The following is a 288,358-nucleotide window of genomic DNA, read 5'->3' as shown; positions in this document are numbered from 1 at the left end:
TTTTTTCATTTCACTTCACCAATTTGGACTATTTTGTGTATGTCCATTACATGAAATCCAAATAAAAATCCATTTAAAATTACAGGTTGTAATGCAACACAATAGGAATAATGCCAAGGGGGATGAATACTGTTGCAAGGCACTGTACAGTAACATGACTACATGACATTACTTTACAAAGATTTGTGTGTGTAAGTGTGTGTATCTGTGTGTATGTGAATATAAATATGCCTTACAGAGAATATTAAATAAATGAACACAACTGCATCAAGTTTCTGCTTGCCCTTATTTTTTACATTGTGTGTGAAGTCCATGCAGGTCCCACTTCTACCTTCCACCCTTACCTTGAAGGAGTACAGTGTCTGAACAGGGATGGGCTCTATGTTTCCGTAGACAAAGTCTTTCTCCCGTGGTGTGCAGGCATCCATCTGGCCAAAGGTGAGCAGCATGCGTCCGTGGTGCACCAGGTACATGTTGAATTCCTGTGGGGTGACCTCCTTGGCCATGCGCTGCAGGACCCCGTCCTGCCATGGGGCCATACCTGTAGTCCCTGTTGCGTTAGCATTGGCCTCGGTCCCCCTTGGTCCCCCTGAAGCTCCTGGAGCTTGCGGAGCTCCCATCAACCCTTCTCCTTCTGCCTCTGCATCTCTTCTCTCCTTCTTCTCTCTGCACGACTGCTGCTCCAACTCCATCCACTGGTTCCACTCCTTCCCTTCTCTACCCCGGCTCTTTTTGATGTCCAGGTTACAGCCTCCTTTATCCATATTGAACATCCTTTCATACCTGTTGTATCTGTCAGAGCTGATGTTTCCCCCTGGTTCCTCCGCAGCCACATCTCCCTCCTCCTCCTCCAAAGAAAAGTCTGAAAGGTCTGTCACTGCTGTTTCTGGAATGCCTGGGGAGAGAGAGGGGAAGAACAGAGAGAGAGAGCGTGAGTGAGGACAGAGGAGAGAGAGGATAATAATGAGGAAAAACAAGTTATTGTAATTTATAAAGTTCTAATAACATTTTGGATTTGTCTAGGAAAGCCGGTTACCAGATAGGATATCATATGGCCTCTCTTCACTACACCCATCATCAGCAGCCGTACGGAGGGTGGAGGCCCCATTAGTTAGACGCACTGCAGCCCAGTCTTCTGTCTTCTTCTTTTTCTTCTCTTCTTTCTTCTCCTCTTCCTCTCCCTCCTCCTTCACTATCATCTCTGGGTAGAGAGTCTTCATCTTCATACGAGCGTACAGGTGTCTCTGATCATCCAGGGCCATGGCCAGGTCCAGCTGTTCTCCTGCCTTCTGCTCCTTCAGCAGGTTCTCATGCAGGGTGTGTGTGTGTGCGTGGACGTCGGGGTGTGTGTTTGCGTAGGCTTCATCGGCTGGCCAGCGGATCCATTCCATTGAGCAGCACACCACACTGGCGGGACAGACCTGCAGGTGGCCCGCCTGCCAGGAACGGGGCATGATGATTGGACAGCCGAAGGCGGCGTTAAGGCATGGCACCTTCTCATTGGGGCAGAGCAGCGCATGCTCCTCCTCTTTGCACAGGTGGAACAGGGCTCCACACAAAAGGCGACAGGGGATGAGCACACAAGACACAGAGATCTCCACAGGGGCCTTGCACCGCCGGCTGAAGCAGCTGTCACAGTGGCGGTGACCGGCAGGACGGGGGGGGCGAGAGGAAAGGGAATGACGTCTCTGATGGAAGAGGGATGGAAAGAGAGAGAGAATGATAGAAAGTGTGAGAGGAAGAGAACACAGTCAAAACTATTTCACCTCTCACATATTAAAGTCATGGGGTGGCATAGTCTCCACTTGTACACTAAACAAGAATTGTAAACACGCATCTAAAGTCTTGTGGGCTATACATGGTTAACTATTTCTACAGGGAAGCAGTATCAGCTGTTTCACAGAAGCTCTATAGTACACATTCCCCACAACAACATCATGACTAAATCAATTCAATGAAAACATTCAGAAATGTTGTTCAATTTGGTTTTATTGTGGTTTTTACTTTAGCATGCCATAAAATAAGCTTCAATTTAAATGAAATGAAACATACCATGTTCTTATTCGTCAGTTTAACATTGTTCAACTCAAATCCCTGTAAACAGAAATATATTTTGAATGCAACCTTTTATTATAATGTAAAACTAAAGTTTAAAGCTTTCAAACCATAGAAACAATCATTATACAACTGTCTTATAGTCCATAGTCTCAACATTACCTGAAGTAAACCATTTCCCTTGTGCCGCTACAGGACTACTGCATGGTGTCTGTCCCCTCTGAAGATCATGTGTGTTAGTGTTATAAATAGGCCAACGTGCTGACTGAGAAATGTTACACAGCCTGTTCAAAAACATGCTCTGGTTACCAGACAAGGGCTGACCCTGGGTCAGTTGAGAACTCAGTTATTCAACCAACCAGTGCGACTGAGTGACAGGGGGAAACTAGTGAGGAACCATAGCGATAGAGATCCCTACTTGGAAATAACCTGTTTTTGCATGGACAGCGCCATTGAGGGCTTCCACCATTTTAAAGTAGTCAACTGGGTGGGACTTCCTAAGGGTTAAGGAAGGATCACACAATTCCATCCAGGTCATCAGGAGGGATCAGCCAATGAATTCTACTTGTGAGCAGACATTCCATAACTGCAGGTGTCAGTAAATCGTCAATCTTGGCTTTATACCTGTTCAAACACCACACTCCAGGTGGCAGTATGCACCCTTTCAATTTGTTTACCAACTCATAGAAGTAGTAGAATTTGATTTTGATTTTGATTTATTAGGATCCCCATTAGCCGACGCCGATGGCGACAGCTAGTCTTACTGCGATCGGCACATAACGAAAAAGACGTTACAAACAAAATACTTTACAATTTACATACAGTACATTCAAAACATTAACATGTAGTATGTGTGTGTGCGTGTGTGTGTGTGCGTGTGTGTGTGTATGCACCTATCAGTTACACATTGATATATACACACAACAAGTAGGTCACATGGGGGAGAGGCGTTGTGCCATGAGGTGTTGCTTTATTCGTTGTTTTAAACCAGGTTTGCTGTTCACTTGAGCTATATAAGATGGAAGGGAGTTCTATGTACTCATGGCTCTGTATAATACTGTACATTTCCTTGAATTTGTTCTGGACCTGGGGACTGTGAAAAGACCCCTGGTGGCATGTCTGGTGTGGTAAGTGTGTGTGTCAGTGCTGTGTGTAAGTTGACTAGGCAAACAATTTGGAATTTCCAACACATTCATGTTTCTTATAAAAACAAGAAGGCTAGAAGAAGAAAATGGACTACTTCAAAACGGAGATGGCCTCAATGGCACTGTCCATGCCCTCACATATGCCATAATGGGACAGATACAAAGATGTGTCATCTAACGTAGTCTATGTGAGGAACACTCCTCCATATACAATACAGTGTCCTCTAGTGGCTGTTTCCAAAAAAACGTGCGCAAAAGTAGAGCTATGATTGCCGCAGTTGGATACCAACTCTTATCTCCCACTCTCAGACATATCCTCTGAGCAGCGGAGGCTGGTGGGAGGAGCTGTAGGAGGATGGGCTCATTGTAATGGCTGGAATGGAATAAATGGAAGGGTATCAATCACATCAAACATATGGAAGCCACATGTTTTACTCCGTTCCATTTATTGTCATTACAATGAGCCCATCCTCCTATAGCTCCTCCCACCAGCCTCCACTGCCTCTGAGTATAGTCCAGCCCTACCCATCAGACGATGGCCCCTTGTAGAGCTGAAAGCAACTGGATGGGTGTAAGAAATATGTCAGACAACTCTGCCAACCACAAAGGCCTGCCTGCCTTCCACCATGACAGTTTTCACCTTCACACTGACACTGATCATTACAGACACAATGAACTGGCTGACAACATGACATCCATGTTGGATCTATAATGCCTTTAAACACTAATTAAATCTCTGCAGTGTTTTGTGGTTTCCTTCTGTCGGTCTCACTGTGTAACCTGACTCAACTGCTCCAGAGAGAGACCCCATTCACACTGCAGACCAGAATGCAACCTAGCTATATTTAACACTGCCCTGGTAAATGGCGCAACAAATTTCAGGACTGTAACCCATGCAAGGCTGACAGACTGACTAACCGACTGTCTGTTTGACTGACTGTGTGACTGACGAGGTGACTAACTGCAACAGCCTCAGTGGGGACAGAGAGACAAGAGGAAAGACTCTTTAGCGTTGATACCCTGGTAAGACAACACTCTGTCAGATTAGTAAGTACACTGTTCTGAACTCCTGGTTCTGGAGGGTTGCAGTCGATTGCATTTCAATTCAGTCAATTTCTGAAGTAAACTAAAGTTCCAATTCCATTTTTTCTCTGACAAAAGCACTGAAAAACATTGGAATTGGAGTTGGAATTTCAGTTTGCTTCCTGAAATGACTGAATCGAAATGGAATTGACCCCAACCCCATTGTCTTCCGTTCAGTTGGCATCACTCCTATGCGACCGTTTGTCGCTCGGTTCGACACACTATCTGACGCAAGACACGGACTGTCAGGGCTCCTAGCAGCACAGACACAGACAGTATTATATCTGTCCTGTTATTATTGTTTGTTGTTATAACCTCTACCTGTAGGCTACAAGTTCACAGTCACCAACAATAATTCGTTTTCCAGGATATTCACATGAAATTAATTTGAACTAAAAATGAAATAAAATCAATAGCTATTGAAACCAAATAAAGACAATCATAAAAGAGGAAGTTACTCTCTCTTACTTTTTTCCATTTACTTCATCCCTCCCTCTCTCTCTCTCTGTATCTCTCATTCCCTCCCTCCCTCTCTCTCTGTATCTCTCATTCTCTCTCCCTCCCTCTCTCTCTGTATCTCTCATTCCCTCCCTCCCTCCCTCTCTCTCTGTATCTCTCATTCCCTCCCTCCCTCTCTCTCTGTATCTCTCATTCCCTCTCCCTCCCTCTCTCTGTATCTCTCATTCCCCCTCCCTCCCTCTCTCTCTGTTTCTCTCATTCCCTCCCTCCCTCTCTCTCTGTATCTCTCATTCCCTCTCCCTCTCTCTCTCTGTATCTCTCATTCCCCCTCCCTCCCTCTCTCTCTGTTTCTCTCATTCCCTCCCTCCCTCTCTCTCTGTATCTCTCATTCCCTCCCTCCCTCTCTCTCTGTATCTCTCATTCCCTCTCCCTCCCTCTCTCTCTGTATCTCTCATTCCCCCTCCCTCCCTCTCTCTCTGTATCTCTCATTCCCTCCCTCCCTCTCTCTCTGTATCTCTCATTCCCTCTCCCTCCCTCTCTCTCTGTATCTCTCATTCCCTCACTCCCTCCCTCTCTCTCTGTATCTCTCATTCCCTCCCTCCCTCTCTCTCTGTATCTCTCATTCCCTCTCCCTCCCTCTCTCTCTGTATCTCTCATTCCCTCCCTCCCTCCCTCTCTCTCTGTATCTCTCATTCCCTCTCCCTCCCTCTCTCTCTGTATCTCTCATTCCCTCCCTCCCTCCCTCTCTCTCTGTATCTCTCATTCCCTCCCTCCCTCTCTCTCTGTATCTCTCATTCCCTCTCCCTCCCTCTCTCTCTGTTTCTCTCATTCCCTCCCTCCCTCTCTCTCTGTATCTCTCATTCCCTCCCTCCCTCTCTCTCTGTATCTCTCATTCCCTCTCCCTCCCTCTCTCTCTGTATCTCTCATTCCCTCTCCCTCCCTCTCTCTCTGTATCTCTCATTCCCTCCCTCCCTCTCTCTCTGTATCTCTCATTCCCTCCCTCCCTCTCTCTCTGTATCTCTCATTCCCTCCCTCCCTCCCTCTCTCTGTATCTCTCATTCCCTCCCTCCCTCCCTCTCTCTCTGTATCTCTCATTCCCCCTCCCTCCCTCTCTCTCTGTATCTCTCATTCCTTCCCTCCCTCTCTCTCTGTATCTCTCATTCCCTCCCTCCTTCTCTCTCTGTATCTCTCATTCCCCCTCCCTCCCTCTCTCTCTGTATCTCTCATTCCCTCCCTCCCTCTCTCTCTGTATCTCTCATTCCCTCTCCCTCCCTCTCTCCCTGTGTCTCACCCTCCCCCAAGGTTGTCCTTCCCGCCCACCCGGTCACACGACTGTGACAGCTGCTTCAGCTGGAGCTGAAAGGCCCCCGTGGATATCTCTGTGTCCTGTGTGCTCATCCCCTGCCACCTGCTGTGTGGCGCCCTCTTCCACCTGTGCAAAGAGGAGGAGCATGCGCTGCTCTGCCCCAATGAAAAGGTGCCATGCCTCAACGGCAGCTTCGGCTGTTCAATCAGAATGCCCCGTTCCTGACTGGCGGTCCACCTGCAGGTCTGTCCCGCCAGCGTGGGTGTGCTGCTCCATGGAGTGGAACTCGCACTCTGCGCCAAGATATCTCTCATTCCCTCCCTCCCTCTCTCTCTGTATCTCTCATTCCCTCTCCCTCCCTCTCTCTGTATCTCTCATTCCCCCTCCCTCCCTCTCTCTCTGTTTCTCTCATTCCCTCCCTCCCTCTCTCTCTGTATCTCTCATTCCCTCTCCCTCTCTCTCTCTGTATCTCTCATTCCCCCTCCCTCCCTCTCTCTCTGTTTCTCTCATTCCCTCCCTCCCTCTCTCTCTGTATCTCTCATTCCCTCCCTCCCTCTCTCTCTGTATCTCTCATTCCCTCTCCCTCCCTCTCTCTCTGTATCTCTCATTCCCCCTCCCTCCCTCTCTCTCTGTATCTCTCATTCCCTCCCTCCCTCTCTCTCTGTATCTCTCATTCCCTCTCCCTCCCTCTCTCTCTGTATCTCTCATTCCCTCACTCCCTCCCTCTCTCTCTGTATCTCTCATTCCCTCTCCCTCCCTCTCTCTCTGTATCTCTCATTCCCTCCCTCCCTCCCTCTCTCTCTGTATCTCTCATTCCCTCTCCCTCCCTCTCTCTCTGTATCTCTCATTCCCTCCCTCCCTCCCTCTCTCTCTGTATCTCTCATTCCCTCCCTCCCTCTCTCTCTGTATCTCTCATTCCCTCTCCCTCCCTCTCTCTCTGTTTCTCTCATTCCCTCCCTCCCTCTCTCTCTGTATCTCTCATTCCCTCCCTCCCTCTCTCTCTGTATCTCTCATTCCCTCTCCCTCCCTCTCTCTCTGTATCTCTCATTCCCTCTCCCTCCCTCTCTCTCTGTATCTCTCATTCCCTCCCTCCCTCTCTCTCTGTATCTCTCATTCCCTCCCTCCCTCTCTCTCTGTATCTCTCATTCCCTCCCTCCCTCCCTCTCTCTGTATCTCTCATTCCCTCCCTCCCTCCCTCTCTCTCTGTATCTCTCATTCCCCCTCCCTCCCTCTCTCTCTGTATCTCTCATTCCTTCCCTCCCTCTCTCTCTGTATCTCTCATTCCCTCCCTCCTTCTCTCTCTGTATCTCTCATTCCCCCTCCCTCCCTCTCTCTCTGTATCTCTCATTCCCTCCCTCCCTCTCTCTCTGTATCTCTCATTCCCTCTCCCTCCCTCTCTCCCTGTGTCTCACCCTCCCCCAAGGTTGTCCTTCCCGCCCACCCGGTCACACGACTGTGACAGCTGCTTCAGCTGGAGCTGAAAGGCCCCCGTGGATATCTCTGTGTCCTGTGTGCTCATCCCCTGCCACCTGCTGTGTGGCGCCCTCTTCCACCTGTGCAAAGAGGAGGAGCATGCGCTGCTCTGCCCCAATGAAAAGGTGCCATGCCTCAACGGCAGCTTCGGCTGTTCAATCAGAATGCCCCGTTCCTGACTGGCGGTCCACCTGCAGGTCTGTCCCGCCAGCGTGGGTGTGCTGCTCCATGGAGTGGAACTCGCACTCTGCGCCAAGATAAAATGACTAAGGGGGCAGTGAAATTGGCGAGGGGTCAACATTTTGGGGGGTTCTTGCATTGGAATGATATTGAATTCTGCTTATATCACGCTATACCTCAATAAAGATGAAGATAAAATGCTGAGACTCAGAGATAATTGAGTGCTTTTTAAGTGACAGTCAGTTTGGCGCGAAATCTGTAGCCTATCTCCGCTGTGCTGTAACAGCACAATGGACAGCACCCTACACACTAAAGCAAGGCTGTTTTGGTAATAAATATGGGCTACATGATAGATAGGATAATTCACCTGTTATAAACAGCCTATTTGAATGCAGCCGAACACACAGCTGTCTTACCAAAATAATGCTAACTAAATGCTGAAAGTAGTAGCCTAGTTATTCATGCATGCAAAGAAAAATACTGAATAGCAGTTTGGCTTAGAATACCGACACAACTGCGAATACGAACGAATTAATGCGAACAGAACAAAACAGCGGTACCAAGTAGTAGGCCTAGTAAACAAAATATAAAATCGATAAAGGCATGACACAATCTACACTGAGTGTAAAAAACATTAAGGACACCTTCCTAATATTGAGTGGCACCCCCCTCTTTTGCCCTCAGCACAGCCTCAATTCGTCGGGGTATGGATTCTACAAGGTGCCGAAAGCGTTCCACAGGAATGCTGGCCCATGTTGACTCCAATGCTTTGGTGGTGGACCATTCTTGATACACGGGGGAAACTGTTCAGTGTGAAAAACCCAGCAGCATTGCAGTTCTTTCCCCAAACCGGAGCACCTGGCACCTACTACCATATATAACCTACTGTTATCTATGAAACAAATATAAATGTAGTAAAAAGCTTTGGAGCATCTTAAATGACATTTTTGGCAAAAAGGCAAACTCCGCTCCATCATTCATTGAATCAGATGGCTCATTCATCACAAAACCCACTGCTATTGCTAACTACTTTAATGATTTTTTAATTGGCAAGATTAGCAAACTTAGGCATGACACTACACATTCAAGTATATCTGACCAAATTATGAAAGACAAGCGTTGTAATTTTGAATTCCGTAAAGTAAGTGTGGAAGAGGTCAAAAAAGTATTATTGTCGATCAACAATGACAAGCCACCAGGGTCTGACAACTTGGATGGAAAATTATTGAGGATAATAGCAGACGATATTGCCACTCCTATTTGCCATATCTTCAATTTAAGCCTACTATAAAGTGTGTGCCCTCAGGCCTGGAGGGAAGCAAAAGTTATTCCCCTACCTAAGAATATTAAAGCCCCCTTAACTGGCTCAAATAGCCGACCAATCAGCCTGTTACCAACCCTTAGTAAACTTTTGAAAAAAATTATTTGATCAAATAAAATGCTATTTTACAGTAAACACATTGACAACAGACTTTCAGCACGCATATAGGGAAGGACATTCAACAAGCACAGCACTTACAAGTTACTGATGATTGTGGGGGCTGTTTTGTTAGACTTCAGTGCGGCTTTAGACATTATCGATCATAGTCTGTTGCTGGAAAAATGTATGTGTTATGGATTTACACCCCCTGCTATATTGTGGATAAAGAGCTACCTGTCTAACAGAACACAGAGGGTGTTCTTTAATGGAAGCCTCTCCAACAAAATCCAGGTAGAATCAGGAATTCCCCAGCGCAGTTGTCTAGTTCCCTTACTTTTTTCAATCTTTACTAACGACATGCCACTGGCTTTGAGTAAAGCCAGTGTGTCTATGTATGCGGATGACTCAACACTATACACGTTAGCTACCACAGTGACTGAAATGACAGCAACACTTAACAAAGAGCTGCAGTTCGTTTCAGAAAGGGTGGGAAGGAATAAGTTAGTCCTAAATATTTCAAAAACTAAAAGCAAGACATGCCACCAGAGGTCTCTTCACAGTCCCCAAGTCCAGAACAGACTATATGGAAGGCACTACATAGCGCCATGACTACATGGAACTCTATTCATGCCAGCAGTAAAATTAGATTTAAAAAACAGATAAACATACACCTTATGGAACAGCGGGGACTGTGAAGCAACACAAATATAGACACACGCATACAAACACACGATAACATACGCACTATACACACATGTACACATTGATTTTGTGTTATAGATATGTGGTAGTAGAGTAGAGGCCCTAGGGCACACACTTAATATGTTGTGAAATCTGTTGTGAATGTATTGTAATGTTTTTAAAATGTATAACTGCCTTAATTTTTCTAGACCCCAGGAAGAGTAGCTGCTGCCTTGGCAGCAGCCAATGGGGATCCATAATAAATACAAATACAAATATAAATACCATACCCCGTTGCAAGACACTTAAATATTTTGTTTTGCCCATTCACCCACTGAATGGCAAACATACACAATCCATGTCTCAATTGTATCTCAAGGCTTTAAAAAATATATTTTACATGTCTCCTCCCCTTCATCTACACTGATTGAAGTGGATTTAAAAAGTAACATCAATAAGGGATCATAGCGTTCACCTGGATTCACCTGGTCAGTCTGTCATGGAAAGAGCAGGTGTCCTTAATGTTTTGCACACTCAGGCTGTGTTAAGAAATGTAGATTTGGGCCTCCCGAGTGGCGCAGCAGTCTAAGGCACTGCATCGCATTGCTAGAGGCGTCACTACAGACCCGGGGGTAGATCCCAGGCTGTGTCGCAGCCGACTGCGACCGGGAGACCCATGAGGCGATGCACAACTGGCCCAGCATCGTCTGGGTTAGGGGAGGGTTTGGCCTGCCGGGATGTCCTTGTCCCATCGTGCTCTAGCGACTCCTTGTGGCGGGCCGGGCGCATGCACGGGGTCAGCAGTTGTACAGTGTTTCCTCTGACACATTGGTGCGGCTTGCTTACGGATTAAGCGGGCAATGTGTCAAGAAGCAGTGCGGCTTGGCAGGATCGTGTTTCGGAGGACGCATGGCTCTCGACCTTAGCCTCTCCCGAGTCCACACGGGAGTTGGAGCGATGGGACAAGACTGTAACTACCAACTGGACAGCATGAAAAAGTTTTTTATTTTTTTAAGATTAATCAAATGTACACTTCTGTTCTATCTAGAGCGTATAGCGAGTATGGATGTCAACTGTCATTTTCCAAGTGGGATTCGAAACATAAGAACGTGAAAATGATGTCATGCCTTTAGAAGCTTCTGATAGGCTAATTGACATCATTTGAGTCAATTGGAGGTGTACCTGTGGATGTATTTCAAGGCCTACCTTCAAACTCAGTGCCTCTTTGCTTGACATCATGGGAAAATCAAAAGAAATCAGCCAAAACCTCAGAAAAAAATTGTAGACCTCAACAAGTCTGGTTCATCCTTGGGAGCAATTTCCAAACGCCTGAAGGTATCACGTTCATCTGTACAAACAATAGTACGCAAGTGTAAACACCATGGGACCACACAGCCGTCATACCACTTAGGAAGGAGAGGCAAGAGATGAATGTACTTTGGTGCGAAAAGTGCAAATCAATCCCAGAACAACAGCAAAGGACCTTGTGAAGATGCTGGAGGAAACAGGTACACAAGTATCTATATCCACAGTAAAACGAGTCCTATATCAATATAACCTGAAAGGCTGCTCAGCAAGGAAGAAGCCACTGCTCCAAAACCGCCACAAAAAAGCCAGACTACGGTTTGCAACTGCACATTGGGACTTTTTTGAGAAATATCCTCTGGTCTGATGAAACAAAAATAGAACTGTTTGGCCATAATGATCATCGTTATGTTTGGAGGAAAAAGGGGAACGCTTGCAAGCCGAAGAACACCATCCCAATCGTGAAGCACGGGGGTGGCAGCATCATGCTTTGCTGCAGGAGGGACTGGTGCACTTCACAAAATAGATGGCATCATGATGAAGGAAAATTATGTGGATATATTGAAGCAACATCTCAAGACATCAGTCAGGAAGTTAAAGCTTGGTCGCAAATGGGGTCTTCCAAATGGACAATGACCCCAAGCATACTTCCAAAGTTGTGGCAAAATGGCTTAAGGACAACAAAGTCAAGGTATCGGAGTGGCCATCACAAAGACCTGACCTCAAGCCTATAGAAATGTGTGGGCAGAACTGAAAAAGTGTGTGCAAACCTGACTCAGTTCACCAGCTCTGTCAGGAGGAATGGGCCAAAATTCACCCAACATTATCCAGAGCGATTTACAGTTAGTGAGTGTATACATTTTCATACTGCCCCCCCCCCTGGCAATCGAACCCACAACCCTGGCGTTGCAAGCGCCATGCTCTACCAACTGAGCTACACGGGGCCACATATTGTGGGAAGCTTGTGGAAGGCTACCCGAAACGTTTGACCCAAGTTAAAGAATTTTAAGGCAAATACTAATTGAGTGTATGTAAACTTCTGATCCACTGGGAATAATAAATAATTATCTCTACTATTATTCTGACATTTCACATTCTTAAAATAAAGTGGTGATCCTAACTGACCTAAGACAGGGAATTTTTACTCGGATTAAATGTATTTGGATAAGGTGTATGTAAACTTCTGACTTCAACTGTAGATGTGGACATCCGCCTCTGGAGAGCGAACCCGCTCCTGCCAACTGCCCTCCGGAGTGCATCTACATCCCCACGGGGGTCAGAGATTGGTTGCTGACCAGGGCACACACATCCCTCTCCGCTGGACACCCAGGTATCACCCGCACCATTCATTCCCTTTCTGAGAAATACTGGTGGCCCACTTTGGCGCAGGATGTTGCACACTATGTCAACTCATGTTCAGTATGTACTCAATCTAAATCTCCCGGCACGCTCCAGCAGGAAAACTCCTCCCGTGCCTCAGCGTTCCTGTTCTCATCTGTCCATTGATTTTGTCACTGCTCTCCCGTCTGATGGTTTCACCACCATTTTGGTGGTTGTAGACAGATTTTCAAAATCATGCAGTTTCTTCCCTATCTCTGGTCTCCCTACCGCTCTCCAGGTCGCTGAGGCACTGTTCCAGCAGGTCTTCCGGCACTATGGACTTCCGGAGGATATCTTCTCCGATCGTGGCCCCCAATTCACATCACGTATATGGAAGGCTTTCATGGAGAAGCTGGGTGTCACGGTCAGCCTCACTTCCGGATACAGGCCTCAATCTAACAGCAGGTGGAGAGGATGAACCAGGAGCTGGGGAGGTTCCTGAGGAGTCACTCCCAGGACCGGCAGGGGGAGTGGGCCCAACTCCTTCCTTTGGCTGAATACGCCCAGAATTCACTTTGTCACTCCTCTACCGAGCTGTCTCACTTCCGATGCGTCCTGGGGTACCAACCTGCCCTGGATCCGTGGACCCTGAGCCAAACCGAAGCTCCTGCGTGGACGAGTGGTTCCAGCATGCAGAGGTAGTTTGAAAATCTGCCCACGTCAGGCTCCAACGCGCTGTCCACCGCCAGAAGAAGCAGTCGGACCGCCACCGCAGTGAGGCTCCCGTGTTCCATCCTGGTGATCACGTCTGGCTCTCCACCAGGAACCTCCCGCTCCACCTGCCCTGCCGGAAACTGAGCCCCCAGTTTGTAGGGCCATTCAAAGTCCTCCGGAGGGTGAATGAGGTAACATACCGATTACAGCTCCCCACTAACTACCGGATCTCAACCTCTTTTCATGTTTCCCTCCTCAGGCCAGTGGTTCCTGGTCCCCTGGCTGATGTCGTCCCCCACGACACAGAGGGGTCCCGCCTATGCCGTATGATCACTCCTGGACTCCCGACGTTTGGAGGGTCGGCTCCAGTACCTGGTGGACTGGGAGGGGTATGGTCCAGAGGAGCGGTGCTGGGTTCCGGTGGACGACATTCTAGATCCCAACATCATCCGAGAATTCCACCTTCGCCGTCCGGACCAGCCCGCTCCTCGCCCTTGGGGCCATCCTCCTGGCCGGCGTCGTCACGGGTGGGGTACTGTCACGTCTACTCCTTCTCTGGCGCTCAACGTCGCCGGTCTACTAACCACCGGTCCTGGCAACCCATCATTACGCACACCTGGCAACCATCATTACGCACTCCTGCGCCTCATCATCAGACACACCTGGACTTCATCACTTCCCTGATTACTCCACCTTTATCTAGCACTCCATTGTATTCACCCCTCAGGCAGTATTGGTTGTTTCCTTGTCAGACGTTGCTCTTGTTTTGTATCATTCTATGTTCATTTATATTAAACTCACTAACTGCACCTGCATCGACGTTACACCAACTTTCTCATGTTCAGGCTATCCTAACTTCAAATTCTTAAACTTTGATCAACTATAATAATATAAAATTTGCATAAAATAACCCACAAACAGTAACTCTTGAGCCGTTCAAGCTGGAGACACCAAACCAACTTTCACATGTTCAGGCTATCTTAACTCCCAGTTCTTAAACTTTTATCAACTATAATTATATACATTTGCATATTACAACACACTCCCGCGTCTCGTCATGAGCCGTCCGGGTTACCATAACCACACACCGGATTAATCACTGGGTCGTTAGCATTAGTAAAAAAATAATAATTCTTGCCCGACCTGGTTCAATATCTAGTCATCGGATTAAGAACGAGACTACAGCGTCCATTAAGTGTCCATTAGACTTGCCACCCTCAGAGTTTGTAGGGGCAACAGTTTGATTACATTTATTGCTCTCACGTGCTCATTTCTGTCCATTAAGAACCAATGATGTACTACCTTTTTGTAGCATTTCTGACAATGCGAACATCTTTTCAGCCGAATCTCAGAGTTCTAAACCGGACCAAAGCACTTGGGTTGCGCTGCAACAGCGCTAGTAGCTAGCTAACACAAGTCCGATAAGAGGCAAGCTACAAGCAAAGAAAGCTAGCTATATTTTGCTATGGAAGGTTTTTCACATGGCTGAAGTCATCTGTGTAAACTGTTGGCCTTGACACTTGTGTCTAATCAGAGCACAAACAAATAAGCACAAATAAGATAGTGAACGTTCTTGGCTGCTATTGTCATTTAGCTAGCCAACTGACGTTAACCAGCCAACAAGGCTGTAACATCAGCTGTATGTTCAGATCGCGATGCACCGGCACAATTCAATGTTGACAATATCTCAGACATTCTTCCACAAAGCACATAGTCAACACCAAACTTTGGGAAACTGCCATGCTGCTAATATACACTACCAGTCAAAAGTTTGGATACACCTACTCAATTAAGGGTTTTTCTTTATTTTTACTATTTTTACATTGTAGATTAATAGTGAAGACATCAAAACTATGAAATCACACATATGGAATAATGTAGTAACCAAAAAAGTGTTAACCAAAAAAGGGGGGGGGGGGGGGGGGGGGGGGGGGGGGGGGTATACAGAAGATAGCCCTACTTGGTAAAACACAAAGTCCATTTTAGGTCTAGAACAGCTCAAATAAGCAAAGAGAAACGACAGTCTATCATTACTTTAAGACATGAAGGTATGTCAATACGGAACATTTCAAGAACTTTCAAAGTTTCTTCAAGTGCAGTCACAAAAACCATCAAGCGCTATGATGAAACTGGCTCTCATGAGGACCGCCACAGGATTGGAAGACCCAGAGGTGCCTCTGCTGCAGAGGATAAGTTCATTAGAGTTACCAGCCTCAGAAATTGCAGGCCAAATATATACTTCACAGAGTTCAAGTAACAGACACATCTCAACATCAACTTTTCAGAGGGGACTGTGTGAATCAGGCCTTCATGGTCGAATTGCTGCAAAGAAACCACTACTACAGGACACCAATAAGAAGAAGAGACCTGCTTGGGCCAAGAAACAATGAGCAATGGACATTAGACCTGTGGAAAAGTGTCCTTTGGTTTGGAGTCCAAATTTGAGATTTTTGGTTCCAACCGCCATGTCTTTGTGAGACGAGGTGTGGGTGAATGGATTATCTCCGCATGTGTAGTTCCCACCGTAAAGCATGGAGGAGGAGGTGTTGTGGTGTGGGGGTGCTTTGCTGGTGACACTGTCTGTGATTTATTTAGAATTCAAGGCACACTTAACCAGCATGGCTACCACAGCATTCTGCAGCGATACGCCATCCCATCTGGTTTGGGCTTAGTGGGACTATCATTTGTTTTTCAACAGGACAATGACCCAACACACCTCCAGGCTGTGTAAGGGCTATTTTACCAAGAAGGAGAGTGATGGAGTGCTGCATTAGATGACCTGGCCTCCACAATCCCCGACCTCAACCCAATTGAGATGGTTTGGGATGAGTCGGTCCGCAGAGTGAAGGAAAACTGCTCAGCATATGTGGGAACTCCTTCAAGACTGTTGGAAAAGCATTCCAGGTGAAGCTGGTTGAGAGAATACCAAGAGTGTGCAAAGCTGTCATCAAGGCAAAGGGTGGCTATTTGAAGAATCTCAAATGTAAAATATATTTTGATATGTTTAACAGTTACTACATGATTCCATGTGTGTTATTTCATAGTTTTGATGTCTTCACTATTATTCTACAATGTAGAAAATAGTAAAAATTAAGAAAAACCCTTGAATGAGTAGGTTTGTCCAAACTTTTGACTGGTACATGCAATGGGCATTGCTCATCTAAAGTCAACAGGTTAGCTAACGTTACTTCGTACTGTTGAAGTCAGAAGTTTACATACACTTAGGTTGGAGTCATTAAAACAGGTTTTTCAACCACTCCACAAATTTCTTGTTAAGAAACTATAGTTTTGGCAAGTTGGTTAGGACATCTACTTTGTGCGTGACACAGGTAATTTTTCCAACAATTGTTTACAGACAGAGAATTTCACTTATAATTCACTGTATCACAATTCCAGTGGGTCAGATGTTTACATACACTAAGTTGACTGTGCCTTTAAACAGCTTGGAAAATTACAGAAAATTATGTCATGGCTTTAGAAGCTTCTGATAGGCTACCTGTGGATGTATTTCAAGGCCTACCATCAAACTCAGTGCCTCTTTGCTTGACATCATGGGAAAATCAAAAGAAATCAGCCAAGACCTCAGAAAAACAATGGTAGACCTCCACAAGTCTGGTTCATCCTTGGGAGCAATTTCCAAACGCCTGAAGGTATCACGTTCTTCTGTACAAACAATAGCACGCAAGTATTAACACCATGGGACCACGCAGCCGTCATACCGCTCAGGAAGGAGACGCATTCTCTCTCCTAGAGATGACCGTACTTTGGTGCGAAAAGTGCAAATAAATCCCAGAACAACAGCAAAGGACCTTGTGAATGTGCTGGAGGAAACAGGTACAAAAGTATCTATATCCACAGTAAAACAAGTCATTTACATTTACGTCATTTAGCAAACGCTCTTATCCAGAGCGACTTACAAATTGGTGCATTCACCCTATAGCCAGTAGGATAACCACTTTACCAATTTATTTATTTTTTATTTATTTATTTTTTTTAAGGGGGGGGGGGGGGGGGTAGAAGGATTACTTTATCCTATCCCAGGTATTCCTTAAAGAGGTGGGGTTTCAAATGTCTCCGGAAGGTGGTGAGTGACTCCGCTGTCCTGGCGTCGTGAGGGAGCTTGTTCCACCATTGGGGTGCCAGAGCAGCGAACAGTTTTGACTGGGCTGAGCGGGAACTATGCTTCCGCAGAGGAAGGGGAGCCAGCAGGCCAGAGGTGGATGAACGCAGTGCCCTCGTTTGGGTGTAGGGTCTGATCAGAGCCCGAAGGTACGGAGGTGCCGTTCCCCTCACAGCTCCATAGGCAAGCACCATGGTCTTGTAACAGATGCGAGCTTCAACTGGAAGCCAGTGGAGTGTGCGGAGGAGCGGGGTGACGTGAGAGAACTTGGGAAGGTTGAACACCAGACGGGCTGCGGCATTCTGGATGAGTTGTAGGGGTTTAATGGCACAGGCAGGGAGCCCAGCCAACAGCGAGTTGCAGTAATCCAGACGGGAGATGACAAGTGCCTGGATTAGGACCTGTGCCGCTTCCTGTGTAAGGCAGGGTTGTACTCTCCGAATGTTGTAGAGCATGAATCTGCAGGATCGGGTCACCGCCTTGATGTTAGCGGAGAACGACAGGGTGTTGTCCAGGGTCACGCCAAGGCTCTTCACACTCTGGGAGGAGGACACAACGGAGTTGTCAACCGTGATGGCGAGATCATGGAACGGGCAGTCCTTCCCCGGGAGGAAGAGCAGCTCCGTCTTGCCAAGGTTCAGCTTGAGGTGGTGATCTGTCATCCATACTGATATGTCTGCCAGACATTAGTTATCAGAAGGGGGAAAGGAGAAGATTAGTTGTGTATCGTCAGCGTAGCAATGATAGGAGAGGCCATGTGAGGATATGACAGAGCCAAGTGACTTGGTGTATAGCGAGAATAGGAGAGGGCCTAGAACTGAGCCCTGGGGGACACCAGTGGTGAGAGCACGTGGTGCGGAGACAGCTTCTCGCCACGCCACTTGGTAGGAGCCACCGGTCAGGTAGGACGCAATCCAAGAGTGAGCCGTGCCGGAGATGCCCAGCTCGGAGAGGGTGGAGAGGAGGATCTGATGGTTCACAGTATCAAAGGCAGCAGACAGGTCTAGAAGGACAAGAGCAGAGGAGAGAGAGTTAGCTTTAGCAGTGCGGAGAGCCTCCGTGACACAGAGAAGAGCAGTCTCAGTTGAATGACCAGTCCTGAAACCTGACTGGTTTGGATCAAGAAGGTCATTCTGAGACAGATAGCAAGAGAGTTGGCTAAAGACGGCACGCTCAATAGTTTTGGAAAGAAAAGAAAGAAGGGATACTGGTCTGTAGTTGTTGACATCAGAGGGATCGAGTGTTGGTTTTTTGAGAAGGGGTGCAACTCTCGCTCTCTTGAAGACGGAAGGGACATAGCCAGCGGTCAAGGATGAGTTGATCAGCGAGGTGAGGTAGGGGAGAAGGTCACCGGAGATGGTCTGGAGAAGAGAGGAGGGGATGGGGTCAAGCGGGCAGGTTGTTGGGCGGCCTGCAGTCACAAGTCGCGAGATTTTATCTGGAGAGAGAGGGGAGAAAGAAGTCAAAGCATAGGGTAGGGCAGTGTGAGCAGGACCAGCAGTGTCATTAGACTTAACAAACGAGGATCGGATGTCGTCAACCTTATTTTCAAAGTGGTTGACGAAGTCATCCACAGAGAAGGAGGAGGGGGGGGGGGGGATTTAGCAGGGAGGAGAATGTGGCAAAGAGCTTCCTAGGGTTAGAGGCAGATGCTTGGAATTTAGAGTGGTAGAAAGTGGCCTTAGCAGCAGAAACAGATGAAGAAAATGTAGAGAGGAGGGAGTGAAAAGATGCCAGGTCCGCAGGGAGTCTAGTTTTCTTCCATTTCCGCTCAGCTGCCCGGAGCTCTGTTCTGTGAGCTCGCAATGAGTCATCAAGCCACGGAGCTGGAGGGGAGGACCGAGCCGGCCGGGAGGATAGGGGACACAGAGAGTCAAAGGATGCAGAAAGGGAGGAGAGGAGGGTTGAGGGGGCAGAATCAGGAGATTGGAGGGAGAAGGATTGAGCAGAGGGAAGAGATGATAGGATGGAAGAGGAGAGAGTAGTGGGAGAGAGAGAGCGAAGGTTGCGGCGGCGCATTACCATCTGTGTAGGGGCAGAGTGAGTAGTGTTGGAGGAGAGCGAGAGAGAAAAGGATACAAAGTAGTGGTCGGAGACATGGAGGGGAGTTGCAGTGAGGTTAGTAGAAGAGCAGCATCTAGTAAAGATGAGGTCAAGCGTATTGCCTGCCTTGTGAGTAGGGGGGGAAGGTGAGAGGGTGAGGTCAAAAGAGGAGAGGAGTGGAAAGAAGGAGGCAGAGAGAAATGAGTCATATGTAGACGTAGGGAGGTTGAAATCCCCCAAAACTGTGAGGGGTGAGCCATCCTCAGGAAAGGAGCTTATGAAAGCGTCAAGCTCATTGATGAACTCTCCAAGGGAACCTGGAGGGCGATAGATGACAAGGATATTAAGCTTAAATGGGCTAGTGACTGTGACAGCATGGAATTCAAATGAGGAGATAGACAGATGGGTTAGGGGAAAAATTGAGAATGTCCACTTGGGAGAGATGAGGATTCCTGTGCCACCACCCCTCTGACCAGATGCTCTCGGGGTATGCGAGAACACATGGTCAGACGAGGAGAGAGCAGTAGGAGTAGCAGTGTTTTCAGTGGTAATCCATGTTTCCGTCAGCGCCATGAAGTCCAGGGACTGGAGGGTAGCATAGGCTGGGATGAAGTCAGCCTTGTTGGCAGCAGAACGGCATTTCCAGAGGCTGCCTGAGACCTGGAACTCCAGGTGTGTGGTGCGTGCAGGGACCACCAGGTTAGAGAGGCAGCAGCCACGTGGTGTGAGGCGTTTGTGTAGCCTGTGCGGAGAGGAGAGAACAGGGATAGGCAGAGGCATAGTTGACAGGCTGTAGCAAATGGCTACAATAATGCAGAGGAGATCGGAATGAAATGAACTAAACATCAGGGAAAGGAGAGAGCGGGGCCTCCCTCAACACAACTCCCAAATATAACTCTCCCAACTTCCACCTCAGAGACTATAATTGTTTCACTGAAACACCCGAATAAAACTCTCCCAACTTCCACTTTAGAAATTAGAATTGTTGTAAACTACAGCGGTTCAATGTTTCAAGGAATAGACTCAACTTACTTTATTCAGCTAGCTAACTATGACGCCATAGCTAACTAGCATGCTAGCATCCAATAACACACGGTTTAGCACCAATACTTGGTTACAACAAACTACCAATAGTATGTTAACACACTAAACAGATAATTCGTGTCCGTGTCTAGTTCCTTTCATAACGCAGCAATAATTAAACGTTGGCTAGCTAGCACAAAGATATTGTATTTAGCTGCTACTGTACTGCTATTTGGTAGTGTTGGCTAGCTAGCAATGGCTGCTGTGTTGACTTTGTTTGAAAAACGGCGTCGCTGTGAACGAATGTAGCTGGCTAAAATTATATTGTATTTAGTTGCTATAGTACTGTTAGCTGGTAGCATTGGCTAGCTAGCAATGGCTGCGGTGATGACTTTGTTTGAAAAACGGCGTCACTGCGAACGAATGTAGCTGGCTAAAAGGATATTGTATTTAGTTGCTACAGTACTAAATACAATATCATATAGTCATATATCGACATAACCTGAAAGGCCGCTCAGCAACGAAGAAGCCACTGCTCCAAAACCGCCATAAAAAACCCAGACTACGGTTTGCAACTGCACATGGGGACAAAGATCATACTTTTTGGAGAAATGTCCTCTGGTCTGATGAAACAAAAATAGAACTGTTTGGCCATAATGACCATTGTTATGTTTGGAGGCAAAAGGGGGTAGGCTTGCAAGCCAAAGAACACCATCCCAACCGTGAAGCACGGGTGTGGCAGCATCATGCTGTGGGGGTGCTTTGCTGCAGGAGGGACTGGTGCACTTCACAAAATAGATGGCATCATGAGGAAGGACAATTATGCGGATATATTGAAGCAACATTTCAAGACATCAGTCAGGAAGTTAAAGCTTGGTTGCAAATGGGTCTTCCAAATGGACAATGACCCCAAGCATACTTCCAAAATTGTGGCAAAATGGCTTAAGGACAACAAAGTCAAGGTTTTGGAGTGGCCATCAGAAAGCCCTGACCTCAATCCTATATAAAATGTGTGGGCGGAACTGAAAAAGTGTGTGTGAGCAAGGAGGCCTACAAATCTGACTCAGTTACACCAGCTCTGTCAGGGGGAATGGGCCAAAATTCACCCAACTTATTGTGTGAAGCTTGTGGAAGGCTACCCAAAACGTTTGACCCAAGTTAAACAATTTAAAGGCAATGCTACCAAATACTAATTGAGTGTATGTAAACTTCTGACCCACTGGGAATGTGATGAAAGAAATAAAAGCTTAAATAAATCATTCTCTCTACTATTATTATGACATTTCACATTCTTAAAATAAAGTGGTGATCCTAACTGACCTAAGACAGGGAATTTTTCTAGGATTAAATGACAGGAATTTTGAAAAACTGAGTTTACATGTATTTGGCTAAGGTGTATGTAAACTTCCGACTTCAACTGTACATTAGTCACCTGGCTTGTTTAGCAATGTAGCAAGCTAACGTTACAGTCCTTACCTTATACATTGATTCAGTATTCTCCCTCTGTCAATGCAAATGACTTCTAGTCATTATAATCCAAATGTGCACTGACTGATTAACACAGTGTCATGTTGCTTTTCAATGTATTCCCGAAAACCTAAAGTCGCCATCCAAGTAAAAAGTAGGTAGGGGGGTGCAGGTACACCCAGATTAACCAACACCAACATCATTGCTTGCTTGTGCAACCTTTGCACAGTCAAAAGAAAACACCATGTGACTGTTTTCAACACATCAACTGTTTTAGACTATTTATTTTACCAAGCAAGATAAATATACGTTCAATCAGTACTGAGTGAATGAACACCATCAAAAGCTTTCTGTCATCACCAGACTGTCCATTTACGTAAATAGTGTCAAGATAATGCATTGATGACAGGGTTCGTAGCATAAGCGTTAAAGTCACCGCCATGGGATCTGAAGGTCCTGGGTTCGCCTCTGAGGAGACAGTTAGACCGTTCTCTTTCATATATAGTTTTGACACCCCCCTCCCAGTCTCAATGCACACACAAACCATCCCGAACATGCACGAATGGTGTGTGCTTATTTTCAATTATTAGCTGGCTCTTAAAAGAGCATTGTTGAGTTGCAATGGACGGGGATTGTGGTGTGTGAACGACTGCACGCGTCTTGCCAATAGTGTGTGATTGTGGCCTGCATTTCGGGGCGTTCCTGCATGTGGGCATTTCCAGTGTCCTAGCTATCGTTAGCTAGCTAGCTACCTATCCCACCTGCTGTGTACTGGAGTCCTAGCTAGCTAATTAGCTAGCTAGCACCCAGTGTCCTTCGCTAATGCCTGCCGAACACCTGCCCTCGCCGTCATCAAAAGCACTGCGGGAAAACAGTGCCCGACAGGTCGGGGCGAAACCCACGGTGTACTGTTGTCCTTAGCTAGCTAGTTACCGGCAGTGTCGCCCCCATCTCTTCTTCTGTGTGGTTTATCGATGCTTGGCATCCAACGTTATGTTGCATTACTGCCACCTGCTGTACTGGAGTCCTAGCTTAAAAATGGACCAATAGAAGTATAAAGAGGGGTTGGCATGCCCACATGCAGGAATGCCCCAAATTGTGGGCCACAATTGCACCCTTCTCTGTCTTGCTACTACGGAGGAGAGAATGGTGGAAACTGGAGAGACCAACTCTCAAGGAATACATCGTTGCCCTCATCCGTCAGATGGACTCCACCCCTACCGTACATCCCAGGGACACACTGCTTAATGGCAGGGTGACGGATTGTGTTCCCTGAAATGCAAATCTAATCCTTGGTTCGCGTATTAATTGTTTGAGAAATTACAGGAAATATGTGTAGCTTGGGCTAAGGCTAAACTGACTGATTATATGTCTGATTGGCAGTCCTTCAAACATTTGAGAAACAGATGTCTATCTCTGGTTAGAAAAGCAAATTCAATATATTTCTTGAATTGTGTATCGGAGAGTGGTGATAATCCAGCCAATGTCTGGAAAGTGGTTAAATCTTTGAAACAAAACTCCACCCCCTCATTGCCCCAGCAGGTTTCAACAGCCAGCCTCTGGTCCCATACTAGACAAAATTGACATTTGTAGTGCTTTTAATAGCTATTTTTCTTCAATGGCATCCTGTTTGAAAGGATAGTCTCTGAAAATGTATCTCATTCCACTAGAGGGAGTCCTTTAGTCACCTCAGAACAGATTGCAGAGCATTGTGCTCTAACAGACTCACATACTTTATTTTAATATCAACCATTTGATGTCTATGATGTATTAAGTGACTTGCTAAAGCCCACAGGGGCCGATTCAGTTGACCCCTTCTTACTACAGCTCTCTGCCCCACTCATTGTTGAACCATTAACCTGACAATTGCTACTGGTGTTATCCCTAATATTTGGAAAGCGGCACATCCTCCCCCTTCATAAAGGCAGAGTTCCTTCTGACTTAGACAATTACCACTCAATATCCAAGTTATCTTGCCTAGCCAAGGTATTAGAATCCCTTACCAACTCCCAAAGCAATGGCTTTTTTCTGGCCACTCTTCTGTAAAGCCCAGCTCTGTGGAGTGTACGGCTTAAAGTGGTCCTATGGACAGATTCTCCAAGCTCCGCTGTGGAGCTTTGCATCTCCTTCGGGGTTGTCTTTGGTCTCTTTGTTGCCTCTCTGATTAATGCACTCCTTGCCTGGTCCGTGAGTTTTGGTGGGCGGCCCTCTCTTGGCAGGTTTGTTGTGGTGCCATATTCTTTCAATTTTTTTATAATGGATTTAATGGTGCTCTGTGGGATGTTAAACGTTTCTGATCTTTTTTATAACCCAACCCTGATCTGTACTCCTCCACAACTTTGTCCATGAGCTGTTTGGAGAGCTCCTTGGTCTTCATGGTGCCGTTTGCTTGGTGGTGCCGTTTGCTTGGTGGTGCCCCTTGCTATGGACATTAGACCTGTGGAAAAGTGTCCTTTGGTTTGGAGTCCAAATTTGAGATTTTTGGTTCCAACCGCCATGTCTTTGTGAGATGAGGTGTGGGTGAATGGATTATCTCCGCATGTGTAGTTCCCACCGTAAAGCATGGAGGAGGAGGTGTTGTTTCTGATCTTTTTAGTACAGTATATACATATGAGATGAGTAGTGCAAGATATGTAAACATTATTAAAGTGACTAGTGTTCCATTTCTTAAAGTAGCCATTGATTTCAAAATGCAGCAGCAGCCTCTAATGTGCTAGTGATGGCTATTTAACAGTCTGATGGCCTTGAGATAGAAGCTGTTTTTCATTCTCTCGGTCCCAGCTTTGATGCACCTGTACTGACCTCGCCTTCTGGATGATAGCGGTGTGAACAGGCAGTGGCTCGGGTGGTTGATGTCCTTGATGATCTTTTTGGCCTTCCTGTGACATCGGGTGCTGTAAGTGTCTTGGAGGGCTGGTAGTTTGCCCCCGATAATGTGTTCGGCAGACCGCACCACCCTCTGAAGAGCATTGCGGTTGCGGGCGGTGCAGTTGCCGTACCAGGTGGTGATACAGCCCAACAGGATGCTCTCAATTGTGCATCTGTAAAAATGTGTGAGGGTTTTAGGTGCCAAAGGCTTTCCACCTTCTCCACTGCGGTCCCGTCGATGTGGATAGGGGGGTGCACCCTCTGCTGTTTCCTGAAGTCCACGATCATCTCCTTTGTTTTGTTGACGTTGAGTGAGAGGTTATTTTTTATGTCTTCACTGCACGCACCACTTTTCCATTATTTCTTTTTTTGAAATTTTTGAAACAAGTTATTTTTTTTATTTCACTTCACCAATTTGGACTATTTTGTGTATGTCCATTACATGAAATCCAAATAAAAATCAATTTAAATGACAGGTTGTAATGCAACAAAATAGGAAAAACGCAAAGGGGGATGAATACTTTTGCAAGACACTGTACCTGTGTTTACTATAGTTATGTTACACTACTTTACAGTACAGAAAATAACTATCCAAGTTTCCCTTAGAAACTCACATAACATCTAGATTACACTGCTGGTCATACGTAGTGTGTAGCTGGGATTGCCATATTTTTCTGTTTCTACCCTTTTCTTCTTTCCACAGAGAGAAACTAGCATATCCAGTATGGCGTTTCGCCTTGAGAAATGCAAGGTGTCCCTGCCCACAGGCAATGTACTGTGTCTAAGAAGGGTGGCACTCAGCAGTCATCCTGACGTGCTTGCCACCAGCATTGGCAGCTTCTCACAGGCCCAAAGGCAAAACTGAGATAGGCAAGTGGAGTCCCCATGGGTACTGAATACAGTGATGGAAGGCTACAAACTCCAACTGCAATGCCGGCCACCGCTATAGTTCTGGCACCTCTGAAGTCTCAGGGTCTTCTAGTGTGGACGTCCTGGTTGACTGAATGTTTCAGAATTAGTTCAGATGAAAGGAATGTCAACCTCCATCCTAACCCCTCATTCTGGTCAAGGGTTCTGTCTGACAGACACGTTAACCGGCCATTACAATTCTTCACATATGGACCTCTCGCTGTTGCGGGTGGACTAGGTGCTTCCCCCAGTGTGTTGTGTCCGGCTAGGCCAACGGACACGTACTTTACTATGGTGAAAGAGTTCTGGGCGAGGGCCTATCCGACCGGAGTCTCAAATTGCATGGTGGACACTGTTACTGGAGCATTTCGGCTGGCCCGCCGGCCTTTGCCTTTTGCTGTAGTGGCACATTCTACTGGAGTAGTAACTGCCTTAGCTGGATGATTGGATAGTCTTCCCCATCCAGGGAACAGGCCACAACGAACACGAGAACCCTCTTGAACCACATTAGAGTTCTGGGCCTCACTGTAAATGAGGAGAAAAGTCGCCTGACCCCCTCACAGAAGGTGATCTACCTCGGGATGTCTATAGACTCAACTCTCATGAAGTCACGTCTCACTCAGGTGAGAGTAACAAAATCCTATCCTACCTCAGCTCGGACGAGCCACGTCGGTGTTAGTGTGTCAACGGCTACTCGGCCTACTGACGTGGCTTCACTGTTGGTTCCGCTGGGCATTCTCCATCAGGCCACTCCAGCGATGGTTCAACTCCCACGGCCAGCACCCCAAAAAACACAGACACCGTCAACTGTTGGTGATGACTGCCTGTTTGAGGACCCTATCGAAGTGGCTATCCCACTCCTTCAGAGTCCACCGCAGAGAGCTGGTGTGCACTGGTGCCTCTCTGACAGGTTGGGGTGCAGTGTTCAGAGGCATGCGGCCGCTGGAGCCCCCCATGGAGTGGTCAATACATTAATGTGCTGGAGCTCAGGGTGGTTCGCCTAGCACCAACAGTTCCAGCCCTTCCTGGTCCGATGGCTCGGAACTTCTTGCTGTGGGCTCAGAACCACTTGACATTGCTGCGAGCAGCACATATCCCAGAGGTCCTGAACAATGCAGCGGACATGCTCTCGAGAGACAGCCCATCGGAGGGGGACTGGAGACTACACCCTCAGGTGGTCCACAGCATTGGGACAGGTTCGAGAGAGCACAGGTGGGCCTGTTTGCATTTTAGGAGAACACTCATTGCCCCAGCTGGTTCTCGATGTCGGACCTTACAGGCCCTCTGGGTCTGGACGCCCTCACTCACGATTGGCTGGCAACAACGAGTTACACGTTCACACCATTTCCCCTGATCACAGCTATGCTAGACAGGATCATCTTAATCTTGATAGCTCCATATTGGCCAAGACCACCATGGTTCAGCTTGCTTTTATCTCTCCTCTTGGGGACCCATGGCAGCTGCCACTGAGGCCCGATCTGCTCTTTCAGGCTGGGGGGACACTGTGGTATCCAGACCCCGCACTGCCTACAGCTTTGGGCTTGGCCACTGAGAAGTGTTAGTGGACCGGTCTAGGCCTTCAAGACAATGTGGTGAACACATTGCATAGCGCCATGGCTTCCTCCACCAATGCGTCATATCAAATGTGGTGGGGCATATTCTGTACCTGGTGTGTGAATCATATGTGCAAAAGGTTTTACGGTCACCAAGCGGCATCCACATTGAGAGTGTGTCTTGCTGCTATCTCGGCATGCCATGAGGATGGCCAAGAGGGACCCATGGGTGCCTACCCATTGTTCTCCAAATGTATAAAGGGAGTTCAACGTCTGTGTCCAGCAATGGCCCGCTCCGTTCCAAGCTGGAACCTTGACGTAGTGCTGTCAGTGCTTGCTAAGCTGCCCACGAGACCCTAGAGTCGATGTCTTTGAAGCACAGAATGTTTTCCGAATGGGTCCAGACAAGAGGAGTGTCTCCCTCCATCTTAACTCCTCATTCTTGCCGAAGTTCCTGTCTGACAGACATGTGAACAGGCACTTACATTTGTCCACATATTCCCCTCCTGTGGCTACGGGTGACCTGGGTGTTTTTCCCCAAGTGTGCTCTGCCCGGTTCAGGGCCTTGGACATTTACATTACACAGACACAGGCAATACAACAGTCTGATCGGCTATTAGTTTGCTACGGTGAGAGAGTTCTGGGCCAGAGCCTATCGACACAAAGACTCTCACATTGGATTGTGGACACTATTACTACAGCATATTGGAGTAGCTACATCGTTGGCCCTACTCTGAAGTGTTCCCTTCAATGACATTTGTGACTCGACCAGTTGGGCATTGTCTAGCATCTTTTTTAGGTACTATTGAGTCAATGTTGACCCCACCAATGAGGTCGGGATGGCTGTGCTGAGTGTTGCCTCCGCTTCCCTGAGTGGGGACGGAAGGACACAGCAACTATGACTGCCTTGAGCTCAGTCCTACAGGACTTTGTTCTCTGTCTGGCCCAGACCTAGTTCACAGATTAATCTGGTGTTGTGATACCATAATGGAGTGATCCAATATAGTGCTACATAACTAAGGTTACGTGAGCTATTGGCTCGCTCCAATCTTCTAAGGCGCCTCGAAAAAGGATAAGAGGAGGAAGTAGTGTGGCGGCAGCTGTTTAAGGGTGTCAGACGCAGCCTGAGCACTACCCGGTACACGGGACTAATCTGAAATCCTTACTCGGAATGTATCCTGCCGCGGAGAAAGATACAATATTGGAGTGATCCAATAGCTCACATACAGTGAGGGAAAAAAGTATTTGATCCCCTGCTGATTTTGTACGTTTGCCCACTGACAAAGACATGATCAGTCTATAATTTTAATGGGAGGTTTATTTGAACAGTGAGAGACAGAATAACAACAAAATAAATCCAGAAAAAATGCATGTCAAAAATGTTATAAATTGATTTGTATTTTAATGAGGGAAATAATTATTTGACCCCTCTGCAAAAAAATGACTTAGTACTTGGTGGCAAAACCCTTGTTGGCAATCACAGAGGTCAGACATTTCCAGGCATTACAAGCGCCGTGCTCTACCAGCTGAGCTACAGAGGACCACATAGTTGGACACCAGGTTTGCACACATCTCAGGAGGGATTTTGTCACACTCCTCTGCAGATCTTCTCCAAGTCATTAAGGTTTCGAGCCTGACGTTTGGCAACTCTAACCTTCAGCTCCCTCCACAGATTTTCTATGGGATTAAGGTCTGGAGACTGGCTAGGCCACTCCAGGACCTTAATGTGCTTCTTCTTGAGCCACTCCTTTGTTGCCTTGGCCATGTGTTTTGGGTCATTGTCATGCTGGAATACCCATCCACGACCCATTTACAATGCCCTGGCTGAGGGTAGGAGGTTCTCACACAAGATTTGACGGTACATGGCCCCGTCCATCGTCCCTTTAATGCGATGAAGTTGTGCTGTCCCCTTAGCAGAAAAACACCCCCAAAGCATAATGTTTCCACCTCCATGTTTGACGGTGGGGATGGTGTTCTTGGGGTCATAGGCAGCATTCCTCCTCCTCCAAGCACAGCGAGTTGAGTTGATGCCAAAGAGCTCGATTTTGGTCTCATCTGACCACAACACTTTCACCCAGTTCTCCTCTGAATTATTCAGATGTTCATTGGCAAACTTCAGACGGGCCTGTTTATGTGCTTTCTTGAGCAGGGGGACCTTGTGGGCGCTGCAGGATTTTAGTCCTTCACGGCTTAGTGTGTTACCAATTGTTTTCTTGGTGACTATGATCCCAGCTGCCTTGAGATCATTGACAAGATCCTCCTGTGTAGTTCTGGGCTGATTCCTCACCGTTCTCATGATCATTGCAACTCCACGAGGTGAGATCTTGCAGGGAGCCCCAGGCCGAGGGAGATTGACAGTTCTTTTGTGTTTCTTCCATTTGCGAATAATCGCACCAACTGTTGTCACCTTCTCACCAAACTGCTTGGCGATGGTCTTGTAGCCCATTCAAACCTTGTGTAGGTCTACAATCTTGTTCCTGACATCCTTGGAGAGCTCTTTGGTCTTGGCCATGGTGGAGAGTTTGGAATCTGATTGATTGATTGCTTCTGTGGACAGGTGTCTTTTATACAGGTAACAAACTGAGATTAGGAGTACTCCCTTTAAGAGTGTGGTCCTAATCTCATCTCATTACCTGTATAAAAGACACCTGGGAGCCAGAAATCTTTCTGATTGATAGGGGGTCAAATACTTATTTCCCTCATTAAAATGCAAAACAATTTTTAACATTTTTGAAATGTGTTTTTCTGGATTTTTTTGTTGTTATTCTGTCTCTCACTGTTCAAATAAACCTACCATTACAATTATAGACTGATCATTTCTTTGTCAGTGGGCAAACGTACAAAATCAGCAGGGGATCAAATACTTTTTTTCCTCACTGTAACCGTGGTTACATACGTAACCTTCATTCTGTTACTTGTTATTCATTTTAAATATTTCCATTCTGAGATAGTTGTTCACAGAATTGCTAGCACTAGTTGCTCACGCTGCTACATTGGCTACAATGTAAACAGACGTAGCTAGTTAGCATAAAAACTAGCTTTGTTGACGCCGGATTAGCGGAGTTTAAGCGCTCTGCATTTTCCCATACTACGGTATGCTCTCTAATTTGTTCTTGCAATATCACCCTTGAGAGAACGCAGAACGCACGTGTGCATTTTGGAGTACAGCCATTGTTTATATCACATGAACCAGGTTTCCATCCAACCATTTCATGCGGATGAATTACCTGATGCATAAAAAAAGTCATGACTGGGCTGATGGAAACAGGATATGCTGGTACATATTTATAAATACCGACAGACAATTTGTTCGTTCGACATGATGGGATCTTTTTGTGTCGGTAAAATTAATTATGAGAGAAATTGCGGTGGAAACACCTTTATGCGCAAATATTGATATAGTAACCATAATTTAGCAATGTTTCAGCATGACAATGCCCCCGTGCACAAAGCGAGGTCCATACAGAAATGGTTTGTCGAGATCGGTGTGGAAGCACCTGACTGGTCTGCACAGTGTCCTGACCTCAACCCCATCTAACACCTTTGAGATTAATTGGAACGCCGACTGCGAGCCAGGCCTAATCGCCCAACATCACTGCCCGACCACACTAATGCTCTTGTGGCTGAATGGAAGCAAGTCCCTGCAGCAATGTTCCACATTTAGTGGAAAACCTTCCCAGCAGACTCAAGGCTGTTATAGCATCAAAGGGGGTACCAACTCCATATTAATGCCCATGATTTTGGAATGAGATGTTTGACGAGCAGGTGTCCACATACTTTTGGTCATGTTGTGTATACAGTAAATAAATACAGGTAGAAAAAGTGCAGTTCAAATAAAATAAAATTATATTTGTCACATGCGCAAAATACAACAGGTGTAGACCTTACCGTGAAATGCTTACTTACAAGCCCTTAACCAACAATGCAGTTCAAGAAATAGAGTTAAGAAAATATTTACTAATTAACTAGAAAAATAAAATAAAATGTAACACAACAAAATATCAACAACAAGGCAAAAGTATTCATCCCACTTTGCGTTTTTTCTATTTTGTTGCATTACAACCTGTAATTTAAATTGATGTAATGGACATGACAAAATAGTCCAAATTGGTGAAGTGAAATGAAAAAAATAACTTGTTTAAAAAAATTCTAAAAAATTAATAACGGAAAAGTGGTGCGTGCATATGTATTCACCGCCTTTGCTATGAAGCCCCTAAATAAGATCTGGTCAGGGGCGGTGTGTTCAATAGGGCGATATGGGCGACGCACTGCCAAACGGGAAAAGGAAGGGATTTTTTTTCTAATCAATTATATCACGGCAACAGTAGTTATCAGTGTTGTAATCTAGACTCTGATCTGCCACAGTGCCACACTGCCACTAAATGTCCAATCAGGCTAAAGTCGTGCTTCAAATGGCTCCCCCCCCTTTTGGGGCGATTTCAGTCAGGTTGAAAATCGCCCAGAAGTCTGTCATAGACTCCCATGTAAAATCTATTTTTTTCAAATTTCAGAGCTTTCAATACAATCTCTATGGGTGTCTGAGGGCTTGCACTTACGCGCTTTCGTCATACGTAACGTAACCATGAACGTAACTAAGAAAATAGCGGGTAGCAGCGTCAATCAATTCACTATTACTGTCAAAATGGCTAGGCTTCAGTGCAACTCAATTGTGTCTTTGAAAGAAGTTCCTTTTTGTCGGCGAACAAATGAAGATAAATTGGCAACGAAACAATTAGGACCTCCCAGACCAAATTTAATAATTCAACAGGTTTCTACTAAAGGCGGAAAGTCCTACACCCGAGGATTTTCCAAAAATTGGTACGAACGGAAAAATAACATTGCCACTCAACTGGATGAGGGATACAGGCTAGCTGTCCGCCGCCACAACGATGAGGTTAGTGTTGATAATCACAAGTTTACTGGAGAACTGAGACCAAGTAGAGACTTTGGACAGGGTGGATATGGTATAATAAAGGCAGTTTATTCAGAGGTAAAGATATCTGGAATCGCGTGCACGGACTTGTTCGTCAAACTCTTAGGGAGCTACATATATTTTACATCCTGGCCCTACATAGTTCACTATTTGCATCACTTACCAAAATATTACATGTGGTCATATATGCTTGGAAAGTGGAGATGCCATAGAACGTCAAAAAAGTAAACATTGCTGGAGACACATTGCCGTTTTGGAGAAGACATCGCGTTTGCTAGCGAAGAGATTTGTTGTGGCAAATGAACTTGGGCTGGGAATTGCCAGGAACCTCACGATAAGATATATGCATTGCGAGTCTCATGATTCTATACGTATTGCGATTCGATACTGTGATTTTATTGCGCACCATATGTCTGTTGCAGAGGGATCAGAAAGCCATGAGAACGAGTTTTGATCAGTCATGGAAATAAAAGTGCTGAAAACAAATTGGCTCCCAATGTGAAAAGATTGAGAACAAGCTATGAAGGAACAATAATGGTGTTTTGGTGCAGGTACAGCCAACTAGCGCTAAAATATTGCGATATTGTCAATACAGTATATCGTAAAGTATCACTATGTAACTCGATTTCTTTCACCCCAATCCCTCAAATTAACGGTAAATAACTGAATTGTTTGCCCCACATTTAGCTAAGATGATTAGCTAGCCAGCTAAAATGTTTTATTTAGTTAGCAGTCGCATCTACAATAGTTTACTGTCAATAACATGTCTCCAAAAATGACGTGGTGTCTCCAATTGTGTTGACATTTTACAATTGCGATGCGCATCCATGAGTATCCACTTTCTGTAGCTCAGCTGGTAGAGCACGGCGCTTGTAACGCCAAGGTAGTGGGTTCGATCCCCGGGACCACCCATACACAAAAATGTATGCACGCATGACTGTAAGTCGCTTTGGATAAAAGCGTCTGCTAAATGGCTTATTATTATTATTATTATTATTATCTGAAGAGAGCCCCGAAACATTGTGTGCAGACATTTTATGCAATAAATGAAGTAGGTTGAATCTAGTAGTTCTGATCTTCTGATTGGTCCTGATGAGTTGGGCGAGGTCCCCTCCAGGCTACTGTCACTGTTGCATTGGCTCTGAGTCGGGTTCTCTGTCTTCAAATGTTCAGCCTAAGAGAGGGGATTTTTGTGTGTGTGTGTGTGTGTGTTTAACAGTGATGATGTGTGTGTGTGTGTGTGTGTGTGTGTGTGTGTGTGTGTGTGTGTGTGTGTGTGTGTGTTTAACAGTGATGATGTGTGTGTGTGTGTGTTTGTGTGTGTGTGTGTGTGTGTCCTCAGAGCAAGAACTCGTGAGTTGGAAGAACTGAGAGGCCTATGGCGTGGGTGTTGTCCTTGGCCACCTGCTGACAAGGCTGACAAGATAGGACCCTTTTGTCCATTGTTATTGGATAGGAACAGAACTTATAACCAGCTCCTGACCTAAATAGATCTTAGCACAACATTTTACTCAACATATCATATTCCATATTCACTATAACAAATATATTTACTACGACATTAGCAAGAACCGCCACATCCTCAGCCGGCTAATCCAGTGTGTGAAGTTTTGCGGAGTGTTTGAGTTAGCTTTGCGAGGCAAAGATGAAACTGAGGGCTCCACCAACCCTGGTAAGCCAACACTTTTGAGATCAGTCAATAAATGCTTCTGGTATTGACTTATATGCTGCCCCTGTCTTCATGTTGTTGCTGGACATATCTTTTTTAAAATGTGTGTAGGTCACCTAAATCATCAGAAAAATTGCCCCCCCTGAGAATTTTTTCAGGAGCCGCCACTGGATCTGGTACAACCAATTACCGTATTGGTCCGAATATAAGACGGCCTTTTTTCCCCTCGAAATAGGTCCAAAAAAGTCGGGTCGTCTTATATTCGGGGTCTAGTATTCAGAGCGCAGTTTCTCTTCTTCGGCGCTCCCTTTAAATGTCAATACACATTCGCGGGCACAGATGGCGCCAAAAATTCGTTCCGGACGGAGGGAAGAGGCGTCCTTAACAACCAGCCCGTTACCGGTGTTTAAAGATGGAAAGACAGGCTGACCATTTAGAGACAAGTGGCTCAAAAGTGGGCCAGGTCAATAAACAACAGCGGAGGAGCTATGATGCCAATTTCAAAATAATGGTTGTCAATAAGGCAGAGTCATCTAACAACTGCCAAGCTGCCAAGACATTCGGGGTCACTGAGTGTAATGTAAGAAGATGGCGAGCAGAAAAACAACGTCTAAAAGATGCTAACAGTCAGCGAAAATCCTTCCGTGGTCCTCAAAGTGGTCGTTTCATTGAGGTTGACCGGAGGGTTTTTGAATATGTCAGGGAAAAAAGAAGTGAGGGAATGCCCATTACCAGAGCTGTCATCCAGGTTAAGGCCCTGGAAATCGCCAGAGAGCTCAACATCACTGGATTTAAAGCCAGCCTCGGCTGGTGTCGTAGGATGATGCGGCGTAATGGACTGTCACTTAGACGGAGAACGAGTTTGGCCCAACGCCTGCCGTCAGACTTCGGAGAGAAGCTGCTTTCGTTTCAGCGCTTTGTTATCAACCTGAGGAAGAAGCACTCCTACCCGCTGGATCAGATCGGCAATGCTGATCAGACACCCGTTTATTTCGACATGCCAACATCGGTGACTGTCAATAGAAAGGGAGAAAAGTCTGTGTTGGTGAAATCAACGGGCAACGAGAAGAGCCGCGTCACTGTCATGTTGACATGTCTCGCTGGTGGCAGCAAACTCCCCCCGTATGTCATTCTTAAGCGTAAGACTGTGCCAAAGGACCCAATGCCAGCTGGCATTATTGTGCGCGCCCAGGAGAAGGGCTGGATGGAGTCGGGGCTTGTAGTGGACTGGCTAAAGGTTGTGTGGGGCGCACGCTACGGGGGACTGAGGAAGAGGAGGAACATGCTCGTTCTGGATGCGTTCCGCGGACATCTGACTGAGCCCGTGAAAAGTCAGGTGCGAGCAATGAACGGGGATCTTGTGATCATACCAGGGGGAATGACAAGCCAGCTACAGGTGTTGGACGTAGTTGTGAACAAGCCTTTCAAGGATAACCTGCGAAAAAAATACACAGAGTGGCTCCTGTCTGGCAACCACGCACTCACACCGACCGGGAAAATACAGAAGCCGTCAGTCCGTCTACTGTGTGAATGGATCCTGCATGCATGGGATGCTATTCCCTCACAGAGCATCATCGATGGCTTTAAAAAATGTTGCATCTCAAATGCATTGGACGGCAGCGAGGACGACGTGCTTTGGGAGGAGCCGGTGGAAGCGGAGCAGCTGGGGAGCGATGACAGCGAGAGCGAACACAGCGGGGCAGAGGACGTGTGTGAGGGATAGAGAGACATCGGAGGAGAAGTTTGGCGAATTTTTGTTAAGTTTAGTTAAATGTGTGGCCTGTATTTTCTCTGTTATTTAAAAATGTTGCTTTATTATTGCTTGATATTAATTTTGAATCATACTGTACATAGTTTGCCTTTGTGTTTAATTCACTGTGTTTTTAATATTGTTATTTTAAAATAAAATGAAGTTCTTTGTTCGGCAAATCTAGTCTGCAAATCTGTTTTTCTAAATGTTTGTGTTGAAAAACGGGGGGTCGTCTTATAATCAGGGTCGTCTTATATTCGGACCAATACGGTACCTTCCGAAGTCACATAATTTGTTAAATAAAGTCCACCTGTGTGCAATCTAAGTGTCACATGATCTGTCACATGATCTCAGTATATACACACGTGTTCTGAAAGGCCCCAGAGTCTGCAACACCACTAAGCAAGGGGCACCACCAAGCAAGCGGCACCATGAAGACCAAGGAGCTCTCCAAACAGCTCAGGGACAAAGTTGTGGAGAAGTACAGATCAGGGTTGGGTTATAAAAAAAGATCAGAAACTTTGAACATCCCACGGAGCACCATTAAATCCATTATAAAAAAATGGAAAGAATATAGCACGACAACAAACCTGCCAAGAGAGGGCCGCCCACCAAAACTCATGGACCAGGCAAGGAGGGCATTAATCAGAGAGGCAACAAAGAGACCAAAGATAACCCTGAAGGAGCTGCAAAGCTCCACAGCGGAGATTGGAGTATCTGTCCATAGGACCACTTTAAGCCGTACACTCCACAGAGCTGGGCTTTACGGAAGAGTGGCCAGAAAAAAGCCATTGCTTAAAGAAAAAAATAAGCAAACACGTTTGGTGTTCGCCAAAAGGCATGTGGGAGACTCGTCAAACATTTGGCCATCAAGGAAAACGCTATGTCTGGCGAGACTGGCGCAAACCCAACACCTGAGAACACCATCCCCACAGTGAAGCATGGTGGTGGCAGCATCATGCTGTGGGGATGTTTTTCATTGGCAGGGACTGGGAAACTGGTCAGAATTGAAGAAATGATGGGTGGCGCTAAGTACAGGGAAATGCTGTCACGTTCGTTCAAGGACGGGTCAGACCAAGGCGCAGCATGATATGTTTATTAGACCTATAAACACACGACAAAACAACAAACGAAACGAAACGTGAAGTCCAAAGGTTGAAACACACAACAAACCGTACACGGAACAAGATCCCACAACTACCTAGTGCCAATAGGCTGCCTAAGTATGAACCCCAATCAGAGACAACGAGCGACAGCTGCCTCTGATTGGGAACCACACCGGCCAACATAGAACTATACATACTAGATACACCACATAGAATATACACAAACAAAGAATATAGTCAGGGCGTGACAGTACCCCCCCCCCCAAAGGTGCGGACTCCGACCGCACAACTTTCATATAACAGGGTAGGGGCCGGGTGGGCACTCCGGGCGTGACGACCTCTTACTCTCCGCCTCTTTGTTGCGCCCCTGGTCTGGTCTGGACCTCGGCGCGTTGCTTCCCCTCTCCTTCCTCCCACGATACTCCAGGCCCTGTCTGGACCCTGGTGTGGGAGACCCCGAACCTGGAGAGGTCTGGACTGGAGCTGCTGACCGGAGTTGGACTAGGCACCGGTGGAGCGGACTGCTCTGGCTCCGGAGTGGAGCCACTGACCGGAGCTGGATCAGGCACCGGTGGAGCGGACTGCTCAGGCTCCGGACTAGAGCCGCTGACCGGAGCTGGACTAGGCACCGGTGGAGCGGACTGCTCTGGCTCCGGAGTGGAGCCACTGACCGGAGCTGGATCAGGCACCGGTGGAGCGGACTGCTCAGGCTCCGGACTGGAGCCGCTGACCGGAGCTGGACTAGGCACCGGTGGAGCGGACTACTCTGGCTCCGGAGTGGAGCCACTGACCGGAGCTGGATCAGGCACCGGTGGAGCGGACTGCTCTGGCTCCGGAGTGGAGCCGCTGACCAGAGCTGGACTGGACCCCGGTGGAGCGAACTGCTCTGGCTCCGGAGTGGAGCAGCTGACCGGAGCTGGATCAGGCACCGGTGGAGTGGACTGCTCTGGCTCCGGAGTGGAACGGAAACGGGCCGTGCCGGACTGGACACACGCACCACTGGTCTGGTGCGAGGAGCAGTCACGGGCCGGACCGGACTAGGAACACGCACCACTGTCTTGGTGCGAGGAGCAGGAACGGGCCGGGCCGGACTGGCGACGCGCACCACTGGCTAGGCATGGACCATACCGGACTGGGAACACGCACCACTAGCTTGGTTCGCGGAGCAGGAACGGGCCGGGCCGGACTGGCGACACGCACCACTGGCTTGGTGCGAGGAGCAGGAACAGGCCAGACTGACGACGCGCACCACTGGCTTGGTGCGAGGAGCAGGCACAGGCCGGGCCGGACTGGCGACGCGCACCACTGGCTTGGTGCGAGGAGCAGGAACAGGCCGGGCCGGACTGGCGACGCGCACCACAGGCTTGGTGCGAGGAGCAGGAACAGGCCGGGCCGGACTGGCGACGCGCACCACTGGTTTGGTGCGAAGAGCAGGAACAGGCCGGGCCGGACTGGGACCACGCACCACTGGCTTGGTGCGAGGAGCAGGAACAGGCCGGACTGGCGACGCGCACCACTGGCTTGGTGCGAGGAGCAGGAACAGGCCGGGCCGGACTGGCGACGCACAGCACAGGCTTGGTGCGAGGAGCAGGAACAGGCCGGGCCGGACTGGCGACGCGCACCACTGGTTTGGTGCGAGGAGCAGGAACAGGCCGGGCCGGACTGGGACCACACACCACTGGCTTGGTGCAAGGAGCAGGAACAGGCCGGGCCGGACTGGCGACGTGCACCACAGGCTTGTTGCGAGGAGCAGGAACAAGCCGGGCCGGACTGGCGATGCGCACCACTGGTTTGGTGCAAGGAGCAGGAACAGGCCGGGCCGGACTAGGACCACGCACCACTGGCTTGGTGCGAGGAGCAGGAACAGGCCGGGCCGGACTTGCGACGCACACCACTGTCTTGGTGCGAGGAGCAGGAACAGGCCGGGCCGGACTGGCGACGCGCACCACTGGCTTGGTGCGAGGAGCAGGAACAGGTAGGGCCGGACTGGCGACACGCACCACTGGCTTGGTGCGAGGAGCAGGAACAGGCCGGACTGGGGACGCGCACCACTGGCTTGGTGCGAGGAGCAGGAACAGGCCGGGCCGGACTGGCGACGCGCACCACTGGTTTGGTGCGAGGAGCAGGAACAGGCCGGGCCGGACTGGGACCACGCACCACTGGCTTGGTGCGAGGAGCAGGAACAGGCCGGGCCGGACTGGCGATGCGCACCACTGGTTTGGTGCAAGGAGCAGGAACAGGCCGGGCCGGACTGGGACCACGCACCACTGGCTTGGTGCGAGGAGCAGGAACAGGCCGGGCCGGACTTGCGACGCGCACCACTGTCTTGGTGCGAGGAGCAGGAACAGGCCGGGCCGGACTGGCGACGCGCACCACTGGCTTGGTGCGAGGAGCAGGAACAGGTAGGGCGGGACTGGCGACACGCACCACTGGCTTGGTGCGAGGAGCAGGAACAGGCCGGACTGGGGACGCGCACCACTGGCTTGGTGCGAGGAGCAGGAACAGGCCGGGCCGGACTGGCGACGCGCACCACTGGCTTGGTGCGAGGTGCAGGAACAGGCCGGGCCGGACTGGGACCACGCACCACTGGCTTGGTGCGAGGAGCAGGAACAGGCCGGGCCGGACTTGCGACGCGCACCACTGTCTTGGTGCGAGGAGCAGGAACAGGCCGGGCCGGACTGGCGACGCGCACCACTGGCTTGATGCGAGGAGCAGGAACAGGTAGGGCCGGACTGGCGACACGCACCACTGGCTTGGTGCGAGGAGCAGGAACAGGCCGGACTGGGGACGCGCACCACTGGCTTGGTGCGAGGAGCAGGAACAGGCCGGGCCGGACTGTAGAAGCGCACCACTGGTTTGGTGCGAGGAGCAGGAACAGGCCGGGCCGGACTGGGACCACGCACCACTGGCTTGGTGCGAGGAGCAGGAACAGGCCGGGCCGGACTGGCGATGCGCACCACTGGTTTGGTGCAAGGAGCAGGAACAGGCCGGGCCGGACTGGGACCACGCACCACTGGCTTGGTGCGAGGAGCAGGAACAGGCCGGGCCGGACTTGCGACGCGCACCACTGTCTTGGTGCGAGGAGCAGGAACAGGCCGGGCCGGACTGGCGACGCGCACCACTGGCTTGGTGCGAGGAGCAGGAACAGGTAGGGCCGGACTGGCGACACGCACCACTGGCTTGGTGCGAGGAGCAGGAACAGGCCGGACTGGGGACGCGCACCACTGGCTTGGTGCGAGGAGCAGGAACGGGCCGGACTGGCGACGCGCACCACTGGCTTGGTGCGAGGTGCAGGAACAGGCCGGGCCGGACTGGGACCACGCACCACTGGCTTGGTGCGTGGAGCAGAAACAGGCCGGGCCGGACTGGTGACGCGTACCACTGGCTTGGTGCGAGGAGCAGGAACAGGCCAGGCCGGACTTGCGACGCGCACCACTGTCTTGGTGCGAGGAGCAGGAACAGGCCGGGCCGGACTGGCGACACGCACCACTGGCTTGGTGCGAGGAGCAGGAACAGGTAGGGCCGGACTGGCGACACGCACCACTGGCTTTGTGCGAGGAGCAGGAACAGGTAGGGCCGGACTGGCGACACGCACCACTGGCTTGGTGCGAGGAGCAGGAACAGGCCGGACTGGGGACGCGTACCACTGGCTTGGTGCGAGGAGCAGGAACAGGCCGGGCCGGACTGGGACCACGCACCACTGGCTTGGTGCGAGGAGCAGGAACAGGCCGGACTGGCGACGCGCACCACTGGCTTGGTGCGAGGAGCAGGAACAGGCCGGGCCGAACTGGCGACGCGCACCACTGGTTTGGTGCGAGGAGCAGGAACAGGCCGGGCCGGACTGGGACCACACACCACTGGCTTGGTGCGAGGAGCAGGAACAGGCCGGGCCGGACTGGCGACGTGCACCACAGGCTTGTTGCGAGGAGCAGGAACAAGCCGGGCCGGACTGGCGATGCGCACCACTGGTTTGGTGCAAGGAGCAGGAACAGGCCGGGCCGGACTAGGACCACGCACCACTGGCTTGGTGCGAGGAGCAGGAACAGGCCGGGCCGGACTTGTGACGCACACCACTGTCTTGGTGCGAGGAGCAGGAACAGGCCGGGCCGGACTGGCGACGCGCACCACTGGCTTGGTGCGAGGAGCAGGAACAGGTAGGGCCGGACTGGCGACACGCACCACTGGCTTGGTGCGAGGAGCAGGAACAGGCCGGACTGGGGACGCGCACCACTGGCTTGGTGCGAGGAGCAGGAACAGGCCGGGCCGGACTGGCGACGCTCACCACTGGTTTGGTGCGAGGAGCAGGAACAGGCCGGGCCGGACTGGGACCACGCACCACTGGCTTGGTGCGAGGAGCAGGAACAGGCCGGGCCGGACTGGCGATGCGCACCACTGGTTTGGTGCAAGGAGCAGGAACAGGCCGGGCCGGACTGGGCCCACGCACCACTGGCTTGGTGCGAGGAGCAGGAACAGGCCGGGCCGGACTTGCGACGCGCACCACTGTCTTGGTGCGAGGAGCAGGAACAGGCCGGGCCGGACTGGCGACGCGCACCACTGGCTTGGTGCGAGGAGCAGGAACAGGTAGGGCCGGACTGGCGACACGCACCACTGGCTTGGTGCGAGGAGCAGGAACAGGCCGGACTGGGGACGCGCACCACTGGCTTGGTGCGAGGAGCAGGAACAGGCCGGGCCGGACTGGCGACGCGCACCACTGGCTTGGTGCGAGGTGCAGGAACAGGCCGGGCCGGACTGGGACCACGCACCACTGGCTTGGTGCGTGGAGCAGAAACAGGCCGGGCCGGACTGGTGACGCGTACCACTGGCTTGGTGCGAGGAGCAGGAACAGGCCGGGCCGGACTGGCGACGCGCACCACTGGCTTGGTGCGAGGAGCAGGAACAGGCCAGGCCGGACTTGCGACGCGCACCACTGTCTTGGTGCGAGGAGCAGGAACAGGCCGGGCCGGACTGGCGACGCGCACCACTGGCTTGGTGCGAGGAGCAGGAACAGGCCGGGCCGGACTTGCGACGCGCACCACTGTCTTGGTGCGAGGAGCAGGAACAGGCCGGGCCGGACTGGCGACGCGCACCACTGGCTTGATGCGAGGAGCAGGAACAGGTAGGGCCGGACTGGCGACACGCACCACTGGCTTGGTGCGAGGAGCAGGAACAGGCCGGACTGGGGACGCGCACCACTGGCTTGGTGCGAGGAGCAGGAACAGGCCGGGCCGGACTGGCGACGCGCACCACTGGTTTGGTGCGAGGAGCAGGAACAGGCCGGGCCGGACTGGGACCACGCACCACTGGCTTGGTGCGAGGAGCAGGAACAGGCCGGGCCGGACTGGCGATGCGCACCACTGGTTTGGTGCAAGGAGCAGGAACAGGCCGGGCCGGACTGGGACCACGCACCACTGGCTTGGTGCGAGGAGCAGGAACAGGCCGGGCCGGACTTGCGACGCGCACCACTGTCTTGGTGCGAGGAGCAGGAACAGGCCGGGCCGGACTGGCGACGCGCACCACTGGCTTGGTGCGAGGAGCAGGAACAGGTAGGGCCGGACTGGCGACACGCACCACTGGCTTGGTGCGAGGAGCAGGAACAGGCCGGACTGGGGACGCGCACCACTGGCTTGGTGATAGGAGCAGGAACAGGCCGGGCCGGACTGGCGACGCGCACCACTGGCTTGGTGCGAGGTGCAGGAACAGGCCGGGCCGGACTGGGACTACGCACCACTGGCTTGGTGCGAGGAGCAGGAACAGGCCGGGCCGGACTGGCGACGCGCACCACTGGTTTGGTGCGAGGAGCAGGAACAGGCCGGGCCGGACTGGGACCACGCACCACTGGCTTGGTGCGAGGAGCAGGAACAGGCCGGGCCGGACTGGCGATGCGCACCACTGGTTTGGTGCAAGGAGCAGGAACAGGCCGGGCCGGACTGGGACCACGCACCACTGGCTTGGTGCGAGGAGCAGGAACAGGCCGGGCCGGACTTGCGACGCGCACCACTGTCTTGGTGCGAGGAGCAGGAACAGGCCGGGCCGGACTGGCGACGCGCACCACTGGCTTGGTGCGAGGAGCAGGAACAGGTAGGGCGGGACTGGCGACACGCACCACTGGCTTGGTGCGAGGAGCAGGAACAGGCCGGACTGGGGACGCGCACCACTGGCTTGGTGCGAGGAGCAGGAACAGGCCGGGCCGGACTGGCGACGCGCACCACTGGCTTGGTGCGAGGTGCAGGAACAGGCCGGGCCGGACTGGGACCACGCACCACTGGCTTGGTGCGAGGAGCAGGAACAGGCCGGGCCGGACTTGCGACGCGCACCACTGTCTTGGTGCGAGGAGCAGGAACAGGCCGGGCCGGACTGGCGACGCGCACCACTGGCTTGATGCGAGGAGCAGGAACAGGTAGGGCCGGACTGGCGACACGCACCACTGGCTTGGTGCGAGGAGCAGGAACAGGCCGGACTGGGGACGCGCACCACTGGCTTGGTGCGAGGAGCAGGAACAGGCCGGGCCGGACTGTAGAAGCGCACCACTGGTTTGGTGCGAGGAGCAGGAACAGGCCGGGCCGGACTGGGACCACGCACCACTGGCTTGGTGCGAGGAGCAGGAACAGGCCGGGCCGGACTGGCGATGCGCACCACTGGTTTGGTGCAAGGAGCAGGAACAGGCCGGGCCGGACTGGGACCACGCACCACTGGCTTGGTGCGAGGAGCAGGAACAGGCCGGGCCGGACTTGCGACGCGCACCACTGTCTTGGTGCGAGGAGCAGGAACAGGCCGGGCCGGACTGGCGATGCGCACCACTGGCTTGGTGCGAGGAGCAGGAACAGGTAGGGCCGGACTGGCGACACGCACCACTGGCTTGGTGCGAGGAGCAGGAACAGGCCGGACTGGGGACGCGCACCACTGGCTTGGTGCGAGGAGCAGGAACGGGCCGGACTGGCGACGCGCACCACTGGCTTGGTGCGAGGTGCAGGAACAGGCCGGGCCGGACTGGGACCACGCACCACTGGCTTGGTGCGTGGAGCAGAAACAGGCCGGGCCGGACTGGTGACGCGTACCACTGGCTTGGTGCGAGGAGCAGGAACAGGCCAGGCCGGACTTGCGACGCGCACCACTGTCTTGGTGCGAGGAGCAGGAACAGGCCGGGCCGGACTGGCGACACGCACCACTGGCTTGGTGCGAGGAGCAGGAACAGGTAGGGCCGGACTGGCGACACGCACCACTGGCTTGGTGCGAGGAGCAGGAACAGGTAGGGCCGGACTGGCGACACGCACCACTGGCTTGGTGCGAGGAGCAGGAACAGGCCGGACTGGGGACGCGTACCACTGGCTTGGTGCGAGGAGCAGGAACAGGCCGGGCCGGACTGGGACCACGCACCACTGGCTTGGTGCGAGGAGCAGGAACAGGCCGGACTGGCGACGCGCACCACTGGTTTGGTGCGAGGAGCAGGAACAGGCCGGGCCGGACTGGGACCACACACCACTGGCTTGGTGCGAGGAGCAGGAACAGGCCGGGCCGGACTGGCGACGTGCACCACAGGCTTGTTGCGAGGAGCAGGAACAAGCCGGGCCGGACTGGCGATGCGCACCACTGGTTTGGTGCAAGGAGCAGGAACAGGCCGGGCCGGACTAGGACCACGCACCACTGGCTTGGTGCGAGGAGCAGGAACAGGCCGGGCCGGACTTGTGACGCACACCACTGTCTTGGTGCGAGGAGCAGGAACAGGCCGGGCCGGACTGGCGACGCGCACCACTGGCTTGGTGCGAGGAGCAGGAACAGGTAGGGCCGGACTGGCGACACGCACCACTGGCTTGGTGCGAGGAGCAGGAACAGGCCGGACTGGGGACGCGCACCACTGGCTTGGTGCGAGGAGCAGGAACAGGCCGGGCCGGACTGGCGACGCTCACCACTGGTTTGGTGCGAGGAGCAGGAACAGGCCGGGCCGGACTGGGACCACGCACCACTGGCTTGGTGCGAGGAGCAGGAACAGGCCGGGCCGGACTGGCGATGCGCACCACTGGTTTGGTGCAAGGAGCAGGAACAGGCCGGGCCGGACTGGGACCACGCACCACTGGCTTGGTGCGAGGAGCAGGAACAGGCCGGGCCGGACTTGCGACGCGCACCACTGTCTTGGTGCGAGGAGCAGGAACAGGCCGGGCCGGACTGGCGACGCGCACCACTGGCTTGGTGCGAGGAGCAGGAACAGGTAGGGCCGGACTGGCGACACGCACCACTGGCTTGGTGCGAGGAGCAGGAACAGGCCGGACTGGGGACGCGCACCACTGGCTTGGTGCGAGGAGCAGGAACAGGCCGGGCCGGACTGGCGACGCGCACCACTGGCTTGGTGCGAGGTGCAGGAACAGGCCGGGCCGGACTGGGACCACGCACCACTGGCTTGGTGCGAGGAGCAGGAACAGGCCGGGCCGGACTGGCGATGCGCACCACTGGTTTGGTGCAAGGAGCAGGAACAGGCCGGGCCGGACTGGGACCACGCACCACTGGCTTGGTGCGAGGAGCAGGAACAGGCCGGGCCGGACTTGCGACGCGCACCACTGGCTTGGTGCGAGGAGCAGGAACAGGCCAGGCCGGACTTGCGACGCGCACCACTGTCTTGGTGCGAGGAGCAGGAACAGGCCGGGCCGGACTGGCGACGCGCACCACTGGCTTGGTGCGAGGAGCAGGAACAGGCCGGGCCGGACTTGCGACGCGCACCACTGTCTTGGTGCGAGGAGCAGGAACAGGCCGGGCCGGACTGGCGACGCGCACCACTGGCTTGATGCGAGGAGCAGGAACAGGTAGGGCCGGACTGGCGACACGCACCACTGGCTTGGTGCGAGGAGCAGGAACAGGCCGGACTGGGGACGCGCACCACTGGCTTGGTGCGAGGAGCAGGAACAGGCCGGGCCGGACTGGCGACGCGCACCACTGGTTTGGTGCGAGGAGCAGGAACAGGCCGGGCCGGACTGGGACCACGCACCACTGGCTTGGTGCGAGGAGCAGGAACAGGCCGGGCCGGACTGGCGATGCGCACCACTGGTTTGGTGCAAGGAGCAGGAACAGGCCGGGCCGGACTGGGACCACGCACCACTGGCTTGGTGCGAGGAGCAGGAACAGGCCGGGCCGGACTGGCGACGCGCACCACTGGTTTGGTGCGAGGAGCAGGAACAGGCCGGGCCGGACTGGGACCACGCACCACTGGCTTGGTGCGAGGAGCAGGAACAGGCCGGGCCGGACTGGCGATGCGCACCACTGGTTTGGTGCAAGGAGCAGGAACAGGCCGGGCCGGACTGGGACCACGCACCACTGGCTTGGTGCGAGGAGCAGGAACAGGCCGGGCCGGACTTGCGACGCGCACCACTGTCTTGGTGCGAGGAGCAGGAACAGGCCGGGCCGGACTGGCGACGCGCACCACTGGCTTGGTGCGAGGAGCAGGAACAGGTAGGGCCGGACTGGCGACACGCACCACTGGCTTGGTGCGAGGAGCAGGAACAGGCCGGACTGGGGACGCGCACCACTGGTTTGGTGCAAGGAGCAGGAACAGGCCGGGCCGGACTGGGGACGCGCACCACTGGCTTGGTGCGAGGAGCAGGAACAGGCCGGGCCGGACTGGCGACGCGCACCACTGGTTTGGTGCGAGGAGCAGGAACAGGCCGGGCCGGACTGGGACCACGCACCACTGGCTTGGTGCGAGGAGCAGGAACAGGCCGGGCCGGACTGGCGATGCGCACCACTGGTTTGGTGCAAGGAGCAGGAACAGGCCGGGCCGGACTGGGACCACGCACCACTGGCTTGGTGCGAGGAGCAGGAACAGGCCGGGCCGGACTTGCGACGCGCACCACTGTCTTGGTGCGAGGAGCAGGAACAGGCCGGGCCGGACTGGCGACGCGCACCACTGGCTTGGTGCGAGGAGCAGGAACAGGTAGGGCCGGACTGGCGACACGCACCACTGGCTTGGTGCGAGGAGCAGGAACAGGCCGGACTGGGGACGCGCACCACTGGCTTGGTGATAGGAGCAGGAACAGGCCGGGCCGGACTGGCGACGCGCACCACTGGCTTGGTGCGAGGTGCAGGAACAGGCCGGGCCGGACTGGGACTACGCACCACTGGCTTGGTGCGTGGAGCAGAAACAGGCCGGGCCGGACTGGTGACGCGTACCACTGGCTTGGTGCGAGGAGCAGGAACAGGCCGGGCCGGACTGGCGACGCGCACCACTGGCTTGGTGCGAGGAGCAGGAACAGGCCAGGCCGGACTTGCGACGCGCACCACTGTCTTGGTGCGAGGAGCAGGAACAGGCCGTGCCGGACTGGCGACGCGCACCACTGGCTTGGTGCGAGGAGCAGGAACAGGCCGGGCCGGACTTGCGACGCGCACCACTGTCTTGGTGCGAGGAGCAGGAACAGGCCGGGCCTGACTGGCGACGCGCACCACTGGCTTGATGCGAGGAGCAGGAACAGGTAGGGCCGGACTGGCGACACGCACCACTGGCTTGGTGCGAGGAGCAGGAACAGGCCGGACTGGGGACGCGCACCACTGGCTTGGTGCGAGGAGCAGGAACAGGCCGGGCCGGACTGGCGACGCGCACCACTGGTTTGGTGCGAGGAGCAGGAACAGGCCGGGCCGGACTGGGACCACGCACCACTGGCTTGGTGCGAGGAGCAGGAACAGGCCGGGCCGGACTGGCGATGCGCACCACTGGTTTGGTGCAAGGAGCAGGAACAGGCCGGGCCGGACTGGGACCACGCACCACTGGCTTGGTGCGAGGAGCAGGAACAGGCCGGGCCGGACTTGCGACGCGCACCACTGTCTTGGTGCGAGGAGCAGGAACAGGCCGGGCCGGACTGGCGACGCGCACCACTGGCTTGGTGCGAGGAGCAGGAACAGGTAGGGCCGGACTGGCGACACGCACCACTGGCTTGGTGCGAGGAGCAGGAACAGGCCGGACTGGGGACGCGCACCACTGGCTTGGTGCGAGGAGCAGGAACAGGCCGGGCCGGACTGGCGACGCGCACCACTGGCTTGGTGCGAGGTGCAGGAACAGGCCGGGCCGGACTGGGACCACGCACCACTGGCTTGGTGCGTGGAGCAGAAACAGGCCGGGCCGGACTGGTGACGCGTACCACTGGCTTGGTGCGAGGAGCAGGAACAGGCCGGGCCGGACTGGCGACGCGCACCACTGGCTTGGTGCGAGGAGCAGGAACAGGCCAGGCCGGACTTGCGACGCGCACCACTGTCTTGGTGCGAGGAGCAGGAACAGGCCGGGCCGGACTGGCGACGCGCACCACTGGCTTGGTGCGAGGTGCAGGAACAGGCCGGGCCGGACTGGGACCACGCACCACTGGCTTGGTGCGTGGAGCAGAAACAGGCCGGGCCGGACTGGTGACGCGTACCACTGGCTTGGTGCGAGGAGCAGGAACAGGCCGGGCCGGACTGGCGACGCGCACCACTGGCTTGGTGCGAGGAGCAGGAACAGGCCAGGCCGGACTTGCGACGCGCACCACTGTCTTGGTGCGAGGAGCAGGAACAGGCCGGGCCGGACTGGCGACGCGCACCACTGGCTTGGTGCGAGGAGCAGGAACAGGTAGGGCCGGACTGGCGACAAGCACCACTGGCTTGGTGCGAGGAGCAGGAACAGGCCGGACTGGGGACGCGTACCACTGGCTTGGTGCGAGGAGCAGGAACAGGCCGGGCCGGACTGGCGACGCGCACCACTGGTTTGGTGCGAGGAGCAGGAACAGGCCGGGCCGGACTGGCGACGCGCACCACTGGCTTGGTGCGAGGAGCAGGAACAGGCCGGACCGGACTGGCGACGCGCACCACTGGCTTGGTGCGAGAAGCAGGAACAGGCCGGGCCGGATTTTCACAATAAAAAATATTTTGCATCTTCAAAGTGGTAGGCATGTTGTGTAAATCAAATGATTCAAACCCCCCCAAAATTCATTTTTAATTCCAGGTTGTAAGGCAACAAAATAGGAAAAATGCCAAGGGGGGTGAATACTTTCGCAAGCCACTGTACATGGGGTACCGGTACCGAGTCAATGTGCGGGGGTACAGGTTAGTTGAGGTAATTTGTACATGTAGGTAGGGGTAAAGTGACTCTGCATAGATAATAAACAGTGAGTAGCAGCAGTGTAAAAACAAATGGAGGTGGGGGGTGTCAATGTAAATAGTCCGGATGGCCATTTAATTAATTGTTCAGCAGTCTTATGGCTTGGGGTTAGAAACTGTTAAGGATCCTTTTGGACCTAGACTTGGCGCTCCGGTACCGCTTGCCATGCGGTAGCAGAGAGAACAGTCTATGACTTGGGTGACTGGAGTCTTTGACAATTTTTTGGGCCTTCCTCTGACATCGCTTAGTATATAGGTCCTGGATGGCAGGAAGCTTGGCCCCAGTGATGTACTGGGCCGTACGCACTACCCTCTGTAGCGCCTTATGGTCGGATGCCAAGCAATTGCCATACCAGGCGGTGATACAACCAGTCAGGATGCTCTCGATGGTGCAGCTGTAGAACATTTTGCTTTTTGAGGATCTGGGAACCCATGCCAAATCTTTTCAGTCTCCTGAGGGGGAAAAGGTGTTGTCGTGCCCTCTTCACAGCTGTCTTGGTGTGTTTGGACCATGATAGTTTGTTGGTGATGTGGACACCAAGGACTTGAAACTCTCGACCCTCTCCACTACAGCCCTGTCAATGTTAATGGGGGGGTGTTGGACCTCCTTTTCCTGTAGTCCATGATCAGTTCCTTTGCCTTGCTCACATTGAGGGAGAGGTTGTTGTCCTGGCACCACTCTGCCGCCAGGTCTCTTACCTCCTCCCTATAGGCTGTCTCATCGTTGTCGGTGATCAGGCCTACCACTGTTTTGTCGTCAGCAAACTAAATGATGGTGTTGGAGTCGTGCTTGGCCACGCATTTGTGGGTGAACAGGGAGTACAGGAAGGGACTAAGCACGCACCCCTGAGGGGCCCCCGTGTTGAGGATGAGTGTGGCAGATGTGTTGTTGCCTACCCTTACCACCTGGGGGCGGCCCGTCAGGAAGTCCCGGATCCAGACCACTTCCGTATTGAGCGAGTCACTGGTACTTCCTGCTTTAGTTTTTGCTTGTAAGCAGGAATCAGGAGGATAGAATTATGGTCAATTTTGTCAAATGGATGGCGAGGGAGAGCTTTGTATGCGTCTCTGTGTGTGCAGTAAAGGTGGTCTGGAGTTTTTTTTCCTCTGGTTGCACATGTGACATGCTGGTAGAAATTAGGTCAAACTGATTTAAGTTTGCCTGCATTAAAGTCCCCGGCCACTAGGAGCGCTGCTTCTGGATAAGCATTTTATTGTTTCCTTATGGCCTTATACAGCTAGTTGAGTGCGGTCTTAGTGCCATCATCGGTTTGTGGTGGTAAATAGATGGCTACGAAAAATATAGATAAAAACTCTCTTGGTAGATAGTGTGGTCTACAGCTTATCATGAGGTACAGTACCTCAGGCGAGCAATACATCGAGACTTCCTTAATATTAGACATCGCGCACCAGCTGTTATTGACAAATAGACACACACCCCCACCCCTCGTCTTACCAGACGTAGCTGTTCTGTCCTGCTGATGCACGGAAAATCCAGCCAACTGTATATTATCCGTGTCATCATTCAGCCACGGCTCGGTGAAACGTTTTTAATGTCCCGTTGGTAGGATAGTCTCGAACGGAGATCGTCCAGTTTATTCTCCAGTGACTGCCCGTAAACGGCAGCCATTCCCTCCGGCGCCATTATCCTGAGTTCATGAGCGATCAATGATTCATCTGTACACTAGAGACATAATACACAACAGAACACTCTGTCAACTAAAATCTTAGCTGTAGGCCAGCTCGTTGGGCCTACTTGTGGTTTTAAACATTCCGGAGCCTTACTTCTGTTGGAAAAAGGATCGTTTGGCCCTATTTCTTTTGTGTCCTGGTACCCTGTAACATCACCCTGAGAGGAGCAGCTCAAACTCCTGATAAAGAAGATGTCTGGGGTCCATCAGTACATTGTGGCCTTTTGGGAAGGCTCTTATATCATAAATGACCTCCAGACCTTTCTGCTTGACCCCTAGCACCTTACTATCAGAGCTAACAATATTTATCTGAGAAACATTAGCATTTCCGTACCAGCAAATTATACAATATGTTAAGATACTTTCAATGAATGACTTGGAAAACAGTGACAATATCTCACAATCAACATTAGTTTCCTTAAAAAGTACAGCCTTTGCTGCAGTGGAGGCTGCTGAGGGGAGGATTGCTCATAATAATGTCTGGAACGGAGCGAATGGAATGGCAACAAACTGTGTTTGATGTATTTGATACCATTCCACTAATTCCGCTCCAGTCATTAACACGAGCCCACCCTCCCCAATTAAGGTGCCACCAACCTCCTGTGCTTTGCTGTCCTTTCTTATAAATCTGCTCAGTACACTTTCCCAATTGTAGCTTGTGGTCAAGTACAACACCCAGGTATCTACAGTGGGGAGAACAAGTATTTGATACACTGCCGATTTTGCAGGTGTTCCTACTTACAAGCATGTAGAGGTCTGTAATTTTTATCATAGGTACACTTTAACTGTGAGAGACGGAATCTAAAACAAAAATCCAGAAAATCACATTGTATGATTTTTAAGTAATTAATTTGCATTTTATTGCATGACATAAGTATTTGATCACCTACCAACCAGTAAGAATTCCGGCTCTCACAGACCTGTTAGTTTTTCTTTAAGAAGCCCTTCTGTTCTCCACTCATTACCTGTATTAACTGCACCTGTTTGAACTCGTTACCTGTATAAAAGACACCTGTCCACACACTCAATCAAACAGACTCCAACCTCTCCACAATGGCCAAGACCAGAGAGCTGTGTAAGGACATCAGGGATAAAATTGTAGACCTGCACAAGGCTGGGATGGGCTACAGGACAATAGGCAAGCAGCTTGGTGAGAAGGCAACAACTGTTGGCGCAATTATTAGAAAATGGAAGAAGTTCAAGATGACGGGCTCCATGCAAGATCTCACCTCGTGGGGCATCAATGATCATGAGGAAGGTGAGGGATCAGCCCAGAACTACACGGCAGGACCTGGTCAATGACCTGAAGAGAGCTGGGACCACAGTCTCAAAGAAAACCATTAGTAACACACTACGCCGTCATGGATTAAAATCCTGCAGCGCACGCAAGGTCCCCCTGCTCAAGCCAGTGCATGTCCAGGCCCGTCTGAAGTTTGCCAATGACCATCTGGATGATCCAGAGGAGGAATGGGAGAAGGTCATGTGGTCTGATGAGACAAAAATAGAGCTTTTTGGTCTAAACTCCACTCGCCGTGTTTAGAGGAAGAAGAAGGATGAGTATAACCCCAAGAACACCATCCCAACCGTGAAGCATGGAGGTGGAAACATAATTCTTTGGGGATGCTTTTCTGCAAAGGGGACAGGACGACTGCACCGTATTGAGGGGAGGATGGATGGGGCCATGTATCGTGAGATCTTGGCCAACAACCTCATTCCCTCAGTAAGAGCATTGAAGATGGGTCATGGCTGGGTCTTCCAGCATGACAACGACCCGAAACACACAGCCAGGGAAACTAAGGAGTGGCTCCGTAAGAAGCATCTCAAGGTCCTGGAGTGGCCTAGCCAGTCTCCAGACCTGAACCCAATAGAAAATATTTTGAGGGAGCTGAAAGTCCGTATTGCCCAGCAACAGCCCCGAAACCTGAAGGATCTGGAGAAGGTCTGTATGGAGGAGTGGGCCAAAATCCCTGCTGCAGTGTGTGCAAACCTGGTCAAGACCTACAGGAAACTTATGATCTCTGTAATTGCAAACAAAGGTTTCTGTACCAAATATTAAGTTATGCTTTTCTGATGTATCAAATACTTATGTCATGCAATAAAATGCAAATTAATTACAGTGTATCAAATACTTGTTCTCCCCACTGTATACTCCTCCACTACCTCTATATATTTTCCCTTAACAACAGTCAGTAGGGAAGGTGTCGATGTGCATCTCTGGTCTTTTTTGTATTGATCACTAAGTGAGAGTCGTCATACCCCATCAAAAAGTCCTCCAAGACTGGTCGTGCTCCTCCTCGTCACCCTGGAGTACACTGACCAGTGCTATGTCGTCTGCAAACTTAACCAGGTGTCTACCAGGGTAGGAGCTTTTACAGTCATTGGTGTACAAGATATACAACGGAGAAAGCACACAGCCTTGAGGAGTACTATAGCAGAGCTTTTCCATAGCATAGGTACTTGTTGCTGATCCAAAGAGGATTGAAAAATGAAAGAGAAAACACCAGCCAGTTGCTCTGCACAATGTTTTAAAACATGACCACAGATGTTGTCTGGACCTGGGCTTTTGTAGGCATTGCATCATTTTAACATTTTGATGACATCTGACTGATTTACAGCAAACCTATCTGTCATCTCCAGTGAAACTTTAACCTGGAGCTTTAATCCGACTCAAACCTTGAAAATAACACATTAAAGTCATTTGCCATGTTAAGCTCTCTCCACCTCCAAAGGCAGCACTGGCTTTCCTTTTGCCCTTCTGGGGGGCACTTGCATGGTATTAATTCCCTGCCAGGCAGCTCTAGAGTTGCCTGATGAGTCTGTTTAACCCTGAGTTTGTACGCATCTTTATCTATCTGGAATATATATGGTATGTCCTTCATTGCCTGTGGATGTCCCTCTGTGTGTACTAACCTTTTCTTATTTAGCACCACTTTCAGTTTCTTCGATGGTTTATTATTAGGGAATATTTTGCTGGTCACTACTAAATCCACACCAGTGGTGTAGTGGAGGGTATACGCTGGTATACACCATATACCCACTTATTTTTCAGTGGGCATTGCGTATACTCACTTCTTAACCCCCACTGATACCTATCAAAGTAGTGTATTGCAGGTATACGCCATATCAATTAATAAGGCTGATGGTACAGATCGGAATGTTTAGCTTAAAATGTTGATTAACTATTACTTCTTCACATTTTAGGTGCAGCAATGTATACACGGCAGTAGGCCTATGCTTGAATGTTCCAAAATGCAATTTGCAGGAAAACACCATTCCAAAATACACATGCAAGAGGTTTCATGGACAGAGATGGAAATATCAGTTAGAAAGAGAGGGGATTTAAAGATGGAACAACTATCATGGGTTGCTAATATGATTAGTATAATGCCTTTGGCTGCTAGACAATGAAAGAAAGTTGAAAGAAAACCAATAGAACAGGAGAACGCATACTATATGAGTAGGTCTTTATAAAAATAATTGCCCCCACATTTCTATGGTGGGATTTTGGCTATAGGCTACTTTGAAGCAAGGTAAGACATCCCTCATAATATGAAGTAATCGTCCAGGTTTCAAACAATTAAGGAACAGGAAAAATATAGCAATGCTATTGTAGGCCTAACCGTCTTCTGGCAGATGGAAAAGCTTTCCCAAAAACCTTCTCTATGAAATGTTAACTAGCTACAAAGTTGCCTATGCCTACCTGTCAGAAGGATATCATGATTATATGCTTCAATCCAGTGGCCATTTATTTTGCAAACTCCATCTCGTGCTACAGAAACACCACTAATCAAACAATAGTGCTAGGTGCCTGCACACTTTAATTAAAGCGTAACTACTCAAAAAGAATTACATTTCTTAGATTTTTCCCAGACCTCAAAAGTGGTTTCCTGATGTGGTTTAAGCATTATTATGGACTTAAAACATACAATTGTGTTATTCTTCTGTTTAAAAAAGTGTGACTTTGAGAATGAAAACCTGAAAAAGAATTGGGAAATCTGAAACCGGTGAATTTTCTGACTATCAGCCTACAGCACAGTACAGCTTGGGTTGGCCTGACTGTGAAAGACCAATATGGGATTTATCATTTTAGGTCATTCACAGTTTTACATAGAATTTTTCACACAGGGCACCTGTCCTTCACCGGGCAGGCCGTTTGGAAAAATGTTAGCATAATTAGAGTATACGTCACCAGGCACCACTACACCACTGATCACACAACAGCTTGAAACAACATCTACCAGTTCATTTATATCAGCAGAGGTCTCCTCAAAAACGTCCCACATTGTACAATCAAAACAACCCTGTAAAATGGGTGATGCTGTCCTCATTGCAAACCAGCACAGTTTTAACAACAGGTTTCATTCTGCGTGGTGCATACGATGGATTTATCGAATGTATGCGTTAAACTGTATGTGTAGACGGCTTGACAGAAATGGTAGCAGAAGGAGAATGTTGAACTTTTGTTGCACACATATCCAGATGATGCTGCATACCATTTTGCGCAAAGACGCTGTTGGTGTGATCGAGGCGTTTATTTCAATGAGTGCTGTTTAAGCCACGCCCCAGTGGGCAGAGCTAAGCATGTTGCACTGGGACACATTTTAATATGATGAAAAGCCTCTCGTTTTACTATAGGTCCGCTGTGGTTCTGTGTAGCCTAGTTATGCTCATATATTTGAGACCAGTATATTGCAGTTAATTTAGTCTTTAACTTAATAAGTAAAATATATTTGAGTGGTAGGCCTAAACAGTGAAACAACGAGTCCCAGACAGTTCTCAAAAGAACATACCAGAGGGGGGCATCGTTTACTACCTAAATTATTGGGATCATCTGGTTACCAACATTTTACATTTACGTCATTTGACAGACGCTCTTATCCAGAGCAACTTACAGTTAGTGAGTGCATACATTTTCATACTAGTCCCCCGTGGGAGTCGAACCCACAACCCTGGCGTTGCAAGCGCCATGCTGTACCAACTGAGCTACATGGGACAACATTATGTTACAAATACAAATACAGATATAATTAAATTGTGTTTTCTTTGAAAAGATGGGCCTGGCTGAGAATGGAACATTCCGTTTTCTGCCTGAGTGTGACACTGTTTACTGCAATTTTCTCAAAAAGTCCATAATTAATATATACTCTGCATCAATTGTCATACCTACTACTGCAACAACTTATTATTTGCCCTTTTATAGAATACCCTTTTCTTTTCCTCTATTAACTCAAAGTTGTGTGACCATTCACAGTGGCTGCAAATCCAATGTCCTTCTCCCAAAGTGTGGACTTGCACATTTAACAATGGTGTAAAGTAGCTCAAGCCAATGCTTACACCTATCCAAAGCTTGGATATACATGAGGAGAGAGATGGACAATTGGTATACAGCCATTGATCTCAGGTGGCTTCATCAACAAATGGGGTGTGTCCCAAATGGCACCCTATTCCCCTATACATAGTGCACTAATTTTGACCAAGGCCCATAGGGCTCTGGTCAAAAGTAGTGCATTATACAGGGAAAAGTTATAGGGAATAGGGTGCCCTTTGGGACACTCCACCTGTTGAGCCCCACCCTGCCTATAGTAAACCATTTCTCCACCCCTATCCCCCAGTTAAGCAAACGAGGCTGCGACTATTATTGATGTAGTGAATTACTTTTCCTGTCAATTACTTTAATTGATAAACTTCCTTTATTGTGTAGGTGTGTTTCCCTTTTGAAGGTTTAATAAAACCTTAATTCAGCCAAGAAATCCATATTTTCATTAATGGTATATTCAACAGACTGAACAGTCATGTACAGTGAGGGAAAAAAGTATTTGATCCCCTGCTGATTTTGTACGTTTGCCCACTGACAAAGAAATTACCAGTCTATAATTTTAATGGTAGGTTTATTTGAACAGTGAGAGACAGAATAACAACTAAAAAATCCAGAAAAACGCATGTCAAAAATGTTATATATTGATTTGCATTTTAATGAGGGAAATAAGTATTTGACCCCCTCTCAATCAGAAAGATTTCTGGCTCCCAGGTGTCTATTACACAGGTAACGAGCTGAGATTAGGAGCACACTCCTAAAGGAGTGCTCCTAATCTCAGCTTGTTACCTGTATAAAAAGACTCCTGTCGACAGACGCAATCAATCAATCAGATTCCAAACTCTCCACCATGACCAAGACCAAAGAGCTCTCCATGGATGTCAGGGAAAAGATTGTAGACCTACACAAGGCTGGAATGGGCTACAAGACCATCGGCAAGCAGCTTGGTGAGAAGGTGACAACAGTTGGTGCGATTATTCGCAAATGGAAGAAACACAAAAGACCTGTCAATCTCCCTCGGCCTGGGGCTCCATGCAAGATCTCACCTCGTGGAGTTGCATTGATCATGAGAACGGTGAGGAATCAGCCCAGAACTACACGGGAGGATCTTGTCAATGATCTCAAGGCAGCTGGGACCATAGTCACCAAGAAAACAGTTGGTAACACACTACGCCGTGAAGGACTGAAATCCTGCAGCGCCCGCAAGGTCCCCCTCCTCAAGAAAGCACATATACAGGGCCGTCTGAAGTTTGCCAATGAACATCTGAATGATTCAGAGGAGAACTTGGTGAAAGTGTTGTGGTCAGATGAGACCAAAATTGAGCTCTTTGGCATCAACTCAACTCGCCGTGTTTGGAGGAGGAGGAATGCTGCCTATGACCCAAAGAACACCATTCCCATCGTCAAACATGGAGGTGGAAACATTATGCTTTGGGTGTATTTTTCTGCTAAGGGGACAGGACAACTTCACCGCATCAAAGGGACGATGGACGGGGCCATGTACCGTCAAATCTTGGGTGAGAACCTCCTTCCCTCAGCCAGGGCATTGAAAATGGGTCGTAGATGGGTATTCCAGCATGACAATGACCCAAAACACACGGCCATGGCAACAAAGGAGTGGCTCAAGAAGAAGCACATTAATGTCCTGGAGTGGCCTAGCCAGGCTCCAGACCTTAATCCCATAGAAAATCTGTGGAGGGAGCTGAAGGTTCGAGTTGCCAAACGTCAGCCTCGAAACCTTAATGACTTGGAGAAGATCTGCAAAGAGGAGTGGGAAAAAATCCCTCCTGAGATGTGTGCAAACCTGGTGGCCAACTATGTGGTCCTCTGTAGCTCAGCTGGTAGAGCACGGCGCTTGTAATGCCAAGGTAGTGGGTTCGATCCCCAGGACCACCCATACACATAAATGTATGCACGCATGACTGTAAGTCGCTTTGGATAAAAGTGTCTGCTAAATGGCATATTATTAATATTAAAAGAAACGTCTGACCTCTGTGATTGCCACTAAGTCATGTTTTGCAGAGGGGTCAAATACTTATTTCCCTCATTAAAATGCTAATACATTTATAACATTTTTGACATGCGTTTTTCTGGATTTTTTAGTTGTTATTCTGTCTCTCACTGTTCAAATAAACCTATCATTAAAATTATAGACTGATCATGTCTTTGTCAGTGGGCAAACGTACAAAATCAGCAGGGGATCAAATACTTTTTTCCCTCACTGTACCAATGAGATGAATTAGTTGCATTGCGTGTGGCATTGTTTCCATTCAGTCCCATCTAGCCTACATTTACATTTTAGTCATTTAGCAGACGCTCTTATCCAGAGCGACTTACAGGAGCAATTAGGGTTAAGTGCCTTGCTTAAGGGCACATCGACAGATTTTTCACCTAGTCGGCTCGGGGATTAGAACCAGCGACCTTTCAGTTACTGGCACAACACTCTTACCCACTAAGCTACCTGCCGCCCCAGCCTAGGTATGGAATAACTGATAACTGACCAAATACTTCATTTGGGAAATAATTCACACTTCCAGTTTGCATGAATCTTTATTTGACTTGCTGTAATACAGAGATACAGACCATATAAAAGCATTCATTAAATCTCTAACAATGTCTTAATTGAAAATGAAAGCATAGTCTTCCTTTATTCACCATTTCAGTAAGAAAAGAGCAATACCAGTGTTAATGGCCTGCAGGCAAAGACAATATCCATAATTACTATAGAGAAAGTACAAACACTGGTCATGGTATTCAAGTTTCTGGTCGTGTGGGGAGTGAGTGACTTGAGGGGGAGAAAGAACCAGTGGAGGCAGCAACAGGCAGGTAGGAGGTAGAGGGGGCCAGGTGGGATTGGGCCAGGCACGTCCAGGTGTCAGGCCAGGGTGTCCTCAGTCGCGGTCCAAGAGCCTCAGGCCCTACAGAACGGGAGACAGAGAAAGAGAAAATATGAGGGTTAGTGAGAGCATGGCTAAGACCATAGTACACACCACATGCACTAGGGGTAGAGAATAATCAATAGTATTGCTGTGGACACTGGATAATCTGACTAACACACACACACACCTGTTCGACCTCGCTCTGATATTGTAGGCCTACTTATGTTTATTTTCTGAGTCAATTCAGGTAGCATTCAATGTCCTGTGTTTGTGCTAACCATGGCAGCCAGCATTGTAAATAAAGAGATGTGCAGAAAGATAATCAGCCTCTGTGTCTGTGGGTCCTTTCCCCTTAATGTATTTTTTCATGTCAGCCAGGCCCATCTTTTCAAAGAAACACTATTTATTTCAATCTCTAGTTGAGTAAAAAAATTAGCTTTGTTCTGGTCCCAAGATATTCCAGAAAATAGCGGTAAACAGCGCCACACTCAGGCAGAAAACTGAATGTTCTATTCTTGGCCAGGCCCATCTTGTCAAAGAAAACACAATTTAATTCTATCTCTATTGACCAAAATAAGTAGTTTTTTTGGATCACAAGAAAATCCTAATAAATCAGGTAAAGAGCATCAGGCAGAACAATCTGAATGTTCTACCATAAAGTGAGAACAATTAGTTTCCCTGGCTGATATGGCTGCTACTTAGAAATACTATAACTGTAAATTAATAGATGACATTCACTGCTATAAACCTGTCTCCATATTAAATCGCATAGCTTACACAGACCCACCGCGGAACTTTGACAAATAAATCTGTGTGAAAAGGCATCCCATGGTCTGTTTTGTCAACAAGTTCAATCTTTTCCAAACACTGGTGGCAACCAGATGATCCTAATAATTTTACATTTACATTTACATTTACATCATTTAGCACATGCTCTTATCCAGAGCGACTTACAAATCGGTGCATTCAACTTATGATAGCCAGTGGGACAATTTAATTTATTTTTATAGGGGGTGGGGGAAGAAGTATTACTTTTATACTATTCCAGGTATTCCTTAAAGAGGTAGGGTTTCAAGTGTCTCCGGAAGGTGGTCAGTGACTCCGCTGTCCTGGCGTTGTGGGGGAGCTTGTTCCACCATTGGGGTGCCAGAGCAGCGAATAGCTTTGACTGGGCTGAGCGGGAACTGTGCTTCCGTAGAGGTAGGGGGGCTAGCAGGCCAGAGGTGGATGAACGTAGTGCCCTCGTTTGGGTGTAGGGTCTGATCAGAGCCTGAAGGTAAGGAGGTGCCATTCCCCTCACAGCTCCGTAGGCAAGCACCATGCTCTTGTAGTAGATGCGAGCCTCAACTGGAAGCCAGTGGAGTGTGCGGAGGAGCGGGGTGACATGAGAGAACTTGGGAAGGTTGAACACCAGACGGGCTGTAGCGTTCTGGATAAGTTGTAGGGGTTTAATGGCACAGGCAGGGAGCCCAGCCAACAGCGAGTTGCAGTAATCCAGACGGGAGATGACAAGTGCCTGGATTAGGACCTGTACCGCTTTCTGTGCAAGGTAGGGTCGTACTCTGCGAATGTTGTCATCGCTTTGATGTTAGTGGAGAACGACAGGGTGTTGTCCAGGGTCACGCCAAGGTTCTTTGCACTCTGGGAGGAGGACACAATTGAGTTGTCAACCGTGATGGCGAGATCATGGAGCGGGTAGTCCTTCCCCGGGAGGAAGAGCAGCTCTGTCTTGCCAAGGCCCAGCTTAAGGTGGTGATCCGCCATCCACACTGATATGCCTGCCAGACATGCAGAGATGCGATTCGCCACCTGGTTATCAGTAGGGGGAAAGGAGAAAATGTATTGTGTGTCGTCTGCGTAGCAATGATAGGAGAGACCATGTGAGGATATGACAGAGCCAAGTGACTTGGTGTATAGAGAGAATAGGAGATGGCCTAGAACTGAGCCCTGGGGGACACCGGTGGTGAGAGCACGTGGTGCCACGCCACCTGGTAGGAGCAACCTGTCAGGTAGGACGCAATCCAAGAGTGAGCAGCACCGGAGATGCCCAACTCGGAGAGGTGGAGAGGAGGATCTGATTTTGGTAGTAAACTCATTGTTGTTTTCCTGTTTACTACTCAAAGATATTTCACTTATTAAGTCAAAGACTAAATTAACTGCAATACACTGGTCTCAAATATATGAGCATAACTAGGCTACACAAAACCATGGCGGCCCTATGGTAAAATTAGAGGATTTTCTCTGTATAAAAACGTGTCCCAGTGCAACATGCCTAGCTCTGCCCACTGGGGCGTGGCTTACGTAGCGCTCTTTGAAATAAGCGCTCGTATCGTCATATACCAACGGATCGAGTTAAGCCTCATATCCACAAGATGTGTCAAACTCTTTGCGTTCCGGTGGAAGTCATGCATTGTCAATGAAGCAGTCCAAAACTCTGCGTTGGGGATGCCGCACTAGGCTGCAGTGCGTTCTGTGTACCACATGCTTCAATATTTTCAACTTGTGCATTGCTTTATCGTGGGTGGTACCAACGGAAGTTCATTAACAGTCAAGCCAGTTAGCTAGCTATCTAACCACAAGGCAAACCACTTTGCTAGATAGCTTAGCTAAGAAATTGCCAGAACCAGCTTCCACTTTCCAGCTAATTATTTCACATTCAACTGACCAGGTAATCCAATCGTATTGGCAATGTGTCTCCATGCAGCATTTTTAGCACGGAGGTCCCAGTAACAATTGGCGCTTTGATCGAACACAACAGGGAACCCAGAGACAGCAAAAATGACCTTCTCCATGCTGCAAATCTTTCTGCAGCATTGCAAAGCACATGTGCATCAAGTACAGAAAATGCGGACTAGAGACATCCAGCAAAAACAACATACAGCAAAACTAATGCGAATTTGGTGGACATACGTCACACCTGTGCTCGAGCAAGTAGCGCAGATTAGCCGTCAGCATGTCCGCTTTCCCCCTCAAGGATTTGGCGTGGATTAGCAGAGTAGTCGGTAAGGGAAGTTTATTCCGCATCGCTTTCAATCTCCTCCGGATCCCCCCTCATTTCCCTCGCTTGCCTTTGAAAGTTGTCTTGTGATTCGCTTTCAGGAAGTCTCGAATTAAATCCACCACTGAGCTTTCCAGCGCTAGGCAGTTAAATTGTAGCAGGAACGTTCTGCTATAGTACTGGATACCGCTGCCCACACACAGTGTTTCCATAGCTGAGTCCATTTGTCCTTGCAAATATGGTTAAAAGTATCAGGATCAGTCTATAGGTCCACAACTTAGTTACCATGATTAAACACACAAACGCTTAATAAAGCATCACAAGAAAACAAACACTAAAAAGATGCCAAGCGCAAACACAAGCCGCGGGTCACCACCATGCAATGCCCGGAAGTTTGATGAGAAGATTCAAAATTGTACGATTTGTTTTAGATAACGACCGACCGCCATGAGACCTGTAACGACGTCTGGTTTGAGTCAGTTGGGAAGACGTTAGGCAAAATATGTATTTTCTGGTCATATTTTGGTCATCTTAAACATGTTAAAAAAATGACCCCTTAAACTGGTCATATACCAGAATATACCCAGAATAAGACATCAAAATGACATCATCGGCTGTAGCTACCCGGACGATGCAACTTTTTTGACTCCTCACATACACTGCTGCTATTATCTGTCACTTTATTCCTAGTTATATGTATATATCTACAGTGCCTTGCAAAAGTATTCATCCCCCTTGGCGTTTTTCCTATTTTGTTACATTACAACCTGTAATTTAAATTGATTTTTATTTGGATTTCATGTAATGGACATACACAAAATAGTCCAAATTGGTGAAGTGAAATGAAAAAAATAACTTGTTTCAAAAAATTATACTAAATAAATAACGGAAAAGTGGTGCGTGCATATGTGTCACGATCGTTGACACATGATGAAGCGGACCAAGGCGCAGCGTTGAAGGTGAACATATTATTTATTTAGAATGATCACACGATCAAAACAACAACGATAACGTGACGTCTACGGTATAACACAAACCAAATCAGAACAAGATCCCACCAAGAATAGCTGAAAACAGCCTACCTAAGTATGGCTCCCAATCAGAGACAACGAGCAACAGCTGCCTCTGATTGGGAACCACCCTGACCAACATAGATCTATATGATCTAGAACAAAACCCAAAACATAGAAAACACAACATAGAAGCTACCCCGTGAAACTAAACATAGAAAATCCACACCCTGGCTCAACATTTCAGAGTCCCCAGAGCCAGGGCGTGACAGTACCCCCCCCCCCAAAGGCGCGGACTCCGACCGCGCCAACAGAACACCACAGGGGAGGGACCGGGTGGGCACTCCGCCTTGGCGGCGGATCCGGCTCTGGGCATGATCCCCACTCCCTCTCTAACCCCCCACAGTACCCCTGGTCCGGTCTGGCCCTGCTGGCCGGAGCTGGACTGAACACTGGTGGAGCGGATTGCTCTAGCTCCGACGTGAAGCATCTGACCGGTGCCGGACCAGCCACCGGTGGAACAGGCACGGGCCGTGCCGGACTGACGACGCACACCACTGGCTTGGTGTGGGGAGCAGGAGCGGGCCGAGCCGGGCTGTCGAAGCGCACCCCTGACTTGGTGCGGGGAACAGGCACGGGCCGTGCCGGACTGACGACGCACACCACTGGCTTGGTGTGGGGAGCAGGAGCGGGCCGAGCCGGGCTGTCGAAGCGCACCCCTGACTTGGTGCGGGGAGCAGGAACGGGCCAAGCCGGGCTGACGAAGCGCACCACTGACTTGGTGCGGGGAGCAGGAACGGGCCGAGCCGGGCTGACGAAGCGCACCACTGACTTGGTGCGGGGAGCAGGAACGGGCCGAGCCGGGCTGTCGAAGCGCACCCCTGACTTGGTGCGGGGAGCAGGAACGGGCCGAGCCGGGCTGTCGAAGCGCACCCCTGACTTGGTGCGGCGAGCAGGAATGGGCCGGACTGGGCTGGCGACGTGCACCGTAGACTTGGTGCGAGTGGCAGGAACAGGCCGGACCGTACTGGGAACACACACCACTGGCCCTACGTGGGGATCAGGAACAGGCCGGACCGGACTGGCAACACACGCCAGTACCTCTCGCCGTGCCTCTACAACCTCCATCCCCCTGGTGACCAGTGACTCCCGTAACCTGGCATCCTCCTGCTGCCCCGTCGTCCACGGCGTTAGCCCCCCCCCTAAAAAATTTATGGGCTTCACTCCTACCCGTGGCCAAGGCCTCCATCCCTCTTGCCAGACTCGCACTTATCTCCTCCCACGTCCATCCTCTCTCCTCGTCACGCTGCTTGATCCAGTCGAGGTGGGATCTTCTGCCACGATCGTTGACACATGATGAAGCGGACCAAGGCGCAGCGTTGAAGGTGAACATATTATTTATTTAGAATGATCACACGATCAAAACGATAACGTGACGTCTACGGTATAACACAAACCAAATCAGAACAAGATCCCACCAAGAATAGCTGAAAACAGCCTACCTAAGTATGGCTCCCAATCAGAGACAACGAGCAACAGCTGCCTCTGATTGGGAACCACCCTGACCAACATAGATCTATATGATCTAGAACAAAACCCAAAACATAGAAAACACAACATAGAAGCTACCCCGTGAAACTAAACATAGAAAATCCACACCCTGGCTCAACATTTCAGAGTCCCCAGAGCCAGGGCGTGACAATATGTATTCACCCCCTTTGCTATGAAGCCCCTAAATAAGATCTGGTGCAACAAATTACCTTCAGAAGTCACATAATTTGTTAAATAAAGTCCACCTGTGTGCAATCTAAGTGTCATATGATCTGTCATATGATATCAGTGTATATATACACCTGTTCTGAAAGGCCCCAGAGTCTGCAACACCACTAAGCAAGGGGCACCACCAAGTAAGCGGCACCATGAAGCCCAAGGAGCTCTCCAAACAGGTCAGGGACAGAGTTGTGGAGAAGTACAGATCAGGGTTGGGTTATAAAAAAAATATCAGAAACTTTGAACATCCCACGGAGCACCATTAAATCCATTATTAAAAAATTTAAAGAATATGGCACCACAACAAACCTGCCAAGAGAGGGCCGCCCAACCAAAACTCACGGACCAGGCAAGGAGGGTATTAATCAGAGAGGCAACAAAGAGACCAAAGATAACCCTGAAGGAGCTGCAAAGCTCCACAGCGGAGATTGGAGTATCTGTCCATAGGACCACTTTAAAGCCATTGCTTAAAGAAAAAAATAAGCAAACACGTTTGCTGTTCGCCAAAAGGCATGTGGGAGACTCCTCAAACATATGGAAGAAGGTACTCTGGTCAGATGAGACAAAAATTGAGCTTTTTGGCCATCAAGGAAAACGCTATGTCTGGGGCAAACCCAACACCTCTCATCACCCCGAGAACACCATCCCCAAAGTGAAGCATAGTGGTGGCAGCATCATGCTGTGGGGATTTTTTTCGTCGGCAGGGACTGGGAAACTGGTCAGAATTGAAGGAATGATGGATGGCGCTAAATACAGGGAAATTCTTGAAGGAAACCTGTTTCAGTCTTCCAGAGATCTGTGGTATGACATAGATTGCTGTACACCAGCGGAACCATCCAACTTGAAGGAGCTGGAGCAGTTTTGCCTTGAATGGGCAAAAATCCCAGTGGCTAGATGTGCCAAGTTTACAGAGACATACCCCAAGAGACTTGCAACTGTAATTGCTGCAAAAGATGGCTCTACAAAGTATTGACTTTGGGGGGGTGAATAGCTATGCACGCCCAAGTTTTCTGTTTTTTTGTCGTATTTCTTGTTTGTTTCACAATAAAAAATATTTAGCATATTCAAAGTGGTAGGCATGTTGTGTAAATCAAATGATACAAACCCCCCAAAAATCCATTTTAATTCCAGGTTGTAAGGCAACAAAATATAAAAAATGCCAAGGGGGTGAATATTTTCACAAGCCACTGTACCTCAAACCCCTGCACATCAACTGGGTACTGGTACCCTGTGTATATAGCCAAGTTATCGTTACTCAATGCGTATTTATTATTACTTTTATTATTACGTGTTTTACTTTTCTATTATTTCTCTATTTTTTGTCTCTCTGCATTGTTGGGAAGGGCCCATAAGTAAGCATTTCACTGTTAGTCTACACCTGTTGTTTACAAAGCACGTGACAAATAACATTTGATTTGATTTGAAAAGCTGACTGTTGTTTCAGATGATACATAGGCTTTCCATCTTTATTTTATAGTTTTAACCAATTTGATTTGTGGTTTATTTGGTTGAAGCTAGGATAAGATAAAGATCCATCTAAAAAGCACTGCATGGTCAATCCGACCTCTGCATTGGCCGTGCAGCATTTTCGGTGACATGGCCTCTGCAGAAGTCAGGGCATTCATACTTCTTGCGCTTCGCGGAGCAGCACAGAGCTGGTGTCAAGGAAGTGAGGTTGTCTTTATACAGGGCCTCCCACCCCCACCAACCGTCAACCAATCATGTCAATGCGGAGCTACAGTGGGGGAAAAAAGTATTTAGTCAGCCACCAATTGTGCAAGTTCTCCCACTTAAAAAGATGAGAGAGGCCTGTAATTTTCATCATAGGTACACGTCAACTATGACAGACAAAATGAGGAGAAAAAAATCCAGAAAATCACATTGTAGGATTTTTAATGAATTTATTTGCAAATTATGATGGAAAATAAGTATTTGGTCAATAACAAACAAGCAAGATTTCTGGCTCTCACAGACCTGTAACCTCTTCTTTAAGAGGCTCCTCTGTCCTCCACTCGTTACCTGTATTAATGGCACCTGTTTGAACTTGTTATCAGTATAAAAGATACCTGTCCACAACCTCAAACAGTCACACTCCAAACTCCACTATGGCCAAGACCAAAGAGCTGTCAAAGGACACCAGAAACAAAATTGTAGACCTGCACCAGGCTGGGAAGAATGAATCTGCAATAGGTAAGCAGCTTGGTTTGAAGAAATCAACTGTGGGAGCAATTATTAGGAAATGGAAGACATACAAGACCACTGATAATCTCCCTCGATCTGGGGCTCCACGCAAGATCTCACCCCGTGGGGTCAAATTGATCACAAGAACGGTGAGCAAAAATCCCAGAACCACACGGGGGGACCTAGTGAATGACCTGCAGAGAGCTGGGACCAAAGTAACAAAGCCTACCATCAGTAACACACTACGACGCCAGGGACTCAAATCCTGCAGTGCCAGACGTGTCCCCCTGCTTAAGCCAGTACATGTCCAGGCCCGTCTGAAGTTTGCTAGAGTGCATTTGGATTATCCAGTTGAGGATTGAGAGAATGTCATATGGTCAGATGAAACCAAAATAGAACTTTTTGGTAAAAACTCAACTGTTTGGAGGACAAAGAATGCTGAGTTGCATCCAAAGAACACCATACCTACTGTGAAGCATGGGGGTGGAAACATCATGCTTTGGGGCTGTTTTTCTACAAAGGGACCAGGACGACTGATCCGTGTAAAGGAAAGAATGAATGGGGCCATGTATCGTGAGATTTTGAGTGAAAACCTCCTTCCATCAGCAAGGGCATTGAAGATGAAACGTGGCTGGGTCTTTCAGCATGACAATGATCCCAAACACACCGCCCCGGACAACGAAGGAGTGGCTTCGTAAGAAGCATTTCAAGGTCCTGGAGTGGCCTAGCCAGTCTCCAGATCTCAACCCCATAGAAAATCTTTGGAGGGAGTTGAAAGTCCGTGTTGCCCAGCGACAGCCCCAAAACATCACTGCTCTAGAGGAGATCTGCATGGAGGAATGGGCCAAAATACCAGCAACAGTGTGTGAAAACCTTGTGAAGACTTACAGAAAACGTTTGACCTGTGTCATTGCCAACAAAGGGTATATAACAAAGTATTGAGAAACTTTTGTTTTGACCAAATACTTATTTTCCACCATAATTTGCAAATAAATTCATTAAAAACATAGTTGACGTGTACCTATGGTGAAAATTACAGGCCTCTCTCATCTTTTTAAGTGGGAGAACTTGCACAATTGGTGGCTGACTAAATACTTTTTTCCCCACTGTATATGGAGCCCTCTGCATTGTTACAACATTTGGGAGGCGCACAGCGATGCAGTACAGAGCTCAGTTTGGCCTCTGCGTGCCTCACACCCTCCATACGGAGCCTCCGCCCACATTTTCGTATCAAGCATAAATTGGCTTTTAGGGTTGTAATTGTTTTGAGCTGGAATAAATACCTAGGACGCCGCCAATAAAGCTTAATGTCCACCAGTTGTGTCAAACTCTTTGTGTTCTGGCAGAAGTAATTCATTGTCAATGGAGCAGTAGAAACAAACTAGATGAATTGTTATAATGCGCCCTTGTGCACACCAGTCTGTTGGTAGCTCTGCCAGCCTATGAAACCAGTAGGGTGATAGGAGAATAACTATAATCTGTTCTAACTATTATGTTTCGACCAGAAGATTGGCCACTTCGTGGGCGTATGCGTGAACCTAGTCAAGTAAGTAAGTAAATACATTTTGAAAATTTTACAAAACGATGTGTTATTAGCTAGCTAGCTACAGCAGGCCACTGTGTGTAGGCTAATGAGCTGCTTGTTAGCTAGCTATCTAGCCAACTTTACATACTATAGCTAAGCAAAATATCATCAGCTAGTTAACCTCATATTAGCTTGTTATCTTGATGTAGGCCTATTTATCATTGTCAATTAAAAACTAATGCTCCAAATGGATTTGTAGATAACAGCAATGGAAGAGGGTGAAAGGATGTTCTCCTCCAGCTGTCCAAAAAGGGAGTAGGGGTACTAGTTAGAAAGGGTTGTGGGATGACATTATGAAAATATTCTCCAGTTTTAGATCCTAGAGAGGAAAACTATGAAGACAGACAGAGAGATTATGGTCAGGGCTGTCTAATTGTAATAACGTGAAGCCTGTTTCTTTGATGTCTGTCCTCATATGGAAAGCTGTGAAAGCCTGTCAGCAGATCAAGAGGTCCCAGTGAATGTCCCAAGAGACTGCTGGCACATCCTTCTATGCCATGGGTTGGATGTATACTTATGCTAGCAAATGCTGTATACAACAATACAGTTAAAAGTAACACAATGTAGGCTATAAACATATTACAACTGTAGTAGGCCAATCCTTCTGCTGGAGGTATGCCTGGGTGTGCAGACTTCTGTTCCAGCCCAGTACTAACACACCTGATTCAATTGATCAAACCTAATGAGTTGATAATATTGTATATTATTGCTGGGCTGGAATAGAAGTCTGCTCACCCAGTAGATTAGGGAGTGGAGCAAGGATGGCCACCTCTGGTATGAAATTAGGCTTTAGTAATGATAGCATACTTTGTCATGAATCCCGCTTCCTGAGTCTGTTTCTGCCTGAGTTGCCTGTTTTCTGTCCTGGAGTCTGTTTTCCTGAGGTTCCTGAATGCACCCTGTCTGGTTGCCGGGCGACGAAGCTAGGCGGGAGAGCTCTCTATTACCCGCACCTGCATCTCATCAGCTATCTGCACACCTGGTCCTGATCATCACCTCTCCACTTCATAAGCTCTGACCTGACATCCATTCCCTGCCGGATCGTTAGCCATAAACAGTATGTTGTGCCAGCGTATCAGCCTCAAGTTTGCCAGAGTTAGTTTTGCTGTTCTGTACTTTTTGCTTGCCGTGTACTCACCTCCGTTTACTCTGTCTACAGTTACTCTTCCGGAACATTCACTCCACCGCTGCCTGGTCGTCAGTGGCTTCTGTGTCATCATTGGATCTGCCTATTCACTTCCACCAACTCACCTCCGCTGCCCGTCCCGTCTCCTGGATTCTCCTGCTTCCACATTCGAGTCTGTTAATAAATACTCACCTGCATTCTACTCACCTTGTCCTGGTCTGCTTCTGGGTTCTGCTTTAGAGAGTCGTGACATACTTACTAAAATGTCTAACATTTACAAACAAGTTAGATTATTTGTACATGTTTTAATTATATTTTGATTAATTCAATGTTTATTCATTGAAGTGTTTAAACTTATTTTAATTGTTAACTTTAAAACATTATTCAAGATGAGCTGGTGTCAATGTACTGTCACGTCTCCTCCCGTTGCTCCCCTCCAGCGCTCTGATTCGCCGGTCTACTGAGCCACCGGTCTGAGCGCACCACCTCGGCAACACCAGAATGGAAACCCAATGCACCCTAATCACCTCCAGCGCACCTGCACCTCATCATCTCATCACCACCCCTATTTAGCCCTGGACTGTTCTGGATGATGTTGTGTGTGATTGTTTAGCTTTGTGTCGTGTACTCTATCTTTGTTATTTCTCTTGCTCATTGTTAAGTAAACCTTGACCTTGTTAATTCCTGCGTCCTGCCTCTTCGTATCCTCAGTACGCGTCCCATGTTCATTCATCACAATTCGGCAATAAAAAGGTATGAAGGGGATCTGTCTCTAATTTGTCTGTTTCTGCGTTGCTTTCTCAAATGAACATTACCTATTTGTCCAGTTGTGAGCTCTCCAATCGGTTTTATTTGATTGTCACCCTGTCTCAGGATATCAGCCATGTGAACCCATTTTGCAGCTTATCATAATGCATGCATCACCAATGCAGCCATAGGTCTACAGAATGATGACATTACTGGCCTAATGGGCATCTGCAATCAATGTGCCCTTTGTCATTGTACATCTGAAGCAGAGAATAGATACTCTCAAACATAATTTGCATATTGTTGATCTAGCTATATGTTCTCAATTTAAAATGATACTAGTAGATAATGTATATGAGGCTAACCATAAGCCAGATTTTCTACATGATTTTTTGACATTAAATTGTTTAGTGCAAATCCAACCCTTGTATTCTAGGTACAGTACTCTACATGAAAATAAGGAGATGACCATTTGAAGACTAATAAAACATTTGAAAAAGGAAAATAATGTGGCATGGAGAGCGTTGTAATTCTACCTCGTTTATTTGCTGAGAATGATTTTAGAATACAGAGACAAAATCAGAAGGTCAGTGGCATGGAGGAGGATTGCAGAGATGTTGATGGTGGGTAAAGAGAGATTTGCACAACAATGTTCGCAAGTCAAAGCCACAATTTCCTTTACCCAAAGTACCCATTCAGGTGCATGTACAGTGCCTTCGGAAACTATTCAGCCCCGTTTACTTTTTCCACATTTTGTTGCGTTACAGCCTTATTCTAAAATGGATTACATTTTTGTTTTTCTCAGCAATCTACACACAATACAACATAATGACAAAGCGAAAACACGTTTTTAGATTTTTATGGAAATGTTGGTCAGGGAGGTGATCAAAAACCCGATAGTCACTGACTGAGCTCTAGTTACTTTGTGGAGATGGGAGAACCTTCCAGAAGGACAACCATCTCTGCAGCACTCCACCAATCAGGCCTTTATGGTAGAGTGGCCAGACGGAAGCCACTCCTCAGTAAAAGGCACATGACAGATCACTTGGAGTTTGCCAAAAGGCACCTAAAGACTCTCAGACCATGAAAAAAAGATGATCTGGTCTGATGAAACCAAGATTGAACTCTTTAGCCTGAATGCCAAGCGTCACGTCTGGAGAAAACCTGGCACCATCCCTACGGTGAAGCATGGTGGTGGCAGCATCATGCTGTGGGGATGTTTTTCAGCAGCAGGGACTGGGAGACTAGGCAAAGATGAACAGAGCAAAGTACAGAGAGATCCTTGATGAAAACCTGCTCAGGACCTCAGACTGGGGCGAAGGTTCACCTTCCAACAGGAAAACGACCCTAAGCACACAGCCAAGACAACGCAGGAGTAGCTTCGAGACAAGTCTCTGAATGTCCTTGAGTGGCCCAGCCAGAGCCCGGACTTGAACCCGATCTAACATATCTGGAGAGACCGAAAAATAACTGTGCAGCAACGCTCCCCATCCAACCTGATAGAGCTTGAGAGGCTCTGCAGAGAGGAATGGGAGAAACTCCCCAAATACAGGTGTGCCAAACTTGTAGCATCATCCCCAAGAAGACTCAAGGCTGTAATCGCTGGTGCTAAAGGTGCTTCAACAAAGTACTGAGTAAAGGGTCTGAATACTTATGTAAATGTGATATTTCCTTTTCTTTTCTTTTTTATATAAATTGGCAAATTCTAACAACCTGTTTTTGCTTTGTCATTATGGGGTGTTGTGTGTAGATTGATGAGGGAAATAAACTATTTAATCAATTTTAGTATAAGGCTGCAATGTAAGAAAAATTTGGAAAACGTCAAGGGGTCTGAATACTTTCCAAATGCACTGTAGGCCTATGTATTTTACAGGAAGTGAGCTATAATCATCAATGTCATGACAAGTATAATGAAAGCGCCATAAGCTATAATATATGAGAATCATAATGTTAAGATACCATAATCCAATTGGTAGTTTATTAAATGGGAAATTCATGCTTAGTGTATCATTTACAATGTTATAATGTGTGTTACTGGTGATTCTATATCCTTTGGTGGGCAAATTTCACAATTGAATTTACTCCACACAATCACAAATTGTGGCTTTGATCAGTTTTGAGGTTCAGGTTGATTGATGTTCATAGCTAGCAGGCAGCACAAACAAACGTTGTGCAAATCTCTCTTCACCTACCATCAACACCAACAATCTCTGTAATTCTCCTCCATACCATTGACCTTCTGATTTTGTCTCTGTATTCTAGCAAAGCAAAATCATATGGCTTTCCTCCATCTTTTTTGTTGTTGTGCTTGCCCGGAACTAATGGCAAGCAGAATTATGTTTCATGAAGGGAAGATTTTTAAGCAAACATCTGCTCCTCACCTGTTTGGTTAACGTCAGCGGTGGCTGCGTGCAATTTGCATAAAGTAGAGTAGAGCTGAACTTTTTCTATCGCTCCCCTAGCAGGGTTCGCACCGCTCACCTTCCTACAATCCCCTGCGCATTGCTCCGTGTGCTCGAGTTTAAAATGAATGGGGGCAGAAGTTCGTCTGGCGAATTCAGAAGTGGTGGAAACCCTATGTTACGGCCTGTGTACACTAGCACGTGGTAAATTGCCGCTTCAGTCGCCCAGAGTGGCTCGCTTCTGAGCATGCTGGCAGCTTATGGCAGTATATAGCAGCAGTTTGGTTGTGCATCAAGAATTCAGCATAGCAAGTTTATATGAAGGTCTGTTTATTAAATGGGTAAATAGTTTAACCCATTCTCCATTTCATGAATTTATCCACAGGTAAATAGTAAATGCTCTAAACCGCTCTGGATTTTCCAGTAGATTGTTGACTTGATTCATGATGATGACTGCTAGTGTAATGTTGACACGATCAGTCCAATCAAAGCTACTGTAGATATAACGTGATTTGATGTCATTTTATCTGTGGCCAATGACCTTGAGCCTTCTTGGATGGGCACTTCTAATGTAACTCTATGGCAGCACCCATGGGGCTTGAATTTTCAAGCTCTACCCGTAGATTTTGTGGTGACTAGTGTCATCATGAGTGACAGAACACTGTGCCAATCACAAAACATTACCAACCCCTACGCTCCGTATTTTTCGCTGGCTGCCCAACCACCACAGAAAGCACTGAGCTAGGCTGAAACACCTGCATTTTGGAGCTACCTTACTCAAGAAAGCAAAAAAGAGACCAAGTTTGTGTGCGGCTTTATTAACTTATTATTTTATTTATTTATTGTTTGATAACTGATGTGACACATATTAATGCCAAAATAACATGCAAAACAGGTGGGGCTGACGGGTCACCACTTGTGCTGTCTAATTTCAGCATAATGAAGTCTGTTTCTTTTGATGTTTTCTGTCCTCAGATACAGAGAGCTGTGAAAGCCTGCATACAGATGAGGTCCCAATGAAAAGCAGTGGTTCTCAGTGCTGGTCCTGGGGACTCATTTTAGTTTTTGCCTTTGCACTACACAGCTGATTCAAATGATCAACTCATCAAGCTTCAAGTGGTATTTATGTATGCATTTATGATGCTATCCTTGGTATGATCCTGCCGTTGTCACATGCTACACATGCACATTTGTGTGCACATGCATCTATCTATCCAATGTTATCATGATTTGTTATAAGAGATATTATACTTTAGTAATCCACAATGACCTGGTGATGTAAAAGTCTAATAATGACATTATCTTCCATATTCGTACAGATATCTTCCAACTTGAGATTCCTTCAAATCAATTACAGACAATTGCCGTGTAGGGCACTGCCTCGTGGGGGAATTCAGGCATGTGTGAAAGCTACCTGTGTCCTGCATAACTTCATGATGGACACGAGGACCTGGAGGGGATCTGCAGCTCGCCGTCGTGTGCCAGAGGAGAGATCTGCTGCTCTGCAGGATGTTGCAAGGATGGGGTCAACAACACAGTACATTGGATTTGTCGAACGTATGCATCAAATTGTATGCGTAGACAGCTTGACAGGAATACTAGCAGAAGGTGAATGTTGAACTTTTGTTGCACACATATCCAGATGCTGCATACCATTTTGCGCAATGACGCCACCCACTCTACTTCTCACCGCTTTCCTTCCATTGAAAACGAATGGGAAGCAAACACTGCGCTGTACCGCCCCTAGTGTACACGGGCCGTTAGCTTTGGTCGAACAGGGCAGAAATTATATTCTCCATGCTGCAAACCATTGCACATGTGCATCAAGTACGGAAAATGCGGGCTAGACATCTGACAAAAACAACATATGGCAAAACGCATACATTGGTGGACATACAGTGGGGGGAAAAAGTATTTAGTCAGCCACCAATTGTGCAAGTTCTCCCACTTAAAAAGATGAGAGAGGCCTGTAATTTTCATAATAGGTACACGTCAACTATGACAGACAAATTGAGAAAAGAAAATCCAGAAAATCACATTGTAGGATTTTTAATGAATTTATTTGCAAATTATGGTGGAAAATAAGTATTTGGTCACCTACAAACAAGCAAGATTTCTGGCTCTCACAGACCTGTAACTTCTTCTTTAAGAGGCTCCTCTGTCCTCCACTCGTTACCTGTATTAATGGCACCTGTTTGAACTTGTTATCAGTATAAAAGACACCTGTCCACAACCTCAAACAGTCACACTCCAAACTCCACTATGGCCAAGACCAAAGAGCTGTCAAAGGACACCAGAAACAAAATTGTAGACCTGCACCAGCCTGGGAAGACTGAATCTGCAATAGGTAAGCAGCTTGGTTTGAAGAAATCAACTGTGGGAGCAATTATTAGGAAATGGAAGACATACAACACCACTGATAATCTCCCTCGATCTGGGGCTCCACGCAAGATCTTACCCCGTGGGGTCAAAATGATCACAAGAACGGTGAGCAAAAATCCCAGAACCACACGGGGGGACCTAGTGAATGACCTGCAGAGAGCTGGGACGAAAGTAACAAACAGTAGCCATCAGTAACACACTACGCCGCCAGGGACTCAAATCCTGCAGTGCCAGACGTGTCCCCCTGCTTAAGCCAGTACATGTCCAGGCCCGTCTGAAGTTTGCTAGAGTGCATTTGGATGATCCAGAAGAGGATTGGGAGAATGTCATATGGTCAGATGAAACCAAAATAGAACTTTTTGGTAAAAACTCAACTCGTCGTGTTTGGAGGACAAAGAATGCTGAGTTGCATCCAAAGAACACCATACCTACTGTGAAGCATGGGGGTGGAAACATCATGCTTTGGGGCTGTTTTTCTGCAAAGGGACCAGGACGACTGATCCGTGTAAAGGAAAGAATGAATGGGGCCATGTATCGTGAGATTTTGAGTGAAAACCTCCTTCCATCAGCAAGGGCATTGAAGATGAAATGTGGCTGGGTCTTTCAGCATGACAATGATCCCAAACACACCGCCCGGGCAACGAAGGAGTGGCTTCGTAAGAAGCATTTCAAGGTCCTGGAGTGGCCTAGCCAGTCTCCAGATCTCAACCCCATAGAAAATCTTTGGAGGGAGTTGAAAGTCTGTGTTGCCCAGCGACAGCCCCAAAACATCACTGCTCTAGAGGAGATCTGCATGGAGGAATGGGCCAAAATACCAGCAACAGTGTGTGAAAACCTTGTGAAGACTTACAGAAAACGTTTGACCTGTGTCATTGCCAACAAAGGGTATATAACAAAGTATTGAGAAACTTTTGTTATTGACCAAATACTTATTTTCCACCATAATTTGCAAATAAATTCATTAAAAATCCTACAATGTGATTTTCTGGAGAAAAAAAAATCTCATTTTGTTTGTCATAGTTGACGTGTACCTATGATGGAAATTACAGGCCTCTCTCATCTTTTTAAGTGGGAGAACTTGCACAATTGGTGGCTGACTAAATACTTTTTTCCCCACTGTATAGGATCGTATGCAGAGGCCATAAAACAGCTTGGTAGAAATACAGTGCGGACTGATGGAGCTTACATGGATGTACCTGTAGTAAGTGGACCTACTGTCGGGGCTGGTGCTTCTGATGGTCCTGGCATGGTTACGAGGCCAGTTCAGAAATCTTGTGCTCATGCATGTGCGGTGTCAAAGGACACTTTGATAATGAATAAAGTTGACTTCATAGCTTTTATTGGTAAGGTTAACAATACGACTCGGGTTGTGGAAAGCAGAAATGCCAGGTTGAAGGTTATTGTGGAGACGTCAAAAGAGATATTGGGGGTAACAGATGTTACTGTTGAAATGGTTGTTGACATGCTGAACAATCCTAAGGGTGGAGTGTTTCAGCATGATATAGATCCAAGTTAAATGGGGTTGGGGAGGGTGTTTTGGGGCAGGGGGGAGGGTGTGGTAGAAGTTAGGTATTCATTTGGTTTAGAATTTTATTTTCATGGTAGTACAGAATTGGGCAGATCGTGTTTGATCGTACATTCCAGCACAGTAGGTGGTGGCATGCACTTAAACAATTGTTTGCGGACCACCATGATATCATAGAAGAAGAAGAATAATTAATTTTAACAGGTGGGATGCACTGTTGAGCGCTACATCCCGAGGGCTTCGTGCTGATTGTACGGAGATTGTGACAGCCAGTTAAATGGCGTTCCTTGACAAGGCAAGAACAAGATGTATGTCAGGAGAGGTGCAGTATTATCATAAGGAGAGTTATACTTGGAATACGGAGGAGGAATGGAGGGAAAAAGAGAGGCAGAGGAGGTCTAAGAGAGAGCGGGAGGAAGAGGGTGAGCTTGAGTCGGTTAAAAATGGCGGGAAAAAGGGAGATGGTTTGTTAAAGAAGAATGGTAGAAAGCGTAAGCAGAGTGAGCTGAAGACAGGAGGAGAAATGGAAGTGAATGAGGGTGAAGTATCGGCGGTGGTAGGTGTGGTGAAGTTCTCGGAGCCCGAGGCTTGCACTGAGGGTCAGGATAAAGAGTCTGTGACAGTAGGAGTGAAGTTTTTGGAAAAAGTGGACCCTTGCCTTTTGGCTGATCCATTTGTGGTTTCAGGGTGGGTGAAAACAGAGTTGGGTGCTGTGGAATCGGTGAGGGTAACCAGAAGTGGTGTTGTGATAATTGTTTGTGTTTCTGCTGGTCAGATGGAGCAGGTGCTCCGTGTTAAATGAATGGGGGCAAGAGATGTGAATTGTTTTGCTCTCAAGAAAAGGGTGCCATTGAAAGGAGTGATTACTGGGGTAGCGGTAAATGTGAAAGCTGACCAACTGAAGGGGAAGATTCCTGGTATTTGCAGACAGGGTGGCGTGAGTGGAGAAACAGAAGAGTCATTGTCTGTTCTTTTGAGTTTTGATGTTGAGTCTTTGCCCGACAAAATGATGTTAGGATATATAAGTTATCCTGTACGAGCTTTTGTGCCAAATACATTACGTTGTTACAGGTGTCAAGCTTATGGGCATGTGGCAGCAGTGTGTAGGAGGGAGGTTCCTAGGTGTGCAGAAGGGCATGATACAAAGGAATGTGTAGCATTGGGGAAGGTAGTGGTATGTGTTAATTGTAGGGGTGCCCATGGGGCTGGGGATCAGAAATGTCCCATATGAGAGAGGCAGGTTGAGGTTTCCAGGGTTAAAGTAGTGCAGAAGTTGTCATATGCTGAGGCAGTGCAGAAGTTGTCATATGCTGAGGCAGTGAAGAAAGTAGAGGAAGATGGGTCAAGGGGGAGGGATCCTGAGAGGAGTGTGTGAGTAGTAGATCTGTACCAGTACAGAGGGATAAACCAACAAGTGATATATGTTTCAGTAAGATTGGATTATGGGCATTTATAGCAATGGTTATCAACTGTACTCCAGGGATGGGATGTGGTGGCAGCTGCAGAGAGGTATTTGGGTATGCAAGACTACAGGGTGTGTTAAGTGGCGGTGGGTCATTCTTTCAGGCTGTTGCCCTGAAGTAGGACTAAATAGATTTAAATAGTGGAGTATGGTATTTATTATAATTTTGTATGTTTTGTGAGTGTAGTGTTAGATGGTAGGGTATTAGTATTATTATAGCATTATTATTATATATATATATGTTTTTTAGGCAAAGTATAAGGGAGTTATAGTCCAGTCTAATATGTGGCGGTAATGCAACATTTATTGGATGCCAACCGCAGTTAAACCTCATCGAAGAAAAAGAAGAATAATTAATTTAAACAGGGCGTGCGCGCCGCGCTGTCACTGCCTGCGAAGCAACGCCAGCCGTGCGCGTACTGAAATCAAGGAGAAAACAAGATTGATCCTGCAGGGTGATAGGACATATCCCAGCAAAAACATAATATTTTATCGCCTATTTAGATCACAGAACACGGACTTTGAGACAGATCATACATAGAAGGGTGAGTGGATTTGGTTTTACATGTTTATATTATCTTGATTTGCCATAAAACGAAGCGGTAATGATGACGATGTGGCTGCAGTTTTCTTGCGCTTACCGACTCTGTCTCAAAATGGCGGAGGGGCAGTTACAGCAACATAACATACGGTTGGGAAATTGATTATTGTAGCTAAATCATGACATTCTATTTTACTCTGATACATGTATCCAATGTTGTCTCGACGTGTAGTTTTAATCCATGACATTTTTACATTTGGTAACTTGGTTAGCTAGCTAGCATTCACACCGAGTTTGTTTACATGGAACGTTAGCTTACTAAGATTATTAAACTTTAGGAGCTACGCTAGAGTAGCAAGTCAGCATAGCAATTAGCCACGGCTCAGTTGGTTCGACTTTAAATGGTCAGAATGCGGAATGATTGATTGAAATCACATAACTATAGAGTATAGTTCGCTAGTATACTTCTGCTAGGTGACAATGTCATGTTTGGTGAGAGGACTTTGGCAAGATAAAATGCTAACGAACCGCTGCAATTTCTGTCTTACTAATGTAACCAGCTGCATTCGTTAACTAGCTAACGTTAACTGGCTGGAAGGGCGTATGTTGGTTATTGCTGCAACCTTGGATAGCCAATTTCTTCCATGCTAGATCATGTAGCTACCTACCGGTATATTGGCTAGTAAACCACCTATTTAAGTAACACCTTTGATTTACTACCAGCCCCGATATTTAATATAGCTAAGGTAAGTAGTTGTCTACTTGTGTAAGCTATTTTCCAAAAGTGTTAACTATAGTAACGTTAGCTGGCTAGCCAGCAAACCGCTAATGTTAGACGTTAGCTAACTAGGGCGGTAACTAGGTAACGTTCGTTAGCTATCTTGCTTGCCGTTTGAGTTAGCTAAATTAGTAACATCACATTTCTGGTGTTGATTCCTCGAGCATATCTCCATGTCGATCAAGGCTTAAATGGGCTGAATGTCCAAAATAAATCACATCGTTCATATGATGAAACACAGCGTGCTTGCCACCAAAACGTAAGCTAAACAGGGTGGAGTTTTCGCATTATGGTCTTTGCTTTGGCTGGTGTTTATCATAAGTAACTATACACAGATAACGTGGTCCTCTGGTTGGCTAGTGGCTACTATACATCGAACGTTAGCTGGGTTTATATCTAAATGTTGTTTCGGATAGTATAACGTTAAGCTAGCTAACTGGTTAACGTTAGATTCTAGATTTGTGTTGTCAACAGTTAGCGAGCCAGTAGGTAGGCTAGACATGACATTTTTAACAACGCTTTTTTCTGAAAACTAGTTCATTGCATCAGCCGTGGAGCCCAGTTTCATAATATTACCATATGTCCCAGCTGCTGGCCATAGATTTGAAGTAATCACGAAAAACAGGCCTTATTTTAGGGCATTTTTCACTCTGCCAGCTCCTATTAGTTCTATTGAGCACAGTGGCACCAACTCTCCTTCCGAATGTTTTATCCTCAACGTCACAATGCCTGCATCACTATTGTTGGCAATGAGGCCTGCCCAGGTTCAACCAATTGCTGAAGTTTAAAACGTTAATAACAAAAAAATACTAATGGAACTCTGCGAGATATTTGGCCTCTTGTGTATTCTTTTTTTTTTTTTCAATTCAGGCACCATTTTAATCATGAGAATCTCCTCTTTCTAATTATGTAAAGCTGGGCAGCATACTCCTTTGTCGTCAAACGCTAGCCCCTAAATACTTTTTGCCCTTCGAACGCTGAGCTCCCCCCATTGTTTTCCTATGGAGAGGCATGCTGGTATATTTCGCCAAATATCTCGCAATGTGTATATTTAGATTTTTTTCAAGTAGGACACAATTTTAATCACAACAATCTCCTCTTCCTAATTATGTAAGGCTGGGCAGTTGTCATCGATGGCTAGACCAGAAATAGTCAGAAGTTGCCCTTTTTTTCCCTTCTTCCTTTTTATGCAGACATAAGCACAGTTGACACCATCAATGTGTGGATGTTTACTTTCTACAGGAGTTGTTATTTTTCAGTTTCCTCCTAAGAACAGATTGTAGTGGTAAAATGAAAATATACATTTTTTTTGGTGCCATTTAGGTGAAATGGAATTCTAAGCATAATCCCAGTCAAGATAGGCTCTGCAAACGTTCGATTCAATTAATTTGCTATGGGCTCACGCTAGTGTTACAACTTAGCCAACGTTCTATTGCCGTTTTTCAGCCTTGGGTGAATTTTGACTCGTTCTATTGTCCAGCCTACCGTAGGGTATTTTCCTGAAACTTTATGGCAAAGACAAAGTAGTTTGAGGAGCTAGCTAACGTTAGCTGTCACTGGAGGGGACTCATAGAGGATAAATGGTAATGGCATATTTTTGTAAGCACTAACTCCGCCATGGTTCATTGTACAAAGCCTATGGGGAAAATGAATGGCGTATTTGTAGGGTTTTTGGATAAACACCGAAAATAAGGTCTGTGGTAAACACAGGCTTAGGAGATCTTATACGTTTTGTTCTATGGCAGCTGTCACTTTTTGTGAATTTTGAAGAATGTAACAAGCACATTACGTTTTATTCATTTAGCAGACGCTCTTATCCAGACAGCCTTATAGGAATAGGGTTAAGTGCCTTGCTCAAGGGCATATCGACCGATTGTTCACATAGTCGGCTCGGGGATTTGAACCAGTGACCTAACGGTTACTGGCCCAATGTTCTTAGCCTCTAGGCTACCTGCCACATATAAAGGCTTCATAATTCATAAAGTTCATGTTAACTGACTGATTATCTCATAGAACAAAACGTATAAGATCTCCTAAGCCTGTGTTAACCAAAGACCCTATTTTTGGTGTTTATCCCAAAACCCCATTTCCTCCATACAGTGAGGGAAAAAAGTATTTGATCCCCTGCTGATTATGTACGTTTGCCCACTGACAAAGTAATGATCAGTCTATAATTTTAATGGTAGGTTTATTTGAACAGTGAGAGACAGAATAACAACAAAAAAATCCAGAAAAACGCATGGCAAAAATGTTATAAATTGATTTGCATTTTAATGAGGGAAATAAGAATTTGACCCCCTCTCAATCAGAAAGATTTCTGGCTCCCAGGTGTCTTTTATATAGGTAACGAGCTGAGGAATGCTGTCTACGACCCCAAGAATACCATCCCCACTGTCAAACATGGAGGTGGAAAAATTATGCTTTGGGGGTGTTTTTCTGCTAAGGGGACAGGACAACTTCACCGCATCAAAGGGACGATGGACGGGGCCATGTACCGTCAAATTTTGGGTGAGAACCTCCTTCCATCAGCCATGGGAATGAAAATGGGTCGTGGATGGGTATTCCAGCATGACAATGACCCAAAACACACGGCCAAGGCAACAAAGGAGTGGCTCAAGAAGAAGCACATTAAGGTCCTGGAGTGGCCTAGCCAGTCTCCAGACCTTAATCCCATAGAAAATCTGTGGAGGGAGCTGAAGGTTCAAGTTGCCAAACGTCAGCCTCGAAACCTTAATGACTTGGAGAAGATCTGCAAATAGGAGCGGGACAAAATCCCTCCTGAGATGTGTGCAAAACTGGTGGCCAACTACAAGAAACGTCTGACCTCTGTGATTGCCAACAATGGTTTTGCCATCAAGTACTAAGTCATGTTTTGCAGAGGGGTCAAATACGTATTTCCCTCATTTAAAATGAAAATCAATTTATAACATTTTTGACATGCGTTTTTCTGGATTTTTGTTGTTGTTCTGTCTCTCACTGTTCAAATAAACCTACCATTAAAATTATAGACTGATCATTTCTTTGTCAGTGGGCAAACGTACAAAATCAGCAGGGGATCAAATACTTTTTTCCCTCACTGTAGGAATGGCCGAATGAAGCAGAGGTAAATCATTTCAATTTTTTAGGACTATAAGCCGCAAACCCTGGGTCCATGCAAAACTAACTCTCCCAATGCTGTCGTGACACAGCTGTTCGTGACGTGGGCTGACATCACCTAGCAAATAATTTCCTTTTGAACCAACTAACAGTTATTTTATTTTTTATTTTTTACCAACCATCAAGGTACATCTGATCTGAGTTCTAGGCCATTATTTACATGTAAACATGAAAGCTAGTAGGCAGCTGTCATCCATGATTTGAGTGATGGTGGAACGAACAGCGAGCAACACAACATTAAAAACAACAATTAATGAGCCTGTGCTAAACTTCACTGTTTTTGTCAGTCTGCTATTATTAGTGCATATACAGTTGGGTCCGAAATTGACACTTAAAAAAGATGAGGAAAAATTATAATTAAAATATTGAGCTATATTATTTTATACTAATACAATTGCTCAGAGAAGAGATTTTGTTTAACTAATACTTTTTTCTCTGAAAGGTAGGGGTCAAATTGATTGACTCACATGTTTTAACACCTTTCAATACCTCACCTTGCGAGGATAATGACACAGCCTTTTTCTAAAAATGTATTATGAGTTGGAGAACACTAATCTAAGACCATTCCTCCATACAGAATCCTTCCAGATCAAATCAAATTTGATTTGTCACATACACGTGTTTAGCAGATGTTATTGCAGGTGTAGTGAAATGCTTGTGTTCCTAGCTCCGACAGTGCAGTAATATCTAACAATTTCACAACATATACCCAATACACACAAATCTAAGTAAAGCAGTGGAATTAATAATATGTAAATAAATATATGGACGAGCAATGTCAGAGCGGCATAGACTAAGATACTGTAGAATAGTATAGAATACAGTATATACACATGAGATGAGTAATGCAAGACATGTAAACATTATTGAAGTGACTAGTGTTCCATTTATTAAAGTGGCCAGTGATTTCTAATCTGTACATAGGCAGCAGCCTCTAATGTGCTAGTGAAGGCTATTTAACAGTCAGATGGCCTTGAGATAGAAACTGTTTTTCAGTCTCTCGGTCCCAGCTTTGATGCACCTGTACTGACCTCAACTTCTGGATGATAGCGTGGTGAACCAGCAGTGGCTGGGTGGTTGTTGTCCTTGATTATCTTTTTGACCTTCCTGTGACATCGGGTGCTGTAGGTGTCCTGGAGGGCTGGTAGTTTGCCCCCGGTGATGTGTTGGGCAGACCGTACCACCCTCTGGAGAGCCCTGCGGTTGCGGGCGATGCAGTTGCCGTACCAGGCGGTGATACAGCCCGACAGGATGCTCTCAATTGTGCATCTGTAAAAGTTTGTGAGGGTTTTAGGTGCCACATTTCTTCAGCCTCCTGAGGTTGAAGAGGCTCTGTTGCACCGCCTTCACCACACTGTCTGTGTGGGTGGACCATTTTCAGTTTGTTAGTGATGTGTAGGCCGAGGAACTTGAAGCTTTCCACCTTCTCCACTGCGGTCCCGTCGATGTGGATAGGGGGGTTTCCTGAAGTCCACGATCATCTCCTTTGTTTTGTTGACGTTGTGTGAGGTTATTTTCCTGGCACCACACTCCCAGAGCCCTCACCATCTCCCTGTAGGCTTTCTCGTCATTGTTGGTAATCATGCCTACCACTGTTGTGTCGTCTGCAAACTTGATGATTGAGTTGGAGGCGTGCTTGGCCACGCTGTCATGGGTGAACAGGGAGTACAGGAGGGGGCTGAGCATGCACCCTTGTGGGGCCCCAGTGTTGAGGATCAGCGAAGTGGAGGTGTTGTTTCCTACCTTCACCACCTGGGGGGCGGTCCGTCAGGAAGTCCAGGACCCAGTTGCACAGGGCGGGGTTCAGACTCAGGGCCTCGAGCTTAATGATGAGCTTGGAGGGTACTATGGTGTTGAATGTTGAGCTATAGTCAATGCACAGCATTATTACATAGGTATTCCTCTTGTCCAGATGGGATAGGGCAGTGTGTTGGCGATTGCATCGTCTGTGGATCTATTGGGGCGGTAAGCAAATTGAAGTGGGTCTAGGGTGGCAGGTAAGGTAGAGGTGATATGATCCTTGACTAGTCTCTCAAAGCACTTCATGATGACAGAAGTGAGTCCTACGGGGTGATAGTCATTTAGTTCAGTTACCTTTGCTTTCTTGGGTACAGGAACAATGGTGGCCTTCTTGACGTATGTGGGGACAGCAGACTGGGAGAGGGAGAGATTGAATATGTCCATAAACACACCAGCCAGCTAGTCTGCGCATGCTCTGAGTACACGGCTAGGGATGCCATCTGGGCCGGCAGCCTTGTAAGGGTTAACATGCTTAAATGTCTTACTCACGTCGGCCACGAAGGAGAGCCCACAGTCCTTGGTAGCGGGCCGCGTCGGTGGCGCTGTATTATCCTCAAAGCTGGCGAAGAAGGTGTTTAGCTTGTCCGGGAGCAAGACGTCGGTGTCCGCGACGTGGCTGGTTTTCCTTTTGTAATCCGTGATTGTCTGTAGACCCTGCCACATACATCTCATGTCTGGGCCGTTGAATTGCGACTCCACTTTGTCCCTATACTGACGTTTTGCCTGTTTGATTGCCTTGCGGAGGGAATAACTACACTGTTTGTCATCAAAAAGAAAGGAGGACCAAGGCACTCTTCATATAATTAATTAAAATGCCTTTATTAGTATGGCATGTTCAATAGAAAGACGTCTTTCTATTGAACATGCCATACTAATAAAGGCATTTTAATTAATTATATGAAGAGTGCCTTGGTCCTCCTTTCTTTTTGATGACCAATTCACCCCTTTGACCAAAGAGAACCTTCTGTCTACCAACATTTACTATTGTGTACCTTAGTAGCACTTCCCTTCCTCCTCTTTCTACTAACTACACTGTTTGTGTTCTGCCATATTCCCAGTCACTTTGCCATGGTTAAATGCGGTGGTTTGCGCTTTCAGTTTTGCGCGAATGCTGCCATCTATCCATGGTTTCTGGTTAGGGTAGGTTTTAATAGTCACAGTGGGTACAACATCCCCTATACACTTTCTGATAAACTCACCGTATCAGTATATGTCAATATTATTCTCTGAATCTACCTGGAACATATCCCAGTCCGCGTGATCTAAACAATCTTGAAGCGTGGATTCCGATTGGTCAGACCAGCATTGAATAGTCCTTAGCATGGTTACTTCCTGCTTTGAGTTTCTGCCTATAGGAAGGGAGGGGCAAAATGGAGTCGTGGGCAGATTTCCCGAAAGGAGGGCGGTGGAGGGCCTTGTATGCATCCCGGAAGTTGGAGTAGCAGTGGTCAAGTGTTTTAGTAGCGCGAGTACTACAGTCGATGTGTTGATAGAACTTCGGCAATCGTTTCCTCAAATTTGCTTTGTTAAAATCCCCAGCTACAATAAATGCAGCCTCAGGATATGTGGTTTCCAGTTTGCATAGAGTCCAGTGAAGTACTTTAAGAGCCGTCGTGGTATCAGCTTGAGGGGGGGATATACACGGCCGTGACTATAACTGAAGAAGATTATCTTGGGAGATAATACGGTCTGCATTTGATTGTGAGGTATTCTAGGTCGGGTGAGCAAAAGGAGTTCCTGTATGTTATCACAATTACACCATGAGTCGTTAATCATAAAACATACACCTCCGCCCTTTTGCTTCCCAGAGAGAGATTGATTCCAGTCTGTGCGATGAACTGAGAATCCAACTTGCTGGACTGACTCGGGACAGTATATCCCGAGAGAGACATGTTTCCGTGAAACCTAGTATGTTACAATCCCTGATGTCTCTCTGGAAGGTAACCCTCACCCTGAGCTCGTCAACTTTATTATCCAGAGATTGAACATTAGCTAGTAATATACTCTGAAGCGGTGGGTGGTGTGCACACCTCCTAAGTCGGACTAGAAGGCCGCTCCGAGTACCTCTGTTCCGGTGTTGTTTTGGGTCGGCCTCTGGAATTAGTTCAATTGCCCTGGGGGGTGCGAACAAAGGATCTGCTTCAGGAAAGTCATATTCCTGGTCATAATGGTGGTAGTGCTGGTGACTTACCGCCGCTCTGATATCCAATAGTTCTTCCCGGCTGTATGTAATAACACAAACAATTTTCTGAGCCAATAGCCTAAGAAATAATACATAAAAAAGCGAAATACTGTCAGCGCCTTTTTTGACATCTTTCGTCTGCACTTATGGACTGGCCTCTTCATGTCCGGAGACTGAGATGACCATCTGCAAAATATTTATTTTTGTGGCCAATTATCAATTTCTTTGTGGATTTTGATGTGTGCTTGGGGTTGTTGTCTTGCAGGAATATGCACTTGCGGCCAAGTTTCAGCCACCTGGCAGAGGCAACTAGGTTTTGTAAAAAAATGTCTTGGTACTGGGTAAAGTTAATTATGCCATTGACCTTAACAAGGGCCCCAGGACCAGTGGAGGCATAATAGCCCCATAACATCAAAGTTCCACCACCATGTTTTACAGTAGGTATTAGTGATGTGGGCAAAAATCAATAGTTACATATCAGGTAGCGATGTTAATCGTTTAGCTGCCTGAAATACGTTTAACCTGTCATGCTTATCAGTCTATAGGTTAATCTGCATAATTGAGTGGAATGAAATTGGCACAGCATACAAAGCCTAGTTTGAGGAGCGGAATGGCCTATCACCTGTCAGACAGCGCGAGAGCAGCTCCTCAAAAAGCTTGTGCTGGAGTGAAACGTGCTTTTATAAGCCCAGTCATTGTGCAACAAATAATTCTAAATGAAATTGTTAACTGTTTTGATGCCCACGATTTTACAAAATAGCTATTTATTTCTCAATCTCAACTCGTAATTAAAGCGCGCCTCCCATTCACCATTTCAGTCCATAGCCAATAGTCAACGTTAGGCAGGCTATCAGCGTGTCATCCACCACTTTACATGCGTGCATAGTATTTTCTGTTGGTCACGTAATTTTACTGTTTGGAAAAAATGTAATCATTTGTGATCGTTCAATGAGGGTCGGTGAGTCGGCAGAAAAATTGGCCTAAATGTGCATCCCTAATATCATTATGTTATTTTTTACGATATATCGTATCGACAATATCGCAATCAAAATGTTGCGCTAGTTGGCTGTTCCTGCACCAAAGCTCCAGTATTGTTAAAACTGTTCGCTGCTCTGGCACCCCAATGGTGGAACAAGCTCCCTCACGACGCCAGGACAGCGGAGTCACTCACCACCTTCCGGAGACATTTGAAACCCCACCTCTTTAAGGAATACCTGGGATAGGATAAAGTAATCCTTCTACCCCCCCCTTACCCCACCCCCCCAAAAAAACAAACAAAAAACATTGTAAAGTGGTTATCCCACTGGCTATAAGGTGAATGCACCAATTTGTAAGTCGCTCTGGATAAGAGCGTCTGCTAAATGACGTAAATGTAATAGCTTTTTTCTTTTTAAATAGGGAGCCAATTTGTTTTCAGCACTTTTATTTCCATGACTGATCAAAACTCATTTTCTCATGGCTCTCTCATGTCCCTCTGCAGAAGACATATGATGAGCAATATGTTTGGAACATCGAAACTAGGGCTGCATGATTAATCAAATTCAGATCGAAATTGCGATATTGATATGTGCAATATCCATAAACTCTTAATGAAAAATGTCAGTTCCTTGTACATGCGTGCATAGTATTTTCTGTTGGTCACGTAATTGTACTGTTTGGAAACAATTTAACCATTTGTGATCGTTGAATGAGGGTCGGTGAGTCGGCAGCACTGACCAATCACAAGCGGCCTCTCTAACTGTCTGCTTGGCATGCACATGCTGGCCAATCACAAACATCCCCGCTTAGAGCACGCAGTTAGATGCTGGTGAGGAGAGAAAGCGCTTTACTAAAGACTGTACAGTATAAGGTTTAGGAACTCTGTGGCTTTACCTCCGAGTGTGTGTCGGAAACATGAGTGCTGTTAGTGCTAATGACAATGTCGTATGTGGTGACAAAGAAGGGCACATCTTCAGTGGTATGGCAGTATTTTGGCTACAGGCAAACCAATGACAACCAAATGCAATTTGTGTAAAAAGTACCTCAGGTTTGTGGCGACTACAAGAGGCAACACAACAAATGTATTCAATCATTTGTAGAATAACCATCCCCTACTTTACGATGATTGCATGGTGAAAAAAGCGCCCGACAGCAGCGAAGTCCCATAGCCACAACCAGCCATCTATGTTAAACAGGCATTAATTGCCGATGTGTTCAAGTATTTTGCCACTACGAAAAACATCCCGTAGACACATAGAAATCAGAGGCTATCACATAGCAAAATACATGATTCCTATTTAAAGTTGCAAAGACAGCTTCAAGAAGATGATTAACAAGCTGAACAGGAGATTCAAGATTCCATCTTGCACATATTTTTCTCAAGTCTCTATCCCAACACGGTATAACAAATTTAAGGGAGAAGTTTAAACATGTTGCGTTGAATGACTGGACCAGACTCCGATGTTTTGGACACAGGCTGCACCTTGTAATCGGTAGGCTACGTGTTACATGTTTTTAAGGCATTTTGACATGTAATTTAAATTATAATGATTGAGCCTACTTATACATAATTACACAATTATAAGGCTATGGCTGCCTGAATAAATAATTAACTTAGGTTATTTAAGAACTTGTGGTAAGATAGTGAATAGTAACTCATAATATTATTCATTAATGAATAAGTGCTGTGCTTATACCACACTATATATTACTATGTAGGTGTAATAATGCTATCTATCATATGTGACTCATTTCAAGAAACTAGGTGTATGTCGCGCATCACTACTTCACAAGAGAACCATTTGAACTTTTTTTTAAATCAATGCGTTGGTAAAAAACCTTCCCTCTAGCCATGATTGGCTGAGATAATGGATGGGCTGGACATGCCAAGAGATGAGTTAAGATTGGTCTGCCATGTAGCACGCTTCTGTCTATACCATAAGCTGGTCAGTATTTGTAGGTAATCCTTTCTAACGCAGCTTTTTTTGAAAGATGATATGTAGTAGAACTCCAAAGGTGTTGCTCTCCACTTTCTGGAGGACCGAGTTCTGAAATCAGTGGAATGCACAGTGGAATTAGAGTATGATAGCTAAGGAGATGGAGAAAATTCTGGCGTTTGATTGCAAATATGCAGACGGAGTCGAAAAGAGAACACACTGTTGTAATCCGGAGACAGGTGTTTTATACATCTTCAAACTAAGGCAACCATGGCATCCGTGACAGAGGGGGAGAAGCGTCCATCCATGTATGCGGGTAAGATAGTCTAGCTAGCTACAGATATTACACGTTTCTAATTTTGTCAAAGTTTTTTTCATTTCAAGTTAAAGCATACTGTTAGCTAGCTAGCTAACATTATCTGGCTGGCTCGCTAGCTAACGTTACGTGTATGATCTGTGTAGTATATTTGTATCTCAGAGCCAATTGCATTGCTAGTTAAAGCCTAATGTTAGCTAGCTAGCTAACATTGAACCTAGTTGGTTAGCGACCTGCAGATTCATGCAGGGTAATAATGAGTTGGATTATGGTTCATTGTTTAGCTAGCTAGCTACATGTCTAAACATGGCCTCAAGTGAATCCTTAAAGAGCTGGATGGGGCTAAAGCTTTAGAGGGTGTGAACAATGCTGAATAGGTGTAGACAAAGAAGAGCTCTCCAGTAGGTGTACCAAAACTTTCACATTTACATATTTACATTTACGTCATTTAGCAGACGCTCTTATCCAGAGCGACTTACATTATATATTTTTTTCATACCCCCTGTGGGAATCGAACCCACAACCCTGGCGTTGCAAACACCATGCTCTATCAACTGAGCTACATCCCTACCGGCCATTCCCTCCCCTACCCTGGACGACGCTGGGCCAATTGCGCGCCGCCCCATGGGTCTCCCGGTCACGGCCGGCTACGACAGAGCCTGGATTCGAACCAGGATCTCTAGTGGCACAGCTAGCACTGTGATGCAGTGCCTTAGACCACTGCGCCACTCAGGAGACCCATGGGTCAAGGGCCATTTTCTCAAAAGAGAGGTTACAAGGTTATCAACTTTCAAAGCAGAATTACTTACCCTTTGTTCCTCAACTGTAGTGTATGATATACCATTTTCTAGCTCTGAGTCTCTACTTTTATCCACTTGTAAAAATCACAATTTCAAATTTTGCTACATAAGTTTGAGCCGGTCGGTCACACATGTAATCTATAATAACGTTGGAAAATATTTGTTTCATTTGTCAATATTGCTGCCGACTAACCGACCCTCATTAACCGGTCAACAAACCGTTAAACATTTTCCTCAAAAGTAAAGTTACGTGACCAAAAGACAATACTTTGCATGCAAAAACGGAACGTAGGTTTTTCATTTACAGCTTAGCATGGTTCGATACTGTGACCCAAACGACGCATTTGCGACCGTTTGATTTGGCATTGCGACATACATTTTTAATTGGTTGCAAGGGTGTCAGTGATTAAAAAAAAAAGAAAAAAACTGGTTATGTTAGTTTTTGGTTTACAATGTGCTTCTTTTTGTATCGTGATTTATTCAAACAGTAGTGTGCAATGGACCGAAAATAAACCAACTTTCTGAAGCGGCAACAACGGCACGGGTATGCCCCGGTATGTGTGTGTCAGTGCTCGACATACAGGGGAGGTTTTGGAAACCCTCCGGGCCAGCTGGTCATCTGCTTGGGCCAGTGATTTTATTTTATTTTTAAACTTAGGTACAGTACTAGTCAAATGTTTGGACACACCTACTCATTCAAGGGTTTTTCTTTATTTTTAAAAAATGTTTACATTGTAGAATAATAGTGAAGACATCAGAATATATTTGAGATTCTTCAAATGGCCACCCTTTGCCTTGATGACAGCTTTGCACACTCTTGGCATTCTCTCAACCAGCTTCATGAGGTAGTCACCTGGAATGCATTTCAATTAACAGGTGTGCCTTCTTAAAAGTTAATTTGTTTAATTTTTTTCCTTCTTAATGCGTTTCAGCCAATCAGTTGTGTTGTGACAAGGAAGGGGGGAATACAGAAGATAGCCCTATTTGGTAAAAGACCAAGTCCATATTATGGCAGGAACAGCTCAAATAAGCAAAGAGAAACGACAGTCCATCATTACTTTAAGACATGAAGGTCCGTCAATACGGAACATTTCAAGAACTTTGAAAGTTTCTTCAAGTGCAGTCGCAAAAACCATCAAGCTCTCTGATGAAACTGGCTCTCATGAGGACCACCACAGGAAAGGAAGACCCAGAGTTACCTCTGCTGCAGAGGATCAGTTCATTAGAGTTACCAGCCTCAGATTGCAGCCCAAATAAATGCTTCACAGAGTTCAAGTAACAGACACATCTCAACATCAACTGTTCAGAGGGGATTGTGTGAATTAGGCCTTCATGGTTGAATTGCTGCAAAGAAACCACTACTAAAGGACACCAATAAGAAAAGAGACTTGCTTGGGCCAAGAAACACGAGCAATGGACATTAGACCGGTGGAAATTTGTCCTTTGGTCTGATGAGTCCAAATTAGAGATTTTTGGTTCCAACCACCATGTCTTTGTGAGACGCAGAGTAGGTGAACGGATGATCTCCGCATGTGCGTTTCCCACCGTGAAGCATGGAGGAGGTGGTGTTATGGTGTGGGGGTGCTTTGCTGGTGACACTGTCTGTGATTTAGAATTCAAGGCACACTTAACCAGCATGGCTACCACAGCATTCTGCAGCGATACGCCATCCCATCTGGTTTGTGCTTAGTGGGACTCATTTGTTTTTCAACAGGACAATGACCCAACACACCTCCAGGCTGTGTAAGGGCTATATGACCAAGAAGGAGATTGATGGAGTGCTGCATCAGATGATCTGGTCTCCACAATCACCAGACCTCAACCCAGTTGAGATGATTAGGGATGAGTTGGACCGCAGAGTGAATGAAAAGCAGCCAACAAGTGCTCAGCATATGTGGGAACTCCTTCAAGACTGTTGGAAAAGCATTCCTCATGAAGCTGGTTGAGAGAATGCCTAGAGTGTGCAAAGCTGTCATCAAGGCAAAGGGTGGCTACTTTGAAGATTCTCAAATATAAAATATATTTTGATTTGTTTAACACATTTTTGGTTACTACATGATTCCATATGTGTTATTTTATCATTTTGATGTATTCACTATTATTCTACAATGTAGAAAATATAAATAATAAAAACCCTTGAATGAGTAGCTGTGTCCAAACTGGTACTGTATATATTTTTTCCAGTGTGGGCCTTGTGTTCCAGTATGCCAGTACTCGAACAGTCAAATGTAAAATGCACATCCCTTTGTGTGTGTGGCCTAAATGGTGTCCAGTAATACTAGCCCTAGCCCCTTTCTAAGAACCCTGTTATCTATAGGGGCATTGTGTGTCTATGATTGTCTGAATGGTTTGGAGTGTTGGTCTCCTTGCTAAGTCTACTGTAGTATTACTTACTGTACGGTCAGGCTGGGTATATGGTTGGACTTATGACTTCAAGGCTGTTTCTGTGTAGGACCAGATGGTTGTCTGAAATACTGCTGTACTCAGCACTCTGTGTGCACATGTTGTGTATGATGTCGTTCACAGACTGAGAGCATGAGAGATGGAACGGAGACAAGTAACTGGCCAACTGGCCAAGACCTTCCTTGAGATCCGTGGCGCATGCTACGTTAACTTTTGGTGCAAAACTGAAAGTTTGACGGGACAGTGACTGGACTGCATTGTAAGTTATTCACATGTGTACACTGATACAGTGCCCTCAAAGTATTGAGTTGCCCTCCCTTTTGCCTTCAGAACAGACTCAATTCATCGGGGCATGGACAAGTTGTCGAAAGCGTTCCACAGGGATGCTGGCCCATGTTGACTCCAATCCGTCCCACAGTTGTGTCAAGTTGACTGGATGTCCTTTGGGTGGTGGACCATTCTTGACACACACGTGGAACTGTTGATTGTGAAAAACCCAGAAGTGTTGCAGTTCTTGACGCAAACCGGTGCGCCTGGCACCTACTACCATACCTTGTTCAAAGGCACTTAAATATTTTGTCTTGCCCATTCACCCTCTGAATGGCACACATACACAATACATGTATCAATTGTCTCAAGGCTTAAAAATCCTTCTTTAACCTGTCTCCTCCCCTTTATCTACACTGATTTGAAGTGTATTTAACAAGTGGCATCAATAAGGGATCACCTGGTCAGTTTGTCATGTAAAGCGCATGTGTTCCTAATATTTTGTACACTGTATATTTCGAAATCTATTTTGAAAGCAGTTTTTTGGGCCGTAAAAAAAGAGGGGGATCCCAGTTTTACGTTGCTACCACTTTTATTTCTCTACTCCTGCAATTGCGCATGTGGCATTGTTTTTACAAATGCAGTTTTACAACTGGTCAAGCATGGTTTAGGTGCAACTGTGCAACAGAGTTCTTAAAGGGGCAATGTCATCTTAAAATGTCAATGACATACATTTGTAATAGAAACAATAATATATATATATATATATATATATATATATATATATATATATATATATATATATATATATATATATATATATATATATATATATATATATATACTTTGAGTGAATAATTATATATTCATATTTAGAATAAAATAATAATTAATAACTTTGAAAAGAAAACATGAATCATCAGCGTACAATGACACTGTTGTTTTTAAGCCGTGGATTTTTAGCCCCTTGATATTATTGTTGGATCTGATTTGAATAGTTAACATTTCGATGGCCATAATAAATAGGTATGCCGATAGTGGACAACTTTGTTTTACTCCTCTTGGCAGTTTAATACTTTCTGAGAGGTAGCCATTGTTTACTATTTTACACCTAGGGTTACTATACATAACTTTAACCCATTATATAAGAGATTCTCCAAAAATTAAAATATTCCAGGTATTAATATATAGATTCCAGTCATACTTTATCAAAAGCCTTTTCAAAGTCAGCAATGAATACCAGGCCTGGTTTCCCAGATTGTTCATAGTGTTCTATTGTTTCCAGTACTTGTCTTATTATCTCCAATGTATTGTCCATGTAAAAAACCTGTCTGATTTAGGATGAATAATATCTGACAATACCTTTTTTTTTATTCTATGCGCTTTGCATTTTGCATCACAACACTGAAATGTAAGGGGCCTCCAATTTTTTTTAATGGACTGGATCTTTATATTTACCACTTGGGTCCTGTTTCAGTAATAATGAAATCAGACCTTGTTGAGTATCTGATAATCAAAAATTTTTATAGGAGTGGTTAAAACATGCTAATAATGGTCCTCTGAGTACATCAGAAAATATTTGGTATACAGTGCATTCGGAAGTATTCAGACCCCTTGACTTTTTCCACATTTTGTTTACGTTACAACCTTATTCTAAAATGGATTACATTGTTTTTTTCCCTCATCAATCTACATACAATACCCCATAATGACAAAGCAAAAACAGGTTTTTAGAAATGTTTGCAAATGTATTACAAATAAATTGAAATATCACATTTACATAAGTATTCAGACACTTTTTTCAGTACTTTGTTGAAGCACCTTTGGCAGTGATTACAGCCTTGAGTCTTGGGTATAACACTACAAGCTTGGCACACCTGTATTTGGGAAGTTTCTTCTATTCTTCTCTGCAGATCCTCTCAAGCTCTGTCAGGTTGGATGGAGAGCGTCGCTGCACAGCTATTTTCGGGTCTCTCCAGCGCTGTTCGAACGGGTTCAAGTCCGGGCTCTAGCTGGGCCACTCAAGGACAATCAGAGACCTGTCCCGAAGCCACTCCTACGTTGTCTTGGCTGTGTGCTTAGGGTTGTTGTCCTGTTGAAAGGTGAACCTCTGCCCCAGTCTGAGCTCCTGAGCGCTCTGGAGCAGGTTTTCGTCAAGGATCTCTCTGTAATTTGCTTCGTTCATCTTTCCCTCAATCCTGACTAGTCTCCCAGTCCCTGCCGCTGAAAACATCCCCACAGCATGATGCAGCTACCACCATGCTTCACCATAGGGATGGTGCTAGTTTTCCTCCAGACGTGATGCTTGGCATTCAGGCCAAAGAGTTTAATCTTGGTTTCATCAGATCAGAGAATCTTGTTTCTCATGGTCTGAGATTCCTTTAGGTGCCTTTTGGCAAACTCCAAGCGGGCTTCCGTCTGCCCACTCTACCACAAAGGCCTGATTGGTGGAGTGCTACAGAGATGGTTGTCCTTCTGGACAGAGAAACAGTGGAGCTCTTTCAGTGACCATAGGGTTCTTGGTCACCTTCCTGACCAAGTCCCTTCTCCCCCGATTGCTCAGTTTGGCCAGGCAGCCAGCTCTAGGAAGAGTCTTGGTGGTTCCAAACTTCTTCCATTTAAGAATGCACTGTACCTAAACTGGTGTTCCATCCAGCCCTGGAGTTTTCCTGGACTTAAAGGCTTTAATTGCATCAAGAAGTTCCTCCTCTGTATTTTGGCCTTCACATTAGTAATGCTGTACAGCTGTTAATTTTACATTATTAATAGGAAAAAAATCCTTATAATTAACTTTGGTTAGTAAAGATGGAGGAGACTGAAATGAAAACATATGCTAAGAGTACTTTGCTTCCTCTTCCAAAATATTGTTTGGTGAATCATGGGTGACTCCATCATTTGTAACAAGCTTCAGTAAGTTATTTTTGGTAGCATTTCTATGTTGAAGATTAAAAAATAATTTGGTGCATTTTTCCCCATATTCCATCCAGTTCGCTTTATTTTTATTATATATTACACTTGATCTTTCTTGAGTAAGCTCCTCCATTTCTTTGTTTTTCCCATAACGTATTCTGTGCCTCTATGGGACAGTTTTTATTGCTATCTATCTGTACTGTTAGTCTGTACTGTACTGTTAGTTATTTTGACCTAAATTGCTTTTGTTTTAAAGATGAGTATTGAATTGCATGGCCTCAAAAGGCACATTTAAAAGTGCTGTACCTTAAACAAAATGTTGGTAAAAAGTAAGTTATAAATTCTACTGTCCTGGTTAAAAACAGCTTGTCATCCAATAGGTTTTGATTATATTTCCAATATCCCCGCCCACATGGAACTTCTGTAAGAGTAATGTATATACCAATTATTTGACGGTCCGATCGCATTCTGTCCCCTATCAACACTTTTTAAAAACGTTTGGTGCCAGCGAGAATTACATAAGAAAGTAGTCAAGACAACTAGCTTGATTTGAGCCTCCGCCATGTATATCTCACTAGGTCAGGATATTTAAGCCTCCATATATCCACTAGTTTCAATATATCCGTTATATAGTGCATAGGGAGGTTAACTTTGCCCCAGACAATCAATCAGTTTGATTTAGTTTCAGTCTTGGGATTTTTTGTGGCTTTAACCCCTGTGGCATTATAGGCTAGAACACTTTCAAATGCAAGAAGATACCGGTAGCTTCCAGCTTTGTAGGCTCACTTTCCTTGCTAGCTTACAGCTGTAGCTAACATAAATTCACTACCCTAGGGACAATATGCAAAACCCTTTTGATAAATGCCTCACATCTCTCAAGGTTTTCTTTGCTCGAGCCTCGAATTGACTGTATGTGAATTATATCATGGGTCTTAAAGAGACAGTGTGCACTTTTATAAAAGTAATTGCTTCTTCTATGCAAATGTTGTTGATCGGTACAATAAAATAAGTCCCAAATAAGTCAACTGTAGCCCCATGAAATCAGCCAAAAAGAAGCTCAATAATTCAATGCATGAACACTCCTATTGAATATGCATTCACCTGTATTGTGAATTGTTCTTGGGGGAAAAATGCAATTCACAATACAGGTGAATGCATATTCAATAGGAGTGTTCATGCATAGAATTATTGAGCTTTTTTTTGGCTGATTTCATGGGGCTACAGTTGATTTATATGGGAAAAATGCACATACATCTTGATTTACCCAGTTTATCAATAGAGAATTATCATTCAAATAGATTATTACCATTATTTTATGCACTTAGATTGGTAGAAAACCTAGTCAAATTGATTAAATAATTGTTCAGGGGTTGTTAACCCAGAATTCTGGGTTTTTCACGCAGAAAAGGAAAGAAAACGCAGAAATAAATCTTGCAGTGTTTTGTAAACGCAGATCTAAAATGCTTCTTATTGTACATTCTGCTCGGCTTCAGTCAGGGTTCGCTCCTAATCATACATGTAAAATAACTAATTTCGTGCTTCAGTTGCACTTCTTCACTTGGATGAAATATATTTTCTCTTGTCATTGGCTCACCAGACGGCGCTCTGACTGTGTAGGCTACTGTTCTCCGGTACTTTCCTCTAGTGATTAGAAGTTCAGGTCTTTTTACTAACTCTGATCTTTTCAACTCGTTCATTTGAGTAATGCCCAGAGCATGCAGGACCCCAACTGGGGAACGATTTTAACTGAAAACTCGAAAGAGTCATAATTCTATAAGCCTCTCGTTCACATGTCAGTCACCATAGGGGGCTTATTGGAGCTGTCATTTGTGACTGAGAATTGTAAACGTGCTTTAAACAATTTTGTTGATTGCTAGGCATACAAATATGATTATTTATTGATACATTTGAAACAAGGTCTAGTTGTGGCAGCAACCGGTGAACAACTCTTGGCGGAATGCATTGCTTGACTGCCGTGAGGGTGATAAGTAGCCTGACGACACACTAAATTCTTCTGCTGCTTTGTCGTTCGCTACATACCTCTCACTGCGAGAAGAAACTAACGTCGGTGGGTGTAGCGTTTGGCCAGAGAAAGGAGTCTGGGTAGCCAGCCAAGGTGATAAGCACAGTCGTTCATGAACTGCAACCCCCCCAAACAATTCGTTCTCGAGTTCGAGTAGGTTGAGCAGAGGCTGTGTGTGTGTGTGTGTTTTGGTTCTACAAAGCTGTGCCCATAACGATCAATAATCAATTAATTGCAGTTAATCTTGCACCATGCGATCAATTATCAGTTCTAAACTTCGGGTTAGGGTTTCTTCTCTATGCTCATTATCAATCTTCCTGCGTACTTATGACAGACAGTTGGTGGTCGGAGCACATCTCTGAAGCCATGTTAATCATGCTGAAGGACTCATCGCGGCCAGCACTAGCAGGTCAAACGAGCAACTAAAATGAACGAGTCACTCAGAAAAATGAATCATGACTTGAGTAAAAAAAGTTGTTCAAAATGAATGACTCGTTCGCGAACTGCAGTTTTTCCTCCAGTAGCAAGTTAAAATGCAAGATTAACTTCAAGCAAAACATTAGGAAATGTAGCTGGCTACGTTCTTTCTATGATAAACATTAGAAATATGATGGCCATGCATTGTTTTTGCAAAAAATACCTTGCTTTTTCATTGTAAGCTAATTTACTTCTGTGGCTGGTAGCCAAATAGTGTTGCACGTCTGTCATTTGATGAAAATAAATAATTTTCTGCCGAATGCGTTGCACTAATGTATTTTATGTGAAGAAAAACTATAGTTGCACGCCCCTGATCACTCTATTGAAGCAAAACACCACTGTTAACTTTCAATATAAAGTGCAGGTGAAATGGTTTAAAATGCAGTTTTTATTAAAGCTAATGCGACACCTGTTGTGTAATTGATTCATTAATGCATACATTCAACAAACATTTAAATTAAATGACATTGAACTCAAAAGATGTCTGGATCAAGTGCCATTCTGTGACTGGCTAATATGCCTTTTTTTGCTGCGGTATCGTTTTGGTATAGAGTATCGTCATACTAAACCTGGTATCGAAGTCAAAATTACGGTATCGTGACAACACTAGTCATAGGTGAGTGGTCAGGCTGTTGTTATTAGCGGTCTATTGTACACACATGGATCCCCCTCATACACACAGTTATACAAAAAGCATGGCCCCTCATAAACAATTGCAAGCATGTTTACACAGACAGACTCTTGGTGGTCTAGCCACTAAGCAGCTTATAGCCATTGTCACCCCAGGTGCCAGCAGTCTTATGGCTCATGAAGGAAATGCTTTGCTGCAGAGCTACAAATGGATTTCTGTGTCTGTTTATTACTAGATTAGGCTACCTTAATACAATATTGTACTAACTTACTGTGTATAAGTTGGAAGTAGAAGCCTAAGTGTTGTTCATTAGTTTACTCCAATTAGGGGAGGGGTTTTAGGGTTAGCGGAAAATACACTGCCAGTCAAAGGTTTGGACACACTTACTCATTCAAGGGTTTTTCTTTTTTTTTACTCTTTTTTTTACATTGTAGAGACATCAAAACTATGAAATAACACATGGAATCATGTAGTAACCAAAAAAGTGTTAAACAAATCAAAATATATTTTATATTTGAGATTCTTCAAATAGCCACCCTTTGCCTTGATGACAGCTTTGCACATTCTTGGCATTCTCTCAACCAGCTTCACCTGGAATGCTTTTCCAACAGTCTTGAAGGAGTTCCCACATATGGCTGCTTTTCCTTCACTATATATATATATATATATATGGGGGATTGGAAATGATGCAGACAAATACATTGATGGAAGGTACAATCTAGCTGCAATATTAAAGCTTATCTACCCCTTAGAAGAAGAAAAATGAACGAAAATCCGATATAGTACTATTAGCCTAAACCTGTTCCACACCTGTCAGTCAGAGGCCAGACAGAAGGAGCAGTGAGCCTTGCCATTAGGCAGAATGGCAGATATCAGTCATTGTGTACAGTGTTCATTTCTCATCTGTAATTGTTTTTCCGTCAACAGTAAATTGAATCTTTCTCTCTCCCTCCACCTCTCTGTTTTGCTTTTCTCCCCCGTGTTTTCTGTGTGCCTCTCTCTGTGTGCCTCTCTCTCTGTGTCTGTATTTTGCCCGCTCTGTGTGGAACACCAGTTGTAGTTTCTGAGGGTTGAAGTCTGAATGACCGAGGGACCTGAGAACCACCCCCTACACCATCTCACCCTGTCTCACCCGCCTCCCCTAGAGGGAGAGAGCAGCCACTACAGCCAACATGGTGCTGTCACAAAGACAACGAGACGAACTGTGAGTACACACACACTAGTGATGTGGTGGGGGCGGGGATCGGTAGTTACATTTCGCAATATTATTTTGGACAATATTATATTGATACTTTGACTCAAGTATCGATTTGTAATGCTTGGTAGCGTTAGCTAGCGCTAGTCGGCTGTTCATGTGACAAAACGCAGATATTTTTCATCCTATAGATTGTTCTAAATCTTATTTTTAAATAGTGAGCCAACATGTTTTCAACACTTATTTCCATGACTGATCAAAACTAATTTTCTCATGCTCTTGTGTCTCTGCAGCAGAAATATAGTGAGCAATATGTTTGGAACATCAAATCGCAATAAAATCTCAGTATCAAATCGCAATACATATAGAATCGCAATACATATCGTATTGTGAGGTCCCTGGCAATTCCCAGCCCAACATCTTTTGGGGGGATGTGTATTCTGTGTAAATGTTTGTTCTGTAGTATAATTGTGAAGGTGTGTGTGATGTAAATGTGGAGGGACGTGTGTGTGTGTGTGTGTGTGTGTGTGTGTTAGGGTGTTTTCACACTTGGTCCCTTTCAGCCAATTTTTTTTAACTTAGTACGTTTTGCTTAATTTTTTGTGAAGTGTGAACACTCCAAAGGAACTCAGACCCCTTAAAAGAACCCCCGAACCGAACTGAGAGGTGGTCTGAGTTCTCTCTTTTGTGGCACCAATGTGAGGGTTTATGGCAGGGTAAAAGGTGGGTGGTGCGGGAATAATGACAAGCGAATCTGGTGAGCTTTGCGTTAACATTGCCCTAAAAAAGGGAACCGGACCACGGAATTCAGACCACCTCTCAAGATGGTCTCCGTTCGCTTCAGTGGCTCTTTTGAGGGGTCTGAGTTCCTTTTGAGTGTCCACAAAAATGTGGCTGTAAGGGAACAAGTGTGAAAACACCCATAGATGGGCATTTGAAATTATTTCACTATTTAAATAATATCATTCATTTTTTTTGCGGATATCCGGATAATTGAAATTCAAAAGAAAATTGCTGTAGTCTCTAGACCAATCAGAATGACGCTTAATTATAGTGAATTTGAAAATTGCAATATTAGTGTAAAACAAAAAAGACAATCATGGTACCAATAATTGCTTCTATTACACCAGATGTACAGTGCATTCGAAAAGTATTCGGACCCCTTGACTTTTTCCACATTTTGTTACGTTACAGCCTTATTCTAAAATGGATTAAATAAAATTTTCCTAATTTAATCTACAAACAATACCCCATAATGACAAAGAGAAAACAGATTTTTAGAAATTTTTACTTATTTACATAAGTATTCAGAACCTTTGCTATGAGACTTGAAGTTGAGCTCAGGTGCATCCTGTTTCCATTGATCATCCTTGAGATGTTTCTACAACTTGATTGGAGTCCACCTGTGGTAAATTCAATTGATTGGACATGATTTGGACAGGCACACACCTGTCTATATAAGGTCCCACACTTGACAGTGCATGTCAGAGCAAAAACCAAGCCATGAGGTTGAAGTAAATGTTCGTAGAGCTCCGAGACAGGATTTTGTCGAGGCTACAGATCTGAGGAAGGGTAACAAAAAATGTCTGCAGCATTGAAGGTCCCCAAGAACACAGTGGCCTCCATCATTCTTAAATGGAAGAAGTTTGGAACCACCAAGACTCTTCCTAGACCTGGCCGCCCGGTCAAACTGAGCAATCGGTGGAGAAGGGCCTTGGTCAGGGAGGTGAACAAGAACCCGATGGTCATTCTGACAGCTCCAGAGTTCCTCTGTGGAGATGGGAGAACCTTCCAGAAGGACAACCATCTCTGCAGCACTCCACCAATCAGGCATTTATGGTAGAGTGGCCAGACGGAAGCCACTCCTCAGTAAAAGGCACATGACAGCCTGCTTGGAGTTTGCCAAAAGGCACCTAAAGGACTCTCAGACCATGAGAAACAAGATTCTCTGGTCTGATGAAATCAAGATTGAACTCTTTGGCCTGAATGCCAAGGGTCACGTCTGGAGGAAACATGGCACCATCCCAATGGTGAAGCATGGTGGTGGTTTTTCAGCGGCAGGGACTGGGAGACTAGTCAGGATCGAGGGAAAGATGAACGGAGCAAAGTACAGAGAGATCCTTGATGAAAACTAATCAGGACCTCAGACTGGTGCGAAGGTTCACCTTCCAACAGGACAACCACCCTAAGCACACAGCCAAGACAACACAAGAGTGGCTTCGGGACAAGTCTCTGAATGTCCTTGAGTGGCCCAGCCAGAGCCCGGACTTGAACTTGATCGAACATCTCTGGAGAGACCTGAAAATAGCTGTGCAGTGACACTCCCCATCCAACCTGAAGAGCTTGAGAGGATCTGTAGAGAAGAATGTGAGAAACTCCCCCAAGCTTGTAGCGTCATACCCAATAAGACTCGAGGCTGTAATCGCTGCCAAAGGTGCTTCAACAAAATACTAAGTGAAGGGTCTGAATACTTATGTTATGCCTTGTAATTATGGGGTATTGTTTGTAGATTGATGCGGAAAAATAACAATTTAATCAATTTTAGAATAGGGCTGGAACGTAACAAAGTGTGGAAAAAGTCAAGGGTTCTGAATACTTTCCGAATGCACTGTGTATATATACAGTACCAGTCAAAAGTTTGGACACCTACTCATTCAAGGATCTTTCTTTATTTGTACTATTTGCTACATTGTAGAATAATAGTGAAGACATCAAAACTATGAAATAACACATGGAATCATGTAGTAATCAAAAAAAGTGTTAAACAAATCAAAATATATTTGAGATTCTTCAAATAGCCACCCTTTGCCTTTATGACAGCTTTGCACACTATTGGCATTCTCTCAACCAGCTTCACCTGGAATGCTTTTCCAACAGTCTTGAAGGAGTTCCCACATGCTGAGCACTTGTTTGCTCCTTTTCTTTCACTCTGCCGTCCGACTCATCCCAAACCATCTCAATTGGGTTGAAGTCGGGGGATTGTGGAGGCCAGGTCATCTGATGCAGCACTCCGTCACTCTCCTTCTTTATAAAATAGCCCTTACACAGCCTGGAGGTGTGTTGGGTCATTGTCCTGTTGAAAAACAAATGATAGTCCCACTAAGCACAAACCAGATGGGATGGCGTATCGCTGTAGAATGCTGTGGTAGCCATGCTGGTTAAGTGTGCCTTGAATTCTAAATAAATCACAGCCAGTCACCAGCAAAGCACCCCCACACTATAACACCACCTCCTCCATGCTTTACGGTGGGAACTACACATGCAGAGATCATCCGTTCACCCACACAGCATCTCAGAAAGACATGGCGGTTGGAACCAAAAATCTCAAATTTGGACTCCAGACCAAAGGACAAATAAGAAGGCTCACCTGTTAATTGAAACGCATGCCAGGTGACTACCTCATGAAGTTGGTTGAGAGAATGCCAAGAGTGTGCAACGCTGTCATCAAGGCAAAGGGTTGCTATTTGAAGAATCTCAAATATAAGATATATTTTGATTTAACACTTTTTTTGGTTATTACATGATTCCATATGTGTTATTTCATCGTTTTGATGTCTTCGCTATTATTCTACAATGTAAAAAATAGTAGGTTATAGAGTAGGTTTGTCCAAACTTTTGACTGGTAGTGTATATAATAAAAATAATGTAATATATGTTTTAGGTGGTGCTGCAGCACCCTCATCACACCTACTTCCCACCACTATGGCCAAGGGATGACCTCATAGACACACACACACACACACACACCACATTCTCTGAAAGAATTGTGCACACTCTCACGTTCTCTCTCTCCGACGGACAGGCCCATTCTCACTCACTCTCACACTCTCATACTCTCTCACTCACTCACACGTTACAACTATCCAGCAGCCAGTTGAGTGCTGATGTCAGAGCCAAAAAAGTGTTGCTGCTCATAGAAAATGTAGCCATGCTGCCACTCAGAAATACAACTGTGTTTGTTTGTGTGGTTTGGGCCGGGTCGGTCAGTTGATCTGGTTCTCCTGAGTGTTCTATCCCTCCAGCGGTTGGCATGTTTCCATGACAACCATAAACACACGCTGTCTGTGTTTCAATCCTCAGCGTCGTTTTCCTAGAGGAAACATATCACTGGAGATCACACTCGAGCACACACACCCACTTTCACTGCAGCACAGCTTCTGCCAGACAGACAGGGTGTGGTCTCTTTCTGTCTTAACGTGGAAGTGAGAGTTCTCTTAAGGTGGAACTGCTGATATTGCTGTTGTCAGCCGAGGATACGTTTAGCAATGAGTCATCACAGAAAACACTGACTCAATTAAACATTGCAGGTTGAAACTGTAATGGTGCACTAACTCAATGTACGTTACATATTGTTGATTTTGTTGGTTACATACCATTTATGAAGACTCTGAAAACCTTACAATATAATGTGCGTTAACCCCTTACACTCTTGGAAATTGGCATATATGGATAGGGCCATATTGAAATGTTTCTAACAGAAGAAATATAAAATCATATGCAATTGAAAGGGAACACTTTGGAGATCAGTTCACCAGACACAAGATTGAATCCAAACATTACACATTAGATTTTTTGCATTTTACATTTACTGTAATTATCACAGCCTTTGTCAGTAAAGAAATCTGAAAATACTCTGGAGACATTCAGTAACATAATAAGAATGCTCATTGACATTTTGGAGTAGGTGCAAGATAAGAAAAAACGATTACAAGGGTTTGAGTGGGAGGTCTAACTGGTGTCTCCAAGTGGCCCCACACCTCTCCAAACTGCACAGTTCCTAAGTCATTTCAATGCACTTTTATGACTCAAGGAAAGAGCCTTCAACTATAAGGTGCTTTATTGAGCTCTCCCAGCTTTGCTGTTGAGGAACTGAAGCAAGCCCACTTGCAGTTTTTTGTTTGGAACACAACCCTGTGTCCCCACCATAGCACAATTACTGTTAGGTACGCAATCCCAAAATCTGGTTCAGGTGGGCATAACTTGAAAGCTTATTCTATTGACAACATGGATAGTTATAAAATACGATCTTACAGTGTTAGGCTTTCAGAAGGCACTTCAGACAAACGGATTGTAATTTTGATGAGTGAATTCAAGTGCTTGTTCCACGGCTAATTTTCTTCACAATATGACAAACAGGCTCGTTCTGTTCAGGACAACCCAGGGTATAACGCATGTCATCCTTGTAACTGTGGATCAAACATGGCGATCATAAACATTGATAATGGAAATGTGAAGTGCAGATTTGGACTCAAGGGTGTGTGGTTTGCTTCTATGACATCAAAGCAGTATTATAATACTCAATGTTTCCCTCACTCAGACAACAAATGTGCAACAGTAGCCCAATTAGCTGGAGGGATGGAGGCATCTTGTCGCTCAACTTTATAAGGGCTGTCAGTCAAAACCCATACAGCCGCTGTGAAGCGGAGAACCTGAGCTCTGACGTCATGTATAGCATGTCTCTGTACAGCCACTGCGTTCCAATTTAGGTGCTTATAAATGGCCAAATCTGCCATTTTCAACACATTTACGGGATGACGGGCTGTGACTGGAAAGGACTACCAAATCTGTTGTTTTCTCTTCCTCTCTCTGTGTTAGAAACCGAGCGATAGCAGACTACCTACGCTCCAACGGCTATGAGGAAGCCTACTCCACCTTCAAGAAAGAGGCTGAGTTAGATATGGTAAGACCACACACTAACTAACCCCACAACGTCCATGATTACAACAGCCACACTAACCTATTCTTTATTTCCTTGCAACAATTGAAAACCTAGAAATCACTCTCTCATGTTTCCATCTATGTCTCCCTTCCCTCACTTCCACAGAATGAGGAGTTAGATAAGAAGTACGCTGGTCTTTTGGAAAAGAAATGGACCTCTGTCATCAGATTACAGAAGAAGGTGATTGTTGACGTCACGTTTGTGGTGTTATGGTATTTGATGTGTATGTCAGTTGACTGTGTTGTATGTGTGTACAGTGCATTCGGAAAGTATTCAGACTCCTACACTTTTCCCACATTTTGTTATGTTACAGCCTTATTCTAAAATTGTTTTGTTTTTTAAAAAATCCCCTCATCAATCTACACACACATACCCCATAATGACAAAGCAAAAACATGTTTTTAGACATTTCTGCAAATGTTATATAACATTTAAGACTTAAATCACATTTACAATAAGTATTCAGACACTTGGCATACAGGCCAAAGAGTTCAATCTTGGTTTCATCAGACTGGTCTGAGAGTCCTTTAGGTGCCTTTTGGCAAACTCCAAGTGGGCTGTCATGTGCCTTTTACTGAGGAGTGGCTTCCATCTACCATAAAGGCCTGATTGGTTGAGTGCTGTAGAGATGGTTGTCCTTCTGGAAGGTTCTCCCATCTCTACAGAGGAACTCTGGAGCTCATGTCAGAGTGACCATCGGGTTCTTGGTCATCTCCCTGACAAAGGCCCTTCTCCCTCGGGCGGCCATCTCTAGGAAGAGTCTTGGTGGTTCCAAACTTCTCCCATTTAAGAATGATGGAGGCCACTGTGTTCTTGGGGACCTTCAATGCTGCAAAACATTTTTGGTACCCTTCCCCAGATCTGTACCTCCACATAATCCTGTCTCTGAGCTCAACGGACAATTCCTTTGACCTCATGGCTTGGTTTTTGCTCTGACATTCACTGTCAACTGTGGGACCTTTTTATATAGACAGGTGTGTGCCTTTCCAAATCATGTCCAATCAATTGAATTTACCACAGGTGGACTCCAATCAAGTTGTAGAAACATCTCAAGGATGATCAATGGAAACACGATGCCCCATAGTTCAATTTTGAGTCTCATAGCAAAGGGTCTGAATACTTATGTAAATAAGGTATTTCTGTATTTTATTTTCAATACATTTGCAAAAATGTCTACAAACCTGTTTTCGCTTTGTCATTATGGGGTATTGTCTGTAGATTGAGTTTAAAAAAAAAAAATGTATTTAATCAATTGTAGAATAAGGCTGTAATGTAACAAAATGTGGAAAAGTGAATGGGTCTGAATGCGCTGTATATCTGGAGTATGAGTGAAACAACGCTGTGTTGGAGAACAATAAACAACCAACTGAACTAATACCTCATTATTCCTCTTCTCCTGTTGTCCTCTTTTCCACCCCTTATCTTCCAACTATTCCTTCTTTCCTACCTCTCTCAACCCTCTCTCCCAACCCCCCCTTCTCTCCCCCAGGTGATGGAGCTGGAGTCGAAGCTGAACGAGGCCAAAGAGGAGATTACTCTAGGGGGTCCGGTGGCCCAGAAGAGGGACCCTAAGGAGTGGATCCCCCGTCCCCCAGAGAGATACGCCCTGAGCGGCCACCGCTCCCCCGTCACACGGGTCATCTTCCATCCTGTCTTCTCCGTCATGGTCACCTCCTCCGAGGACGCCACCATCAAGGTGTGTGCGTGTGCTTCAATCATTTGCTAAGCTCTTGGTTTAAAAGTTCAGCAAAAGTGTATGTGGACCAGGGAGCCATAGTGTGATGCTGCCACGAGGTGATAGGCACATAACTTGCAAGGTTAAACCTTTATGTGTATTTTCATGTTATGTTATGTAGCCAGTTCTGACTGCATTATTTTCACTGTCAAATCTAAGATGGCCGCCATTGTCAGTTTGGCGGGCTATCCTTTTAAGACGGCATTTCTCTTTTAGAAATGGAGGAGAGTTTTGAAATGTTTGGTGTGTACCTGGCTGAGGTTCTATTTGTTTGGAAAAACCTTTTTAAGAACCTATATTAGTCATTCCATTTAATAATTGTTGATCATTCTTGTGGATTGTTAACCCCAACGACAAAGAATTCATATGTTGATCGTTTTAGAGGATGCCATGAACATTGAGCTGTTATAAGGAAATCTCCACCAGGCCGGATTTTCCTCTTCCTCAACCATCCGGTGAGATTGATCCTGTTGACAGTATTATATTGTGCCTGTATTGGATTACTTAGATCTTTTGCATTTTGAAGTGGCATTGCTCATTTTTTGCTTTTTGATTGACTCTGAGACCATTTTTATTGGACTTGGACATTCAGAACTTCATTTGGGGTCTAATTGAATTGAGATTGTGAATTTATACACTTTATATGACTATATGCTTCTTTTGCTCAATTTATTCATTTTGTCTGTCTTGCTTCGGTCACTCATATGAACACAGTATTTCTTTGAACTTTTATATGGTAGCGTAGTTTGCGATCCAAGCTGATTGTTAGAGTGGAGGCCAGTACGGGGAGACTTGTTCCTTTTTATTTTTTTGAGAGTTACGTTGTTGCTAAGATGGCGTTTGTCGAGTCTGACCTTAGCCATTTAGAGGTACAAGCAGACATTGAGCCAGGGCAAGATGAAGCAGGCCAAGGTACACCCCCTCATCCCTGGGCCTGGTGTTACTTTTAGAAATCCTGGGGCTGAAATATCATCACTGTTTTGTGAGTTTTATCTTGACAGTTCGGAAGATGGTGGTGGTGGTAAAAATGCCACACTTACTACTACAGTTGATTTGGAGGAAGTCAACAACACTGTCAGATAATTCCAAGATCAATTAAACACTCTGGAGAGATTTCAAGGCTTCTCTGGAAAGTGCTGTGAACAGAAAGACCAGCTTCAGAGTATGTGGAGCAACAATTTGAGGCCATGGTAGTGACAATGAAAAACTCACTAGCCCAACTGGAGCAAGCAGTGGTGAAATGTATGCTCAGAAGAGATGAGAAATGTTAAAAGGCGATCTCTAAAGTGAAATCCACAAGCACCCCAACCTCTAGAACCTTCTGCTGTCATACCCCTGATGTCAGTAATATCCCAAAAGGAACGTCATAAAGTTCCCATATGGATTTTCCTACCTTTGGTGTAAACAGGGATACTACAGCGGTTTTACATTTCACTGAACAGTGTGTGAACTTCCTAACACTGAGACCTTTTTCTGATGCAGAGCTTGTTGCAACCTTTTCCACAGTCCTCACAGGCCCTTCCAGGACCTGGTGGATAGTACATAAAAATAAAAAAGAAAGAATAACAATTGGGAAAAATTCTAGAATTTTACTGGTTGCTTTCTTACCGACCGATTACCTGACTGAAGTTGAAGAACAGGTGAAAAACATTTTTCATTTTTCAATGGATTCGGGACTTTGCCTGTGATTACAGGGCATTGTGCCTGAAATGGAAGCCGGACATGTCAGAGACTGAGATGGTGAGAAGGCTCTTGAATAACTGCAATCCAACTCTTGCTAGCAGTTTAAGAGGATCTGTCATGACTGTTGAGCAATTTGTCAAAGTCTGCTCTATGGTGGAAAACGTCATGGCTTCAAAGAAGGACTACTTGGCCAAGGTGAATAATCAACAGTCACAAGAGAGAAATAGGAAGAAACAAACACCAAGATCAAAAGACTCCACAGATGGTAGACCTACTGACCACATGGCCATAGCACAAGCTGAGTTTCCTGCCTTACTGGTAGTCCCCATAGAAACTTGGAGCGCCCAAGGTGAGGCTGTGTTAGATGCAGGATGCACCTTTAGCTTGATGCAGAAGCAGCTATGGTAGCACTTGGCCAAACCAGGTGAGCAGCTCATCACCTGGGATTCCAGAGCCTTTGTGCTCACTGATGGAAAGTCACACACAGCTGAAGGAAAGCCCAATTCACTTGTGTGGCATGGGACTGTGTGGACCCTGGAAACCTACAGTGCATTTGGAAAGTATTCAGACCCCTTCACTTTCTCCACATGTTACGTTACAGCCTTATTCTAAAATTGATTAATACATTTTTTTCCTCAATCTACACACTACCCCATAATGACAAAGCGAAAACAGGTTTTTAGAGATCTGCAAATGTATAAAAAATCAACTGAAATAACATTTACATAAGTATTCAGACCCTTTACTCAGTACTTTGTTGAAGCACCTTTGGCAGCGATTACAGCACTTGATTTTTCTTGGGGATGACGCTACAGGCTTGGCACACCTGTATTTGGGGAGTTTCTCCCATTCTTCTCTGTAGATCCTCTCATGCTCTGTCAGGTTGAATGGGGAGTGTCACTGCACAGCTATTTTCAGGTCTCTCCAGACATGTTCGATCGTGTTCAAGTCCGGGCTCTGGCTGGGCCACTCGAGCATTCAGAGGCTTGTCCCGAAGCCACTCCTGCGTTGTCTTGGCTTTGTTCTTAGGGTCGTTGTCCTGTTGGTAGGTGAACCTTCACCCCAGTCTGAGCACTCTGGAGCAGGTTTTCATCAAGGATCGCTCTGTACTTTACTCCGTTAAATATTTTCCTCGATCCTGACTAGTCTCCCAGTCCCTGTCGCTGACACATATCCCCACAGCATGATGCTGCCACCACCATGCTTCACCGTAGGGATGGTGCCAGGTTTCATCCAGACGTGACGCTTGGCATTCAGGCCAAAGAGTTCAATCTTGGTTTCATCAGACCAGAGATTCTTGTTTCTCATGGTCAGAGAGTCCTTTAGGTGCCTTTTGGCGAACTCCAAGCGGGCTGTCATGTGTCTTTTACTGAGGAGTGGCTTCCGTCTGGCCACTCTACCATAAAGGCCTGCTTGGTGGAGTGGTGCAGAGATGTTTGTCCTTCTAGAAGTTTCTCCCATCTCCACAGAGGAACTCTGGAGCACTGTCAGAGTGACCATCGGGTTCTTGGTCACCTCCCTGACCAAGGGCCTTCTCCCTCGATTGCTTAGTTTGGCCGGGCGGCCAGCTCTAGGAAAAGTATTAGTAGTTCCAAACTTCTTCCATTTATGAATGATGGAGGCCACTGTGTTCTTGGGGACCTTCAATGCTGCAGACATTTTTTGGTACCCTTCCCCATATCTGTGCCTCGACACAATCCTGTCTCGGAGCTCTACGGACAATTCCTTCGACCTCATGGCTTGGTTTTTGCTCTGACATGCACTGTGCCTTTCCAAATCATGTCCAATCAATTGAATTTACCACAGGTGGACTCCAAGTTGTAGAAACATCTCAAGGATGATCAATGGAAACAGGATGCACCTAAGCTCAATTTCGAGTCTCATAGCAAAGGGTCTGAATACTTATGTAGATAAGGTATTTCTGTATTTTATTCTTAATACATTTCCAAAAAAATCTAAACCTGGTTTTCTTTTGTCATTATGGTGTATTGTGTGTAAATTGAGAATTTGTATTTATTTAATCCTTTAAGAATAAGGCTGTAAGGTAACAATGTGGAAAAAGTGAAGTGGTCTGAATACTTTCCGAATGCAGTCTATACCCCGCTTTGCTGACCTTGCCTCTCCTTTGAACAACCTCATGCGGAAAGGAGTGAAGTGGGACTGGACAGAGAAATGCCAGCAGTGGTGTGGACCAGCTAAAGATCACCCTATAAAAGCCTGGTTCTCTCACAACCTGACCTGTCCTTGCCTTTCCAGGTACAAACTGATGCCAGTGGCTTGGGTCTTGGAGCAGTCCTGACACAGAAAATCAATGGGGTTGAGAGGGTCCTAGCATATTCCTCCAGAGGTCTGAAAGGGGCAGAGTACAACTACTCTACTTCGGAAAAGGAGTGTGTTGCGGTAGTTTGGGCAGTTGAGAAGTGGCGCCATTATTTGGAAGGAGTTCCGTTTATGGTGTTTACTGACCATGCTGCACTATCGTGGGCCTTCAATTCCCCCAAGACCACTTCAAGGTTGACCAGATGGACAATAAGACAATAAGTTCCAAGTGCACTACTGTAAAGCCTGCATGAATGTTGTCCCAGATGCTCTCTTAAGGGCTGCAGAACCTTCAGACAACCCAGTGATGGCTCCTTATGTGGCTCGCAAACAAGCATCTTGTGCCTCTGATCTGCCGACATCCCTTGCAGAGATTGCATGTGCTCAAAACAACTGCGTGAGGGAATTGAAAGCAAGAGGAGACACAGATGATGACCGGCCTGACAGGATTGGATGGGAAGTACAACGACATTTTGTACAGGACTGTTCCTATCAAAGGAGAAGGAACGAAGTACCAACATGTTGTGCAACTTGTCAGCAACTTCCTTCATCCAACAACCCCTTGGGGGCACACCTGGGAAGGCTGAAGACCCTGTTGAAGATCCTGGAAGTGGCTTGGTGGCCGACTGTCAGGAGAGATGTCTGGCAACATGTCAGAGTGCAGTACCTGTCAGTAATACAAACCTGCTAACAGCAAACCTGCTAGTGTCCTGCAATCTACAGAGATAGAGGAGGCAGGCCACATGATGGGCATGGACGTTATGGGATCGTTTCCCAAGAGCAAGAAGGGAAATGCCTTTCTACTTGTGATTTGTAGACTATTTCACAAAGTGGGTGGCGCTTTTCCCCTCTGAGACCGCAAAACTCACTCTGCCAAATTCAGAAAAATGAAATTTTCACAAGATGGGGGGGGGGGGGGGTCCCTAAAATTCATCTCTGATCGTGGTTCCCAGTTCACGAGGAAAGTCCTCTCAGACCTCTGCAAGAATTGGGGAGTGATCCAAAAGCTGACCACCAACTACCACCCTCAGACAAACCTCACTGAAAGGGTCAACAGGACTCTAAAGACCATGATGGCATCTTTCGTGGGAGAGCATCACCGGAAGTGGGATAAGGAGTTGCCTGAATTCCGGTTTTCTATCAACAACTCCTCTTACGAATCCACTGGCCGCACCCCTGCAGAACTTGGAATGATGTCTGGCAATCTTGTGGATTGTTAACCCCAACAACAGAATTCATATGTAGATCGTTTTAGAGGATGCCATGAACATTGAGCTGTTTATAAGGGAATCTCCACCAGGACGGATTTTCCTCTTCCTCAACCATCCGGTGAGATTGATCCTGTTGACAGTATTAGTTTGGATTACTTATATTTTTGCATTTTGAAGGGGATTGCTCATTTAGATTTTTGATTGTTTGGGGGGTCTAACTGAATCGATTGTGAATTTAAACACATGACAATATATGCTTATTTTGCTCAATTTATTCATTTTGTCTGTCTTGCTTCGGTCAATCTCATAGAAACAAAGTATTTCTTTGAACCTTTATATGGTTGCATAGTTTGCGATCCAAGCTGATTGTTACTATAGGCCTATATATCTCTATGTAGGCCTATGGCTCCCTGGTCCACATACACTTTTTTTTAACACATCCTGTAGGTCAATGACTGTCTCCCATTTAGATATTATCTCTAAGCAGCCTCACCCTGTCCATTAGCTTTCGTCCTCTTAACTCTCTCTCTCTCTCTCTCTCTCTCTCTCTCTCTCTCTCTCTCTCTCTCTCTCTCTCTCTCTCTCTCTCTCTCTCTTCTCTCTCTCTCTCCTCTCTCTCTCTCTCTCTCCTCTCTCTCTCTCTCTCTCTCTCTCTCTCTCTCTCTCTCTCTCTCTCTCTCTCTCTCTCTCTCTCTCTCTCTCTCTCTCTCTCTCTCTCTCTCTCTCTCTCTCTCTCTCTCTCTCTCTCTCTCTCTCTGTGTTTCTCACATTTTCCTTATGTACAGTGCATTCGGAAGGTATACAGATCCCTTGACTTTTTCCACATTTTGTTACATTACAGCCTTATTCTAAAAGTCCTCATCAATCTACACACAAACCCCAAAATAACAAAATAAAAACAGACTGTGTCGAAGGTTCACCTTCCAACAGGACAACGACCCTAAGCACACAGCCAAGACAACACAGGAGTGGCTTCGGGACAGGTCTCTGAATGTCCTTGAGTGGCCCAGCCAGAGCTTGGACTTGAACCCGATCTAACATCTCTGTAGATACCTGAAAATAGCTGTGCAGCAATGCTCCCCATCCAACCTGACAGAGCTTGAGAGGATCTGCAGAGAAGAATGGGAGAAACTCCCCAAATACAGGTGTGCAAAGCTTGTAGCGTCATACCCAAGAAGGCTCGAGGCTGTAATCGCTGCCAAAGGTGCTTCAATAAAGTACTGGGTAAAGAGTCTGATTTCTTATGTAAATGTGGTATTTCTGTTTTTTTACATTTAATACATTGCAAAGATGTCTAAACTGTTTTCGCTTTGTCATTATAGGGTATTGTGTGTAGATTGATGTGAAAAAAATAAACAATTTAATCAATTTTAGAATAAGGCTGTGACATAACAATGTGGAAGAAGTCAAGGGGTCTGAATACTTTCCGAATGCACTAGTTTATGAAAGTTCTACCAGGAAGGCTTGTCTGAGACATCCAGTAATCATCACGCAATTCACTTTGTCTCCTATTCTACTGGCGTCTTGTTTCTTCTCCTCTTTCCTATTAGCCATGTGCGGAATGTCATTCACCTATTTACCCTTTGCCTATAAGCACGGCACAATAATGCACAGTCCTCACGCTTGCTGTTTAACCTATGGGCTCATGTTGTAATTATCACCTTCCTCTCTCAACCATGTCAACTTACCCTCGTTCTCTCACTTGCTGTTTTCAGCAGCACCTCCTCACCACCACCAGCTATAATAACCTTGAGGCCTGTCATTGGAGCTCCTCTCCCCCAGTGGGGGGGGGGGTTCGATGCCAGCAGCCCCACATAGGGCTACCTGCCATCACATCATCTGGCTCCGAGGATCTTCCCTCGGAGACGAGGCCGTTCCCCGAAATATTTAATACAATTTAATATTGTATTCAGTCTTTTTGTTGTTCATTCAGCCTTTCTCTCTGTTTCTCTCAATCGCTCTCCCTCGTCTTTTCTGCTGTGTCACTGCCTATCTACGTCGAGATGGGGTGATGCTCTGGTAACCAGGGGCAACGCTGGCAGAGCACGGCGCACTGCTCCCTGGGATACATGCAAATCTCCTCCTGCTCTTTCGCTGTCTTTCTCTCCCTCCTATTTTCTTCTTGTCGTCTCTCCTTTCTCTCACTCACTCATTTGCATTGGATATGATTCCAATTTCCAAAACATTTTATGTTCATTTGCATTGATCCAGAGGGAGTTTATTGCCATGTCATGTTTCAAAGTGATGTTAACTGACTGTGTGTGTGCTTTGTAATGTGTGTGTCTCTCTCTCTAGGTGTGGGACTATGAGGCAGGGGACTTTGAGCGGACACTGAAGGGCCATACAGACTCTGTCCAGGACATCTCCTTTGACCAGACGGGCAAGCTGCTGGCCTCCTGTTCTGCAGACATGACCATCAAGCTGTGGGACTTCCAGGGCTTCGAGTGCATCCGCACCATGCACGGTGAGGGGCTGAGGTGTGGTTGTGTGTTCCTTCAAGTGGTATAACAGCATAACAAGCACTATTTACCAATGTATACCTACCTCAGGATTTCCCTTAGGAAAATTTGGCGCCGGACAATGTGACCGGCAAGATTTGAATTTACCAGACATTTCAGAAATTTACCGGACATCCATATGCATATACAGTAATAAAGCACAACTTCAAAATATATTTGTTTAATATAAAATGCGAACGACCTGTCCTATTGGCTATTTGCATGAAAATGTTAGGCCTCTTTAATTTAATTTAGCCTAGGCGTGAACATTTTAATTAGGCCTAATAAATAACAAAACATGTCTGTCTACGAACAGCAGGGATCCAGCTTTTGTCAAATAACGTCAGATTTGGCTTTTCATGGCAGGTTAGGAGAATTAACATAGCCAGTTAGGAGAATTAGGTTACGGTTAGGAAAAGGTTAGGGTTAGCTAAAATGCAAAGAAAATCAACTTTTGACATTAATTTGACAAAAGCTGGATCCCTTCTAGCCATGATCGAGCCGTGATATATGCCTAAGGCCGAGACATTAAGAAGATACAGTGGCAGAATAAATTCAACCACACCTTTTTGTTTAATCACAAAACCGGAGAGCAACCGGTGAAGTCCACAAAGCATATTGCATGTAACAAACAGTTGCATGACCTACTGCATGGTCAAGAACATTTTCATGTTTCCAACATTTTCAGACCTAAACACCTATTGATTTAGAACCACGGAGAGTTACTGCAAGTCGCAAAGGAAACAGGAGCTGGCTCCACTATTCCAGCACCATTTCAACATCAACATTTCAACGTCATCAAATCACCTATGCTTAGTCTAATACAGTGACAACTAAAAGATGCCAAAAACTATTTAATCCAATTAACGTAAACTACACTGAACAAAAATATAAATGCAACATGTAAAGTGTTGGTCCCATGTTGAGCTGAAATAAAAAATCCCAGAAATGTTTCATATACACAAAAAGCTTTTTTCTCTTAAATGTTGTGCACAAATTTGTTTACATCCCTGTTAGTGAGCATTTCTCCTTTGCCAAGATAATCCCTACACCTGACAGGTGTGGCATATCAAGAAGCTGATTAAACAGCATGATCATTACACAGATGCACCTTGTACTGGGGACAAAAGGCCAGCACAATGCACAATGCCACAGATGTCTCAAGTTTTGAGGGAGCGTGCAATTGGCATGCTGACTGCAGGAATGTCCACCCGAGCTGTTCAGAAATAATATAATGTTAATTTCTCTACCACAAGCTGCCTCCGTCATTTTAGAGAATTTGGCAGTACGTCCAACTGGCCTCACAACCGCAGACCACGGTGTAACCACGCCAGTCCTCCACATCTGGCTTCTTCACCTGTGGGATCGTCTGAGGTGGGGGTGGGGGTTGCTGAGTAGTATTTCTGTCTGTAATAACGCCTTTTTGTGGGGGGGAGAATAAACTCATTCTGATTGGCTGGGCCTGGCTCCCCAGTGGGTGGGCCTGGCTGCCAAGTGGTTGGGCCTATGCCCTCCCAGGCCCACCCATTACATTTTACATCTTAGTCATTTAGCAGACGCTCTTATCCAGAGCGACTTACAGTTAGTGAGTGCATACATTATTTTATTTTTCATGCTGGCCCCCCGTGGGAATCGAACCCACAACCCTGGCGTTGCAAACGCCATGCTCTACCAACTAAGCTACATCCCTGTCAGCCATTCCCTCCACTACCCTGGACGACGCTGGGCCAATTGTGCGGTCGGGCCGGCTACGACAGAGCCTGGATTCGAACCAGGATCTCTAGTGGCACAGCTAGCCTTAGACCACTGCGCCACTCGGGAGGTCACCCATGGCTGCACCCCTGCCCAAACATGTGAAATCCATAGATTAGGGCCTAATGAATTTATTTAAATTGACTGATTTCCTTATATGAACTGTAACTCAGTCAAATCTTTGAAATTGTTGTATGTTAGGTTTATATTTTTGTTGTGGCTGTCCATGGTTCTGGTGTGTGTGTGTGTAAGTAGAAAAAACATGTTGACTCACCCTACGCCAATGCCATCTTCCTCTCTTTCATGTTGACAAACGGTCTATAACTCTGTCATACAGTACCCGCTTTTATTTTTTGTTGTCCTAGGCTACCTGGTTAAAATGCTTGCTCATTAGCCTAACTTCTGTTCATGGGAAACATAAGCTAGTTAACATTAGCCTTTTACATCTAGCTACATATTGAACTTCCATCTTCTCAGTACAGGGTCACCATCAATTTTATGGTTGGTATGATCAGAATCACTGTTATAATCACTGTTATAAAAAAGTCAAAATCCATATCTCCATCCATGGCTAATTTAATCAAGGGACAATTTTAGCTAGCTAGCCACCGGAGGACAACAACGAGATGTTTCTATCGATGACGTATTTCTATGTGATAGGATTGAAGCCAGGACCATTCACAGTCGAGCTCACTCAGTTTAGTTCATCACTGTGATTGGCTATTATTTAATGTTTTTTTATCAAGGGAGGCCAAATGTTCTCTTTATGACCAGACCGCATCAGATAGATGGCCTACTGAAACAGAGGGTTACTGTTTTGCTCGCTCGGATGCTTTCTCCGGTGAGATATATTTAGCCTCTTGCGAATTGAAGGAACATTTATGAAAACACAGAGACTAAAGATAATTGTTTATTTTCTTGGTAAATTTTTTGGGGAAGCCATGAATACACGCCACTGAATAAATGTTAGTTCAAATTACAATAAACATATCGTGGGGTCGTGACTCGTGTCTTATGTGGTATACGTGGCTTATTGATAACTGTTTCCTACTATAGGCAGTTGGCTGCCTAGTGATTGCAACACTAATTCTCAGATGAGAATAGTTGGCAATGATGTTTCGTTTCCAAGTGCTACTGAAAAAGCTCAACTGAAATGCACCAATTGCACGTGATGCATATCATTACTCTACTCTATCAATCCATTCCAAATCTTTATACTATACATGACACGGGCGGCATATGTTGATCTTGTCTAGGGCGACAGCAAGAACTGCTAGGACCGGGCCAGATGAACACAATTTGCCTCTAATTTATTGCGTTTTTGTGGCGTACCTTGGCCTGCTCAAAGTGAGCTGGTGCTGTTGGGAAGTCAAAACTGTCCAACTCCTTGGAGCAGCTTGCGATGCGGATCAGCCTTGTTACTTTGTCCTCAAGAACACGTGATCTTGAGGCAGTCTTTTAATGGAGAAAAAATCCCCTCGGCAGGCACACTGGAAACTGGGATTATAACACAATCTTCGGCAATTTTGCCCAGTCGGGTACACCTTATGAGGACCTCGCATCTTTTGTGTGAGTTAAAATAGAAACACACTAATTTCCAAGCAGCTAGATTTGCCTTAGAAGTAGGAGCACATCGACTGGTATTTTCATCAATGAATAAAAGCATTATTTTGCAATGGATTTTATTTTTTTCGGACAATTAGGCAGACAACAATTTTATCGGCTTTAAATGTTATCATCCGAAAGCTGGCATTTACCGGCTAACGGAAACCCTGACCTACCTACACTGTTGTTAGTGTACTTACATGGTTACTACCATAGAAATAGAATTCAAGCAGAATTCTAGCCCACCAATTAAGACAATCCACAGCCTCCCACCTAATATCCCAGCTTCGTACCGAAACAGGGTTGATCTCAAATGACAGTTGTGATCAATAATTACATTTACATTTTAGTCATTTAGCAGACGCTCTTATCCAGAGCAACTTACAGTTAGTGAGTGCATTCATTATTTTTTTTATATATTTTTTTCATACTGGCCCCCCGTGGGAATCGAACCCACAACCCTGGCGTTGCAAACGCCATGCTCTACCAACTGAGCTACATCCCTGCCGGCCATTCCCTCCCCTACCCTGGACGACACTGGGCCAAATGTGCGCCGTCGCATGGGTCTCACGGTCGCGGCCGGCTACGACAGAGCCTGGATTCGAACCAGGATCTCTAGTGGCACAGCTAGCACTGCGATGTAGTGCCTTAGACCACTGCGCCACTCGCAGAAACTTTTACTTTGATTTATATTGCACTGAAGCCTCTGTAGATCTCTTGGCAGATGCTTTCCTCTCAAGTTTACCAATACCCAAGCTAACAGATGCAGTGAGAATAGATTTTGATAAACCATTTACCACTTCAGAAATTTTACAAGCCATTAAGTCCTTAAAAAATGGCAAAGCACCAGGACCAGACGGGTTCTCAGGTGAATTTAAGACATTTGCTAAACCGCTCCGTCCACTTTTAGCCTCAGCCTAATCCCACTGCTTTGATACAAAATCTCTACCCCAGACGTTTTATCAAGCCACTGTCACTCATCCTAAAGAAAGATGAGGACCCTCTCTCACTTTTGGATTAGATATTAGCTAAAACCCAAGCAATTTGCCTTAAGGCTGCCTTACCTTCTATAATCAACGCCGATCAGACAGGCTTTATTAAAATCAGGGATTATTTTTTGTAAATTTCACACACCTGTTTAATAGTGGCACCGGTCTCCCGAGTGGCGCAGTGGTCTAAGGTACTGCATCGCAGTGCTAGCTGTGCCACTAGAGATCCTGGTTCGAATCCAGGCTCTGTCGTAGCCGGCCGCGACCGGGAGACCCATGGGGCAGCGCACAATTAAAGAGCGTCTGCTAAATGACTAAAATGTAGGTGTGTCCAAACGTTTGACTGGTACTGTGTGTATATATATATATATATATAAAATAATGATTCTATATATTTGGTTACTCTTATGTAATCACTGTGCTATACAAGGTAGGTACTGTAAAGTGGGACTGGTTCTTTGTATTAGGCTTACTCTCTTTCCCTCTCTCTCTCTCCTCCGTCTGTCTGTTTCAGGTCATGACCATAACGTGTCGTCTGTAGCCATCATGCCCAACGGAGACCACATAGTCTCCGCCTCCAGAGACAAGACCATCAAGATGTGGGAGGTGGCCACTGGGTGAGACACAGAAACACACTTATCTCACTTATCAGGTGCTGAAATACTTAATCCAGTGGCAGACACATTCTGGTGTTGCAAAATGTCCAGGATTTGAGTTTTGCTGCAGGTGTGTGTGTCTTTGTGTATAACTCTGTTTCTTTCTTTAGGTACTGTGTGAAGACGTTTACAGGCCACAGGGAGTGGGTGAGGATGGTCCGGCCCAACCAGGATGGTTCTCTTATCGCCAGCTGTTCCAACGACCAGACGGTGCGTGTGTGGGTGGCCACCTCCAAGGAGTGTAAGGCTGAGCTGCGAGAGCACGAACACGTGGTGGAGTGTATCGCCTGGGCCCCCGACACCGCTCACCCTACCATCCTGGAGGCTACCGGCTCGGAAGTGAGGAGAACCTCTATACATACACACTAACCCTAAACCTCACTCAGTAACCCAGTGTTTCCCAAACTCCGTCCTGTGGACCCCAAGGGGTGCACGTTTGTTTTTGACCTAGCACTACAGGGTTGATTCAACTAATCATCAACCTTTGATTATTTGAATCAGCTGTATAGTGCTAGGGCAAAAAACAAAACATGCACCCCTTGTGGTCCCTAGGACCGAGTTTGGGAAATGCTTCAGTAAACCTATTTGGTTAGGGTTGCAAAGTTTTGAGAACTCTATGAAAATTCCCAGGTTTACCAGAAATCCTGGTTGGAAGATTCAGGAAGGAATAAGCAGGAAATCCGTAGAAAGGAGAAGTGTAGCTAGTGTCAAACCATTCTGTAATCCTCAGTAATTTTCTAGATATTAATTTCAAACCCTTGGGTACTTTATGCAGGTTAACAATGTAACGGTCCATACATGCTCTTGTTTTTAAATGGGCTAAATGCTATTTTTAGTATTTTTGCTTTTTTAATGATGATGAGCATATTCTCTCTCCCCCTTTTTCTCTCTCGCTCTTTCTCTCTCGCTCTTTTTCTCTCGCTCTCTTTTTCTTTCTTTCTTTCTCTTTCTCTCCCCCCCCCCCCTCCCTCTCTCTTTCTCTCTCTCTGTAGAGTAAGAAGAATGGGAAGTCCGGTCCGTTCCTTCTCTCTGGCTCTAGAGATAAGACCATCAAGATGTGGGATATTAGCACTGGCATGTGCCTTATGACTCTGGTGAGTGTTTGTGTGTAACATTTGTGTGTTTGTTACCACCTCCTCAGGTAACACGATTGGTTTCCATTGATTTCCAATGTGTTTTTTTTCACAGGTTGGTCTAGTTTAGTGTTTTCCAACGCTGGTCCTCAAGTACCCCCAACCGTACACATTTTCGTTGTAGCCCCGGACAAACACACCTCATTCAACTCAAGGGCTTGATGATTAAGTTGAATCGGGTGTGCTTGTCTTGGGCTACAATATAAATGTGTACTGTTGGGGGAACTAGAGGACTGAAGTTGGGAAACACTGGTCTAGTGTGTGTAACGTGTGTTCTCTCCTCTAGGTGGGTCATGATAACTGGGTGCGTGGAGTGTTGGTGCACCCTGGAGGCAGGTTCATAGTGAGCTGTGCTGATGATAAGACTCTGAGGATCTGGGACTACAAGAACAAGCGCTGCATGAAGACCCTGTGTGCCCACGAACACTTTGTTACCTCTCTGGGTGAGAGTGTGTCCATGTGTCTGTCTGTGTACATTCCCTTAAAATGTAGTACATCTAGTCAAAACCACCTGTGTGTGTGTGTGATCGCCAACACACTTCTGCCAGTTCCACAGTTCTGCCTCCACCCAGTCCATCATCCATTGTGACTTACATCTGTATCTCTTGTGTTACAGATATGCACCGGACTGCTCCATACGTGGTAACAGGCAGCGTTGATCAGACAGTCAAAGTGTGGGAGTGTCGCTGAGTCTGCCTGCAACCTCCCTGTCCTCATCCTCCTCTCTAACCCACAACCACAGCCCTATCCCCCCCCCAACTTCCTCTATCCCCCCCCAACAGCAGCCCTATAACCCCCTCCTTCCCCCTATCCTTTCCTACCCTGTCTCTTTGACACTCACCTAAGCCCCACCTCTCGCACTCCATACCATGGTTACCCAGGCTCCCCCTCTGCCCCCTATCCCTCACCCCCTCCCCTGTTAAAATAAATATTGTCCTTTTATGTAAATTATTCTGGATATAGAGTACGCTTAATAAATGTTACACACTCTAACACACACATTCTCTCACACACACTAAAAGCGAAAAGTATTCCTTGCATGGTGAATTCCTCCAAAACTTGTATACTGTAAATTTTCATTCCGTTGTCATGACGTCCTGATGGGGGTCAAGGGGTAAATGGTTTGTGTGTTCTGCCCCAGTGGATGCTGGGTAATTGTGGCACAGTGCACGCAACCCAATCACGTATGTCCTTTAAGGGTTTGGTTTAATTTAGTTTCTTGCCTCTGCTATTATAGTCTGACGCTACCTGGGAGAGAGGGAAGGAGAGGAGTGCGAAAGAAGGATGAGAGGATGACATGGGGAGGAGAATAAGAGATGTGGGGGGAAGAAACGGGGGGGGGGGGGGGGGGGGGATTGAAATGAACATTTAGTCCTTTAGTTGAGATGAGTGTGTGCGCATCTGCGTGCAATGCGTACTGTACGTGTGTACATAATGACAGGAGAATCTCACTCTCTCTCGCTCTCTTACTCTGTGGTCATCTGTTTGTACAGATGTAGAGAAGTATGTGGAGGCAAACCTTTCCCTCTGTTTATACTCCCTCTTTCTGACTGACTGGCTTCTAGTACCTACTCAAAGGAGTGTGCTCACTTCTCTCGCTCGCTCTCTCTTACACACACTCATACTCACACAAACAACAACAGATGCACATACACACACGCACAGTAAAATTGTGTATCAATATCTGGATGTCATTGTTGCAACATAATTACAAATAAAATCTGTAAATATAACGTTGGCCTTGTCATGTGTTTTTATTTATGGGATGTGCACGTTTTGCACAGCTTCAGGACGCCAAACTACGTTATCGGAGAAGCTGTCATCATTACCTAAAACACCACAGATAAGGAAATATTGTCCGAGATTAATAAAAAAGAAACATTTCTGACGGCACCATGACACTTCAAATCAAATTGTATTGGCCACATGTGCCGAATACAACAGGTGTAGACATTACAGTGAAACGCTTACTTACAGCCCTTAACCAACAAGTAAAATAAAACAACAAAAAAGTGTATGCAAATGTTTGTTAATCAAGAAGCTAGTTGATCTCCACCACATGCTTTTCGTTGTTGTTTTGTTTTTGACTCCATCCGCCGCTGGGTTCTGAATTTTGAAATCAAGTGCTAACATTGCCCAACCGGGAGACCGGGCCATGCTAAACAAGCTCTGCCAATGTGTGCACTTGTTAAGCTCTGGTTCACTGTGTCAAATAGTGATAAGGAAGTCCTGGTATGCGTAGAGGATAACACACGCACACACCTGGTTGAGGGTGAGCACGTTCAGGTCACATTAATAATGCACCATTCACTGCTCACACACACACCTGCTCACTCCCTCCCTCACCCACAGAGCTATTACTGGATCCTGGAGAACCGTATCCTGGCAACAGTTGCCACGACGGCGAATGCATGAGCACCTTTTGCAGCCTCAGTAAAGCGAGAGAGGTGAAGTGATTTAGAACATGGATAATGAAAGGAAGATTGTCAATTCCCAAGTCAACAGACTATGGGAGGCGCACAGTACTACATAGAGCCATGGATACATGGAACTCTATTCCACATCAGGTAACTGATGCAAGCAGTAGAATCAGATTTTTTTTTAAACAGAAGAATACGCCTTATGGAACAGCAGGGACTGTGAAGAGACACACACACAGGCACATACAGACACACACTCTACACACATGTACACATGGATGTTGTATTGTAAATATGTGATAGTGGAGTAGTGGCCTGAGGGGGAACACAAAATGTATTAGGTAAAGTATTATGAAATGTAATGGAATATTTTAAACTGTATATAACTGTCTTAATGTTGCTGGACCCCAGGAAAGAGTATCCTTAATAAATACAAAATAGTAGGATGAAAATGATAAAGGGAAAATGGGAGGAGAGAACATAGTAAAGGAGGTGGAGTTAAAATGAAGGATAGAGACATGATGGAAAGAGGGGGATGAGAGGATGGGTGGAGTGTGAAGGGGTTAGAGTAGTAGAGACACCTACCCAGAACCAGGCTATCCTGAGTCGAACTCTGTTTCTCCAGAGAACCACTAGAGCAGAAACATTGGCCTACTTCTTTCTCCAAACCCGCAACATGTGCGCGCACACTTTATCATGTGTGGTAGGCCTACACAGTCAGACTAATCCCAGAGATAGTCCTGGTTTGTTGTCATACACATGCTAATTTGGTACAGTATTTATCAGTTGATTTGATTGTTATCTTGTCAGACCGGAGAACAGATTTAGCATGTATGTGTCTGTCTGTCTATCCACAGGTGGTCTTGAAATGTGCCTAGAAAGACAGGTGTCTGATATCCAATCTCTGTTTCTCTCCTTCTCTTCAATCGCTTGTGCTCTTCCCCTCTCTCTTTCATGAATCTGTTGCTCTTTCCCTCTCTCTTTATATTCTCTTTCTTGCTCATCTCTATTGCTCTCTTCCCTCCCTCTAGTAGTGTCGGTGTTCAGTGTTAATGAGGAGGGTAAATGGCTTATGTCGTAGTAAATATATAATGTTATAGCTTGGTCTGACTAAAATCTTGTGCATGACCCATTTTGTGTTGGGCCTTTGTATTCAATACAATGAACAAGAGTCCTATCTTGTCAGCCTTGTCAGCAGGTGGCTAAGGATAACACCCACGCCATAGGTCTCTCAGTTCTTCCAACTCACGAGTTCTTGCCCTGAGGACACACACACACACACACACACACACACACACACACACACACACACACATCATCACTGATAAACACACACACACACACACACACATCATCACTGATAACAAACACACACACACACACACACACACACACACACACACACTGATAACAAACACACACACACACACACACAATCCCCTTCTCTTAGGCTGAACATCTGAAGACAGAGAACCCGACTCAGAGCCAATGCAACAGTGATACTAACCTGAAGGGGACCTCGCCCAACTCATCAGGACCAATCAGAAGATCAGAACTACTAGAATCAACCTACTTCATTTTATTGTATAAAATGTCAGCACACAATGTTTCGGGGCTCTCTCAGATATCTCCCTACGAGATTGACGAACGGGTCCGTGCACGCGATTCCAGATATCTTTACCTCTGAATAAACTGCCTTATATTATACAATTATCCACCTTGTCCAAAAGTCTCTACTTGGTCTCCGTTCTCCAGTAAACTTGTTTTATCAACACTTATCCATTCGTGTGAGAGAGAGAACGAGCGTGCAGTGTAGTGGGAGCAGCCCTTCCACACTTCTGAGCAGCTGTTATGATTGGTCGAGACAGTCAGACTCTGTGATGAGAGCAGAGGGTATTCCACTGGGCTCTGTCCAATCACAGACTGTTACCATGCAGGCACACACACTGTACACGCACATCCACACACACACACGCTGTACATGCAGAGTCGTCCACTCATAATGACACGCAAATGCGTGTCCAGCAATACACACACAGGTTCTCTCGCTTGTGTTCAATCTCTGAGCCATCCCCTGAGTCTCAAAAATGACAACATGAGGGGTGAGCGTGTGCGAGGTGAGAGAAGGAGTAGCTGGGAGTGACAAAGTAAAAGAGAGAGAAATAGAAAGTAAATGGTAGAGAGAAAGATAATGGCTGGCCATTGAGGTAGTATTGCAAGTGACAACAACTACAAAAATGCCTTAACACCAAGAGAACGACCATCTGATTTTTTACAAAGTCAATGAACGGGGAGAGAGATCCATTAGCGCTGTTGGTTATAGTGGTCGGGTAGGGTGTGGATGTGGAACGGCCAAGATGGTGGCGTCTAGAGCAGATGCCGGGGAGTTTGAGATGTGGCTGAATGAATGGCTAGACTCCTTAGAAGTGGACCAGGAGGTGTATGGAGCTTATATTTTAGGAGTACTTCAAGAGGAGGAGAGTGGTCTTAGCGGAGTTGCCAACAACCGGATGTATCTGGTTTTCAGGGATATAGCTAATTCAACCTAGCTTCCTTTTCTGCTGAAACCGGATGTGGGAACTCCACTCAGGCGTTTTCTTTTACGCCTGCTATGTTAGGGTAGGAGGAGAGTGACGGAGAGAAGGACGACGCACTGCTTGGAATACTATCTGCGTTTTTGGAGGATGAGAAACTTGAAGTCTGCAAAGAGATCATCAGGCAGTGGGTAGAGAGCTGTGCTCGGTCTGCAACCAAGGACAAGGAGTATGTTGAGGTACTGGCCATTGCCAGTCTGATAGAGAAGCAGGCGCAGATTGTGGTGAACCAGAAGGCAGTATCTGAGGAGTCCAGGAAGAGGAAAGAAGCAGTTCTGGCTCAATATGCCAATATCACAGATGATGAGGAGGAGCATGCAGGAGCCCAGTGGTGATAAATCCCTGTTTAAGAACTCCAACGTGGAGGAGGTTCTGAACAGGAAGAAGCAGCAAAGGGATCAGGCTAAGACTCCCATATGAAGTAAGAAACAGAAAAGATGCAGCATGAAAAGGATAAACTAGCCAAGCAGGACACGAAGGACAACGAAAAGAAACGAACACAGAAAGGGAACACAAAAGATGAGAAAAACAAATTACACTTTGGGACATTGTCACATGAAATGTTTTGTTCCCGAACAAAAACACGTCTATCTTTGCCTATCCCATATTAGCACCATAGACATTAAAAACAGATTAGCACTCTTATAAATATAACATGACATCTTTAAAAAAACATATGTTGTCGAGTGGATGCCCCGCCCCCTTCTATGTGTGACTGACAGGTCTGGTCCCGAGAGAGCACATGTAAATGAGCCGCGCTCGGGCGGAGCGGGTGCCCATGTGGACAGGCACCATGCCTTGTTGTTCTGTGCACTCATTGGCCAATTCGCATCGACATGTTTAATGAGCTGCGGGCCAGGGGAGGGGCTAAACCCTGGAGTGTGGATCCGAGTGGATCACACGGACGGGATCTCTCTCAGGGACTTCAGAGTGCCGCCAGGCGTTGATGCCACGCAGTTTAACATCAAAAAGCGACCCAAACGCTTTCATATTCATAGACGCAATAAACCTTGGACTTTTGTACCGAAGGTGTCTGGCCTGTAGTGTGTGCAGGCCACAGGCGGGATAACCCCTCTGTTTGGGTCTGATGTCCTCTACACAAGTAGCGCTCACCCTGCCGTCCTTTACCCCGGGCTGTAGTAACAGAGAAGGGTAGAAACGTGGAGGGCGGGCCCTGACTGCATTCGCCTTGTTATGTATTCCCGTGATCGCATCGCCATCTTGTTGCAATCCCTCCTTTACGTGTGAGAGAGCATTTATCCAAGGAATATATTTTTACTATTTTTCTTTCCGACGAGAGGAAGAGAGGAAAAAACAAAGTGCGCGTTCGGGTCAGCTGCGCTCCAGACAGTGCTCCCCGGGGGACCTCGGCTGCGCTTTTTTCTTCTGTCCGCTGCGCTTTTTTTCTTCTGTCCGGGGCGATCGGGTAGCCTACGGTGAGGGGCGCGCGATGAGCATCGATACTCTTCTGGAAGCGGCCAGATATCTGGAATGGCAAGCCCAGCAACAACAGATCGCACATGGTAAGGTGGGGGTACTCAGGTGGGAACCGGCGGGGGGCTTGCGGGAGATCACAGTCTAGGTAAGCCTTTAGAATAGCAGGATTTGGCTTGGTCGGTTTATTGGGGGGTCCACACCTACATAAACCCCGAACGGTCATGCATTCCCACCGATCAGCCTAGGTCCTGCAGGGAAACATCGTTTTCACTCAATAACCTATTCATGGTCCCTTTACCGGTGATTCATGAACATAGCCTGGCCGACCCTCTACAGTTTGACTAATGCATTTATTTGCATTTATCAATACGGGAGCAGGAGGTATTTTTCTACCTCGGTTTCCGGGTTAAATCCCTGCTATATATAGCCTTGCTGCTACTACTATGCGCGCTCTGTCTGTGTGTGGTTAGTTACACCGTATCTACTGACATATTGCCGCTCGTTCTGCACTCCAGAACGCTTCTGTATTTGTTTCGGGTTGGCTACAAAGTATGTGTCGTCGCTTGTTACAATGTTGCAACTGTGGATCACACACACGCTTGTTACTATGTTACAACAATACATTACATGTACTATGTCGTCGGTACAGCCTTCAGTCTTTCACACTAATTGAAATTAGAAACATATTTTGTGCGTAAAAGATAGGCCTAGTAGTGAGGTATTTTAAGCTTGTTTTGCAGTAGTAGCCTAATGATTGCAGAATTTTGGCAAGGCTACTGCTGGTCGATGTTGCAATCTGGTCTCAGAGCATTTCGTATTAATCTGTATATAAATCCGAGACACTCTATTTAGTATGATATGTTACATTTGGTATGGTTACATAAGACATATGGTTACTTAAGGCAAAAACGAAAGGAGGGTGGTTGGTCGAGGTGGACGGTTGGGTGTATAATGCTAACGTCTAGCAACCCAAAAGTGCGAGTTCAAATTTCATTACGGACAACTTAATCATTTTAGCTAATTAGCAACTTTCAACTACTTACTACTTTTTAGCTACTTTGCAACTACTTAGCGTGTTAGTTAACTCATAAACTTAACCCCTTGCCTAGCTAACGTTAGCAAGGCACCTAACTAGAAATCGTAACATATCATACGTTTTTCAAATTCGTAACATATAATACGATTTGTAATTTGTAACATATCGTACGAAATGGGTGCTGGACATCCACAAGTTAATACATACCATACGAAACAACACATCATACTAAATGGAGTGTCTCGGACTTACGTACAGAATAATACGAAATTATCTGATACCAGGTTGCATAGGGCGGTGGCAGGCAGCAGAACAACCAGAGAGGCTCCTGCAGGCAGGCTCCCTCTTTTACATAATGCTCTGACATTGCTCCGCTATCTTATGACACTCCGGGGCGGGACACACACACAACCCTACTGCCTGTCCACGAAAGTAACTCCCACCCTACGACAGAGCTGCGTGTGTGAAACGTTAAACACAGCATGGGTGTCCGTTTGACTGGGTTGTGAACTGAATCACAGTTATTCACAGGATATTTCATAGACGGTTGGTGATTATCGCCACATATTAGGAAGAGGGCTTTTTGTTTCACTCATCTGGTGACGTGTCAGTTCATCCACACCCCCTAGTGGCACATACATACCGTGTGCCTAAGAGGACCTGCCCCCGACGACCACGTGCACGCCAGAATGACTGGTGCACGGGTCACAGTGTGGGGAAAGTAGGGCAACCCCCCCTTCTCTCTTTTCTCCCACCTCCTCATCTATCTCCTCCCTTTCTCCCCCTCACAATGCAAGAGTTATGTAATTAACATTTGCATGTTTTTAAATCTGGAGCAGGGCTGATCAGAAACATGATCAAAAGTATGTGGACACCTGCCAATCCAACTTCTCATTCCAAAATCATGGACATTAATGGGAGTTGGTCCTCCTTTGCTGCTATAACAGCCTCCACTCTTCTGAGAAGGTTCTCCACTAGATGTTGGAACATTGCTGCAGGGACTTGCTTCCATTAAGCCACAAGAGCATTAGTGAGGTCGGGCACTGATGTTGGCCGATTAATATAATAATAATAATAATAATAATAATAATAATATGCCATTTAGCAGACTCTTTTATCCAAAGCGACTTACAGTCATGCGTGCATACATTTTTGTGTATGGGTGGTCCCGGTGATCGAACCCACTACGTTGGCGTTACAAGCGCCGTGCTCTACCAGCTGAGCTACAGATTAAGCCTGGCTCGCAGTCGGGGTTCCAATTCATCCCAAAGGTGTTCGATGGGGTTGAGGTCAGGACTCTGTGCAGGCCAGTCAAGTTCTTCCACACCGATCTCCACAAATAATATCTGTATGGACCTCGTTTTGTGCACAGGGGTATTGTCATGCTGAAACAGGAAAGGGCCTTCCCCAAACTGTTGCCACAAAGTTGTAAGCACAGAATTGTCTAGAATGTCATTGTATGCAGTAGCGTTAAGATTTCCCTTCACTGGAATTAAGGGGCCTAGCCGGAACCATGAAAAACAAAGGGCGGCGCACAATTGGCCCAGCGTCATCCAGGTTAGGGGAGGGTTTGGCCTGGGGGGGATCTCCTTGACTCATCGTGCTCTAGCAACTTCATGTGGCAGGCCGGGCGCCTGCAAGCTGACTTCGGTCATCAGTTGAACGGTGTTTCCTCCGATACATTTGTGCGGCTGGCTTCCGGGTTAGCCGAGCAGTGTTTAAAGAAGCAGCGCGGCTTGGCGGATCATGTTGTTTCGGAGGACGCATGACTCGACCTTCGCCTATTCCGAGCCCGTTGGGGAGTTGCAGCGATGAGACAAGATCGTAACTACCAATGGTGAAGCGTGATTCATCACTCCAGAGAATGTGTTTCCACTGCTCCAGAGTCCAATGGCGGCGAGCTTTACACCACTCTAGCCGACATTTGACATTGCGCATTGTGATATTAGGTTTATGTGCAGCTGCTCAGCCATGGAAACCCATTTCATGAAGCTCCCGACAAACAGTTAATGTGCTGACGTTGCTTCCAGAGGCAGTTTGGAACTCGGTAGTGACGGTGCCACGTTGAAAGTCACTGAGCTCTTCAGTAAGGCCATTCTACTCCCAATGTTTGTCTATGGAGATTGCATGGCTGTGTGCTCGATTTTATACACCTGTCAGCAACGGGTGTGGCTGAAATAGCCGAATCCAGTAATCTGAAAAGGTGTCCACAAACTTTTGTATATATAATGTATGTATGTGTGAGAACCTTTTCAGAGCGGAAGAGAAAGGTCAGGGATTCTGGAAAACTGTGTGTGTGTGCTTACCCCCATTGCAATACAGTGGTAGCCCCCGTCCCTCTCTCTCCCTCCTTCCCTGTTTTCTGGTTTAGTTATCCGTTACTTTCTAAATGTAATCCGTTAGTTACTTGTTCAAAATTGTAATCAGTAACAATTTTGGATTACCCAAATTTAGTAGCGTAATCAAATTACTTTCAGTTACTTTTAGATTACTTTCCCCTTAAGGGCCATTAGAAGAAGACCAAAATGAATATTACCAATTGAACGACATACAATTTCCATATATCCCCCATAAAAACGACATATATATTAGGATAAATCAATGTTAGAGTTTACATAGCTGGCCATACATTTATGTTGCATTTAAATGTATGGGTTATGTAGGCGTCTTCTAACCCATTGCTTCCTACTTAATAATTTGATTATGCTATATTTTACATTAAAAACCAAAGTCTGTCAGATTTCCAGTCATTCCAATTAATTTTATACCACATGATCTTCAAGAATAGGACTTGGAAATATAGATTAGCCTAATTGTTTTACCTGAGCATAACTCAAAAACGAAGGACTTATTAGCCTACTCTGTTGTTTATATGATTTTGTTGTCATGGAGAACTGATTGGGCTCATTGCTTCGAGTTGAAAGATAAACGCTGCTCTCATGGAATAGCATGCTTTGTTCACTAACGAAAAGTGCTATTTGCATGTGAAAATGAATGCCATATGCTGCATTTGCTATAGGCCTATTGCTTACGGTTTTTGTTGGTGACACTTTGATATCTTGATCATGTGTCCGTCAGGCCCATGAAAAAAATGATTTCTCAGCACAAATTAGATCGAGCAATAAAAGCCCCACTCATGGTCTTCTTAAAAGAAACTCATTTTTGCCAGCATGTAAAACACAATACCACAGAGGAGTTTAGAAGGGAGGAACACCCTCAAACTTTTATTCCACATGCTGGATACTCACTATGCAGCTGTTGCAAGAGCGAATTTTTCACTGGCTGGCCACTGGTTGCAAAAACAATGATTGAAAGGCAGCTTAAACGTCTTCAATTCAACCATTATTTGGTTAAAATACACATATAAGCCTACATTTGTGAACAGCCTTCCACAACAACTACAATCCGTAAGGCGCAAATAGCTAAATGAGAGAGCAGCAGTGTGATTCACATCATTGCGCCATGTAGATATATCAATAATAAGTGATATCCGTATCGCCCGTAGGCCACACCCCTGCTGTCGTCCTTACCTCCCAAGTTAATATTCAAATTGGATGTGCTGTATAATCTTTGGATGCCGGCAGCAGTCGCACCATTGGAAGACATAACTTGGACTGTAGCCTACAAAAGCCTATTCCTGATCCTTTCCCGTGTGATTCATCAAACACATTTGGTGTGTCATCATAGTGGTGTCTGACTTGTGGTCAGACTCGCTCAGGTGGAACAAACTTAAACCTGCGCCTTTTTTCAATGTGTGTGCGTGTCTGTCAAACTTCTAGCAATGTTGGTTTAGTAATGTGAGTGTACTGTGTGCACAGTGTATATTTGATATGTAGTACATTTAAGCATGAGGGAACTCCGTGTGTCAACTTTAGTTCATTTTCTTGCCTGTGGGATCCCTCGTGTCGTGTGTGTCTAATGTTGCTATGGATCTATGGTAACTGGTGTTTCATTTAGAGACAAACCCCTTTTGTCTAGTGTGTGTGTGTGTGTTTGTTTGTTTTTGTGCATATGTGTCGACCTGTGTGTGTACGCGTGCATGTGTGTCAGCTATACAGAGTTTGGTCTGCATTGCCATATGTTGCCGGCTCCAATGACACAGCTGAGTAGACCCAGCTGAGTAGACTAGGCCCCGCCCCCTTCAACCCACCAGCCTATCACAGGCCTGGACCAAGGGATCTCTGGACACTATTGGCAATCGCTGTGAACTCCCGCCCCTCCTTGACGACCAAACGGTCCAATTACAGCGCACACGCTCTAGCCCATCAGAGAGCATATGCAGGCTTTCAGCGACAGACCCTGTCCTCACGTCCCATCGGTCTGTCTGCCTCTAGGATGACATCATTGTGTGTGTGTGTGTGTGTGTGTGTGTGTGGAGGGGGGGAGTGGGTGTGTGTTCACCACTTCACCTAAGACAGTTCTGTCTGTGAAACATGAATTCTACTACTATACGAGATGAAGCCTTCAAGTCCCTACATTTCTAACCATCATCCCCATTATCTTCCTCCCCTCTCCCACAGAGGAGGAGCGTCGCAGAGAGGAGGCGGAGTCCAGACGAGCAGAGGTTGTGACCTGTTCGGACCAGCCAGTCAGATTCAACCATGTCACCTGGGGGTCATCACAGCATTGGTCTGAGTCATCACAGCATTGTCAGCACCAGCACCTCTCTCCCTCCTCTCACCCTCCTTCCCTCTCCCTCCCTCCTCCCCCCATCTCCATCGCTGTCATCCCCATGGTACCCGTTGTCACAGCTACGCCCTCTGTACCGCCCCTTCCCGTCATCACGACGATCACTGCCGCGGCAACCTCGCTCCACCTCGGAGGCTCCCAGGTGATGAAGGGAGGCTCCTCCCCTACTCAGCAGCAGCCAATCCAGCACCAGATGGCAGCCCAGGTGAAGGCGGAGCCTAACTTGATGACGCCACAGATGGGCGGAAGCCCTAGCCAATCCCAACCTCCAATTCAGATTCCGTACCCGACCTCCATCATCACCACCGCCGCCGCTTCCCAACATGCACTCCTTCCGCAGCAAGCCATGCCCACGCAGCCACGCCCAAATGGAACCATCATGGACGACCTGAGAGGGTTGGACGGGAAGAGACGACCTGGAGGGTGAGAGAAAGTCCTCGTTTTTGAGGTCATACATTTTGCATAAATTTTCACTGATCACCGACTAAGGAAACTGAATGATCCACAAGTAATAATGAGTAGTTATTTAGGATGCAAGGTGATTTGTAGATCAGCCAGTCAACAGGGCAGAGTGTAGTCAAACATGAGGACATGTAGTCGAACACAAACAGGGTAGTCAAACATGAGGAAATGTAGTCAAACACGCACAGTGTGTGTAACGCATAATGCACTCCTAGACAGTTGGTGTGGAAGTCCGTTTTTATACAGATGTTGTTATCTGTGTTTTGCAGAGCTGGAACCAGAGAGGTGCACAACAAACTGGAGAAGAACAGAAGAGCTCACCTGAAGGATTGTTTCGATACGCTGAAGAAGAACGTTCCAAACGTAGATGAGAAGAAGACCTCCAACCTCAGTGTTCTACGCAGCGCCCTGCGATACATACAGGTAGGCTACACGGGTGTGTGTGATGGCTTGTGTGTGTGATGTCAGGTTGGTGTATTCTCCTTTTCTCTTTCCCTCTGCCTTTTATCTTGCTTTGCTTGTTCTCATTCTAGCTCCCAATTCAAATAAATGTTTTTTTCTTTATTAGTATGACTGAAAAATATGAAACGCTGCCAAAATGGAACCGCCAAAATTCACAGAGAACATAGCGACAGAGTAGTACACTAATTACGCTACCATTTCCTTTTTCTCTCATTCCCTCCCTCCCTGGATCCTTGGCCACGTGAGTTGAGAGCACATGGCTAACGCGAGCTCAGTGACGTCAACCGTTCCTCCCCTCCCCCTCCCGGCAGAGTGAGAGAGACACACTGAGCACGCTCTGTTCTGCTGCTGCTCTGCTCTTGCACATGCTCAGTGGATTGTCTGAGAGGAGCGCCGTCTCCACGGAGATGAAAGGGGGGATGCAGAGGAGTGACGCTGTCTCCACCTCCCCCTCTCTCTTTCTGTCTACATCTCTCTCTTTCTTTCTCGCACTGTCATCTCTCTCTTTCTTTCTCTCACTGTCATCTCTCTCTTTCTTTCTCTCATGCTTTCTCTTTCTGCGTCTATCTTTCCCTTTATACATTCCTCTCTCTCTCTCTCCCCCTTTTCCTCTCTTTCTCTCCTCCCCCCTCTCGGTTTCTGCCCTTTAGAACACTTGGTAACCATAGAGACAGGCGGCAGGTGGTCAGAACACTGCGGGAGGTCCTGTTCTTTACTCAGTGTGTGTGTTTGTGTGTGTCTGTGTGTGTGTGTGTTCACGGGTGTGTTTGTTCAGGATGTGTTTGTGGGGATTGTGTGTTAAGTCTGCAGGATTTGAAATTGAGCACACGGCCATGCGATCTCCATAGACAAACATTGGCAGTAGAATGGCCATGCTGAAGAGCTGTGACTTTCAACGTGGCACCTTGATATGATGCCACCTTTTCAACAAGTCAGTTCGTCAAATTTCTGCCCTGCTAGAGCTGCCCCGGTCAACTGTAAGTGTTGTTATTGTGATGTGGAAACGTCTAGGAGCAACAACGGCTCAGCCGCAAAGTGGTAGGCCAAACAAGCTCACAGAACAGAACCGACGAGTGCTGAAGCGCGTAGCGCATAAAAATCTTAACTCCATTGAGTTGGTCCCCCACCTGAGCACGCCCCTCAGGGGTGCGTGCTCAGTCCCCTCCTGTACTCCCTATTCACTCATGACTGCATGGTCAGGCACGACTCCAACACCATCATTAAGTTTGATGACACAACAGTGGTAGGCCTGATCACAGACAATGATGAGACAGCCTATAGGGAGGAGGTCAGAGATCTGGCAGTGTGGTGCCAGGACAACAACCTCTCCCTCAACGTGATCAAGGCAAAGGAGATGATTGTGGACTACAGGAAAAAGAAGAGGACCGAGCACGCCCCCATTCTCATCGACGGGGCTGTAGTGGAGCGGGTTGAGAGCTTCAAGTTCCTTGGTGTCAACATCACCAACAAACTATCATGGTCCAAGCACACCAAGACAGTCGTGAAGAGGGCACGACAAAATCTATTCCCCCTCAGGAGACTGAAAAGATTTGGCATGGGTCCTCAGATCCTCAAAATGTTCTACAGCTGCACCATCGAGAACATTCTGACTGGTTGCATCACTTCCTGGTATGGCAACTGCTCGGCCTCCGACCGCAAGGCACTACAGAGGGTAGTGCGTATGGCCCAGTACATCACTGGGGCCAAGCTTCCTGCCATCCAGGACCTCTTTACCAGGCAGTGTCAGAGGAAGGCCCTAAAAATTGTCAAATACTCCAGCCATCCTAGTCATAGACTGTTCTCTCTGCTACCACACGGCAAGCGGTACCGGAGCGCCAAGTCTAGGTCCAAGAGGCTTCTTAACAGCTTCTACCTCAAGCCATAAGACTCCTGAACATCTAATCAAATGGCTACCCAGACTATTTGCATTGCCCCACCTCTTTACGCTGCTGTTACTCTCTGTTTATTATCTATGCATAGTCACTTTACCTCTACCTACATGTACAGTGGGGAAAAACAGTATTTAGTCAGCCACCAATTGTGCAAGTTCTCCCACTTAAAAAGATGAGAGAGGCCTGTAATTTTCATCATAGGTACACGTCAACTATGACAGACAAATTGATAAAAAAATATTTTTTATGAATTTATTTGCAAATTATGGTGGAAAATAAGTATTTGGTCACCTACAAACAAGCAAGATTTCTGGCTCTCACAGACCTGTAACTTCTTCTTTAAGAGGCTCCTCTGTCCTCCACTCGTTACCTGTATGAATGGCACCTGTTTGAACTTGTTATCAGTATAAAAAGACACCTGTCCACAACCTCAAACAGTCACACTCTATGGCCAAGACCAAAGAGCTGTCAAAGGACACCAGAAACAAAATTGTAGACCTGCACCAGGCTGGGAAGACTGAATCTGCAATAGGTAAGCAGCTTGGTTTGAAGAAATCAACTGTGGGAGCAATTATTAGGAAATGGAAGACATACAAGACCACTGATAATCTCCATCGATCTGGGGCTCCACGCAAGATCTCACCCCGTGGGGTCAAAATGATCACAAGAACGGTGAGCAAAAATCCCAGAACCACACGGGGGGACCTAGTGAATGACCTGCAGAGAGCTGGGACCAAAGTAACAAAGCCTACCATCAGTAACACACTACGCCGCCAGGGACTCAAATCCTGCAGTGCCAGACGTGTCCCCCTGCTTAAGCCAGTACATGTCCAGGCCCATCTGAAGTTTGCTAGAGTGCATTTGGATGATCCAGAAGAGGATTGGGAGAATGTCATATGGTCAGATGAAACCAAAATATAACTTTTTGGTAAAAACTCAACTTGTCGTGTTTGGAGGACAAAGAATGCTGAGTTGCATCCAAAGAACACCATACCTACTGTGAAGCATGGGGGTGGAAACATCATGCTTTGGGGCTGTTTTTCTGCAAAGGGACCAGGACGACTGATCCGTGTAAAGGAAAGAATGAATGGGGCCATGTATCGTGAGATTTTGAGTGAAAACCTCCTTCCATCAGCAAGGGCATTGAAGATGAAACGTGGCTGGGTCTTTCAGCATGACAATGATCCCAAACGCCCGGGCAACGAAGGAGTGGCTTCGTGAGAAGCATTTCAAGGTCCTGGATTGGCCTAGCCAGTCTCCAGATCTCAACCCCATAGAAAATCTTTGGAGGGAGTTGAAAGTCCGTGTTGCCCAGCGACAGCCCCAAAACATCACTGCTCTAGAGGAGATCTGCATGGAGGAATGGGCCAAAATACCAGCAACAGTGTGTGAAAACCTTGTGAAGACTTACAGAAAACGTTTGACCTGTGTCATTGCCAACAAAGGGTATATAACAAAGTATTGAGAAACTTTTGTTATTGACCAAATACTTATTTTCCACCATAATTTGCAAAGAAATTCATTAAAAATCCTACAATGTGATTTTCTGGATTTTTTTCCCTCATTTTGTCTGTCATAGTTGACGTGTACCTATGATGAAAATTACAGGCCTCTCTCATCTTTTTAAGTGGGAGAACTTGCACAATTGGTGGCTGACTAAATACTTTTTTTCCCCACTGTACCTCAGTTAACCTGTGCCCCCGCAAATTGACTCTGTACCGGTACCCCCTGTATATAGCCTCACTACTGTTATTTTATTGCTGCTCTTTAATATTTTTTCTTTCTTAAAACTGCATTGTTGGTTAAGGGCTTGTAAGTACGCATTTCACTGTAAGGTCTACACCTGCGCATGTGACAAATAACATTTTATTTGAACTATATTAATGCCCATGATTTTGGAATAAGATGTTTGACGAGCAGTCCATATACGTTTGGCCTTATAGTGTATATGGAAGTGGGGGATGGAAGGAGAGATGGAGGAAAGGAGAGGGGGATTGAAGGGGAGATGAATGAAGAGAGGGGAGATGTCAGCTAGAGCAGTAAGCTGGAAAACAGCCAATTACATGACTCCTTAGATGAAATGACACCTTTATCTTCCAATTAGATCCCTCCTTATATACTGTCACTCCCCTGCTCAACCGCAGAAACCCTTGTGGATGTTGTTACCAAGGAAACGGCTATGTGTAGCAGCTGTTGCAATGGTGTTAGAGATGCAAGGAGACCTAATGAACACACACACACCAACCTGCGTTTTCCTCTCCTGCACCATGTGTCATCATCAGGAAGGTGTGTGTTTGTAAGTGGTCTGTAAGGGGTTTACAACAAGGGGGTTTAAGGGGTTTACAACAAACCTTCACACAGACGGTACAAACTTATAGGCTAATCCTGATCACTGGACTACACACACACATCTCTCTTACAAAGCTCCAGTAACACTTCTGCAGAGTGGAATGGGAGTCATTTGTGTGTTGAGCCGGAATGGAGTGTTCCTGGCTAGCAGTAGCAGTGAGTGTAGTGTGTTTGGAGGGGTGGGGAGAGAAACTGGCCTCGCTTGTGGCCTCGCATCACGTGCCTGCTGAGAGTAAACAGCTTTGCTCGCTGAACTCAGTGCCCTGTAGTAGGATCATGTGATGTCCCTCCTCTCGCTCTCTCCATTTCTCCCTCTTTTTCTTTTGTTTTCTGTCTTCTGTCTTAACCTCTATTCCATCTCTATTATCGCCACCAGCCTTGTGATCTTCTGTTCTCTTTTTAAACTTTTCTAACTCTTTCTTTCCACCCTGTGCTCTCTCTTCCTCTCCCTCCCTCTCTCACTCCCCCTCCCTCCCTCTCTCACTCCCCCCCTCTCTCACTCCCCCTTTCTCCCTCTCTCTCTTGTAATGTTTTTAGTGTGCCTCTGTGTTTAGGAGCCCCTCTCTCAGTCAGCTGCCCAGACCACTCAGTAACTGGGTCAGAGGACCATTTGTCCGCATGACTACTGCACACCGCTCTCTCCCTCGCTTTCTTTTCCTCCCATCACTTCTTTCCCTCGCTCCCTCTCGCTCATGAGTTTGACTCTTCTACTCTCCATGTGGTCTGGAGTACACCTACACGTGGTTGGGTCAGTTTTGGGCAGCTGTTATTGGTTTAAGTGATATGTGTATTATGAGCAAGGAGTGTGTTCATGTCCCTTTCTCAGACGCTGCGAATTAGTTGAATGTATGTTAATGTGTAACTAGCGTGTTGGTACTACATCTGCTGGTGTGTGTGTGTCGTCTCCCAGACTCTGAAGCGTAAGGAGAAGGAGTACGAACACGAGATGGAGCGTCTAGCGAGAGAGAAGATCTCCACGCAGCAGAGACTGGCTGAGCTGAAGAACGAGCTGAGTCAGTGTATGGACGTTATGGAGATTGACAAGGTCCTCAGACAGACTGTACAACCAGAGGACGACCAGGCTTCGACTTCTACTGCCTCAGGTACACACACACACACACAGTTACAGACAGATCAGCACACAAACATTTGCAGAAGAACGCATGCTGTGTGTTTACCGGGGTTTCTGTTAGAAATACATTTGGCCGTCATGCTTATCGGTCTATAGCAGCGTTTCCCAAACCTAGTCCTGGGGACCCCAAAGGGTGTCCTAGCACTACACAGCTGATTCAAATAATCAACAAGTTTTGATTATTTTTAATCAGCTGTGTAGTGCTAGGGCAAAAACCAAAAACGGGCACTACTTGGGGTCCCCAGGACCGAGTTTGGGAAACGCTGGTCAATAGGTTAATTAGCATAATATAGTGGAATTAAATTGCCGTGTGTGTATTGTCATTAGTCATCATGTAGCCGTCATCTTATTTATCCGACACAACTGTCACGTGCACAGCATACAGAGCCTATTTGTGGGATGTTTCTCCTGCAGCTCCTCAGCAGGTTGATGCTGAAGTAAAACTTGTGCTTTTAGAAGCCCATTCATTGCGCAACAATTCTAAACGCAATCTTGTGTTAAAAAGTTTTGGTGCACGATTAAAAAGAGCTAGGCCTACTATTTTTATTTCTCAACTGGCAGTTTAATTGAAGAATGCCTCCCATTCTCCATTCAGGCAACAGGCTATTAGCGCGTCACCTCCACTTTACAATGTGAGCTGGAGGCAGTATGCATTTTGAAAACATAGGCCTACTTCATTGTTTGAAACCTGAATGTTTTACTTCATATTATGAGGCATGTCTTACCTTGCTTCATAGTAGCCTATAGGCAAATCTGACCATTGAAACGTGGAGGCAGTTCTTTTATAGACTTTGTGAGTTCTAAGTTTGGGGAAGCTTACAATTTATCCTACCATTTCTACCGATCTGTGTGCCAGTCATGATTTTCATATGCACATTTTCGTGGAACAGTTTCATTTTAATAATAATGTTTTTGTTACTCAAAATCATTGTCACTTGGTTAATCATAAAAATCTGAATTAAAATGATAAAAATCTAAAAGTACTAATTAAACTAATGCGAGAGCACCAGCCTCTGCCATATGGACATATTGATACACTGTGATCCATTGGCGGTTAAAGAAATGAGCGTGTGGAACTCATAGCCTATAGGCCAATGCAGCAGTAGGCCTACAACTTCCATTGTCAACTAAGTCAAAATACAAAAATATGATAAATTCAGGTTCTTTCAATTGCATTCATCTCTCTACTCAGCCCGTCTGCCTCCCTTTATCTGTCTTGACTAGAGCTTCTCTTTTTGATCAATTCCCCATTACGTATGTTTACTACTGGTGACATATGCAATGGGGAATTGATCAAACAAATAAACAATCAAAGGGCAAACGATTTACACAATGAAACAATGAATGTGCAAGAATTGGCGGGAGACAGCTGAGCCATTCTGGAGAGACTCACCTATGTCTTCACCACACCTCTCCCCTTCTTTTTGTCTCAACATTTTCAATTATACTCAAGGCACATTATCTTCATACATATTTTAGAAGCTTTTCACTGACCGCCGCAACTCAATAATCAGCCAGGCCTACTGCCTCGCGCTCTGCCCAAATTACGGGCTTCCTAAATAGGCATATGTCTACAAGCTTGTGATTTGAAACAATCCACGGCTCTATATCAATAAATAAAAAGCTAATGATCCTCGATTCCTCTGTGGCTAAGTCATGCTTTCTGGTGAAGTATTTTGAATGATTTTATTTATTTATGTATAGACAGGCGTAATTCTATAATTTTGCCAAATGTATTTGACATTTTGTCTACTTCCTTAGCCTATTTGACACGCCGCCTATAAAAAAAAACTCCTCATATGCCATTTCTCTCCTGTTCTATTGGTTTTCATATCAACTTTCTTCCATTGTCCAGAAGCCAAAGGCATTATCCTAGACATATTAGCAACCCATCTAAGTTTCTAATGGAGATTTTCATCTCTGTCACTTATGGAACCACTCTTATCAGTTGCGCTGTTTAGAATGGAGTTTTCCCGCAAATTGCATTTTGGCAAATGTTTGAAAATTGTGTTTTATTGGCAGCTTCATTACAGGAGTTGCATGTTCTTCTAAAATGAATGACCATCATCTAAATGTGATTTCTGTCATTCTGAGTATCGTGGGTGGATGCCCTAATGGGTTACGTACCCAATGCATATGGGTCCGGTAAATTCCTCAAATGGACGGTAAATTAAAATCTTCCCGGTCACGTTGTCCGGCGGCAAATTTTCCTGCCGGAAACCCTGCCGTATACATACCTGTCAATATGTGTGATGTGTTCTTATAGTGACATGTACTGTATGAGTAATCGCTCTCCCTCCCTCTCTCTCTTTCAGAAGGGGAAGACAACTTTGACCAGGACATTGATGAAGACCTCTCCCCTCCTCCTCCACCCTTCTCCCTCCCCAAACCCCCTCCCCCCATCCTACAGGCCCAATCACTCCTCACTCCTCACCTGTCCATCACACACAAGACCCTTTCCTCTGGGATTCTGACCAGCCCCTCGGGCCCCCCTCCCCCCCAGGCCATCGCCCCTGCCCCCCCTCCTCACCCCCATCCGACCATCCAAGTCTCCCCCAAAGTCATCGCCCACGCCGCCGTCTCCCACCCCTCCGTCATCCAGGCTGTCAATCACATCCTCCCGGCCAATCACAAACACCTCACGCACATCGCTCCCTCCCCCGGTCCTGTCTCCTCTATCCCGCAGCCAATCACAGCAGCCGCCGCCGCTGCCCACCAGACAATCACGGCCCAGCCCATTGGACACATCACCGTCCACCCTGTGGCCCACCTGGGAGGTCCCCTGCCCCCCCACATGTACCCCCAGGGATTGACGGTCTCCCAGCCCACAGTGTTGGGGCACATCACCCACACCTTCACCCACCACACCCTTCCCCACTCCCAGGGCAACCTCCACCACGTCCAGGCTAGCCATGCTACCGCTAACGTGCCCCAGGTCAATGGGGCGGCAGTGCCTGGCCAGGGTGGCTCGTCCCTGGGGAAGCCCACAACCATGCTGGCCCACCACCATCACCACCACCCACAGCTGGTGGGACAAACCACCGTCCTCAACCCAGTCACCATGGTGACCGTACCACCCTTCCCTGTTAGCACACTCAAACTGGCCTGAGAGAGGGGGAGGGAGGGATGGAAGAGACAGGGTGGGGAGGGTGCGAGAGAGCGAGTCGGTGCAAGAGAGGGAGGGTGCGAGAGAGCGGGAGGGTGCGAGAGAGAGTGAGGTAGCGAGAAAGAGCGAGAGAGTCAGTACAGCATCAGGGGTGCGTTCAGTTCGCTTCACCGTTTGCTACGTAGTGTGACGGTTTGTACCGTTCTTCAACACACTGCTGCTGTTTGGTGAGTGTGGCCTGATCAATATGGGTGTGACCATTTGAAATTGCAAAACTCATGCAGCACACCATATGGTAATCGCCCTCTGGGCCTCCATAATTACAAAGTTTATTAACTGGTTGTGCAGTACAGTTTCCGTTGAATTCAACATTGCACACCGTTCTGTCGTACTGAACGCAACCCTGGACTCAATCACAACCTGACAGAGACATGGGCAGTGACAGAAAGAGAGAGCATTGGTGCCCAGCATTGGTGCTCATTGGAGCATTGATCCCAGGTGTCAAGGACTACATCACCAGGTGGATTCTGACTCTACAGGATTTGTGACCTCCCTAGAACATTCCTCCCACACATTAACTCACAGACTTATGGGTAGCACCCAAATTGCACCCTATTCCATATATAGTGCACTACTATGGGCCCTGGTGAAAAGTTATGCACTAAATAGGATGCCATTTGGGACGGAACCATGGACTTCCTCATTCTGGACTCAGATGAACTTAAACATTAATTGTTCTAGAGGACAGTGAGTCCTGCTACAGCCAGAGCCTGCTCTGGGTAGCAGATATCTGTAGACACAGGTCTAGGCTCAGCCTACCCGCTGCCAGTCTCTCTCTTTCCCTCTCTCTTCTCATCTCCTCAGACGCACTAACATAAGATGAATATTAACTCAGGCATCAGGGGTCCTACTCATTCATTCATTCATAAAACAGTACCACAACATCGCAGAGTCATGGAGAAGGACAGAGAGAGAAAGGGAAAGGGGTTCTCTGGTCTCCTGCTCAATAGCCCCCCCTGCTGCCCCTCTCCCATCATAGCCACTGAAAACCTTATCCTGGTGTTAGAACAAGAGATCAACTCTGGGGGCTGGACGCATTGCATACCTGCTGTGTGTGTGTTTGAGCAAGAGAAATAGAGTGCATTATATGCCCCTTTGCCAGCCTATGCATGTCTGACTATGTTCAAGTCACCATCAGATATGTATGTAAGCAATCTCATATGGTCCTACTGGTTGTTTTGTGTGTGTGTGTGTGTGCGCGTATGACTATATTCAGTATGTTTTCTATTCTACACTATGGTGGTTAAACATACTGTTCCTGGTGCATGGTTCTATTTTTGTTGTAGCATTTTGACCTATGCTTGTGTGCATGCAGCGCGCTCCTGTAATCAGTCATAACATTCACTTTCAGCCATAGCACTGTGACAACCTTGATGTACACACACACATGCACATGGAGATGATCTGAGAGCAAGCAGAAAAGCAGTGTGTGTGATGTCCCTTTTGTGTTCAAGTGTGTGTGTGGTAGTAGAGAGACTGAGGCGTGGGGGAACAAGTTACTAAATATTTTCTCTTTAGAACACTCTGATGTTCAGTTTGACTTTTTTCTAATGTGTGTGTAGGTACGTATGGATGTATTTTTGTATGCATGTTTTTTTTTATCCTTGCCTGGTTTTGCATGTAGATTGCGATTTAGGTTCCGTTCCAATGTAGTTTTTTTGTATGTTTCTTTCTTTCTGGGACCATGTACAATATTGTATGATGTGGGCGGGATCTTGGACCTCATGCTACAATGTTATTATATATAAATATAAAACACAGATGTTTTCCCTATGGAGAAAGTTTAAGTTATATATCGCCTGTACATTTTGGGCTGCCTTTTAGATCTAACGGTCCACTATGTTTAAGATAACAGTACTACAAACTATTAATTATGAGAAATTATTATGAAATGAATGAAAACAAATAATAATGAAGATTCTTAATAAATCATATTACATTTACTACACTGTTGGTGCTGCTTCTTTCTTTCTGACACTTCAATGGTCTAAGTTTACTTCCTGAATTGACACCTCAGGTCTGTAGGGAATCAAGACTAGGCAGCAGCATCAGTAACAAAGTTTACAGGACCTCCTTATTTCTCATAAAACAGCTTGGGGGATCAGAAATGACATGGGTTCAGAACAGTCAGATGCAGAGGATTCCTGTCTGAGCTCATCTCCATGGAGACCCCGCAGGCTGATACACCAATGAGGTGAATGGTGCTGGTTTGATTGAGGGTGTCACATTTCTTCCTCTGATGCACATTTTCTTCTCCTCCCTTCTTCCTTCTCCCCTTTTCCAGGTGTCTCTGGAATGGACCTCAGAGAGGCCCAGGAGGATTGTGGGTAAATCAGTAGTCTGGTTTCTGTCTGTGTTGCATCTGCTCCTGGATCCTCTCCAACACCTCCTGCATCCTCCTCAACTAGACACAAAGGTGAGAGAGAGGTGAGGAAAGGGAGAGTGAGAGTGTGTTTATGTTGGTATTTGTTTGTGTGTGTGTGTCGGTCTAGGTTTTTGAGACGCTGAAGAAGAACATTCCAAATGTAGACTGGAAGAAGACCTCCAACTTCAACGCAGTGCAGTGCAATACATACTGGTGTGTGTGGTGTCGGTCTAGGAGTGCGCGTGTGTGTTCTTACCTCCTCGTCCTTCTGCCAGATGAGCCTCTCTGTCTCACTGTCTACAGGGGCCAGTGGGAGTGGGGTCATGGGGAAGTCAACACTGCTATCACTCCGAATCTTATCATGCAGGCTAACACACAGAACAAAACACAAAGGTAAATTAAATTGTGTAATCGTGTAATTATTTTTGTGCAGAAAAACTCATTCGTAGCACAACCGTTGTGCAAATGTGTTGTACATCAGTACAACTTTAGTGTGTATGGGGTAATTCTGTGTATGTCTATTCTGTGTGTGTGTGTGTCTGTGTGCATGCATGTGTGTAGAACCAACCTGCGTTTCCTCTCCTGCACCACCATGCGTGTCATGTTCTGTATACACTGTGCTCTGTAGTTCTCGTAGTGTGTCTCTCTGGTGACATCCTTCAGGTCCTGCATGTGAGTCCTCACCAACATGTTCCTCAGCAGCAGGAAATCACTGTGGGCCGGGTCCTCCACTGACAACACAACACTGATATTAGGTCTGTGTTTGTTTTCATAGAATTCATAGGATTCAATCAAAAGGTACACTGTCGACAGGTAATTTCCCTGACGTTCGCGGAGATTGCATTCACGGTAAACTGTGCGGATGCTGGCTCAAATATAAATCAAGTGTATTTTTTACAGGCAAGCTCAGTGAGGCCCGACTCTGCTGTTCGCCGTGCAAAGTCCAGTTGTGTGTGTGAGATCTGTAGTGTAAACGTGAAGGTGTGCGTGTGCAGCGTACCTTCCACTACACCCCAGGGGTAGAGCCGACCCCTGAACTTGCGTCCTTTACTCTCAACCTGTACGTTACTGCCAATTACAGCAAAAGGAATACTGTCCTAGAGAGCGAGAGACAGAGACTCATGGTTAAGCCATGTGGTCAGCGCTATATGCTATATACAAAACATACAGATCCCCTAATAGTCCTCTATCCTCCCCAGGTCTGAAGTCACCTTGAGCAGTTGCTCCTGCATCTTAAACTCCTCATCTTCATCACCATCACAGTCTGGGAACTGGTAGATGTTGATACCAAACTTCTCGATCTCCTCTCGGATCTACACATGCACACACATACGGTATTCACACCCCTTGACTTTTCCACATTTTGTTGTGTTACAGCCTGAATTGAAAATGGATTAAATAGCGTTTTTTTTTTTTTACTGGCCTACACACGATACCCCATAATGTCAAAGTGATTTTTTTTACAAATGAATAAAGAATGAAAAGTTGAAATGTTTTCAGTCAATAAGTATTCAACCCCTTTGTTAGGAAAGCCTAAATAAGTTCAGGAGTAAAAATGTGCTTAGCAAGTCACATAATAATTTAATCCTGTTTGCAACAAGGCACTAAAGTAATACTGCAAAAAATGTGGGAAAGCAATTCACTTTTTGTCTTGAATACGAAGTGTTATGTTTAGGGTAAATCCAATACAACACATTACCGGGTATCAATCTCCATATTTTAAAGCATAGTGGTGGCTGCATCATGTTATGGGTATGCTTGTAATTGTTAAGGACTGGGTAGTTTTTCAGGATAAAAAAGAAACAGAATGGAGCTAAGCACAGGCAAAATCCTAGAGAAAAAACCTGGTTCAGTCTGCTTTCCACCAGACTCTGGGAGATGAATTCTCCTTTCAGCAGGACAATAACCTAAAACACAAGGCCCAATCTACACTGGAGTTGCTTACCAAGAAGACAGTGAATGTTCCTGAGTGGCAGAGTTACAGTTTTGACGTAAATCTGCTTGAAAATCTATGGCAAGACCTGAAAATTGTTGTCTAGCAATGATATACAACCAATTTGACAGAGCTTGAAGAATTTTGAATATAATAAATGGGTAAATGTTGCACAATCCAGGTGTGGAAAGCTCTTAAGAGACTTACCCAGAAAGACTCACAGCTGTAATCGCTGACAAAGGTGATTCTAACATGTACTGACTCAGGGGGTTGAATACTTCTGTAATCAATATATATTAATGTTTTATTTTTCTTCTCTTTTTGTTTTTACAAATGTTAAAAAATTTCTTACACTTTGACAGAGTAATTTGTGTAGATTGGGAGGGGGGAAAACACAAATCAAATTGTAATCCCATTTTGTAACACAACGAAGTACTTTCTGAAGGTACTGTACATCAACATTATAGAACAGGTCAAGTATATACACCAACATTAGAGCATATAGCACAGGTATAAAACAACATTACATTGCATATAGCACAGAAATTCGGTAGCACAGATAGGAACACCACAGGTCAAATTAGCACTGGTAAAGATCATTAAAGATGACCATAACACAGGTACAGTCTCTTACCTTCATTTTCTTTCTGCGGACCTCAGTGGGTGTGAGGCTGTCAGCTTTGGCCAGAACAGGGACTATGTTCACCTTCTCATGCAGAGCCCTCATACAATCCACATCCAACGGACGCAGACTGGAGAGTCACACACACAGACAAAATGATTAAAATAATCGTGGAAAAGCAGGTTTACTGTGAAAGAACTGTGTGTATCTACCTCGTACACGTGTCGAGAGAGAGAGAGAGAGAGAGAGAGAGAGAGAGAGAGAGAGAGAGAGAGAGAGAGAGAGATATGTATTGTGTGTGTAGTATGAGTGTGTGTAGTCTGGTACCCGTGTCCGAAGGGAGAGATGAAGTAGAGGCAGCAGTGGACTCTGTTATCCTGGATGTTCTTTCTGTTTAAGCCGCTCTCGTCTCTGAAGTACTGCTCAAACTGCTGGTCAATGTAGTCCTCTATCTCTTTCCAGCTATAAAGAGCACAAACAACACCACTCAGAGGAAACTACAAACATGGTGGATCAACATGATGATAGATGTACACTCTCCACTATAGCTCCACATGGCGAAGTGACGTTTTCTACAAAAATCACGGAAGTGGGGTATAGAAGCAATCTTTCTCCATTGAAAGTAGTCAGGCCAAGCCCGAATTCAAGCAATAACGACACGCATAGTTAATTTATTTTTATTTTTATTTTTATTAAAGCTCCCGTCCAAATGTCGTGAATGATATACAGCGTGTATACAGTACCAGTCAAAAGTTTGGACACACCTACTCATTCAATGGTTTTCTTGATTTTTTACTGTTTTCTACATTGTAGAATAATAGTGAAGACATCAAAACTATGAAATAACACATATGGAATCATGTAGTATCCAAAAAAGTGTTAAACAAATCAAAATATATTTTATATTTGAGATTCTTCAAAGTATGCTTTTCCAACAGTCTTGAAGGAGTTCCCACATATGCTGAGCACTTGTTGGCTGCTTTTCCTTAACTCTACGGCCCAACCCATCCCAAACCATCTCAATTGGGTTGAGGTCGGGTGATTGTGGAGGCCAGGTCATTTGATGCAGCACTCCATCACTCTCCTTCTTGGTCAAATAGCCCTTACGCAGCCTGGAGGTGTGTTTTGGGTCATTGTCCTGTTGAAAAACAAATGATAGTCCCACTAATCGCAAACCAGATGGGATGGCGTTTCGCTGCAGAATGCTGTGGTAGCCATGCTGGTTAAGTATGCCTTGAATTCTAAATAAATCACAGACAGTGTCACCAGCAAAGCACCCCCACACCATCACACCTCCTCCTCCATGCTTCACGGTGGGAACCACACATGCAGAGATCATCCGTTCACCTACTCTGTGTTTCACAAAGACATGGCGGTTGGAACCAAAAATCTTAAATTTGGACTCATCAGACCAAAGGACAGATTTCCACCGGTCTAATGTCCATTGCTCGTGTTTCTTGGCCCAAGCAAGTCTCTTCTTATTATTGGTGTCCTTTAGTAGTGGTTTCTTTGCAGCAATTCGACCATGATGGCCTGATTCACGCAGTCTCCTCTGAACAGTTGATGTTGAGATGTGTCTGTTACTTGAACTTTGTGAAGCATTTATTTGGGCTGCAGTTATTCTAATGAACTTATCCTCTGCAGCAGATGTAACTCTGTCTTCCATTCCTGTGGCGGTCCTCATGAGAGCCAGTTTCATCATAGCGCTTGATGGTTTTTGAGACTGCACTTACAGAAACTTTCAAAATTCTTGAAATTCTCTGGATTGACTGACCTTCATGTGCTTATTTGAGCTGTTCTTGCCATAATATGGACTTGGTGTTTTACCAAATAGGGCTATCTTCTGTATACCACCTGTTAGAGCCGATTTGGGCATATTTTGTATAAAAGACTGAACATACTGAGCTCCATGTACATTTGTGTAAATATATTAAATATTAATGTATATGATGAAATATTAGGTACGTACCTTTATGATTTATTTTCCGGATTGAGATATATTCATTTGTTATTAGTGTAACTCAGTTTTTGGCCCCCCCTCTTGCCCATTCATTGTACTGTGTTAATTGTGTTAGTATAAAGGCAGGAAGTTGGGCCTTCGGGGGGAGGAGTCCTTGCTAGATGCGGGAGCGGTATAGTTTTTTGACCATATAGACATACAGAAATACAGACAGACAGGTCATATTATATGATGTATTTGCATTTCAAGTAATCTCTGCTTTAAGTTGATTGGAGAATACCTTTTTGTTAGATAAGAAGAATAAACATTTTTGTTGCACTATATCCCTGGATCTCATTGAATGTTTGGCCGTTTGGAAACGTTGAGTGTGGACTGTATGCGTCCGAAACAACCCCGCTTCAGGCTAGGGCAGTGGCTATGGTAAAGAGGAAAGGAAGCCACTACACCACCCATACCTTGTCACAACACAACTGATTGGCTAAAACGCATTAAGAAGGAAAGAAATTCCACAAATTAACTTTTAACAAGGCACACCTGTTAAAAGAAATGCATTTCAATTAAGCTGGTTGAGAGAATGCCAAGAGTGTGCAAAGCTGTCATCAAGGCAAAGGGTGGCTACTTTGAAGATTCTCAAATATTAAATATATTTTGATTTGTTTAACACTTTTTTGGTTACTACATAATTCCATATGTGTTATTTCATAGTTTTGATGTCTTCACTATTATTCTACAATGTAGAAAACATAACAAATAAATAAAAACCATTGAATGAGTAGGTGTGTCCAAACTTTTGACTGGTACTGTATATTCATGTCATAGTCACCAGTCAACTCCATTACACTCCAAAGTTACTTCAACTTCAACCAGTGAATGCTAGCGATGGCTAGCTATGCTAGTTATTCTACCAGTCTGTCTTAATGAATGTTAGCACAACCTGCACACGTAAATGTATATGTTTAAGGGGTATGCAGCAGGTTGATAACAATATCACCAAAGTATGTTGTTTTAGACATTTCAAACAACATTCCTAGCTAATGAGTATTTAATTTAAGAGTATGAAGAAGATTTAACAAGGCAACCTTGGGTTTAATTTGACTTGGTGCCAACGGCAGATTGAGGGATTTGTTTTACATCCACTGAATCGTCATTCCGTGAGGGACTATGATGGCAGCAAATCATCATGAGATCATCATGATTACGGCCTATATAACCCATGTACCTCTCCGTGTTGTTGACAGCGTCACCAAACCCTGGTGTATCTACGATGGAGAGTCTGAGTCTGACCCCCTTCTCCTCGATACCCACGGTGTGTTTGGTGATGTACACTGTTTGTGTGATCCGCTCTACACACACACACACACACACACACACACACACACACACACACACACACAAGTTGAATCCTATGGAATGATTTGCTGTTATAGCAATTCAGTAATAATAGTAGTTAATAGTAATGGACACATTGAGAAATTAGTTTTACTGACAATATTTCTGTCTCACCCTCTGCGTTCAGCACCTTCCTGTCGTTGTAGAGGTCTGTAAGGTACAGACTGTTGACCAGAGTGGATTTACCCAGACCAGACTCTCCTAGAGAAAGAAGGCAAGTCAGTCACTCTATCATCCACATTCTTTCTGCGTAAATACGTTGGGAAATGTTCATCTAAATAAAACAAAGTTCATTGGAATAGATTATTCTCTGTATTTAATTCATTTCAGTAGTAAACTGAGTAATTTAGATGTCTCACCTGCTACCATGAGGGTGAAGGCAAAGCCCTTTTTGACTGACTTCCTGTGTACCTGGTTGGGCAGAGTGGCAAAGCCCACATACTCCCTGTTCATGTCCTGTAGGGAAGACAGAAGACAGGATACAAACACAGCATCTATCAATCAACATACACTGCCTTCAGAAAGTATTCATACCCCTCGACTTATTCCACATTTTGTTGTTACAGCCTGAATTCAAAATGGATTAAATTTATTTATTTTCTCACCCATCTACACACAATACCCCATAATGGCAAAGTGAAAACATGCTTTAGAAATGTTTGCACATTTATTGAAAATGAAATACAGAAATAAGTACTCACACCCCTTTGCTATGACAAAATTGAGCTCAGGTGCATCCAATTTCCTTTGATCATCCTTGTGATGTCACTACAACTTGATTGGAGTCCACCTGTGGCCAATTCAATTGTTTGGACATGATTTAGAAAGAAAAACACCTGTGTATATAAGGTCCCACAGTTGACAGTGCATGTCAGAGCAGAGACTATACCATGAAGTCCAAGGAACTGTTCTCCGTAGATCTCCGAGATAGAATTGTGATGAGGCATATATCTGGGGAAGGGTATAAAACAATTTCTAGAGTGTCGAAAGTTTCCAAGAGCACAGAGGTCTCCATCATTGGGAAATGGAAAAAATATGGAACTACCCAGACTCTGCCTAGAGAAGGACCTACAGAGCTACAGAGCTCCTTGGCTGAGATGGGAGAACCTGCCAGAAGGACAGCAATCTATGCAGCACTTCACCAATCTGGGCTTTATGGGAGAGTGGCCAGACGGAAGCCACTCCTGAGAAAAAGGCACATGACGACATGCCTGGAATGTGCAAAAAATGCACATTAAAGACAGAGCATAAGACAAAAGATTCTGTGGTCTGATGAGACAAAATTTGAACTCTTTGGCCTGAATGCAAAGCGTCTGGAGAAAACGAGATACAGCTCATCACCCGTCTAACACCATCCCTACCGTGAAGCATCGTGGTGGCAGCATCATGTTATGGGGATGCTTTTCAGCAGCAGGGACTGAGACTGGTAAGGATAGAGGGAACAATGAGTGGAGCCAAATAAAGGCAAATCCTTGATGAGAACCTGCTTCAGAGTGCAAATTACCTTAGACTGGGCAGAAGATTTACATTCCAACAGGACAATGACCTCAAGCATACAGCCAAAGCAATGCTGGAATGGCTTCAGAACAAGAATGTGTAAGTCCTTGAGTGGTCCAGTCAAAGCCCAGACTTGAATCCCATTGAAAATCTGTTCACTGCCGCTCCCCACCTAACTTAACAGAGCTTGAGAAAACCTGCAAGGAAGAATGGGAGAAAATCCCAAAATCCAGATGTGCAAATGTACAGACATACCCAAGACATACTCAAAGCTGTAATCACCGCCAAAGGACCTTCTACAAAGTATTGACTCAGGGGTGTGAATTCTTACGTAAATTAAATATTTCAGTAATTCATTTTCAACAAATGTGCAAAAATATAAATGTAATCAATTTTGAATTCAAGCTGTAAAACAACAAAATGGGAAACATTTTTACATTACATTTTTGTCATTTAGCAGACGCTCTTATCCAGAGCGACTTACAGTTAGTGAATGCATACATTTTTATTTTTCATACTGGCCCCCCGTGGGAATCGAACCCACAACCCTGGCGTTGCAAACGCCATGCTCTACCAACTGATCTACATCCCTGCCGGCCATTCCCTCCCCTACCCTGGACGACGCTGGGCCAATTGTGCGCCGCCCCATGGGTCTCCAGGTCGCGGCCGGCTATGACAGAGCCTGGATTCAAACCAGGATCTCTAGTGGCACAGCTAGCACTGCGATGCAGTGCCTTAGACCACTGTGCCACTCGGGATAACCCTCGGGATAGTCAAGGGGTATGAATACTTTCTGAAGGCACTGTATGTTGGGCCATTTACAGTGCTTTCGGAAAGTATTCAGACCCTTTTTCCACATTTTGTTACGTTACAGCCTTATTCTAAAACGGATTACAAATATTTTTTCCCCTCATCAATCTACACACAATACCCCATAATGACAAAGCAAAATAAGGTTTTTAGACATTTTTGCTAATATATAATAAATAAATAAACATAAATATAACATTTACATAAGTATTCAGACCTTTTACTCAGTACTTTGTTGAAGAACCTTTGGCAGCGATTACAGCCTCGAGTATTCTTGGGTATGACGCTACACACTTGGCACACCTATTTTTGGGGAGTTTCTCCAATTCTTCTCTGCAGATCCTCTCAAGCTCTGTCAGGTTGGATGGGGAGCGTCTCTCCAGAGATGTCGGATCGGGTTCAAGTCCAGGCTGTGGCTGGGCCACTCAAGGACATTCAGAGACTTGTCCTGAAGCCACTTCTACATTGTCTTGGCTGTGTGCTTAGGGTCGTTGTCCTGTTGGAAGGTGAACCTTCGCCCCAGTCTAAGGTCCTGGGCGCTCAGGAGCAGGTTTTCATCAAGGATCTCTGTGTGCTTTGCTCTGTTAGTCTTTCCCTCGATCCTGACTAGTCTCCCAGTCCCTGCCGCTGAAAATCATCCCAACAGTATGATGCTGCCACCACCATGCTTCACCGTAGGGATGGTGCCAGGTTTCCTCCAGACGTGACGCTTGGCATTCAGGCCAAAGAGTTACATCTTGGTTTCATCAGACCAGAGATTCTTGTTTCTCATGGTCTGAGAGTCCTTTAGATGTCTTTTGGCAAACTCCAAGCGGGCTGTCATGTACCTTTTACTTCTTCCATTTAAGAATGATGGTGGCCACTGTGTTCTTGGGGACCTTCAATGCTGCAGACATTTTTTGGTACCCTTCCCCAGATCTGTGCCTCGACACAATCCTTTCTCGGAGCTCTACGGACAATTCCTTCGACCTCATGGCTTGGTTTTTGCTCTGACATGCACTGTCAACTGTGGGACCTTATATAGACAGGTGTGTGCCTTTCCAAATCATGTAAGAGCATCTGCTAAATGACAAAAAAATGTAAAATGTCCAATCAATTGAATTTACCGCAGGTGGACTCCAATCAAGTTGTAGAAACATCAAGGATGATCAATGGAAACAGGATGCACCGGAGCTCAATTTCGAGTCTCATAGCAAAGGTTCTGAATACTTAGGTAAATAAGGTATCTGTTTTTTATTTTTAATACATTTGCAAACATTTCTAAAAACCTGTTTTCACTTTGTCATTATGGGGTATTGTGTGTAGATTGATGAGGAAAACAATTTAGAATAAGGCTGTAACATAACAAAATGTGGAAAAAGTCAAGGGGTCTGAATACTTTCCGAATTCACTGTACTGTGTACATTGTAAAAGATGCTTATTGGTCACTACATCATTAGATACAAATACTATCAGACTTCTGCACACACTTTCTGAAGTTTTCATAATGATTCTAGCACTACAACTGTGCATACATAGGTCTCACTCAAACACACACACGTACCCACCGCTCACTACCCTCACCCACCTCTGCAGAGTCGTACGGGTCGAAGCATCCCCAGGGGCTGCGTGGTCGGGACTGAGGGGAGGAGTCCATGGACCGCGACCCCATAGAGGTCAGCTGGTACCTCCTCAGCTGCAGCGGCTCAAACTCTCCCTCTTGGGGGGCACGGCTGGGCCTGGGGGGAGCGAAGGGAGGGGGGCCACCAGGGGAGGGCCAGGGAAGCAGGGGTGTCCCTCCCAGGGTGTGAGGGGGTTGCCCCATCCCGGGCCCGGTTCCCTCTGGTTCTTGGTCAATGACAGGTGTGTGGCGTCCCGGGGTTGTGTGTTGGTCCACAGATGCACCCCGGGGATGGGGGACGGGGGGCAAGTCTCTCATGGTGTAGGCCAGCTCTGCATCCTCTGGCTCCTCGATAGACAGACTGGACAACTGGGGGAGGAGGGGGAGGGGGTTATAAAGCCAGACCATATTTATATTATAAAGCCCTTTTTACATCAGCTGTTGTCCGAAAGTGCTTTACAAATACCGGCCTAGACACTGAAGAGCAAGCAAAGCAGAAGCAAAAGCTTAGTGGAGGAGGGAAACTAGGATATATACCTGAAGAACAGAGTGTGCGCCATATCACTAACATCTGTCTCGTTATTTCATGTTAGAGGTCATGAAAAGGACATGAGTAAAGGAAGCCTCTTTAGACTATTGAGATCTACAGTAAATGGGGGGGGGGGGTCTGTGCTGTATGGAGGGCTTTGTAGAGAATAATCCTCAATCAACTCACATTAACTGTCTGATCAATGGGCCCGTCTACCTGCTCACACTAGTTAACCATAGATTGGCCCTACTTCACAACGTAAACACCGCGTTGCACTCTGGGATCGATTGGGGGGTAAATTTGCAAAGTCTGAGGTAAACACTGACTGAGTGAGGTGAAACACGGGGTCCGGTGCCGATACAACATGCTCAAAGTAAACTGCTGTGTACAGTACTGCCGGTCGGACTCCACACGACACAATGTTACATTTCACAGACTACCGACTGACCCAAAACAACAAGCAATTTGGAACACTTTAATTCGGAACGACAGACTTAAAAGTAGTAAGTGGACATTACATTTACATTTTAGTCATTTAGCAGACGCTCTTATCCAGAGCGACTTACAGTTAGTGAATACATATATATATTATTTTTTATACTGGCCCCCCGTGGGAATCAAACCCACAACCCTGGCGTTGCAAACGCCATGCTCTATCAACTGAGCTACATCCCTGCCGGCCATTCCCTCCCCTACCCTGGACGACGCTGGGCCAATTGTGCGCCGCCCATGAGTCTCCCGGTCGCGAACCAGGATCTCTAGTGACACAGTTAGCACTGCGATGCAGTGCCTTAGACCACTGCGCCACTCAGGACATCTGTATGTAGCCTGCATTTTGAGGGGGTGCCAGGACATATGACCAGAATACGTCAACAATATTTCCCTGGTCCAAAGAATGGCCTGACATAATCAAAACACACAACCTGACCTACCCTAATGCACAAATTACCCTGACTGAACCCCAACTTGCCCCATCGACTGTAAAAGGCCTACGGAAGAAACCAGCTGCACCCAAACGAAGAAGACGATCTAAGGTAGTTTAACTGCTTACTAGCTAAGTTAGCTTGATGCATGCTGTTGTGAGCTAGCTAACTAACAGACCTTTTGTACCTAACCAGGTTGCTTACGATGCTCCTTTGGCGGCCAATAATATTATTAAAACACGCATCATGAAGCGGGTGTTTCTGCTTTATTCAGCCCATCCCTGAACGTGGATTGTGCCTGGCTTATCTATGTAGCTGTCTTACAACGCACAGCTTCATAGCTAGCTAAAGGCCCAATCCACATTCTGGTATTGGGCTATCCTACAAACCAAAAAAATGAAGAGTAGAGACACTGTTCAAAACCACATTTTTTTTATTGTTTTATCAAGTGTTGAGTAATGACCAAGAACTGCAAGAGAATGATTATGTAACTAGCTAGGTATTCCAAAAATAACAGGCTTATAAATAACTAGGCTATTCTAGTCCACACGTTCCAATATGGTGACTTACCTTTAGAGTAGTTTGTGAGCGAAGAGAGGCTGTCTAGGGCAGGGATGTGCAACCCCCATTTTGAAGGCCCTCGGATCAATCCCCCCCCCATTTCTTTAGGAACTCAGTCTAGGTCTCAACTTACTGTTGCGAGTTAGGATAGTGCATTAGCAGTTGTTCTCTTGTTATGTCAGTCACTGATAGTCAGTCAATTAGCCCATGTCAGATCATTTGTTTTAGATTGCTAAGTTAGTTTAGCGGCCAGCTATCTAAACTTGTTATCATGGTTAAATTACCGGCCGGAGGGCCCCCATTGACTTTGTTGGTCAGTCTCACTCAGATATCATATTAAAAACTGCAAATGTGTAGAATTGCAGGAAATGTGTTGTAAAACAGCTAATTTTCTTCTCCACCCCAAGGAAAAATAAGTCGAATTGCACTAAATTAACTCTAAAACTGAAGAAATGTATCTCCGCTGTCAAGAGGGCGGCCACTAAAATGTTTTGCTACGCATTCATGAAGTCATGCTACCTATTGCACCTCAAAACGCATGCTGGATAATGGACTTTCATGATCCCAGTTTGGGGCAAGGACGAGATCCTTGTCTGTTTCACGTGCATTCATTCTTACTACAGTTGTTAAAAGGGAAATAGGAACAGGCCCAAGCCTCGTAGGCCTCTATATGCCTAATAACTTACCTCTATAATAAACACCTTGCTGTGTAGGCCATTTGTGTGTACATGTATCTGTGTATATTATACTAGTGTTATTGATTCTGAGAGGCAAGAATAATATATCTCCTCTGTCCCCTTTCAGGCTCCTCCTGGGTCTGTGCACACAGTGGGAGAAGGCACCTCAAGCGCTGTGGAGACAGTGAATGATGATCAGTTAAACATTATTGCATGTTGCAGGTGGTATTTTCCTATTTGCGGTAAAGTATTTTCTATAAGTAAATGAAATACCTTCTGTTCTCACTCAAAATCTAGAAGAATCGGCTTCCTATTTCGCAACAAAGCCTCCGTCACTCATGCTGCCAAACATGCCCTCGTTAAACTGACTATCCTACCGATCCTTGACTTAGGCGATGTCATTTACAAAATAGCCTCCAACACTCTACTCAGCAAATTGGATGTAGTCCATCACAGTGCCATCCGTTTTGTCACCAAAGCCCCATATACTACCCACCACTGTGACCTGTACACTCTTGTTGGCTGGTCCTCACTACATATTAGTCGCCAAACCCACTGGCTCCAGGTCATCTATAAATCACTGCTAGGCAAATCCCCACCTTATCTTAGCTCATTGGTCACCATAGCAACACCCACACGTAGTATGCGCTCCAGCAGGTATATCTCACTGGTCATCCCCAAAGCCAACACCTCCTTTGGCCGCCATTCCTTCCAGTTCTCTGCTGCCAATGACTGGAACAAACTGCAAAAATCTCTGAAGCTGGAGACTCTTATCTCCCTCACTAACTTTAAGCATCAGTTGTCAGAGCACCTTACCGATCACTGCACCTGTACACAGCCCATCTGAAATTAGCCCACCCAACTACCTGATCCCCATATTGTTATTTATTTTGCTCATTTGCACCCCAGTATCTCTATTTGCACATCATCTCTTGCACATCTATCATTCCAGTTTTAATACTAAATTGTAATTATTTTGCACTATGGCCTATTTATTGCCTTACCTCCATAACTTGCTACATTTGCACACACTGTACAGTGAGGGAAAAAAGTATTTGATCCCCTGCTGATTTTGTACGTTTGCCAACTGACAAAGAAATGAGCAGTCTATAATTTTAATGGTAGGTTTATTTGAACAGTGAGAGACAGAATAACAACAAAAAAATCCAGAAGAACGCATGTCAAAAATGTTATAAATTGATTTGCATTTTAAATGAGGGAAATAAGTATTTGACCCCTCTGCAAAACATGACTTAGTACTTGGTGGCAAAACCCTTGTTGGCAATCACAGAGGTCAGACGTTTCTTGTAGTTGGCCACCAGGTTTGCACACATCTCAAGAGGGATTTTGTTCCACTCCTCTTTGCAGATCTTCTCCAAGTCATTAAGGTTTCGAGGCTGACGTTTGGCAACTCAAACCTTCAGCTCCCTCCACAGATTTTCTATGGGATTAAGGTCTGGAGACTGGCTAGGCCACTCCAGGACCTTAATGTGCTTCTTCTTGAGCCACTCCTTTGTTGCCTTGGCCATGTGTTTTGGGTCATTGTCATGCTGGAATACCCATCTACGACCCATTTTCAATGCCCTGGCTGAGGGAAGGAGGTTCTCACCCAAGATTTGACGGTACATGGCCCCGTCCATCGTCCCTTTGATGCGGTGAAGTTGTGCTGTCCCCTTAGCAGAAAAACACCCCCAAAGCATAATGTTTCCATCTCCATGTTTGACGGTGGGGATGGTGTTCTTGGGGTCATAGGCAGCATTCTTCTTCCTCCAAATACGGCGAGTTGAGTTGATGCCAAAGAGCTCTATTTTGTTCTCATCTGACCACAACACTTTCACCCAGTTCTCCTCTGAATCATTCAGATGTTAATTGGCAAACTTCAGACGCCCCTGTATATGTGCTTTCTTGAGCAGGGGGACCTTGCGGGCGCTGCAGGATTTCAGTCCTTCACGGCGTAGTGTGTTACCAATTGTTTTCTTGGTGACTATGGTCCCAGCTGCCTTGAGATCATTGACAAGATCCTCCCGTGTAGTTCTGGGCTGATTCCTCACCGTTCTCATGATCATTGCAACTCCACGAGGTGAGATCTTGCATGGAGCCCCAGGCCGAGGGAGATTGACAGGTCTTTTGTGTTTCTTCCATTTGCGAATAATCGCACCAACTGTTGTCACCTTCTCACCAAGCTGCTTGGCGATGGTCTTGTAGCCCATTCCAGCCTTGTGTAGGTTTACAATCTTGTCCCTGACATCCTTGGAGAGCTCTTTGGCCTAGGCCATGGTGGAGAGTTTGGAATCTGATTGATTGATTGCTTCTGTGGACAGGTGTCTTTTATACAGGTAACAAACTGAGATTAGGAGCACTCCCTTTAAGAGTGTGCTCCTAATCTCAGCTCGTTACCTGTATAAAAGACACCTGGGAGCCAGAAATCTTTCTGATTGAGAGGGGGTCAAATACTTATTTCCCTCATTAAAATGCAAATCAATTTATAACATTTTTGACAAGCGTTTTTCTGGATTTTTTTGTTGTTATTCTGTCTCTCACTGTTCAAATAAACCTACCATTAAAATTATAGACTGATCATTTCTTTGTCAGTGGGCAAACATACAAAATCAGCAGGGGATCAAATACTTTTTTCCCTCACTGTATATATATATTTTCTGTTGTATTTTTTACTTTATGTTTTGTTCACCCCATATGTAACTCTGTGTTTTTTTATCGCACTGCTTTGCTTTATCTTGGCCAGGTCGCAGTTGTAAATGAGAACTTGTTCTCAACTGGCTTACCTGGTTAAATAAAGGTCCAAAAAAAAGAAAAAAAGAACTGGCGTGTGTATGTGAGAGAGAGAGAGAAAAAAATGGTGTTATTGTTTTTGAGAGGAGCCACCGAGTGTATAGATGACATTACAAAACTGAAAATCATTGACGCAGGTCAGGAGATTTACCTATTCTTACTGGTCTAGTATTTTTCTTGGCCTTTCTGGAGGGCTGGTGCCATCTCTGCTCCTGGAATGTACAGCTTGGGGGTGCAGTGTTGATGCCGGTGCTGATTGTATCCAAAAAGGCCAAACAGGAGTCCAGCCATATGATTGCACTTCTCACCTGTCCCAGCCACACAGGTACAGCGGGCACTTGCCACTGGTCTTGTGTTATGGAGGACCAGACCAGTTTGGTCGTTTATTTGTATTTTTAAATGAGGCAAGGACTTTGGTCCCTGACATTAGTAGCATCCTGCACCTTGTTGAATTCCACCTCGCTCACACCTACAGTGCATTTGAAAAGTATTCAGACCCTTTGACTTTTTCCATATTTTGTTACGCTACAGCCTTATTCACAATACCTCATAATGACAAAGCAAAAACAGGTTTTTAGAAATGTTAGCAAATATTCTTAAATTTTTTAAAATCACATTTCCATAAGTATTCAGACCCTTTTCTCAGTACTTTGTTGAAGCACCTTTGGCAGCGATTACAGCCTCGAGTCTTCTTGGGTATGACGCTACAAGCTTGGCGCACCTGTATTTGGGGAGTTTCTCCCATTCTTCTCTGCAGATACTCTCAAGCTCGGTAAGGTTGGATGGGGAGCGTCGCTGCACAGCTATTTTCAGGTCTCTCCAGAGATTTTCGATCTGGTTCAAGTCCGGGCTCTGGCTGGGCCACTCAAGGACATTCAGAGACTTGTCCCGAAGCCACTTCTGCGTTGTCTTGGCTGTGTGCTTAGGGTTGTTGTCCTGTTGGAAGGTGAACCTTCGCCCCAGTCTGAAGTCCTGAGCGCTCTGAGCAGGTTTTCATCAAGGATCTCTCTGTACTTTGTTCTGTTCATCTTTCCCTCAATCCTGACTAGTCTCCCAGTCCCTGCCGCTGAAAATCATCCCCACAGCATGATGCTGCCACCACCATGCTTCACCGTAGGGATGGTGCCATGTTTCCTCCAGATGTGACACTTGGCATTCAGGCCAAAGAGTTCAATCTTGGTTTCATCAGACCAGAGAATCTTGTTTCTCATGGTTTGAGAGTCTTTAGGTGCCTTTTGACAAACTCCAAGCGGGCTGTCATGAGATGGTTGTCCTTCTGGAAGGTTCTCCCACCTCCACAGATGTACTCTGGAGCTCTTTCAGAGTGACCATCGGGTTCTTGGTAACCTCCCTGACCAAGGCCCTTCTCCCCCGATTGCTCAGTTTGGCCGGGCGGCCAGCTTTAGGAAGAGTCTTGGTTCCAAACTTCTTCCATTTAAAAATGATGGAGGCCACTGTGTTCTTGGGGACCTTCAATGCTGCAGACATATTTTAGTACCTTTCCCCAGATCTGTGCTACGACACAATCTCAGAGCTCTACGGACAATTCCTCGACCTTATGGCTCGTTTTTTTCTCTGACATGCACTGTCAACTGTGGGACCTTATATAGAGAGGTGTGTGCCTTTCCAAATCATGTCCAATCAATTGAATTTACCACAGGTGGACTCCAATCAAGTTGTAGAAACATCTCAAGGATGATCAATGGAAACAGGATGCACCTGAGCTCAATTTCGAGTCTCATAGCAAAGCGTCTGAATACTTCTTATTTACATATCTTTCTTATTTATTTTTTGCAAACATTTTGAAAAACCTGTTTTTTGCTTTGTTATTATGGGGTATTGTGTGTAGATTGATGAGGGAAAAAAACAATTTAATCAATTTTAGAATAAGGCTGTAATGTAACAAAATGTGGAAAAAGTCAATGGGTCTGAATACTTTCCGAATGCACTGTAAATACATTGTACCCCTTCCTCCCCAGACTGAACTTCCTCCTCCTTGATTCCTATCATTCTCTTTGTGAGGAACTCCACTATTGTGCTGTAGGAGAATTTGTCTGGGATGCTCAACATATTACAGATTTACATAATGCTCAATTAGCAAAATTGTGTTGGACAACTTGTAGGTAGAGTAAGAAGACAACCGTTCATTGGTAAAGATAGCTAGCAAGCTAGCAACGATGAAATCAGTTAGATAACGTTAACTAGCTAGCTAGGCTACCAGTATAATCAACTAGATAACCTAGCTTAAAACGGCTCCCACAGAGAGGACTGCATTGCTTTCGGCAAATCTGACCACGAATCCATTTTGCTCCTACCTTCCTATAGGCAGAAACTCAAACAGGAAGTACCCGTGCTAAGGACTAGTCAACACTGGTCTGACCAATTGGAATCCACGCTTCAAGATTGTTTTGATCAAGCGGACTGGGATATGTTCCGGGTAGCTTCAGAGAATAATATCGATGTATATACTGATACGGTGACTGAGTTTATCAGGAAGAGTATAGGAGATGTTGTACCCACTGTGAATATTAAAACTTACCCTAACAAGAAACCGTGGATAGATGGCAGCATTTGCGCAAAACTGAAAGAGCGAACCACTGCATTGAACTATGGCAAGGTGACTGGGAATATGGTAGAATACAAACAGTGTTGTTATTCCCTCCACAAGGTAATCAAACAGGCAAAACGTCAATATAGGGACAAAGTGGAGTCGCAATTCAACGGCTCAGACATGAGATGTATGTGGCAGGGTCTACAGACAATCACGGACTACAAAAAGAAAACCAGCCACGTCGTGGACACCGACATCTTGCTTCCGCACAAGCTAAACACCTTCTTCGCCCGCTTTGAGGATAATACAGAGCCACCGACCAGGCCCGCTAACAAGGACTGTGGGCTCTCCTTCTCCGTGGCCGATGTGAATAGACATTTTAAGCGTGTTAACCCTTGTAAGGCTGCCGGCCCAGATGGCATACCTAGCCGCGTACTCAGAGCATGCGCCGACCAGCTGGCTGGTGTGTTTACGGACATATTCAATCTCTCCCTATCCCAGTCTGCTGTCCCCACATCCTTCAAGATGGCCACCATTGTCCCTGTACCCAAGAAAGCAAAGGTAACTGAACTAAATGACTATCGCCCCGTAGCACTCAATTCTGTCATCATGAAGTGCTTTGAGAGACTAGTCAAGGATCATATCACCTCTACCTTACCTGCTATCCTAGACCCACTTCAATTTGCTTACCGCCCCAATAGATCCACAGACGATGCAATCACCATCACACTGCCCTATCCCATCTGGACAAGAGGAATACCTATGTAAGAATGCTGTTCATTGACTATAGCTCAGCATTCAACACCATAGTAACCTCCAAGCTCATCATTAAGCTTGAGGCCCTGGGTCTGAACCCCACCCTGTGCAACTGGGTCCTGGACTTCCTGATGGACTTCCTGATGGGTGGTGAAGGTAGGAAACAACACCTCCACTTTGCTGATCCTCAACACTGGGGCCCCACAAGGGTGCACGCTCAGCCCCCTCCTGTACTCCCTGTTCACCCATGACAGCGTGGCCAAGCACGCCTCCAACTCAATCATCAAGTTTGCAGACGACACAACAGTAGTAGGCTTGATTACCAACAATGACGAGACAGGCTACAGGGAGGAGGTGAGGGCTCTGGGAGTGTGGTGCCAGGAAAATAACCTCTCACTCAACGTCAACAAAACAAAGGAGATGATCGTGGACTTCAGGAAACAGCAAAGGGAGCACCCCCCTATCCACATCGATGGGACCGCAGTGGAGAAGGTGGAAAACTTCAAGTTCCTCGGCCTACACATCACTGACAAACTGAAATGGTCAACAGCGCCTCTTCAACGTCAGGAGGCTGAAGAAATGTGTCTTGGCACCCTCTGGAAAACATCCTGTCGGACTGTATCACCGCCTGGTACGGCAAGTGCACCTCCCGCAACCGCAGGGCTCTCCAGAGGGTGGTGCGGTCTGCCCAACGCATCACCGGGGGCAAACTACCAGCCCTCCAGGACACCTACAGCACCCGATGTCACAGGAAGGCCAAAAAGATCATCAAGGACATCAACCATCCGAGCCACTGCCTGTTCACCCCGCTATCATCCAGAAGGCGAGGTCAGTACAGGTGCATCATAGCTGGGACCAAGAGACAGAAAAACAGTTTCTATCTCAAGGCCATCAGATTGTTAAATAGCCTTCACTAGCACATTAGAGGCTGCTGCCTATATACATAGATTAGAAATCACTGGCCACTTTAATAAATGGAACACTAGTCAGTCAATAATGTTTACATATCTTGCATTACTCATCTCATATGTACAGTTGAAGTCGGAGGTTTACATACACCTTAGCCAAATACATTTCAACTCAGTTTTAAAAGAGTTGTGATGATGCTGTGACACACCGCCCCAGACCATGATGGACCCTCCACCTCCAAATTGATCCCACTCCAGAGTACAGGCCTCGGTGTAACGCTCATTCCTTCGACGATAAACGCGAATCCGACCATCACCCCTGGTGAGACAAAACCGCGACTCGTCAGTGAAGAGCACTTTTTGCAAGTCCTGTCTGGTCCAGCGCCGGTGGGTTTGTGCCCATAGGTGACGTTGTTGCCGGTGATGTCTGGTGAGGACCTGCCTTACAACAGGTCTACAAGCCCTCAGTCCAGCCTCTCTCAGCCTATTGTGGACAGTCTGAGCACTGATGGAGGGATTGTGTGTTCCTGGTGTAACTCGGGCAGTTGTTGTTGCCATCCTGTACCTGTCCCGCAGGTGTGATGTTCGGATGTACCGATCCTGTGCAGGTGTTGTTACACGTGGTCTGCCACTGCGAGGACGATCAGCTGTCCGTCCTGTCTCCCTGTAGCGCTTTCTTAGGTGTCTTACAGTACGTACATTGCAATTTATTGCCCTGGCCACATCTGCAGTCCTCATGCCTCCTTGCAGCATGCCTAAGGCACATTCACGCAGATGAGCAGGGACCCTGGGCATCTTTCTTTTGGTGTTTTTCAGTCAGTAGAAAGGCCTCTTTAGTGTCCTAAGTTTTCATAACTGTGACCTTAATTGCCTACCATCTGTAAGCTGTTAGTGTCTTAACGACTGTTCCACAGGTGCATGTTCATTAATTGCTTATGGTTCATTGAACAAGCATGGTAACAGTGTTTAAACCCTTTACAATGAAGATCTGTGAAGTTATTTTGAATTTTACGAATTATCTTTGAAAGACAGGGTCCTGAAAAGGGGAGTTTATATATAGTATCAGTCAAAAGTTTGGACACTTACTCATTCCAGGGTTTTTCTTTATTTTTACATTGTAGAATAATAGTGAAGACATCAAAACTATGAAATAACACATATGGAATCATGTAGTAACCAAAAAAGTGTTAAACAAATAAAAATATATTTTATATTTGAGACTCTTGGCATTCTCTCAACCAGCTTCATGAGGTAGTCACCTGGAATGCATTTCAATTAACAGGTGTGCCTTCTTAAAACTTAATTTGTGGAATTTCTTTCCTTCTTAATGGGTTTGAGCCAATCAGTTGTGTTGTGACAGGTAGGGGGGGTATACAGAAGATAGCCCTATTTGGTAAAAGACCAAGTCCATATTATGGAAAGAACAGCTCAAATATGCAAAGAGAAACAACAGTCCCTCATTACTTTAAGGCATGAAGGTCAGTCAATACGGAACATTTCAAGAGCTTTCAAAGTTTCTTCAAGTGCAGTCGCAAAAACCATCAAGCGCTATGATGAAATTGGCTCTCATGAGGACCACCACAGGAATGGAAGACCCAGAGTAACCTCTGCTGCAGAGGATAAGTTCATTAGAGTTACCAGCCTCAGAAATTGCAGCCCAAATAAATGCTTCACAGAGTTCAAGTCACAGACATCTCAACATCAACTATTCAGAGGAGACTGTGTGAATCAGGCCTTCATTGTCGAATTGCTGCAAAGAAACCACTACTAAAGGACACCAATAATAAGAAGAGACCTGCTTGGGCCAAGAAACACGAGCAATGGACATTAGACTGGTGGAAATTTGTCCTTTGGTCTGGAGTCCAAATTTGAGATTTTTGGTTCCAACCGCTGTGTCTTTGTGAGACGCGGTGTGGGTGAACAGATGATCTCCACATGTGTAGTTCCCACTGTAAAGCATGGAGGAGGAGGTGTTATGTTGTGGAGGAGCTTTGCTGGTGACACTGTCGTGATTTATTTAGAATTCAAGGCACACTTAACTAGCATGGCTACCACAGCATCTGGTTTGGGCTTAGTGGGACTCAACACACCTCCAGGCTGTGTAAGGGCTATTTTACCAAGAAGGAGAGTGATGGAGTGCTGCATCAGATGACCTGGCCTCCACAATCCCCCGACCTCAACCCAATTGAGATGGTTTGGGATGAGTCGGACCACAGAGTGAAGGAAAAGCAGCAAACAAGTGCTCAGCATATGTGGGAACTCTTTCAAGACTGTTGGAAAAGCATTCCAGGTGAAGCTGATTGAGAGAATGCCAAGAGTGTGCAAAGCTGTCATGAAGACAAAGGGTGGCTATTTGAAGAATCTCAAATATAAAATATATTTTGTTTAACACTTCATTGGTTACTACATGATTCCATATCAGTTATTTCATAGTTTTGATGTCTTCACTAAAACATGAATGAGTAGGTGTGTCCAAACTTTTGACTGGTCCTGTGTATATATATATATATATATACACACACTGCTCAAAAAAATAAAGGGAACACAAAAAATAACACATCCTAGATCTGAATGAATGAAATAATCTTATTAAATACTTTTTTCTTTACATAGTTGAATGTGCTGACAACAAAATCACACAACAATTATCAATGGAAATCTAATTTATCAACCCATGGAGGTCTGGATTTGGAGTCACCCTCAAAATTAAAGTGGAAAACCACACTACAGGCTGATCCAACTTTGATGTAATGTCCTTAAAACAAGTCAAAATGAGGCTCAGTAGTGTGTGTGGCCTCCACGTGCCTGTATGACCTCCCTACAACGCCTGGGCATGCTCCTGATGAGGTGGCGGATGGTCTCCTGAGGGATCTCCTCCCAGACCTGGACTAAAGCATCCGCCAACTCCTGGACAGTCTGTGGTGCAACGTGGCGTTGGTGGATGGAGCAAGACATGATGTCCCAGATGTGCTCAATTGGATTCAGGTCTGGAGAACGGGCGGGCCAGTCCATAGCATCAATGCCTTCCTCTTGCAGGAACTGCTGACACACTCCAGCCACATGAGGTCTAGCATTGTCTTGCATTAGGAGGAACCCAGGGCCAACCGCACCAGCATATGGTCTCACAAGGGGTCTGAGGATCTCATCTCGGCACATAATGGCAGTCAGGCTACCTCTGGCGAGCACATGGAGGGCTGTGCGGCCCCCCAAAGAAATGCCACCCCGCACCATGACTGACCCACCGCCAAACCGGTCATGCTGGAGGATGTTGCAGACAGCAGAACGTTCTCCACGGCGTCTCCAGACTCTGTCACGTCTGTCACATGTGCTCAGTGTGAACCTGCTTTCATCTGTGAAGAGCACAGGGCTCCAGTGGCGAATTTGCCAATCTTGGTGTTCTCTGGCAAATGCCAAACGTCCTGCACGGTGTTGGGCTGTAAGCACAACCCCCACCTGTGGACGTCGGGCCCTCATACCACCCTCATGGAGTCTGTTTCTGACCGTTTGAGCAGACACATGCACATTTGTGGCCTGCTGGAGGTCATTTTGCAGGGCTCTGGCAGTGCTCCTCCTGCTCCTCCTTGCACAAAGCCGGAGGTAGCAGTCCTGCTGCTGGGTTGTTGCCCTCCTACGGCCTCCTCCACGTCTCCTGATGTACAGGCCTGTCTCCTGGTAGCGCCTCCATGCTCTGGACACTACGCTCACAGACACAGCAAACCTTCTTGCCACAGCTCGCATTGATGTGCCATCCTGGATGAGCTGCACTACCTGAGCCACTTGTGTGGGTTGTAGACTCCGTCTCATGCTACCACTAGAGTGAAAGCACCGCCAGCATTCAAAAGTGACCAAAACATCAGCCAGGAAGCATAGGAACTGAGAAGTGGTCTGTGGTCACCACCTGCAAAACCAGTCCTTTATTGGGGGTGTCTTGCTAATTGCCTATAATTTCCACCTGTTGTCTATTCCATTTGCACAACAGCATGTGACATTTATTGTCAATCAGTGTTGCTTCCTAAGTGGACAGTTTGATTTCACAGAAGTGTGATTGACTTGGAGTTACATTGTGTTGTTTAAGTGTTCCCTTTATTTTTTTGAGCAGTGTGTATATATATATATATATATATATATTTCTGATTTCTGCTCTACAGACACAGTGATCTGAGCTATCTGATTGGCCAGTGATAGGCCTATATGTGCACTTGATTTGCTCTCTGGGCCCATCTTCAGACACATGAAATGGGAACACTGTCTTCCCGGCGCTAGGGCTGCTAAATCAAAATGCACCTACCGCCAACAGCGCAATTAAAAAAAAAAAGAATAATAGTAATGCAAGGTTTTCGTTGGGTTTTTTACAGAAATGTTTGTCGATCGACTAGGAATGCCTTGAAGATCGACCAGTCGATTGTGACTGGTTGGTGACCACTGTTCACTCTAATTCTATGGGCCCAACGTCCTACCCGTCACATCTTATTACCCACAACAACGAGCTTAACGCTAGGCTCTCGCTAATACGCTGATCTCCGGTAAGAGGATGGGGGGTTGGCGACTTAGTCTAGCACAAACACACACATTGTAACCTACATACAAATCAGACTATTCTACAAATATAGGTGTAACTAAAGGGCTAGCTCTCGAAAACTCTTCTTCTCCGTATGTAGTGTTTTCAGCAATTACATTTGCCCACATTTGGCTCTGTGTAAAGTACAATTTCGACACTGTGTTTTAACGTTTAGAAACTTCAAAAATCGCTTTCAATAAGGTTTTTCTAATCATATACTGATATGCCCCTTTTCTTTCATGTAAGCAAGAAATAATCTTTAAAATTAAAAAAGATACACTTGCTGTAGCAGTTTTGCAAAGATCCATACACTGTGTGTGTCTCCAGTTGACAAACTACAATTCCTCCCCAGTTAGCTCACACACAGGTGTTCGAAGCAGTTAGCATAGGTGGGGGCCTGTCTTCCCTCTGTCTTCCGAAAACAAGCACTGTAACATGGAGATCTGGTTGTGTGGGAACACTAACCTTAACCCTATAAAAGGTGTGTAGTAATTTACCTTTTGTTTTTTGAAAATTATTTATTGCTGATATGAAAGATACATTCCAAAACAGTACCACAAGCAATGCGAGTTACTGTTTAGAGGAAGTGTTGGGGGCTCTTAACAAAGATACTATTGTCAATAGGAGCTAAAGTAGTTAGTCTATGAATGGTGTCCTAAAGGTCCTACCTGGTTGTCTGAAGAGTGCAGAATAGAGGCCAGAGGAGAGGGTAGAGAGGACACAATAAGTTATGGGAAGATAGCATGCCGTTAAATCAATAAAGAGATTAATTGAGCAATGTGAAACTATCTAAAACATGGATCTGTCTGACCTGGCCAATCGGATATCAGTAAAAAAATTAATGAAAAGATGTATGTTAGATGATAGCAGAATAAACTAAATTATAGGCAACATCTATTGCACAAAAAAAACATTATCCAACATTACACCATAACTGCAGGTAAAAACAGAACATTTTAATCATACGCTCTGTTCTATCTTTTTCAATAATATTGCAGTTACTATTTCAAAGGGCTAGATGCCATGACTGCACCACCGAATTTACCAGGTTTGAAGCTGCTGCGGAACCTGACAGGCGATGACATGTGGTCCATGTTGCGGTGCAGTGCGCTGTCAGCTGGTCATCGGACGACTAGGATCCCATCCCCTCCGGTCCGTCAATGAGCGTTCAGTTTGCTACGTTGTAGAACGGTTTGTACTGAACGACACGTTTTCCCAAAACGTTCTTGAACAGACTTTGAGATATGTTTGCTCCGTTCAGTACGTATGCGGGGGTGTGGCTTGCAGCAACGAGTGACGTATTTAAAGGGAAGCGGTGCATTTTGAACCCCAACCCAACCATAACCACGTTTTTCAACTGGTCGTACAGCACCGCTCCTGTTCAATTGAATGTTCTATATAATTTGTATGTACTGGTTGATCAGTTCAGTTCAACACACCTGGTCTTCCTGGTAGGTTAAATCAAAATATGAAGTGCCTGCGGCACTCCAAGACCAGGGTTGCCTACCCCTGCCTAAGGACCTCGGAAATCTCTGACTTCAGTGGTTTCAAAACAACTCGGAAAAAAACGAGATCAGACTGGGGAAAAAATCGTCATCCAACTCGGAATTCTAAGTCGGAAACTCAGCCATCTTTCTAGAGCTCTGACTTTCCGACCTGACGTCATGATTTGATCGTTTCTTTCCGAGTTCCCAGTTGTCTTAAACACCATTAGTCAATGCTTATGAACTGAATATTGTATGTGAATTTCCATATGACACTAACAAAAGGGTTGAATTGTTCAGCAACACGTGCAGTAAATACTAACATGGCTTTTGTGATGAAAGGTACATAATGCTTTTATTGTCATATCCCTATCAGGCCACTGCATGCTGTGACATGAGCCTGGATGGTGACATCTTCAAGCTGCCTGACTGAAGACTGTGGCCTTCAGTGGTGCTGGAAGCAAGTGCCTTACCTGGGAGTACAAAAACACTCCGTCTAGCAGCCATTCTGTCAACATGTATTGTATGTAACCACTCAAATTCATACAAACTGCTACAGACGCAATCACTGACTTATATTCACTTTGTCTACTTGTCCCATTCTTCAATCTTGTCTGGGATATATATTTTAGTTGACACACCTGTGTGATGTCTGATATACATGAATAAACATTTATTCACCCTGGACATGAGACTTGCATTTACTTTAGACCTTTTGAATCATAAGCTCCAAGTGTTGTCTTTGTGTTTAAGTTACCACAAAAGTTAGTGTGAAGACCAATGTGACAAATATGCTATGAAAAAGTTATTGTTTTGTAATCTAACAAAAAATACAAAACTTTATTGCATTTGTGGGAGAGACAGAATTCGCCATCAGAGTAAGAGTGCTGATCTAGGATCAGGTCCACTCTGGCCATATAATACTCGTATTCGTTATGATCTTATCTTTAGCAAATTATTAGTCTGGATTGTTCTCTTTGGTCAAAGTGGACCATGTACATTAAATGAAATATGATTAGTAGAACCTAATATAGGATACTTGTATCAGCTGTTATTGAGATGAACTTCATGATGATGAGCTGCTAAATGTGCTCCAGTAAAGTTGCCCTCCAGTGGCCAGCACTCCTCCAGCCAGTCAGACAGGCAAAGACACACACACACACAGTCTGAGAGCTGGGCAACTCCATTGGTGGAGTTCGTTTTGCATGGACCGGTGTCCCGGTTAGGAGGAGATTTCACTTCAGGACTCATGGAATGGTAAAAAAAAAATAAAACTCTTCTCACCCGGGGCGCCGGGCCATGCAAAACGAACTCCACCATTGTTATGAACGTTCTCAAACCCGAATGTCGTGATAGATAGAGGCTAACGACTGTTTCGGTTAAATGGTCTGGAAATATGGTGACATTGCTAAAGTAGGCAGATGTTTAGTAGGAAACAACGTTGCCATCATTATCATGTCGAAAGGATGGCAATGTTGTCATTAGCTAACAAAAGTTCGTCAAAAATAGCTAGCAATCCTAACGGTAGCTAGATAAAATCCGAGTTGGTCTCCCCCCAATCTTAGCTAACATTATACTGCATCTAAAGTAAATCTGGTGACATCAAAATGATGACTAAAGGTTTCCCTACTAATTATTTGAGTCCTTTTGCAATGTCGTATTTCCAAGCCACTGTAATGCACTTCTGATTAAATCAGCGCTCATCGAATATGCCCGAGCAGTCAGTCGGACATGCTTCTCAGATAGGGGTTTACTTGTTCTTGAGAACAGCTATTGCTAGCTACCATAGTGTTCCCCGCTAGAGTACCAAATTACAGTGCATCATTCTGATATAGCTAACTAGTTGGCTGTGCTGGAAAATATATAATCATGTTAGCTAATTGTTTCAACGCAGCTTCCAACTGTGAAATTACAAGACAAAAAGGACACTTACCAAAACTGTTCCTCTGTGTCCTCTTAGTTGTAAAGGCAGGAAAAATATTAAAATTATTGGAAAAATATTCCTATGTCTAATTATTTTAGATTCTCAAAATAAAATCTAAAACAATAATGGTTGCATTCTTGTTAATCTGTTTTTAGTTTTTTATGAATAAGCTTTTCATCATATCACCCATTTGCACAAATACTTACTTGCCAGCTTGCAATACAATATTTCAACCACTAGCAGATGTGCATATACATGTTCTAAAGTTGTTCTTCTTTTTTTTAGGGGGTAGATCAGCTTTAATATTGCAGATAGATTGTAACTTCCATCAATGTAATTGTATGCATCACTTCCAATCCCCCATATGTTTTTTTCTCTCTCGCCTATATATATATATATATATATATATATATATATATATATATATATATATATATATATATATATATATATATATATATACATATACACACACACACACACACACACACACATACGTATACAGTTGAAGTCAGGAAGTTAACATACCCTTAGGTTGGAGTCATTAAAACTAGTTTTTCAACAACTCCACAAATGTCTTGTTAACAAACTATAGGTTTTGGCAAGTCGGTTAGGACATCTACTTTGTGCATGACACAAGTAATTTTTCCAACAATTGTTGACAGACTGATTATTTCACTGTATCACAATTCCAGTGGGTCAGATGTTTACATACACTAAGTTGAAGGTGCCTTTAAACAGCTTGGAAAATTCCAGAAAATGATGTCATGGCTTTAGAAGCTTCTGATAGGCTAATTGACATCATTTGAGTGAATTGGAGGTGTACCTGTGGATGTATTTCAAGGCCTACCTTCAAACTCAGTGCCTCTTTGCTTGACATTATGGGAAAATCAAAAGAAATCAGCCAAGACCTCAGAAAAAAAATGGTAGACCTCCACAAGTCTGGTTCATCCTTGGGAGCAATTTCCAAACGCCTGAAGGTACCACGTTCATCTGTACAAACAATAGTACGCAAGTATAAACACCATGGGACCACGCAGCCGTCATACCGCTCAGGAAGGAGACGCGTTCTGTCTCCTAGAGATGAACGTACTTTGGTGCGAAAAGTGCAAATCAATCCCAGAACAACAGCAAAGGACCTTGTGAAGATGAATGGAGGAAACGGGTACAAAACTATCTACATCCACAGTAAAACGAGTCCTATATCGACATAACCTGAAAGGCCGCTCAGCAAGGAAGAAGCCACTGCTCCAAAACCGGCATAAAAAAAACAGACTACGGTTTGCAACTGCACATGGGGACAAAGATCGTACTTTTTTGAGAAATGTCCACTGGTCTGATGAAACAAAAATAGAACTGTTTGGCCATAATGACCATCGTTATGTTTGGAGGAAAAAGGGGGACGCTTGCAAGCCAAAGAACACCATCCCAGCCGTGAAGCACGGGGGTGGCAGCATCATGCTGTGGGGGTGCTTTGCTGCAGGAGGGACTGGTGCACTTCACAAAATAGATGGCATCATGAGGAAGGAAAATTATGTGGATATATTGAAGTAACATCTCAAGACATCAGTCAGGAAGTTAAAGCTTGGTCGCAAATGGGTCTTCCGAATGGACAATGACCCCAAGCATACTTCCAAAGTTGTGGCAAAATGTCAAGGTATTGGAGTGGCCATCACAAAGCCCTGACCTCAATCCTATAGAACATTTGTGGGCAGAACTGAAAAAGCGTGTGTGAGCAAGGAGGCCTACAAACCTGACTCAGTTACACCAGCTCTGTCAGGAGGAATGGGACAAAATTCACCCAACTTATTGTGGGAAGCTTGTGGAAGGCTACCCAAAACGTTTGACCCAAGTTAAACAATTTAAAGGCAATACTACCAAATACTAATCGAGTGTATGTAAACTTCTGACCCACTGGGAATGTGATGAAAGAAATAAAAGCTGAAATATATCATTCTCTCTACTATTATTCTGACATTTCACATTCTTAAAATAAAGTGGTGATCCTAACTGACCTAAGACAGGGAAGTTTTACTAGGATTAAAATGTCAGGAATTGTGAACAACTGAGTGTAAATGTATTTGGCTAAGGTGTATGTAAACTTCCGACTTCAACTGTATACACATACATTTCATTTTTTAAAATATATTTCCCTTTATTACTTTCCAACCCCACCACCCCTTCCCTAATTGGAGTAAACTAGTGAACAACAATGCTTAGGCCTCTACTTCCATCTTATACATACTATATACATTTTATGGACACAGTCAATTTTACAATAATTATATTTTGTTTGTTTTTACTCCTGAACATCCTCTACCCTCAACCTCTTCGATCATTTTCATGATGTCCATCCAGTTTGCTTCTATATGCCACATCTTTCTAACTGTGCTCTTTCACAAAAGCTCTCAACCTATAACCTATATACTTATGGACACAGTATGCTTACATTATTTGTTATCTTGTTGTTATTAGTCTCATCCTTCAACTCCATTCAACACCACCCATCTATCTCTTAACACCATCCATATTGGATTTCTATTTGCCACATATTTTCAACTGTACTGTGATGTTTTACAAAAGTTCTGAACCTTTCTATTCTCATTGTTTCTACAGATTGTAAATGGAAAATAAACATTTTTGCTAAAAGTATTATTATATTATTGATCGATTGACTATGACTTTTCAGATCACCCAGTAATGCTATCTGCAGGGTTAGCTCCACGTAAATATTGCAATCCTTTAGCCATTCCTGGACCTGTGTCCAAAAACAAGCTACAAATGGACAGTACCAAAACAAATGATCTATTGATTCTGTCTCTTCGCAGCAAAATCTGCAGAGCTGGGAAGATTGTATCCCCCATATAAATAACATTCTATTGGTAGCAATAATTTTATATAATAATAATATATATATATATATATATATATATATATATATATATATAATAATAATAATACGTTTTGAATCCGGCGTCGTTTTGCGTATCAGTTCATAAACAGTATGCCATGGGATCGGTACGTCAAAAATCTCTTCCCAACTATTTTGCAATCTATATGGGACGGCTGTCAATCCTTTGGTCCTTAAATGAAACTGGTATACTTTGTTATTTATCACAGTTTTCTTTAACCAATTATGTTCTTTAATGCAAGGCCGACAGACAAGTTCCTTACATTTTCCCCCTTCCACTTTCCTCTTCCATTTTTGCGGTAATGCTGCAATTATTTGGTTGTAATTTTGGGTAGAGCAGACATTTCCATATGTTTTTGTTAGCTGCATGTGCGACATAACTCCACCAGTCCTACCGATGATATCATTTACGAAGATAATACCTTTTTAAAACATTTTGTCAAAAAAAATAAGTTTTTTTTTAAATCAATTAGTATATTTGAGTTTAACCACAATATTTGTTGCATTATTTGTTCTGTCATTTCTGGAGGATTAAATTTAAATTGCAACCAACTTTCTATGGCTTGTTTTACAAATTGTGATATTTGGGAGATTATTTCCTTTTCAAATAACTGAAAGTGTGAGGTTGTAATCTGAATAAAGGGAAAATAATCTCCCATGGTCTAAAGTTTGCTGGGAGGTGAGCACATTCTCAGGCATAGCCGCAGGAAGTAGGGGTGCCGAGGGTGCTGGAGCACCCCCTGATAAATCAAAATAATATATATATAATGTTTGTAAAAAAAATTGTGAACTGGCCTTTATTATTCCTGTATGAGCAGAGAAAAATACTTGTCAGCACCCACTGTGTGTATGAAATGCTCCTTGTTCTCTTAAGTAAAGCATTTTGTCTTGTCATCACAATAGAATGAGAAAGACTGAAAACTAACACAGTATACTGTCCATACAGTATCAAAAAGGGAAACAGATACTACATTTAGCTTGTGACTTTATTCCAGTAGTGGTGAAAGCACTGTATCATCTTTTGTTTTACACCAAAGGCCTCCTGGATTAGATTGTGGTGTGGCAGAAGTCATAATCCTAAAAGAGAATGAAGTTAATGGAGATGTGACTTATTCATTGGCAATAAAGTATTATTATATTCAATGAATAACTTACATTCACATATTTAATATGATGAATATTATTTCATCAACCAACAAAAAATTGACCAAAATCATACGCACAAGGACAATTCTCTATTTCGTGTATGTGTGTCCCTACCACGTCAGTGTGTTGGCTCCTGCACAGCAACTGTGCTCTGTAACTCTCGTAGTGTGTGTCATGGGTCATGTCCTTCAGGTCCTGCATATGAGTCCTCACCAACATGTTCCTCAGGTGGACAAAGTCACTGTGATACGGGTTCTCCACTGACAGCACAACAAGACACAACAGTGAACTGCAATACATTTAAATGGAGTGTACAGTACACTTATCTGAAGTTCACTTATAAGGTGTGTGAGTCTGTGCATGTTCGTGTGTGTGTGTCTGTATGTGTGTGTTTGTTCTGCACCTTCCACCACGCCCCACGGGTAGAGACGGGCGCGGATCCACCGACCATTAACATCCACCATCATGTTACTGCCGATCACTGCAAACGGAACACTCCTCTGACAAAGAGAATGAGAGACAGAAACTTCTAGAACACACATCCTCATTTAGCAACAGGGTAAATCCATTTGAATTCAGTCTCTTTGACAGCATCCCCTTTGATAAAAAAAACAAACATGGAAGAAGTGGTCAGAAAGGGACTTTTTGGACCTGAATGCCATAACATTTAGGAGATAAAGGTCCTCAAAGTTGACCCAGTTTGCATACCACACCACGAGACATCAATGTCTTCATTACTGGAAAAGATAAACGGTTGAGTTTGATATCATTTAAAAGCTTACAAACAGTGGTCAAACTATTTTATTATATCTTTATAAAAAATAAAAAATAAATAATTGTTAAACCTTTAATGTCAATTATCAAAAAATTTGTAAACTAAGATTTTTGTCATTCGCATATGTTGTAGTTTAGACCCTATTTCACATCTGAAGTTTTTCTACAGATGTGTTTAATAAAATATCAGAACTATCTAATCTCCCTGACAACATATTGGCTACAGTTGTGGTCCCCTGTAGCTCAGCTGGTAGAGCACGGCGCTTGTAACGCCAAGGTAGTGGTTTCGATCCCCGGGACCACCCATACAAAGAAAAAATTTATGCACGCATGACTAAGTTGCTTTGGATAAAAGTGTCTGCTAAATGGCATATTATTTATTATTATTATCTAGAGAGCCTCTACATGAACATCTCTCATGAAAAAGGCCTAGATGCACTGGGATATTACCTACAGGACCGTGACAGAGAAATGTCACCACCTAGTGAATTCATCTGTTAATTGGCTTCTCTAGTTCTCAAGCTCAACTACTTTGCCTTTGAAAAACGCTTTTTCCTTCAAGTTAGTGGAGTTGCTATGGGCTCCACCGTTGCCCCTAATTATGCTAATGTTTATGTGGGCTATTTTGAGCAAAAGTTTATCTGTGATGAGACCAGGAACCCTTACTTCTCCAAGACTCTCCAATGGTTTAGGTATATTGCTGATATTCTATGTGTGTGGATTGGCACTGAACAAGAACTCCATGAATTCACTTCCTTTTTTTAACAGTATGAAGACTGACCTGAAGTTCTCTATTGAATATGACCATAAGTGGGTCCATTTCTAATGGGGAACTTATCACCACTCTATATCAGAAAGAGACTGACTGAAACACTTTTCTCCTTGCAAGTAGCGCTCAACCTAGTGCCCAAGAGCCCGTTCTATAGGCTCAGACGTGTGTGTCATTCAACGTTTTCTGGACAGGGGTTACTCCACCCGTGTTTGGAAGAGGCATACCAAATTGCGCTCCCTAAACCTCAACAGGATACAAAAAAAAAAGTCTTAAAACTTCTAAGGAGTTGTTTGTTACTTGCATTACTACATTCACTGGCATACGCTCAACTCAGACCCGGCGCTCAGCCAGGAATTCAAGGACCCCCCCTTATTCGTCTACAAATGGGCCCCCAATTTTCACAGTAAAGTAGTCCATGCCAGCCTCAACACCGGTTCTAAACAAACCCTCCTTACTCCCCTGAGAGATGGAAACTACCCCTGTGGCAATTGAGCTCAGTGCAACACAACAAAAATCTCTGAGTTCCGACACACTAGGTCTGAAAAAAGATAGTGTTAAAGGCGTGATCACATTCAATACAAAACATGTGATTTACATCCTACGCTGTGTTTGTGACAACATGTACATGGGCAAGACATCCAGAACCTTGAAATAGAGAATAAGTGAACATAAGAGTTCTATAAGACACCAGGATGAAAATGACTCTGTTCCTTGTCACTTTGTCTAGTGCTCTCACAGTGTGTCTGTTGCTTGTCACTTTGTCCAGTGCTATCTCAGTGTGTCTGTTGCTTGTCACTTTGTCCAGTGCTCTCACAGTGTGTCTGTTGCTTGTCACTTTGTCCAGTGCTCTCACAGTGTGTCTGTTGCTTGTCACTTTGTCCAGTGCTCTCTCAGTGTGTCTGTTGCTTGTCACTTTGTCCAGTTCTCACAGTGTGTCTGTTGCTTGTCACTTTGTCCAGTGCTCTCTCAGTGTGTCTGTTGCTTGTCACTTTGTCCAGTGCTCTCACAGTGTGTCTGTTGCTTGTCACTTTGTCCAGTGCTCTCACAGTGTCTTCTCTACAATTCCAGGGCATTGAGAAGGTGGAAGTGTCACCAAGAGGAGGAGACGGCTGTAAACTCTGCCAGAGAGAACTCTTCTGGATTCATACTTTAGGCACCCTACAGCCACTCGGGAGACCACTGCGCCATTGTCTCCCGAGTGGCGCAGTGGTCTAAGGCTAGCTGTGCCACTAGAGATCCTGGTTCGAATCCAGGCTCTGTCGTAGCTGGCCGTGACCGGGAGACCCATGGGGCGGCGCATAATTGGCCCTGCGTCGTCCAGGGTAGGGGAGGGAATGGCCGGCAGGGATGTAGCTCAGTTGGTAGAGCATGGCGTTTGCAACGCCAGGGTTGTGGGGTCAATTCCCAAGGGTGGCTAGTATGAAAAATAAAATAATGTATGCACTCACTAACTGTAAGTCGCTCTGGATAAGAGCGTCTGCTAAATGACTAAAATGTAATGTAAAAAAATTAGGACTTAATTAAGATTTTTATATGAGGGTCATGTTTTAATTCCTATTGTAAACATCTTAGCTTCACACACACACACACACCCTCCCTGGTGTTAGGATGTCCTGTACTCATGACGGCCCTAGTGGCCCGATACTTCCTCGAAAGGTTACTTTAACCTTTATCTAGTTATTTTCTAGATTTCTAGATTTGACCAAAAGTATGTGGACACCTGCATCTCATTCCAAATTCATGGGCATTAATATGGAGTTGGTCCCCCCTTTGCTGCTATAACAGCCTCCACTCTTCTGGGAAGGCTTTCCACTAGATGTTGGAACATTGCTGTGGGGACTTGCTTCCATTCAGCCACAAGAGCATTAGTGAGGTCGGGCACTGATGTTTGGCGAATAGGCCTGGCTTGCCGTCGGCGTTCCAATTCATCCCAAAGGTGTTAGATGGGGTTGAGGTCAGGGCTCTGTGCAGGCCGGTCAAGTTCTTCCACACCGATCTCGACAAACCATTTTTGTATGGACCTCGCTTTGTGCACGGGGGCATTGTCATGCTGAAACAGGAAAGGGCCTTCCCCAAACTGTTGCCACAAAGTTGGCAGCACAGAATTGTCAAGAATGTCATTGTATGCTGTAGCGTTAAGATTTCCCTTCACTGGAACTAAGGAGCCTGAACCATGAGAAACAGCCCCAGACCATTATTGCTCCTCCACCAAACTTTACAGTTGGCACTATGCATTGGGGCAGGTAGCGTTCTCCTGGCATCCGCCAAACCCAGATTTGTCCGTTGGACTGCCAGATGGTGAAGCGTGATTAATCACTCCAGAGAACGCGTTTCCACTGCTACACCACTCCAGCTGATGCTTGGCATTGCGCATGGTGATCTTAGGCTTGTGTGTGGCTGCTCGGCCATGGAAACCCATTTCATGAAGCTCCTGACTAACAGTTATTTTGCTGACGTTGCTTCCAGAGGCAGTTTGGAACTCGGTATCGAGTGTTACAACCGAGGACAGACAATTTTTACACGCTACGCGCTTCAGCACTCGGCAGTCCCGTTCTGTGAGTTTGTGTGGCCTACCACTTCACGGGTGAGCCGTTGTTGCTCCTAGATGTTTCCACTTCTCAATAACAGCACTTACAGTTGACCGGGGCAGCTCTAGCAGGGCAGAAATTTGACCAACTGACTTGTTGGAATGGTGGCATCCAATGACAGTGCCACGTTGAAAGTCACTGAGCTCTTCAGTAAGTCCATTCTACTGCCAATGTTTGTCTATGGAGATTGCATGGTTGTGTGGTCGATTTTATACACCTGTCAGCAGCAACAGGTGTGGCTGAAATAGCCGAATCCACTAATTTGAAGGAGTGTCCACATACTGATGTATATATACAGTGAGGGAAAAAAGTATTTGATCCCCTGCTGATTTTGTACGTTTGCCCACTGACAAAGAAATGATCAGTCTATAATTGTAATGGTAGGTTTATTTGAACGGTGAGAGACAGAATAACAACAAAAAAATCCAGAAAAACGCATGTCAAAAATGTTATAAATTGATTTGCATTTTAGGGAAATAAGTATTTGACCCCCTCTCAATCAGAAAGATTTCTGGCTCCCAGGTGTCTTTTATACAGGTAACGAGCTGAGATTAGGAGCACACTCTTAAAGGGAGTGCTCCTAATCTCAGCTTGTTACCTGTATAAAAGACACCTGTCCACAGAAGCAATCAATCAATCAGATTCCAAACTCTCCACCATGGCCAAGACCAAAGAGCTCTCCAAGGATGTCAGGGACAAGATTGTAGACCTACACAAGGCTGGAATGGGCTACAAGACCATCGCCAAGCAGCTTGGTGAGAAGGTGACAACAGTTGGTGCGATTATTCGCAAATGGAAGAAACACAAAATAACTGTCAATCTCCCTCGGCCTGGGGCTCCATGCAAGATCTCACCTCATGGAGTTGCAATGATCATGAGAACGGTGAGGAATCAGCCCAGAACTACACGGGAGGATCTTGTCAATGATCTCAAGGCAGCTGGGACCATAGTCACCAAGAAAACAATTGGTAACACACTACGCCGTGAAGGACTGAAATCCTGCAGCGCCCGCAAGGTCCCCCTGCTCAAGAAAGCACATATACAGGCCCGTCTGAAGTTTGCCAATGAATATCTGAATGATTCAGAGGAGAACTGGGTGAAAGTGTTGTGGTCAGATGAGACCAAAATCGAGCTCTTTGGCATCAATTCAATTTGCCGTGTTTGGAGGAGGAGGAATGCTGCCTATGACCCCAAGAACACCATCCACACCGTCAAACATGGAGGTGGAAACATTATGCTTTGGGGGTGTTTTTCTGCTAAGGGGACAGGACAACTTCACCGCATCAAAGGGACGATGGACGGTGCCATGTACCGTCAAATCTTGGGTGAGAACCTCCTTCTCTCAGCCAGGGCATTGAAAATGGGTCGTGGATGGGTATTCCAGCATGACAATGACCCAAAACACACGGCCAAAGCAACAAAGGAGTGGCTCAAGAAGAAGCACATTAAGGTCCTGGAGTGGCCTAGCCAGTCTCCAGACCTTAATCCCATAGAAAATCTGTGGAGGGAGCTGAAGGTTCGAGTTGCCAAACGTCAGCCTCGAAACCTTAATGACTTGGAGAAGATCTACAAAGAGGAGTGGGACAAAATCCCTCCTGAGATGTGTGCAAACCTGGTGGCCAACTACAAGAAACGTCTGACCTCTGTGATTGCCAACAAGGGTTTTGCCACCAAATACTAAGTCATGTTTTGCAGAGGGGTCAAATACTTATTTCCCTCATTAAAATGCAAATCTATTTATAACATAAAATTATAGACTGATCTTTGTCAGTGGGCAAACGTACAAAATCAGCAGGGGATCAAATACTTTTTTCCCTCACTGTACATATATTCTGGCTTGAAATATACTTATTTATTTTACCATACTAGAAGTTATTGATTACTTTACATGTATAAGAAATGTATATGTTGGGGGTCAATGAAGGGTGGATAGGAATTTGGTGTATGGAAAGTTCCTGAGTGAGACAAGGGGAAGTGCAGAAAGTTCATATTCTGTTCAAACATGTTATTGCTGAATATTAATATTTCTAAGGAAGGAGGATTAAGTCAACAGTTGAAGAGAGAAGATACTGCTGGGAGTGGGGCCATGGGGGTCCATCCCGAAGACCATCTGGCTACAGTCCTATCCCATACACACACTTCCACGCCGATGAGGGTCCTAGACTTCGGCATGGCCATGACAATACCAGTTAGAGGAACAGATTGAGTTTCTGCCTAACAACAGAGAAGGATTGTTTATCTTACACATACAAGGAGGTGACTGCCTAGTCGGTATAAATATGTGCTTTTGTGACTTGTATGTTGTGTTTGCAGCTGAAGCACCCTGTGGGTTGAATAAACTTGGTTTGAGCTTTTTCTAGTCGTCCGTTTGAGTTTTTACTCTGTTTGTTCAGAACCTAACAATATATACATGCACACACACTCCGGACTCTGACATTGCTCGTCCTAATATTTCTTAATTACATTACTTTACTTTTTACATGTGTGTATTGTTGTGTATTGTTAGATATTACTGCAGTGTTGGAACTAGGAACACAAGCATTTCGCTACACCCGCAATAACATCTGCTAAATATGTGTATGCGACCAATAAAATGTGATTTGATATTTGAATATGAAAGAAATCAGAGATTACAAGTTTTTAGATAATTGACGTTAAAGGTAAAACATATATATGTTTTTAAGAAATTATAAAAGAGTTTGACAACCCTGTTAGGAAGCTTTTAAATTATTTAAATCTCAACCATTTATCTTTTCCAATGATGAAGACATGGATGTCTCATTGTATGGTGGGGGATACAAAATGGGTCAATTTGAGCATCTTTATCTCTTGAATGTTTTGGCATTCAGGTCCAAAAAGTCCCTTTCTGAGCACTTCTATAATGGACAAATATGAATGGAAGGTTTATTATTATTATATATATTTTTTAGGGGGAAGATCAGCTTTAATATTGCAGACAGATTGTAGCGTCCATCAATGTAATTGTCTGCATCACTTCCAATCCCCCATATATATTTTTTTACAAATAAATAAATAAATAAATAAATAAATAAATAAATAAATATATATATATACACACACAGTACCAGTCAAAAGTTTGGACACACCTACTCATTCAAGGGTTTTACTTTATTTTTTACTATTTTCTACATTGTAGAATAAAAGTAAAGACATCAAAACTATGAAATAACACAAAAAAGTGTTAAACAAAGCCAAATATATTTGAGATTCTTCAAAGTAGCCACCCTTTGTCTTGATAACAGCTTTGCACACTTTTGGCATTCTCTCAACCAGCTTCACCTGTGAATGCTTTTCCAATAGTCTTGAAGGAGTTCCCACATATGCTGAGCACTTGTTGGCTGCTTTTCCTTCACTCTGTGGTCCAACTCATCCCAAACCATCTCAATTGGGTTGAGGTCGGATGATTGTGGAGGCCAGGTCATCTGATGCAGGACTCCTTCTTAGTCAAATAGCCATTACACAGCCTGGAGGTGTGTTGGGTCATTGTCCTGTTGAAAAACAAATGATAGTCCCACTAAGCGCAAACCAGATGGGATGCTGTATCGCTGCAGAATGCTGTGGTAGCCATGCCTTGAATTCTAAATAAATCACAGACAATGTCACCAGCAAAGCACCCCCACACATCACAACTCCTCCTCCATGCTTCATGGTGGGAACCACACATGCGAAGATCATCCGTTCACCTACTCTGCATCTCACAAAGACGCGGCGGTTGGAACCAAAAATCAAACCAAAGGACAGATTTCCACCAGTCTAATGTCCATTGCTCGTGTTTCTTGGCCCAAGCAAATCTCCTCTTCTTATTGGTGTCCTTTAGTAGTGGTTTCTTTGCAGCAATTCAACCATGAGGCCTGATTCACGCAGTCTCCTCTGAACAGGTGATGTTGAGATGTGTCTGTTACTTGAACTCTGTGAAGCATTTATTTGGGCTGCTATTACTGAGGCTGGTAACTCTAATGAACTTATCCTCTGCAGCAGAGGTAACTCTGGGTCTTCCTTTCCTGTGGCGGTCCTCATGAGAGCCAGTTTTATCATAGCGCTTTATGGTTTTTGCGACTGCACTTGAAGAAACTTTCAAAGTTCTTGAAATTGTCCAGTTTGACTGACCTTCATGTCTTAAAGTAATGATGGAATGTCATTTCTCTTTGCTTATTTGAGTGTTCTTGCCATAATATGGACTTGGTCTTTTACCAAATAGGGCTATCTTCTGTATACCACCACTACCTTTTCACAACACAACTGATTGGCTCAAACGCATTAAGAAGGAAAGAAATTCCACAAATTAACGTTTAACAAGGCACAACTGTTAATTGAAATGAATTCCAGGTGACTACCTCATGAAGCTGGTTGAGAGAATGCCAAGAGTGTGCAAAGCTGTCATCAAGGCAAAGGGTGGCTACTTTGAAGGCTACTTCAAATATAAAAAATATTTTGATTTGTTCAACACTTTTTTGGTTACTACATGATTCCATATGATTTATTTAATAGTTTTGATGTCTTCACTGTTATTCTACAATGTAGAAAATAGTACAAATAAAGGAAACCCTGGAATGAGTAGGTGTGTCCAAACTTTGACTGGTACTGTATGTATGTACAGTTGAAGTCGGAAGTTTACATACACCTTAGCCAAATACATTTAAACTCAGTTTTTCACAATTCCTGACATTTAATCCTAGTAACAATTCCCTGTCTTGGGTCAGTTAGCATCACCACTTTATTTTAAGAATGTGAAATGTCAGAATAATAGTAGAGAGAATGATTTATTTCAGCTTTTATTTCTTTCATCACATTCACAGTGGGTCAGAAGTTTACATACACTCAATTAGTATTTGGTAGCATTGCCTTTAAATTGTTTAACTTGGGTCAAACGTTTCAGGTAGCCTTCCACAATAAGTTGGGTGAATTTTGGCCCACTCCTCCTGACAGAGCTGGTGTAACTGAGTCTGGTTTGTAGGCCTCCTTGCTCGCACACGCTTTTCAGTTCTACCCACAAATGTTCTATAGGATTTATATAGGACTGCCACCCCCGTGCGGCAGCATCATGCTGTGGGGGTGCTTTGCTGCAGGAGGGACTGGTGCACTTCACAAAATAGATGGCATCATGAGGAAGGAAATTATGTTGATATATTGCAGCAACATCTCAAGACATCAGTCAGGAAGTTAAAGCTTGGTCGCAAATGGGTCTTCCAAATGGACAATGATCCTAAGCATACTTCCAAAGTTGTGGCAAAATAGCTTAAGGACAACAAAGTCAAGGTATTGGAGTGGCCATCACAAAGCCCTGACCTCAGTCCTATAGCAAATTTGTGGGCAGAACTGAAAAAATGTGTCCGAGCAAGGAGGCCTACAAACCTGACTCAGTTACACCAGCTCTGTCAGGAGGAATGGGACAAAATTCACCCAACTTATTGTGGGAAGCTTGTGGAATGCTACCCGAAACATTTGACCCAAGTTACACAATTTAAAGGCAATGCTACCAAATACTAATTGAGTGTATGTAAACTTCTGACCCATTGGGAATGTGATGAAAGAAATAAAAGCTGAAATAAATCATTCTCTCTACTATTATTCTGACATTTCACATTCTTAAAATAAAGTGATGATCCTAACTGACCTAAGACAGGGAAGTTTTACTAGGATTAAATGTCAGGAATTGTGAAAAACTGAGTTTAAATGTATTTGGCTAAGGTGTATGTAAACTTCCGACTTCAACTGTATACATATAAATACATACATATAAATACGTTTACAGTCGTGGTCAAAAGTTTTGAGAATGACACAGGTATTGGTCTTCAAAGTTTCCTGCGTCAGTGTTTTTTAAGATATTTTTGTCAGATGTTACTATGGTAACATGCACTCACACCTGCCTGCTGCCATTCCTGAGCAAGCTCTGCACTGGTGGTGCCCTGATCCCGCAGCTGAATCAACTTTAGGAGACGGTCCTGGCGCTTGCTGGACTTTCTTGGGCGCCCTGAAGCCTTCTTCACAACAATTGAACCTCTCTCCTTGAAGTTGTTAATGATCCGATAAATGGTTGATTTAGGTGCAATCTTACTAGCAGCAATATCCTTGCCTGTGAAGCCCTTTTTGTGCAAAGCAATGATGACGGCACGTGTTTCCTTGCAGGTAACCATGGTTAACAGAGGAAGAACAATGATTTCAAGCACCACCCTCCTAAAGCTTCCAGTCTGTTATTCTAACTCAATCAGCATGACAGAGTGATGTCCAGCCTTGTCCTTGTCAACACTCTCACCTGTGTTTATGAGAGAATCACTGACATGATGTCAGCTGGTCCTTTTGTGGCAGGGCTGAAATGCAGTGGAAATGTTTTTTGGGGGATTAAGTTCATTTTCATGGCAAAGAGGGACTTTGCAATTAATTGCAATTAATCTGATCACTCTTCATAACATTCTGGAGTATATGCAAATTGCCATCATAAAAACTGAGGCAGCAGACTTTGTGAAAATTAATATTTGTGTCATTCTCAAAACCTTTGACCAAGACTGTACATACATATCTTAAAAAAAAAAAAAAAAAAAAAATCTTTATTACTTTCTAACCCTACCACCCATCCCCTAATTGGAGTAAACTAGTGAACAACAACGCTTAGGCCTCTACTTCCAGCTTATACATACTATATACATTTTATGGACACAGTATGTTTTACATTAGCTATTTTGTTGTTATTAGTCCCAACCTTCAGCTCCATTCAACCCCTCCCATCTATCTCTTAACACCATCTATATTGGATTTCTATTTGCCATATATTTTTCAACTGTGCTGTGATGTTTCACAAAAGTTCTGAACCTTTCTATTTTCATTGTTTCTACAGATTGTAAATTGAAAATAAACATTTTTGCTAAAAGTATTATTATATTATTGGTCGATTGACTATGACTTTTCAGATCACCCAGTAGTGCTATCTGCAGGGTTAGCTCCAGGTAAATATTGCAATTATTTAGTCATTCCTGGACCTGTGACCAAAAACAAGCTACCTATGGACAGTACCAAAACAAATGATCTAATGATTCAGTCTCTTCGCAGCTGGGAAAGTTATATCCCTTATATTAATAACATTCTATTGGTTGCAAGAATTTTGTATAATAATTTAAATTGAACAATTCTACGTTTTGAATCCGGCGTCGTTTTGCATATCAGTTCATAAACCCTGTGCCATGGAATATGTACGTCAAAAATCTATATTTTGCAATCTATATGGGACGGCTGTCAATTTTTTGTTCCTTAAATTAAACTGGAATACTTTTTTATTTATCACAATTTTCTTGAACCAATTATGGTATTTAATGCAGGGCCAACAGACAAGTCCCTTACTTTCTCCTCCTTCCACTTCCCTCTATATTTTTTAAAGAAATTATAAAATAGTTTTACAACCTTGTTTGGAAGCTTTTCAATTATATCAATCTCAACCATTTATCTTTTCCAATGATGAAGACATGGATTGTATGGTGGGGGACGCAAAATGGGCCAACTTTGAGCACCTTTATCTCCTGAATGTTTTGGCATTCAGGTCCAAAAAGTCACTTTCTGAGCACTTTTACAATGGGCAAATATGTATGGAAGGTTTTCTTCAAATCAAAGGGGGTGCTGTCAAAAAGTGATTGAATTCAAATGGACCCAACATAATTTTGCTGACAAGCTGTTGTAGCTCTAGAGGAAATGACTGACTGACAGCCCCGTCATCCATAGATACAAACGTATTATTGTCATCATCATCATCCGTCTGTTTTCACCTTGAGCTCCATGTCCTGCCTCCTGAACTCCTCATCCTCATCAGAGTCACAGTCTGGGAACTGGTAGATTTTTAACCTGTACTTATCTATCTCACTTAGGATCTGTATTGGGGAGGGAGAGGGGGGAGGGAGGGGGAGAGTGAGGTAGAGAGACAAAAAGGGAGGGAGAATGCAAGGGAGAGGGGAGCGGGATGGGGGAAGGGGGGAAGAGATAGAGGGAGAGAGAGGGTGGGGAGAGAGGGGAGATAGAAGGCAAGAAAGGGGGAGGGAGAGTGGAAGCGAGAGAGAGGGGGAGAGGGGGGGCGAGGGTGAGAGGGGGGAGACAGAGGGGAATAGGAAGAGGGAGGGGGTTAAGCTGCACACACGTAAACCTCTGGCCTCTATTTTGGTGTGGAAATTTGTAATAAAAGGTAAAATATCTGCACAGTGAAATAGACAACTGGTGGGAAAGGTGATAGTTTTCCAGACCCTAGTTAGCGTGAGAGACATCATGTCACTCTCTCTTATTCACCCTGATCTTCTTCTTCTTGACCTCATCATAAGTGAGACCATCAGATTTGGCCACAACAGGGATGATGTTGACCTTGTCCTGCAGAGCCCTCATACACTCTACATCCAACGGCCGCAGACTGACGACACACACAGACACACAGTGTGTAACGTTTGTATAGGTTGAGTGTGTGTAGTATGAGTGTGTGTGTGTGTATGTAGTCTGGTACCCATGTCCGAAGGGAGAGATGAAGTAGAGGCAGCAGTGGACTCTGTTATCCTGGATGTTCTTTCTGTCCAGACCGATTTCATCCCTGCGGTACTGCTCAAACTGACAGTCAATGTAGTCTGACACACACTTATAGCTACAGCAGGACACACACACAAACACACGGGACAGAAGTGTGAGTAAGTACAGCTCCCTTGACACACACAATGGCTCCGGGGAGGACTTTTTCATGAGCACACCATGTCATTTTGAGACTAGGCTAAGCTTATTACTATTTAGCGTCTTTATGACTCTACATGTACATGTGAATACCTATATACCTGTCTGTACTGTTGATGGTATCTCCATAGCCTTGTGTGTCCACTATGTTGAGTTTGAGTTTCACTCCCTTTTCTTCGATGCACACTGTGTTCTTAGTGATGCCCACAGTCTGAGCCAGTCTCTCTGGACAACACACAAGATGCGCACACACACACACACACACACACGCACGCATACACAGAAGATCAGAGGTTGTATAAAAGCAATCTTGTAGATCAGGGTTGGGTAGGTACAGTAGAGACAAACCATTCCACAGGATACAACTTGATGTTACAGAAGAACAATAGTAACAGTAATGGACCCATTGAGAAATCACACTCTCTCACCCTCTGCATTCAGCACCTTCCTGTCCTTGTAGAGGTCTGTGAGGAACAGACTGTTGACCAGTGTAGATTTACCCAGACCAGACTCTCCTAGAGAAACAGAGGGAGGGAGGGAGAGAATGATGAAGAGAATGAGGGCGGTAGAGAGAGAGCGAGAGACCCTGCTTAGCCTCAAACCCTGATCATATCCTTGCTAAATACTTCTAACTTAGCAGTGGAAACATTGTCATGATTGAATAAACTACGACTCCCTGACAGCCCTTCCCTTGTCCTCACCAACCACCATCAGAGTGAACTCAAATCCCTTCTTCACTGACTTCCTGTGTACCTGGTTGGGTAGAGTAGCAAAGCCCACATACTCCCTGTCCTGGTCCTGCAGGGGTTAACCACATGCCAATAAGCCAATAAAGCCAAGACAAAACACAGATTATACTGTAACTCACTACTCATATAAAAGAGAATATACTGTACTCCCTGCATCCATAAAATATAATATCTGCAGCTCAATCAACAGAGACATTGTAAATAGTTATGATGACATCATGAGAAAGCCCTGAAAGCTGCCTGTTTTCACACTGTATATCACGTTTCACCTTTGACTCTTGAAATCTGACATGCTCTAGGTTTTTGGATTTTCACCTGCAAAATCTAACTCCATCAACAACTCAGCACAGTAGCCAATGTGGGCTCTTAATACTAGGGCTCTCTCCCTGTGCATAAAGCCTAATTGTGAACTTACGCAAGTACGCAACGCAAGAACACAATTAACTACACAAAATGGCTGTTCTGCGTACTTGCATAGCAAATATATGCAGATATGTGCAGCCCCGCAACTTGTAGCTCGACGCAACTACACAGGGCTGCCATTTTGCGAAGCAAATTGGGTCTTTGTGTGTACTTGCACAAGGAATCAATTAGGCTTTAGGCCGTAGCTACATTACCTCAGTGGTGTAGGGGTCTAGGCAGCCCCAGGGGCTCTTGGGTCGTGGGGGGCGGTCAGAGGTCCAGCTGGAGGGTGTGGCCAGGTAGCGGTGTTCCGGGAGAGGGGAGGAGTAACAGAAGTTTCTGGACATCGACCCTGTGCTCTGGTGGGAGGGACAGCTGTAACTGTCCTGGGGAAACTCCCTGAGGAAACTCTCCAGACTCAAGTTCCCTGTTTCATCTATAGTCAGGCTGGAGAACTAGACAGAACAGAGGACAGAGAGGAGAGAGGGGGAGGAGGGAGAGGAGGACGAGAGTGAGAGGAGAGGGAGGGGAGAAGAGGAAGGAGGAGAAGTAGAGAGGGGGAGAGGAGGAGAGGGAGCGAAGGAGGGGGATAGATTCCTGATTAAAAAAGGTGTGGTTTGTGCTACTGTATGTCTCAGTGTAGGGTTTACAATAGCTTACATATGGAGAAAATACAAATCTGATGACACTTCATCATCATGGGCATGGCATAGTGATAGCACCAATTACTTTTCATATCTTTTCGATACGGTTTTAACTGCTTTCTGTGCATCCTACATACCTCTCCATCTGAAGGCAGTGCAGGAATGGTGGCAGAGGGGAGAGAGACATTCAGGATCACAAAGAGAGGGGGGACCAGGATGGTGTCAGTACAATTTCAACACCAGAGGGCAGAATCTTCCTCTTATATTATAGGCTAGTCTATACCTGTTGAACATAACATCAAAAGGCCTAAATTGCAGCCAATCAATGTGTGAGTATCTGACAGACAGCAATAAGCTATATTTCTTTTGATTATGCAGGGCTCTACGTGACAACTATTTGAGGTATTAAAGCGGCAATCCGCAGTTGAAACAATAAAAGTATTCTCAGGGCCACTGTTTCTGTAAAAGGTTGAGGGATGCGGCTAGAGAAATGTAACCACACTCAAATTCATAGACAGATGGATGCATCCATGATATCAAAATTATAGTTTGAACCATGTTTTGAGGCTATACAGTGTCTGTTTACAAACCTTGGAAAAACAAGCTGATATTTTGGCTTCTGAAGGGGTACGACAGTTAAACTAAGCTCATGGGGCATTTAAAAGTGATATTCTTCAATAATCAATGGGTTTATATAATTCATTTGAAGTCCAAAAAGTGATGTAGTAACTGCAGCTAGTCCCTTTAATGATATGAATTGCCAGCAATTACAAATTACAGGGTTTAGGAGGACCAGAAAAAATTGATTTTTAAGATTGAGATTGGGCCTATGAATCCTACTACTTTTGAAGCACTCCCTTTTCCTTTATTTCTGTGACGCCACATATTTGCATAACACTGTGGCTGCGGGACAGTAAAGAAATCATTCCAACAATTATTACACGGGTGATTTTTTTTCTAGGGGCACCAAATACAAATTCCAGGTAGCACAGTAAAATATTTAGGAGCATATGCCCCCAAAATGGTAGCACTGTAGAGCCTTGTTATGATTAATCAGTGCATTCAAACTGCACTCTTGATACCACCGGCTAATAACTACTAGCAACTAAGTTAGACAAACTTTTGTCTAACTTAGTTGGCACAAACATTGGCACCTTGAAGTCAACCCAGGTTGGGCTGGCCTTGGTGGGCTAGCTCAAATTGTGTTTCCACTGCCTCCAGAAACAGAGATCCTATTAAATTGCTAGAGGAGCTATGCCATAAACCCTCAAAGTTCCAGAATGGGGTGAAAATGGCAGACATATTAGTCAGCGAGAAATCCAAACCAGTCTAATTGGAATGAATGGCAGTAGAGGCATAATTCTGATTTTACTTACGCAGGAAAATAAAATAAAAGGCACGTGATATACACTATATATACAAAAGTAGTTGGACACTCCTTCAAATGAGTGGATTCGTCCATTTCAGCCACACCTGTTGCTGACAGGTGTACACAATCGCACACACAGCCATGCAATCGCCATAGACAAACATTGGCAGTAGAATGCCCCGTACTGAAGAGCTCAGTGACTTTCAACGTGGCACTGTCATAGGATACCACCTTTCCAACAAGTCAGTTGGTCAAATTTCTGCCCTGCTAGAGCTGCCCCGGTCAACTGTAAGTGCTGTGAAGTGGAAACGTCTAGGAGCATCAACGGCTCAGCCGCAAAGTGGTAGGCCACTCAAGCTCACAGAACGGGACTGCCGAGTGCTGAAGCGCGTAAAAATAGTCTGTCCTCGGTTGCAACACTCACTACCGAGTTCCAAACTGCCTCTGGAAGCAACGTCAGCACAATAACTACTCGTCGGGAGCTTCATGAAATGGGTTTCCATGGCCGAGCAGCCGTACACAAACATAAGATCACCAGACGCAATGCCAAGCGTCGGCTGGAGTGGTGTAAAGCTCACTGCCATCGGACTCTGCAGCAGTGGAAACGCATTCTCTGGAGTGATGAATCACGCTTCACCATCTGGCAGTCCGACGGACAAATCTGGGTTTGGCAGATGCCAGGAGAACACTACATGCTCCAATACATAGTGCCATCTGTAAAGTTTGGTGGAGGAGGAATAATGGTCTGGGGCTGTTTTTTATGGTTCGGCCTAGGCCCCTTAGTTCCAGTGAAGCGAAATCTTAATGCTACAGCATACAATTACATTCTAGACGATTCTCTGTTTCCAACTTTGTAGCAACAGTTTGGGGAAGGCCCTTTCCTGTTTCAGCATGACAATGCCCCCACGCACAAAGCAAGGTCCAGAGCCCTGACCTCAACCCCGTCAAACATCTTTGGGATGAATTGGAACACCGACTGCGAGCCAGGCCTAATCGCCCAACATCAGTGCCCGACTTCACTAATGCTTGTGGCTGAATGGTAGCAAGTACCCGCAGCAATGTTCCAACATCTAGTGGAAAGCCTTCCCAGAAGAGTGGCGGCTGTTATAGAAGCAAAGGGGGGACCAACTCCATATTAATTTTGGAATGAGACGTTCGAGGAGCAAGTGTCCACATACCTTTGGTCATATAGTGTATCAGAAATGTTGTAATAGAATTATTGTCAACCTAATATAATGTAATATGTTGTATACCAATTTTCTGTATAAATACCCTCTAAAATATACAGTACCAGTCAAAAGTTTGGACACACCTACTCATTCCAGGGTTTTTCTTTATTTTTACTATTTTCTACATTGTAGAATAATAGTGAAGACATCAAAACTATTAAATAACACATATGGAATCATGTAGTAACCAAAAAAGTTAATTTGTGGAATTTCTTTCCTTCTTAATGCGTTTGAGCCAATCAGTTGTGTTGTGACAAGGTGGGGGGGGGGGTAAAATACAAAATCCATATTATGGCAAGAACAGCTCAAATAAGTCCATCATTACTTTAAGACATGAAGGTCAGTCAATACAGAACATTTCAAGAACTTGGAAAGTTTCTTCAACTGCAGTCGCAAAAACCATCAAGCGCTATGATGAAACTGGCTCTCATGAGGACCGCGACAGGAACGGAAGACCCAGAGTTAACTCTGCTGCAGAGGATAAGTTCATTAGAGTTACCAGCCTCAGAAATTGCAGCCCAAATAAATGCTTCACAGAGTTCAAGTAACAGACACATCTCAACATCAACTGTTATAATAATAATAATAATAATAATAATAATATGCCATTTAGCAGACGCTTTTATCCAAAGCGACTTACAGTCATGCGTGCATACATTTTTGTGTATGGGTGGTCCCGGGGATCGAACCCACTACCTTGGCGTTACAAGCGCCGTGCTCTACCAGCTGAGCTACAGAGGACCACGTTCAGAGGGGACTGTGTGAATCAGTCCTTCATGGTCAAATTGCTGCAAAGAAACCACTACTAAAGGACACCAATAAGAAGAAGAGACCTGCTTGGGCCAAGAAACATGAGCAATGGACATTAGACCGGTGGAAATGTGTCCTTTGGTCTGGAGTCCAAATTTGAGATTTTTGGTTCCAACTGCCGTGTCTTTGTGAGACGCGGTGTGGGTGAACGGATTATCTCCACATGTGTATTTCCCACTGTAAAGCATGGAGGAGGAGGTGTTATGGTGTGGGGGTCCTTTGCTGGTGACACTTTCTGTGATTTATTTAGAATTCAAGGCACACTTAACCAGCATGGCTACCACAGCATTCTACAGCGATACACCATCCCATCTGGTATGTGCTTAGTGGGACTATTGTAGTGTATTAAGATTATGACTATTCTAGAGGAACAAAGAGGGGATGTTTATCTTAGTTCAAAAGTAGCCATTTGTAGGGTGACGCCCCAGGGGAGACAGGTGATTGGACAGCAGAGGGAGCAACCCATATTTCTGCATTGTTTATAAGTATATGCTGGACGAAGAAGAGGGAAGAGCGACCATTGCAATCTGGGACGTCGCTCTCCGGGTGGGCATGACACCTGTAAAACTTATGCTGAAAGCTTGTGATATGAATAAACTTATGATCAAGGTTCAGTATGAGCGGACTCCTTTGTTTATCAGCAATAATTGCCAGCATTTACTCGATACGACACTATTATTTGTTTTTCAACAGGACAATGATCCAACACACCTCCAGGCTGTGTAAGGGCTATTTTACCAAGAAGGAGAGTGATGGAGTGCTGCATCAGATGACCTGGCCTCTATAATCCCCCGACCTCAACCCAATTGAGATGGTTTGGGATGAGTCGGACCGCAGAGTGAAGGAAACGCAGCCAACAAGTCCTCAGCATATGTGGAAACTCCTTCAAGACTGTTGGAAAAGCATTCCAGGTGAAGCTGGTTGAGAGAATGCCAAGAGTGTCCAAAGCTGTCGTCAAGGCAAAGGGTAGCTATTTGAAGATTCTCAAATATAAAATACACTTTGATTTGTTTAACGCTTTTTGGTTTACTACATGATTCCATATGGGTTATTTCATAGTTTTGATGTCTCCACTATTACTCTACAATGTAAAAAATAGTAAAAATAAAGAAAAACCCTTGAATGAGTAGGTGTGTCCAAACTTTTGACTGGTAGTGCATGTAAACATTTAAATTTGAGTTTTCTTGGAAAGCTGTGAGTGCTGTTATATGATACAATGTCAGTACTTGTTGCAATTATAACTTGTCTTCGTCCTATCCTCAACTGATTTCAGCCAGTTTATGGCTGTAGATTGACTGCATTGTTTGAATAGAATGTTGGCATATTGGCAGTTAATTTGAAAAATGAATATAATCACTCCTCTAAAACTGTCTGGCTAGCTAGCTAACAAACATACAGTGCAGATAAATTATTCTAAATCATTATTTTACACAATATCTTATCACAGCACAGGCAAACCATGGTTGACCAACTCCCTGACCTTTATCCTATCATAAGAAGGTTCATGTCCATTCTAGTATTCTAATTAAGCAATAAGGCCAGAGGAGGTGTGGTATATGGCCAATATACTACGGCTAAGGGCTGTTCTTAACATGAGTGCCTGGGCACAGCCCTTAGCCATGGTATATTGGCCATATATCACAAATCCCTGAGGTGCCAGATTGCTTTTATAAACTGGTTGCCAGAGTAATTTGAGCATTACAAATAAAATGTTTTGTCATACAGTTTATAATTCCTAATTATATGTCCAGAAATTAGAAATTATGTCATGTTGCTAGGTAGCCAATGTGCCTGTGTAGCTAGTTTTGCTAATGTTGCTAGCTAGCTAGAATTTGTAGAAAGTACTTTGGCTTCAACTAGCTAGCCCAAGATGTACTCTTAAAGAGCCTACCGTTACTCCATAAGGTCCAAGGACCTTACATGTTATTTACCGAGGTAGACTGGCTCTGGCAGCCAAAAACTCCATCTAAATGTGAATCGATTCTCAATCGCGATATACGGCTCTAGAAACATAAAGCCCTTTACTTTAATACCTCATCAAAATAACTTCACAAATGCAAAATATACACTTACTGTACAGTGTTTTAACCAGCTTTATCACAGTTGCAGCCGAAAGTATTTTTCAATGAGAACACGTTTTGGTAGCCTTCTTCCCTTACACAGGTGTTCAGGGCATTCTAGATAGCTAATTAGCACTAGGACTTCCGTAAACACGCGCTGTAACATGGAGATATTGCGGTCTGGGAACACTAACCCAAAGGTGTGTATCAAATGTTTTATTTTATTATTAAAATATTTATTGATATGAAAGATAGGGTCCTTATGCTTCCAAACCCATACCGCAAGCGATGCGTATTAATGTTCAGACCTAGAATTGGGGCTCTTAATTAAACTCCCCCTTACAGAAGATGCCTTCATCCAATTACTCTTATGTGTAATGTAATGAAACTGAGAGTCATGATCACGGGCTAGATAACTAGCTAGCAAGATGTTGAAGAATTTTAATTCACCCTCACCACGCTGTAACTAACGTCATGTAGCTATGGACACCTGCAAATATAAGACTTCTTAGACTAGCCTACCTGGAAGGCCTTCTTCTGTCTGTGTGCCTGGAGAGGAAAAATGTTGAAGGGTTTTAGCTAATAAAAGCTAGCTTTGTAACCAACTCAGATGGCATAATGCCATGGCATGAATAAATAACCCATGTCCAACTTATCTCTGAACAACAACAAAGTCACACCATGATTTATTTGCTAGTTGCTAGCTACCTCAACCTGGTCTCAGAACATTTCGTATTATTCTTCATGTAAACCAAGAAACTCAAACATAGGATGATATGTTACGTTTCGTATGGTATGTATTCATTTGTGGATGTCCATCACCCATTTAGTATAATATGATAGAAATTACAATTTTTAAGAACTTGAAAAAACATACAATATGTTATGAATTCTAGTCAATGCCACTCAGACATTGCTCGTCCTAATATTTATATATTTCTTAATTCCATTCTTTTACTTTTAGATTTGTGTGTATTGTTGTGAATTGTTAGACACTACTGTACTGTTGGAGCTAGGAACACAAGCATTTCGCTACACCCGCAATAACATCTGCAAAATATGTGTATGTGACCAATAAAATGTTATTTGAATTTGCTAAAAGTATGATATGTTACAAATTCTAATTTGTTGTGGCTAACAGCTAGGTGGCTACGTTAGGGTTAAGTTATGAATTATGTTAAAGGGTTATTAAGGTTTGGGGAAGGGTTTGCTAAAAGGGTCAAGGTTAGCTAACATTTTAAGTAGTTGCAAAGTAGCAAAAATTTAATAAGTAGTTGAAAAGTTGCTAATTAGCTAGCTAAAATGCTAAAGTTGTCTGTGATGAGATTCGAACACGCAACCTTTGGGTAGCTAGACGTTCGCGTCTGTCTTATGTAGCTAACCATATCAAACCTAACAAATCATCCTCATTTGCCATCCCGGATTTACTTTTACTATGTTACGTCTAGTCTATATGAGACCAGGGTGGCTGCCTAGGTAATATTCTGACTGTAGCATTGAATCGAAGCTGTTTTTAGCCCATTATAAAAAACACATCAACGCAACCTAGCTGGAGACCGTAAGTAGCTTATTTTATGTATACTGTGAAAATAAAGGCGGTATCTTAGTAGATATTGATGTGGCTGGCTTATTATAGCTTCGTTTTTTATCTACAATTTGTGTTTACCTTGTTCATCGTTGTACATTGTATTTCTGTTGTCGTTAGCTAGCTACGTTAGATAGCTAGGTTCTCAACGGTTAGAATCGGTAAATTTGAAAGTTGGCTATGTACCCAAGGCGTTCTGGCATCAACATAGATAGATAAACAGACAACTACTAAAATCCGCGCGCTCGATGACGTGTCAGTGGCTCCAAGATACATATATTGTAACGAACCATAACATTACAGGGTAGAATACTCTTATTATATCATATAATGAGTTATTCTGTAAGGGGTGGATTTTACAATCATTGCAATGATAAAGGCTTACATGTGTCTTTCAATTTCAACTACAATCAATAAAGAAGAACTCACAGACCAACAGGAGGCAGAAGTATTCCTCAATTACCCCTTTATTAAAGTATTTGATAAAATATAGTTTTACAACAATTTCAATGTCACTTGGCAGACTGCAAATAGTCTGGGTGGCCATTTGATTAATTGTTCAGAAGTCTTATTGCTTGGGGGTTAAAAGCTGTTAAGGAGCCTTTTGGACCTAGACTTGGCACTCCGGTACCGCTTGCCATGCAGTATCAGAGAGAACAGTCTTTGACTTGGGTGACTGGAGCTTTTGACAATTTGTGGGCCTTCCTCTGACACCGCCTAGTATATCAAGTTGAAGTCGGAAGTTTACATACACTTAGGTTGGAGTCATTAAAACTTGTTTTTCAACCACTCCACAAATTTCTTGTTAACAAACTATAGTTTTGGCAAGTCGGTTAGGACATGTACTTTGTGCATGACACAAGTAATTTTTCCAATAATTGTTTACAGACAGATTATTTCACTTATAATTCACTGTATCACAATTCCGGTGGGTCATAAGTTTACATACACTAAGTTGACTGTGCCTTTAAATAGCTTGGAAAATTCCAGAAAAAGATGTCATGGCTTTAGAAGCTTCTGATAGGCTAATTGACATCATTTGAGTCAATTGGAGGTGTACCTGTGGATGTATTTCAAGGCCTACCTTCAAACTCAGTGCCTCTTTGCTTGACATCATGGGAAAATCAAAAGAAATCAGCCACAAGTCTGGTTCATCCTTGGGAGCAATTTCCAAACGCCTGAAGGTACCACGTTAATCTGTACAAACAATAGTACGCAAGTATAAACACCATGGGACCACGCAGCCGTCATACCGCTCAGGAAGGAGACGCGTTCTGTCTCCTAAAGATGAACGTACTTTGGTGTGAAAAGTGCAAATCAATCCCAGAACAACAGCAAATGACCTTGTGAAGATGCTGGAGGAAACAGGTACAAAAGTATCTATATCCACAGTAAAACGAGTCCTATATCGACATAACCTGAAACGCAGCTCAGCAAGGAAGAAGCCACTGCTCCAAAACCGCCATAAAAAAGCCAGACTACGGTTTGCAACTGCACATGGGGACAAAGATCGTACTTTTTGGAGAAATGTCCTCTGGTCTAATAAAACAAAAATATAACTTTTTGGCCATAATGACCATCGTTATGTTTGGAGGAAAAAGGGGGTTGCTTGCAAGCCGAAGAACACCATCCCCACCGTGAAGCACGGGGGTGGCAGCATCATGCTGTGGGGGTGCTTTGCTGCAGGAGGGACTGGTGCACTTCACAAAATAGATGGCATCATGAGGAAGGAGAATTATGTGGATATATTGAAGCAACATCTCAAAACATCAGTCAGGAAGTTAAAGCTTGGTCGCAAATGGGTCTTCCAAATCGACAATGACCCCAAGCATACTTCCAAAGTTGTGGCAAAATGGCTTAAGGACAACAAAGTCAAGGTATTGGAGTGGCCATCACAAAGCCCTGACCTCAATCCTATAGAACATTTGTGGGCAGAACTGAAAAAGTGTGTGCGAGCAAGGAGGCCTACAAACCTGATTCCCTGTTTTTGGTCAGTTATTTTCACTTCATTTTAAGAACGTGAAATGTCAGAATAATAGTAGAGAGAGATTTATTAAAGCTTTTATTTATTTCATCACATTCCCAGTGGGTCAGAAGTTTACATACACTCAATTAGTATTTGGTAGCATTGCCTTTCAATTGTTTAACTTGGGTCAAACGTTTCGGGTAGCCTTCCACAAGCTTCCCACAATAAGTTGGGTGAATTTTGGCCCATTCCTCCTGACAGAGCTGGTGTAACTGAGTCAAGTTTTATAGGCCTCCTTGCTCGCACACGCTTTTTCAGTTCTGCCCACAAATATTCAATAGGATTGAGGTCAGGGCTTTGTGATGGCCACTCCAATACCTTGAATTTGTTGTCCTTAAGCCATTTTGCCACAACTTTGGAAGTATGCTTGGGGTCATTGTCCATTTGGAAGACCCATTTGCGACCAAGCTTTAACTTTCTGACTGATGTTTTGAGATGTTGCTTCAATATATCCACATAATTTTCCTTCCTCATGATGCCATCTATTTTGTGAAGTGCACCAGTCCCTCCTGCAGCAAAGCACCCCCACAGCATGATGCTGCCACCCCCGTGCTTCACGTTTGGGATGGTGTTCTTCGGCTTGCAAGCAACCTCCTTTTTCCTCCAAACATAACAATGGTCATTATGGCCAAACAGTTCTATTTTTGTTTCATCAGACCAGAGGACATTTCTCCAAAAAGTACGATCTTCGTCCCCATGTGCAGCTGCAAACCGTAGTCTGTTTTTTTTATGGCGGTTTTGGAGCAGTAGCTTCTTCCTTGCTGAGCGGCCTTTCAGGTTATGTCGATATAGGACTCGTTTTACTGTGGATATAGATACTTTTGTACCTGTTTCCTCCAGCATCTTCACAATGTTCTTTGCTGTTGTTCTGGGATTGATTTGCACTTTTCGCACCAAAGCACGTTCATCTCTAGGAGACAGAACGCGTCTCCTTCCTGAGCGGTATGATGGCTGCGTGGTCCCATGGTGTTTATACTTGCATAGTATTGTTTGTACAGATTAACGTGGTACCTTGAGGCGTTTGGAAATTGCTCCCAAGGATGAACCAGACTTGTGGAGGTCTACAATGTTTTTTCTGAGGTCTTGGCTGATTTCTTTTGATTTTCCCATGATGTCAAGCAAAGAGGCACTGAGTTTGAAGGTAGGCCTTGAAATACATCCACAGGTACACCTCCAATTGACTCAAATGATCTCAATTAGCCTATCAAACGCTTCTAAAGCCATGACATCATTTTCTGGAATTTTCCAAGCTGTTTAAAGGCACAGTCAACTTAGTGTATGTAAACTTCTGACCCACTGGCATTGTGATACAGTGAATTATAAGTGAAATAATCTGTCTGTAAACAATTGTTGGAAAAATTACTTGTGTCATGCACAAAGTAGATGTCCTAACCGACTTGCCAAAACTATAGTTTGTTAACAAGAAATTTGTGGAGACTCCAACCTAAGTGTATGTAATCTTCCGACTTCAACTGTAAGTATTCACACTCCTGAGTCAATACTTTATAGAAGCACCTTTGGCGGTGATTAGAGCAGTGAGTCTTTCTGGGTAAGTGCTTTTTGCACACCTGGATTGTACAATATTTGCACATTATTATAAAAAAAATTATTCAAGCTCTGTCAAGTTGGTTGTTGATCATTGCTAGACAGCCTTGTTCAAGTCTTGCGATAGATTTTCATTTTTACCCATGATTTTCATTTTTACCCATGTAACAGTAGGTGTCCTTCTTTGCAAGGCATTGGAAAACCTCCCTTGTCTTTGTGGTTGAATCTGTATTTGAAATTCACTGCTCGACTGAGAACTGTATGTGTGGGGTACAGGGATGAGGTAGTCATTCAAAAATCATGTTAAAAACTATTATTGCACGGAGAGTGAGTCCATGCAACTTATTATATGACTTATTAAGGACATTTCTACTCCTGAACTAACACTATATGGCCAAAGGTATGTGGACACCCTTTCAAATGAGTTGGATTTGTCTATTTCAGCCACACCGGTTGCTGACAGGTGTATAAAATCAAGCACACAGCCATGCAATCTCCATAGACAAACATAGGCAGTAGAATGGCCTTACTGAAGAGCTCAGTGACTTTCAACGTGGCACCATCATAGGATGCCATCTTTCCAACAAGTCAGTTCGTGAAATTTCTGCCCTGCTAGAGCTGTTATTGTGAAGTGGAAATGTCTAGGAGCAACAACGGCTCAGCCGCAAAGTGGTAGGCCACACAAGCTCACAGAACGGGACCGCCGAGCGCAGAAGTGCCTAAAAATCTTCTGTCCTCGGTTGCAACACTCACTACCGAGTTCCAAACTGCCTCTGGAAGCAACGTCAGCAGGATATTAAACACAATGAAAGTGTTTGAACCTCTCAACAGCCCCACACTAACCTGCCAGCTTCTAAGAAATACACACACAATGTTGAAATACAATAGCTAAAGAGTTTATGCAATAAACAAAGTTTGTCTGGGTGGCGAATGGGCCAAATGAAGCGCCGATTGAGCAATGTCTGTTTGATGAGCTGAGCTGGCTCTTTGCGGCAGCTCTGGCAAAGTGGGATAGAAAGCATGGGTTTGTCGGTCTTGGTTCTTCTCTGCTCAGTTGAGGTTTGGAGCGTCACTTGGTGATGTCAGCTCCACTGCAGTCAGCCAAGTAGTTCTCTGCTAGAGGCAAGAAGTTAGCAGCAGCTATGTCTTTGGAGCTCCGGCGTAAGGTGGCCTGGAACACATACAGTGGGGAGAACAAGTATTTGATACACTGCCGATTTTGCAGGTTTTCCTACTTACATAGCATGTAGAGGTCTGTCATTTTTATCATAGGTACACTTCAACTGTGAGAGACGGAATCTAAAACAAAAATCCATAAAATCACATTGTATGATTTTTAAGTAATTAATTTGCAGTGACTGGGAGACCCATGAGGCAGTGCACAATTGTCCCAGCGTCCGGGTTAGGGGAGGGTTTGGCCGGCCCGGATTTCCTTGACCCATTGCGCTCTAGCGGCGCTTCATTCCTTGTGGCGGGCCGGGCTCCTGCAAGCTGACTTCGGTCGCCAGCTGGACGTTGTTTCCTGCAACACATTGGTCCTGCTGGCTTCCGGGTTAAGCGAGCAGTGTGTCAAGAAGCAGTGCAGCTTGGCAGGGTTGTGTTTCAGAGAACACATGGCTCTCGACCTTTGCCTCTCCCGAGTCCGTAGGGGAGTTGCAGCGATGGGACAAGACCGTAACTACCAATTTGATATCACGAAATTGGGGAGAAAAAGGGGTGTAGCTTAAGAAATCAATAATTTTCTAGTAACAGATGCCATTCATATTCTGACAATCTCTGAAACTCACCTAGATAATACCTTTCATGATACAGTGGTAGCAATACATGGTTATAAGATCTACAGAAAAGACAAATGCCAAAGGTGGAGTTGTGGCTGTTTATATTCAGAACCACATTCCTGTAAAGCTTAGAGAGGATCTCATGTTAAATACTGTTGAAGTAATATGGCTACAAGTTTATCTGCCTCACCTAATGCTCATTCTGGTGGGAAGCTGCTATAGACCACCAAGTGCTAACAATCAGTATCTGGATAATGTGTGAAATGCTTGTTAATGTATGTGATATCAATAGAGAGGTATATTTTCTGGGTGATTTAAATATTGACTGGCCTTCATCAGGCTGCCCACTCAAGAAAAAGCTTCAAACTGTAACTAGTGCCTGCAACCTTGTTCAGGTTATCAATCAACCTACCAGGGTAGTTACAAACAGCACAGGAATGAAATCATCAACATGTATTGATCACATCTTTACTAATGCTGCAGAAATTTGTTTGAAAGCAGTATCCAAATCAATCGGATGTAGTGAACGCAATATAGTAGCTATATCTAGGAAAACCAAAGTTCCAAAGGCTGGGCCTAATGTTGTGTATAAGAGGTCATACAATACGTTTTGTAGTGATACCTATGTTGTTGATGTAAATAATATTTGTTGGTCCGTGGTGTGTAATGACGAGCAACTAGACGCTGCACTTGACACATTTATGAAATTATCCCAGTTACTAATAAGCATGCACCCATTAAGAAAATGACTGTAAAAACTGTTAAATCCCTGTGGATTGATGAGGAATTGAACAATTTTATGGTTGAGAGGGATGAGGCAAAATAAATGGCAAATAGGTCTGGCTGTACAACCGATTGGCAAACGTACTGCAAATTGGGAAATAATGTGACTAAACTGAATAAAAAGAAGAAGACTACACTATGAAGACTACAATATGAAACAAAGATAAATGACATAAAGAATGATAATAAAATGCTTTCGAGCACCTTAAATGAAATTCTGGGCAAAAAGGCAAACTCTGCTCCACCATTTATTGAATCAGATGGCTCATTCATTAGAAAACCCACTGATATTGCCAACTACTTTAATAATTTTTTCATTGGCAAGATTAGCAAACTTAGGCATGACATGCCAGCAACAAAAGCTGACACTACACACCCAAGTCTATCTGACCAAATTATAAAGACAAGCATTGTAATTTTGAATTCAGTAAAGTAAGTGTGGAACAGGTGAAAAAAGTATTGTAAGCCACCTGGGTCTAACAACCTGAATGGAAAATTACTGAGGATAATAGCGGACGATGTTGCCACTCCTATTTGCCATATCTTCAATTTAAGCCTACTAGAAAGTGTGTGCCCTCAGGCCTGGAGGGAAGCAAAAGTTATTTCCCTACCTAAGAATAGTAAAGCCCCCTTTACTGGCTCAAATAGCCGACATATCAGCCTGTTACCAACCCTAAGTAAACTTTTGGAAAAAATTGTGTTCCCCAGGGTAGCTGTCTAGGCCCCTTACTTTTTTCAATATTTACTAATGAGTAAAGCCAGTGTGTCTATGTAGGTGGATGACTCAACACTATACACGTCAGATACCACAGTGACTGAAATGACTGCAACACTTAAGAAAGAGCTGCAGTTAGTTTCAAAAATGAGTGGCAAGGAATAAGTTAGTCCTAAATATTTCAAAAACTAAAAGCATTGTATCTGGGACAAATCATTCGCTAAATCCTAAACCTCAACTAAATCTTGTAATAAATAATGTGGAAATTCAAATAAAATTAAATCAAACTTTATTTGTCACATACAACCTTACCTTGAAATGCTTACTTACAAGCCCTTAACCAACAATGCAGTTCAAGAAAGAGTTAAGAAAATATTTACGAAATAAACTAAAGTAAAAAAAAAAATTAAAAAAAAAAGGTTACACAATAAAATAACAATAACGAGGCTATATACAGGGGGTACCGGTACCAAGTCAATGTGCGGGGGTACAGGTTAGTTGAGGTAATTTGTACATGTAGGTAGGGGTAAAGTGACTATACATAGATAATAGACAGTGGGTGGCAGCAGTGTAAAAACAAATGGAGTGGGGGAGGTCAATGTAAATAGTCTGCTTGGCCATTTGATTAATTGTTCAGCAGTCTTCTGGCTTGGGGGTAGAAGCTGTTAAGGAGCCTTTTGGTCCTAGATTTGGCGCTCCGGTACCACTTTCCGTTCGGTAGCAGAGAGAACAGTCTATGACTTGGGTGACTGGAGTCTTTGACAATTTTTTGGGCTTTCCTCTGACACCGCCTAGTATATAGGTCCTGGATGGCAGGAAGCTTGGCCCCAGTGATGTACTGGGCCGTACGCACTACCCTCTGTAGCGCCTTATGGTCAGATGCCGAGCAGTTGCCATACCAGACGGTGATGCAACCGGTCAGGATGCTCTCGATGGTGCAGCTGTATAACTTTTTGAGGATCTGGGGACCCATGCCAAATCTTTTCAGTCTCCTGAGGGGGAAAGGTGGAGTAGTGCCCTCTTCACGACAGTGTTTGGACCATGATAGTTTGTTGGTGATGTGGACACCAAGGAACTTGAAACTCTCGACCCGCTCCACTACAGCCCCGTCGATGTTAATGGGGGCCTGTTCGGCCTGCCTTTTCCTGTAGTCCATAATCAGCTCCTTTGTCTTGCTCACATTGAGGGAGAGCTTGTTGTCCTGGCACCACACTGCCAGGTGTCTGGCCTCCCTATATGCTGTCTAATCGTTGTCAGTGATCAGGCCTACCACTGTTGTGTCGTCAGCAAACTTAATGATAGTGTTGGAGTCGTGTTTGGCCACGCAGTCGTGGGTGAACAGGGAGTACAGGAGGGGACTAAGCACGCACCCCTGAGGGGCCCCAATGTTGAGGATCAGTGTGGCAGATATGTTGTTGTCTACCCTTACCACCTGGGGGCGGCCCGTCAGGAAGTCCAGGATCCAGTTGCAGAGGGAGATGTTTAGTCCCAGGGTCCTTAGCTGAGTGATGAGCTTTGTGGGCACTATGGTGTTGAACACTGAGCTGTAGTCAATGAGCAGCATCCTCACATAGGTGTTCCTTTTGTCCAGGTGGGAAAGGGCAGTGTGGAGTGCGATTTGAGATTGCGTCATTTGTGGATCTTTTGGGGCGATATGCGAATTGGTGTGGGTCTAGGGCAGGGTTCTTCAATTCCGGTCCTGGAGGGCCGAAACACTTCTGTTTTTTATTTCTACCTGGTAGTTAATTGCACTCACCTGGTGTCCCAGGTCTGAATTAGCCCCTGATTAGAAGGAGAGGATGAAAAACAGAGGTGTTTCGGCCCTCCAGGACCGGAATTGAAGAACCCTGGTCTAGGGTATCCGGGATGATGCTGTTGATGTGAGCCATGACCAGCCTTTCAAAGCACTTCATGGCTACCGACGTGAGTGCTACGGGGCGGTAATCATTTAGGCAGGTTACCTTCGCTTCCTTGGGCACAGGGACTATGGTGGTCTGCTTGAAACATGTAGGTATTACAGACTCGTTCAGGGAGAGGTTGAAAATGTCAGTGAAGACACTTGCCAGTTGGTCCGTGCATGCTTTGAGTACACGTCCTGGTAATCCGTCTCGCCCCGCAGCTTTGTAAATGTTGACCTGTTAAAGGTCTTGCACACGTTGTCTACAGAGTGCGTCCAGAACAGCTGGTGCTCTCATGCATGCTTCAGTGTTGCTTGGCTCGAAGCAAGCGTTAAAGGCATTTAGCTCATCTGGTAGGCTCGCGTCACTGGGCAGCTCGCGGCTGGGTTTCCCTTTGTAGTCCGTAATAGTTTTCAAGCCCTGCCACATCCGACGAGCGTCAGAGCCGGTGTAGTAGGATTCAATCTTAATCTTGTATTGACGCTTTGCCTGTTTGATGGTTAGTCTGAGGGCGTAGTGGGATTTCTTATAAGCATCCGGATTAGTGTGCCGCTCCTTGAAAGCAGCAGCACTAGCCTTTAGCTCGATGCGGATGTTGCCTTTAATCCATGGCTTCTGGTTGGGATATGTACGTACGGTCACTGTGGGGATGACGACATCGATGCACTTATTGATGAAGCTGATGACTGAGGTGGTATACTCCTCAATGTCATTGGATGAATCCCAGAACATATTCCATTCTGTGCTAGCAAAACAGTCCTATAGTGTAGCATCCGTGTCATCTGACCACTACCATATTGACCGAGTCACTGGTACTTCCTGCTTTAGTTTTTCCTTTTAAGCAGGAATCAGGAGGATATAATCCTGGTCAGATTTGTCAAATGGAGGGCGAGGGAGAGCGTTGTATGCATCTCTGTGTGTGGCATAAAGGTGGTCTAAAAGCCCCCGGCCACTAGGCGCACCGCTTCTGGATGAGCATTTTCTTGTTTTCTTATGGCCTTATACAGCTCGTTGAGTGCGGTCTTAGTGCCAGCATTGGTTTGTGGTGGTAAATAGACGGCTACGAATAATATAGATGAGAACTCTCTTGGTAGATAGTGTGTTCTACAGCTTATCATAAACTGTAGCTCAGCTGGTAGAGCACGGCGCTTGTAACGCCAGGGTAGTGGGTTCGATCCCCGGGACCACCCATACACAAAAATGTATGCACGCATGACTGTAAGTCGCTTTGGATAAAAGCGTCTGCTAAATGGCATATTATTATTATAAGGTACTCTACCTCAGGCGAGCAATACGTCGAGACTTCTTTAATATTAGACATCGCGCACCAGCTGTAATTGACAAATAGACACACACCCCTGCCACTCGTCTTACTAGACGTAGCTTCTCTGTCCTGCCGATGCATGGAAAATCCCACCAGCTCTATATTATCCATGTCGTCATTCATCCACAACTCAGTGAAACATAAGATATTACAGTTTTTAATGTCCCGTTGGTAGGATATTCTTGATAGTAGATCATCCAGTTTGTTTTCCAATGATTGCACGTTGGCCAATAGAACGGATGGTAGAAGGCCTACAAATTCTCAGAAGGCATGCAGACTTCCGCCCCCTTTTCCTCCGTCTTTTCTTCACGCAAATGACAGGGATTTGGGCCCGTTTCCGAGAAAGCATTATATACTTCGCGTCGGACTCGTTAAAGAAAAAATCTTTGTCCAGTGCGAGGTGAGTAATTATTTTCGGTCATAAGAGACGGTAGCAGCAACATTATGTACACAATAAGTAAAATAATAAGTTACAAACAACGCGAAAAAATAGAAAAAAAATAGCACAGTTGGTTAGGAGCCTGTAAAACGGCAGCCATCCTCTCCGGCGCCATTATTATTATAGATGCAAGTTGAGGAGACTAAACTGCTTGGAGTAACCCTGGATTGTAAACTGTCATGGTCAAAACATATTGATACAACAGTAGCTAGGATGGGGAGAAGTCTGTCCATAATAAAGCGCTGCTCTGCATTCTTAACAGCACTATCAACAAGGCCTACAGGCCCTAGTTTTGTCGCACCTGGACTACTGTTCAGTCGTGTGGTCAGATGCCACAAAGAGGGACTTAGGAAAATTGTAATTGGCTCAGAACAGGGCAGCATGGCTGACCCTTGGATGTACACAGAGAGCTAACATTAATAATATGCATGTCTATCTCTCCTGGCTGAAAGTGGAGGAGAGCTTGACTTCATTACTACTTTTATTTGTGAGAGGTATTGACATGTTGAATGCACCAAGCTGTCTGTTTGAACTACTGGCACACAGCCCGGACACCCATCCATACCCCACAAGATATGCCACCAGTGGTCTCTTCACAGTCCACAAGTCCAGAACAGTCGATGGGAGACGCACAGTACTACATAAAGCCATGACTACATGGAACTCTATTCCACATCAAGTAACTCATGCAAGCAGTAAAATTAGATTTAAAAAACTGATAAAAATATACCTTATGGAACAGCAGGGACTGTGAAGCAACACAAAGAAAGCCACAGACACATGCATACAAACACACGATAACATATGTACAATACACACACACACACACACACGTACAAATGGATTTTGTGTTGTAGATATGTGGTAGTAGAGTAGGGGCCTGAGGGCATACACTTAATATGTTGTGAAATCTGTTGTGAAGATATTGTAATGTTTTAAAAAATGTATAACTGTCTTAATTTTGCTGGACCCCAGGAAGAGTATGGGATCCATAATAAATACAAATACGAAATGTCTAAAGATAAGCAGCTGCAACATTGCACTGCCTTCAATATTATGGGATGAAGATGTAACATATTCTGGCAAATTGATTATGATATTTGTGAGGAAGAAAAGTGCTACCAGGCTGGCAACTATCACTCTGCAGGCAGGCTACCCTCCAAAGTGATGGCACACTTTCCATCCGATCCTGCAACCTCTGCTACAAGTAGGCCATATGATTTAGCTTTCTCTGGACTCCAGAGATGTGACATGATATATCCCTACTAACATGAACGACTTTCAGCTCCAAATGCAGGTGTAAAACGCAGTTTAGTTCTGTAGCCTGTCTTGCGTTTTATGGCTGTAATGACAGGCAACATTTGGAGTTGGGTTGGATATAGTAATGGTAGGCTACAGTATCTCTTACAGTCTTCTATTTTGACTGGAATTGTGATGGTTATTGTTAATAAGTGCAGAATGCACTTTTTTGGTAAAGGCACCAAATTTGGAACAGAGATACGTTTATGGACCCTGGAAGTTGTAGATATGGAGCCCACACAGATTTGGGCCGTGGCAGCCGTTTTACTAGAAGGTTGCAGACTGTACCACTATTTTACAAGCCATTAATCTACAAAAAGTAATTGCCTTTTAAAAGTAATATATTTCTTGCCTATACTACTTGCCCTGAATCTCCTGAAAACCGAAAGGTTTGACAGTAACACACAGTTATTTACAGTGAGTACAGAGGGAAACAAAGCAGTCATGTAGGCCAAATCTTTGAAAAACATTTCTAGGATAAGTGTAGCAGAGGTGAGTTAAAACGCTCTGGTGATGAAGTAGCCCTGCCTGCGACTTAAAACCACCCATGGCCAAAGACTGAATATTTGTTTGGTCCCTCTGGTTAAGACGTTTGGTTCTGGAGCGGGAGACTGGGGTTCACTTCCTACCAGTAACATGAGAATGTAAACAAATGGCTACTAAAGCTATCAGGAGCAAATTCAGACTAAATACAGTGTAACCGGGTAAATATCACAGCCATTAGGTTGAAATAGTTCACAATTGCTGTGGACAATTCTCTCAAGCTGTGTTTCAGTCAGAACTGTGCCTGGCACACAATCTTTTACTTTCAACCTGTTTCATGAACAAAGGTATGACGCACTTGTTTTTCTAATTCCAGCTGAATATGTTCCGCAATTGGAACAAATTAAAGGCCAAGCTGCTTTCTAACTCTATAAGCTCACTGTACATTACTATTTTCGGCAAAATAATAATTATAGTCGACCAAGACACTGTTCCTGTTTTATGACTGACGAGATTTGTTAAATTCTGACACCAATTTAATTCCAATAAATTATGCAAATTAACCTATAGACTGATAAGCATGACCGTCAAATATTTTTTTTCAGTTAACAGTTAACTGTTAACATCCCTAGGTCAAAGGCATTTTGTAAGACAGCTGCCACAGCCCCCAGGGGCCAAATATGTGGCGCCTCCATATCTAAATATTTTCAGGGTACATAACTCTACCACTGTGCCACATTTGGTGCGTTTATCTAAAAAAAGGCCTTCAGAACTGTAACATTATATTACTAACAGTGGCCATTGTGTAAGATGCCATGGCCCCCATGGGCCAAATCTGTGGTGGCTCCATATCTAAGTATTTTCAGGGTCCATAAATCTAGCTCTGTGCTGAATTTGGAGCCTTTGTCTTAAAATAGTCCTTCTGAATTGTAAAATAATGGTACTGCTGCTGGCCTTTTTCAAAGATGTGGTGGCTCCGTACCTAAATCTTTTCAGGCTACATAAATCTACCTCTGTGCCATATATGGTACCTTTATCACAAAATGCACAATTGTTTTACTTAGCTGTTTTACAACAAAATATATGGGGCGGCAGGTAGCTTAGTGGTTAAGAGCGTTGTGCCAGTAACCGAAAGGTCCCTGAGAAAAATCTGTCTGTGCCCTTGAGCAAGGCACTTAACCCTAATTGCTTCTTTAAGTCACTCTGGATAAGAGAGTATGCTAAATGACAAAAAAAAGAAACGCATGAAGTGAAGTTCACCAGTGTGTGAATGCTGTGTTACGCAAGTTAACAAACTGCCATTTCGACTTACAATTTGGAAAATGTGTTTTGGCTGACTGTAAAACGTAAGTAACAAACGTTACTAAATCAAATCCAATCAAATTTTATTGGTCACATACACATATTTAGCAGATGTTATTGCGGGTGTAGCGAAATACTTGTGTTCCTAGCTCCAACAGTGCAGTGGTATCTAACAATCCACAACAATCCACAAATCTAAAAGTAAAAGAATGGAATTAAGAAATATATAAATATTAGGACGAGCAATGTCGGAGTGGCATTGACTAAAATACAGTAGAATAGAATACAGTATATGCAAATGAGATGAGTAAAGCAGTATGTAAACATTATTAAAGTGACATTATTAAAGTGACTAGTGTTCCATTATTAAAGTGGCCAGTGATTCTATGTCTATGTACACTGCTCAAAAAAATAAAGGGAACACTAAAATAACACATCCTAAATCTGAATGAATGAAATAATCTTATTAAATACTGTTGTCTTTACATAGTTGAATGTGCTGACAACAAAATCACACAAAAATGATCAATGAAAATCTAATTTATCAACCCATGGAGGTCTGGATTTGGAGTCACCCTCAAAATTAAAGTGGAAAACCACACTACAGGCTGATCCAACTTTGATGTAATGTCCTTAAAACAAGTCAAAATGAGGCTCAGTAGTGTGTGTGGCCTCCACGTGCCTGTATGACCTCCCTACAACGCCTGGGTATGCTCCTGATGAGATGGCGGATGGTCTCCTGAGGGATCTCCTCCCAGACCTGGACTAAAGCATCCGCCAACTCCTGGACAGTCTGTGGTGCAACGTGGCGTTGGTGGATGGAGCGAGACATGATGTCCCAGATGTGCTCAATTGGATTCAGGTCTGGGGAACGGGCGGTCCATAGCATCAATGCCTTCCTCTTGCAGGAACTGCTGACACACTCCAGCCACATGAGGTCTAGCATTGTCTTGCATTAGGAGGAACCCAGGGCCAACCGCACCAGCATATGGTCTCACAAGGGGTCTGAGGATCTCATCTCGGTACCTAATGGCAGTCAGGCTACCTCTGGCGAGCACATGGAGGGCTGTGCGGCCCCCCAAAGAAATGCCACCCCACACCATGACTGACCCACCGCCAAACCGGTCATGCTGGAGGATGTTGCAGGCAACAGAACGTTCTCCACGGCGTCTCCAGACTCTGTCACGTCTGTCACATGTGCTCAGTGTGAACCTGCTTTCATCTGTGAAGAGCACAGGGCGCCAGTGGCGAATTTGCCAATCTTGGTGTTCTCTGGCAAATGCCAAACGTCCTGCACGGTGTTGGGCTGTAAGCACAACCCCCACCTGTGGACGTCGGGCCCTCATACCACCCTCATGGAGTCTGTTTCTGACCGTTTGAGCAGACACATGCACATTTGTGGCCTGCTGGAGGTCATTTTGCAGGGCTCTGGCAGTGCTCCTCCTGCTCCTCCTTGCACAAAGGCGGAGGTAGCAGTCCTGCTGCTGGGTTGTTGCCCTCCTACAGCCTCCTCCACGTCTCCTGATGTACTGGCCTGTCTCCTGGTAGCGCCTCCATGCTCTGGACACTACGCTGACAGACACAGCAAACCTTCTTGCCACAGCTCGCATTGATGTGCCATCCTGGATGAGCTGCACTACCTGAGCCACTTGTGTGGGTTGTAGACTCCGTCTCATGCTACCACTAGAGTGAAAGCACCGCCAGCATTCAAAAGTGACCAATACATCAGCCAGGAAGCATAGGAACTGAGAAGTGGTCTGTGGTCCCCACCTGCAAAACCAGTCCTTTATTGGGGGTGTCTTGCTAATTGCCTATAATTTCCACCTGTTTTCTATTCCATTTGCACAACAGCATGTGAAATGTATTGTCAATCAGTGTTGCTTCCTAAGTGGACAGTTTGATTTCACAGAAGTGTGATTGACTTGGAGTTACATTGTGATGTTTAAGTGTTCCCTTTATTTTTTTGAGCAGTGTATATAGGGCAGCAGCCTCTAAGGTGCAGGGTTGAGTATCAGGGTGGTAGCCGGCTAGTGATGGCTATTTAACAGTCTGATGGCCTTGCGATAGAAGCTGTTTTTCAGTCTCTCGGTCCCAGCTATGATGCACCTGTACTGACCTCGCCTTCTGGATGATAGCGGGGTGAACAGGCAGTGGCTCAGGAGGTTGATGATCTTTTTGGCCTTCCTGTGACATCGGGTGCTGTAGGTGTCCTGGAGGGCAGGCAGTGTGCCCCCGGTGATGTGTTGGGCAGACTGTACCACCCTCTGGAGAGCCCTGTGGTTGCGGGCGGTGCAGTTCCTGTACCAGGCAGTGATACAGCCTGACAGGAAGCTCTCAATTGTGCATCTGTAAAAGTTTGTGAGGGTTTTTGGTTCCAAGCCAAATTTCTTCAGCCTCCTGAGGTTGAAGAGCGCCTTCTTCACCACACTGTCTGTGTGGGTGGACCATTTCAGATTGTTAGTGATGTGTACGCCGAGGAACTTGAAGCTTTCCACCTTCTCCACTGCGGTCCGGCGATGTGGATAGGGGTTTGCTCCCTCTGCTGTTTCCTGAAGTCCACAATCAGCTCCTTTGTTTTGTTGACGTTGGGTGAGAGGTTATTTTCCTGGCACCACACTCCTAGGGCCCTCACCTCATCCCTGTAGGCTGTCTCATCATTGTTGGTAATCAGGCCTACTACTGTTGTGTAATCTGCAAACTTGATGATTGAGTTGGAGGCGTGCGTGGCCACGCAGTTATGGGTGAACAGGGAGTACAGGAGGGGGCTGAGCACGCACCCTTGTGGGGTCCCTGTGTTGAGGATCAGCGAAGTGGAGGTGTTGTTTACTCCCTTCACCACCTGGGAGCGGCCCGTCAGGAAGTCCAGGACCCAGTTGCACAGGGCGGGGTTCAGACCCAGGGCCCCGAGCTTAATGATGAGCTTGGAGGGTACTATGGTGTTGAAGGCTGAGCTATAGTCAATGAACAGCATTCTGACGTAGGTATTCTTCTTGTCCAGATGGGATAGGGCAGTGTACAATGCGATGACGATTGCATCATCTGTGAATCTATTGGGGCGGTATGCAAATTGAAGTGGGTCTAGGGTGGCAGGTAAGGTAGAGGTGATATGATCCTTAACTAGCCTCTCAAAGCACTTCATGATGACCGAAGTGAGTGCTACGGGGCGATAGTCATTTAGTTCAGTTACCTTTGCTTTCTTGGGTACAGGAACAATGATGGACAACTTGAAGCAAGTGGGGACAGCAGACTGTGTGGGATAGGGAGAGATTGAATATGTCCGTAAACCCTCCAGCCAACTGGTCTGCGCATGCTCTGAGGACGCGGCTAGGGATGCTGTCTGGGCCGGCAGCCTTGCGTGGGTTAATACGCTTAAATGTCTTACTCACGTCGGCCACGGAGAATGAGAGCTCACAGTCCTTGGGAGCGGGCCGCGTTGGTGGCACTGTGTTTTCCTCAAAGCGGGCGAAGAAGGTGTTTAGCTTGTCTGGGAGCAAGACGTCGGTGCCCGCGACGTGGCTGGTTTTCCCTTTATAATCCGTGATTGTCTGTAAACCCTGCCACATACGTCTCGTCTCTGAGCCGTTGAATTGCGACTCCACTTTGTCTCTATTGACGTTTTGCCTGTTTGATTGCCTTACGGAGGAAATAACTACACTGTTTGTATTCGACCATATTGCTAGTCACCTTGCCATGGTTAAATGCGGTGGTTCGCGCTTTCAGTTTTGCGTGAATGCTGCCATCTATCCACGGTTTCTGATTTGGGTAGGATTTAATAGTCACCGTGGGAACAACATCCCCTATACTCTTCTTGATGAACTCAGTCACCATGTCCATGTAACTGTCAATGTTATTCTCAGAAGCTACCCGGTACATATCCCTTTCCACATGATCAATACATTCTTAAAGGATGGATTTCCATTGGTGAGACCAGCGTTGAACAATCCTTACCACGGGTACTTCCTGTTTGGGTTTATGCCTATAGGAAGGGAGGAGCAAAATGGAGTCGTGATTTGCCGAAGGTAGGGCGGAGGAGGTCCTTGTAGGCATCTCGAAAAGGCAAGTAGCAGTGATCTATGTTTTTCCTAAACGAGTACTACAATCAATGTGTTGATAAAACTTCGGTAGCGTACTAATTATTTGATGGTCATTCAGGTTAAATAGGTATGTCCTATCATAAATACATTTTATCTCAGGCAATTACTTTTTTTCAGGTAGCTAGCTAATGTTAACTAGCTAGCTAGCTAAGTTAGCTAGCTACCTCAAATCAACCTCTTGCCTGCTAGCTCGAGTGTTAGCTAACAAGCTATTTTCTTGTGTTCTGGTAGCTACATTAGCTTTCTAGTTAGCTAGATAACTTTAGCCTCGCTAGCTTACTGGAGCTTACCGTTAACATTGATGCTTTAGCTACATGTTGTCACGGAATATATAGAAATGTATATTTTTTGTCAACGTCTGGCTAGCTAATGTTAGCTAGCTAGCTAGCTATGTCTGTGCCTGTATAAATGTAGTTAACATTAGCTAGCTAAGTCTGACATTTGACTGTTGTTGGACACTGTTTCAATCAACTATCGTTTGTTAGCTAGCTATCTTTTTGTTTTTTTGGGGGAAGGGATATGGCCTCTTTGGGGTAGATCAGCTTAAATATTGCAGATAGATTGTGGCTTCTATCAATGTAATTGTCTGCATCATTTCCAATCCCCCATATATTAATTTGGTAAATATACAGTACCAGTCAAAAGGTTGGCAACACCTACTCATTCAAGGCTTTTTCTTTACATTTACTATTTTCTATATTGTAGAATAATAGTGAAGATGTCAAAACTATGAAATAACACATATGGAATCATGTAGTAACCAAAAAACTGTTAAAGATTTTTCAAAGTAGCCACCCTTTGCCTTGATGACAGCTTTGCACACTCTTGGCATTCTCTCAACCAGATTCATAAGGTAGTCATCTGGAATGCATTTCAATTAACAGGTGTGCCTTCTTAAAAGTTAATTTGTGGAATTTCTTTCCTTCTTAATGCGTTTGAGCCAATCAGTGTTGTGACAAGGTAGGGGGGGTATACAGAAGATAGCCCTATTTGGTATAAGACCAAGTCCATATTAGGGCAAGAACAGCTCAAATAAGCAAAGAGAAACGACAGTCCATCATTACTTGAAGACATGAAGGGCAGTCAATACGGAACGTTTGTGCAGTCGCAAAAACCATCAAGTGCTATGATGAAACTGGCTCTCATGAGGACCGCCACAGGAATGGAAGACCCAGAGTTACCTCTGCTACAGAGGATAAGTTCATTAGAGTTACCAGCCTCCGAAATTGCAGCCCAAATAAATGCTTCACGGAGTTCAAGTAACAGACACATCTCAACATCAACTTTTCAGAGGGGACTGTGTGAATCAGGCCTTCATGGTCAAATTGCTGCAAAGAAACCACTACTAAAGGACACCAATAAGAAGAAGATACCTGCTTGGGCCAAGAAACACGAGCAATGGACATTAGACCGGTGGAAATGTGTCCTTTGGTCTGGAGTCCAAATTTGAGATGTTTGGTTCCAACCGCTGTGTCTTTGTGAGACGCGGTGTGGGTGAACGGATGATCTCCGCATGTGTATTTCCCACCGTAAAGCATGGAGGAGGAGTCCGTGTAGCTCAGTTGGTAGAGCGTGGCGTTTGCAACGTCAGGGTTGTGGGTTCGATTCCCACGGGGGGCCAGTATGAAAATGTATGCACTCACTAACTGTAAGTCGCTCTGGATAAGAGCGTCTGCTAAATGACTCAAATGTGAAAATGTAAAATGAGGAGGTGTTATGGTATGGGGGTGCTTTGCTGGTGACACTTTCTGTGATTTATTTAGAATTCAAGGCACACTTAACCAGCATGGCTACCACAGCATTCTACAGCGATATGCCATCCCATCTGGTTTGGGCTTAGTGGGACTAGCATTTGTTTTTCAACAGGACAATGACCCAACACACCTCCAAGCTGTGTAAGGGCTATTTTACCAAGAAGGAGAGTGATGGAGTGCTGCATCAGATGACCTGGCCTCCACAATCCCCCGACCTCAACCCAATTGAGATGGTTTGGGATGAGTCGGACCGCAGAGTGAAGGAAAAGCAGCCAACAAGTGCTCAGCATATATGGGAACTCCTTCAAAACTGTTGGAAAAGCATTCCATGTGAAGCTAGTTGAGAGAATGCCAAGAGTGTGCAAAGCTGTCATCAAGGCAAAGGGTGTTTACTAAATGATTCCATATGTTTTATTTCATACTTTTGATGTCTTCACTATCATTCTACAATGTAAAAATAGTACAAATAAAGAAAAACCCTTGAATGAGTAGGTGTGTCCAAACTTTAGACTGGTAGTGTATGTATGTTACTCACCGCCTCGATTCGGTCTTATGTAGCAACATTTGAAATTGTGTTTTTTACATAAAAGTAGGACTCAGAGCTAGAAAATTGTATATCATAAACTGCAGTTGAGGAACAATGGGAAAGTAATTCTGCTTTGAAATTTGATAAACTTGTAACCCAACTTTTAAGAAAATGGCACTTGAATGTTTTGGTACACTACTGGAGAGCTCTTGTTTGTCCACCCATTCAGCATTGTTCACACTCTTTTAATCCTTAGCCTTAAGGATTCACATGTGAGGCCACGTGCTAAACAGAGTGAGTAGTGTAGTAAACAACCAAAGATTTCAAGACATAAAGTGGTAAAAGTAGTAGCCTACAATAATGAAAAATACACTTTATCTAGTCCTTGGCCTACTGTCTATCCTAATCTGACTTTGGTGCAGGTCATGTTGTTCTTCACATTACCATCTCTGGTAAACCCACACTATATTAAATAAATTCAAAGTGTATTTGTCACATGCACAGGATACAGAAGGTGTAAACGGTACAGTAAAATGATTACTTGCATATTTGCATACTAGCCATATCAAAAATAGAAATTGTCAATATATTTAAAAAAAAAAAAAGAACAAAAAGTGTCAATGCCAGTAGAGAAAGAACAAAATAATATACAGTATGTACAAGAACAATATAAGTAATGATATTAGTGATACTGGTGATAGACAAGGTAGTTATATATATACAATAAGTGGCTGAGCAGCAGGATAAAAAAAAAAATAGTAGCAGCAACGTATGGCTTGTGTGTGTTAGGAGAGAGTAATATGAATGTAAATAGAGATACTGCAGAATCCCCCCCCCCCCCAGTGATGAACTGGTCCGTCCGCACCACGCTTGAACAAGGGAATCTATATTCAGAGAGCCTGTTTCTGTCCTGCCCTTGACTTTGGTGTAGGCCATGTGATGTCCATGCCCTTTTCGTCGCAAAACTCCCTGATCTTCTCAAAAATATAAGTTTGTCTAGTTGTGTCCAGTCTAGGTGGTGTACAGGCAGACCATCTATAGGAGGAAGGACGTCAGCATTGCGCAGCAGCTGAAATCTTGTCCCGACTGAGTCCGAACACTCCTTGGCAACAACAACACCAGACTCCAGAGCATGGAAGCTGTAAAACAGGAAAATAGACAAAAATTAGAGAAGACATTACAACCTTCCATAACATCAATTGACCTCCCAGGTTGAGATAATAAGAATAACCTCATACAATGCAATTAAAATTATATTCACCTGAAGTGCTGGTACTGCTTGATCTGTGGCAGCGGCCTGAAGTACGGAGTCAGGTGTTATTGCCAGCCATAGCTTTCCACCAGCACCGTACCATCCTCCAATCCAACAAGCTGTGGGATGTTGACCCCTGTCACAGTGCTGTCCATCACCACACCAGCAATCTCTGACAAAGTGTTCACTCTGGTCTTTCTGAAAAGCTGCTTGGCTGATTTAACGACTTCTGGCAGATTGGCATATGTGAAGACCTGATAGTTGTTCCTCTGGCACTGCCAGCACAGGTCTGTCCTGGGCTTAGTGCTTGAGATGTAGGGCAGACATTTTCTCCACATATTCCTGAAGGAAGACAGCCCGACTACATGTAACTCTGAAAAATACACAAATAATGTGAGATCAATAAAAGTAGTTCCAATCATGTTCGGGGTAAATGAAATAATCAAAAGATGTGTTGTTTATGCTTTACATACCAAGTGTTGTCATCAATTCCTTGTAGTGACGCCACACCACTGCTTTTGTCACATGAGATGGCAGCAGCTTTCCACCAAAGTGTTTGTGTCCTGGGTGGCGTCCTGGTAATACTATTGCATTATCCTCTGCATAGTTGTTGATGAAGTTCACAACTTGCTGCAAGTCCTCATACTTCAGGTGTAACCTGTGCTTGCTTGGGCCGGCTCTCTTTTTGATGGGAGGCATTAGACTATTCTCCTTGTATTACTGGTCAGGCGTGTTCTACTGATGCTGAAAGACAAATTCCAGACACAAATATTTTAGCATGATTATATAATAGATAGCCGTAATCACCGTCAGACACACCTGGCTAACTTGATGGGTCATAATCATCTGGCAAAGTCGAGTCTTTTGTTTAGACATGTAGCTAGCTAGCTAAACAATGAACCATAATCCCAACCCTTAGAGTACTAGCAATACAAACCGATTGTCATAGCTAGCTAAAACTAACCAACTAGGTTTAATGTTAGTTAGCTAGCTAACATTAGGCTATAACTGGTAATGCAAATGGCTTTCTGGAGATAATATTGCTACACAGATCATACGCGTAAAGTTAGCTAGTGGGCCAGCCAGCTAACGTTAGCTAGCTAGCGAACAGTACGCTTTAACTTGCAATGAAAACAACTTTCTGACAAAATTAGAAACGTATAATATCTGAAAATGTAGCTAGACTCTCACCCGTATACATGGATGAACGTTTCATGGCAGACTGCAACTCCTTTCATTAAATAAGACGTCCTGTGTCGTTTCCGTTTTATTTGTAAAGCTTGCTTGGCTGTTGTGTCAAGTCATTCTGGTTCACACTGACCATGTGCAATGCCATAAGAATCATCAGATCTTCATCCCTCTCTGTCACGGATGCCATGGTTTCTCTTAGTTTGAAGATGTAATCCGGAGACAGGTGTTTTATACAACAGCATTCTGTGTTCTCTTTTCGACTCCCTCTGCATTTGTAATCAAACGGCAGAATTCTATTCATCTCCTTATCATACTCTGCTTCTACCAGACATTCCACTGATTTCAAAACTCGGTCAACTTCTTTCGTGACAACAACACTGTTGATCGCCATTTCTGTTCCATCACTGTCATCAGAAGACTCTACAATGTCTGGTTCAATTAAAATGTTTTTACCTAAATCAGGGATTTCCTCATTGTCTGATTCATTTTCAGAGTCAGAGAGAGTCAGCATGAAAGTAGTCCATCACAACTTTTTCCCACTGACCTTTATCGATAGCGCCTGATAAATTCAGGCCATCAATGTTATTGAGAGCAGTAGCAACACTTTTGCAGTTCTCCATGATATTTTTCAAAAAAGTTGCTGTAGAAAGGATTATTTACACATACCGAGCAGCTCATGTTATAGACAGAAGGTGCTACATGGCAGACCAATCCAAACTCATCTCTCAGCATGTCCAGCATATTAATTATCTCAGCCAATCATGGCTAGCGGGAAGGTTCCTGTCTTTTTCCGTGGCTAAACCAACTAGGCTTTTATTATTTATATATTTTTCATATTTACAGATATCATACAAGTTTGTTATTAAGGCACATGAAAGTTCACATGTTCCAGAAGGAATTTCTGCCAAACAAAAACGCATTTTGATCAAATAAATGTTCAAATGCCTCTCCTGTGAAGTAGTGACGTGCGACATACGATACGTTTCCTGAATCGAGTCACATATACTGTATATCTTTTTTTTCACGAAAGTAGTGCACTGGGCCTTTACTAGTCCTGTATTAGCAGACTGATAGCCATCTATAGCTCGGGCAATTGTATTTTATAAAAAATATGTATCTTCACAAAAGTAGTGCACTGAGCTTTTAATGTTTTTTTATAACTCCAAACACTCCTCTTTTGCAATAGCTGAAGTGCAACAAGTGTTTTTCCCCCCAGCATCAGTCAGTCACATATATTGTAGTTCTGTTAATGCTACGCATAGCCCCAGGCCGTAACTCAGGGTTACAGTGGTGGTATAGCATGCCAGGCCAGCAGAGGAACACTGTGGTTAATGCTGGGAGCAGAATTCCATGTGCCTGGGAGGGAGGGGTGTATCTGTTTCCCCTTGCTGCTAAAAAAAGGAGACAGTCACTACAGTGGTGTGTGTGTGTGTCAGCGTGCATGCGTGTGTTGGAAAAGGTTAGACTCATAACACAACATTCAGGTAATTTCTTTATTTAAAAACTGTGTACTGTGTAAAAGAAAAGTGCATAATTCTCTTCAAAGGTAAAACACAGATGATCTTTGTCTGTCTGGGCTCAATGAGATAAACACTAGAGTAAAGCCCATAGATGATAGATAATACTCAAGATGACAAAGCTTCATTAAACATGTAACATGACACCTCAGGTAACACTAGTGTCACAGAGCATTCAAAGACAATGTAAAAAAAATAAAGCACTTTATTTTTTTAAATCAGAAGAGTAGACATTGTTGAAATTTAAGGTTAAAAGACTACAAAAATGTTGTAGCATTTTTTTCTTCATAATTTAAAAAGCTAAAGTAAACAAATGAACTAGTCAAGTTCAGAGTGAAAAGACTTGAACTGCATCAGTGTTAAGCCAAAATTACACTAGGAGACGCCTGTCAACAGTGTGAAATTTGCTTGCGAGAGGCGAGCATCAATTCACATACACTGCGTAGCATATGCAAATGTCATTGTCATGAAAATCCATAATAAACAGTTGTATTTGTTATGTTCGCTATGTAGCCCGTGGGAACTATTGTTGTGTGTTCCTTTTGACTCACCTTAGATGTCCTACGGGAGCCACCGTACCTGCCTGCACGGGCTAAATAATTGTTATGCAAGCTCATGAACATGAGGAGAGTTGTAGCTAATAAACCCGAGCAGTTTATAAAGAATTTAGCTAGTCTCGTTCTTTCTACATAACAGTATTCTCTCTTGAAATCGGAGTTCCTCAAGTTTCCCAGCCGTAGCCTGCCTAGGCCAGGGGTCTCCAACAGGTCGATCGCGAGCTACAAGTAGCTCGCAGCCCACCTATGAGTAGCTCGCCAAACAATTCTGAAAGTATATGCGATTTTTCATGTGTTCCATCACAAACAGTCATAAACAAATCTCACAAGTATCCGACCCTGCAAGCTCCCAGCTACTAACTAATCAACGCAACATTGGCATTATCCCACCCCTTGTTAGCCACTATTGGCTAGAAATCCTAACACAATATCTGCCAATTAATTTCCGGCAGTATTGCCCGTAACTATTATTTGTTATTTGCTAACTTTGCCATGAAATGAGCAGCAGCAATACAGAACCATTGTTAGACTGGGAAATTAGACTGCACATTCCTCACTCGCTAGATGCACAATTAAAGGGGAATTACATTCAAATTTACATTTTAATCATTTAGCAGACGCTCTTATCCAGAGCAACTTACAGGAGCAATTAGGGTTAAGTGTCTTGCTTAAGGGCACATCGACTGATTTTTCACCTAGTCGGCTCAGGGATTAGAACCAGCGACCTTTCGGTTACTGGCACAACGCTGTTACCCACTAAGCTACCTACTTGTTAGTTTTCCTCCAGACCTAAAAAAAAAGGTATTCTGATGTGATTTAACCATTGACATGGACTCAGAACAGCCACTTTCGTTGTTTCTCTATGAACAATTGTAATTTTGAGATTAAAAAACAAAAACAATCTAAAACCAGGAAATCTAAAACTGAGAAAACATAGTTTGGGAAATTGAAAACATAATTTTGGAGAAAAGAATCACAGACTTTATAGGGCTCCACTTAGAGTTGTTTATTAACTATTATTTGACCAGGTATATTGACAGAAAACATAGTGCACTACTTTCTCTTGTACACTAAGGACCCAGGGAAAAGTTGCAGGGGAGAGGAGAAGAGAAGAATGTGCCTATTTGAAAGCTATACATTTTTTTCTTCGCAACATGTTTCATTTTTTTAAGTAGCTCTCATGCTAGAAAAGGTTGGAGACCCCTGGCCTAGGCTATATGCCTGTGATCGAAATCAACAAGGTAGGCTGCCATTGTTTTCAAATATGTATTGGTATTGGCAGTTAAACGTATCAACGCTAAATAGACACTTTTTAACTATACATTTCACAATTCCAGATGTAACGATGCAAACAGTCTATTTTCTAGCAATGTTTTTGCTAATTTTACCAGCATTGCTTTGTGTAGATGTGAGAGAAATAGACTTGCTTTCTAATTTGATGCGCAATGATGCTGTTGAGGCCCATTTGTTGTCTCTCATTCACTCCTGTGCATTCTATTTCCTGCGTGAATTCACGCATGTAAAAAACGTGTCTCGTTTAATTTAGGCTTTTGTCAACAGTCTGCAGTTATCCAATGCTCTCTACAGTTCACTGCAAAACATAACCGTCTAAGTCACTAAAACTAAATGAACTGAGTACTGGTAATGTGTTACTTTAATTTAATGAGTCAAGGCAATCAGTTTCCTCAAATAATTTGAGTTAACAGAACTAATTATGTTTTACAGTGATAGGTCTGAAAACAGCCCAGTCTGTGGCGACTAGCACGATTATAATATTAGTTTTAATCAACTGCAAATGTACATGCAGACCGTAGGTACTGTTGCTCTAAGTAAAGCCAAGATGAGGATTTAAATAAAGTAAATATAAACCTGCACTTTTTCAGTCATATCAACTGAAGCTGTATGGCTGTACTAACACAGTCATATCAACTGAAGCTATATGGCTGTACTAACACAGTCATATCAACTGAAGCTGTCTGGCTGTACTAACACAGTCATATCAACTGAAGCTGTCTGGCTGTACTAACACAGTCATATCAACTGAAGCTGTCTGGCTGTACTAACACAGTCATATCAACTGAAGCTGTCTGGCTGTACTAACACAGTCATATCAACTGAAGCTGTATGGCTGTTCTAACACAGTCATATCAACTGAAGCTGTCTGGCTGTACTAACACAGTCATATCAACTGAAGCTGTCTGGCTGTACTAACACAGTCATATCAACTGAAGCTGTCTGGCTGTACTAACACAGTCATATCAACTGAAGCTGTCTGGCTGTACTAACACAGTCATATCAACTGAAGCTGTCTGGCTGTACTAACATAGTCATATCAACTGAAGCTGTATGGCTGTACTAACACAGTCATATCAACTGAAGCTGTATGGCTGTACTAACACAGTCATATCAACTGAAGCTGTATGGCTGTACTAACACAGTCATATCAACTGAAGCTGTATGGCTGTACTAACACAGTCATATCAACTGAAGCTGTATGGCTGTACTAACACAGTCATATCGGTGTGATTAAGAATTCAAAACACTCATAGCACTCCACATGGTGTTATACAGCCATTCAGAAAGATGTTCATAATATTTCAGGCAAGTGGCTTATTAAAACCTTACTATATATTCTGTAAAGGCATTATAAACGACTGCATATAAGATCTTAAAACTCTTACTAATGGCTCTAAGGGCAATAAGCTCCCTTTTTTTAGAGAACTGCTGAAACTAGAAGCGGAGTTAGAACATGAGCATAGCTGTGGACACACACACTGCCTTTGAGGGTTCAGAGGGGACACAGTTCTAAATCTAAAATGGTGGTTGTAAAATCACCACTAAAGATATCTCCTATGATTTTAATTTATATCAGCAGTGTGTATATATCTCAAGACGCCTTGGGCCAGATTTAGTAAATGTTTGCATCTAAACATTGTTGGTTGAACAAAAACTAGGTGTATTGAAAAGTGCAGGTGCAAACGTTGAGTAAGTCTGGGCCTGTGTCCATAGCATAGCTTCATAGAGGGATGTTAAACATGTTAGTCAGAAAACAGACAGTTTAGTCAGCATACAGACAGGTCTAGAGGCACTCCATTGTGGGACGCCTTAGTATCAGTGTTTTAAACAAGCATGATTCGTGGTGGTGCTAAATGGGGTACACAGGGGGGATAAGGAGGGAGGGGGGGGGGGGGGGGGGGGTTTAAAGGGGTACACGGGGGGGGAACAGGTGAGGAACAATATAAAACACATGATCACAGTTTCAGATAAAAATATCAAACATAGCCTCTGGTTTTGCCATTGCCTGAGATTTACACTTTAAAAGAAAAAAAGGGAACATGTTGGTAGTTGAAGAATCGGTACATTCTGGAATCATGCAGTAGCGCCACAATGTTGTTGATGAGGTCACTTCCTTTTGCTGCTCTCTCACTTCCTCCTCCGTCCGCAGTATTTACCCTGGCAGTCGGCACCCCCTGAAGGACCATTCACAGCACAGCATCTCAGGGCCATTTGATCAAATTACATACAATCAAATAAGAATATTTAACTTCAAAGATCCACCACCATATTTTTCTGTAGATATGGGGTTATTTTCTGCTTATGCATTCTCATTTCAACACCAAGCTCACCACTGGTGTGCATGGCCAAAGATCTCTATTTTTATGTCATCCAACAAATGTAAACGCTTAGAGTTTGCTAAACGGCATTGGCATTTGGATTGGAACTGGTGCTTTGGTCAGATGACATGAAAATAGAGCTCTTTGTTTTGGCTCGCGGCTGCCTGTTGCCGACCCCTGCACCGCCCCTACACACCCTACTTAAACACAGGCAGTAGTGCTGACACATAACATTGACAGTACAGCGTTTATCAACCATTTCTGTACCAGTGACTGGCGAGACATTGTCCTCCTCATCTTTTTTTAACCAGCTCATGTTTTTATATTGTAATTTTTGCTCATCTTTATCAAGCAGGTCAATCATTTTGGACCCCACTGTATATTATTTATAACACAAGACATTGTGCTTTTGTGTTGTTGTTGTTTACCTCTGTAGCTGCGTGCTCCCAGGAAGCCCTGCATGGCTGTGTATTTGGCTGCCTTCTGTGCCTTGGCTGGAAGAGTAGGATAAGACAAGGAGGGTCAATCTATTTAAATTGAAACCTTATGTGTCCAGTACAGCTCAGGAATGCCAGAAACGTTTCTATTTCATATATCAGGGGTTGTGCCATAAGGTCAAGTAGTATTGACTCAATTCATCACTAAGCAAAGTGAGACCAAGTCCCTAAAAGACAAAAAACTAGCAAACGGTTTGCGAGTCCTTGAGCTGATCTTGTGTTTCATTTAGTATGTTAATTATTCTGACTCAGATAGAGCGTGAGGTGTCAGGCTAATCAAGATTAACATGTGTTAATTAACTGAGTGAGTGAGTGAGTGAGTGAGTGAGTGAGTGAGTGAGTGAGTGAGTGTGTGCGTGCGTGCATGCATTTAAGCGTCCAATCAAGTGTGCGCGTGAGTATGTTTGTGTGTGTATGCGAGTGTGCGTACATGTGTATTGGAGCATCAGGACAGTAATTAATTCTAACATGTGAAGTGATGTTTATCCCAGAGCACTGAGAGAGAGCGGAATGTCTTACATTTCTGCCCTGCTTGTCCCACCTCTCCTACTCCGTAGCCTCCTAGAGGAGAAGAAAAATAACAGGAAATAGACAAACCCACATCAGTCATAATAAACAGCTGATCCCTCCTACTAAACTGGCTATTTCATCTGTACATTTTTTGTCAGGCATTTGTTATTCTGTCTTATCTCTATTGCACCCAGCCCACCCCCTCAGGTGATCACATATACAGTGCCTTCAGAAAGTATTCATACCCCTTGACTTATTCCATATTTTGTTGTGTTACAGCCTGAATTCAAAATGGATTAGATTTTTAAAAAATCTCACCCATCTACACACAATACCCCATAGTGACAAAGTGAAAAAAAAAAAATCCTAATGTATTGAAAATGTTATACAGAAATATTACATTTACATTCGTATTCACACCCCTGAGTGAATACTTTGTAGAAGCGCCTTTGGCGACGATTACAGCTTTGAGTCGTCTTGGATATGTCTGTAGCAGCTTTGCATATCTGGATTTAGGGATTTTCTCCCATTCTTCCTTGCAGATTTTCACAAGCTCTGTTAAGTTAGACGGGGAGTGGCGGTGCACAGCAATCAAGTCTTTCCAAAAATGTTAAATGGGATTCAAGTCTGGCCTTTGGCTGGGCCACTCAAGGACTTGTTCTGAGGCCATTCCAGCATTGCTTTGGCTGTATTTTTTGGGTCATTGTCCTGTTGGAACGTAAATCTTCCCCCCAGTCTAAGGTCGTTTGCAGTCTGAAGCAGGTTCTCATCAAGGATTTGCCTTTATTTGGCTCCATTCATTGTTCCCTCTATCCTTACCAGTCTCCCAGTCCCTGCCGCTGAAAAGCATCCCCATAGCATGATGCTGCCACCACCATGCTTCACGGTAGGGATGGTGTTGGACGGGTGATGAGCTGTGCCTGGTTTTCTCCAGACATAGCGCTTTGCATTCAGGCCAAAGAGTTACATTTTTGTCTCACCAGACCACAGAATCTTTTGTCTTATGCTCTCAGAGTCTTTCACGTGCCTTTTTGCAAACTCCAGGCGTGCCGTCATGTGCGTCTTTCTCAGGAGTGGCTTCCGTCTTGCCACTCTCCCATAAAGCCCAGTTTGGTGAAGTGCTGTAGAGACTGTTGTCCTTCTGGCAGGTTCTCCCATCTCAGCCAAGGAACTCTGTTGTTCTGTCAGAGTGGTCATTGGGTCCTTGGTCACCTGCCTGACCAAGATCCTTCTGCCTGGTTGCTCAGTTGGGTTGGACGGCCAGCTCTAGGCAGAGTCTGTGTGTGTGTGTGTGTGTGTGTGTGTGTGTGTGTGTGTGTGTGTGTGTGTGTGTGTGTGGGTTTAACAAAAAAAGGACATAGTAAACAAGGCATCCAGCCTGAACTACACAGGCAGAGGCTACAGAGAATACTTACACCTTTGACTGTATGTTCCTACCCCCTTGGTAGTTGACCTTGTACCTAACTCAAGGTACACCCTATATTTACACCCCAGGTAACTCACCTGGTACTCCTCCTCTTCGCCTGGCATCTCCAGCACCAGGTACCCCACCTGCTCCACCTCCTGGAGAACGGGTACAGGTGTGTTAGGGTGTGTGTGTGTGTGTGTGTGTGTGTGTGTGTGTGTGTGTGTGTGTGTGTGTGTGTGTGTGTTTGTGTGTGTGTGTGTGTAAGATAGAGGTGAGTTCAACAAGGGTGCTGTTTGCGGCAAACGTTAATAATTTCAGTTGAACGATTTGAATGAACATTCCAAAATGTTATGGTAAAGCTGCAAATAGCTAATTTTAGTATGGATTACTGTGACTTTTTACCAGCAATATTCAAAGTGCAAATAACTTTGCTATTATTACTACATAGAAACCCTACATGGCCACATTATTTGTATTGGCAGTTTAAACCCGAAACAGACACTTATGTTCGCCGCACACTAACCTTCCCATACCAAAAACATTTTTTGTGGGAAAATGTAAAATACATGGTAAATACAAAGAATTGGCCAAATAATATATTTCCAAATGTATGTATTACAAATATATTTACATTTCAAAATGGCCAAAGAAATACCTTATTATTTCACATGTATCTTAAAATGCATCCCAAAAATATATTTTAAATGTGGGTTTTCACTGTTAGCTAACGTTCACGACTAACACAAAAGAAATGGAACGTTTGCAAACTATTTCCCTTCTTAAACACACCTAACACAGGTAAACTGAAGAACAGATTGATTGTAAATTCAAAAGCGCAAGAAGACTAGTGAAAACGTAAGCACATGTCTATTCATCATCAGTTTTAGCAACACCAAGACCCTGGACAGTTAAAACTACTTAGGGGATACAAGTATGTTTTCTTCCACACCTGGTCCAAAGTGAGCTCCACCCAAGGAGGAGGAGCCATAACCTGATTTGTTTGGCTTCACTGCACCCTGTCCCTGTCCAGCTCCGCCTGGTCCATAACCACCAGGCCCAGCCCCGTAGCCACCTGGTATGGCCCCAACTCCTCCCTGGCCAAGTCCAGTTCCAGCACCCCCTCCTGGTCCATAACCACCAACAGTTCCATATCCAGAACCAGGAACATAACCACCAGGGACTCCTCGACCTCCACCAATCCCAGATCCAGGCACTCCTCCCTGGCCTAGTCCAGTCCCTGCTCCCCCTCCTGGCACTCTTCCCAGGCCGGCTGCCTGTCCTCCTCCTGGGGTCCCAAAGGCACCACTTAGCATTCCTGTCAGTGGAAGAACTTAATCAGCACAAAGATTATTCCTTGCGAGAATTAATGGAACATCAAAAAATATGAAATACTCACCATATTTACGAGCTTTTGCATTTGCGTCATACCCTGCAATACAAAACATGCATCACAAATTATGTTTGCTCTAAAGTGCATTTTTCTGAGTGGAGAGCTGCTATTGATCCACAGTTAAAAGCAGTCATTTTCAGTCCAAGTACCTCCAGCTCCAGTTCCCTGTCCAGCCCCAGCTCCACCTGGTCCAAAGCCACCTGGTCCAGCCCCAGCTCTTTCCTGACCAAGTCCGGTCCCAGCACCCCCTCCTGGTCCATAACCACCATGAGTTCCAACACCAGATCCATACCCAGCACCCGGACCAATACCACCACCAATCCCAGATCCAGGCACTCCTCCCTGGCCTAGTCCAGTCCCTGCTCCCCCTCCTGTCACTCTTCCCAGGCCGGCTGCCTGTCCTCCTCCTGGGGTCCCAAGGGCACCACTTAGCATTCCTGTCAGTGGAAGAACTTAATCAGCACAAAGATTCTTCCTTGCGAGAATTAATGGAACATCAAAAAATATGATATACTCACCATATTTACGAGCTTTTGCATTTGCGTCATACCCTGCAATACAAAACATGCATCACAAATTATGTTTGATCTAAAGTGCATTTTTCTGAGTGGAGAGCTGTATTGATCCACAGTTAAAAGCAGTCATTTTCAGTCCAAGTACCTCCAGCTCCAGTTCCCTGTCCAGCCCCAGCTCCACCTGGTCCAAAGCCACCTGGTCCAGCCCCAGCTCTTCCCTGACCAAGTCCGGTCCCAGCACCCCCTCCTGGTCCATAACCACCATGAGTTCCAACACCAGATCCATACCCAGCACCCGGACCAATACCACCACCAATCCCAGATCCAGGCACTCCTCCCTGGCCTAGTCCAGTCCCTGCTCCCCCTCCTGGCACTCTTCCCTGGCCAGCTGCTTGTCCTCCTCCAAGGGCACCACTTAGCATACCTGTCAGTGGAAGAACTTCATGAGAACAAAGATTATTCTTTGAGAGAATTAATAGAACATCTAAAAAATATTATGTACTCACCATATTTATGAGCTCCAGCTCCACCTGGTCCATATCCACCTGGTCCCACCCCAGGTCCACCTGGTCCATATCCACCTGGTCCCACCCCAGCTCCACCTGGTCCATATCCACCTGGTCCCACCCTAGCTCCACCTGGTCCCACCCCAGCTCCACCTGGTCCATATCCACCTGGTCCCACCCCAGCTCCACCTGGTCCATATCCACCTGGTCCCACCCCAGTTCCACCTGGTCCATATCCACTTGGTCCCACCCCAGCTCCACCTGGTCCATATCCACCTGGTCCCACCCCAGCTCCACCTGGTCCATAACCTCCAGGCCCAGCACCGTAGCCACCAGGTCCGGCCTCTGCTCCACCTGGTCTGACCCCAGCTCCTCCCGGCCCTGCTCCACCTGGTCCATAACCTTTAGGTCCGGCACCATATCCACCTTGTCCGGTCCCAGCCCCACCTGGTCTGGCTCCAGCTCCACCTAGTCCGGCCCCAGTTCCTCCTGGTCCATAACCACCAAGCCCAGCTCCAGCTCCAACGGATTCCCCATAGCCTGAAACAGAGGGGACAGTGAGTTCACAGACACTAGGATACATTTTTCTTTTCACACATGATGTGAATGTGATTAAATTACATTATTAAAAATGTATGTGACATAATGTTTCTGCCGTACTTTTAGGTGGTTTTCCAGTGCCAGTTCCTGTACCAGTTCCAGCGCCTGTGGGGTATCTGCTACCAGCTCCACCTGGTCTATAGCCAGCTGGTCCACCTCCACCTGGTCCATAGCCCCCTGGTCCAGCTCCACCTTGACCTCTTCCTTCACCTCCTCCTAGACCTCCACCCACTCCTCCTGGTCCTGCTCCGGCTCCTACAGCACCATGGCTGCCAGCTCCACCCAGACCTCCACCAACACCACCGGCCCCAGCACCTCCAGTCTTGCCTGGCTTGGATCCATAGCCTCCAGGCCCAGCCCCAGCCCTGTAGCCACCTGGCCCAGCACCATAGCCACCGGGACCAGCTCCAGCCCCATAACCTCCCGGGCCAGCCCCATAACTGCCTGGACCAGCACCATAACCACCGGGTCTGGCCCCATAGCCACCAGGTCCAGTGCCGTATCCTCCAGGACCGGCACCGTATCCGCCTGGTCCAGCACCATATCCTCCAGGACCTTGTCCTCCTGCTCCAAGTTGGCCAGCACCATATCCTAAATGGAGGAGAGAGAAATTACATGGATGTGCCTGTGCAGATATTTTTTTAGAAGATATACAAACACAGAAAGACATGTAGACAGCTGAAAAAATGCTCAAAGGTACCTTTGCCTGGCTTCCCTGAGCCCAGTCCTATTCCAGCCCCAGTTGGGTAACGTAGACCTGAGAAACCAAGCCTGTTATTAATGCTCTAATAAAATAAACATTGTGTGTGTGTATGTGTAACTTAAACATACCTCCACCTGGCAGGACCCCTCCAGCTCCACCAGCTCCGTAACCTGCAGAGAGAATAATTACCATAATGAAGACATCAGGACAATCATCTTGTTGTGGTGTTGAGTTGAAACCTTAAGACTTGTTTGGTATATCTGGTTTGAAGTCATGGCTTACTTTTTCCTGGTTTGGGGGTTCCAACTCCTACATCACCGGCACCACCAGTCCCAGGGACCAGACCGGCTCCTCCTGTTACTCCTGCTCCTCCAACACCTCCTGCACCCAGACTGCCAGCTCCACCTGCTCCGGAACCTAAAGTTACAGAGACCAACAGATCATTATAAAAGTGTCATCTTAATCATCACTCCATTGACAGTGACAGCCCTGTTTAAGCCTTGTTATAGTAGCTCTTAAACTGTACCTTTGGGTGGTTTGTCACTGCTGCCTGGTCCTGCTCCTCCTCCAACTCCTCCAGGTCCTACTCCTGCTCCTCCACCTCCTGTTCCTGAACCTCCAGGTCCCCCTGCACCATTAGGACCTCCTCCCACTCTAACTGCACCACCGTCTTTCCCCCCTGTTCCTTCCTGTCCTCCTCCTGCTCCTTCTTTACCATCACCATCTCTTCCCACTCCCCCAGATCCACTGCCTACTCCTCCTGCACCACCAGGACCTCCTCCAACACCTCTTGGTCCTCCTCCTGTATCTCCGTCTCCTTCACCAGGTGTATCTCCTCTTGGAGCCTTCAGAGGTTTAGCTCCAGGTAGCGTCCCCACTCCAGTGATATCAACGACAGCAGCACCTGTAGAACCAATCAGGTGACAGAGGCTTCAGACCCAAACCTTGCCAGACACATCGATGTGGAACACAGAATACTTGAAACCACCATCGCAATTGCTGCAATTGTCTCTTGTTAATAACCTTGTTGAAGAACAAGCTATGCATTTATTTTAACAGTCTCATTCAGACAGTCTTAGCCAATATTTCATGTTTTAAGTTTTACAGGAGATTGTTTTGGTGAAATCTTGTACATGATGAAACCATCACCTGCTTGTCCTTCGTTAGAGGGTTTTCCGCCGGCACCAATACCAATACCGATACCTATACCGACGCCTGTTCCCGAACCTAATGAAGATAAAGGACTTAAAATGACATTACCTGTACACACGGCATATCTGTTAGTCAAGCGCTACTGAAGGCTATAGGGGCAGAGCTTGATTTGGAATCTGCAGTACCTTCAGAAAGTATTCAAATCCCTTGACTTATTCCACATTTGGTTGTATTACAGTCTGAATTCAAAATGGATTAAATATTGTAAAAAATCTACACACAATACCCCGTAATGACAAAGTGAAAACATGTTTTAAGAAATGTTTGAAAATGTATTGAAACTGAAATACAGAAATATCTCATTTACAGAAGTATTCACACCCTTGAGTCAATACTTCGCAGAAGCACCTTTGGCAGCGATTACAGCTGTGAGTCTTTCTGGGTAAGTCTCTAAGAGCTTTCTACACCTGGATTGTGCAACTTTTACCATTATTCTTTTCAAAATTATTTAAGCTCTGTCAAATTGGTTGTTTATCATTGCTAGACAACCATTTTCAGGTCTGCCATAGATTTTCAAGTAGATTTAAGTCAAAACTGTAACTCGGCCACTCAGAAACATTCACTGTCTTCTTGGTAAGAAACTCTGGTGTAGATTTGGCCTTGTTTTTTAGGTTATTGTCCTGCTGAAAGGTGAATTCATCTCACAGTGTCTGGTGGAAAACAGACTTAACCAAGTGTTCCTCTAGGATTTCGCCTGTGCTTAGCGCCATTCCCTTTATTTTTTATCCTGAAAAACTCCCAGTCGTTAACGATTACAAGCATACCCATAACAGGATGCATCCACCACTAGCTTGAAAATATGTAGAGTGGTACTCAGTAATGTGTTGTTTTGGATTTGCCCCAAACATAACACTTTGTATTCAGGACAAAAAGTTAATTGCTTTGCCAGATTTTTTGCAGTATTACTTCAGTGCCTTGTTGCAAACAGGATTCATGTTTTGGAATATTTTATTCTGTACAGTCTGCCTTCTGTTCACTCTGTCAATTAGGTTAGTATTGTGGAGTAACTACAATGTTGTTGATCCATCCTCAGTTTTATCCTATCACATCCATTAAACTCTGCAAATGTTTTAAAGCCACCATTGGCCTCATGGTAAAATCCCTGAGCAGTTTTCTTCCTCTCCAGCAACTGAGTTAAGAAGTTTGCCTATATCTTTGTAGTAACTGGGTTGGTACACCATCCAAAGTGTAATTAATAACTATACCATGCTCAAAAGGATACTCAATATTTTTACCAATCTACCAATAGGTGCCATTCTTTGTGAGGCATTGGAATACCTCCCTGGTCTTTGTGGTTGAATCTGTGTTTGAAATTCACTGCTCGACTGATGGACCTTACAGAGATGAGGTAGTCATTTAAAAATCATGTTAAACACTATTATTGCACACACAGTGAGTCCATGCAACTTATTATGTTACTTGTTAAGCATATTTCTACTCCTGAACTTATTTAGGCTTGCCATAACAAAGGGGTTGAATAACTATTGACTCAAGATATTTCAGCTTTTCATTTTTTATTAATTTGTTAAAATTTTGAAAAACATAATTCAACATTTACATTATGGGGTATTGTGTGTAGCCCAGTGGGGGGGGAAATCTCAATTTAATCTATTTTTAATTTAGGCTGTAAGACAACAAAATGTGGAAAAAGTCAAGGGGTGTGAATACTTTCTGAAGACACTATATGTTGTTGAGTTGTTGGTTGTTGGTTAATATTACATTGTAGCTACAGTGTTTAGATTATAACTTGAGGTAAACCAGACATTCTTGCACATTTATAGACTATGATTACTTAGTTTCTAATAGATGTTAACAAGTATTGGTGGTTATGCTGTACAGGTAAATTGTTATTGTTTAATTAGTTTTTTTAAATAACACAACTGCATAAAACAAGTTAGTTACTCTCTTATTTGTCATGGGTAATCAGATTGTTGATTAGTTTTCGGTGCCAGCGGAAAGTATTTTGGTTTTACAATTCCAAATGGACAATTCCAAATGGCTGAGACAGCCATGCAGTAATAGAATAATCCAGAAATTGTACCTGCATTAGCCCGAGACCAGGCAGGGTTAGATCACAACAATCACCAGGTTAAAGCCCTGGACTAAGTGTTTGAGACATTACTTTTAACTCTTATCTTGAACAATGATGAGTATCTGGAAAATGTATTATTAATTATGTAAACAGAAATATTTCATTATAAAAGGGCTTATCTTTGCACTGGCAATGCATTATTATTATTAGTAGTAAAACCGTGCAAACAAGCAGACCATCAGACCATCAGCGAACCAAGCAGCTTGTTTCCTACTTGAAGCTATTAGTGGCGAATACTGCCCAGTCCAGGCATACCTATATCAATGTCACATACTGTTCTGGACTAACATGTTATGGTAAGCCCCAGTCACTACTGTACTGGCCTGGCATGTTATGACAAGCTCTAGTCAGTCACATGCCAACATCATGACTCATGAGTTGTTATGACAAGCAACGGACACATACTGTACTGCACTGGCATGTTATGGTAAGCTCCAGCCACACACTGTACTGGCCTGACATGTTATGGTAAGCTCCAGTCACATTCTGTACTGGACTGACATGTTATGGTAAGCTCCAGTCACATTCTGTACTGGACTGACATGTTATGACAAGGTCCAGTCATATGCCAATGTCAATATCATGGCATGTTATGATCAGGTTCCAGTCACATACGGTACTGGCCTGCCATGGCACAGGGCCTTAATTTACCTCCACCTCCGTCTTTACCACCAGAGCCGATACCGATACCCAACCCGATCCCCGTACCACCATCGCCACCGATGCCCAGCCCGACACCAATACCAATACCCGCACCAACACCAGTACCAGTACCAGAACCAAACCCCACACCAATCCCATCACCAGATGAACCCAACCCAGAGACAGCGGAACCAGAACTAGAACCAGCGGAATCAGAACCAGCGGAACCTGATGAAGAGACCAAAGGTTGAAAGAGATGAACCTGTTGTCAATGAGGTCATCACTCTGGAGGTACTTTCATGCTCCTCCCATTTCTTATGAGTGTAATAGAAAGACAAATAACTCAATTGAGTTTCAAACAGCCAATTCGACTGGATCAAACAGACTTATTTAGCTTTTAGCAATGCTAGTTAAAACTCCACCTTTTCTCTTTGTATATTAGACAGTATGTTAGAAGAGCATCATGTCCATAGATATTAGACACAGGATATATGTGTATAATATATATATATATATATATATATATATATATATATATATATATATATATATATATATATATATATATATATACATACAGTGGTGGAAAAAGTACCCAATTGTCATACTTGAGTAAAAGTATAAATACCTTAATAGAAAGTTACTCAAGTAAAAGTGAAAGTCAGCCAGTAAAATACTACTTGAGTAAAAGTCTAAAAGTATTTGGTTTTAAATATACTTAAGTATCAAAAGTAAATGTTATTGCTAAAATATACTGAAGTATCTGTCACACCCTGATCTGTTTCACCTGTCTTGTGATTGTCTCCAACCCCCACCAGGTGTCTCCCATTACCTTGTGTATTTATACCTGTGTTTTCTGTTTGTCTGTTGCCAGTTCGTCTTGTCCCGTCATGTCCTACCAGCGTGTTACCGTGTTTCCTGTGCTCTAGTTTTTGCTTTTTCTAGTCTTCCCAGTTCTGACCTTTCTGCCTGTCCTGACCCTGATCCTGCCTGCCGTCCTGTACCTGCCTGACTCTGATTTGGATTACGACTCTTTGCCTGCCTTGACCTACCTTTTGCCTGCCCCTTGTACTGTAATAAACTCTGAGACTCGTACTATCCACCTCCTGTGTCTGCATCTGGGTCTTAGCCTGAGCCGTGATAGTATCAAAAGTAAAAGTATAAATCATTTAAAATTCCTTATATTAAGCAAAGCAGACGGCACAATTTTCTTGTTTTAAAAATGTACAAATAGCCAGGGGCACACCAACACTATTTACCAAAGATGCATTTGTGTTTAGTGAGTCTGCCAGGCCAGACGCAGTAGGGATGACCACGTGCGTGAATTTGACCATTTTCCTGTCCTGCTAAGCATTCAAAATGTAATGAGTACTTTTGGTTGTCAGGGAAAATGTTTGGAGTAAAAAGTACATTATTTTCTTTAGGAATGTAGTGAAGTAAAAGTAAAAGTGATCAAAAATATAAATAGTAAAGTACAGATACCCCAAAAAACAACTTAAGTAGTACTTTAAAGTATTTTACACCACTTTGTATATATACACTGTATCTAATTTCTATGGTTCTCCAATGTTACTGCATGCCTGTATTAGTCTGTAGTCCCCACTTTATGTGAGGAACATCAGGGGTCTGACAGTCACTCACCACCAGCTCCTGAGTCCTCTGTAGAAACACACCATGGTCATCAGTTACAGACCACGTGATCCAAGTGCAGACCACAGATTTGAAAAATTGGCACGTAGACATAACAAGGGTACGGTATAAGTATACAAGTATGTGGTTATTCTATTTCTCACCTCCAGAGGGAACTCCTACCCGATCTGCAGAGAGAGAGAGAGAGAGAGAGAGAGAGAGAGAGAGAGAGAGAGAGAGAGAGAGAGAGAGAGAGAGAGAGAGAGAGAGAGAGAGAGAGAGAGAGAGAGAGAGAGAGAGAGAGAGAGAGAGAGAGAGAGAGAGAGAGAGAGAGAGAGAGAGAGAGAGAGAGAGAGAGAGAGAGAGAGAGAGAGAGAGAGAGAGAGAGAGACCCTTAAGTCACATATGCATGCAACAGATATCCATAATTAAAATGCCTTTATTAAATATGTATATTTATGTCACAATTAACACAAAGACAACTGATACTCACCAACACCAGCTCCAGCTGTATAAGACAAGACAGGAAAGAAAGTATCAGACTATTAAACATGTAATGGTGACACAGACATCAAGAAAATATCAATGCACCACAGACTCACCACTGGGTTGAACAACTTCAGCACCAACTGCAAAGACAGAAATAAGAATTGCAGATGTTGGCCAATGAAACCACACCTTATTGAATACAGGATTAGTTTATCAAATGTATAGATAACGTCAGATTCTTAAATCACTTACTTTCTGGCACTGCAATTCCACCTACGGAACCAAATGGAAACAGACATTTTATAAGTGGAACAATACTATGTACTGTCCATCTGTTACATAATAGTGATACAAGTTAGCATGAAAAGGGTTGAGAGCTAATATGTGAGAAACTCAGAGGTGGAAGCAAGGAGAGGTGAGAGAGAGAGGAGAAGGAGTGAGAAAGGGTGAGAGCGAGATGCATATTGCCTTACTGGGTGAATCAGGGGCCGTGTCACTAGTGATAATAGCAATACCCTCTGCCAAAAGACACAACAGAGAACAATGACTGTGGGCCTTGCAATATGCAGAAGATCACACAAGGGATGCGTGCCAAATGGCTCCCTATTCCCTATATAGACAAGGACTCTGGTCAAAAGTAGTGCACTATGTAGGGAATAGGGTGCGGAAAGCACACAACGTATTCTGGTATCATATGTGTGCACATGAAGCCAGACTAAAAGCAACTACTGAATGTATGTGGAGCTACTGATACTTTGCACACACAGCACTGCCAATGAGATTGCAGAGAGGATGCAGTGATGTTGGGGATGAAGCAAAGGTAACTTTAACACACACAGTGCTCATTAACAGATGCAGTAGAGACCTATTACATTCTCTCTAAAAGATCAGATGAACACACCTGGGATTGCTGTCCCTCCGAGCCCCGATTTATCTGTTAAACAGAAAATAAAGATAAATGCATGGGTTCATTCATACAACTAAAGCCCAAGACTGGAACTAGGGATGTTTGATAGGGTAGTTATCAGAAATACCTGGTTTTACTCCAATGATAGGAATTCCTGTGTCTCCCACCCCTCCTCCGAGAGCGCCAGCTGTGAGGCCGGTACCTGTCATGAGATGATAAAGGTGTTATAAGAATTATATCATGTCAAATAACAAAATCTTAGTTTATGACTGTCCTCTCTAAAATCACTGTTGCACTTATTGAAGTCCATGGCTAAATCTTGGTTGAACAATTGGCCAGAAAATATGTTAGAATGGTTTTAGCAATATGATTTGGTCTATTCCACCACACTTCAGTGTGGCTTTTGACATTATCGATCATAGTCTGTTGCTGGAAAAACGTATGTGTTATGGCTTTACACCCCCTGCTATATTGTGGATAAAGAGTTACCTGTCTACCAGAACACAGAGGGTGTTCTTTCATGGAAGCTTCTCCCAACAAAATCCAGGTAGAATCAGGAATTCCCAGCGCAGCTGTCTAGGCCCCTTACTTTTTTCAATCTTTACTAACGACATGCCACTGGCTTTGAGTAAAGCGACTGAAATGACTGCAACACTCAACGAAGAGCTGCAGTTAGTTTCAGAATGGGTGGCAAGGAATAAGTTAGTCCTAAATATTTCAAAAACTAAAAGCATTGTATTTGGGACAAATAATTTACTAAACCCTAAACCTCAACTAAATCTTGTAATTAATAATGTGGAAATTGAGCAAGTTGAGGTGACTAAATTGCTTGGAGTAACCCTAGATTGTAAAATGTCATGGTCAAAACATATTGATGCAACAGTAGCTAGGATGGGGATAATAATAAGTCTGTCTATAATAAAGCGCTGCTCTACCTTCTTAACAGCACTATCAACAAGACAGGTCCTACAGGCCCTAGTTTTGTCGCACCTGGACTACTGTTCAGTCGTGTGGTCAGGTGCATAGTACTACATAGAGCCATGACTACATGGAACTCTATTCCACATCAAGTAACTCATGCCAGCACTAAAATTAGATTTAAAAAACATATAAAAATATACATTATGAAACAGCGGGGACCGTGAAGCAACACAAACATAGACACATGCATACAAACACACAATAATATACGCACTGTACACACGTACACATGGTCCCATGTAGCTCAGTTGGTAGAGCATGGCGCTTGCAACGCCAGGGCTGTGGGTTCGATTCCCAAGGGGGGGCCAGTATGAAAAAATAAATGTATGCACTCACTAACTCTAAGTCGCTCTGGATAAGAGCGTCTGCTAAATGACTAAAATGTAAATGTATTGTAGATATGTGGTAGTAAAGTAGAGGCCTGAAGGCACACACTTAATATGTTGTGAAATCTGTTATGAATGTATTGTAATGTTTTTAAAAATGTATAACTGCCTTCATTTTGCTAGACCCCAGGAAGAGTAGCTGCTAATGGGGATCCATAATAAATACAAATACCCACCATCTCCTGGGCCACCGGAACTTCCAGATCCTTCTAGAACCCCACCGGCACCACCAGGCTCACCTGGTGGAACAAAGTAACTACAGGTAACTGCCAGAATAAAGGAAATACCAACATAAAGCGTATTAATAGGGTGTTGGGCCAGAACAGCTTCAATGCACCTTGGCATAGATTCTACAAGTGTCTGGAACTCTACTCTTCCATGAGAAATTCCATAATTTTGTATTTTGTTGATGGTGTTGGAAAACTCTGTCTCAGGCTCTGCTCTAGAACCTCCCATAAGTGTTAATTGGGTTGAGATCTGGTAACTGAGACGGCCATGGCATATGGTTTAAATCGTTTTCATGCTCATCACACCATTTAGTGACCACTCATGCCCTGTGAATGGGGGCATTGTCATCTTATGGGGGTATAGCCTTGGTAGCCAAAATAATGGCCTGCCCAGCATTTTTATACATGACCCTAAGCATAATGGGATGCTCATTGCTGAATTAACTCAAGAACCACACCTGTGTGGAATACTTGCTTTCAATATATGTTGTATCCCTCATTTACTCAAGTGTTTTCATTATTTTGGCAGTTACCTGTACTATGACAACAGGGAAAACTGGGAAAGTTTCAAATATTATTGGAACGAATATGACACATGCAGTGACAAAAAGCAAGCTTCCATCTGCATGCCCAGCGTGACATCCTGGATAGTATTTAAACATCCATTGCAAAGTTATGGCATGTGTAACCACGTATTTACTGTAACTGTTGATGAAAACCAGCTCCAACGGACCAAATGTAAATATCTAAATTCCATGAAGGCACCATCCGGAGTACCTCCAAAACTGTTACCTCTGTCCACATAAACCTAGGTGACGTCCCAAATGGCACCCTACATAGTGCACTACTTTTGACCAGAGCTCTATGGGCCATGGGCAAAAGTAGTGCATATATAGGGCACGGCTCTCTAACCATGTTCCTCGAGAACTACCATCCTGTAGGTTTTCGCTCCAACCCTAATCTAGTGCACCTGATTCTAATAATTAGCTGGTTGATAAACTGAATCAGGTTAGTTACAACTGGGGTTCAAATGAAAACCTACAGGAAGGTAGCGCTCCAGCCCTGATATGGTGATATATATAGTGATATATGATATATATATATATGATATAGTGCCTTCAGAAAGTATTCACACCTCTTTACTTTTTCCAAATGTTGTTGTGTTACAGCCTGAGATTTGTTTTTGTTATAAGAGCGTCTGCTAAAAAATAAAAAATGGAAGAACTAGGATATTTTCAGCTTCCAGGAATTGTGTACAGATCCTTGCGACATTCAACATTATGCTGAAACATGAGGTGATGGTGGCGGATTAATGGCACGACAATGGGCCTCAGGGTCTCGTCACGGTATCTCTGTGCATTCAAATTACCATTGATAAAATGCAATTGTGTTCGTTGTCCGTAGCTTATGCCTGCCCATACCATAACCCCACCGTCACCATGGGCCACTCTGTTCCCAATGTTGATATCAGAAAACTGCTCGCCCACACGACGCCATACACGTTTTCTGCGGTTAAGAGGCCGGTTGGACATACTGCCAAATCCTCTAAAACGACATTGGAGGCAGCTTATTATAGAGAAATTAACATTCAATTATCTGGAAACAGCTCTGATGGACATTCCTACAGTCAGCATTCCAATAGCACGCTCCCTCAAAACTTGAGACATCTGTGGCATTGTGTTGTGATTGTGTTGTGTGACAAAACTGCACATTTGTGACTTATTTCAGGAAACTAGGCATATGTCGCATGTCACGACTTCACAGGAGAGCCATTTGAATGTAAACTTTTTTTTTTTTAATCAAAATGCGTTTTTTGGCAGAAATGCCTTCTGGAACATGTGAACTTTCATGTGCCTTAATAACAAACTTGTATGCCATCTGTAAATATGAATACAATTGTTCAATTACGAGCCTAGTTGGTTTAGCCACAGAAAAAGACAGGAACCTTCCCGCTAGCCATGATTGGCTGAGATAATGGGTTGGCTGGACATGCCGAGAGATGAGTTTGGATTGGTCTGCCATGTATCACGCTTCTGTCTATAACATGAGCTGGTCAGTATGTGTAGGTAATCCTTTCTAACGCAGCTTTTTTTTTAAAAGATATCACGTAGTAGAACTGCAAAGGTGTTGCTCTCCACTTTCTGGAGGACCGAATTTTTAAATCAGTGGAATACACGATGGAATTTGTATTTATTATGGATCCCCATTAGCTGCTGCCAAAATCCATGTGTGCGTGTGTGTATAGTGTGTATGTTGTCGTGTGTGTATGCACCTATATTTTTGTTGCTTCACAGTGCCCGCTGTTCCATAAGGTGTATTTTTATCTGGGTTTTTTTCCATCTGATTCTACTGCTTGCATCAGTTACATGATGTGGAATAGCATTCCATGTAGTCATGGCACTATGTAGTACTGTGCGCCTCCCATAGTCTGTTCTGGACTTGGAGACTGTAACGAGACCTCTGGTGGCATGTCTTGTAGGGAATGCATGGGTGTCTGAGCTGTGTGCTAGCTGTGTGCTAGTCAATTAAACAGACAGTTCAGTTCGGTGCTTTCAACATGTCAATACCTCTCACAAAAACAAGTAGTGCATTAGAGTATGATCGCTAAGGAGATGGAGAAAAGTCTGCTGTTTGACAGATATGCAAATATGCAGAAAAGAGAACACACAGAAGGCTGCTAAAGCTCCCGATGTCACAGGAAGGCCAAAAAGATAATCAAGGACAACGACCACCCGAGCCACTGCCTGTTCACCCCGCTATCATCCAGAAGGCGAGGTCAGTACAGGTGCATCAAAGCTGGGACCGAAAGACTGAAAAAAAGCTTCTATCTCAAGGCCATCAGACTGTTAAACAGCCATTACTAGCACAGAGAGGCTGCTGCCTTCATACAGACTTGAGAATCACTGGCCACTTTAATAAATGGAACACTAGTCACTTTAAAAATGCCACTTTGATAATGTTTACATATACATTTACATTTTAGTCATTTAGCAGACGCCCTTATCCAGAGCGACTTACAGTTAGTGCATACATTATTATTTTTTTTCATACCCCCTGTGGGAATCGAACCCACAACCCTGGCGTTGCAAACGCCATGCTCTTTCAACTGAGCTACATCCCTGCCGGCCATTCCCTCCCCTACCCTGGACGACGCTGGGCCAATTGTGCGCCGTCCCATGGGTCTCCCGGTCGCGGCACAGTTGCAGTCACCAACGCTCTGGATAACATAAAATCAGCCTAACCAGCTCTGCTAGGGCGAGTAAAATGGTCAGCGTGAGCTGTTCCCTCATTTGTGTCTGGAAGTAGCTAGCAAGCTAGCCAACGTTAGCCAGTGCCTTAGACCACTGCGCCACTCGGGAGCCCAAATAAATGTATCACTCAAAAAAAAGTGTTATGAGTGAGTGCACCACAAACGTCTTTCCAGGGTGTTGATACATCCTCTTCTCGATGCAGCCTATTCCAAAACCACGGGTAGAGAAAAGGGTACCACTAGCTGTGCCACTAGAGATCCTGTTTCGAATCCAGGCTCTGTCGTAGCCGGCCGCGACCGGGAGACCCATGGGGCGGCGCACAATTCGTCCAGGGTAGGGGAGGGAATGGCTGGCAGGGATGTAGCTCAGTTGGTAGAGCAACGCCAGGGTTGTGGGTTCGATTCCCACGGGTGGCCAGTATGAAAAAATAATGTATGCACTCACTAACTGTAAGTCGCTCTGGATAAGAGCATCTGCTAAATGACTGTAATGTAATAAATATGTGTATCGTCTTCAAACTTGATAAGGTAAGCAAATGCATGTATTGTTCTCAAATGTAGCCTAAACATTCATTCTTTGTAACAATTAGATCTTTCATTGCTTTAAACTAGGAGCTCGCTCTCTCTTTCTAGACGCAATCAGTTACCAGGCAAAAAGACAGATTGAGGCCTTCAAACGGAGGACAGCGAAATATGTGTGCACTAGGTCAAGACTTCTTGCATGCATGACCTTGAGATGTAAGTAAAATATAATTAATTTTGGGAAAATAACTCCATTTTATGTTGCTTTTCTTTCACACAAGCCTTATACACCCGAATCAGGAAGAAGAGACAGCTAGTAGACAACTGGCTCTTCATCATGATGTCCCAATGCAGTTTAGACTGAAGATCGCAATTAGTTAATTCATTTGAATCAATTGTGTTGAGGCTTGGCTGGAGAAAAATATTGTTTACTGTGGCTCTCTAGGAATGATTAGCCACACATTTAAGATTTAGTAGGCCTAAGTCCCAGTTTATGCTAGCTACATCGTTTGTTTACATAGAATTTATACAAGGCAGAAATTGTTTCCTTGCTGAATAATATATAAAATGCCAGTTTCAGTGAGAAGTAAAGCAACATCAAGGCAACTTTGTTACAGCTGACAGTTTTTCCAAAGCCTAACCCTCCCATTAGTTGCTGAGTCTACCTCTTATAATGCCAAAATAGAAAATGTTTTTAGTACTTGTTTTCTATCTTAATGTTGTATTTGTTTTGTGCTTTCTGATTGTTCCAGTGCATCCTAACAAGCTTTGGATGAAGGACTTCCACGTCTCCAAAGTTCACTCAAAAAGGCAATAGTTCTGAACTGGGTTTGATTTTGTTTTTGTTGTTTTAATTGTTTAAATTATGTTTATTCTCTTTTAAACCCATTGGTTGAAAGCTCATTGCTCAGTTATCACTTGGCTCATGTAAATACTGTCCTAAGGTCAACATCCCCATAGTGTTCACATTTCTCTCATGTAAATGTTGTAGCTACATGAAAGTATTAAATAAACAATTTATTTGGGAAATATTCAGTCTTTGCTTTTTTCTTCATTAGCATGCTGATGATTTCAAGGTTAATATTGTAGCACTAGGCATTATGTTTTCATTGTGGGATAGATAAGAATTGGATTGGATTTATTTGTATCTGTTATTAAGACATTGAATACATGTTGTTTAGTATATTTAGTATATTTAGTTTAGTTTTTTCTATGAGAAACAAGTTCATTTAAAGCTATATGTGATTGGTTTTATGTAAATAAGACATTTCAAAACCTGATCTCATTTGCATATTCAGAATGAGTTTGCAGCAAATTTGCAGCAAACAGTAGAATGTTCTCCACAAGTTTCCCAGAATTGTTTGCCAGATGTTCACGTCGCCGCAAAGTTTAATTTGCATGTGAAAATCTAATTTTCATGTGAAAATATGGCAAAATATTTGCCACAACTGTTTGCCAGAAGCCTATTTTTTCTGTAAGGGCAGGCATGCAGCAGGTAAAGAGAGATTAATAGATGCCAGAACCAGTTCAAACAGGATTATTCAGTTGAAATGAATTGAAATGAAGTTAACTCAAACTTTGAGCTATAACTCCGATAATGTACCCTACCTCCTGCTCCTGTGCCTGCTCCTCCTGTGCCTACTCCTCCTGCTCCTGTGCCTGCTCCTCCTGCGCCTGTGCCTGCTCCTCCTGCGCCTGTGCCTGCTCCTCCTGTGCCTACTCCTCCTGCGCCTGTCTCGTCTCTCCCTGCTCCTGACACATTGCCATCTCCTCCCACTCCTGTGCCAGGGCCAGGTGTAGGTCCTGCACCTCCTAAGTAGCAATAGAAATAAGAGTCGTCATCATCATCGTCATCCTCCTCCTCCTCGTCATCATCAGAGTGGATAATGAAGGATGGACACTCACCATATTTATCAGGTTTGCTTCCGGCCCCACCAGGCACACCTGCAGAACAGATACAGGTAAACCATAAGCTCTGCCCCACCCTAGACTCTATCCCTAACAGTACCAACTTGACCTTACCTCCAGCACCCGTCCCAGCTCCGGTCCCAGCCCCCGTTTCTGTCCCAGCCCCTGCACCTCCAGCACCAAGGGCCCCTCCTGCCCCACCTGGTCCTATAAAAATAAACATAAAGGCAGTTCATATAGGAGGGGTAATGGGGGGTGGGTTTAGCTCCGGGAACGGGTTCACTTGAATGCAACAGCGCAGTATTCTGGAAAACAAAACCAATTCTCACCATATTTGGCTGCCTTAGATCCAGATCCAGTACCGTACCCTGCAGATCCCAACCAAACACACAGAGACCAGTGTCAGTACACAGAGACATCAGAACATACTGATACAATACACTTACCCATTGGTCTTTCTCTGTACTTATAAAGTACATTTAATGTACTTACCAACCTCAAATCAAATCAAATTTTATTTGCCACATGCGCCGAATACAACAGGTGTAGACATTACAGTGAAATGCTTACTTACAAGCCCTTAACCAACAATGCAGTTTTTCAAGAAAATAAAAGTAAAAAATAAAAGCAAATAATGAAAAGAGCAGCAGTAAAATTAAATAACAGTAGGGAGGCCATATAAAGGAGGTACCGGTACAGAGTCAATGTGCGGGGGCACCGGTTAGTCAAGGTAATTGAGGTAATATGTACATGTGGAAAGAGTTAAAGTGACTGTGCATAAATAATAAACAGAGTAGCAGCAGCGTAAAAGAGGGGGTTGGGGTGGTGGGGCAATACAAATAGTCCGGGTAGCCATGATTAGCTGTTCAGGAGTCTTATGGCATGGGGATAGAAGCTGTTAAGAAGCCATTTGGACCTAGACTTGGCACTCCGGTACCGCTTGCCGTGCAGTAGCAGAAAGAACAGTCTATGACTAGGGTGGCTGGAGTCTTTGACAATTTTTAGGGCCTTCCTCTGACACAGCCTGGTATAGAGGTCCTGGATGGAAGGAAGCTTGGCCCCAGTGATGTACTGGGCTGTACGCACTACCCTCTGTAGTGCCTTGCGGTCGGAGGCCGAGCAGTTGCCATACCAGGCAATGATGCAACCAGTCAGGATGCTCTCGATGGTGCAGCTGTAGAACTTTTTGAGGATCTGAGGACCCATGCCAAATCTTTTCGGTCTCCTGAGAGAGAATAGGCTTTGTCGTGCCCTCTTCACGACTGTCTTGGTGTGTTTGGACCATAATAGTTTGTTGGTGATGTGGACACCAAGGAACTTGAAACTCTCAACCTGTTCCACTAAAGACCCGTCGAGAGAATAGGGGCGTGCTCAGTCCTTTTTTTTTTCCTGTAGTCCACAATCATCTCCTTTGTCTAGATCACGTTGAGGGAGATGTTGTTATCCTGGCACCACACTGCCAGGTCTCTTACCTCCTTCCCTTTAGGCTGTCTCATCGTTGTCGGTGATTAGGCCTACCACTGTTGTGTCGTCGGCAAACTTAATGATGGTGTTGGAGTCATGCCTGGCCATGCAGTCATGGGTGAACAGGGAGTACAGGCGGGGACTGAGCATGCTCCTTGAAAGCAGCAGCTCTACCCTTTAGCTCAGTGTGGATGTTGCCTGTAATCCATGGCTTCTGGTTGGGGTATGTATGTGCGGTCACTGTAGGGACGACGTCATCGATGCACTTATTGATGAAGCCAGTGACTGATGTGGTGTACTCCTCAATGCTATCGGAAGAATCCCGGAACATATTCCAGTCTGTGCTAGCAAAACAGTTCCTGTTGCTTAGCATCTGCGTCATCTGACCACTTTTTTATTAATCAAATCACTGCTGCTTCCTGCTTTAGGTTTAGCTTATAAGCAGGAATCAGGAGGATAGAGTTATGGTCAGATTTGCCAAATGGAGGGCGAGGGAGAGCTTTGTACGCGTCTCTGGTTGCAGATTTAACATGCTGGTAGAAATTATGTAGAACAGATGTACGTTTCCCTGCATTAAAGTCCCCGGCCACTAGGAGCGCTGCCTCTGGATGAGCGTTTTCCTGTTTACTTATGGCCTTATACAGCTCATTGAGTGCAATCTTAGTGCCAGCATCAGTTTGTGGTGGTAGATAGACAGCTACGAAAAATATAGATAAATAGTCTCTTGGTAAATAGTGTGGTCTACAGCTTATCATGAGATACTCTACCTCAGGCAAGCAAAACCTCGAGACTTCCTTAGTATTCGATTTTATGCACCAGCTGTTGTTTACAAATATACACAGACCTCCACCCCTTGTCTTACCGGAGTCAGCCGTTCTATCCTGCCGATGTAGCGTATATCCCACCATATCCCACCATATTGAAGTTCAGCCACGACTCGGTGAAACATAAGATATTACAGTTTTTAATGTCCTGTTGGTAGGATAACCGTAATCTTAGGTCGTCCAATTTATTTTCAAATGATTGAACATTGGCTAATAGGATTGATGGAAGAGGCAGTTTACTCGCTCGTCGTCGGATCCTTAAAAGGCACCCCGACCTACGTCCAAGATATCTCTGTCTCTTTCTCATGCGAATGATGGGGATTTGGGACTTGTCGGGTGTCTGTAGGATATCCTTCGCGTCCGACTCGTTGAAGAAAAAATCTTCGTCTAAATCGAGGTAAGTAATCGCTGTCCTGATATCCAGAAGCGCTTTTTGGTCATAAGAGACGGTGGCAAAAACATTATGTACAGAATAAATTACAAATAACGCGAAAAAACACACATAATAGTACAATTGGTTAGAGGGCTGTAAAACGGCAGCCATCTTCTCCAGTGCCATTGTAAAGTAAGGGTCAGTGTAATGACCCAAACTACTCCATCTCTATCCTCTCAACCCTCTCAGCTCTCCTCACACTTACCCCTGTTCCCCCAGGGAGAACCCCTGTACCCTCCTGGAAGCCCACCTGGCACCCCTCCTGATCCTGCTCCGCCCCCGGGTCCATAGCCTCCTGGGCCATATCCTAATCCTTCTGGTCCGTAGCCACCTGGTCCAGCTCCAATGCCACCTGGTCCGGCTCCATAGCCACCTTTGTATACAGAGTGTGTTAATATAGGGATGTGATACTATTGTGTCATCTGTTTTGCTGGAATGTGGTGTTGCAGTGCGATTTTATGTACTATTTTCAGTTATTACTTATATTGTGGTGATGCAGTAAGTAGCTTTGAGAGGCAAAGTCGATTTCGGTGCTAAATAATAGGCAATATTGTCTCACCTGGTCCATAGCTACCTGGTCCAGCACCGTAGCCACCTGGTACCCCTCCGACTAAGGAAGTAAGAGGTCAGATCAAAGTTCGTCAGACATTTTCTGGACATGGATTCAACTTTATATTCCCTTAAAAGGATAGTTCACCTCAATTACAAAATAACATGTTGGTTTCCTTGGACAACGTATGACCAGACTGACAAGACAATAAAACTCACATCCTCGTCCAGCTCCACCTCCAAGGGCCCCACCGGCCCCACCAGCACCTTGTCCGTATTTAGCAGCTTTTGATCCAGCTTCATATCCTGTAGAATCATAGCGACCCTTTTCACTACTGAATGTTGAACTCAAAACCAACAGAAAAAAACAGCCCAACCAATGCCATTATGTATGAAGCTTGAAGCCCAACAAACAATGTTTTTCCAAGCACCTGGAATACACAACAAGAATTCCCAATCAAATAATTATTAGTTGCCTTTATTTAACCAGGTAAATCCTTGAGAACATATTCTCAACAAACAAGGAATGTTGCTTTGTAAATAGCCCCTATCCCAACCTGTCCTAGGGATCCCCTGGCTCTGCTGTTGACTAACCTCTTCCAGGTCCATATCCGGCCCCAGGTACTCCTCCTTCTCTTGCCCTAGCTCCATAGCCTCCTCCAGGGACTCCTCCTGCTCCTTGACCGTACCCAGCTCCAGGCCCTGTTCCTGCCCCATATCCAGCCCCAGGCACTCCTCCTCCTGCCCCTGCGCCTCCTGCTCCTGGTCCGTAGCCTCCTCCTGGCAGACCTCCTACACCTCCTCCTGGGGCACCGAACCTCCCACCAAGGCCTTGTCCCGGAGCTCCTCCACCTCCACCTCCTCCTGGACCTGGCAGGAAAACACGGGAGGGGTCAGGGGTTAGGGTTAGACAACATAAATATGGCAGCCATACTGTTTTGTTTCAAGGATTTCAAAATTTAAACACAAATACTTCTACAAAGAGAAAATAATGATTACCGTATTTCAGAGACTTAGCCCCAGCAGGGTATCCTGTGAGACAGAGCACATGATGGGAGACATTTAATGATGGGAGACATTTAGTTGGTCCTATACCAGGCAGTGTCAGAGGAAGGCCCTAAAAAAGACTCCAGCCACCCAAGTTATAGATTGTTCTCACTGCTACCGCACGACAAGTGGTACCGATGCACCAAGTTTGGAACCAACAGGACCCTGAACAGCTTCAACCCCCAAGCCAAAAGACTGCTAAATAGTTAACCAAATAGCTACCCGGACTATCTGCATTGACCCTTTTTGCACTAACTCTTTTGCTGGGTATGGAGCTAACATTAATTATATGCATGTCTATCTCTCCTGGCTCAAAGTGAGGGAGAGATTGACTTCATCACTACTTGTATTTGTGAGAGGTATTGACATGTTGAATGAACCGAGCTGTCTGTTTGAACTACTGGACACCCATGCATTCCCCACAAGACATTCCACCAGAGGTCTCTTCACAGTCACCAAGTCAAGAACAGACTATGCATACAAACACATGATAACATACGCACTATACACACGTACACATGGATTTTGTGTTATAGATATGTGGTAGTAGAGTAGAGGCCTGAGGGCAAACTTAATATGTTGTTGTGAAATCTGTTAAGAATGTATTGTAATGCTTTTAAAATGTATAACTGCCTTAATTTTGCTAGACCCCAGGAAGAGTAGCTGCTGCCTTGGCAGCAGCTAATGGGGATCCATAATAAACACAAATACAAAGACTCATCACATACACTTCAGCTGCTGCTTATTATCTATCCTGTTGCCTAGTCACTTTACCTCTACCTATACAGTGCCTTTCGAAAGTGTTCAGACCCCTTGACTTTTTCCACATTTTGTTACGTTACAGCCTTATTCTAAAATGGATTAAATAAATAAAGATTCTCAGCAATCTACATACAATACCACATAATGACCCAAAAAAAGGCAAATGTATTAAAAATAAAAAAACAGAAATACCTTATAAGTATTTAATCAATTTTAGAATTAGGCTGTAACGTAACAAAATGTGGAAAAAGTCAAGGGGTCTGAATACATTCCGAATACACTGTACATATAAAGCTAACATTGTTATCAGGAAATATTCAAAAAGTTTGAATGTGCTGCCACTCCATAAGGGCAGGGATAGTAGTGAACTTCATCGTCCCTTCTCCAGGCTTCCATGTCTAGCTAAGATTCTCAAATCTTTGGTAAATAAGCAACTTCACTCTTTTTTTATCTGAGCATGGAATCTTGAATATAAATCAATCTGGGTTTAGGCCAGGGCACAGCACTATCACAGCAACCACATCAGTTGTTCATTATATTGTCAATGCTTTAGACTCTAAAATTAATTGTGCTGCCTTGTTTGTGGACCTGTCAAAAGCATTTGATACTGTTGATCATGCCATTTTATTGAACAAGTTGTCCTCGATTGGCCTGTGGTTAAGTCCACATTTCTTGATGTACATAAAGGTGTTCCGCAGGAGTTGTTCTTTTCGATACAAGGAGCTGTTCTTTTCACTATTTTTGTAAATGCTATGGATCAATCTGTTAAAAATTGAAAGTTTAATCTATATGCGGATGATACTATTATGTACGCAATTACCCCGACTGCTGACTTGGCTGTGACAAGGCTACAGGCCTATTTTGCAGCTGTGCAGGAAGCCCTTACTGATTTAAAACTTACCCGTTAAACGGGCAAAACTAAATACATGTTGTTTTCAAGTTCTCGTAAGATTCTCTCAGATGGATTACATCTTCACTCATCATCGGATGGTTCTATAATCGAAAGAGTCCCTGCATACAAATACCTTGGTATTTCGATTGACAATGATTTAACGTTTTTTTTTTAAACATACCAATGACCTTGTTAAGAAGCTAAGATTTAAAGAGGCCTTTTTCTACAGAAACAGATCTTGCCTCTGTATAGTCAGGAGGAAGCAGATTGTGCAGTCAACCTTTCTAGCTGTTCTTGATGAGGGTGATACTATTTATCAAAGTGCAGCTGCCACTACTCTTAATCCCCCGGATGCTGTTTATCATAGCGCCCTTCGTTTTATCACAGGAGACAGTTGTATTACTCATCACTGCATTCTTTACCAAAAGGTTGGCTGGATGGTTAAAGGAATAATAATATGCCATTTAGCAGACGCTTTTATCCAAAGCGACTTACCGTCATGTGCGCATACATTTTTACGTATGGGTGGTCCCAGGGATCGAACCCACTACCCTGGCGTTACAAGCGCCATGCTCTACCAATTGAGCTACAGAGGACCACAAAGTCACGTACAGTAAATCATTGTGCTCTTTTTGTTTACAAAGCCCTGCTCCACAAGCTTCCAGTTTACCTATCTTTACTGTTAAGATTTTAAACTACAAGTTATCAAACCCGTTCACAGGGTTGGTTAACTCTGAAGACTCCTTTGGTGTCTACCGAGTTAGGTAAATCAGCCTTTCATTTCCTTGTTTGGAATAATCTCCAAAATACGTTTCGATTGGATGCTTCGGTGTCCCTAGGGCAATTCAGACAACTGTCAGAGGATTTTTATAATGAAGAATGTGTTTGTTTTAATTTTCTGTGTTTTGTATCTTAATGTGTATTTAATGTGTATATTGTGTATATTTATGTTTATCTATACTTGTCTATTGATGTATTTGTTTTGAATTTTGCAGGGCTCATTTGTAAAAGAGACTTTAGAATCAATGACTTCCCTGTTGAAATAAAGGTAAATAAATATATCTACCTCAATTACCTCATACCCCTGCACATCGACTCGGTATTGGTACCCCGTGTATATAGCCAAGTTATCGTTACTCACTGTGTATTTATTCCTTGTGTTATTATTTTTCTAGTATTTTTCTGTTTTTCTCTATCATTATTGGGAAGGGTCCATAATTAAGCATTTCACTGTTAGTCTACACCTGTTTACGAAGCATGTGACAAATAACATTAGATTTTTTTGAGCCACTGGTTTAATGTACCTCCAGAACCAGCACCAGGTCCGTAACCAGCACCACTACCAGGTAAACCTCCTCCGGGTCTGTATCCACCACCAGGCACTCCACCAGCACCAAGCCCAGCTGCAGGCCCTGCTCCCTGGCCAAGTCCAGTCCCAGCACCCCCTCCTGGTCCATAACCACCAACAGTTCCATATCCAGAACCAGGAACATAACCACCAGGGACTCCTCCACCACCACCAATCCCAGATCCGGGTACTCCTCCCTGGCCTAGTCCAGTCCCTGCTCCCCCTCCTGGTACTCCTCCCAGGCCGGCTGCCTGTCCTCCTCCTGGGGTCCCAAGGGCACCACTTAGCATACCTGTCAGTGGAGGATTTCATTGATTTTCATTTTACATTTACATTTTAGTCATTTAGCAGATGCTCTTATCCAGAGCGACTTACAGTTAGTGAGTGCATACATTTTTCATACATTTTCCTCTATTAAAGTACTATACCAGCTGGTTCTGTATGCATACACATTTTTTTTTCAAAACACAACTTTCAACTTTCCAAAATACAAGGATATTGGATGTACTCACCATATTTACGAGCTTTGGCGTTTGCATCATATCCTGTAATAGAGCACATTTATGAATGAAATATACATCCTGTTTTCTCTTTTACAGTGCATTCTTGTCACTGAACATGGAATACAAAGGGATGCAAAGTCTTCAATGAATACTGAATCACTTATAGCTGTACCTCCAGTTCCAGTTCCACCTGGTTCATAGCTAGCCCCACCTGGTCCAACTCCTCCACTTGGTCCATAGCCGGCTCCACCTGGTCCATAGCCGGCTCCACCAGGTCCTTCCCCAGCACCACCTGGTCCAACCCCTCCACCTGTTCCATAGCCACCAGGTCCTGTCCCAGCTCCACCTGGTCCATAGCCACCAGGTCCTGCCCCAAATCCACCTGGTCCATAGCCACCAGGTCCTTCCCCAGCTCCACCTGGTCCAACTCCACCTCCAGGTCCGAAGCCACCGCCAGGCCTGTAACCGCCTCCTGGTTCCCCTCCAGCCCCTCCAGGCAGTCTTCCGGATCCAATCCCAGATGCAGGCACTCCTCCCTGGCCGAGCCCAGCACCAGCTCCCCCTGATGGACCTCCTCCTCCTAGACCACCACCAGCTCCAGTGCCTGCACCACCCTGACCTGGAGAATGGGAGGCAATGGTCTTGTATGAAGAGTGCTTCCACCTCAACAATTAGAGGACCAGAGATGGGGAGTAGTGAACTACATGTAGTTCAACTAGTAATTTCATTACATTTTGCTGTAGCTTTGTGATAGTTAACTAAATTCAAATCTTGGTAGTGTTTTCAGTAGTTAATGACTTTTTTGCCATGCAGTGGTGTAACTAACTACTGGAACTACACACTATTATTAAATATATATATATACACCACCGGTCAAAAATGTTAGAACACCAACTCATTCAACGGTTTTTCTTTATTTTTACTATTTTCTACATTGTAGATTAATAGTGAAGACATCAAAACTATGAAATAACACATATGGAATCATGTAGTAACCAAAACAGTGTTAAACAAATCAAAACATTTTATATTTGAGATTCTTCAAATAGCCACCCTTTGACTTGATGACAGCTTTGCACACTCTTGGCATTCTCTTAACCAGCTTCATGAGGTAGTCACCTGGAATGCATTTCAATTAAAGTCTTAAAAGTTAAAATGTGGAATTTCTATCATTCTTAATGCGATTCAGTCAATAATTTGTGTTGTGACAAGGTAGGGGGGTATACAGAAGAAAGACCAATTCCATATTATGGCAAGAACAGCTCAAATAAGCAAAGTGAAACGACAGTCCATCATTACTTTAAGACATGAAGGTCAGTCAATACGGAACATTTCAAGAACTTTGAAAGTTTCTTCAAGTGCAGTCGCAAAAACCACCAAGAGCTATGGTGAAACTGGCTCTCATGAGGACCACCACAGGAATGGTAGACCCAGAGTTACCTCTGCTGCAGAGGATAAGTCCATTAGAGTTACCAGCCTCAGAAATTGCAGCCCAAATAAATACTTCACAGAGTTCAAATAACAGACACATCTCAACATCAACTGTTCAGAGGAGACTGTGTGAATTAGGCCTTCATGGTCGAATTGCTGCAAAGAAACCACTACTAAAGGACACAAATAATAAGAAGAGACTTGCTTGGACAAAGAAACACGAGCAATGGACAATAGACCGGTGGAAATGTGTCCTTTGGTCTGGAGTCCAAATTTGAGATTTTTGGTTCAAACAGCTATGTCTTTGTGAGACGCGGTGCGGGTGAACGGATGATCTCCGCATGTGTAGTTCTTAACCAGCATGGCTACCACAGCATTCTGCAGCAATACGCCATGGGCTTAGTGGGACTATCATTTATTTTTCAACAGGACAATGACCCAACACACCTCCAGGCTGTGTAAGGGCTATTTTACCAAGAAGGAGAGTGATAGAGTGCTGCATCAGATGACATGGCCTCCACAGCCCCAAACCACAACCAAATTGAGATGGTTTGGGATGAGTCGGACCGCAGAGTGAAGGAAAAGCAGCCAACAAGTGCTCAGCATATATCGGAACTCCTTCAAGACTGTTGGAAAAGCATTCCAGGTGAAGCTGGAACCAAAGTCTTTGGTTACTACATGATTCCATGTGTTATTTCATAGTTTTGATGTCTTCACTATTATTCTACCATGTAGAAAATAGTAAAAATAAAGAAAAACCCTTTAATGAGTAGGTGTTCTAAAACTTTTGACCGGTAGTGTACAGTGCCTTGCAAAATAATTCATCCCCCTTGGCGTTTTTCCTATTTTTTTGCATTACAACCTGTAATTTAAATCGATTTCTATTTGAATTTCATGTAATGTACATACACAAAATAGTCCAAATTGGTGAAGTGAAATTTAAAAAATTACTTGTTTCAACAAATTCTACAAAATAAATAACAGAAAAGTGGTGCGTGCAAATGTATTCACCCCCATTGCTATGAAGCCCCTAAATACGATCTGGTGCAACCAATTACCTTCAGAGTTCACATAATTAGTTAAATAAAGTCCACCTGTGTGCAATCTACAGTCGTGGTCAAATGTTTTGAGAAAGACACAAGTATTGGTCTTCACAAAGTTTGTCGCTTCAGTGTTTTTAGATATTTTTGTCAGATGTTACTATGGTATACTGAAGTATAATTACAAGCATTCCGTAAGTATCAAAGGCTTTTATTGAAAATTACGTTAAGTTTATGCAAAGAGTAAATATTTGCAGTGTTGACCATTATTTTTCAAGACCTCTGCAATCCTCCCTGGTATGCTGTCAATTAACTTCTGGGCCACATCCTGACTGAGGCAGCCCATTCTTGCATAATCAATGCTTGGAGTTTGTCAGAATTTGTGGGTTTTTGTTTGTCCACCCGCCTCTTGAGGATTGACCACAAGTTCTCAATGGGATTAAGGTCTGGGGAGTTTCCTGGCCATGGACCCAAAATGTCAATGTTTTGTTCACCAAGCCACTTAGTTATCACTTTTGCCTTATGGCAAGGTACTCCATCATGCTGGAAAAGGCATTGTTCGTCACAAAACTGTTCTTGGATGGTTGGGAGAAGTTTCTCTCGGAGGATGTGTTGGTACCATTCTTTATTCATGGATGTGTTCTTAGGCAAAATTGTGAATGAGCCCACTCACTTGGCTGAGAAGCAACCCCACACAGGAATGGTCTCAGGATGCTTTACTGTTGGCATGACACAGGACTGATGGTAGCGCTCACCTTGTCTTCTCTGGACAAGCTTTTTTCCGGATGCCCCAAACAATCGGAAAGGGGATTCATCAGAGAAAATGACTTTACCCCAGTCCTCAGCAGTCCAATCCCTGTACCTTTTGCAGAATATCAGTCTGTCCCTGATGTTTTTCCTGGAGATAAGTGGCTTCCTCGCTGCCCTTCTTGACACCAGGCCATCCTCCAAAAGTCTTCGCCTCACTGTGCGTGCACACCTGCCTGCTGCCATTCCTGAGCAAGCTCTGCACTGGTGGTGCCCCGATCCCGCAGCTGAATCAACTTTAGGAGACGGTCCTGGCGCTTGCTGGACTTTCTTGGGCGCCCTGAAGCCTTCTTCACAACAATTGAACCTCTCTCCTTGAAGTTCTTAATGATCCGATAAATGGTTGATTTAGGTGCAATCTTACTAGCAGCAATATCCTTGCCTGTGAAGCCCTTTTTGTGCAAAGCAATGATGACAGCACATGTTTCCTTGCAGGTAAACATGGTTAACAGAGGAAAAACAATGATTTCAAGCACCAGCCTCCTTTTAAAGCTTCCAGTCTGTTATTCTAACTCAATCAGCATGACAGAGTGATCTCCAGCCTTGTCCTCGTCAACACTCTCACCTGTGTTAACGAGAGAATCACTGACATGATGTCAGCTGGTCCTTTTGTGGCAGGGCTGAATGCAGTGGAAATGTTTTTTTGGGGATTAAGTTCATTTTCATGGCAAAGAGGGACTTTGCAATTAATTGCATTTCATCTGATCACTCTTCATAACATTCTGGAGTATATGTAAATTGCCATTATAAAAACTGAGGCAGCAGACTTTGTGAAAATTAATATTTGTGTCATTCTCAAAACTTTTGCCCATGACTGTAAGTGTCACGTGATATGTCACATGATCTCAGTATATATACACCTGTTCTGAAAGGCCCCAGAGTCTGCAACACCACTAAGCAAGGGGCACCAGCAAGCAAGCGGCACCATGAAGACCAAGGAGCTCTCCAAACAGGTCAGGGACAAAGTTGTGGAGAAGTACAGATCAGGGTTGGGTTATAAAAAAATATCAGAAACTTTGAACATCCCATGGAGCACCATTCAATCCATTATTTAAAAATGGAAAGAATATGGCACCACAACAAACCTGCCAAGAGAGGGCAGCCCACCAAAACTCACGGACCAGGCAAGGAGTGCATTAATCAGAGAGGCAACAAAGAGACCAAGATAACCCTGATGCCACATGGCTTCGCCAAAAGCCATGTGGGAAACTCCCCAAACATATGGAAGAAGGTACTCTGGTCAGATGAGACAAAAATTGCTTTTTGGCCATCAAGGAAAACGCTATGTCTGGCGCCAACCCAACACCTCTCATCACCCCAAGAACACCATCCCCACAGTGAAGCATGGTGGTAGCAGCATCATGCTCTGTGGATGTTTTTCCATCGGCAGGGACTGGGAAACTGGTCAGAATTGAAGGAATGATGGATGGAGCTAAATACAGGGAAATTCTTGAGTGAAACCTGTTTCAGTCTTCCAGAGATTTGAGACTGGGACGGAGGTTCACCTTCCAGCAGGACAATGACCCTAAGCATAGTGCTAAAGCAACACTTGAGTGGTTTAGGGGGAAACATTTAAATGTCTTGGAATGGCCTAGTCAAATCCCAGACCTCAATCCAATTGAGAATATGTGGTATGACTTAAAGAGTGCTGTACACCAGCAGAACCCATCCAACTTGAAGGAGCTGGAGCAGTTTTGCCTTGAATAATGGGCAAAAATCCCAGTGGTTAGATGTGCCAAGCTTGTAGAGATATACCCCAAGAGACTTGCAGCTGTATTTGCTGCAAAAGGTGGCTCTGCAAAGTATTGACTTTGGGGGGGGGGTGAATAGTTATGCACGCTCAAGTTCAGTTTTTTTGTCTTATTTCTTGTTTGTTTCACAAAAAAAATTATTTTGCGTCTTCAAAGTGGTAGGCATGTTGTGTAAATCCAATGATACAAACCCCCCCAAAATCCATTTTAATTCCAGGTTGTAAGGCAACAAAATAGGAAAAATGCCAGGGGGGGGGGGGGGGGGTGAATACTTTCGCAAGCCACTGTATATATGGGTATTTTTTGTCATCAGACCTGCCTAATTCTCACTTGAAACATAATTTGTGTTTAATAGGCTAATTTACACATTCTGTTAACTTCTGACTCCAGAGTGAACTATTCTTGTAATTTGTTGATTTAGATATGATCATTTTTCCCCAAAGTAGTTTGGATGTAGTGAACTACTTTTCCAAAGTAACTTTAGTTAAGTAAACTAAATGTTTCTTAAGGGTAGCTATAGTGTAGCTTAATGTCTTCCAGTGTGAAGTAATTGGTTTCTTGTTAAACTATATTTTCAGAGTAGCTTCCCCAAAACTGAATAGGACACAGACAGATACCTTAAATAATCATAGTTATGTGCTCTTGGTATTGAAGCAACCTCTCACCATATTTGGCTGCCTTAGATCCAGCTCCTGTAAAATAGAGCGATGCAAGAAACTAAAATTAGCATTTGCATCAGATGAAATACCTTAGCCTAAATAAGAATATTTAAGTTAACTCCTTTTGGATTTCAAACGCCAAACGCGTAGCCATGCAGAGTGTAGGACGGGAGGTAGCCAGAGGGAGGGACCTGGTGGGGGGTAGGAGGGAGTGTACGCACATCTAGCACATTCTACACGTGCATGATATGTAAGATATCATGTGGAAAGAATGCCCCCACACACTGCTTAGATGCTCCCAGAGCTTTGTTGAGGACAGAGTTTGATCAGATTCAATGTTTAAACCAATATGGTCGTAACATTGCAACATCAAAACAGCTAGGATTATTTAAAAACTTTGCAGCAAGTATTCTCCTTTCTTTTCCTTTATGTCTCTAACTCACCTCCGGGGTAGGCACCTCCTACACCTAGGCCAGCCACTGGGTACCGCCCTCCACCTGGGTAACCATGGCCCCCTGCCCCAGGTACGCCACCAGGAACTCCACCTGCTCCGGCTCCGCCCCCATAACCAGGTACGCCTCCTGCTCTGGCTCCGCCTCCAAATCCAGGTATGCCTCCTACTCCACCTCCGTAACCAGGTACACCACCAGCTCCAACTCCATAACCAGGGACCCCATCTGCTCCAGGTACACCGCCAGGTACTCCTCCTGCTCCGGCCACGCCCACTTGACGAAGTACACCTCCAGCTCCACCTGGCCAGGGACAGACAGTTCTCATCTCTGACTCCAAACCACACTGAACCCCCAAACACCTGAGCCTCCCCACATCACAAACACCTGAGCCTCCCCACACCACAAACACCTGAATTCCCCCAGACCACAAACGCCTGAGTCCCCCCAGACCACAAATACCTGAGTCTCCCCACACGACAAACACCTGAGTGCCCCCAGACCACAAACACCTGAGTTTCCCTATACCACAAGCACGTGAGTCTCCCCACACAAAACCTGCTATGTCAACAAACCTACCATCTTCCTAAGGACTAGTTTATATAGTCTTACCGTAAACCTACCACCTACCACCTTCCTAAAGGATGAATTATTAATTCAGTCTTACCGTATTTAGCAGCAAGCTTGGCCTGGGAATTAGCCGATTTGCCTCCAGCCCCTTAAAATGGAAGAGAAGAAGAGGAGAAAGAGGTGGAAGGAAATAAGCAAAGAGAGAGAAATAGCAGGATAATAGATATGGATTGTGGATTGTTGTTCTGGTTTTCTAGTGTCCCAACCTGGTCTCAGAACATTTCGTATTATTCTGTACGTAAATCCGGGACACACCATTTATACTGAACAAAATGTTTCATGAGCTGAAATTCGCACAAAAAGCATATTTCTCTCAAATGTTGTGCCCAAATGTGTTTACATCCCTGTTAGTGAGCATTTCTCCTTTGACAAGATAATCCATCCATGATCCATCCATATCAAGGAGCTGAGTCAACTTGATGTATGTAAACTTCTGACCCACTGGAATTGTGATACAGTGAATTATAAGTGAAATAATCTGTCTGTAAACAATTGTTGGAATAATTACTTGTGTCATGCAATGTAGATGTCCTAACCGACTTGCCAAAACTATAGTTTGTTAACAAGAAATGTGTGGAGTGGTTGAAAAACGAGTTTTAATGACTCCAACCTTAATGTATGTAAACTTCCGACTTCAACTGTATATGTTCTGAATTTGCTAAACTTATGATATGTTACGAATTCTAGCTGGGTGGCTAACGTTAGCTAGCTGGGTAATATTAACTAGGCTAGGGGTTAGGGTTAGGGGTTAGGGTAAAGTTTAGGAGTTAGGTTAAAGGGTTAAGGTTAGGGTTAGGGGAAGGGTTAGCTAAAAGGGTTCAAGTTAGGGGTAGGGGAAGGGTTACCTAACATGCTAAATAGTTAAAAAGTTGCTAATTAGCTAAAATGCTAAAGTTGTCCATGATGAACTCGCAACTTTTGGGTTGCTAGACGTTCACTTTATACGCCCACCCATCCACTCCGACCAACCAACCTACTTTAGTTTTTACCTTAAGTCTCATGTAACCATACCAAACGTAACATATCATACTAATTTGAGGGTCCCGGATTTATGTTTACTATGTTACGTCTAGTGTATGAGACCAGGCTGAGTGTCCAGTACCTCCAGATTTAGGTGATATGAGGGGATATCCACGGAACACTCCATTTAAACTGCCTCTGCCACCTGAGGAGAAAAATATACATTATGTACAATGTATTTAATGTATATTAATGTACAGGTAACTGCCAAAATAAAGGAAACACCAACATAAAGTGTCTTAATAGGGCGTTGGGCCAGAATAGCTTCAATGCATCTTGGCATAGATTCTACAAGTGTCTGGAACTCTATTGGAGAGATGTGACCATTCTTTCACGAGAAATTTCATAATTTGGTGTTTTGTTGATGGTGGTTGAAAACGCTATGTCAGGTGCCGCTCCAGAATCTCCCATAAGTGTTCAATTGGGTTGAGATCTGGTGACTGAGACACATGCACACACTATGCTCTTATGCTCCTTTGAGACCCCTCTTTCAAAGTCACTGAGATCTACATTATTTGCCATGAATTTCTATAGGGCACAAAACAATCTGAAACAACCAGAACAAACAGCAAATGCTTAACTTTTTACTACTTTAATAGACATATACAGTGCATCCGGAAAGTATTCAGACCCATTGACTTTATCCATATTTTGTTACGTTACAGCCCCCTCATCAATCTACACACAATAACCCATAATGACAAAGCAAAAACAGATTTTTAGAAATGTTTGCAACAAAAATAAACTGAAATAGTCACATTTATCTAAGTATTCAGACCCTTTACTCAGTACTTTGTTGAAGCACCTATGGCAGCGATTACAGCCTCAAGTCTTCTTGGGTATGACGCTACAAGCTTGGCACACCTGTATTTGGGGAGTTTCTCCCATTCTTCTCTGCAGATCCTCTCAAGCTCTGTCAGGTTGGATGGGGAGCGTCGCTACACAGCCATTTTCCGGTCTCTCCAGAGATGTTTGATCGGGTTCAAGTCTGGAATCTGTCTCGGCCACTCAAGCACATTCAGAGTCCCGAAGCCACTCCTGCATTGTCTTGGCTGTGTGCTTAGGGTCGTTGTCCTGTTGGAAGGTAAACCTTTGTCCCAGTCTGAGGTCCTTAGACCTTTGGAGCAGGTTTTCATCAAGGAACACTCTGTACTTTGCTCCGTTCATCTTTCCCTTGATCCTGACTAGTCTCCCAGTCCCTGCTGCTGAAAAACATCCCCACAGCATGATGCTGCCACCACCATTCTTTACCGTAGGGATGTTGCCAGGTTTCCTCCAGATGTGACACTTGGCATTCAGGCCAAAGAGTTCAATCTTGGTTTCATCAGACCAGAAAATCTTGTTTCTCATGGTCTGAGAGTCCTTTAGGTGCCTTTTGGCAAACTCCAAGCAGGCTGTAATGTGCCTTTTACTGAGGAGTGATTTCCGTCTGGCCACTCTACCATAAATGCCTGATTGGTGGAGTGCTGCAGAGATGGCTGTTCTTCTGGAAGAATCTCCCATCTCCACAGAGGAACTCTGGAGCTCTGTCAGAGTGACCATCTGGTTCTTGGTCACCTCCCTGACCAAGGCCCTCCCCCCCCCGATTGCTCAGTTTTTTAGGGCGGCCAACTCTAGGAAGAGTCTTGGTGGTCCCAAACTTCTTCCAATTAAGAATGATGGAGGCCACTGTGATCTTGGGGACCTTCAATGCTGCAGAAATGTTTTGGTACCCTTCCCCAGATCTGTGCCTCGACACAATCCTGTCTCGGAGCTCTACGGACAATTCCATTGACCTCATGGCTTGGTTTTTGCTCTGACATGCACTGTCAACTGTGGGACCTTATATAGACAGGTGTGTGCCTGTCCAATCAACTGAATTTACCACAGGTGGACTCCAATGAAGTTGTAGAAACATCTCAAGGATGATCAGTGGAAACAGGATGCACCTGAGCTCAATTTCAAGTCTCATAGCAAATGGTCTGAATACTTATGTAAATAATGTATTTCTGGTTTTGATTTGTCTGTTTTCACTTTGTCATTATGGGGTATTGTGTGTAGATTGATGAGGAACATTTATTTAATCCATTTTAAAATAAGGCTGTAACATAACAAAATGTGGAAAAAGTCAAGGGGTCTGAATACTTTCCGAATGCACTGTAAGTGAATAATTTTGGTCCTCTAGAATGTGGGGGACTTTGTACATAAGGTGCTGTAATTTCTAAACGGTTCACCCGATATGGATGAAAATACCCTCAAATTAAAGCTGACAGTCTGCCCTTTAACCTCATATCATTTCAATTGCTGGAGTACAGAGCCAAAACAACAAAATTGTCACTGTCTCTATACCTTTGGAGCTCACTGTATTTTCAAGTCTTATAAAATAAATTATAACACTGTTGTCTCTTTCTGTTTGATAAACCATTACCTCCAGCTCCAGTGCCAGCTCCAACTCCACCCTGGCCCAGCACACCTGCCCCTGTAGGGAAGATGAGACCAAGGTCAACAGTTAGGGGTGCAAAGTTAGGTTAGGGGTCGAAGGTCAGTATTTCAACAGGTGGATGACAGACTCACCTGTCTGGAGAGCAAGTCCGGATCCAGTGGCAACACCTGGTAGAACCCCACGCCCTCCGAAACCTAAACACAATAATGGAGGAGAAATGAGTGAGCAGCAAAGCAAAGTTTTGCAAAAGCAGACATGTAACTTATTGTCTCATCTCAGCTCATCTCACAACATATCAACCAAAACAGAACATCTTGGCAGACATACCTTGACTAGGTACGATTCCACCTTGATAGAGTCCAGGTACTCCAACACCTGTTTTGATAAAGTAAGGAATATGACAAAACAAAACTGCATCTGTATATAGAAAGAAAACTACAACCTTTACATCTGTACTGCAGTAAGATATGGGTTAGGCCTCTGGGATATGTAGTTTACCTGGCACTTGTTTATTGGCCTTCCAACCGCTTTTCTCTCTTGCTCCACCCCCAGGGACTCCAGTCTGTGGAAGTACTGGTGCTGCAACAATATACATAATTCATCTTAATGAGGTGCATTGTACTGCATATCTTCTCCCTTCATTTCCCACTCGGTCTAATTTATATACTTTGCACAATGATATAGTGTTCAGCCTCACTCTGTTTTTGTTTGTATGTTCTCTGTGGATGTCATAGCACGATTATATCACTGTTGTCGCTCTCTGTTTTATAAACCCTTACTAACCTCCAGCTGGCACAGCTGCACCACCAGGCCCAAAACCACCAGGGCCAACTCCACCTGCACCACTAGGCCCAGTTCCTGCACCACCAGGCCCAGTTCCTGCACCACCAGGCCCAGTTCCTGCGCCACCAGGACCATATCCACCTGCGCCACCAGGCCCCGTTCCTGTGCCACCAGGACCATATCCACCTGCGCCACCAGGCCCAGTTCCTGCACCACCAGTCACAGTTCCTGCGCCACCAGGCCCATATCCACCTGCGCCACCAGGCCCAGTTCCTGCGCCACCAGGCCCATATCCACCTGCGCCACCAGGCCCAGTTCCTGCGCCACCAGGCCCATATCCACCAGCACCACCAGGCCCATATCCATCTCCTCCTAGTGTACTTCCTGCTCCTAATGCAGATGAAAAAGGGTGAGAGAAATGCACAGAATAATCAGGTGATAGCCAGGTGGCCATACAGAGCTGACCAAACTCTGTATACCTATGACATACGGCTCTGGTCATTCCACCCCTACCCCTATCCTCCTAGAGCCTATACCTGTTTTGGGAGGTTTCTGGCCTGCCCCCGCCCCTCCAGCTCCAGCTCCAGGGTATAGACCACCAGCAGGACCACTGTAGCCTCCTCCAGGTCTGTATCCATCTCCTCGGCCGGCTGCAAGACCTTGGCCTGCTCCAAGACCTCCAGCCCCCTGACCTGAACCTCTCGATCCCAGTCCCCCAGCTCCGAGGCCTCCATACCCTGATGGGAACACAGTAGAGACATTATGTTTTGATGTGTTACATGAATCCAACACATGATGGGATCATTGCATTGTGGCCCCACCCTGCTCCAAGGCCTCCATACCCTAATGGGAACACAGGAGGAATGATGATGTTATGTTTTACATGAATCCAACACATGGCATCAGTGCATTGTGGGCACATTTTTCTGATGTTAATGTAAAAGACATTTAAAATAAAAATCCAGAATAGAACACTGAGAATAATGTTCTAAAAACCCACTGGGTAGATAAGGGTTTAGGACTTGAATGAAATCCAAGCCCGGCTCCATCGCAAACTGTCAAAAACAAATCAACAAAACAAAAAAATCCAGAAAAACGCATGTCAAAAATGTTATAAATTGATTTGCATTTTAATGAGGGAAATAAGTATTGGTGGCAAAACCCTTGTTGGCAATCACAGAGGTCAGACGTTTCTTGTAGTTGGCCACCAGGTTTGCACACATCTCAGGAGGGATTTTGTTCCACTCCTCTTTGCAGATCTTCTCCAAGTCATTAAGGTTTCGAGGCTGACGTTTGGCAACTCGAACCTTCAGCTCCCTCCAAAGATTTTCTATGGGATTAAGGTCTGGAGACTGGCTAGGCCACTCCAGGACCTTAATGTGCTTCTTCTTGAGCCACTCCTTTGTTGCCTTGGCCGTGTGTTTTGGGTCATTGTCATGCTGGAATACCCATCCACGACCCATTTTCAATGCCCTGGCTGAGGGAAGGAGGTTCTCACCCAAGATTTGACGGTACATGTCTCCGTCCATCGTCCCTTTGATGCGGTGAAGTTGTCCTGTCCCCTTACCAGAAAAACACCCCCAAAGCATAATGTTTCCACCTCCATGTTTGACGGTGTGGATGGTGTTCTTGGGGTCATAGGCAGCATTCCTCCTCCTCCAAACACGGCGAGTTGTGTTGATGCCAAAGTGCTCGATTTTGGTCTCATCTGACCACAACACTTTCACCCAGTTCTCCTCTGAATCATTCAAATATTCATTGGCAAACTTCAGACGGGCCTGTTTATGTGCTTTCTTGACCAGGGGGACCTTGCGGGTGCTGCATGATTTCAGTCCTTCACGGCGTAGTGTGTTACCAATTGTTTTCTTGGTGACTATGGTCCCAGCTGCCTTGAGATCATTGACAAGATCCTCCCGTGTAGTTCTGGGCTGATTCCTCACCGTTCTCATGATCATTGCAACTCCACGAGGTGAGATCTTGCATTGAGCCCCAGGCCGAGGGAGATTGACAGTTATTTTGTGTTTCTTCCATTTGCGAATAATCGCACCCACTGTTGTCACCTTCTCACCAAGCTGCTTGGCGATAGTCTTGTAGCCCATTCCAGCCTTGTGTAGGTCTACAATCTTGTCCCTGACATCCTTGGAGAGCTCTTTGGTCTTGGCCATGGTGGAGAGTTTGGAATCTGATTGATTGATGGCTTCTGTGGACAGGTGTCTTTTAAACAGGTAACAAGCTGAGATTAGGAGCACTCCCTTTAAGAGTGTGCTCCTAATCTCAGCTCGTTACCTGTATAAAAGACACCTGGGAGCCAGAAATCTTTCTGATTGAGAGGGGGTCAAATACTTATTTCCCTTATTAAAATGCAAATCAATTTATAACATTTTTGACATGCGTTTTTCTGGATTTTTTGGTTGCTATTCTGTCTCTCACTGTTCAAATAAACCATTAAAATTATAGACTGATCATGTCTTTGTCAGTGGGCAAATGTACAAAATCAGCAGGGGATCAAATACTTTTTTCCCTCACTGTACTGTAGCTGTAATTTCATGGTTTTACAGGTTTCCCTCCAGCTCCTGCGTAGAAATAACAGATTTGAGGGCATTTTAGTGTGATGCTAGCATAGAGATCCTATTAAATTACTAGAGGGGCTATGTCATGTAATTCAGGTCGCAGTTGTAAATGAGAACCTGTTCTCAACTGGCTTACCTGGTTAAATAAAGGTGGAAAAAAAAAAAAAAAAAAAAAAAAAAAACTCAAAGTTCCATAATGGGGCGAAAATGGTAGCCATCTTGGTCAGGGAGAAATCCAAACCCAGTCAAATTAGAATTAATGGCAGTAGAGGCATTGGTGATACATTTTCCTGCTTAATTAAGGCGTGTGATGTATCAGAAATTGTGTAATGGAATACAGTCAATTATGAATATAGTTGATATGGCTTTTCTATACATTTTCGGTATAAATACCCTCTAAAATATATGTAAACAGACCATAAATGTCTCAGATTTTGTTTTCTTGGAAAGCTGTGAGTGTTATTATATGATATATGCATGTATATATGTAAATATTATATGATATACACTCACCAGCCAGTTTATTAGGTACACTACCCAGTTCACAAATATGTATTACTCCTACAGACATTATCTCAGAAACGGCTGCTCTCCTGGGCTTTTCACGCAAGACAGTGTCTAGGGTCTACCGAGAATGGTGAGATAAACAAAAAACATCCAGTCAGCGGCAATCCTGTGGGCAAAAACAGGTTGTTGATGAGAGAGGTCAAAGGAGAATGGCAACGACCACAAACAGACAAATAACGGCGCACAGTGGTGTGTAGAACGACATGTTGGAACACACAACTCGTCAGTCTATGTCACGGATGGCCTATTGCAGCAGACGACCACACCGGGTTCCACTCCTATCAGCTAAAAACAAGAAGAAGCGGCTCCAGTGGGCACGCCATCACCAACACTGGACAATAGAGGAGTGGAAAAACATTGCCTGGTCCGACGAATCCCAGTTCCTGTTGCGTCATGTTGATGGCAGATTCAGGATTTGGCATAAGCAGCATGAGTTCATGGACCCATCCTGCCTGGTGTCAACGGTACAGGCTGGTGGCGGTGGTGTACTGGTATGGGGAATGTTTTCCTGGTACACCTTAGGTCCCTTGATACCAATTGAGCAACGATTTAACGCCACAGCGTATCTGAACATTGTTGGTGACCAAACCCAATTGAGCATCTTTGGGATGAGATGGAATGGGCTGTTCGCAGCATGAATGTACCGCTGTCCAATCTACAGCAACTGCGTGATGCCATTGCATCAGCATGTACCAACATCCCTGTGGAACTTTTCCAACACCTTGTAAAATCCATGCCCCGAAGAATTCAGGCTGTTCTGGAGGCAATGGGTGTACCTAATCAACTGGCCATGGAGTGTATACATTGGCTTGCGAAAGTTTCACCCCCCTTGGCATTTTTCCTATTTTGTTGCCTTACAACCTGGAATTAAAATTGTTTTTTTGGGGTTTGTATCATTTGATTTACACAGCATACCTACCACTTTGAAGATGCAAAATATTTTTTATTGTGAAACAAACAAGAAATAAGACAAAAGAACAGAAAACTTGAGCGTGCATAACTATTCACCCCCCCCCCCCCCCCCCCCAAAGTCAATACTTTGTAGAGCCACCTTTTGCAGCAATTACAGCTGCAAGTCTCTTGGGGTATGTCTCTATAAGCTTGGCACATCTAGCCACTGGGATTTCTGCCCATTCTTCAAGGCAAAACTGCTCCAGCTCATTCAAGTTGGATGGGTTCCACTGGTGTACAGCAATCTTTAAGTCATACCACAGATTCTCAATTGGATTGAGGTCTGGGCTTTGACTAGGCCATTCCAAGACATTTAAATGTTTCCCTCTAAACCACTCAAGTGTTGCTTTAGCAGTATGCTTAGGGTCATTGTCCTGCTGGAAGGGGAACCTCCGTCCCAGTCTCAAATCTCTGGAAGACTGAAACAGGTTTCCTTCAAGAATTTCTCTGTATTTAGCGCCATCCATCATTCCTTCAATTCTGACCAGTTTCCCAGTCCCTGCCAATGAAAAACATCCCCACAGCATGATGCTGCCACCACCATGCTTCACTGTGGGGATGGTGTTCTTGGGGTGATGAGAGGTGTTGGGTTTGCGCCAGACATAGTGTTTTCCTTGATGGCCAAAAAGCTCAATTTTAGTCTCATCTGACCAGAGTACCCTCTTCCATATGTTTGGGGAGTCTACCACAGGGCTTTTGGCGAACACCAAATGTGTTTGCTTATTTTTTTCTTTAAGCAATGGCTTTTTTTCTGGCCACTCTTCCATAAAGCCCAGCTCCGTGGAGTGTATGGCTTAAAGTGGTCCTATGGACAGATACTCCAATCTCCGCTGTGGAGCTTTGCAGCTCCTTTAGGGTTATCTTTGGTCTCTTTGTTGCCTCTGATTCATGCCCTCCTTGCCTGGTCCATGAGTTTTGGTGGGCGGCCCTGTCTTGGCAGGTTTGTTGTGGTGCAATATTCTTTCCATTTTTTAATAATGGATTTAATGGTGCTCCGTGGGATGTTCAAAGTTTAGGATATTTCTTTACAACCCAACCCTGATCTGTACTTCTCCACAACTTGTCCCTGACCTGTTTGGAGAGCTCCTTGGTCTTCATGGTGCCGCTTGCTTGGTGTTGCCCCATGCGTAGTGATGTTGCAGACTCTGGGGCCTTTCAGAACAGGTGTATATATACTGAGATCAAGTGACAGATGATGTGACACTTAGATTGCACACAGGTGGACTTTATTTAACTAATTTTGTGATTTCTGAAGGTAATTGGTTGTGCCAGATCTTTTTTAGGGGCTTCGTAGCAAAGGGGGTGAATACATATGCTGCACCACTTTTCCGTTATTTATTTTTTAGAATTTTTTTAAACAAGTTATTTCTCTCATTTCACTTCACCAATTTGGACTATTTTGTGTATGTCCATTACATGAAATCCAAATAAAAATCCATTTAAATTACAGCTTGTAATGCAACAAAATAGGAAAAATGCCAAGGGGGATGAATTATTTTGCAAGGCACTATATGTAAATGAGATATCATATATGATTATATGAGCAGTACTTGTTTAATATACAACTGTAAGTCCTACAGATGTAGGATCTTAATTTGAGCCAGTTTGCAACAGCAGGAAAATAATCCTGCAGAAACAGGAAATGTGAATTATTATGTGAGTTATAATTAATATACCTTTTTGCAGGGGTTGATACATTTTCCGTTAGGGCAAATCAAGTCTGACATTTCTAAGTTGAAATTACAAACAATAGACGCCTTTTCAAAACTAAAATGCACTACAAGTTTGCATTTCCTCCTGTGTAGGAAAATTATCAGCAACAAAAGAGTGATCAAATTAAGATCCTACAGTACATCTGAATCATCAACTGATTTCAGACAGTGTATGGCTGTGGATTGACTGCCTTGCTTACATTTACATTTTAGTCATTTAGCAGACGCTCTTATCCAGAGCGACTTACATCTTTTTTTTTTATACTGGCCCCCGTGGGAATCAAACCCACAACCCTGACGTTGCAAACGCCATGCTCTATCAACTGAGCTACATCCCTGCCGGCCATTCCCTCCCCTACCCTGGACGACGCTGGGCCAATTGTGCGCCGCCCATGAGTCTCGACAGAGCCTGGATTAGAACCAGGATCTCTAGTGGCACAGTTAGCACTGCGATGCAGTGCCTTAGACCACTGCGCCACTCAGGAGTGCTTGAATGGAATGTTGGCATATTGGCAGTTAATTTGAAAAATGAATGGAATCCTTCCTCTAAAACTGTCTGGCTACCTAGCTAATACACATACAGCGCAGATAAATTCTTCACATTCATTGTTTTACACAATATCTTATCTCAGCACTGGCAAACCATGGATGACCAACTCCCTGACCAACATGGCTGACCTTTGGACCATCATAAGAAGGTTCATGTCCATTCTAGTATTCTAATTCCTAATTCTATGGATGCTAGTGCATAAAGATGGTAAGATGGCTTTTGGTTTACTCCATTACAGCAATCACAGACTTTGTCAGCATTAATAGCACCCAAAGATGCACCTACAGTAGCAAGCTACAATATATCAGACTCATGGGCTATACAAGTTAGGCTATACACCCTACCAGCTCCAAGGGCGTCTCCTTGTCCGCCAGCTCCAAGACCACCTCCAAAACCACCTGGACCAGCTCCACCCTGGCCAACACCAGAACCAGGCCCATATCCTCCTGGTCCATAGCCTCCAGCGCCTAGTCCAGCCCCCTGTCCCCCAGGACTGCGACCTATATAGCCAGCTCCTGGGGATCAAACACAAGAAATACACGTATGCAAACTCAAACAGACAAAAACACATACATCTCAAAGGCATACTGTACATAGAGACAATATCCACACACATCTGTTTTGGAAGGCTTCCCACTGGCTCCTGTAGAAAGATGGAGAAACAGCAGAGGAACAACAGAGGCCATAAGATCAGATAAGATCAGGTGGTACTTCATGAGTCAGTGTGCGTCCCAAAAGGCACACAATTATGGACAAAAGTAGTGCACTATGTAGGGAATATGGTGCCATTTGGGACACATAAAGTATCTTTGACTGTACTCTATCTGTGAACCTCAGGGTTCTTTACCTGTTCCATCGGGTCCATAACCACCACCAAAAACTCCAGGACCAGCTCCCCCAGGACCAAAACCAACACCAGGCCCATAGCCACCTGGTCCAGCCACAGCTCCACCTGGTCCATAGCCACCTGGTCCAAAACCTCCAGCCCCCAGTCCAGGCCTCTGTCCTCCAGGATCTCTACCACCGTAGCCAGCTCCTGGAGATCAAGATCGACTGCATCATCCTCTTGATAACAACAAACAGGCTTTCAAACAGGCTGAAAAGCTTTAGGAGGGTTTTTGTCGTATGTAGTGTTCATATAGATATACTGAAAGCACAAGTCAATAGTTTGTGAACCCTAAAGGTAATCTAGGACAGACCTGAACCGTCTATGTTGCTCACCTGTCTTCTCTGGCTTTCCTCCAGCTCCTGTGGAAACACAACAATCATCAAAAATCAATTTCTGTAAAATGAACTGAAATTAGCAATAATTTATCAGATGATCAAATCAAGAACCTCATACCTGCTCCAAGGCCTCCAGCACCTAGACCACCGCCAAGTCCGTAACCACCACCAAGACCTCCAGCCACAGCTCCGCCCAGACCAAGACCAGCACCAGCACCAGTCCCATAACCACCTGGTCCAGCCCCAGCCCCAGCTCCACCTGGTCCATGACCTCCTGGTCCGACTCCTGGTCTAAGACCTCCTCCTCCCAGACCTCCAGCTCCTAGTCCAGCCCCCTGTCCTCCAAGACCCCGACCTCCATTGCCAGCTCCTGGAGAGGAAGACTCAAGCATCAGTCCCACACCTCCATTGTATTTTTGTATAACTTACCATAGTTGTTGTTTGTTAAATGATCTGTGGTGCAGTAAGGTTGGAATATGTCCTACCTGTTTCTGGAGGCTGCCCACCAGCTCCTGGAGAGTGAAAGAGATAGTGAATGTCGTTTCTTCTTTCTACAGCACCTTTCTGCTTAAACAACATGCATATCGAAATAAGAATCTGTCCATTACATCCAGGGCCGGATTACCGAAAGGGCACGCAGGCACTTGCCCCCAGATACCATATGATAGCAAAATGTGTAGAATTGCAGGAACTTAGCTTTAAACTGCAAAATATTCTCTCAGCCTTATGGAAAAATGTTTAGTATAGCAGGACATTTCCTTTAAAACTGCCCTCCCCCCACTCCCCCAAAAAATATCCCGGGGGCCCCAAATGCAGTAGTCCGGCCCTGATTACATCTCTAAGCCAAGAAAATACCAATATATCAACACAAACAGGGAGTAGCTCATACTATACCTGCTCCAAGGCCTCCAGCTCCTAGACCACCACCACGTCCATAAACTCCTTGTCCGGCCCCTGCTCCACCAGGCCCATAGCCACCTGGTCCGGCCCCTACTCCTCCAGGCCCATAGCCACCTGGTCCGGCCCCAGCTCCTCCTGGTCTAACTCTTCTTTCTTCCAGACCTCCAGTCCCCAGTCCTCCTTGGCCTTGGCCTACAACCTGACCACCATAGCCAGCTGCAAGACACAATGGTCATATCAACAGAATTACATCCCAACAAGTGAAAACACAGATATTTATTTAATCGAAGGTCATCATCCTAACCTTGAGACTAAATAAAGGCAATTATAATTCACTGTATCAGCAGGACTTGAATGCAATATACTGTATTTGTATTTGTATTTATTATGGATACAGTCCAGCAAAATTAAGGCAGTTAAACATTTTTTTAAACATTACAATACATTCACAACAGATTTCACAACATATTAAATGTGTACGCCCTCAGGCGCGTACTCTACTACCACATATCTACAAAACAAAATCCATGTGTATGTGTGTGTATAGTGCGTATGTTATCGTGTGTTTGTATGCATGTGTCTATGTTTGTGTTGCTTCACAGTCCCCGCTGTTCCATAAGGTGTATTTTTTTCTGTTTTTTAAATCTAATTTTACTGCTTGCATGAGTTACTTGATGTGGAATAGTGCGCCTCCCATAGTCTGTTCTGGACTTGGGGACTGTGAAGAGACCTTTGGTGGCATGTCTTGTGGGGTATGCATGGGTGTCTGAGCTGTGTGCCAGTACTTCAAACAGACAGCTCGGTGCATTCAACATGTCAATACCTCTCACAAATACAAGTAGTGATGAAGTCAATCTCTCCTCCACTTTGAGCCAGGAGAGATAGACATGCATATTATTAATGTTAACTCTCTGTGTACATCCAAGGGCCAGCCGTGCTGCCCTGTTCTGAGCCAATTGCAATTTTCCTAAGTCCCTCTTTGTGGCACCTAACCATACAACTGAACAGTAGTCCAGGCACAACAAAACTAGGGCCTGTAGGACCTGCCTTGTTGATAGTGCTGTTAAGAAGGCAGAGCAGCACTTTATTATGGACAGACTTCTCCCCATCCTAGCTACTGTTGTATCAACATGTTTTGACCATGACAGTTTACAATCCAGGGTTACTCCAAGCAGTTTAGTCTCCTCAACTTACTCAATTACCACATTATTCATTGCAAGATTTAGTTGAGGTTTAGGGTTTAGTGAATGATTTGTCCCAAATACAATGCTTTTAGTTTTTGCAATATTTAGGACTAACTTATTCCTTCCCACCCATTCTGAAAATAACTGCAGCTCTTTGTTAAGTGTTGCAGTCATTTCAGTTGCTGTAGTAGCTGACGTGTATAGTGCTGAGTCATCTGCATACATAGACACACTGGCTTCACTCAAAGCCTAGACAGCATGTTGTTAGAAAAGATTGAAAAAGGTAAGGGGCCTAGACAGCTGTGCTGGGGAATTCCTGATTCTAACTGGATTTTGTTGGAGAGGCTTCCATTAAAGAACACCCTCTGTGTGCTGTTAGACAGGTAACTCTTTATCCACAACAAAGCAGGGATAAAAAGCCATAACACATATGTTTTTCCAGCAACAGACTATGATCGATAATGTCAATGTCGCACTGAAGTCTAACAAAACAGCCCCCACAATCTTTTAATCAACAATTTCTCTCAGCCAATCATCAGTCATTTGTGTAAGTGCTGTGCTTGTTGAATGTCCTTCCCTATAAGCGTGCTGAAAGTCTGTTGTCAATTTGTTTACTGTAAAATAACATTGTATCTGGTCCAAAACACTTTTTTCCAAAAGTTTACAAAGGGTTGGTAACAGGCTGATTGGTTGGCTATTTGAAGGGGGCTTTAATATCCTTAGGTAGGGGAATAACGTTTGCTTCCCTCCAGGCCTGAGGGCACACACTTTCTAGTATGCTTAAATTGAAGATATGGCAAATAGGAGTGGCAGTTGATAGTTTAACGTTCTCCCTTACCTCCCGTCTTCCCTGGCTTGGTGTAACCTCCACCGGCTCCAGGGCCAAAGCCTGCACCACCTGGACCAGCGCCAGCTCCACCTCCACCTCCTTGTCCAACTCCAGCTCCGCCACCAGGCCCATATCCGATTCTTGCACCACCTGGCCCATATCCAGTGCCTGCACCACCAGGCCCATAACCTGTGCCAGCTCCACCTGGTCCAAATCCAGCTCTGACTCCTGCTCCAGCTCCTAATCCAGCCCCAGCTCCACCACCTACACCAGCAGGTATGTACACACCTGGAACACAGCACAACCATGTTAAACCACACACAACTAAAGCACACACCTGAAACATAGCACAACCAGTTCTGGTCCTGGAGAGTTACAGGGTGTCCATGCTTTTGTTCCAGTCCAGCACCAAAATACCTGATCAATCATCAAGGAAGGTATGAGATTGAGTTTGTGTTCAGGGACATTTATGTATTGTGAAAAAAATTGCTATTCTAAGAAAAATAATCGGATAGTTTGATAGATTGTGTGTTTGAATGCCAGATTGATTTATTGGTTGATTGGTCGGTCGGTCGATTGATTGATTGATTGTCTGTGAGAGCATGAAACATTGTAAGACTTGTAACTTTTATAGGAATATAATAAACGTTGCCCTTGGCAGCAACACTGATGACCAATAAGAAAAACAGAAGAAGGATTTCCTCTACTGGCCCAGTTCCTTCTCCCCCTTCTTCCTTCCTTCAGTCCACAGTGGATGGCTGATTTCATAACCATGTTAATCTGACCTCATTAAATACAAAGGGCTTGGCCTTATATGTTCATAAATAACCATTGATCCATATTTTCATTGTTCTGGACTCTTAACTGACCACGAAACCTCTGCGGTTCTATGGCTGCGTTTACACAGGCAGACCAATTCTGATCTTTTTTACACTAATTGGTCTTTTGACCAATCAGATCAGCTCTGAAAAAGAGATGATGTGAAAAGATCCGATGCGATTAGTGGAAAAAATATCAGAATTGGGCTTCCTGTTAAACACAGTTTATATTAATCTGTCATAGTTTATAAAGCACAGTTTTATTTTCTCATTGCCTGTGCAGCTCAGTATGGTTCTCTAATTTAATATAAGTAAGTTTACTCTAACTTGCGCCAATACACACTTTTGGGCAATATGCACCTTTGTACTTTTTTCCTCATCAATCTACACACAATACTCGATAATGACAAAGCAAAAACACTTTTTTATTTATTTTTTACAAAATTATATATATTTTTTTTAACGGAAATATCACATTTACATAAGTATTCACACCCTTTACTCAGCACTTTGTTGAAGCACCTTTGGCAGCGATTACAGCCTCGAGTCTTCTTGGGTATGACGCTACAAGCTTGGCACACCTGTATTTAGGGAGTTTCTCCCATTCTTCTCTGAAGATTTTCTCAAGCTCTGTCAGGTTGAATGGGGAGCGTTGCTTCTCAGCTATTTTCAGGTCTCAGAGATGTTCGATCAGGTTCAAGTCCGGGCTCTGTCTGGGCCCCAGTCTGAGGTCCTGAGCGCTCTGGAGCAGGTTTTCATCAAGGATCTCTCTGTACTTTGCTCCGTTCATCTTTCCCTCGATCCTGACTAGTCTCCCAGTCCCTGCCACTGAAAAACATCTCCACAGCATGATGCTGCCACCACCATGCTTCACCGTAGGAATGGTGCCAGGTTTCCTCCAGACGTGACACTTGGCATTCATACCAAGAGTTCAATCTTGTTTCTCATGGTCTGAGAGTCCTTTAGGTGCCTTTTGGCAAACTCCAAGCAGGCTGTCTTGTGCCTTTTACTGAGGAGTGGCTTCCGTCTGGTCACTCTACCATAAAGGCCTGATTGTTGGAGTGCTGCAGAGATGGTTGTCCTTCTGGTAGGTTCTCCCATCTCCACAGAGGAACTCTGGAGCTCTGTCAGCGTGACCATCTGGTTCTTGGTCACCTCCCTTACCAAGGCCCTTCTCCCCCGATTGCTCAGTTTGGACGGGTGGTCAGATCTGGTCATTTCATTTAAGAATGATGGAGGCCAATGTGGTCTTCGGGACCTTCAATGCTTCAGATGTTTTTTGGTACCATTCCCCAGATCTGTGCCTCGACACAATCCTGTCTTGGAGCTCTACGGAAAATTCCATTGACCTCATGGCTTGGTTTTTGCTCTGACATGCACTGTCAACTGTGGGACCTTATATAGACAGGTGTGTGCCTTTCCAAATCATGTCCAATCAATTGAATTTACCACAGGTGGACTCCAATTAAGTTGTAGAAACATCTCAAGGATGATTAATGGAAACAGGATGCACCTGAGCTCAATTTCGAGTCTCATAGCAAAAAATAAATTTGCAAACATTTCTAAAAACCTGTTTTCACTTTGTCATTATAGGGTATCATGTGTAGATTGATGACGAAAAAATGAATTTAATCAATTTTAGAATAAGGACGTAACAAAATGTGGAAAAAGTGAAGGGGTCTGAATATACAGTACCAGTCAAAAGTTTGGACACACATACTCATTCAAGGGGTTTTCTTTATTTGTACTATTTTTTACATTGTAGAATAATAGTGCAGACATCAAAACTGTGACATAACACATATGGAATCATGAAGTAACCAAAAAAGTGTTAAACAAATCAAAATATATTTTATTTTTGAGATTCTTCAAATAGCCACCCTTTGCCTTGATGACAGCTTTGCCCACTCTTGGCATTCTATCAACCAGCTTCTTGAGGTAGTCACCTGGAATGCATTTCAATTAACAGGTGTGCCTTGTTAAAAGTTAATTTGTGGAATTTCTTTCCTTCTTAATACGTTTGAACCAATTAATTGTGTTGTGACAAGGTATACAGAAGCCCTATTTGGTAAAAGACCAAGTCCATATTATGGCAACAACAGCTCAAATAAGGAAAGAGAAATGACAGTCCATCATTACTTTAAGAAATCCAGAAAATTTGAAGAACTTTGAACGTTTCTTCAAGTGCAGTCGCAAAAAGCATCAAGCACTATGAAGAAACTGGCTCTCATGAGGACCGCCACAGGAATGGAAGACCCAGAGTTACCTCTGCTGCAGAGGATAAGTTCATTAGAGTTACCAGCCTCAGAAATTGCAGCCCAAATAAATGCAGAGTTCAAGTCACAGACACATCTCAACATCAACTGTTTAGAGGGGACTGTGTGAATCAGGCCTTCATGGTCGAATTGCTGCAATGAAACCACTACTAAAGGACACCAATAAGAAGAAGAGACCTGCTTGGGCCAAGAAACATGAGCAATGGACATTAGACCGGTGGAAATGTGTCCTTTGGTCTGGAGTCCAAATTGGAGATGTTTGGTTCCAACCGCCGTGTCTTTGTGAGACGCGGTGTGGGTGAACGGATGATCTCCGCATGTGTAGTTCCCAGAAAGCTTACATTTTTGTTAATCTAACTGCACTGTCCAATTTACAGTAGCTATTACAGTGAAATAATACCATGCTATTGTTTGAGGAGAGTGCACAACAACAAAAACACTTATCATGGCAACTGGTTTGATACATTTACCTCTGAAGTTAAATAATGTACTTACATTCAGTAATCTTGCTCTGATTTGTCATCCTGAGGGTCCCAGAGATAAAATGTAGCATAGTTTTGTTTGACAAAATCCATTTTTATATTCAAATGTAGAAACTGGGTTCTACAGTTTGAACCCTTGCTGTCTCTGGCTCCACACCCACCCCGCCTGGCCATCTAGATATGTGAAAGTTAGTGTATATGCTAATGAGCTGTCATGTATGACATTCCTGGGAGTGTGTATTCTTAAATGTTGTATTACCATATCATTTTTGTATGTTCTCTATAGTTATGTACTTAAAAATGTATCAATTGACCAAATCGGCACATTTGAGCAGACTTGATACAAAATAGTCCAGTATTGCAATGCTTCACTGGATCAATCTGAAACTTTGCACACACACTGCTGTCATCTAGTGGCCGAAATCTAAATTGCACCTAAACTACAATATTATATTGTGGCCTTTCTCTTTTTTCAAATACAATTTAAAACGTTTAACTAGTACTGTATATAAATACTATTTTGATAGTTTTGAGTCTAAAGATATTTTTTTTTTGCAGTGTGCAACTGCATCCCCTCTTTTAATATTCTTGTCTGACAGGGGGTAGACAGACAGACAAATCAACTGATGATGCCAAGAAAGAGATGCATACGAGGAGAGTAAAGGTGTCAACGTGAGCCAAGTTTCTGTCTTATACAGAGACTGATGAAAGGAAAGAAGAATGTCAGCTATCATGTCATTAGCAGCAGATAAAAAAATCTGTACATTCCAAAGGCATGCATTTTATTTTGGCCATAAATACAAAATGTTATCTGTAAATTGAACACTGTGGGTGCTCAATTTACACTTTTGAAGTGTTTAAATGAGAACCAGTGTTGGATTTACACTCTTCAAAGTGTTTCCCTTTTAACACCGGTACTTTCCAACACTAGTGGCATTAAAATGTTACACTAACTCAGTATTAAAGCTGCACTGTAATGGTGTTCACTAATACCTTGTATTTAACACTTTAAATTTTGATTTTTACACTAGGTCAATGTTAAAGCTACACTGTTATGGTGTTCACAGCAAATTCTCTAGGGTTAAATCAACACTGAGAGTGTTCAATTCAACACTGATCCAGTGTCTATACGGGTCCACACTTTTCAGTGTTAAATTAACACACTGCTTAGTGTAAAGCCTTATTTGTATATTGCCTTGTCTTTCGAGTGAATTGTAGAGTTACCACCAATGACTGTATTTGTTATTGACAGAGACATGGTTGTTGCATTCATCCATTTTCAGTTCTGTGGGCTTCACCAAGTGAGATCCTAAGCAAATATGTTATCATAAAAATTCAATGATTTAACACATACAACACATACTGAAACTCATGGTTTACAGCCAAAATCAGGCCTGCAAGTCACATTGCAAAGATATGTGTAATTTCTATTGGAATCCACCCAGAGTGGTTTGGGGATATCCAACATTTTGAATTTTTTATTCACCACAACCTGCATTCAGAATTAATGTCGGGTTGGGAAGACTAAGATCTAAATTGGAACAGCTATTTCAGTAACGGGTGCAATTAGTCAAAGTAACAAATTGGATTCGATTAGAAAAACATTATTTATATTTGAGTAGCATAAGATTAATTAATTAATCAATGTACATGCAAAACAACCAGCAATAGAGCATGCTGGGAAATGAGGGGAGTGGTTTTGGTTTAACACTGGTTATTAGCACCAACACTGGGGTTCTTTTACACCAATGAGAGTTAATTTAACACCTTAATTAACACTAGAAATGTTACTCTGAAAAATCTATTATAGTTAACACTGGCCAATTTGACACCCTGATTGAACAACAGAAATTTTTAACAACAGCTTAAAAAGCAACATTAGCTGGCGTTCAGTCAATTCATAGTAACACAAAGTAACACCACATCAACACCAAAACTGCTTTCACTAGGATATGAACACCAGTGATTTTGCTGTGTACATGTGTAAAGAATAGGTCCTATGGGAATGTCAAAAAATGGCTATGCAGCCCAAATGGCAGCCTATACACAGCATGTAGTGCACTACTTTTGACCAGAATCCTTTAGTGCACTATAAAGGGAATAGGGTGTCATTTGGGACGCAGGCTGGGAGTTTCAAATCACTTTGTTGACAGTATAGATCTGGTCTTTTTTTTTAACAATCTTTATTAAGAGCTGTCATTTTATTGTGAGGAACTGCCGTTTTATCAGAATTTATTTCTGTTTTGTCATCTGTTATATGAGTGATTATTTACACTTTAGTCTTTTCAGTCATTCATCAATGCCATGTTTGATCTCCGAGGATCTCGCGAAAGAAACGTCACTGTTTCAGAGAAAATGAAAAATAATGCATCTAGTTTTGGGAGAGTTGTGGTCTCTGTTCAAAGGAAACTGAACATGTTCTCCAGTGATCTGTTCCTATCATTTGACTTGACCAAGAGCACGGTGGAGTGGAAAGGTATAGGTTGTTCCCCAAATGAAATGACAGCCTATCCCTTATAAAGTGCACTACTTTGATCAGAGCCCTCAATTTGGGACGCAAACCCAAGTCTCCAGTGATATATTCTGTCATTGGATGTAACCAAGACCCCAGTGGGGTGGATGTCGCTATAATCCACAGTGTGAGATTCAGTATCAGTGATGTGGACAAAATTACTAATTCCCTTCTGCCATGAATCGTCTGTACAAGAACATTACAGTTCTGTATGTTTCAACAGAACAGGACAGATTGCTCACATCAGCTTAGATGTAAGAGTCTTGGAGGGGCCCAACTGTGAATAGAGTATTCCTCTATTTCCCTTTCAATGGGGAACTCAATCATCCAAACCTGTACCATGCTCTACAAATCATTTCCTTTCATTGAGTTACACTCCATATAAACTTAAGCCTGAACCACAAACCTCACTGTTATTTCACTGTTACCAAGGACCAGCGAGGTTTGGCATTTTCTTCAATCAGTGTGTAATAATAAAGTTGCATTTTCTATTCAACCTCCATTCTCCTCCAACAGTAGCTGAATATACAGTATTTCTCATGTCCAGTTGGTTACACAGTTCACGCACCTTGGTTGGACATGTGAGATACTGACATTACAATCTTATTACATGCTTATTACAGTGTTATTAACAGATGTATTACCTCTCAGAGCTGTTTAAGTCCTGTGTTCCAGTGAGCGGAGAGGTCATAGGAACCAGTAACCCTCTGCTGGCCTATCAAAACAAGCTAAACCAAACCCAACAGCCAATCAGACAGCTCTATTGTCTCCACTGTGTACCTATAGTACGGCATCGTGGGTAATTCTGAATGATGTAACTGCCTGTACTGTAGCGGAGCGGGGAGCAGAGTGGGGCTCGGACTATGAGCGCTCTCCTCTTACACCCAGAGGGAATACCAGCAGGGAAATACACACAGCTCTGTCCTGTCAATGCTCCACGGGCCAGTTCTATGTCACTCCACAGAACAGTAGAGCTCCAGAATGTTGGACGCTTCAAAGCCTTTGAAATCTAAAAGATGTTGAGAAAGTTCTACAAATCTATCAAAATAGCATAATACATCAATACGTCTTGATTTTTAGGAGGGACAAAAGCATCTAACATAAAGAAAGACATCATATCCCTGACCATCTCTGAGCAAATCAGTACAACACTCAAAATTCAAAACACTTCAACTAAAAACACTCAAACACCATTGACTCACCCATAGATCAATGCTCAGCTTAGAGCATCTTGTACCAGCCTTGCATACCAGGCTGGTGAACTATACAACCAAAATCCGGAGAAGGAGATAAGGTCTATGGTTTCAGTGCCTGCAGCAGGGAGAGCGTTTGGATCACACCTGCTCACAGATCTCATCTCCATTGCAAAACCAGTTTAGAAACTGTTTTAAGGCACAAAATTGTTGTGTGCTGCACAAGGCATCATCCAAAAGAGTTCTTTGGCTTGTTACCATAGTGGAACCCTTTTTGGTGCTATATACTGTAGAACCCTTTTTTGAAGGTTCAATAAAGAGCCATAAGGTTCTAAATTGAACCTGTATGGTGCTATAAAGAACCTTTTCCTAAGGTTCTATAAAGAACCATTCAAAAAGTGTATATATAGCACCAAAACAGGGTTCCGCTATGGTTACAACTGTTTTTGGGGCTATATAGAACCCTTTTTTTATTGTTCTTTATAGAACCTTCTCAATTTGAAAGGTTCTTTGTAGATCCTTTTGAAGAACCATACAGGGTTTTTATTCTGGTCAACCATTTTATATTATATTTATTATATTATTATGTTAATTGTATGTTGAATCAAGTGAGCTATCTCAGGAACAGCTGGGGGTCCCTGTGGAAAGAATCAAGAACCACTGACTGCTTTTGTCAACAGTTCTCAATTGACACAAGACACTGTCACTAGCCATAGTCATATAGAATATGTAATGGCATACAGTAACACAAAACATTAGATAAACTGGAATGACACTCTCAATCACGGTTTCACAAAAAGAGCTGTGCATAAACCAACTCCCAAAATATTCGAATGAATTTTTAATTATCACTAAAAGAGCAAACAACCCTTTTGTGAACTGTAAAGAACCATTGAAGAGCTCAAAGGGTTATTTGTGTCGTTATAGTTCCACATAGAACCATCACCCTTACCAAAGAACCCTTGAGGAACCCTCATTTTTTTGTATGTACAAGTTTAGAGAGGCACCTGAAACACAGGTGTGTATATGAATACATATCCATAGTAAAGGGGGTCCTACCTCCTTGCAGTGAAGGTCTCCACAGAGACAGGAGCAGGAATCCATATAGGAACAATGCCACCGTCCCTCTCGCCATCTCGCTCCCAAATGTCCCTCTCCTCTCCCAAACTCCTGGTTTTATCCCCAGCAAGCCTATCAGGGCTCACCCAGGCCGAGAAAGAAGGAGGGGAATAAAAAGTGAGAGACAGAAAACTGAAGAGAGAAAGTGTGAAGGGCAGGACACTACTTAATTAATGAAGAGAGAGAGAGAGAGAGAGAGAGAGAAACACACTGAGTTGAATGGATCACTTCATTGAACCAGTGGCTTTTCTCCTGCACAGACTGGTGGAGCAGCTTTTATTTGGGTCACTCCTGCCATAAAAACATGGTTGGCTAGAAGAGAGGGGGGGGGGGGGGGGGGGGGGTTGATTGAGAAAGAGAGGTGGTGAAAAAGAGAGAGATGAAGAGGAGAGAGGGGGGGAGAGAGAGAGAGAGAGAGAGAGAGAGAGAGAGAGAGAGAGAGAGAGAGAGAGGGATGGAGAGGGGGTGGGTGAGAGAGATTTGGGGGAGTCCACCCCCTTTCCCACCCAACAAAAAAAGAGACAGAGAAAGGGGGGTAGAGGATGGAAAGAGAGAGAGATGGAGAGAGAAGGAAATGGAGAGAGAGTTGGGGGTCCACCCCACCAAAAGAAAAGAAACGGGACAGTCTGCCAGATATTCTCATGGATTCCAAAATGATGTCATTTTGTTAAGTCAAGGGGAAGAGGTAACTATACAGGCCTGATACGGCAATTACAGATGTGTGTTTTTAACTAGGGAGTGTTTTTCTGCTGAATGTAACTGAAGAAAGATGGAAACTTTTCAGGAACATTATACAGTACGGTATATCCATGGACAACTCTAGAACAGTGGAGTAAGTGGATACTGTGTTGTGTTGATGACGAGTAGCACTAAGCAAGACTGAGGAACCTCACCTGTTACACAGAATCCCACTCTCCTCTTTGCACACTCTACCAGACCCACAGTTTGTTTGTTTGTGTGTGTGTGTGTGTGCGCGCGCGTGTGTGTGTGTGTGTGTGTGTGTTTGTGTGTGTGTGTGTGTGTGTGTGTGTGCGCATACATGTGCATATTTTGTGCATGTGTGTGTGTGTCCTTGGCAGGCTTCCACTCAACACAGTCCTTTCCTGAGAAGAGCATGAAGTCATGTCACTAACAGGGGAAACTGAAATGTAAACTTGTTATTCATAGAAAGACGTAATTAAAGAATAGGAGATATATCAGATAGTACCATTCCTGTGAGAAAGTGACACACACACACAAACACACACAGCAAATTGGCCAGTGTTGATTTTTCAGTGTAACATTTCTTCTGTTGATTCAGGAGTTAAATTCACTCCGTAAGAGTGAAATTAACACTCAGTGGTGTAAAATAACCCCCAGTGTTGGTGTTAATAACTAGAGTTATTGTTTTACACTGTGGAGAGTAAAATAGTCCCATCAAAACCACACCCATCATTATCATGCTCTACTTCAGGTCGATTTTTCTAGGATTCCGTTTAATATCTGTGTTTTTGCATGTACATGTATTAATCTTATGCTACACAAAGATAAATAACATACATTTTTCTAAACGAATCCAATCAGTTAGATTTATGGTTTTTCCGGTTTAAATGATTTAGGTAGTGTTTTTTTTTTTACCAAGTATCTTAATCCTGACAGTCATTCTGAATGCAGGTTGCGGGTAAATAAAAATTCCAACTGTTGGATATCCTAACCCTGGCTGGATTCCAATAGGAATTACACATAACTTTGCAAGCCAGCATAATGTGAGACTTGCAGGCCTGATGTTGCCTGTAAACCAGGAGTTTCCTAACACCACTGTGTTAGGGTAAAACCAGGCCACTTACTATACCAACAATTAAGGCCCTAGGATATATGTAATACATTGGCATAGAGTTTAATTTTAAATGATAACATTCCCCTAGGACTTCACTTGGCGAAAGCACAGGCCTTAAATGAAATAATTCAACAAACATGTCTCTGTCACTAACAAATACAGTCATGGGTGTTAACTCTACAATTTACTCAAAAAGAAAAGGGACCCTGGGAAATATACAAATTAGGATTTACTCTCTAAATCAAGTGTTATGTATTACTCTACAGTAGAGCTATGCAAACACCACAATTTAGTTCCTTTGAACACTTTAAGAGTTAAATGGGGAACACTGCAACATAGTTAAATCTTTAACATTTCAAAAGTGTTATTTCAACACCAGTACAGTGGGACAATATTGTACCTGTGACAAGTACTGAGTATACGAAGAGGCAGGATGCAGACGCAGGAATTAACAAGGTCAAGGTTTACTTAACAATGATAAAGATAAATAACAAAAGATAGAGTAAATGACACAAAGCTTAACAATCACACACACAACATCATACAGAACAGTCCAGGGCTAAATAGGGGTGGTGATGAGATGAGGTGCAGGTGCGCTGGAGGTGCTTAGGGTGCGTTGGGTTTCGAGTCCGGTGTTGCCGAGGTGGTGCGCTCAGACCGGTGGCTCAGTAGACCGGCGAATCAGAGCGCCGGAGGGGAGCAACGGGAGGAGACGTGACAGTACACCCCCCCGTCCAGCGGCTGGAGCCGCACGTACATCGCCGGCCAGGAGGACGACCCCGAGGAGTGGGCCGGTCAGGGTGGCAAAGTCCCGAATTAGGTTGGGGTCCAAAACGTCCCCAGCCGGAACCCAGCTCCTCTCCTCAGGACCATACCCCTCCCAGTCCACCAGGTAATGGAGCTGTCCACGGAACCTGGAGTCCAGCAGGTCCCTCACCACATACGCCGGACTCCCGTCAATGTCCAGGGGCGGAGGAGGCGTACCCCGGGGGACGGCATCCGCCAGAGGACCAGGAACCACTGGCCTGAGGAGAGACACATGAAAAGTGGGTGAGACACGGTAGTGAGGGGGAAGGAGCAGCCGGTATGATACCGCATTTATCCGCCAGAGGACCTTAAGCGGCCCCACAAACCGGGGGCTCAGTTTCTTGCAGGGCAGGCGGAGAGGGAGGTTTCGAGTGGACAGCCAGACACGATCCCCAGGCTGGAATACAGGGGCCTCACTACGGTGGTGGTCGGCTTCTGCCGACGAATGGCCCTCTGAAGATGGACATGGGCGGCGTCCCAGACCTGTCCAACCCTGTGGAACCACTCGTCGACAGCGGGCGCATCGGTCTGGCTGGGTGTCCAAGGGGCCAGGGCCGGCTGGTACCCCAGGACTCACTGGAAGGGAGTGAGCCCCATGGAGGAGTGAGTGAGGGAGTTCTGGGCATATTCTGCCCAGGGAAGACACCTAGCCCACTCACCCTGCTGGTCATGACAGTGGAAACAAAGAAACCAGCTCCTGGTTCATGCGCTCCACATGCCAATTTGACTGAGGCCTATACCTGGAAGTGAGGCTGGCCGTGGCCCCGATCTTCTCCAGGAAAGCCTTCCACACTCGGGAGGTGAATTGGGGGCCACGGTCTGAGACTATGTCCTCCGGAACTCCATAATGCCGGAAGACCTGTTGGAACAGGACCTCAGCGACCTGGAG

At 44.7% G+C, this 288,358-nt stretch overlaps 5 protein-coding genes and 1 pseudogene across 7 annotated transcripts in view; 3 read left to right on the top strand and 3 right to left on the bottom strand.

Moving 5' to 3' along the window:
* Window positions 1–7,751, bottom strand: part of LOC311143176 (F-box only protein 40-like) — a gene marked incomplete at both ends in the record, with an annotated part of 13,340 nt that extends 5,589 nt beyond the window's left edge. The window contains 5 exons of the mRNA XM_084178959.1: window positions 345–895; window positions 1,037–1,688; window positions 6,063–6,174; window positions 7,461–7,601; window positions 7,702–7,751. Of these exons, the coding sequence (XP_084035085.1) occupies window positions 345–895; window positions 1,037–1,688; window positions 6,063–6,174; window positions 7,461–7,601; window positions 7,702–7,751 (1,506 nt within the window). The remainder of the gene's footprint in view (window positions 1–344; window positions 896–1,036; window positions 1,689–6,062; window positions 6,175–7,460; window positions 7,602–7,701) is intronic.
* Window positions 7,752–78,122: 70,371 nt separating this feature from the next.
* On the top strand, window positions 78,123–123,183 carry LOC311142801 (lissencephaly-1 homolog B-like). Of its 2 annotated transcripts, none has more exons than XM_084178482.1 (11): window positions 78,123–78,301; window positions 100,010–100,159; window positions 105,746–105,830; window positions 105,975–106,049; window positions 107,359–107,565; window positions 115,113–115,281; window positions 120,176–120,278; window positions 120,428–120,656; window positions 121,310–121,411; window positions 121,737–121,893; window positions 122,067–123,183. In XM_084178482.1, the coding sequence occupies exons 2-11, from the start codon at window positions 100,128–100,130 to the stop codon at window positions 122,138–122,140; spliced, it is 1,233 nt and encodes a 410-aa protein (XP_084034608.1). In that variant the 5' UTR covers window positions 78,123–78,301; window positions 100,010–100,127; the 3' UTR covers window positions 122,141–123,183. The 2 variants fall into 2 exon arrangements, with proteins under 2 accessions (XP_084034608.1, XP_084034609.1); XM_084178483.1 differs by lacking the exon at window positions 78,123–78,301 and adding an exon at window positions 78,406–78,447.
* Window positions 123,184–126,227: 3,044 nt separating this feature from the next.
* On the top strand, window positions 126,228–127,075 carry LOC311143175 (coiled-coil domain-containing protein 43-like; annotated as a pseudogene). Its single transcript has 2 exons — window positions 126,228–126,344; window positions 126,494–127,075. The product of its transcript is annotated as a coiled-coil domain-containing protein 43-like (transcript).
* Window positions 127,076–127,700: 625 nt separating this feature from the next.
* On the top strand, window positions 127,701–143,033 carry mntb (MAX network transcriptional repressor b). The gene is made up of 5 exons (XM_084178481.1): window positions 127,701–127,987; window positions 133,458–134,049; window positions 134,358–134,511; window positions 139,702–139,894; window positions 142,239–143,033. The coding sequence occupies exons 1-5, from the start codon at window positions 127,915–127,917 to the stop codon at window positions 143,030–143,032; spliced, it is 1,806 nt and encodes a 601-aa protein (XP_084034607.1). The 5' UTR covers window positions 127,701–127,914; the 3' UTR covers window position 143,033.
* Window positions 143,034–145,421: 2,388 nt separating this feature from the next.
* LOC311143174 (septin-5-like) lies at window positions 145,422–170,612 on the bottom strand (the record flags this gene model as incomplete). Its single annotated transcript, XM_084178958.1, has 13 exons — window positions 145,422–145,493; window positions 145,711–145,822; window positions 146,023–146,185; window positions 146,455–146,551; window positions 146,666–146,767; window positions 148,022–148,139; window positions 148,337–148,471; window positions 151,189–151,312; window positions 151,473–151,559; window positions 151,718–151,814; window positions 155,233–155,634; window positions 170,187–170,194; window positions 170,564–170,612. 13 exons carry the CDS (start codon window positions 170,610–170,612, stop codon window positions 145,422–145,424), a joined length of 1,566 nt encoding a protein of 521 aa, XP_084035084.1.
* A 6,272-nt stretch (window positions 170,613–176,884) lies between these two features.
* LOC311143172 (septin-2B-like) lies at window positions 176,885–220,591 on the bottom strand (the record flags this gene model as incomplete). The annotated part of the gene is made up of 13 exons (XM_084178957.1): window positions 176,885–176,914; window positions 177,098–177,243; window positions 177,387–177,483; window positions 188,890–188,991; window positions 189,401–189,518; window positions 189,609–189,743; window positions 189,928–190,051; window positions 190,255–190,341; window positions 190,528–190,624; window positions 191,193–191,432; window positions 219,665–219,779; window positions 219,965–220,265; window positions 220,366–220,591. 13 exons carry the CDS (start codon window positions 220,589–220,591, stop codon window positions 176,885–176,887), a joined length of 1,818 nt encoding a protein of 605 aa, XP_084035083.1.
* Between the last annotated feature and the right edge of the window lie 67,767 nt (window positions 220,592–288,358).

The sequence above is a fragment of the Coregonus lavaretus genome (genome assembly GCF_964263955.1).
Source record: "Coregonus lavaretus genome assembly, chromosome: 15".
In the NCBI taxonomy this organism is placed as follows: Eukaryota; Metazoa; Chordata; class Actinopteri; order Salmoniformes; family Salmonidae; genus Coregonus; species Coregonus lavaretus.
This window is presented reverse-complemented; position numbering and strand designations above follow the sequence as displayed.

What these genes read in the sequence shown, in the direction of transcription:
- mntb (XM_084178481.1), top strand. Translation starts at nt 127,915, where the DNA reads ATGAGCATCGATACTCTTCTGGAAGCGGCCAGATATCTGGAATGGCAA. An exon ending in GCAACAACAGATCGCACATG is followed by an intron (nt 127,988 to 133,457) that starts GTAAGGTGGGGG and finishes CCTCTCCCACAG; the next exon opens with AGGAGGAGCGTCGCAGAGAG. An exon ending in GCGCCCTGCGATACATACAG is followed by an intron (nt 134,512 to 139,701) that starts GTAGGCTACACG and finishes GTCGTCTCCCAG; the next exon opens with ACTCTGAAGCGTAAGGAGAA.
- LOC311142801 (XM_084178482.1), top strand. Translation starts at nt 100,128, where the DNA reads ATGGTGCTGTCACAAAGACAACGAGACGAACT. An exon ending in ATGTGGGAGGTGGCCACTGG is followed by an intron (nt 120,279 to 120,427) that starts GTGAGACACAGA and finishes TTCTTTCTTTAG; the next exon opens with GTACTGTGTGAAGACGTTTA. An exon ending in TGGAGGCTACCGGCTCGGAA is followed by an intron (nt 120,657 to 121,309) that starts GTGAGGAGAACC and finishes CTCTCTCTGTAG; the next exon opens with AGTAAGAAGAATGGGAAGTC.